Genomic DNA, 267875 nt, shown 5'->3' on the forward strand with positions numbered 1-267875 from the left:
TCACTTAACATCCTAATGCCTATAATCTTGCGTCATGACAATATAAGTGTTCATTTTTTAAATAGAATTTAATCTTATTTTTCTGAAAAATAAAAACTAACGTGTCATAGACCACATCTGCATATAATTTCACCCGATAGCCAGTACAGTCATTAATTTAACCGTTTTGGCGTCACATAAATGGAGTGGTCAATCGGTGAAAAATCATAAATCCCATAATTGCTTCAGTCTCAACCGAAATTTACCGCAAATATCAATTTTAGGAGTGGAATTTTCGCCCATGGATAGGGTTTTCACCCTAGATATCCCTATACATTTATTTAATGCGACATACAGATTATATCTTAATGTGAAAAGTCATTCATAACATCTGACATCAAGCTGAAAGAAATTCCCCGCTGGATATGTTTGTCAACTATTGTTTACTATGTGAGAAATTTGCAGGACAACAAACAATCTCAAGGCCGTTCATAATTTATGCGACACATTATTTTCATAGTAAATTTGCGGTAAAAGGGTGATTTAAACTAAAGCCTCATTGTTTTGAGTAATGTATCGACGCAATCGTAAAAGCTCGGCCATCTCCGGCAAGCTTCGAGGTACTGGCCGAGGTGTTCCGATTGATATAGCCGATGTTTATTTTGTACGAGTTGTTTTCCTTACTTAAAGCAAACAAGGTATCAAGTGTGTTCTCCCTTATAAGGAAAACTAGTTTCTAGGCTACACACAACTATACTTCATCACTATTGTGACTGGGACTGTATACTATAGCATCTAGCTTAGAAAAAAAGTATTCTACTTACAAATAGCACGGTTTAACCAAACTGTTAAATGCAGTTTAATAATGCACATTAAAACTATATATTTACGACGGAAACATGTTGTTTCTTTTTTCTATTTTACGTTTTTAAGTGTTTAAAACATCGTGAAAAGTTCTGAAATTCCTACATCACATTCTTTATAAAAACTGATTTACCCGAACTTACGGGGAAACAAAGTTGTGGTAACATTGAAAATCAGACAATTTGCAAAGTAAAAATAAAAGCTTCAACGATAGTTGTATATCGAGGATGGTATTTTGTAAGAGTAGTTTCCCTTACGTAAAGCAAACATGACAACACGCGTGTTCTCCCTTATAAGGTAAAAATAGAAACTTTAGGTTATACAACACTATAAAGTTTACACTATACACATTTTAGGTTACACTACACTATAAAGTAAAAGCAAACATGACAACACGCGTTTTCTCCCTTATAAGGAATACACTTTTTAGGTTACACTACACTATAGAGAATGAGAAAGAAACGACTATACATTTAAAAAGAACTTCACGAACTCCTTTTAATAGATATAGCTAGCTAACCCATGATGCAGGAATATGCAATGAAGCTTGTGACCTTAATCCACAAATCCCCTCAAAATCACCTACATTTCGACTTCGGTAAATGTCAGGAGTTTTTTGCCCTCGTCATTTTGACGGGCATAGACCGTTTCTCGTGCCTACCTAGTTCTCCTAATTCTCAACAATTTACGTTATGAGCACAACTGATTATGCGTTACGTAAATATAGAAACCGCTGTGTATTACGAAAGGAACACGAACACGCTGTAACACATTCCAGTCTTCTAGAATCTTGTAAAACTATTTAAGACAATTATGTTTCTTGTATTTTTAGAATAACCAATCTATTTTCTAACGAGAAAACATGTCAGAATGGCTTTTTCCATTCAAACAATAAGTAACTTTCATTTTTGAAACTTCATGGAAGCTGAATCATACCCTCCTGTAACACTGCTCTACTTGGAATGTTTTGATTCTATTTTTGCATTCACAGAATATTTAAGCCTCGACTAACATCATGTGATGATTTGGCTTTTTTTTGGCTTAAGATAATATCTGTTTCCTACGGAAAGAGCCGTTTGATTATATTTGTATACTTGTTGGTTTCAGACACGCACTTTGAGTCTACTCTGTCTCTTCCAATAACAAGAATCATGGGGGGTGTATTCTGCAGAGTCGTAACTATTCCAAAGTGCAAATCTTACATGCACCCCAGTTGTGACACTTGAAAGTAATATTTGAGTACATCCTGTCTGCAAAGATCTCATTTCGAGACAGGCGGTTTGGGATATATTTTCATCGCTTATAAAAACAGATACGTTTATATTATGTGACATATATGATGAAAATATTTATCGTCTGCTAATATGCGAATTACAGTTTGACGTCACCAATACTCGTAACTTTGGCGCTACTTTGGCATTCCTGGTCATTCCGAAGCTTGAAAGGTCTAAAAATAGTACAGATTGTTTATTCTGGGCTATTCGTTTAGAGTAGGTAAGTGTTACAGGTAAGTGTGTTTTCTTCTGACCTTTATATCAATTTCTTCTCTCTCTGCCGATCTTGGAATGCCTGACCTTCAACATGGACATATCACTGATCAAGTACAATGATAGCATTATTGTAACATGGACTATCTACTGGCCCTGTCTATATCGAGGCCACGAATACCGTCTGCAAGTATCGAAGTAACTTCGTAGAAAATTGGCGGCATCTGTCTTTTTTGTAAGATGCTTTTTGACAAAAAAGTTGTTGAATTTTGAGTTTTGAATGATAAAAGACGTGCTGTTGAAAAAATACCGTTATAACATATGTGTAACCAATATTTAATACTGAAATACGTTTTCAATTATTTCCAATTAGATGATCGGTTATCGGTGTCCATTTTCTTGGAGTATCGAATATGACCAGGGCGTTTTTATGTCTGTGCCCCATGCCCCGAAACCTACAAGACTGATCCTCTTGCTTGGAAAAACCAGAGTCGGTGTAAAACAAAACGTACAGTATACCCAACACAGAGAATTAATGAAATGTTGGGATCCAAGGTAATTAACGCATTCCTAATTTGATTGATGTTTTCCAATGATTGAAGCCCCCCTGGGAATAAACGTTAGTTTAATCCCTTGACCAATAACCTACACATGTACAAAATTTCTGTCGGAATTCCTGCGCATCATTGTTGATATTTGGTACATAATTGGCATTTCTACAAAATTGCGAAGAAATGTCAGGACAATGGCGATAATGCACGTTTCAACTGATTGTCGGAGTACGAACCAAACAGGACCTCCCCGCTGCTCAACAGCAGATTTTGACGCATAGACCTCCCATTGAAAGCTACAATTCGGAACCTCATATGTATATGGACGGTTAACGGTCAGAAATCTTTACATTTAACTGCGCTACAAGTAGATCGCGTAGCAATTTCAACTAAGCAGTTATTGGTAATGACTTCACTCATGGGAATTTTGATTATATATGCAATTATGCACTTCAGTGACAAACAAATTAAACGTATATATACACAATAGACGTATAAATTACTAGTATTCATTTATACTATTAATCTAACTTTTACGAACTACTTCCACTGATGTACCGACTTACATCCGAGGTAGATTTAGATGGAAAATGGCCGAGGAGTTCCGAGTGAAAACATACCTGTTTGACCTTCCTCCACCTTTTCCCCACAATTCACAAGTGTGATTTATATCAGCAATACCTCAGTATGTTACTGGGTTGAATTGTGCACCTGGATGGTTTCACTAATTCGAAAAATAACCCGACAAATCATTTTAATGTCTCTGAGAATTCTCTATCAACATCAGAAGTTCCATTCTATTCAGCGTACGTTTTAATACCCGCTGTTAGGATAACAGCTGCACCTATTAACGTTGACTGTTTCATTGTTCGATGCCTCCCCATGGCGTTCCGCTGCTACGTGGGTGCTGTCACGTAAATTGTCTGATTCCACATTGCGTAAGGCAGTGGCATTGACTTAAGGACACGTAAATGATATTTATATTTATAAGAAAATAATCCGAAACACGTGCAAGGTGACTTTCGTACAAGCATTGTATAGCGGATCATAGGGTGTTTATAATCTCCGAAGTAATTTAGGAATTGCTACATCCAAGTTGAAGGGGCAATTAACGCTAATGCATTTTTATTTTTATTTTAGTGCATTATTATATTCAATTTATTTGCCTTTAACGACCAAGACAAAACAAGAATATGCTCTGTGTACAGTTAAGATTAAAACACAAACCAAACCATCAGCATAATTAATGGCTACGTGGCCACAAATCATATGCTTCTTTCGCTTTGATCATTTAAGTCAAATGAGTTTAACCATAACAATGCATTAACATTATTTTGTTTTATTTGCATGCATCTATATTGTGTCCCTTCAAATCACAAGCTCAAAATTGTTGGACGTTATAGTTTAGGATCAATGTAATGCTCAATATAAACATACTCTTACAAATAGTTTCGAAGAAGAATATTGCCCTGTCGCTATTCATACTAGTAATAGTTTCAGTTTGCCGGTGTATGTTTTTATTACCAATCGCAGCTCTATATAGATTGTTTGTTAGTACTGAAAAAGTGATGTACATCTTAAACTGTACAGGGTGATATGGGACTAATTTGAACTCAAAAACCTCCTCCGCATATCCCTTTTTTCACCAGATTTACCAGACATTTAGCATGTGCTTTGGTAACGTAAATTGTTCCTCTTTGCCTGTGAAATATGGAAACTTCCAGTAGGATGAAGAACAATCAGTCTTTTGTTCGGAAAGAACGTTATAAATTAAGGGAAAATGCCGAAAATTACTAACTATTAACGTAAAGCTGAAGTGTCCTACTGATCCAAAGAAAACTGACACATTCATTTGAAAAACAATCTGGAATTGGCTGTTCCGTTTTCCGCCCACCGAAACCCCGTCTAGACGCACTAAAGTACACGCGTTGCTAGAGACAACGATGACGTCACTACTCACTTTTCAATTACTTCCTCATAACAGCGGTTTTGTGTTTTTTCGAAGAACAGCGAAACCTGTTAAGATAAAGTGGGCATGCTACGGATCCGTCAGCACGCGAAAATGCTTGGGTACACTGAAAAAAAGCATCGTCTTCTGGCAAATTTTGATAGTCCCACTTTACAACCGGGTGTTGTTAATATAAGATTTTAGATATTTTGTTTCAAAGAGGCTCTTTCAGTGGTAACGTTTTGAAGCAGATTGCAACCAAATGTTGTTAGTTTAACCACATAAACAACGGTTTTAAGTTTTCCTTAATGTCTATGATATAAGAAGCACATAACTCTCGCTCGTGCTTTTGATGATCGCACTGCCTGCAAAACTGCAGCTTAGAGGTAAGGCCACACACAATTGTTTTTATGTTTAGCGTCAACCCTTAGCACGTAAACCTATCTAGCTATCCTGAAAAACAACAAACGACGAACCCTCGAGAAAAACACAAACAATTAAATGAGTGACGTCCTATTTGAACTATAGACACATGGGCTGGTATTCGATAATTATCTTAATTTGATCTACGAACGATGTAGCTAATCGGATTGCTTGTTATTGATAACTGACCAATAGTGTGAATGAAGTCAATGATATATGACGATAAGATTTACTTAATTTGTGGATTGAATATCACCCCCAGAGTCTCGTTTGTCCATTCTTGACCATTCTTAATTGTAAGGAAGATTTCCACTGACTGTAAAATGAATTCAAATAAAGTAATAAAGTAATGTAAAGCAATACATTAAGTAAGTTAATCAAGGTATCATTTGCCAAGAATACTAGTAAGAAGTACGAAGCATGTTGATTACACGCGTGTTTTGTATTCAGAATTACATTAAAAGGAAATAATTTTGCAAGATTGTTGATAATATGAAATGTGTTGTTGTTGTTGTTTTCGATCGGGAAGCCCAAAGCTTATCCGTACGCGGACGCTAAACATATAAACGATTTGGTATGGCCTAGGTTTTAATAAGACCTGAAATGAACCGTGTACTTGGATAAACCCAAAGACACGTGTTCATTAAAAGATGTCCAACATTTTGTTGGAGTTGAGTCTTGTTTTTGAAGTTTACGAGTTCAACCCTAGTACACAATTGAGTGCTTCAAGGTCGTATTTGAAGAAGAAAACAGGTAAACAACAATCAGAGTAAACAACATACTCATTATCTGTAACGAAACTCTTTTGCAACTGATTTATGCCACCGCAACTTTCTTGTATCATTCAGGGAAATGGAAAGCAATATATCAGATAGCGTTCTTCATTAGTTCTGACAAAAATAACGTTTAAATCGCAGTTTGTAATTGGCCGGACATGTTTTGATTATATTTCTTTCGTACCAACTCGTTTGTAATCCTGTGTTTCTAAAACTGCGTTACAATCACTTTCGTCCCCTAAAAACTGTGACGTACCATTGTGGTCAAATATCACATCAAACGAACACAGACTAGTGGAGCACCTTTAAATAAAGGGGTAAACCTCTAAAAAAGAGGTTATAATTTTATATATAGATACTACTTTATAATTATGAACACAGGGGCACAACTAAATATAGAGCTACAGTTGTATTTAAATATAGAGGTGCTCCTCTATTTTTTTCGAAACAACTTGTTAGTGGCCTTTCACCCAATTGGTACCTCATATGGAACTAAGGTGTATCCAACCCTATATATATATTTGAACACTTAAACGTATATACTTGCACATACTTCAATTAAGGAATATAAATATATTCCAGATAAATTCATTTGAGGGTGTGTTTTGAGGAAACGATGTTTACCGAGTTCCAACAGAACACTCTGAATGAGGTTGTCATGGGGATGCGTTTTCTCCACCCTCAGATAAACAAAACATAGTAACATGTATTTTAATCTATTTTTACATCCGGGTTCTTCTTTATTTTGCCCGTGGGCAAGATAAAGATTTCCGGGATGGCCAAATATTTGGATCTACCTATCTTGAGTGGGAGAAAATCATCCTATTTTCCTTTTGGAGAGGGGGGTGGGGGGAGGGGGTTGAGCTTTGGTACGCTCGCCAGCAGTTAAAATCCAATCGGCGAACAGTATTGCGATTTCAAGGTGCCAAACGAAACCATATAACTAATTACAAACAATACTTGCAATGGGTCTGGGGAAATATCGAAACAGGCGAAATCGAACCATATTGTAATACAGTCGAAACCCTTTGGCTCGATATCCCAGGGACGGCCAAAATACTTCGACCCTCGCGAATATCGAGCCAAGCGGGAATGCTAACATAAAGTTAAATACTTGAATCGGTCCTATACATCAAGTTCGAGCCAACAAGGAAATCGAGCAAAACGATATCGAGCCAACGGGTTTTGACTGTAATAAAATCATATGAAAATGTATATAGTAAAACAAACTCGTTTCTTTATACACAGTTCGGACTGAAGAGGAAATTGACCCAAGCGAGTTGAGCCAGGGAAACTCGACTGTTTGAAAAGAAAAAAATATGAACAGATATGTACACTCCAACGGAATTCTTCAACAGGTTGGAAGAACAGGGTGACGTGTTCTCGTTATATGAATACGCATTAAACGCAAATACCGACGATGATCCTAATTATTTTTCGCTTATAATGCGTTCGTCATGTTCATCAATTATATTAGTATTTAATTGGGTCTCTCACATCTGTAAGTATTTTTCACGTCTGCTCATAAATTCCATTAACCTATTGGCCTATCCATGAACTTGATATCACACAATACCGGCATCCATTTTACCTTTCTTCAAAGGAACACACAACATTCCAAACGTAATTTATTAAATATGTGTCAGTTTTATTAAAGTCTCTATTTTAATAAATAGATGTATATTAAAGTCTCTATTTTAATAAATAGATGAAAACTAGCATGACTATTAAATCTGAGGAGAAAATGTTTTCTAAGAGCTTGAAAATCATGTATTTATTCTTGATAATGATTCTGATCATGAAATTGGAACGACAAAAACAATGACTTGGCTTTTAGATTATCTTTGTTAGTTATTTTTAGGTTCTTAAACATATATTTAGATAATAATTTCTATTGAAGAATACATGTATATATAAAACGCAGCCTCAAAGTCTACGGAAGTAAATATATCAAGACGATTATTTACGTGGGCAATGCTTTAAACCGGCACGCGCTAACACGCGCTTGTGGCTCGCGCGATGACTCACGTGCTGAAATGTTTATGCCATGTGGCTATCAGCAAGACTGCTGGGCGAAAATAGATCTTTTGATTGATATCTCCCCTGGAAACGTACCTCTTTGCACAAAAATGTATTAATTTAGCTGAGATAATACAAAAGCGTACCTGCGTGAACCGCAATATATCTTAGGAAATAAAGATGGGGTTTTTTATATTAAAAAGCGAAAACCACATTGCGTTTAATCTGAGCCAAAATAAATGTTTTCTCACGGTCTAAAGAATGTCTAATCTACCGACAAAGTCTTTGAATGTCAGGTTAGGCGTCAATATAGAAGAGTTGGGCCTTTGATAAGAGAAATCAAAACTGAGCTGAGAAATCACGATATTGATATGAAACAGAAATCAGCACCGAGTGTTCGTGTCTTACGTTATTCTAAAGTCATGGCTATTCACTGATTTTCTTGTTTCTTCGGATTTTTCAATGCCAATGTCATGTGCAGTGTTACGAATGCCACATCACTCACAATTGCAAATGCCATCTGCAGTGCTACGAACACACAATTGCCTACAATTGCTAATGTCGTCTGCAGTGATACGAACACCCAATTGCCCACAATTGCCAATGTCGTATGCAGTGCAACGTACGCGAAATTGCCCCAAATTGCCAATGTCGTCTGCAGTGCTACGTCCACCCAGTTGCCGGCAATTGCCAATGCCGTCTGCAGTGTTACATGTATGTACACCCGATTGCTCACAATTGTCAATGCCGTATGCAGTGTTACGTCCGCCCAATTGCCCACAATTGCTAAATGTCGTCTTTGGTGGTACGTAAACCCGGTTGCTCAAAATTGCCAATGTCGTCTGCTGTGTTACGTAACCCGGTTGCTCACAATTGCCAATGTCGTCTGCTGTGTTACGTAACCCGATTGCTCACAATTGCCAATGGCAATGCAGTGATTTCATACTACACATTTTAACCATTTCAATTTTATATTACTAACGTATTCATTTTTTTTTAATTGTATTACTCATTGATCACCTTCCAGGAATCTATACGTCAACTAGCATGGTCCTTATGGCGTCCAACTCTCATGGTTTAGCAGCGTTTCCTACTCAGTTTAGTGAAAATCACTTTCTTTCATTATTTCTCTATGATGATGACGTCCATTCCCCCCTCCATGTTGCAATAATCCACAGAGGTCCAACTTCCATCTGGTGTTTCATTTTCGTGAAGTCAACGTTCTTTCCGGAATGATGATTATAAATATTGCGAGACGCCAACCCCTTTCATGCGGCTGCCAGTTATTATAAAATTGATGTGTTTATAATTCTTTTCCAACAAGTCAATGTATCATAGGTGACTTGATTATTTTATTAACGGCCTAGTTCAGAAATTCTGATACCCGAAATTGTTTTATGATTAATTTGTTTAGGCTAAAACGGGCTTGATTTATGATGCTTGATTTGGTAATACTTTTAATAACAGCAGATAATTACGGATCGTAATAAGAAAACAAGTGAGGTGTTCTCAGAATTAGCCGTATTCAAAACCAAGTATCAATAAGTATTACAAACACCTGTGCTTATTAATAAAGACTTAAGAGAGGGTTAAATTAAGTTACAAGTGAAATGACAACTCCTATGATAATTTAGTATGCATCCACTTGTCTTAAAAACTACTACTATGTAGAATCTATGACAACGGTAAGTTATAAACATTTTAAGAATTTTTCTTCTTAATGTAAACAAAACTGTTCCCGAAATGTTCATCGTCAATGTTGACAAAAACTATTCCGAAAATAGTTAACCCTTATAACCTTCATGTTTAACTGTTCCCCGAAATGTCAACGCTTAACTATTTAAAACCAAACTATTCCCGTAAAGTTTAACCCTTATTCATGTAAAACATAACAGGCCCTACCTTTGTCAACCTCATTGGCTTTCATGTGGCCCATTGGGGAAGTATTTGCTGGTTGTTTCCACGGGACCGCAAGGGCCTACAAGGGGCCATAAAACCGGAAATAGCTCCTTTTATTCTAGCAAGCGTGTTGGTTAAGGCGTCTCCTAAATATTTGAATAATATGTCGATGTTTCTTTAAACGTTCACTATTTCATCCGAAAATATAACTATACACATGTATAGCACAAATACAATAGATGCAGCGCACACAATGTGACTTTTGACTGCATGTACATAATTCCATTAAAAACTAGATTTTTACCACAAACTGTACAAATACTATAATTTATATCCACATAATTTCGGAAAGAAATATATTATAATATTTCTTAAATCCAATGTAACTACTTAACTAAACTCCAACAAACTCCACCGTCAATTTCCTCTAAGAAATCTGGCGCAATAGTTTTGATCACTACATCATAAGCATTCCGGCGAAGTCCATTGTTAAGAGTATAGAGGTACGTATAAATCTAGCCCTCGTTCGGCTCTATCGCTCCTAATTGCCTGAAAGTCCCAGGTTTCAGTGGTGCTCAGAGCACTGGCAAAAACATTGTAACCGGTAGATGTGTGTATTTACCGCAGGCATAACCACATCAGAGTCTTATTTCTCAGAAATACAACTTCACCATTTATAATATACCAAAAAGGTGACTCATTTATTGAAGAATTGAAATAATGTTTACAACAAAAATGTTCACATTTTTATCTGGATTCAACCCTTTTCAATATTGTAACCGGTAGGTGTGTGTATTTACCGCATGCATATATTTACATCAGAGTCTTATTTTTAAGGAATACAACTTAACCATTTATAATGCACCAAAATTATGACTCATTTATTGAAGAATTGAAATAATGTTACATCTAAAATGTTCACATTTTTATCTGGATTCAACTCCTTTCAACATTGTAACCTAGACTCAACACCTTTAACTATCCTAGTCTAACTATATATTGCATAATACAAGAATCAATGCATTTAGAAAAGTATCTTTTTGAACTATAAGGTCATCAATGTTTATCAAGAAATGTCTAACAAACAGAACCAATCCGATGGCTCTAATCCAAAACTCGCTAATCTTTCAAGATAATCCACAGAGTCAGGTAATCCCAGCCAGCCAACACGTGATTGATGCTAGCGGTAATCTGGTAATCTGGCGAAGCGAAATGCGGAATAACGATAGCTTCTGAAGTCATTATTGGCATTATTATGTATATTGTTTTACAAACGCCCTCGAATAATGATTATTTATAAAGCGTGGTAACAGCATCGATACGTTATTGTTTTGCACCAAAGTTTAACTTGCAATTAAATATATAAATATTCTAAAAAAACATCTCTTCCTAAAGCAGCAGAACATTTCTTAAGCGCTTATTTACGTTAGTATTCTACCAAATAGTTTCATGATTTGGTCTTTATATAGGATTGTTTTATATATAAACTATAAACAATTTTGTAGCATTAAACTGCCAAATATTGTCATACGTTAAAATATATAATAACTATGTATATCAGAGACTGACCTAGGAATTGACGTTAAAGGGGGCGTATCCTAGGGGCACAGCTTCTTGACATTCGCTCCTTCCTCAGAACCGGAATTTAAATGTTTTAAAATGTTGGCACACGGTTTTGGCATTGCTGCCTTTCTTTCTTTATTTAATAATATCATTGTTCCAATTCACTGAAATTGCATCAACAATAACAAGTCAATTTTAATTCTCGTGGCTACTCTATTTCTACGGGAGGTAACTCAATTAAGTCTAATGGTAGTATGATGCATAAGGGAGATAACTAAACACGGATCAAACCCATAAATGACAGACAGAAGAACAGGTGGTGAGTTTTCTAATTATTCACTAGCGGAATAAGAGGGTGCGCACTGCTCGAGCGCCCCTTCTAAAATCGCCCATGTTTACGTTTTATTTCAATATGGGAGAAAAAAGTAATAATATATGCTCACACTTTAAAATTTCCGACTACAAATTGTTAATAAAATATTGAAGGAGAAACCCCAACTCACCATTCAAACAGTTTATGCCATATACTTTCGTTTCCGACGGAGGGTCGCGTTTCAAAAGGTTGCCCCCCCCCCCCTCACGTCAATTCGTTGATTACCCCTGTTGATTACACCAGGACTGATGCAGAAGTGCAACAACAACATTGACAGAAAACGGGTGCCACAAACACAGTCGACACCGGCGTTTAGCCCCGAAATATTTCGGGCGGTGTGTCTTACACACGTTGGTGATGATCGTCGAGAAGATAGGTGGAACGTACTCGACCAGCAAATCTTTCGTCTACATTGTCCAAGGATCGTCTGCACCGATGGTTGGCTGAACTATTTTTTACTCGATGCTGAACATACACACGCACTCGCACGCACGCACACACGCACGAACGCATAACACACACTTAGAGCTATAAATGCGCAATACGACCTGTCTTCATAATGCGATCGTGGCTGATCCGTGTAGTTTTAATACACTTGACTTTCAATCCAGGCGTCGCAGGTTCGATTCCCCGACGTTACACTAAACAAACTAATTGTCTTTCGGGAGGGACGTTAAATGGGGGGGGTCCCGTTTGATGGTGCAATGCATTTGTGCACGTTTATATGACTAACGCTCTTATCGGAGCATTTGCTGAATTGGCAAGGCCTGAATACGAGCATTAAAAACTTACAAACCAACACCATAATGTCACACATAATGTCACAGTGTGATACAAAAGCATTTGAAGTGGTTAGCGCACTCGCTTATCACCAAAGTCAGCCCGGTTCGCTTCTTGGCCTGGGCGCATGTGAGTTTGGCTGGTGGTTACCTAGTCAGACAAGTAGGTTTCTCCAGGTTCTCTGTTTTCCCCCCACAACAAAAGACCACACTCTCGCGCAACATCGTGCCAACAATAGTGACTTAGTTTAAGTTATTATAACTTTCTTCACAATTGTTGTAAAAAATTTACATCAGGCATTTAAATCCGACAAACCTTGATAATGATTTTTGTGTTGATCACAATGGGAATGGAACATAAGCAAACATGGTTTGAATAGAACATCTTTTATAGGGTTCTTCTAATTTTTGTAACGCAATCGATGCTTATAGATAAAAATCCCTGCAATAAAATTAAGTTCAAAGAATCACTGGTTTATCTTAGAATATGTTATGATATTATCGGTCTGGACAGTTCAGCACCACCTTCGTACCCGCCCATATCTTATTCCTGTTGTTTGATTATTTTGAAGTTCTATAATTAGCTGTCTATTCCCGCTTAATGCCTCCATTTCACTTCGAGTTTTCGTTAATCCCCCGAGAGATAAGCCAGACGTGCATGTTGGTTTTAAAATTCTAAAGATTAAATTGTTGGTCCGATAAATAGACAGACAGATGTCGTAGACTAAACTGCCTCTAATAACCATCTATGTACATTGTCGCAGTGATAATATATATAAATATATATACAAACGGAATAAAGAAACAGTGAGTGCCTTAACATGTCTATTTTAAATGATTCCAGAAAAATCAACTTAGAAAATTATTTCATTCTGAAAAATATGTATATGTTATGGGGAAATTCCGCTATATATTAGAGATGTTTTGTTATGTTAGACACATGGGTTAAACAGAATACAATCACCAAGCGTCTGAAGATCAGTTTGGGACGAATATCATAAATTATTATGCTCTGTTACCCCTATTTGCTAGTATATATGATATGCTTATATGGTGGTATATAGGTGGATATTTTTAAACATTTATGTTATAATAATACATGTAAGGCGTTGAAATACTTTTGGACGTGGGTTTAACTGACCTGGTATTGTTGTGTAATTGACGCCTTCCGTCCTAAAAAAATCACTGTTTTCTATTATATACCAATCATAATTCCACACGCAATACATATCGCAAAATACGGTAGTCCGTATTCCACTCCAGTACAATACGGCCGTATTCAACTCGTGTGACGTCACGTCATAACAAGTATCGTTGCGCGATGTTAAAATGACGCCATAAAACAAAATCGTGGCATTTATTATGAAAACATGTGGCTTTTAAGTGATCTAACCAGTAATGTACATAACAAAAGGGTTATTAGTACTGCGTTTTGATCCGGATGTCGTAAAATCCGAATCTGCAAAAATTCACTCGAGTCGAATACAACCTCCCAGATCAAAACGCAGTACTAATAACCCTTTAGTTCATAATTATTAAGTGCAATTTTTATATTATTTCAAATTGGAGCCAATGCCTCTGAAAATAAATTTAATGTTAGATAATCCTGTTGGATTTAGCAGGCCTTTATATAAATAGTTGACCGAGCGCAGCAAGCGCACTAATTATACAGCCGTACGGGAAGGAGTCAGATCTTATATCGTAGTTAGCTCAACAAACGTCATTTCAATCAAGGGAAGAAATGTCAGGTGCGTCCAAGTTTGCCTAGTAAGAACGTGCATTGTTTTCACGAGATATTTTAATTCAGATATGATTTTCATCTAAAAAAATGCGTCATTGTAAACAAGCAATTGCTCCTCATTCGGTGCACAATGTCGTTTCTAAAACATAACGTTGAAACATATCGAAAACAATGTTAATGCCTACCGAATCGAGGACGTTTGCACCCGAACAATGAACCAGAAAACCTGGACATGGACACACCTCGAAATAACTCGACTATTGCCGTGCGATATTCAGAAAATGAATGTCAAACGGTTCTTAACATTTATAAAAGGAAAGTCAAGCTGCCTCGACAAACACTCGATGATATTTTAAAAAATGAATCTCGAGCAGAATCCACAAACGACATTCATTAAATTAATGTCATGTCAAACTGGCTCGACAATTGACTTACAAAGAGTAATATCGAGCTAGCTTGATAAACGATATAAGACATTTCTTCAGAAATAATGAATATTCGAATGTCTTGCAGCAATTGCAGAAAATGTACCAAAGTCCCGTCCAGAGAAAATGTACCCAAGACCCGTCCAGAGAAAATGTACTCAAGTCCCGTCCAGAAAAAATGTACCAAAGTCCCGTCCAGAGAAAATGTACCAAAGTCCTGTCCAGAGAAAATGTACCCAAGACCCGTCCAGAGAAAATGTACCCAAGACCCGTCCAGAGAAAATGTACCAAAGACCCGTCCAGAGAAAATGTACCCAAGACCCGTCCAGAGAAAATGTACCCAAGACCCGTCCAGAGAAAATGTACCAAAGTCCCGTCCAGAGAAAATGTACCAAAGACCCGTCCAGAGAAAATGTACCAAAGTCCCGTCCAGAGAAAATGTACCCAAGACCCGTCCAGAGAAAATGTACCAAAGTCCCGTCCAGAGAAAATGTACCAAAGTCCCGTCCAGAGAAAATGTACCCAAGACCCGTCCAGAGAAAATGTACCCAAGACCCGTCCAGAGAAAATGTAACAAAGTCCCGTCCAGAGAAAATGTACCCAAGACCCGTCCAGAGAAAATGTACCCAAGACCCGTCCAGAGAAAATGTACCAAAGACCTGTCCAGAGAAAACGTACTCAAGTCCCGTCCAGAGAAAATGTACCAAAGTCCTGTACAGAGAAAATGTACCAAAGACCCGTCCAGAGAAAATGTACTCAAGTCACGTCCAGAGAAAATGTACCAAAGTCCCGTCCAGAGAAAATGTACCAAAGACCCGTCCAGAGAAAATGTATTCAAGTACCGTCCAGAGAAAATGTAACAAAGTCCCGTCCAGAGAAAATGTACTCAAGACCCGTCCAGAGAAAATGTTCTCAAGTCCCGTCTAGAGAAAATGTAACAAAGTCCCGTAAACAGAATATGTACCCAAGACCCGTCCAGAGAAAATGTACCCAAGACCCGTCCAGAGAAAATGTACCAAAGACCTGTCCAGAGAAAATGTACTCAAGTCCCGTCCAGAGAAAATGTAACAAAGTCCCGTCCAGTGAAAATGTACCAAAGTCCCGTCCAGAGAAAATGTACCCAAGACCCGTTCTGAGAAAATGTCCCCAAGACCGGTCCAGAGAAAATGTACCAAAGACACGTCCAGAGAAAATGTACTCAAGTCCCGTCCAGAGAAAATGTACTAAAGTCCCGTCCAGAGAAAATGTACCCAAGACCCGTCCAGAGAAAATGTACCCAAGACCCGTCCAGAGAAAATGTACCAAAGTCCCGTCCAGAGAAAATGTACCAAAGTCCCGTCCAGAGAAAATGTACCAAAGTCCCGTCCAGAGAAAATGTACCAAAGTCCCGTCCAGAGAAAATGTACCCAAGACCCGTCCAGAGAAAATGTACCCAAGACCCGTCCAGAGAAAATGTACCAAATTCCCGTCCAGAGAAAATGTACCCAAGACCCGTCCAGAGAAAATGTACCCAAGACCCGTCCAGAGAAAATGTACCAAAGACCTGTCCAGAGAAAATGTACTCAAGTCCCGTCCAGAGAAAATGTACCAAAGTCCTGTACAGAGAAAATGTACCAAAGACCCGTCCAGAGAAAATGTACTCAAGTCACGTCCAGAGAAAATGTACCAAAGTCCCGTCCATAGAAAATGTACCAAAGACCCGTCCAGAGAAAATGTATTCAAGTACCGTCCAGAGAAAATGTAACAAAGTCCCGTCCAGAGAAAATGTACTCAAGACCCGTCCAGAGAAAATGTTCTCAAGTCCCGTCCAGAGAAAATGTAACAAAGTCCCGTAAACAGAATATGTACCCAAGACCCGTCCAGAGAAAATGTACCCAAGACCCGTCCAGAGAAAATGTACCAAAGACCCGTCCAGAGAAAATGTACTCAAGTCCCGTCCAGAGAAAATGTAACAAAGTCCCGTCCAGTGAAAATGTACCAAAGTCCTGTCCAGAGAAAATGTACCCAAGACCCGTTCTGAGAAAATGTCCCCAAGACCCGTCCAGAGAAAATGTACCAAAGACACGTCCAGAGAAAATGTACTCAAGTCCCGTCCAGAGAAAATGTACTCAAGTCCCGTCCAGAGAAAATGTGCCAAAGTCCCGTCCAGAGAAAATGTACCCAAGACCCGACCAGAGAAAATGTATCCAAGACCCGTCCAGAGAAAATGTACCAAAGTCCCGTCCAGAGAAAATGTACCAAAGACCCGTTCTGAGAAAATGTACCAAAGACCCGTCCAGAGAAAATGTATCCAAGACCCGTCCAAAGAAAATGTACTCAAGTCCCGTCCAGAGAAAATGTAACAAAGTCCCGTCCAGAGAAAATGTACCAAAGTCCCGTCAAGAGAAAATGTACCCAAGACCCGCCCAGAGAAAATGTAGCCAAGACCCGTCCAGAGAAAATGTACCAAAGACACGTCCAGAGAAAATGTACTCAAGTCCCGTCCAGAGAAAATGTACTCAAGTCCCGTCCAGAGAAAATGTACCAAAGTCCCGCCCAGAGAAAATGTACCCAAGACCCGTCCAGAGAAAATGTACCCAAGACCCGTCCAGAGAAAATGTACCAAAGTCCCGTCCAGAGAAAATGTACCAAAGACCCGTCCTGAGAAAATATACCCAAGACCCGTCCAGAGAAAATTATCCAAGACCCGTCCAGAGAAAATGTACCGAAGACCCGCCCAGAGAAAATGTACCAAAGTCCCGTCCAGAGAAAATGTACTCAAGTCCCGTCCAGAGAAATGTACCAAAGTCCCGTCCAGAGAAAATGTACCCAAGACTCGTCCAGAGAAAATGTACTCAAGTCCCGTCCAGAGAAAATGTACCCAAGACCCGCCCAGAGAAAATGTACTCAAATCCCGTCCAGAGAAAATGTACTAAAGTCCCGTCCAGAGAAAATGTACCAAAGTCCCGCCCAGAGAAAATGTACCCAAGACCAGTCCAGAGAAAATGTACTCAAGTCCCGTCCAGAGAAAATGTACCAAAGTCCCGTCCAGAGAAAATGTACCTAAGACCCGTCCAGAGAAAATGTACCCGTCCAGAGAAAATGTACCCAAGACCCGTCCAGAGAAAATGTACCCAAGACCCGTCCAGAGAAAATGTACCAAAGTCCCGTCCAGAGAAAATGTACCAAAGACCCGTCCAGAGAAAATATACCCAAGACCCGTCCAGAGAAAATGTATCCAAGACCCGTCCAGAGAAAATGTACCGAAGACCCGCCCAGAGAAAATGTACCAAAGTCCCGTCCAGAGAAAATGTACTCAAGTCCCGTCCAGAGAAAATGTACCAAAGTCCCGTCCAGAGAAAATGTACCCAAGACTCGTCCAGAGAAAATGTACTCAAGTCCCGTCCAGAGAAAATGTACCCAAGACCCGCCCAGAGAAAATGTACTCAAGTCCCGTCCAGAGAAAATGTACCCAAGACCCGCCCAGAGAAAATGTACTCAAGTCCCGTCCAGAGAAAATGTACCAAAGTCCCGTCCAGAGAAAATGTACCTAAGACCCGTCCAGAGAAAATGTACCCAAGACCCGTCCAGAGAAAATGTACCCAAGACCCGTCCAGAGAAAATGTACCAAAGACCCATATGGAGAAAATGTACCAAAGACCCGTCTAGAGAAAATGTACCCAAGACCCGTCCAGAGAAAATGTACCCAAGACCCGTTCTGAGAAAATGTACCAAAGACCCGTCCAGAGAAAATGTACCCAAGACCCGTCCAGAGAAAATGTACCAAAGACCCGTCCAAAGAAAATGTATCAAAGACCCGTCCAGAGAAAATGTACCCAAGACCCGTCCAGAGAAAATGTACCAAAGACCCGTCAAGAGTAAAAGAATCCGGACCATTGATTTGACTGCTGGGTGGCCTTTTTATGTCAAGCATATAAACCAAGATATAAATATCAGAGAAAAGTGCGATGAATTTGTGGGTTTTATATCTTAAGCTTAATTTAATTAAGAAAGTACATATTTTATGTTTGAATACTCCATAAAATCAAATTAAAGAATCTGGTGTGCCAGGATGTGAAGGGGTTTGTAACAGTTACCGAATTTAGGAAGACTATATTCCGAACGAATAAGTAACTACGTTGTGCCTTTCAAGGATTGACAGATTTATCACCCTTGAAAAGTACCACCGTCATATCATGCCAAAAGATTTTGAGAAATGTAGCTCTTTTTGAATACCTCTTATATAAATAACGCTTAATTGCCGAATGAGGTTGTCTAGTGCTGACAGCATTATTTCAAAGTGGACGTTTGGTTTGAGCCAAACCTAGTGCACCGTACCGTATTTTATCAAAAAAGACTCCGGTACTAATTTATATTGTTATAGGAAAATATTTTTTTAGATTCTTTATGAAGGCTATCAGTTTCCACCGAAACTAGTCCTAACTTATGTGGTGTAAATTAGTCCCCATATGTTAAGCGTTCCATATTGCTGTTCGATGATCTAACACCAGTAAAGAAGTAAATACAAGACACGAGATGTGACAGTTAACTATGGTTTTGTTGATGAATGAAATTTTATAATACTATTGACGTATATGAAGGTCCAATATTTTTGACGGTAATGATCAGAAAGAAATATATACAAACACTATAAATATACAAGCCCTTGTCCATCTTTTCCCAAGGCCCAGAGTAAAAACCGTGATGAATCATTGTAATTTAGGCATAGAGGATACTGAAATATTACATAAATTTCCGAATGTCATATGTTAAAACGTAGTGTTTTTTGTTTGCTCTTTCGAAAATCGGAAAACATCAATAATGCATTAGGCCAAGATGGAATCCGTAACAGCGGCATTTATTGCATTTTAGCAGGCGTACAAATCGACATATTGCTCACCGAATTTCTTGTAACACTTTCTTTTCTGTTGGGTCATGTTCTAGAAGGCACCACACATCAATGTTGGCATATAGGATGATGTTTCTCACCGAAAATCCAGTTGGTAATTAATTGTGGAACATCATAGCTACGTTCTTAAAACCGTTCCATTGTTGATAGATGTATTAAAATGTTAACGTTACTACATCATTTTGTTGGTGTTTATTTGTTTAAACATATGGTGTTGCCATTCTCATAATTTATGTGAAAAACTACAGAAACAAGCTTATTAGCCAAAAGTTTAAATATAATACCCATTTAATGGCACAGGGTAAAAGCCAAAGACATAGAACACACACAAGAAAGAAAAATCACAAACAAGAAACATGGAACAACAGCACAAAACGTCATAAACGACACAGTGCATATATACTACATACAAAACTGGGTATGTTTATCAAGGTTTGTTAGGTACCGCCTTGGAACGGTCAGTACAATGTTAATTTACTGGGGGTTTAAACCAGTTCACGTGCACAAACCTCACTCTTATCCCAACAATCCTGGATAAAGTAAATACGTAAAAAGTAAATCTTATAAAAATATGCACTAACTTGAGAAAATTAAATAATAAAACAAATAATAATAAACTAATAGGTAAACCCCAAGTACTTCGATGATTAGAGATCCAAAATCTATCTGCAGACGGAGGAATACAATTCAGAGTACCTTAAGCAAAAACTTTTCAAAGATACGATGCAGTTATTGTTTGAAACACACAGAGTCTGCCTTAGAAAATTAAAGGGTTAAGACTGTGTGATCATAGAGTTTCATAATAAAAACAAACATCATTGTACTAACAGGGGACAAATAAAGAAAACATTATCAAAAATAAAATCGACATGTATTAGCTAAACTTTTATTCCAAATGACTACCTGTGTAAAATATTTGAAGAACAAGACGCCACATGTCATATCATTCCAAGCCAGCCATAGACAATCTGCAAGATGTTCATAAAACCAAAGGACTGAAAGTTTAGTTTAGTAAGGACGCTATATCCAACTTTAAATTTTGTTTGAAGTAGTCATCTTCAAAACTGGAAGGCAAGTACTCTTCAAAGTATTGCCTTTATATCCATGATTTAAATAAAATCCAAGTAATTCATTGTGTATATCTGCCCAACTACCTGCTGGAAACATTTTTATATTACGAATTTTCTTTAAAACATCACCATAAAAGTCGGGATACGCAATACTATTAGCAATCAGCGATTTAAGACTACTATTGTACTTTGATGTATATTATAATGACCATTAACAAATTTTGAGAAAGTTTTTTTTAAATTTATTTATGATATTTGAAACCCTGTTTTAGAAGTTTTTCCGTCATAAGTTTACTGCGAGAGCTGAAAGTTTTGACTTTGTACATATTCTAGCGAATCTTATCAACTGTGCAATAAAAACACGATATGATGGTGAACTAGGAACATCTCCATCTAAAGAAGGGTAATTAATTATTTTAAAATTAAAATCATCCCGTTTATCATAAAGCTTGATATTCAATATATATTTTCTAACTTCGAGTTGCAGATCTAAATAGGATGAATTTAAATTGGATGTATTGGATTTATTAAGTTGCAATTGTGAAGGGTATATCGACTTAATATTATCTGTAAATACCGGATTATCCACCCTAAGAATATCATCAATATATCTAAAAGTGCTATTGAATTTATCAACATGGGCGAGATCTCAAGACTTAGTTATTTTCAACATATAGATTAAATATTGAAATTGGTAGATGGACTAATATACCAAGAAACGAAAGAGTATGTAATTCATGTAACAAATTAGAGGACGAATACCACTTCCTATTTGAATGCAAGTTATTTGATGAAATTCGAAAACAATACCTCAAGATATTGTATACAACTAGACCAAGTATGTTTAAATGTATTGGTATGTTAAAGTCAAATAATATTAATTTAATTAGAAATATTACTGTTTATGTATATCAAGCTTTTGAAATAAGACGGTTGACTACTATATTATAATTAGTTTTATCAACAAGCATTACCTTTACTAGACAGAGGACTCTGGTTATAGATTGGTCACACTGAAATAAAACAATACTCCACAAAGTATCTAGGCCATGTATCATGCAATTAAAAGTTCATTGATGATATTTTATGATATAAGTCAACAAATACAACTCATCCATAGATAGTTATATAACTGTTAATTGCAATCTAAATCTGGTTGGTATCGTTAAGAGTTTATGATTATAGGATTGACATATTATTAACTTATCTGAGTATTCATCAGTGTGCACTGTCATATCATGAGTCGTCTCTCTTTAAATTTGACGTATTTCACTGAAATATCCAATACTTGTCAATGCACATATATATACGGTAACTGAATTTTTTTTATATATCCGCTGTGTATTAATATGTATTTTGCTCCCTGTTAACATTGTCTTCCTTGTTTTTGTTTATCCACGTGTTTTGTTTAAATACCAGGAAGTTAGCAATATCATGTGACCAAAAGAAAAAGCAATCAAACGAAGCATTAGGTCAACATCCACTATTATTTATTTTTATGATATTTTCACTAGTAACTTCGTTATTACAAATTTGTTAGGCAATTAAACCATAATGTGCCACTAGTCAAATAACCATTTTGTAAATGCAATGTACATGTATGTGTCTGTTCGTCGTTGTGTTATTTGCATAGTATTTTGTTGAAATGTTTGATCAGGGGTCATATTGACCTATTTCAAACACATCGTCTGTATATACTTTTTCAATGAATAAACGTTCTTCTTCTTCTTCTTCTTCTTCTTCTTCTATGCTCTATATTCACTTTCATAAACCATTATGAAATTTATATGTAAACTTAAACTAAAAGTCAAACAGTAAAATGTTCAAGAAAAAATGGGTAGGGCGCAAGTTTTTGAAACTAAATTTACTTCATTTGTAGCAGCCTTACCAAGCACAAGGACTACGTAACACACATTCATAATACATGTTACTTCAACATACGCAATCTCAATTTAATATATTGCTTTTTTCATATTCAAGGGCAGTTAGCTCAGGTGTGTCCAGGTTTCCTGGTTCATTGTTTGGGAAGAAAACGTCATCGATTCGGTGAGCATAAACATTGTCTTGGATATGTTTCAACACTATTGTTTAGAAACGACCATTTGCACCGAAAAAAGAGCATTTTCTTGTTAACGATGACGCTCGTTTTAGATGAAAACTAGGTAAATAGGTACTAGGAATATAGCACTCATCGATGTTGGCATATAGGGTAATGTTTTCCAACCGCATCTCCCGTGCATAATGAATTGTGGATCATCAACGCCACGTTCTTAAAATTGTTCCATAGTTGATAGATGTATTAACATTTTTACGTTACTACATCCTTTTGTTAGTATTTATTTGTTAAAACAAATGGTGATGCCATTCGTGTAAACCATTATGAAATGTATATGTAAACTTAAACTAAAAGGGTAAAATGGTAAAATGTTCAAGGCAAAATGGTAAGGCCACACGTTATTAAAAATAAATATAGGTTACTTCATTTGAAGCAGTCTTAACAAGTGCAAGGACTACGTAACACACATTGATAATACGTGTTATTTTCACATACGCAAACTTAATTTATGTTACTATTTTATATTGTGTTGCACTTTTTGATATTGTGATATCTGCTGACCTAACCCCATATAACTACTCTGGTAATACCTTAATATCATTTGAAAACTGTTTCCGGTACGGATATATCTCTACAACAACCGCCACTGTGCCTACAACTGCAGCCAACTAACAGCAACAACAACAACAGAAACGACAAGAGCATAATCAACGATTCTTTATGACTAGAATATATACGCATACATGTATATCATCAAAATGTATCTGCAATACTGGAAATAGCAATCTGTGATAAATGTGACTCAGTTGTAAAATTTACTTCTTTTGTTAAAAAAATGATGAAATGTTTGACCTGTGAGGAATGTGTTTTCATGGTACATAAACAACCGGCTTCGATCACTAATTTCCCAGGAGCTGTGACATATATATTCGAAATGAATGACAAATGAGATCTTATTTTTCCCAGCTGTGAAGAAAAGGATCCTATTTTTCCCTGGTGGGAATATGATCTGGGAAAAATAAGGTCTCACATAGCTTTAACCTTTTTTTTCTGGCCATTCTTCTGATTACCACCCTAGAAGAAAATATCGACTGCTTGATCAATTTTGCTAATTACCGGAGCAAACAAGGCTAAATTGAAGTCTATGGAGCTCTTACTTTTGGTAGTGATTGTGGATGAAAATGGACGGGCTGTTATGCTATTGAGAAATTGAATGCTTGCATGAGCACATATAGTTCATTCCACGTCCTTGAATTGCAATTGTCAGCTTCTTTAAAAGTATCTTAGCCGACTTTGCTAATGTCATGGTAAAATCTTCAACACAGGTGAGTCATATTTTGAAAAGTATTACGAAAGTTCACAAGGTAAGCACAGATTCAAGGAGGATACAAATTTACCTCGCATGACGGATGCATGCCAAATGTCTATAACGTATTTCAAGGGTTGAAATAATTCTTTCCGTACAATACGAGAAAATGAAGATAAATGGACACGATTACTTGCTTAGCTACATTGGACTAGATTTGTTAGAAGGAAAGTCAATTTCATCATTTAAGGTCAATTTTTTTCGGTAGCCTTTTTGTCATAAATTATATGTTTCTTAAAGCAACCGAGTGGTATAATTAAGCACTGAATTGTCCACATTTTTATCGTGATTAAATGGTAAGCGATTCTGGAGAACTTTTTATGTAAAACATATATAGAGGAGAATAAAGTTGAGTTATTCAAGCTTTCAATCCAAGATGTGCATTGTTGGTTGAAATTAACATGAATCAGAGTACGATGCAACACTAAATGGATTTTTCAGGTTTATCTTTGATTACATTATTGACAAGTAAACACGAAGTTTTAGTTCTAAGATTAGCTGTGACAGTGCCTAAATATTTGATAAAACAAATAGGTTGACAATACGGCTGTAAATTATTTGATGTGATAACGAATAATTAAAAAAAACTTAGAATATCTTAGAAGCGGCAGCGTCATTCATTAATTATTAAATATTTTTGCCAAAGGGGCATAAGTTGAACAACCATGGTAGTGGACCACTAAATTAAGCCTTGTTGAAAATAGCAAAGATCTGCATAGCTGTTTCAGACAAAAAGGTTTTTAGCATTTCCCAATTTAAGTATACCACATCTGTCAACCCAGGAGCATGGCCAGTAATGACCCCAGGGGCATTATTTGAACAAACATTCAAAGCAATTGTGACTTTAAATGTAAACTAAGCTAAAAATATACTTTGCTCATGTAGACTTAACTAAAAATAGATTTAGCTAAAAAATAGCAATTTTAATCTTTAAAGACCCATAATCTAGGCACGCACGGGGGATTTGGCTATTGTTTTAAAGGAACCAAGCTTTAATTAATATCAAAATACTGTACAAGTTTCATCAAGATACAATAGAAACTGAAGACTGTAGCGTGTTCAAAAGCAATTGTTCACAGACGTACTGATATCTGAATACTTTCTAGGCCCATAAGCTAGGCATGCATCGGCGGATCTGGCTGGTTTTCGCAAAGAACCAACCTCTTATGAATATCTGAATACTGTAAAAGTTTCATCAAGATACAATAAAAACTGAAGACTGTATCATGTTCGGAAGCATTTTTTTTTACACAATAGCATTTTTTTATACCATCAAAGCCCATAATGTAATCATTTCAAGGCCCATAATTTAGGCATGCATGGGCAGATCTGGTTTTCGAAAGGAACTGAGCTCTAATGGATATCCAAATTCTGTACAAGTTTCATCGACAAACAATCAGAACTGAAGACTGTATCGTGTTAACAAGCAATTGTTTACACAATAGCATTTTTTATACAATCAAGGCCCATAATATAGGCATGCATAATAATCTAGGCGGATCTGGCTGTTTTTCGAAAGGAACCAAGCTTTAATGGATATCTAGATACTGTACAAGTTTCATCGAGATACAATCAAAACTGAAGGCTGTATCATGTAAACAAGGAATTGTTTACAGGCGCACTGATTTTGTTATACTATCAAGGCCCATAATCTAGGCATGTATGGTCGAATCTGGCTGGTTTTCAAAAGGAACCGAACTCTAATGGAAATTTAGATATTGTACAAGTTTCATCAAGATACAATCAAAACTGAAGGCTGTATTGTGTTAACAAAAAATTGTTTACAGACGCACTGATTTCTTTTATACTATCAATGCCCATAATCTAGGCATGCATATGCGGATCTGGCTTGTTTTCGAAAGGAACCAAGCTCTAATGGATATGCAGATACTGTACAAGTTTCATCGAGATACAATCAAAACTGAAGGCTGTATTGTGTTAACAAGGAATTGTTTACAGACGCACGGACGTACATACTACGCTGGTCTGTGGCGTTGGTGTTTCTCGAATTACGGTAACCTTACATTTGCTCAAAACAGTGGTAGCGCGCCAACGTTTCTTATGTATGGTAACTATTTGACATAAATCGCACGCAAAAAGTGTCGTAAGCATATATCATGCTGACGCATTATCTTAGTAGATTACTCCAAATCTATAAAGCTAAAATTAAACGGACCCTGGATTTTTTTTAAAAAATAGGCAGAATGACTCAAAACATTATATATAATGTGAAAATCAACGTTACCAAACGTAACATTTTCACATATTTATTCAAGTATAGAGGTAATCAATAATTTACATCATAAATTATTTCCGAGTTTTAACGTCAAATATCTAAATTCATGCGCTAAATTTACTTTAATTCTACTTAAAATAAAGTATCAATTCAAACTAGTTAATATATCCATATCAACTATAAATGAAAATCAGAGAGCTCCTCTAAAAACAAAATGAAATTATTTCACAGTTTTAGTTTGAACTTATATAGATTACAGTGACTTTGAAAGAAGTTGTTAGAACGTTATATTATTCACTCTGGATGGCAATATGTTGCGCAAGAGTGTGGCCTTTTGTTGTGTGGGAAACCGGAATACCTGGATAAAACCAAATTGTCCGGCTTTGATGGTTTTAGATCTGAAACTCATTTTAACTTAAAATACATATGTTTTGTTTAAAACTCAATTTATACATTAAAAACAAATTAAGAAAATGACTTTCTAGAATGATAAGGGGTTTGTAACAGTTACCGAATTTCAGAAGAGTTTTTTTTTCCGGACGAATACGAACTACTTAGTTCCTTTCAAATATTGACAGATTTATCACCTTGGAAAAGCACCACCGACATATCATGGAAATGGTTTTTGAAAAAAGTATTTTTTAATTCCTCTTATATCACGTTTTATTGCCTAATTATGTTGTTTAGCGGTAACCGCATTTCCTCGAAGTGAACGTCAAGTTTAAGACCAACCAAGTTCTATACCATATCGTCTCAAAAAAATCACGATTATACTATTTTGGAAAATAAAATAGTTTTTTTTAATTCTGTATAAAAGCTATCTATTTCCATTGGAATTAAGCATAACATATGTGGTGTAAATAAGTCACCTTACATAAAGCGTTTGATATTGCTGTTTGGCGATGTATTAAAAGTAAAGAAGAGAAGGCTAGACAGAAGTTGTGACAAATAACTAGGATTGTTTTGAATATATTTGTATATATTTTCAAACATTAACATAAGCCTTAAGCCCTCTGCGTTTTTCCAGGCCTAAATCATGCTTTTCACGGACATGACTGGAAAGAATTATATACATTCTTTATAGTTACCCAAGACCTCGCCTATCTTTTTCACAGACTCGACGTAACAACCATGGTGAATCATTGTATTTTAGGCAAAGAGGTCACTGAAGTATTACATAAATCTCCAGCCGTCAAACGTTAAAACGATGTGTGTGTTTTGTTTGCTCGTTCGAAAGTCGTAAAACTTCTGTAATGCATTAGGCCAATTTGGAAACCGTAACAGCGACATTCATTTCAGGAGTACAGGTCGTCATATTATTCACCGATTTTTTTTAAAACACTTTCGTTGCCTTTGGGTCATGTACTAAAAATATAGCATATAATGGCATATAGGATGCTGTTTTTTAACCGAAACTCCGTGGATAATGAATTGTGGATAATCAAAGCCACGTTCTTAAAATCGTTCCATTGTTGATAGATATATTAAAATGTTAACGTTACTATATCCTTTCGTTGGTATATATTTGTTAAAACAAATGGTGTTGCCATTCGCATAAACCATTATGAAATGTATATGTAAACTTAAACTAAAAGTAAAACGGTAAAATAATCAAGAAAAATGTTATTTTGAACATACACAGACTCAATTTTTATTGTTATTCTCATATTGTGTTGCACTGTTTGAAATTGTGTTCTCCGATGTGCTAACTTTACATAACTACTTCAGTAATACTTTTTACAGTACGTTGATTTGGCCATTTGAAACCAGTTTCCGGTACAGATAAAAACTATTTCAAGTACGGTTGTTTATGCAGTTTTTATGGGCATTCAAATTTCACTTCTTTTTTAAATTGATAAATTATATTGGACGCCATTTGATAGATTTGATAAATGCGGATGCATTTATTGCAAAAACGAGGAGGAATAAAAGAAGATATAAGCAAATGTCCCTCTTTTGGCTATACGTATGCACACCAACGATTTTGTTAAACGACTATTCTCGTTTATTTTGGAAATTCGTTCTCGCTGGTGACATTGCATATTTTGTTCATGTGCTTGCCCTAGCTATGAACAAAGCAAGTAAAGGTCTTTTAGCAGAATACGACGTTTTGGCTTTATGAAAATATAACCATATGTCATGTGTGTTTGAAATAAATACCTGAAATAAAAACACATAGTTCACACGTTTGAAGCGCATTTAATACAACAAATAGGATATCGAACTAAATGAAGCTATTTGTACTTGTTCTGGCGCGGAATAATATTACGCACTTGACGTCGCGTAAAACAACTCTACTCAAGAACTCATTCATATATTTTCACATAAATTTAATACTCTTAATAATATATGATTATTTAAGATTCCTAAATATTAAGCATATGGATAGGGAATTAAAGAGGCTGAATTGCGTTATTTAATGCACTTCATGATAAAGAGTACACAAATAAGAGTACAGTGGTATCATATAAATAAACGCAGTCGTTCGAATTGTGCTGTACATACTTTTTATAATTGTTACGAAGAATATACATGTGTATAAGCAATACACAAATGGGTAATGGTTTTAATCTTTTTAACATGTATGTACCCGACATAATTATGCACATCTGTTACTTTCGATTTAGACTATCGTATGCACTTTAATGTGTTGCATCTTTCAATATATTTTTTTTATAAAAACAAATATTCTTTGAAATGATGTACAAATCGCCTTATGTTTTGAAGTTTTGATCCAATTATGTGAAACACTAATAATGACATCACAATACGCAGTAAAATTATACCATGACGCCTTCACAGCCCCTTGCTCATAAAATATTTTATTTTTTTTAAGAAAAATAGTTTTCAAGAATAGCTTTAAGCTTGGTTATTTTTCCATTCTTCTGATTTCTGCTCTTGAAGAAACTGTCGTTTACTTGATGAATTTTGCTAATTACCGGAGCAGACCAGGCTAAATTGAAGCATATTGAGCTCCTACTATTGCTAGTGACTTGCGGATGAAAATTGACGGGTTGTTATGCAGTTGAGAAATTGAATGCTTGTATGAGCGCATATAGTTCGTTCAACGTCCTTGAATTGCAAACGTCAGCTTGTTGAAAAGTATCTTAACCGACTTTGCTAAGGTCATGGAAAAATATTCAACACAGGTGAGTCATATTTGGAAAGTATTTCGAAAGTTCACAAGGTAAGCACAGATTCAAGGAGAATACAAATTTACCTCGCATGACGGATGCATGCCAAGTGTCTATAACGTATTTCAAGGGTTGAAATAATTCTTTCCGTTCACTACGAGAAAATGAAGATAAATGGACACGATTACTTGCTTAGCTATTTTGAAAACTAGTGGACTAGTTTTGTTCGATGAGAAAAAAACAAAACAATTTCATCATTGGGAGTAAAATAAATTTCATCATTGGGAGTGAAGTCAATTTCATCATTGGGAGTGAAGTCAAATTCATCATTGGGAGTGAAGTCAATTTCATCATTGGGGGTGAAGTCAATTTCATCATTGGGAGTAAAATAAATTTCATCATTGGGGGTGAAGTCAATTTCATCATTGGGAGTGAAGTCAATTTCATCATTGGGGGTGAAGTCAATTTCATCATTGGGAGTGAAGTCAATTTCATCATTGGGGGTGAAGTCAATTTCATCATTGGGGGTGAAGTCAATGTCAATTTTGGGAGTGAAGTCAATTTCATCATTGGGAGTGAGGTCAATTTCATCATTGTGAGTGAAGTCAATTTCATCATTGGGGGTGAAGTCAATTTCATCATTGGGAGTGAAGTCAATTTCATCATTGGGAGTAAAATAAATTTCATCATTGGGGGTGAAGTCAATTTCATCATTGGAAGTGAAGTCAATTTCATCATTGGGGGTGAAGTCAATTTCATCATTGGGAGTGAAGTCAATTTCATCATTGGTGGTGAAGTCAATTTCATCATTGGGAGTGAAGTCAATTTCATCATTGGGAGTGAAGTCAATTTCATCATTGGGGGTGAAGTCAATTTCGTCAATTTCATCATTGGGGTTAAAGTCAATTAATTTCATCATTGTGGGTGAAGTCAATTTCATCATTGGGAGTGAAGTCAATTTCATCATTGGGAGTGAAGTCAATGTCATCATTGGGGGTGAAGTCAATTTCGTCAATTTCATCATTGGGGTTAAAGTCAATTAATTTCATCATTGTGGGTGAAGTCAATTTCATCATTGGGGGTGAAGTCAATATCATCATTGGGGGTGAAGTCAATGTCATTATTGGGGGTGAAGTCAATGTCATTATTGGGGTAGAAGTCAATGTCATTATTAGGAGTAAAGTTGGGTCTGTAGCGTTTTGTTTCTTTCAAATATGTTTCTTTAAGCAACCGAGTGGTATTATCAAGCGTAGAAGAGTCCTCATGTTTTAGCGTAATTGAATGCTTTGCGATTCTGGAGGAGTTATACAGGAGAATAAAGCTGAGTTATCCAAGCTGACAATCCAAGATGTGCATTGTTCGTTCAGAAAATGTATGACAGTACGATGCAATACAACACAAAATTTTCTGGTTTATCTTTGATTATATTAAAGTGACACTCTTATTCAAAATTAATACGAACACACGCATAACAAACATAACTTTTGAGTTACAAACCTTTAACTACTTACATAATAATGCATCTATGGAAAATATCATTTACAGAACACCAGATGGTAGCCGTGTATTTAAATAGCTGAAAACGCAAAAATATTAAATGATTGTTGAATGCTAAAAGATTAACGGTGCTCTTCTATCGTTCATAAGGTAGAAATACCGTGTTTTCTGCACTTTTCTTTATCATTCATTTATTCAGCCATGTTGATATTGATATATTGAAACAATTGTTTTAATTGTGGTAAATATGTTTTGGGAGTAAGAGTGCATCTTTATGATCATATCGTTTTTGACTAGTAAACACCATCCTTGTACCCGTCCATCACTTATTATTGTTAATACTTTAATTAGTCGTATTTTTTGCTATATGTTCTATTCCACTAGATTGGAAAGACGTATACAATCACCGGAGTAGGAGAAAATATGTTTTTGATGAAAGTGCCTATACTTTTGTTAAAGCATATAGGTTGATTCTAGAAAAATCAACAATATGGCTTTTAAACGATTTTGTGAGTGCGAATAATTAAATGAAACTTAGAATAACAGAATAATATCGAGGCACAAGCGTCTTCAATAACTTAGTTATTTGTTTGTCCATCACAAATGGAATGTAAGTTCTTACTTGAAGTAAGAAATATGATACATATCCATGACTTGACGTCCAATTTAATACATCAACCATAGGCACACATCCTACAAAGACTACTCATTGACTACAGAAACCTTTAGTCTGCTGGGTAGCCCTTGTCTGTGAGTTAACTAAGATATTAAAACTAAAGAGACCGTATCTCATGAAAAGGTCGAATATTTTGACCGTTTTAGACTAAATATAATTTCTTCTTCACTTAATACATTATTATGTTTGAACATTCCAACGATACTCTAACGTGATGAGATGTTGCCGTTTGTGTTTCTCAAATGACGATAACCTTACGTTTGTCCAAAACAATGGTAGCGCGCAAAACGTTTCGTATGTATGGTAACTATTTGACATGAACCGTACGCCCAATTGCCTTTAATATGCTGACGCAATATCTCCCAAAGTTAAAAGCAAAATATCTCAAAATTTTATGTCTTATGTGACAACCAACGTAAAGAAACGTAACATTTCAATATATGTATTCAAGTATAAAGGTCATAAATGGTTTACATCATCAATTATTTCCGAGTTTTAACGTCAAATATTTACCTTCATGAGCTCAATTTACGTTATTTCTTCTTACAAATATTCAAATATTAATTCAAACTAGTTAATATATCCTTATCAACCAAAAATGAAAATCAGAAAGCTCGTCTAAAAACAAAATGCATTTATGTTGAGGGTTTTAGTTTTAACTTATTTGTTTACAACGATTGTAAAATAAGTTATTACAACATTATATTATTTAATCACTCTCACTGTTAAGCGAGAGTGTGGTCTTGTGTTGTGTGGAAAACCGGAGTACCCGGAGAAAACCCACTAGTCCGGCTTTGACGGTTTTAGATCTAAAACTCATTTCAACTTAAACAATTCATATATCATGTTCGAAAACTCAACTTAAACATTAAAAACGAATTAAAGAAAATGATTTTCTTGAATGTTAAGGGGTTTGTAACAGTAACCTAATTTAAGAAGATAATTTTCAGTACGAATAAGTTACAACTAAGTTCCTTTCAAACATTGACAGATTTATCACCCTTGTAAAGTACCACCGACACAATATTGCAATAGCTTTTGAGAAACGTATTTCATCTTCCATAACTCTTATATCACGTTTAATATCCGAATGAGGTTGTCTTTGGTTGTTCGCATTCATCGAAGTGGACGTTTGGTTTAATTCTAACGAAGGACACCGTACCATGCCCTCAAAGGACAACAGTTCTGTTTTATAATCTTTCGGAAAAAGACAATTGATTTCTATGTGGTGTAAAAGTCACCATATGTAAAGCGTTTCATATTCCTGTTCGGTGATGTATCACCAATCAAAACACAAGATGTGACAGTTGACTATGATGAATTAAATTTTATAATACTTTTGAGGGCTTTTGATAAAAAAATATATTTACCTATCCTATGAATATCCAAGCTCTCGACCGTCTTTATCTCTGGCCGTAATGAATCATTGTATTTTGGGCAAAGAGGCTACTGAAATATTACATTAATCTCCAGACGTCATGCGTTAATACGTTGTGTGTGTATTCTCGTTCGAATGTCGTAAAACGGCTATAAAACATTAGGCCCACGGAAACCGCCAAAATAGCATTTATTGCATGTAGAAGTACACACTTTGTCATATGATTAACCGAATTTTTTGTAAACCTTTTTCGTTTGGGTCATTTTGTAGGAATGCAGTGCACATCAGTGTTGGCGTTTAGAATTAATTTCACTGAAAATCCAGAGGGTAATGAGCTGTTGCTTATAGGAATTATATTTGTTGAAGCACTCCATTTTCGATATTTATATTAAAATATTTAGCTACATTGTTCTGGTGGTTTTTATTTGTGAAAAACAAGAGTTATTTCCATTTCAATGAAACATTATGAAATGCATATATGCACTTCAACAACAGTATGTCAAAGTAAATTGGTATGGCACAAGGTCTAGAAATAATTAAATAAGGTAACTTCATTTGAAGGCGATTTTACAATCGCAAGGACTAATACAAAACAGAAGCAATGCATGCTATTTTAACATACGCAAACTCAATTCACTGTGTATTTAAGTTGTAATATTTGTATTGTAAAACACTGTTGTACATGGTTATATCGGGTGTGTTAACTCTACCGTCCTACTTTTATTACAGTGCGATTTTCGGAGCCTTTTCGGAGAAAATTGTTTCCGGCGCGGATGAAAACTGTTTCAATTACGGTGTTTTAATAGTTTCAATGTGCTTTCAAATGTTAATTCATGTTTTATTTTACAAAACTATTTGACGCAATTTTAAAAGCTGAAAATGGCTAGGAATCGGGAGGGGTAAAAATGAAGACAAGTTAATTTCCTTCTTTTGGCTATAAGAAAACCAACGATTTTGTTAAACGAAAATTCCCAATAATTTTGAAAGAATATGTTAAATTCCTCGCTATAGATGAAACACATTCCGTTCAATCGCTCGCCCTGGCAATGACCAAAGAAAATGTGGGACTTTCTGCGGAATTGCAATGTTGCATTTTCTCAAATGTTACCATATACCATGTGTGTTTAACATTAACATTATAAACTAAACGAACAACCTTTTGTATGTTTCAAGAGTATGTAATAAAAGAAAGGGGATATCGTATTATATGAAACTACTTTCACTTGTTCTAATGCGGAATAATATTGTCCAATTAACGTCGCGTAAAACTACTCCGCTCGAAATCTGGAGGAATTATACATGTATCGAGGGTAAAAAAGCTGTATTATCCGAATTATCCGAACTGTCCACATCACCTATTTATGCAATGTTTGTTTTAAAAAAGTGTTTAGAAGTACGAAGGAAAACAACATTAATAGTAAAATAGTGAATTTAATTACACGGACCTCTACGTTTCTGACTTCGTGTAATTTCGAATAAAACCATGTGTGTTTTTAAATGAAAAGGTATTGAATTTATCTTAGAGGCATTTCATGTGAAAAAATTGAAATCGGCAGTCCACATTCTACTTTCGACAAACAGCCAAGAACGCAACCCAGTTATTCAGACTATTCTTTAACACATTCACCTTCAAACAATGATGATACTGATCATATATAGATGGAAGAACTTGAACTAAAGCTTATTTCACAAAAAAAACCCGGTTTGTCTTTGATAATATTAAATAGATTTGATCGTTTTTGAAAACTTTGCACCACCTTTGTACCCGCCCCTTTTTAATTTATGTTTACTGATCATTTTAAAATTCTAAAACTAGTCGAAATGTTTCTATTCCTCTTTGATATTTCGTTCACCCTCAGTAAAATTAGACAGACTTACAAAATCGAATTTTATACATTTGATATTATCATATCTTATTTCTATAGGACATATAGTAAAAACGCCAGGGCAATACTTTCGACTATCACACTGCACTTTCACTCTCTGCCACACTGTTACCCTCAGGCATCATGAAAATGACAATACGCTACAAATACGACGCCATGCTGGATTTTATTTGAAAATAATGATTACTAAAACTTGAATTGCAACCTTAAAAGACACTCATTATTATATGTACTTCACTTCTATAGAATATATGAAATTGGCAATACGCTACGAATACGGGATTTACTGATATTATTTTACTTGAAGTCTGTATCACCTGAGCGCTTTGTTTGCCAACCGACAAGTGTTTGCCAAAATTTAAACTGTTTCAGTAAATGCCATTGTCACTGTTATATTTATGTCATAAAAATGTTAAACTTTTGTTCAAAATTAAATTATGTTGAATTTCAAGATTTTTTCTCTAGATTAACATTTGAATTTAAATCGAATACGCATATTGTCAACCGTCGAAAAAACACTGTCCACCTCGACTTTGCCTCGGTCGACAGTATTCATCTCATGTTGACAAAATGCAGTGCCACCCTCAAGGCAGTCAATATTTATATAATATAATATACAAATAATACTTTACATATACATAAATTCACTTAATTAAATAATTTAATCAAATCGTTTGAAAACGTTCGACAAACATCCTCCGACAGAAACTTAATGACGTTTAATAATAATTTATTTATTCTTCTTCGGCAGTCGATAAGAAAGAGTGCACGTGAGTAGTGTTTTGAAGAATATATAATTTAAACGTTTATCTTGTTTTGACTTGCATTTTGTAGTCTACATAATAAAGCGACAGGTTATAACATACCTTTAAGTAGGGGTGCTCAAAATTACATCGGACATTGCCTTGTAGATGATTGCTTTAAGAGACAAATACATATTTATGTCGAACAAAAAGCTGCTCATTTTCCCTGAAGATTGAAGTGTAAGATAATCCAGGTGGATTAGCAGGCCTGGGGATAAAGTGTTGACTATGCGGAATCAGACCAAGCAAGTAATTAGAAAACCGTTTGGTTGGAGTCTGGTTTGCTGAGATAAAAGGGCACCATTTCAGTGAAAATTGTGGACCGAAATAGCAGACTACAGCAGTGTTCCAGCAGTGCACAGATTCCCTGTATAGGGTGTATATTAGATTATAATTCAAAATCTATAATGGTTAAATTATAGGACTGTTATTTTCGATGGAACGCCTATTTTCTTCGTTAATCGAAAGAGGTTTGAGACAACGCTAAATATTTCTTTAAAGAAAATACGACTTGATTAGAGATGTTTTCATGAGAATGAATTTAAAAATAAATTCCGTAGTAATATTTAACAATGCAGCTTTGTGTATATATTTTGTACTACACAAGCGGACATTTTACGTTCGAAAGATATTTCCAAGCATTCGTAATCAGAGTTATGCCTAATTCCTTTCTTTATTTGGTTTACAAAACCGGCGGGAACTAATCAGAACATATCAGCGCAAAACGTTTCTTTTAATGGGTAATCAATTGTCATGAAATCGAAGACCAAATGTCGTCAATATACATATGCTTTGTGGTTGGGGGGGGGGTCCACATGCGATCCTTAACTGCTTGTCTTTCGCCCCAACACCATGTGAGGCTTCCGCTGGTCATCACAGCTTCTGGTTGTACTTCGGAAGGTTCCTTGACTGTTTGGGTACTACCTTGGGTTGCCCAATAGGTTTCAATAGCACATCATTGGTCTGGTTCCACTTGCAGAAGATTGAAGCTCTTCTTGGAAGTGTTTTATCTTGTAGGTCCTCCCCTAGTTCACATATTCACACGCTATTTTCGCCTTAATGACGAGGCGTCAATCTGCGTATTACTTCAGATGACCGTATTGTTGGTATCTTCATTCAGAAGCGTCAAACGATTCCATCCAAAGGTGTTTGGCCGTGTCTAACCGTCAGAAAACTACCTTCCTGTGCTTTATTTACCTTCTGTCTGCTAAGAATTCAAATCTATATTCAAATTATCAAGTGTATGTATACTACTACAATTATGTTAAAAAAAGTGGTTTCTTTAACTACCTTCAACCGTAGTTTTAGTATATCTTCCCATTTCCAGCTTCTATGCAGGCTCCACAATTACAAACACCATGAACCAATCAATTTTGGGCAAAGAGGCTACTGATATATTACATAAATATCCAGACGTCATACGCTAATACTGTTCGCGTGTTTTCTCGTTCTAAAGTCGTAAAACACATATTAAACATAAGGCCAATACGGAAACCGTAACAGCGGCCTTTATTGTTTATTGCAGGAATTCTTTGTCGTATAATTAACCCAATTCTTTGTAACACTTTTTTTCTTTGGGTCATTTACTAGGAATGCAGCATGCATCCATGTTGGCAAGCAAAGAGATGTTTTGCACTGAAAATCCAGTAGTTAAATCCAAGGTTCAAGGATTCTGGAAATCGTACCTTTGGTTGATAGATATAGTTACAACATTTGTGTTTGTTGTGTTGCAACATATTTTATTGCCAATAAACCAATATATGTATGTAAACATAAACAAACATAAACAAAAATTGCAACAATATGTAAAAGCTATAGTGAAGGACATACATCATAACAACATTATTCGTTGCCAGCACCAGTTTTTGTTAGGTAAACTGTTGTTATAACCATCACTAAGTTATTTACATTTACATATCGGTTACTCTAACTACATTTACAAGTTTAATTTCTTTGTATATCTGTTGTTGAAAATGTCTGAAAAAAGTATTTTATGTGTTTAGGGGTCTTTACAACTATGATATTAAAGACATTAAAGGCACCCTCTTTTACGCAACATGAACACTGATAACTGTACGGATTTTCCAGAACAGCTTCCAACATTTTTTTCTATACGGACCATTTTGAAATGGTATTCAGGTGGCAATATCTGTGTTACTTGATACAATATTTTGGTGGCATAGGTTGTCTTTTACACTTGTGTTTAAGTTTTTGAATTGTAGGAATGGTAGTGAAGAATGATTAGATGCAGACCAATAGTCATTGTTTAGGCGCTACAGAACTGGTGTATGCATTTTCATATAATTGCGATATTGAGTTAAATTAATTTCTGCATCGTTCAGTTTTATCAATTATCTTCTAGATAACGCTATATACACCAGGATGATGGTAAACATTGTCATCAAGATCTTATTCGTGGAAACAGATTTTTTGTTAATTTAAATAAAAGTACAGCATTAAAAAGCTTTTGATGATGCGGTCCCATTTTGTGAATGAATTATCCATCGCCTTGCTGATAAAATATATGTTCAATCGATTCTTAATCAGCAGAAAATTGTTTGAAATTCATTGAAATGCTTTGTCTGTTCGTCTTTTCGGATTAACGCACAAGAATGAAATGTCGTATACCCGATCAAGTTCGCTTATTACCTCACAATACTGGGCTTATTTGTGGCCTCAGTAAGCACGGAGTGTCCTCATGTATTTGAAAGTAGTTCACATATGAACATTGACGCTAATGACGGTAATGTGACGCTTGTTTTATCAAACATGAACACCCAAGGCTCTTGAATTGCAAGATTTAGCGTCTTTAATAATCTCTAATCCGACAAAGCCAAGGTCATGGAAAAAATCTTCACAGATGAGTAGTCGTCTGCATTGTACCTCGATAGTTTACAAGATAAACAAATACTCAAAGAAGATGATTTCTTGAATAAATACTTATCTCGCTTGACAGATACATGCTTACCTAGTGTCTTTACGGTTTTCATGGGTTAAAATATACGTTCTGTACAATAAGTGAAAACATAGAAATAGGGAGTGCATACCTAGTTGATTGTTGAACATATAAGAACATATTGAAAGTGAAAGACCAATTGTTAAATCCATGTTATAATGAAATTAAATGAGTTTCAGAAAATGATAAATGACGGAAAACGTGACATTTAAGTAATAGTTAGATACCATAAAGTAGCACTTTAATTATCAAAAATGAGTGAGCGTAGCAAACGTGCCCTTTTTAATCATTGAAATATTACTCTAGGTCAACCTAACTGTCTTAGAATACAACCTCATTGGCTGACGCATTTTCAACGCAAAGTCTTGCGCAGGGAGTATGTATCGGATGCGAGGCAGTAGGCGAACTCTTAAACACCAGCTTAAATTGAACTTCTTAATGATTAAGCCTTTAGTACTTAATGATTGCCTTTATGCACTTTCATTGCCTGACAATGTACGTTGTGTTCTAATTTCGATACACATGTTACCCCCATTAAAACCTAGACAGATGACGATTTGTGAAAAATGGAATGAAACAGTTTCTTTATCGGCATTTTAAGATGGTTGCTAGCATCTGTCTTGACTGTTGGCAATCGAGTGCCATAATACTGCATTTTAATTGTCATCATTTTTCATCGTAATTGAATGATGTGTCTGGATTCTGAGGAGTAACACAAACGTGGCAAAATTTTATGAGAGAAAAAAAAGCCTGAATTATCCGAGCTGTCAACACAAGATGCGCAATTATCGTTTTAAAATTCGTATAAGCGTCAGATTCAACACAACGTTAGCATTTCCTGCATTTTTGTAAAGGTTTTGATAGATTATTAAGGCTTGTCCCGCCAAATAAATATGGGTTACTGCTCTGTCGTTTAAATAAATGGAGATCAAAAGACAAACCACATAAAGCAGGATTGTGGACATCTGAAATAAGACCCCAATTACAACATTTATCTTCTACACGACATGATATACGTTATTTTGTTTAATCCGTTGATAATTCATTGAAATTACACAGACCGTTATTTTTTAAAATTATTTTTACTACGTATTTTGGAACAAAAATGTTCAATTTTAATTTAAAAAGAATTGCATTTGTATTTGAGGCATTTCATTTGATAGATCTGACAATAATGTAAAATAATGACGAAGAACATAACGCTAACCTTCGACCATTTTCTTTCGGCAAGCAGCCAAGAAACTCAACCTTTTGTTAGACCTTTAACACTTCCTAGCATTATTCTTATTAATCATCGTTAGCTCTCCTAGTGAAAAAATACATTCATTTTTAAATGCAAAGCCCTGAAATGATCAATCCTTTCATAGAAACCCTGGTTTATCTTAGATCGTATCAAAATTTTATAATGTTTGACAAGTTAGCACCACCTTTGCACCCGCCCATTTCTTATTTCAGTTGATTGATCATTTTGAAAATCTAAAAGCTGTTGCATTTCCTCGCTAAGTGTTTCCAGTTCACGTTGAGGTTTCGTTAAACACCCATAAGATAACAATTTATTTTTGAGAAACAGAAAGAAATATAATCAAAATTATTTGCCAAATGAATACTTTGTTATTGCTTTAGAAAACAAAAACATGATAGAAAGAAGCTAAAGTGACAACAAATAATAAAAATAAAACAACAGCAATAACATGTCCACGAGGTTTATTACATCTTACAATTAAAACAAACACTTTTTCTAATGTGTTCGCAAACGGATCTAACAGACAGAAAATTGTGGGTTTCAACAAAAAGCTGAATTTTATTTAGATGTTACGTCATTTCTGAACAAAAAACGTCTCAGAAATTTTGTCCGAGCCCTGGGCGCGCTGAAGTTTGATTTGGACGTGAGAAACAGCTAAAATTTCAAAACAGTGAAACATATGAAATTGATATAACCACTGTTTAAACCAGTTACATATCAATTTTGTTTCACTGATTAATTTCTATAAAGCAACGTAAAAGATATTCTAGATGGAGGGTTTTTGTTGATTTCTTTCTGTGTAAGAGTGAATTTTATTATATGCCTTCCGGTGTTTTATCCTTCATTGATTACAAGAGTGCCATATGTAAATATAGTGTTACAATCTAACATTGAAATCAACAAGTTTTCTGTATCTTTAAAGCTTATTTTCGGTATTTTAGTGTTATACATACCTCCTTTTATGATTCCCCGTTGCGACCCGGCCACGCCTGGGACGCCCGTTACGTCAACTTTGAACGCCGATGACGTAGACTGTCGTCTTTTCGCAGACTTGTGGAGAAATAGCTTCCCACGGACTTATTATTTACTCGTGTTTTAGTGAAAACATTTTATAAACATTCATGAATAATATTTTATTATGCATTGATGTTCCAGATAATATGAATTAATGCATGACTTTAAAAAAATGAACTGGGCATCTGGGCATGAATACATTGAGCAAATTATACTGGTCGTCATTTAGTCTATAGGCATTTGAAAGGTTGAACGCGTAAACAAAACACGTGGACTATAGTTGGATTAAAATAAGTTTCAAAGTTTTAGAGTTTGTTTCATAATACATGGATATTTAATCAGCCACACTGTCAGATATCAGTCCGATTCGCTTGAAGACGGGTCGTTTTCAAGATGAAAAGGGGAGAGCACGCTTTATTGTTGACATATTTGGAAGAGTTGTGGAATTTCTGAAATTTCCGGGAAGTTCGTATTACAAAGTCATACAGTTTGAAAATATACAAAATAGATGATATAACTTCGAATTTATGTCCGAGCAGTTGTTTTCGTCTGTAATGTTTTGTACGAAAGCAAATGTTCGAGCATTCAGCTTCAGTAAATCGTTTGATAAACATGATAACCGTTTTTCTAATAAACGGTAAGTTATGCTCACTTACAAAAATAATTTTATTTAAACATAGGCAACCCTTTTTATATCATATTATATTCATTGACGAAATTTAATTATTCAAAAGTTAGGTATTTAATTTTAATCAACGGGAAGTAACTCATTTTAGGTAGTTCATAAATTTGATATTTTCACTACTTAGTGCGAAGTATATATACCAATTTTCAGGGTTGTTGTTTTACTGATAAAACTGCATATTTCACAGAAAAGCATGAAAGAACATTATATATCGTCACTTGTAAATTAAATTATAAACTATATTTAAGCAAGCTTGTTCAAGAATGTAGGGGTCATTGCTGTGTCAAATGCATCTCCACCTTCTTTCTTTGTGGAATATAACAGTGTGGTTTGCTGAGATAGGAATATACACATTAAGTGAAAATTATGCCCCAAAATAAAAGGCAACTAGAGTGTTTCTAATGCAGAGCCTCTAAGATGAAGGCGTACATTGAATTGATATTTAATAGTTACTATGGTAAACGGTTTAGGACTGTTTTCGAACCATACAATATCATGAAAAGCTCACCCATCTTATAAAGACAAAGGGGTCTCATAAAGGCTTCATTTCTATACGTGTTTTGGTGCCTTTAAGCGTTTATAGTGTTTACCTCCAAACCAGGCCTTTCGATACGTACTTATACGACTAGTGAGGCCTGGCTTGGGGGCTCTTCTAGTCTCTTTTCAGCCCATTCTGTTTGACCCACATGACGAATAAATCTAAGAAAAAGTCGAAACGCAATAGGGAAGAGGTATCTCCAGGAACAACCAGCGACCAGCCAGAGAAGTGGCAAGTCATGTCGGACCCGTCACCGCCGCCCACTACAACGACGGCGAACCAGCCAACTACGCCGACAACTCCCCCTGGCATCATGTTCCCGCTACCCGCCTCCCCTTATGGACAGTTCATGGCACCGCACTTACAGTTTTTATCGCCGCAATTCACCCCCTAACATCGCAGACGGCCAGTGCAACGCCTACGGCCCAAGACCAAGGCATGTATAACGCCATAATGTCGAAGCTCGGCGAAATTAAATCTCGCCAAAAGTCCATGGTGAACAAATTAAATAAAATCGATAAAATTGAGGCTGATGTGAAAAACGTTACATCGAAAGTGAACATAATATAATCAAAGGTTATTTCTCTTGAAAAGCAAGCAGTTGAAACAAATAAACAAATGGTGGAACTAGAAATAAGCAGAAATTATAACAGTCAAGTGTGTGAAAAACTAAACTAAAAGCTCAAATCCGTGGAAAAACATTTAAGTGAACAAAAGAATTATAACGAGGCCCTAAGTCAAAATCTTGAAAAAATGCAGAAAACTAATGCCGACTTAAACGAAGACATGATAGGCTTACAATCAAGATCAATAGAGACAATTTGTTGTTAATATTGCAGAAGAAAATACGTTTGAATCCCGCAAGTCGGAAAAATGCATTGAATTTTTTTTGGCATTCTGTGACAATAAACTTAAAATAGACAACGCCAGTTCAAACTTTAAAATAGATCGGGTGCACCGCTTAGGAAAGTTTGAACAGGGTAAACGCCGACCAATCGCCACCTAATTCAATTTTTACGGTGATAGAGTGACTGTTAGGGACGCAGCCCGTACACAGCTGAGAGGGTCTGCATACAGTGTCGGGGAACAGTTCCCTAAGGTTATTCAGGAAAGGCGTCGCAAAGTACTCCCGTATCTAGTGCAGGCCAGAAGGCAGGGTAAGGACGCCTACTTGTCATACGACACCTAATTCATAGATTGGGCACGCTATACGCAAGATAAGCCCCCTGCAGGCCCTGTACCGGAACTACCCCCTAGGCGATCATGGAATCAGCGCCAATCAGACTCTGGTCGTACGGACAGGAACCCTGCTGCCTCCGGAAAAAGCGAGCACCGAGAGGATCCCGGAAGCGGCTCACAGAACCCGCCGAATGCCGGAAACCAGAGCAACGCACGGATAGACCCATAGGACACCGCACAGAAGCAGCTCCGCTGTATCTCTTGGAATGTGCAAGGACTTTCTTCAAAGTTAAATGATAGCGATTTCTTGAACTTCACAAAAAAGCAAAGCGCCACAGCGGCGGTGTAATAGTTTATTATAAAAAGAAATATTTTGGTCATATCAAACTTGTTTCTAAAAATGAAAACGGTATACTTTGGTTTAAACTTAACAAAAGTTATTTTGGTACTCAGAATGATTTGTTTATATGTAGTTGCTATGTACCTCCAGAAGGATCGGATGTTTATCAAAATAGAAATTCACAATTATTTGAATATGACTTTTATGGCCAATTGTCGTCTGACATAATTAATTACGGGCAATTAGGTGACATTATGCTTACAGGAGATTTTAACAGTAGAATAGGACAAAGGTCGGATCTGGTTGAAAATATTAACCTTGACCGATTCATCGATATGCCTATTACTGATTTACCGTTTGATAAAATACCTAGGAGATGTTCAATGGATAATCAAATTAACGACTTTGGAAATAAGCTTTTAAATATATGCAAGGAAAAATATTTTTACTGTTAATGGGCGGCTGGAAAGTGGGAAATTTACATGCTATAACCTAATAAGAAACCGTTTAGCCGCTAGTGTTGTCGATTATATTATTGTAAATTATAACATGTTCACTTTGATTGATAGTTTTAATGTGTCGAATTTAACGGAATTCTCGGATCATTGTCCTCTTGAATTTACATTCAAATTTTGTAATATGAGAGGTGTTAATACACAGTATTCATATGATAAAATTACTTGGAACTCCAATAATAAGGATATATTAAACACTAAATTAAATGAAAACAAAACAATATTTGATACAATTTTGTCAAATATGTTGAATGGGGTTTCAAATGTAAATACATGCATTGAAGATTTTTCCAAACTTGTTTTTGATATATCGTATGCAATTAATGGTAGAACTGTTTCAAATTCAAACTATGTTAATAGGCCAAGGAAAGTTAATACTTCTCCTTGGCTTGATGATGAATGTAAATCATGTAAAAATGATTTTATAAGAAAAAACGAGAATATAAGGTAAACCCCATTGATAATAATAGAATGCTTTTTTTCAACTTCTAGAAACATACTATGTAGCTTTAAAGCTAACGCTAAGCGTAAAAACTACGCTAAGGAAAAACATACATTATCTACGTTAAGTAAAAATGATCCAAGAAAGTTTTGGAAATATATACACAAATACAATTCAAAAAAATCAACTAATGCTAATGATATTAATATTGATGATTTTGTAGAGCATTTTAAAAATATGTCGAGTAATCCTCATCCAAGTAGCTTTGACCAAGAGGAAGCCGATGGCATTTATAATAATGTCAATGTTAATGAACTTGATTGTGCATTTACAGTCAATGAGATTGTTAAAACGATTTCTTCGATGAAACGATTTAAAGTTGTGATTTATCGAATAATGTTGCTGATTTCTATATAGATTGTAAAAAGTTCATTCCCCGTATCTCATGAAGATATTCAACTTTATTTTTGATAATGAAATTTATCCTGATGATTGGACAAAAGGGGCCATTGTACCTATTTATAAGAAGGGTGACCACTTGAACCCATCGAATTACAGGGGAATAACTCTTGTCAATAATTTAGCTAAAATATTTTCACTTTGTTTAAGAAATAGAATAAATTAGTGGTGTGAATCAAATGAGGTCCTCAATGAGGCCCAGTTTGGTTTAAGAAATAGTCGTAGTACTGCTGATTGTATTTTTACACTTCATGTGTTAATTCAAAAAATTACTAACTGTAAGAACAAATTATGCTGTGCGTTTATAGATTATGAGAAAGCCTTTGATACTGTTATACATGATGCACTGTGGATAAAACCTATGCATACTGGTATTAGCTCAAACACATTTTGATTAAATTTTGCATTTCTTTTAAACATTCACAAAGTTCAATGCACTATTTTTTCATTATTATTTTCCAGATTTTAATCAAAGCTCTGAAATTTTTTAAACGTTTAATGCCGGTATGCCGTGTATAGGTTTTCCGAATCCATATTTCGCATCTGGGTTGCGCACCTTCGTTTCAAATCCGGTAAACTTATTCCATGCTTCTGCAGAGAAATAAAACAAAATGTATTTCTAGTAATATCTTCTTTATTGTTTCAATGGTCGCACTTGTTTCAACATTTACAGCTAAAATATTTGATATGCAATAATAAAAAATAATAGGCTTTATTACAATGTTTCATATCGAAGTAACGTTCAAATTGAACAAAAACCGGCGAACGGTTCATTCTCCGCATGCTAGCTTAGCTGCACATTGATATATTTTATTACTATTTTCGTAAAATGTATATTTTTTGTCACTGTTTCTACATATTTTCAAACCAAACCCTGTCTGGCTGTTGTCCGTATAGACGAAAATCGTTCACTGTGTGATTTCTTGTGCCATGGAATAAGATCAATAGTTAACCTGTTTCGTTGTCTTATGCATGTCTGTTATATATTGATTACCTGATATCGAGAAACGTCTTTGAAGACAACCAATACCATAACATTCGTTTGTCGTTATACCGAAAAAGCAAATTGATTGACAATGTCAACTTGTAATCGAGGCAATCTTATATAAGGTAAGCATTGCTTATAAACATTGATAGCTCCACATTTATTTCCTTTTGATCAAAAATAATATATGATATGTGGACCAGATTCTTAAGGTTTTCATATTTTAAGTAGGCTTTTGAAATCAATATTTTTTAAAATGAAATAAGAATTTTTAATCTTTGGGCGTACAAAATAAAGACCAACACAATTTTCGGTTCTTCTTCTTCAATTTTGAATCCCAAAATACTTCTCAAAGGTAACACAGACCAACATGGAAACTGTTCTTGAGAGATATAGTATTTAAGCCCATTGTATATGCTTAAGTGATGACGTTTTTTTTTTTTTGTAAAATCGTCAACATCTCAACCAAGTTGTTTCGTGCTCTATGCCTTTCAGCAGCACAACCTATTTTATTCATCTAACCTCTCAAAATGGTCCCTTGAATAGAGTGTTACATATGGAACAGGCTCAGGCGTGATTTAATTTATACGCTACCCATTTTTCTCACCAATGCGTAAGATACAAGCGGTATGACTTGTTAAAAGTCATATTATGTATCTAAAGCATTTTGTATAATAATTCGATTTTGCAGTATCAGAAATGCAATGGCACAACTTTTGACAGTTAACTATGGTTTAGAATACGGCCAAAGTTGTATAACACCTCTGACGAAATATTCAGAAAGATATGTATACCATAAATATAAATGTCCATGCCAGCATCCATTCTTTTTCTCCCAGGCCCATCGTAAAAACAATGATGAATCATAGTATTTTGGGCAAAGAGACTACTGAAATATTACATAAATCTCCATACGTCAAACGTTAAAACGTTGCGTGTGTTTTCTCGTTCTAAAGTCGTAAAACACCTATAAAACATCGGTCCAATAAAAAAACCGTTACAGCGGCCTTTATTGCATTTAGCAGAAGTACGTGTACTTACGTTACAATATGTTTAACCGAATTCCTTTTTCTTCAGTGTCATTTACATGGAATGCAGCGAACATCTATGTTGGCATGTAGAACCTATTCACTCCGAATTCAACTGATAATTAGAAGAACTGTGGACATAATAGCTACTATCTTGAAATCGTACATCTGTATATATTAATATTTATTAAATCGTTGCATTGACATCATTATTTATTTTTATACACTGTCAAAAATGACTTTTCAGCTGTCTGACGGGAATGTACGTTAAGAATAATTAATTACAAAATTTAGAAAGATATGCTTGTAGCTAGTTAATACTGTTTTTCTTTCATTATCATTTACATGAATTTATTATTTTCATCTTCATTATTAATATTCTTTTGAAACTAGATAAAAATGAGCACGGTCCGGTGTGTCTTGTGAAGCATTCGTGCTCCCGGCTCAAAGGTCAAAGTCACTAGAGATCAATTAGCTATCACTCAGGCCGACTCCTTTGACAGCTCTTTTTTCGATAAACATATTTGACTTCATTTGATACAAATGGTAATCTTGACCGGATAGTAGGAATGACAAAGCAATGCAAAATGAGATTGATTACAAACTAGCGAGTACATTTAAAGTGGATTAGAAAATGTAAATAGTCCGATTGTTTTAATGAAATTCCTGATCAGAATGACTGATGTCATGTAATATTTTAGGCATTATAACCATATTTTGTGAGCATTTGAAGTAAATAATATCAACTGTTATTTGAAATCAATAACAGAAGAGCTATCGGAGTGATATGGATATAAATCCACTAGTTCGAGTGCGGAATAATAAAGTGCGAGTGACATCGCGAAATACATTCGTGCAAAATTTCATGTACAATAAATAAAGTTATGGAACAACTGCAACTTCATCCATTATTGGCACATAAGTTTCTGTCTAACTAAGCTGATAAACGGTATTTAATTGGAGATATAAAGAAATGAAAGAGTTCGAAAAAGGAGGCAAATGTTTTTCTACGCAGTCGTTTGAATTGGTTTGTACAAACCAATCATGTCATATCTGCCATGTAAGATGCAGTGCGCAAAAAGGATAACATCTTTAATTTTCGACCTTGTAAGGTTTCACATATTAACGGAAATACGCACATTAGTTTCCTTCCATTTACGATGATTCAATGTTATGATCACTAAAGGTAAAAAAACCCAGCTGTTCTTCAAAATAAAAGTACAACCAATTCAAGGTTTTGATATGTTGACCCCACTTTGTGAACAAACTTATTGTGACGTCATAACACGTAGTTAAAATATCCAAGACAACGCCTTCGCAACCCCTTGCTAATAACATCTATTTTCTTCTTTAAACTGATTACAAGAATAGCTTTTACCTTGGTTTCTGGTCATCTCCTTAATTACCGCCCAAGAAGAAAATGTCGTCTGCTTAATTAAGTTTGTCAATTATCGGCTTAATTGCGGCCTAGTGAGCACTTGTATTGGGAAGTCATTTATGGACAGAAATTGACAGGTTGATTAGCAGTTGAGAAATTGAATGCTTGTATGAGCGAGAACAAAAAAGTTCAACGTCCTTGAAATGAAACGTCAGCTAAGCCGACTTTGCCATGGTCATGGAAAAATCTTCAACACAGGTGAGTTATATTTTGGAAAGGAAAATGAAAGTTTACATAGTATGTATAGATTCAAGGAGGATACAAATTTACCTCGCATGACGGATGCATGCCAAGTGCCTATAACGTATGTCAAGGGTTGAAAAAGTATTTCCTTGCATTATGAGAAAATGAAGATAAATGAACACGAATACTTGCTTAGCTATTTTGGAAACGGACTAGTTCTGGCTAATCGTTAAATTTATATGAAAATTGAACCACATCACTCTCAAACAAAGGTAAACGCCCGAAAAAGACATTCATTTTTAAACAAAAAAACAGTACTCATTAGAAACAAGATGCAAGACAGTTTAAAGATATTCGTGAAATGTACTGAAACCATTTAATCATTTGGCACTCTAGTGAGGTCTGTAGCGTGTTCTTATGATTTGTTTCTGTTGGTATAATTAGGCATTGAATTGTCCTCATTTTTATCGTAATTTAATGATATACCTGGAATCTGGAAAATACGGTAAAAAAGGCTGAATCAACCGATCGGTCAGCACAGGATGTGCAATGTTCTTTTGAAAAAATGTGTGAGAGAACGATGCAACACTACGCAAGTATCATAAACATTTCTATAATGATTTTAATGAGTTTTATAGGGTTACTAGTAAATATAAATAAGGTACATTTGTTTATAAACGAAACTGATATCATAGCTTCAACAGGGGATTCCGTCTGCGACGGGAACCTCCATAACTCACAACTTTATCTCCTTTTTTAGCACGGCAGCGACGTCGACGTGATAATTAATTTTAACTCGCTTGTGAAGACAACTACATAGATGATATTGTGTCAGAACTTCAGCAAAGTAATGTATCTTTGATTATATTGAAAGCGTGTCGTTTTTGACAAGTTAGCTCCACCTTCTTGTCCGCCTATTTCTTTTTTCCGTTGATTGCTCAATTTTAAGTTATGAAATTAGTCGTATTTTCTGCTATATGCTTCATTTTCACTGTAGGCTTTTATTAATCTCCATATGATATGCCAGTCATGAAATTTGAGATAAAATCATAGGTCAACAGATATAAGAACAAAATAATTTTGATGAAATTGCCTACAGTTTTGTTACAGCTTGAAGATTGTAGGATGCTAAATTGATAATAAATAATTTAAATTCAACTAGTAGAAGGCGCCAGACTGGTCTAGTAGTGAGTTTATAATTCAGATTTTATTACATAACGATAAAAATATGAAAGAAAACGGCAGATGATAATTAAAATGATTACGTTGTCATTTATGATATTTTGCATATGAGCACATGCATTGGAATTAGAATTGTGTGTTCTTATGTGTACATTATAATTGATCTTCAAACATTAACAAAATGAGTAATTTATAACGAACCTATGCCTCTACTTAATTTATGATGTTTTCTGAAAATCTAATAATTATGATAATCACAATTTAAATAGTATTTCAAGACTTATTGAATTTCCTACCAAGAACTGATTCATTTTATCTTCTCTATGGCTATTGATTGAGATGTTGTTCTTGCCAGAGAACATTTCATAAGGTTGAAAGTGCCCAAATTTGGAGTTCTGTCCATCCAGATGGAAACACAATAATATTTATTGGGAAACACTTTACCACTAAATCACCTAGTTTTATGGTTATACTCGATCACAGATGCTTGGGGTATTTATATAGGTGTAACATGAACACAAGACACGGCTCAAAACTTTCTGGAAGTCTGTTTTTTTCTTAGATAATCCTGGTGGATTAGCAGGCCTGGGTATAAAATGTTGACTGTGTCGAATCAGATCAAGCAAACAATTAGAAAACCGTTTAGGAGGAGTCTGGTTTGTTGAGATAAAAGGGTACCGTTTGAGTGAAAAATGTGGACAAAAATAGCAGACCACATGGGTGTCCCAGCAATGCAGTCTTTCTCAGACTAAGGTGTTAATTGGATTCATGTCTGTAATGGATAAATATTTTGGATTGTTTATCGACTAAAATTTGCATGGAAATCTCATTTAATTTAGATAATGTGGTATTATGACAACGCCTTTTCTATACGTTTTCCAGACTGTTGTTATAAAAATACGTTAGAAACTTAGACAAAATTACAGTAATATTTAGAAATCAACACTTGAATAAATCTATTACCGTTCAAGCGGAAGTTTTGGATGCATATGATTTTTCCAGCTTTAAAATCTGGTTTATGCCATATCCTTTTCATTCATGGTTAACAGATCAAGTAGCAAACCTGAAACAAAATATATTTTTCTTTAGATTTCCCTTGCCAATAACGCAATGGCACATGGTAGAGGTCAATGTGTCTTGTTAAATGAAAGAATATATCCGATTATAGTTTTCGTCACAAGGAAATGTTATATCAGTTTTTTTTTAAAAACGTCGTGGCTGCATAAACAACATAATGTTGACCTGTCGAGAAAGGAAAACCAACAACAATCAGGAACGTTCTTTGACTGCTGGGCAAGCATGTTAACCAGGTACTGAATACATATTTATATCGCATGAAGTTCGATTATTCTGACGGTTTTAGATTTAATCTCATTTTATCTCCATCAAGGATATTGTACGTTTGAAAACTCTAAAATACATTATAAACAAATTAAAGAAAAGATGTGTTTCATTTTGAAGAGGTTGGTAACGGTGACCGAATTTAGAAGTACTCAAACAGAAAGCGACTCATCTACTTCCAAACTAATAAATTAAAACTATTCATTAACTAAATTGTTCAATGTTGAGTATTTTCGTTTGCATCAGCTAATATGCATCAACGAAATGTGGAACAATATGTTAAAACAAGTGGATAGGGCTTACATTCCAGCAACATGATGCAGCTTTTCTCAGTGTTTCATTCGTAGCCAGTCCTGCCAAATGCCATCAAGTAATACTCTTGGAATCGCCATAACTAAAGGCTGACCAAAACGGAAGGTACCACTTGGAAATATTTACAACTTTGCGTAATATCTTAATATTTATATAGTTCTAAATGTCTGACGTATACGTTCCCGTTAATTGTATAAAACACACGGGTAGAAGTTGTTTCTGTAAAACAAATTATGATGTCACGATGCGCAGTGAAAATGATACCAGTGAACACCCCTTCTCAGACCCTTGCTTATAAAATATATGCTCAGCCAGTTTTATATAAGTCGATATTTTTGTTTTTGTTTAAAATGTTTCCATGTATAGCTGTTATATTTTTCGGATTACCGCCCAAGAAGAAAATGTTGCCTGTTTGATGAGAATTGCAAATTACCGGAGCAGTCGGTATTATATTGCGGCCTCATTCATCGTTTCATGTGCAGAGGTTTGGGGATTAACGTTGAAAAATAGAACGCTTGTCATAATGAACGTCGAACGCTCATCGCTCTTGAATTGCCATATTTAGCTTCATGAAAAGTGTCTTATCCGACTTTGCGAAGGTCATGGAAATAATATCAAAGAATGATGAGTCATAGTTTACAATGGATTACGAAAGTTCAAAAGGTACGCAAATAATGTAAGATCACATTAATCTAGGATACACACACACACGAATATATATATATTAATAAGGTGTTTGAACGGCACTTGGCAGATCAAATCAAAACATTTGTAAAAAATACGAATGTCATACATGAATTTCAAATCTGGGTTTCGAGAAAAACATTCTAGTCATACAGCGTTGATAAGAATAATTGATGATTGGATTGATGGAATTGACAATGGAAACTATGTAGGTGCTCTCTTTCTTGATTTACGAAAGGCGTTCGATCTAATAGATCACCAAATACTTTTACATATATTGAAATTATACAATTTCAGTGATAATTCCGTCCAACTGATAACTTCATATTTGAAAGATAGACACCAAATTGTAAAGTTTGGGGATTCCCAATCTTCACGAAGATGTATAAGGTCTGGTGACATTACCTTTGAAATTAAAAATTCCTTGATTGACTTATATGCTGATGATACTACACTATATGCAAAAAGTTCAAATACGCACGAAATTGAACGTACGTTGCAAATAAATTTAGATATGGTATCGGATTGGTGCAAAGTAAACAACATGGCAATACATCCACAAAAAACTAATTGCATGTTGCTAGGTTCAAATGCAAAGGTAAGAAATGCATGTGCACTCAATTTATTCGTAGACAAAGTACTAATTGAAAATGTAACTTCGAAAAAATTGCTTGGAATTAATATTGATTCATCATTGTCGTGGAATCTGCAAGTTGAATTTGTCTGCAAGAGAGTAACTGCAAAGATAGCCCCTTTAAAAAGAGTCAATTATTTTTTAACGGATCAAATGAGACAATTGTATTATAAATCGTATATACTTCCTATGTTTGACTATTGTTGTAGCGTTATGGGGAAAAGTAAGCAAACGCATATGAGACGAATCACCATGCTTCAAAAAAGAGCTGCAAAAATTATTCTCTTTAAGCCTATTAGAACGCCATCGCATGAATTATTTAAAAAATTAGAATGGCTTCAATTTGAATACCGTTGCAGATATCAAACGGCTGTTATGGTATTTAAATCTATTAATAATCTTACACCGAGTTACATAAGAGACATAATTAAGATATCTAGCAACACAAGATATGGATTACGATCTTCCACGCGACAAGACATTGCTCACTTTCGACATAAAACACATTACAAGAAACACTCGTTTGCATGCTACAATGGGAAAGTTTGGAATTTTTTACCAAAAAAATACGTCTAACACGGAAAAGACATTTAAAACCCACTGCAAAAAGTTCTATTTACATCATCAATCGCAAAATCCGTTGTAAAAATTGTATGCATAATTCCATGCATGCCACAGGTATAGTTTATACGTATTTATATCTTGAGTAAGATGTTAAATAAATGTGTGACTGTCCTACTGACTCAATTAAACAATTTTGATGAGTTTTCTTGTTAACATTAAGGTACAAATTGATGTATTATTAAGCATTGATGTGTTTAATGAATGTATTATATTCATGTTTCGTTATGTTTTCTTATTACATTTTAATACGTACCTTTCTAAGCATTTTACATGTCAAAACGATCATTAATTCTAGTTATAGGCCATGATGAAAAAATGTAATAATGCTTTTTAACAATATGTATTTTTGCGGTATTGTTCAAAATGTGTTTTCTCATTTGTGTTTTGAGTATTATTTGCATCACATCTTATTTAGTGTGTGTGTGTGTGTGTGTGTGTGTGTATGTGTGTGTGTGTGTGTGTGTGTGTGTGTGTGTGTGTGTGTGTGTGTTCTTTCAGAAGGCCGCATTGTAAATAAGACGTGTGTTATGTTTTTCATAATATGATGCCTATGTCTTAATGTGTTACCTTCTTTAAATAAAGTTATTATTATTATTATTATTATTATTATTATTATTATTATTATTATTATTATTATACATATTTATCTTGCATGAGGGATGTATGCACATATAGTGTCTGTACGTTATTTCAAGGCTTAAAATTGTAGATAAGCGAAGGAACTGCTGACATCTATTTTTTTGAAAACGCACACGTTCATTTTTTGTTTATATACAAATGAATTACAAATACGAACCAAGACAGTTGAATATTCGTGAAATGCATTGCATAATTTGTTTTGAATTGGCAATTGAGGGATTTCGGTAGCATTTTTTAAAAATATTTTGTTTCTTTTGGCAGCCGAGTTTGATAATTAAGAATTTGAATTGTCCTCATTTTTCATCGTAATTGAATGATATGTCTGGTTTCTGGGGGAGTAGTACGAAACGTTGGCAGCATTTTGTGCGTGAAGAGCGAATACAAGGCTGAATTATCCGGGCTGTCAACACATGCTGTGAACTTTTCGTTTTAAAAAAACGTAAGAGAGCACTTTAACGTTAACATTTTCTGCATTTCTATAATGATTTTGATATGTTATTTAGGGTTGTTTCGTCCAAATAAATTTGAAGCATGTGTTTATGTATGAATGATATCATGGTTTCAATAGGGGAACCGGACTGTGAGAGAAATCTTAATGAATCAAATATATTTTTAGCTCCCTAACTCCAGCTCTTTTAAGCTCGATGTGATAATCTATTTCAGGTTGATTACAAAAACCTCACATGTTTTTCTGGGAAGAACATTATAGCCATATCGAGAGGCTATGGGAAAAACCCTCGACCTCTTAAATGCGAGACAGGCAACTTACAACTACACAACTTATCTTGTCAAACGTGTTATCCGATGAGCACATTCAATAAATACCTCTGGTGATGCTCTGGTTAGAATAACCCATATTTCGTACTCATTTTTACAGAAGAAACATGCAAATGTTATTACTTTTCATTTAAACTTCATTCATTGACAAATGAACAAGCACCGCAAATGGAACTAAAGCGCTAAAGCGTTGAACGGCTTTAGGTGCCACAAGCGATAATTTACCTTTTTCACATTTCTGTTCACAGGCCATAAGAATCGAATTAAAATATATATTTTGAGTTGCTCCAAGGTGTAGCTAATAAGGGCTTGTCATAACATAACAATAGGTAATGTTTAGGGATGATTTTTGATGCAATTCGCTAGTTTCATAACAGTAACTGATAAACCTATATGTACTAGGATAAATGAACATTGCTTTCATCTCGTAAGATAGTTGTAAGACTAAAGTTAATAAAATAAAACCCGACATTGGCTGAGGACGCGTTGACTATTTGTAGTAAGTAAAGTAAGGCAGGATCCTTATCAGAACACCTCTGCTATTTTCAATGCGACTTTCCCCAATACGTGGTGTTGGGGTAGTGAAGCACTAGAAATCAGTGTTTACTTGTGGGCAAATGGGTAAATTGTCTATAGAAAAAATATAGAAAATATATTTAGTAGTCTCTGTCATAGGCCTTGCTGAATGCAGTATACATGAGTAAATGATATGTTATAATCTACCTTTAAATGAGGAGTCATTGGCATTAAGATGGATATTTTTAGAACTAAATGCGTATTTTACCCTGAAAAGTGCTAAATCATCTTTCATTTTTTTTCACAGATAATCCTGGCGGATTAACAGGCCTGTGCATACAGTGTCGAGTGTGCGGAACCAGACCAAGCAAGTAATTACTAATTAGAAAACTGTATGGGGGGAGTCTGGTTTTCAAAGATAAAACGGTACACTTGAGTTAAAACTGTGGACCAAAATAGAAGGCCACAGGCGTGTCTCAGCAGTACAGCCCTTCTTAGGACATGGTTATATTTGAATATAACTAAATCAATATTATGGTTCAGCATTTGGAACGGTTTTCCAACCATACATTGCCAACTGCTTAATTCATTAGAGTCAGTTGTGTTTAAACGCGGCGTATTTTTTATAATGATGACTGTTTTCACAAGAATGCGAATGAAACTTACACTAAATTCCGATCTTGTATTTAAAAATCAACATTTTGATTTTATGATGTACATTTTGTCAAGTGGATAATTGCTAATGGTGTTTTCAAGCACCCACGTATATGTTTACGCATTGTATTGATATTTCTTGGCTTCGCATGTTTCGTGCCAATGACAAAAAGGCATACAAACAATGATGGTCAGACGATGGTTAAAAGAATGTGTTAAATGGAATCACGCTAATATTCTTGGACGTAATAACGCCGCTATATTTGAAAATGTATCGCACTATCTTGTTAAAATAATAGATCATACCCGAAATAAAGTTTTATCTATTTCCTGGCCTAAAATTAATCTGGGTAAAGGCACCAATATGTATACATTTAATAAATTATAATCAATATACGTTTTCAAAACTAACGGCGTTTTCAACTTATAAATATAGAACATTCCTGCTGAACTGAAAGTATTTGCCTTACGTATTTGACATGCTGCACTCAACAGTGAGTAGAACTTTCGCTTTGTCAAATTACCACCAAACTGCCAAAAACAGAAAGTGAAACTTTTCTAGGGACGAAAAGAAGATTCATTTATTAAAAATTGTCTCTGTGTCATTTTGAAAGTAAGTTGTTTTCTTTTATTGTATAGACGGTTGTGATTATGTATTATGCATACATTATTTCGGATTATGTCAAAATATGTCAAATCATGTTTTTGCTGATCAATACAAAAACGAACGGTCATACAGCGCAAATCAATTATGGCATGTAGAGTAATGTTTAATGCACTGCAAATAGTGTGTGAGTGTTTTAAAATCGCACTAAAACCACTCACTTTATTTTTCATTTGTGATTATTTAAAGAAACATATTCTATTCCTATTTTCGATAACGATAATTATATGCATGCTATCATAAAGAAAAGTACATCCTCAAATGACATTTAGTTGACGTTGGTCAAATATTGTGATGGTACATGGTTTCACGCCATTGGCTTTGAACTGGCTATTTGATGTATGGATTTTGAGAACTGTAAGGAGAGCTAATTTAAGACACATATCATCCACCCTGTTTGCGCTATATGCAAAACCACACAATGTTACTTTGCTATAAAGTGTGCATATATTTTCATAGAATTTCATAAATAGATATTGTAATATTGATATGTCTAGTTGTTAATATTATTTGTGTTAATGTTTTGTTCACAAAATGTTTGTGAGACATAGTACTTCTGATCTTATGCATCAGCAGATGTTTGCTTCATTTTAGATAAACTTACCTATTGCTGATAAGATTTATTATTTTTCAATTTCATTATGAAAATTTTTGTTTTCAAGTATAGCTGTTACCTTTGGTTTCGCCCCCTTTTCGGATTACTGTCCAAGAAGAAACTGTCCGCTAATTACCGGAGCAGACTGAGCTAAATTGCGGCCTCACTTACCATGGAGTGTTCTCTTGTGAATGTCGCTTAGGAGGCTTTGTTTTCAAATAAAAGTATTGATTTTATCCACAATTTTTTGTATTTTTTCTTCAAATATGGCATATATGAGCATGTTGATTAAATCAACACGTTTATTTGTAAACTTTGCCTCCTAAGTCATGAATATGTCCTAAATGATATGTTTCACGCCAATAGTTATCAGCTGGATATTTGATGTATAAACTTTGAGAACTGTAGGGAAAGCTAATTTAAGACACGGCTCACCCACCGTGTATGCGCTATATGCACACCGCACAATATTACTCCGCCATAGAACTTGTACATATTTCATCATGGTATGTCATTCATATATGTGTTTAAATTGGTATGTATATTTGTTAATATTATTTGTTACTGTCATGTTCACAAAACGTTTGTTAGATATACTTATTCAGATCTTATGCATAAGAGATATTTGTTTCATTTAAAATAAAAGTACTTATTGATGATAAATACATTTGAAATCATTTTTTCAACTTCATTATAAAAATATATGTTTCCAAGCATAGCTTTTCCCTTTTTTCTCGTCGCCTCTGTGGATTACCGCATAAGAAGAAACTGTCATGTGCTTAGCGATGTTCGCGAATTACCAGAGCAGAGTGGGCTAAATTGCGGCCTCACTTACCATGGAGTGTTGTATTCGAAAATGTTATTGAGAAATGGAACGTTTTGTCTGAGCGAACATCGAACGTTCAGCGTTTTTGAATTGCCAGATTCACCTTCTTAAAAAGTCTCTAATCCGATTACGACAAGGTCTTGGAAAAAAAACTTTGCAAATGAGTCATCGTTTGCAACGGATCACGAAAGTTCACAAGTTAAGGATATCAACAGACGGAATGAACTCAAGAATAGATATTTACCTCGCATGACAGATGCATGCCTAGTGTATGTATGCTATTTCAAGGGTAAAGTATTCGTTTTGTACAATGTGAAATAATGAAGATTGATGAAAGGGAATGCTTGGTTAGCTATTTTTTAAAAAAAGAAGTTATTTCTCTTCGACAGGAAAGAGAAATTGTTAAATTTATGTCATAATTGGACCAATAGACTCTTAGATAAATGTAAACGAACGAAAGCAAGACACTTTTGATTTTTAATTCAAATGTAGTACTTTTTAGAAACAAGACAGAGCATATTCGTGTAATGTAATCGGCGATAGCGGGATCGGCGGCTTTTGTAGTTGTCTTGGTGAATGCTGTAATTAAACATTTGGAATGTCCTCATTTTTCATTGCAACTGCATGTCATTGCATCTGCATGGTAATGACAATTATGTCTCGATTCTTAAAAAAGAATTTTATGAACATTTAATGCGTGGAAATTAAAATATTCTGCTATCCGAGGTTTCAAGGTAGCCTGTGCTCGTTTCATTTAACATTTACAGAGGGTTGTGCCGCATACAGGCCGTTGGCGAATTATTTCCGAACATTGTAACGCATATAGAACATGGCGACCAATACGTGTTGGAACGTCCCACAAATTGTATGCATTATCATCATCAGCATCATTATCATCATCATCATCATCATCATCATCAGCATCATCATCAGCATCATCATCATCATCATCATCACAACCACCAGCTGTCACGTGATGTGTAAATAATGTGTCACGGACACTAAAACTTCCAGTGATGTCTAAACAAGATGGACAAAATTAAGTTGTTATAATGATATACTTTCCATATGTTTGCGCAACATCTTATATGTAACATTAACGGCAATATTTAACTCAAAATAATGATTTGTATATTAAATCGAACTTACGCTTTTGCTCATTTTTTCTGTACAACTTATATAATAATCACATTCAAAACAGTATTTTGAGCTTTTTAAATTCCCTTCATAGAGAAGTTCATTTCAACTTGTATATGGCGTTTGATGGATATGCTTTTTATCAGCAAATAGTTCATAACGTTGAAAATGTCCAATTTTGGAGCTCTGTCCAAGCAGATGGAAACAATATCAAACTCCATCACAGATACTTGAGCTATTTATATAGCTGTTACATGCAACACAAGACACGACTCGAAAATGCCGAATACCTGAAAGCACAATAGGCTATATTTATTTTATAAACATAAATATTTCACTCGGACAAAAAACTGCTCACTTATTCTAGAAGACTGTTTTCTTAGATAACCCTAGTGGATTAACAGGCCTGGGTATAAAATGTTGACTGTGTGGAATCAAACCAAGCAAATAATTAGATAACCGTTTAGGAGGTGTCTGGTATGCTGAGATAAAAAAGTACCTTCTGAATGAAAATTGTGGACCAAAATAGCAGACGACATGAGTGTCCCGGCACATCCTCTCAGAATAATGTGTATATTGGATTATAATATAATGTCTGTTTGGTTAAATATTTCGCGTTGTTTAATGACTAAAATGTGCATAGAAATCTCATCTGCTTAATTAAGATAAAGTGGTTCTCGACATGGCTTTTTTCTATACGTTTTTATGAGGACTTTTGATACAACGTTTGAAACTAAAACAAAATTCGGCAGAATTATTTTAAAATCGACACTTGCATAAATTCATTACTTTTGAGGTTTCACGTACGTATATTTTTTCCAAGCATTACTCAATTGGTTTATGCCATATCCTTTTCATTCATGGTTTACAAATCAGCCAGCAAAACAATATTTTTTTAGGTTCTCATATCCAATAACGAAATGAAATTTTATGAAGGCCAGCGTGTCTTGTTCAATGAAAAGGTTATATCCGATTATAATTTTCAACACAAGGAAATTTTATCAGATTTTTTTATAACTTTATAGCTTCACATAGAACAGAATTGGACCTGGCAAGAAAAGAGCAGCAGCAACAACAACAGCAATCCGAACCATTCTTTTGACAGCCGTGAAAGCATGTTACCCAGGCAATAAATAATTAGAGGCCTTACAGCGCATGAAGTTCAATTATTTACACGGTTTTAGATTTAATTGCATTTTATTTCTATAAAGAACAATTTTACGTCTGAAAACTCTAAAATACATAATAAACAAATTAACGCATAGATTTGTTACATTTTAAAGAGGTTTGTAATGGTAACCGAATTTGAGAGGGATCCGAACAAAAAGACTCTTCTCCTTCCAAACTAATGAATTAAAACGATTCATGAACTGAATTGTTCCATGCTGAAAGCATTTCATTTCCGTCTGCATAAACCACTTTACATAAACTCAAAGTGCAACAATATGTTAAAACAAAAAGATAAGGCACACATTCCAGCAACATGATGCAGCTTTCCTTGGTGTTTCATTCGAAGCCAGTCCTGCCCAAGGCCATCAAGTAAAACGCTTGGAATCGCCATAACGAAAGGATGTCCAAAACAAAAGGTACTACTTTGAAATATTCGCAACTTTATCCTAATATTTAGAAATTTTCTTATGTAGTTTTATGTGATGCTAATTCATGGAGCAGTCGGTGCTAAATTGCGGCCTCATTCATCATGTCATGCGCTCATGTATTTGAAAGAGGTTTGTAGATGAACATTGATGGTGTGATTTGCCGTTAAGAAATAGACCACTTGTCACACCGAACACCGAACGTTGAACGCCATTGAATGGCCAAATTCAGCCTAATTTAAAGTCTTCCATCCGATTTTGCGAAGGTCATGGAAATAACATCCAAGAATGATGAGTCATAGTTTACACTGGACCACAAAAATTAACAAGGTAAGCAAATAATCCAGGATCGGATTAAATGTAGGATAAATATTTATCTCGAATGACGTATGCATGCACATATAGTGTATATATGTTATTTCAAGGGTTAAATTATTTGTTCTGTACTACATTTTTTGGAGACGCACACGTTCAGTTTGATGGTTATTGCAAGTTGTTCAAGTTACTGTGAAATTCGTTGGCATGAAATTTCGTGGTTTTCCGAAATTTTACATTTTCGTGGGTACTTGAATTCGTGGTTTTTCATTTTTTAAAAAACAAACAAACTGTGATCGTCCTCAATCGTCTGCATAATCTTCACGCGGTGGGCACATGATTTCCCTCTTCTACATCATACGGTTTATGACACTCGCAATAGTGGTGCAACATGCCAATTAGTGCATATACCCATGTCAATTATCGATTTAATTGGACATTAAGGTCATAAAAGTAGATGTACCCTGATCACAGATATAGATACGCGAATCCAATGAATACCAATTAAGAATTTTGCAAACTGTGAAAACACCGAGAGGGTGCATATATTTGAGTAAACAATCAATGTAATCGATTAAATATTTCTTTAAAGAAAAAAATCGAGCACCGACATTTAACATGCACACTTTGTAAACCTGGAGATTTTCATGAATAGCACACGTTACAGCACGCTTTTCTGTCATTTGGTTAAAAAAACCGAATTGATTTAGTTACTTATTTGTTAAAGGCAAGTATAATATATTAACAAAACAATAATAATAAGATATACTGTGAGGTCGGTATTTACGCTGAATACCGCTGTATACTGCGACCTCTCCAAAGAATATACAATGTACATACATAACATAATATGTACATAACAAGGCAATTGATAAGTGACTAAAAGGACTATATTTCGTGGGATCTTGAATTCGTGGATCACCCCACCCACGAAAACCACGAACATTAATGTCCCACGAACATTGATGATTTCACAGTATCACATAATTGAACTAAATGACCCTCAAACAACATTTTTTGCTTGAGTACAAATTAATTACACATATGAACCAAGACACTTAGATATTCGTAAAATGCATTGCATAATTTGTTTTGAATTGGCAATTGAGGGAGGTCGGTAGCGTTTTTTAAAACTATTTTGTTTCTTTTGGCAGCGTTGAAATGCTATACCAGCGACACACGTGATTTTACCTTTCCAACATATTTGTTCACAGGCAATTAAAATAATTCCAAAGAATAGTTTGAGTGGCCCTAAAGTGTATTCGATAAGTGCCTATCATAACATAAGAAAAGGTAATGTATATTGATGATGTTTAATGCAAGTAGCTAGTTTCATAACAGTTACTGGTAAACCTATATGTATAAGGAATATAAACATTAGTTTCATTTCGTGTGATAAATTTTAAAGTGTAAAGTTAATTAAATGAAACCCGACATTGGCTGAGGTGCTGTCCCTTTTTTGTCCCTTTTTGTAGTAAGTAAAGTAAGGCGTGCAATCTCTGGTTAATTGTCTATACAATTAATATGAGATTTTTTTAGTAGCTCTGATCTAAGACTCGCAAAATATTGTATACATGATTAAACAATAAAGTATAATCTACCTTTAAGTTGGCGTGTATAACGGTTACATGGGGTCATTGGCTTTTAAATGGGTATTTTGTTGAACTTAATTCGTTTTTTACTCTCAAAAAGTGCTTATTTGTTGTTCCAATTGTTTTCACAGAAAATCCTGGAGAATAAGCAGGCCTGTGTAATCAGTTTTGAGTGAGCGTGAACCGGACAAAGCAACTACTTACTAATTAGAAAACCGTATGTGGAGGAGTCTGCTTTTCAAAGATAAAACGGTACCCTTAAATTTAGGACCAAAATAAGGCCACAGGCGTGTCTCAGCAGTACAGACCTTCTTAGAATAGAATGTAATTTTGAATATAATTTAATAAATATTAGTATTAAGCACTTTGGACAGTGTTCCAACCAAACATTGCCATCTGCTTAATCAAGTAGGGTTAGTTGTGTTTAAACGCGGCTTTTGTTTTATACTTTTACAATGATGACTGTTTTCACAAGAATGCGAATGAAACTTAAGACTAAATTCCGATCATGTATTTGAGATTCAACGTTTTAATTTTATATTGCACCTTTTTTGAAGTGGATATTTCATGTGCTTATGGTGTTTTCAAGCACCCACACATATGTGTAGGAAAATGTATATATTTTTTATGGCTTTGCATGTTTCGTGCCAATGACAAAAAGGCATGCAAACAATACTGTTTAAATAATGGTTAAAACGATTTGTTAAATGGAATCTCGCTAATATTCTTGAACGTAATAACGCCTCTGTATTTGTAAACGTGCTACATTGTCATGCTACAATAATAGCTTATACCAGATATAAAGCTTTATCTATTTCCTGGACAAAAATTAATCTGGGTGAAGGTGCAAGTATATCTATTCATTTTAATACCAATAAGGCGTTTTCAACTTATAAATACAGAACACTCTTATTGAACAGAAAGTACTTGCCTTACGTGTTTGTCATGCTGCACTCACCAGTTATTAGAACTTTCGCTTTGTCAAATAACCACCAAATTACTCTTCTTGGGACGAAAAGAGGGTTCATTTAACAATTTGTTTGGCCATTATTCAAGATTGTCCCTGTGCCAATTTGTCTTTTGCACAAACAATGCTAGAAAGTAAGTTGTTTTCTTTTATTGTATCGACGGTTGTGTTAATGTTCTATGTATGTATTATTTCGCAAGGACGTAATTTCGTTTCATGCAAATCTTAAGTGAGAAAAATATTTCATGGCAAACAAAATGGCGGATTAAGAATGAAAAGTACCGATTCAGGTACCAACTTTTGCCTGGTAAGTGTATTTTTCTTTTAATTTTAAAAAATGTATGCGTCCAGTATATGGCGAAAAAACATATTCTTCGATCGACATCTTAGTTTGGTATCATAACTTCAAAGATAAAAAGTTATTGATGATATTGTGGCTTAGGAGGCTTTGTTCTCAAATAAACGTGTTGATTTTATCCACAATATTTCTTTTTTTTCTTCAAATATGACATGTACGTGCATATTGATTAAATCAACACGTTCATTTGTAAACATTGCCTCCTAAGTCATGAGTATGTCCTAAATGAAATGTTTCACGCCATTAGTTATCAGCTGAATATTTGATGTATACATTTTGCGAACTGTAGGGAAAGCTAATTTAAGACACGGCTCACCCACCGTGTATGCGCTATATGCACACCGCACAATATAACTCCGCTATAGAACTTGTGCCAATTTCATTATGGTATGTCATTCATATATGTGTTTAAATTGGTATGTATATTTGTTAATATTATTTGTTACTGTCATGTTCACAAAACGTTTGTTAGATATACTTATTCAGATCTTATGCATAAGAGATATTTGTTCCATTTTAAATAAAAGTACTTATTGGTGATAAATATATTTGAAATCATTTTTTCAACTTCATTATTAAATATATATGTTTCCAAGCATAGCTTTTACACCTTCGTTTCTCGTCGCCTCTTCGGATTACCACCAAAGAAGAAACTGTCACATGCTTGGCGATGTTCGCTAATCACCATAGGATTCTAGACTAAATTGCGGCCTCACTTACCATGGAGTGTTCTCTTGTTTTCGGAAGTGTTATTGACGGCTTGATTTTCCGTTGAGAAATGGAACGTTTTGTCTGAGCGAACATCGAACGTTCAGCGTTTTTGAATTGCCAGATTCATCTTCTTTAAAAGTCTCTAATCCAATTACGACAAGGTCATAGAAAAATATCTTTGCAAATGAGTCATCGATTTGTATAATGTGAAATAATGAAGATTGATGAAAGGGAATGCTTACTTAGCTATTTTTGAAAAACATTTATTTATCTTCGACAGGAAAAAGAAATTGTTAAATTTATGTCATAATTGGACCATTAGACTCTTAGACAAAGGTAAACAAACGAAAGCAAGACACTTTTGATTTTTAATTCAAATGTAGTACTTTTTAGAAATAAGACACATACATATTCGTGTAATGTAATCGGCGATAGCGGGATCGGTGGCGTTTGTAGTTGTCTTTTTTCGGTAAGTGTTGTAATAAAACATTTGGGTTGTCCTTATTTTCATTGCATCTGCATGTCATTGCATCTGCATGATAATGATAATTATGTCTCGATTCTTAACGAACATTTAATGCGTGGAAATTAAAATATTGTGCTATCGGAGCTTTTAACGCAGGCTGTTCCCGTTTCATTTAACAGTTACAGAGGGTTGTGCAGCATAAAAGCCGTTGGCGGACAATATGCGCGCATTGTAACGCATATAGAACATATGGACCAATACGCGTTGGAACGTCCCGCAAACTGTGTACATCATCATCATCATCATTAACAGCAGCAGTAGCAGCAGCATCATCACCGCCATCACAACCGTCAGTTGTCATTTGATGTTTAAATAATGTGTCACGAACACTAAAACTTTCGGTGATGTCTAAACAAGATGGCCATATTAAGTTATTATAATTATACACTTTCCATATTTTGTTTTTGTGCAACATCTTATATGTAACATTGACGGCCATATTTTACTCAAAATGAACTTACGCTTTTACTCAATTTTCTAAACACCTCATATAGTAATCATATTCGAAACATTATTTAAAGACTAATTAAATTTCCTACATATAAAAGTTCGTTTTAACTTGTTTATGGCTATTGATGGGTTTTCCTGGGTGTGGCCAGCCTTGCCCAAGGCCATCAAGTAAAACGCTTTGACTCGCCATAACGGATGATGTCCAAAACGAAATATACCACTTTGAACAGTTCACATCATTGAATTATATTCCTATATTAAGATGAACTTTATATGGTTTAAAAAAAATTGTGTATAATATCCTGGTAATTGTATGAAACACGCGGTTGGAAGTTGTCAGTTCATCCTGTGAAACAAATCATGAAGTCACGGTACGCAGTGAAAATTATACCAGTGAAATCCCTTCTCAGACCCTTGCTGAAAAATGTATGTTCAGCCATTTATCAGTCAGCAGATACTTCTTTTTTAAAACAATGTTTCCAAGTAAAGTTATTACCTTTAAGTATCTTTTTCGGATTACCACCAAAGAAGAAATTGTCGTCTGCTTGATCAAAGTTGCTGATAATTGCGGCATTCGGTGAAAGAGGTTTGTGGATGAACAATGAACATTGATGTTTTGATTTGCCTTTAAGATATAGAACGCTTGTCATAACGAACATCGAATGCTCAATGCTCAATTGCCAAATTCAGCTTCATGAAACTTATCTAATCCACCATTGCTTAAGTCATTGAAACAATATCGATATATATTTTTGAATTGGCAATTGAGGGTAGCGTTTTTAAAAAAAATATTTTGTTTCTTTTTAGTGCAATAATTAAGAGTTTGAATTGTCCTCATTTTTCATCGTAATTGAATGATATGTCTGGTTTCTGGGTGAGTAGTACGAAAAGTTGGCAACATTTTGTGCATGAAGAGAGAATAAAAGGCTGAATTATCCTGGCTGTCAACACATGCTGTGAATTTTTCGTTTTAAAAAACTTCAGAGAGCACTCTAACGTTAGCATTTTCTGCATTTCTATAATGATTTTGATATGTTATATAGGGTTGTTTCGTCCAAATAAAATGGAGGCATGTGTCTATGTATGAATGATATCATGATTTCAATAGGAAAATCGGACAGTGAGAGATAACTTAATAAATCAAATATAGTTTTAGCTCCTTAACTTCAGCTCTTTTAAGCTGGATGTGATGATTTATTTAAGCTTCATTGCGAAAACCTCGCAAGTCTTCTGGGAAGAACATAAAAGCCATCTCGAGAGGCTATGTGAACCTCGACCTCTTGAATGCAAGACAGACCCCTTACTACTACACAACTCATCTTGTCAACTGTGTTATACGATGAGCACATACAATAAATACATAAAGTAACCTTCAGTGTGTGAATACCACGTGATAGATTGCGTCATAAATACTACGTCGGAAGGAAATATTTTGCCTCGGATGAAGACTTAAAACAAAGATAATCGCCTTATCAAACTTCTGTAATAACACGAAGGCGGGGCTCTGTAAGCGGCATAGACTGCTCTTTGTTTAATTTTAAATGGTGTGGTAAAACAAAAGTTATTTTTGATTGAAGTCTTTATTTGAGTAAAAAGTTTGCCTTCAGACGTAGCATATATGACGTAATTGATCACGTGGTATACACACACTGACCTTACTTCTACACAACTCATCTTGTCAAATGTGTTATCCGATGAGCACGTATAATGTATCCACCTGGTTATCCTCGGGTTAGAATAACACCTATATTGTACTCATATTTGCAGAAGATATAGAGGATCTGACATGAGTTGTCATTTAATACCAATTTTTATTAAACGAGTTCAGGAAAACTGTTAGTTAGCGAGCCTTTGGCGAGCTTACTAACAGTTTTTCTGGACGAGTTTAATAAAAATTGGTATTAAATGACAACGAGTGTCAGATTCTTTTTATCACATGCTTTTTCCGGTATAAAATGGCAAAAAAACCTACCTGTTTCACCTGCGAGGCTGATGAGCCGAATATCACCAAGTGTTGTCATTTCCCGCGCTACATGCATTGCAGGAATGTAGTACCAGGATTTATTTAAAACAGCATATATACCCGATCGTTTTAATTCCGTTTATTTAAGAATGCATTCTCAGATGATATCCAGTAAAAATCACACTTTAAACACTTTAATTTTAACGAAATCTTTCTTTCTGTTATACCGTAAGTGAACATAAACATCATGACGTCATCTAGTAGATGTGACGTCATATTGTTTATGTTTATTTTCGGTTAAAATAAACTAAATTTTGGACGCTTTTAAATTTGCGTTTTCAAGATATCAAGACGACATACTTTGTTATCCTCTTAATATTTACAAAGAAATTCAACTACTCTAACCAAACAAATATTTATTATAGAAATGAAATAAGAATTGAAGGTTTGGTATACAGGAATATTACCAATTAGCAGTTCCTTTTTGCCAATTAACTTTTTATATAAATGCGGAGCGATATATTTTCTGACCAATAGATGAAGAGCAATGTTATATTACACATGTGTAATATAAAAAAAATACGTGATGGTTATATTAAACCGGAAACAAGGTGTAGCATGTGATAAAAATGCACATGTTATAACCTTTCATTTAAACTTCATCCATTGACAAATGAACAAGCACCGCAAATTTAATTGAAGCGCTGAAAGCGTTGAAAGACTTTAAGAGCGACAAGCGAGAATGTTCCTTTTCTCACATTTCTGTTCACAGGCCATAAGAATAGTATCCAAAAATAGTTTGAGTGGCCCCAAAGTGTAACCGATAAGTGCCTGTCATAACATAACAATAGGTTATGTTTATTGATGATTTTTATGCTATTCGCTAGTTTCATAACAGTAACTGATAAAGCTATATGTATACTAGGATATATGAACATTTATTTAATCTCGTATGATAGTTGTACGTCTAAAGTTATTCAAATAAAACCCGACATTGGCTGAAGACGCGTTGACTATTTGTTGTAAGTAAAATAAGGCAGGGTCCTTATCAGAACACCTCTGCTATTTTCCATGCGACTTTCCCCTAAACGTGGTGTTCGGGATAGTGAAGCAGTAGAAATCAGTGTTTTTGTGTGCAAATGGGTCAATTGTCTATAGAAAATATAATAATTTATAAGTCTCTGTCCTAGGATTTGCTGAATGCAGTATACATGAGTAAATGATATGCTATAATCTACCTTTGAATGAGCGTGTTAACGATTACATGGGGTCATTGGCATTAAGATGGGTATTTTTAGAACTAAATGCGTATTTTACCCTGCAAAAGTTCTCATTTATCTTTCAAATTGTTTTCACAGATAATCTTGGCGGATTAAAGGCCTGTGTATACAGTGTTGAGTGTGCGGAACCAGACCAAGCAAGTAATTACTAATCAGAAAACCGTTTGGGGAGGAGTCTGGTTTTCAAAGATGAAACGGTACCCTAAAGCTAAAATTGTGGACTAAAATAGAAGGCCACAGGCATGTCTCGGCAGTGCAGACCTTCTTAGTGTAGGATTTGAATATAACTAAATAAATATTATGGTTAAACGTCCGTACATTCTTCCAACCATACATTGCCATCTGCTTAGTTCAGTAGGGTTAGTTGTGTTTAAACGCGTCTTTATTTTATTCTTTTATAATAATGACTGTTTTCACAAGAATGCGAATGAAACTTAGACTAAATTCCGATCTTGTATTTAAAATTCAACATTTTGATTTTATGTTGCACCATTTGTAAAGTGGATATTTAATGTGCTAATGGTGTTTTCAAGCACCCTCTAATATGTTTACGCACTTGTATTTATATTTCTTGGCGTTGCTTGTTTCGTGTCAATGACAAAAAGGCATACACACAATAATGGTTAAATGATGTTTAAAACAATTTGTTAAATGGAATCTCGCTAATCTTCTTGGACGTAATAACGCCGCTATATTTGAAAACGTATCGCATTATCATTAGTGAAGGCACAAATATATCAATACATTTTAATACAAATTAGGTGTTTTCAAAAATATCGGCGTTTTCAACTTATAAATACAAAACATTCGTACTGAATTAAAAGTATTTGCCTAACGTGTATGTCATGCTGCACTCAACAGTTATTAGGACTTTCGCTCCGTCAAATTACCACCAAATTACCAAAAACCAGAAAGTGGAACATTTTTGAATGAAAAGAAGGTTCATTTAAGAAATATTTTGACCATTAAATTCAAGATTGAGAAAGTAAAGTGTTTTCTTTTAGTGTATTGACGATTGTGTTTATGTATTATGTATGCAATATTTCGGATTATGTCAAGAAATGTGAAAAACATGCTTTTTGCTGATTAATACAAAATCGAACAGCGATACAGCGCAGACAAATTTTCGCATGTAGAATAATGTTTAATGCACTGCAAATAGTGTGTGTTTTAATAATGAAATCGAATTTTCAGTTATTTTTGTTTTCAGACACATATTGTGTTATTATTATCGATAACGATATTTATATGCATGCTATCATAAACAAAAGTCCATCTCCAAGTGACATCCAGTTGACGATGATCAAATATTGTGATGGTATGGAGTGTTGCATTGTTTTGAGCTCGACAGATGATGTATGAATTTTGAGAACTGTAGTTGAAAATAATTCAAGACACAGATCACCTTCCTTGTTTGCGCTTCATGCAAACCCGCGCAATATCACTCCGCTGTATAAGGAACCTGTCAACTGTAACCACGCCCGCCCCCCTCCCTCAGGTCCGGGGGTATACCGGGAATAGTCGGGGAAAAGGGCCGTGTTTTTACCTTTCAGGTGTCCCCGCAGTGCCGGGTGAATGCGGTGGTTTTGTCTTCGCGCAAAATGTAGCGGAGAATGGGGCTTACCTACCTAGGGTCCCTGGGGTGCGGGGGCATTTGGCGGGGATTTTACCATCAGTTCGTCCCCGCAGGGCGGGGATTTTACCCGGGGTTGGCTGGACTGAAAGTCAAAGTCCCCGCTATTCCCCGGACCTGGGGTGGCCGTGGTTACAATTGACTGGTGCTTAACTTGTGCATATATTTGTGAAGCACTTCATACATGTTTTTGGTTATATCGACATGTATATTTGTTAATATTATGTGTGTAAATGTCATGTCCATACTTTATCTGATCTAATGCATAAGAGATAATTGTTTCATTTAAGATAAAACTACCGATTGATGATGAATATATTTTCAATCTTTTTTTCAATTTGATTACAAATAAATATTTGTTTCATAGTATAGTTTGAACCTTTGTTTCTCGTTTCTTTTTCTGATTACCACCAAAGAAGAAAATGTGACTTGTTTGACGAAGTTCGCTAATTACCATAGGATTCTAGAATAAATCACGGCCTCACTTACCATGGAGTGTTCTCTTGTTTTCGAAAGTGATATTGAAGGTTTGATTTGCCATTGAGAAATGGAACGTTTTGTCTTAGATGACATCGAACCTTCTGCGTTCTTGAATTACCAGATTCATCTTCTTTAAAAGACTCTTATCCGATTATGCCAAGGTCATGGAAAATAATCTTTGCCAACGAGTCAACGTTTGCAACGGATCACGAAGGTTTCAGTACGCATATTATTAAAGAGAGGATGAACTCAAGGATAGATATGTACCTGGCATGACAGATGCATGCCTAGTGTATGTATGTTATTTCAATGGTAACGTTTTCGTTTTGCACAATGTGAGATAATGAAGATTGATTAAAGGGAATGCTTGCTTAGCTAAAAAAACAAAACAAGTTATTTCTTTTCGACGGGAAAAAGAAAATGATGTCATAATTGGACCAATAGACTCTAAGACAAAGGTAAACGCCCGAAAGGAAAGACTCTTTTGAGTTTGAAGATGTAGAAGTACATTTTAGAAACAAGACAAATTCCTGAAATATTATCGGCGATCGCGGGATCAGTAGCGTTTTTAGCAGCCAAGTTATGTAATTAAACATCTGGAGTGTCATCATTTTTCATTGCATCTTTATTTCATTGCAGCTGAATGATAATGAAAATTAGGTCTCGATGCACAAGAAATCATTGTGAGCATTATCAGAGCTTTCAACGCAGTCTGTGCTCGTTTCGTTTTTATAGTTACAGTGGAGACCTAAATGCGGTGAAACGTGCCGCGAAACTGTATGCATCATCATCATTATCATCATCATCATCATCATCATCATCATCATCGTCATCTTCATCTTCATCTTCATCAACATCTTTGTCATCGTCATCGTTATCATCATCATCATCATCATCATCACCACCATCAGCAGCAGCAGCAGCAGCAGCAGCAACATTAGCAGCAGTAGCTGACGACTAGCAGAAATATTTATCGACATTCAATTAATCAATTTAATAATCAATCAATCAATCAATCAATCAATCAATCAATCATCAATCATCATCATCGTCATAATCGCCATCGTCATCGTCATCATCATCATTATCATCATCATCATCATCATCATCATCATCATCATCATCATCATCATCATCATCATGTGTTGTTTAAATGTTGACACAAGTACCATACAATGTTAATTAAACTTTATGAAATAGGTTTTAACCCCAACATTAGTCAATGGAGGTTATTTGTCCTGTTGTCAACATTATGTCGACTTCTAACTTCTTAGCTGGATAAGTTGATAGAAGTATAGTCGACATATCACGTTTATCACGTTATGTTCACTTCGCAATAAAGACGTCGATATAGCATGTTCATATAGTTTTATTCGATAATAATGAGTCCCCCATATCCACTGAATAAGTGGAGAAGTCGACATTTCTTTGGTTACATGTGGTGTTATAACTCCAGGTCGACATAAAACTGTCGACAGGAGCACATGGTCACATCAGCTGCATATACGGTATACGCTTCAATATTTAAGATAATAATGTACCCCTATGTTGAAAGAAAATAAAAAGATTATTTCAAGTCATGGAATACTTTATTCAACATGAAAAAGTACAACATTATGGTAAAATAAATACAACACGGCGTAACTTCTAAACAATCACAGACATCTCTATTTAAATACAATATCACAGCTATTTTCAATGTAAGAGATAAACAATATCTTAAGCGCACTGTATAAACACATACATGTATATGTAGGCAAAAAATTGAAATACTTTCTGATATAAATAACTTGCCATAAGAACATAAATATGTACAAACTATTGCAAGTGATTAGCTAGATAATTTTGTTTTGATGCAACTTGCTATCTGATATACTTTTATGCGAGCTGTATTTTTTCAATCAAACTATACTTGTTATTAATTTGTGTTAATCTTTCTTTACACATAGCGCTGTCCTAGCTGATATGTGCTTGCAATGTACGAACTAATTTTAGAAATTTGTAACCACATTCAGGTCCCTCAGCATGGCGATCAGGTCACTGTTTTTAATTAGCCAGTCCCATTTTAAGAAAAATTACAAAAATGCAAAAACATCTCAAATAAATGCAGCATACAAATTGTCTTTTACATCAAATAACTTTAAGTATTATATAGCTACGTCATTTGTCTTAATTTAAAACAGCTTAGTAATGAGGTTACTGATATTAAAACATGTATCGGTTAAAACAACAACAGGGTAAATAAAACTGTAAAAATTGATATTTTTAATTCACCATACTTTCAAAAGTCTAAACCAAGTTATTCCGGACCTCCCCATGAGGAAATACGACACATTCTCGGTTCTCTACGTTGCTTGCATGTATCGAGACCGCTGATTGGTGGAAGAAAAGATGACGTCATCGTTTGCTTGACATCATCTACCAATAACACGGTATTAAATTATCGAAAATATGTTAATGGCGAAAGAATAATGTAATATTAATTATACCATCAAACATTTGTAATGTTTTGAAAATAACATATATTTATAATTTACTTATTATATTTAAATATATTGTCGTACACATAATGTTACAGGTTATACAATTTGTTGATAATAATTTATAGGTATCAGAAAAGTAGAAAATGTTCATGTTCGCTTTAAATAACAGCAAAATCATTTCAGTTTCTACCTAGCGCAAACTTCAAAACAAAACAAAAAATCATTTATTTTACAATAAAAAAACTTTTCTTTTACAAAATGCAAACATTTTTAAGTATAATACTAAAAGTTCGTTTAGCAAAAATATTGCTATTTCTACATAAATAGGCACTTTGCAAACATCTAAGTAAAAATGTAAATTTACTGATACTAAAATTATAACACTAATGATGTGTTTAAAGCTTACGTAAGCATAAAAGCAATGACTGTTTTCTGAGCATACAAAGTGACAAACAAGTGACTTAAAGCGGCGTAAATTTAGGCATTATTTGATTCGCTGCCCCCTTTAAAACAACCTATTTTAAACAGGACCTACATAAACCTTGTCGAAAAAAATCAAGGTTCAAAATAACGGTCTCTTTGGAAGAAAAAACATAAAACAAAGAAATGAACGAAAACTGATTTGCGGCATTTGGAATGTTTATGACGAAACGTAACACGACATTGCTGAAACAAACCTCTGTCAGGACAAACTATTATCTTTCATTTCGGATATATTCTTCAAATTGTTGTTTCAGTTTATGTAATTGAAATACGTACTTTTCATTTAATCCTTGATATTTAAGAAATATGGTAAAAATAAAAAAAATCCTTATTTTAAACTTTGTATATCTAGACGTCAGCAGTTATCAACAGTGTCCAGTGCCAAGCAGTTGTGGAGGGCTATAAGCATTGAATGAGAGCTGGCTTGCCCGGGGGTCACGGGCACCAGCCTGGGGCACGTAGGGGGTGCTGATCGGGGTGCTTGTGGGGGATATCGGCTTTGAAGACGGACGCCCAGTCGGCGGCCGCCCCATTGGCGGCCTAGCGGCCATGGCCGGAGGAGAACCGGAAGGAGGACGCGCCACCATTGGCGGGTTCGGCGAATGGACTGGCGTCGGAGTGACTTGTTTTCCGGAATAGGCTTCCAGAAGGTTTTTAGCCATGCCTCGTTCTGAAATGATATGCGGGTGCGTTCAAGCGACAACATCCATGCAACGACACAATAATGATTTGAAGTGAACAGAATATTAAATGTGAGATGTGGTTACTGAGATTCGAATGTCTATTAAAGGTTTAATGAATTATACATTTATGCTTTACAGATATTGCAAGATTAACAATAGAACACGCATATGCATATTTAGTGAAAACATCGCTGTTATGCAAAAAGGAAGTTAATCAATTATTGATATGTTATTCAGTGGCCCGGGTTTATCGGGGATTGGGAAGCTTAAAGCCCGTGTCCCCTCCAAGTTTACTGGCAAATGAACCCACAAAACACCTAATTGTAACCTCAAACTGATACCTTAACAACTGAAACGCTGATAAATAGACATAGTGTTTTTTTACTAAGTTCGTTCACATTATCGTACAATACGTCATGGAAGAAGGTTGAAACGTATCAACGAGTTTATATGTGTCATTTTAATACCTCAATGAATATAAAGGTCTTGAGGTGGTTTGTTTGACTGTGCAGCCCCCCTCCCCCAGCTATGAATGTCAGCCCTGCCACTGGCTATTGGTTCATGAAAAATGTCCGAGTTTATGAACAACTCTATAAACAGTTTCATTATATTGATGTAAAATGATATTTGTGTTCAATGTGCACATACACCAAGCACAACATCCATCATCATCGCTGTGTTAATGTGTTTTAAAATCAACTCACCGTTACCGGTAGCCTGTTCGTAGTACTTCCGGAGCGCGTCTGTGCCAAGTTTGTGACCCAGTTCGCGCACCTGCTGTACGACAGCGTCCGAGTTGTCGTTAAAGTGGCGGTCATACGTCGTCCGGTTCCGGATATGCATGTGGCGCGCGGAGGCTGTTGGGACTAGAGATAAAGAAATAAGAGATATTATACTTTGTCAGGGAAGCGATGGGGACGGGGGTGAAGGGGGGGATATCATCATGTAGGGACTTTTCAGTGTGTGTATACCACGTGATAAATTACGTCATATATGCTACGTCGGAAGGCAACATTTGGCTTCGAATGCAGACTTAAAACAAATATAACTTCACTATTTCTTCACTATTTTATATGAAACATAGCGCAGTCTACGCCTCTTAAGGAGCCCCTCTTCGGGTTTTTACCAGAGTTTGATCGAGAGTTTAGTTTCTTCAAACACTTCGAAAAACCGGTTTGTTGAAGTGTTTGAGGAAAGTAATCATCTAATCAAACTTCGGTAATAAAAACGAAGTCGGGGCTCTTTGAGTGGCATAGAATGCCCTTTGTTTTTATTTAATTTGGTGTAGTAAAAGAAAAGTTATCTTTGATTTAAGTCTATATTTTATTCAAAATGTTGCCTTCTGACGTTGCATATATGACGTAATTTAGCACGTGGTATACACAAACTGTATTTAGAAATCATTTTTTTCTTGTTTTTAGTAAAGTTTTCATAGTAAACATAAAATGTGTCCTGGTTGAAAATAGGCGGTAAGCCCTAGTTTCCTTAATTGATTCAATATTAGGGCGTTTTTGTTGATACCAAACCAGTATCAGGTTTGGTTTCAATGGTTTCAGCAGTTTCGAAACTGGTTTTGATAGATTTGCTGGAAGTAACAAATGCAAATGCAACAGTTAAAACACCATGGCGGAGTAACTGCATGTAGCCATTATTGCTAATTACTTATATTACCTTTTTCATTTAGCTCATTTGTAAGGCATTGTTAATATTTTTTATTGAGTTTCAAGAAACGTGGTTGATCACTTTCTGCCATGTTGTTTTCAAAGTAAACTATTTTTCGGATAGATCGACCGATGAATTTGCCTCCGGTAGGGGTTTCGAAAGTTTCAATAACCGGTTACGGTTTTCGATAAAAAAAAGATAAAACTGGTTTTGATTTTATTTGAATCTGTAACAACAAATACACAATTCGTTAAACCGATATAAAACCGAACGCAGTTTAGTACCAACTAAAACCGCCCTTAAAAATCCTATTTTCAATATGCAATGGGGAAAAAAAGAATTTTATTCTGCTTTGTTTATCATATCTAATTATTAACTAGGACCCCCACTCTTTCCCCCTCCCTCTCATTCCATTCTTCGCAGAAATTCTTAATTTAAAATCATTAATCAAACGCTCCCCTTTTTGCCAAAACGGACCAATTTGAGCTGAATATAGTTTTAAAGGGACTGTGTCACAGATTGGTTTTTTTCTGTAACGAATCTCAGGACAATTATCTAATAGAATGTGTTACGCTTTGATATCATAATTGTAAAAAAAGTACCAAAATATAAAAAAAAAATTGTGTCGGAGACCGGTTTCGAACCCGCGTCGCCAAAATTGAAGACTAGCGTCGTACTCACTGAGCTAAAAAGGCTTCTACTAATCGGGTGACATAATTAAGCTATAGACCTACCTCGGTAATATCACGTGATAACACCGACTAGCCAATCACGCATAAGAAATGAATTCTATCTGGTATACATACACAGTAATCTTTTTTAATGGAAAAATACGAAATAACTGCTAAACTTAAATAAAATGTAAACTATGTGGTACTTCAGTTAGTAAGTTTCAATGCACTGTACACATCGATGCCAAGTTTATGTCAGTTTTCGACAATTTTCTTTTTTTTCCCGCTATTTTATCATACGTTAAGAAATCTCTACCTTATGTACTTACTTGTACCGCAGGCGGCAATCTGCTTCTTCCGGTTACTTCCGTAACGCGTGCTGGGTACCTGGAGCTCAGCGGGGTTTTGATGACTCTGGTAACAGTAGCGTTTCACTGTGTCTAGCGTGTACGGAATGTTATCTTTCCAGTCAGGGGGCTGTGAGTAGGCGGATTTCAGCTGGAATCCTGACAGGGAATGACAAAGTATAGATATTAGAAAGTAAATAGCCAGTCGGGGCTGGTGTGACCAAGGTGACAATATCGTTTCACCGTATTTAGAATGTTCTTCATTCAAATGGACGCCGCTGAGAAGTCTGACCAGTTTGGAACCTGCGTTTTGATTACATATTTCAGTCGTAAACCCAACGCTGCTTGAGAGATTAAGTTACACCCCTAATGTTACGGGCAAGTTTTATGCGTTAAATAAAATTAAACGATTTTTTTAAAGCTGCACTCTCACAGATTGACCATTTTAACAACTTTTTTTATTTTTTGTCTTGGAAAGAGAAAATTTTTGCCAAAATATCTGTAAACTAATGATATAAGATTGGTGACAAAAGATCAGATCGTAGATTTTCATATTTCCGTTCGAAAATTAATGTTTTATGGCTTAAACCGTTACTAACGGTTTAAGAAAAATGCATAAAACATCAATTTTTGAACTTAAATATAAAAATCTGCGATCTGATTTTTTGTCAGCAATCTTATATAAATGGTTTCCATGGAGTTTCGCGAAAATTGGCTCGTTCCAAGACAAAATATAAAAAAGTTGTCAAATCGTTCAATCTGTGAGAGTGCAGCTTTAAAGCAGGTTACGGCCAAAACGCAGAATATTAAAAACGCCTATAACTTTAATGTCTATATGCAAACGGGCCCGTAACAGGCAACTTTAAAATTAACTTAAGTTAAAAATCCGGGGTTTATACAACTTCAATAACGTTAGCCTAGTACCAAGGATGAAGGAGATGTTTCTTTCTCCAGTCATTTGCAAAGAAAGGTTTATCTGCATGGAAATGGTGCCCAATTTTAAATTGACTGTACACCAGATTGGCACCAAAAAGTTTTTCCCGTAACGTTTCTCAGGACAATTATTTAATAGAATGTGTTACGCTTTGATATCATAATTGTAAAAAAAAGTACCAACATGTAAAAAAAAAAATGTGTCGGAGACCGGGTTCAAACCCGTGTCGCCAAAATTGCATGTCAGCATCGTATCCACTGAATTTGATAGAAACCATTAATGTATCAACTATTGGATGGGATGTTTTTTCGGACATAACGCTCATGCAAATATTTCATGACAGCTTGTCCTAAAATAAAAACACAGGGACTCACACAAGTACACATAGGGTACACTTCCCACTTACAGGCACTTTGTATCGTTTCTAAACTAAGAATATCGCTCATTTATCATACTCTTCTTGAAAAGTAAGACAAAACAAGGAGGAAGAGTACATTTCCTTATTCCGTGATGGATTACTTAGATATATATATATATATATATATATATATATATATATATATATATATATATATATATATATATATAAACGATAACTACAAGTAGGCTGTTACAAGCAAAGATAAGAGGTGTGGCATCAATCCAGTCGACGCTCTGAGTCTCACTTGGAGTAGACACATTGCAACCTTACCAAGGTGACGCACACAGGGCCTTGTCTGCCCCATTTAACCGGGGCTGACCGGATCCAAACATAGCCTTGTCTACCCCAATTAACCGGGGATGACCGGATCCAAACAGAGCCTTGTCTGCGCCAATTAACCGGGGCTGACCGATCCAAGCAGAGCCTTGTCTGCCCCAATAAACCGGGGCTGACTGGATCTGACCATACCTTGCGGGTGACACATTGTAATTGACGCGTACAGAGCCATGTCTACCCGATTTAAGCTGGCACCCGTTTCTTTACTTCTCTAGGTATTATAACGATTTTGATGTCGTCCGTCGTAGTAACATATAGCCATCTTGGTGCGGAAATAGAATTATGCAATCCAAATTGCAACCAAGCATGTCCTACTTGAACGAGACGTAAATGCAATTCAATATTTTTTGCAATGCAGCTGGGTGCAAACATTTATTTACATTAAGAGATCGAGAGACAGGGAAACTGTCAGATTTGTGTTGCATATTTATCTTAAATAAACAAGACAACAGACAACCAGACAATCGCTGACAAGGCAAATATCCCTTGTTGTAACGAGAAATCAGAAAAAAACCTCATGGGTTAGTTTTATTTCAGCCATCATTCATTTATCCCGATCTCTTAATATTATTCAATGGATACATCGTATTAACAAGTTAATCAATAAGTATATTTTATTAGGGCCTCAAAAGAGTGCCGCAATTATCAGCAGCGACCTTGTGCATATTTAAAATTGTGTATACAATGCTTTTCATCGGCCATAGAAACGACATCAATCTCAGGGATATTTGCCTTTAAACTCAATTTGTATCTATGTTGTTGCACGCTTTAAGACGATGTCAGTTGAGTATATAGGATATGTTTACATCATCCGTAGTCTACATATCTATTCTTATGCACCTGACAATTCAACTTAGGTATATTAAAAATGGGCGTGTTGTTTCCTTATCGGGGTAGGGATAAGGGGGTGGGGATCGACGGTGTTGCATAGTAAAGTATGTACTTATTTATTTTAATTTGATTTTGATGAAAGCTGATACTTAATAGCATCAATCTCGAGTCCGTTTCTTGGGCAGAAACCAGTACTGTGTCTTTTTTAAGAGGCTATGAGAAAGTACCCCTAGTGAGGATCAAACCCACGACTTCTTGGGTTGCATAGAGTTGTGGTTTCCATGCATTGTGGAATCCCAAGCTAGTTTTCAAACTGACGTTTGTGATTTTGAAAAACTGAATACCTTTGAATAAAATATAACATTAATTTTAATTAAAGATATCAGTTCAGTTTCCCTTACCTTGTGGAACTCCAAGGTAGTCCGTCTGATATGTAGACGAACACATGCGTTTGTGGACCTGGTTGATTTTTTCATCTGTCAGTTCTTCCGACCATTTCGATCCCTCCGTTTCTATCGGCCCACACCTCGGAAACTTCCAGACCAGGAAAGACTGAAATAAGCGGATGAACAGAAGTATACTAACTGGTTAAGTTTAATTCAAAAATTGATTGAACACTTTTCAAACTTCAAAATTTTTTCAAGACAATTATCGTCTAATTTTTGGGGAAAAGCTGGGTTAGGATATTATCACGTATTGTTCACGTTTAAACAGTAACTACGTGAAAACGAACAAATCGCTCCTGCATTATAACTCTCCATTCAAGAATACGTTTATACATCTTATGCACTAGTCAATTGTAATCACGGACCCGCTAGGCCCGGGGAATAGCGGGGACTTTGACTTTCGGTCCAGCCAACACCGGGTAAAATCACCGCAGGGGACGAACTGCTGGTAAAATCCCCGCCAAATGCTCCCGCACCCCAGGGACCCTAAGTAAGGCCCATTCCCCGCTATTATTTTTGGCGCGAAGACAAAACCACCGCATTCACCCGGCACTGCGGGGCCACCTGGAAGGTAAAAACACGGCCCATTTCCCCGGCTATCCACGGTATACCCCCGGACCCGAGGGGGGGGGGGGGCGTGGTTACAATTGACTGGTGCATAAGTCTTGAACTGGGCATTTATATAATTACGTATATCAGCGTTTTAAATGTTGGGTACCAGTTTAAGGTAAAAAAATGTGTTTCTATTGCCAACTGAGCACTCGTGAGACTCTTCATATCCCTAGGTCTCTCTCTCGGTCCACCCCTTATGAAGATTTTGTAATTTTAAATCAGGTTGTAGATACCATTTTAAACTTAATATTTATTATTAGTCATTTAACATTCCGTACGTTTTTCAGTGGCCTCGTGGCCTAATGGATAAGGCGTCTGACTTCGAATCAGAAGATTGCAGGTTCGAGTCCTGCCGGGGTCGTACTTTTTGAGACAGATAAATGTTTTTTCGCTTAACATTTTCATTTACATTTAGCGAAGACTTAAGACAGCTAGCAAACAATCCAAATTTTAAACTAACGTTTAATAAACAGAAGCTTTATGTACTAGTCCGGAACTCGACCATGCGTTGGAATTCTTCATTTTATTTCTTTTCCAAATGATATATTGTCAAGAGGTTGATGTTGATCTCGTCCATTTCTAGTTCGTTATTTGCGAATATCCAACTACCTTGCAACTCAGTTGCTAGTTGGGGGATTCAGATTTCGTTTTGTTTTATGGTTAAAAGGTACACATGGGACGAAATCAAACTCAAAATGTGGTTTTATTTCTATGCATGTACACAGATGTATCTTCGTGAGATTTATTTTATTTGAGTATTGTTTTATACATTCACCAGTTAGATATTTGAATATTCCAGCTACCAACAAGTTGGTAGTTGGGATTCAGATTGTAACGTTTGATCCAGTCAAGCGGCGTAAATGTACTTAAATTTAATAGAAACCCGTTTGCTCGATATCCCAGGGACCGGCCAAAATACTTCGAGCCAAGCGAAATATCGAGCCAAGCGGGAATGTAAAAGAAAACGGTCCAGTTCGAGCCAACGAGGAGGTAGGGCCAAGCGAAATCGAGCAAACGGGTTGTGTCTCACAGTAATACGCCTTTTCGTCAGTGTTTCGGTACTCGAATCCCCAACTACCAACTACCAACTACCTCCCAACTCACCGCCACCTTTTCTTCGAGTATTTCAAATGTTTAGAATTTAAGTCAAAAAGTAAAAATGGCAAAACGGAGAGAAATTATTTTGTTTACAGTGTTTAACGTTTCTGAAACAGAACGGTCGATTACCATTGCATAAATGACTCCGCTCTTGTCCAATCAGAACTTACATAAATATGAAAATACCCCTTTTTTACTCAAAGAAAAATACAAAGTGAAAGGCAATGTTAAAATGAAGAATGAAACACAGTCGAACCCCTTTGGCTCGAACTCCCAGGAACCGGCGAAAATACCTGGAGCCTCGGAAATTTCGAGCCAAGCGGGAATTCTTACCTTCGTGATGAAGAAATCAGTCCCTAAAATCCAGTTCGAACCAACAGCAGGAATTTGATCCAAACGAGTTCAAGAAAACGGGGTTCGACTATAGAATTATCTAGGTAATCACATTTTATTTAATTTAATACTAATTGTTAATGAGCATACCTTTGATGGATGGGGGTTGTTTGACCTCTGGCCGGAGGCTGACCCAGGCCTGAGTGGAGTGGTCGGCCGAACCGCCTTGCTCCTGAATTCGTCCATGTAATGCGTATCTTGCCCAGGGCCAAGTTGGGGCGGGAACCCATGTGACGTCATTGGTCTGCAGGGGAGGGGCAAACAATTCATAATATAGTTGATTGAAATTATTTTAAAATTATCACACCACTTGTACTTCCAATAATGATCATTCATCTCTAAATAATTTGTGTTGACACATATTATAATTGTGAAACGGCTTGATATCCATGTTTTTGTCAAAGACAAATTTATCGATCAAAATGAGTATTTAGGTGAGCTGAGTCATAGACTAAAACTTAAAGAAAATATTAAGAAGTAATGATAGTGATAGGATTCAAATTTTTAATATAAAGTTCTTTTCATGATATGAATAGTCATGTAAAATATGCATACCAGAATTATATTAGACTAAATTTCAAAAAACAATAGAGATACAAATATGAAGTGTTAACGATAATTCCTTCAGGCGATTGTTAACTCTTCTAAAATATCAACTAATTTGTCCATATATATTCGAAATCGCAATGAACACAACATTTACATGTACTTATTCTAAATTGACTGTTTTATTTAAATTGATATTATTCACACCTCATTTTCCATTCCTGAAATAAACTGCCTTTCGGCAATTGGGCTGGTCAAAGTACCCGTGGACTACACACTCTTTAACCAACTCAACTGCGTTCATACCCCGATTATGACAGCAATCCCGCAATCCATTCTTTTAATAATAACAATAAGTAAAACTACAACTTGTCCTTATGTGCGCTTTTTAATGAGACCCGTGTGAACCTTGTACTTACGTTGAATTGAATGAACTTCTCATTGACCACAGCTTAAAGTTTTAACTTATGTCAATCAGAATTACAGCACACTGTTTCAAGAGCTATGGTCAAAACTAAAGACTGTTAGTTACCTAACAACGACGTCAATTGTCGGTAGCCTTTATGACGTCAACCAAACGTATATGACGTCGTGCTGTCGTAAACTTCATATTGAAGTACACTATTGTTTATTACATTTAAATCAGCGAATATTTTAAGTCAAACGTCCATATTCCATGGAGACAAGAAATAAGGGAATCCAGTTCTCACATACGCTTGACAAAAAAGTCTTCATATTGAAGGTCCCCATTACTCACCTGATGGCGACTACTTTAATCGAGTTAATTTGTCTAAGAGAGGACAAAATAATACGGGTTTCATGCACTCCCATTGACTAGTAAAATGATAATGGCGTATATTTCTATCGATTTGAAATTTGGTATTCCAGTGTCAAAGGCTTTAAATGACATATGTACATGTCCCCTGTACATACCTTAACACAATACAACGTATACTTAGTAGTCAGTACTCACCTAGTTGCAACTGTGTCCAACGGTTTCTTGATCGGGTAGTCCCTGTTATACGACGTCTGGTAGGGACTGAGGAAGTTGCCTTGGTGTTGGCGGTCCCGACCTAAAGGCGGCAAACACACGGTGTTAGCCATTGTAGGTATTTATTAAGGTTTGTATTACTATGGTACTCCAAAAAAGTCCTTTCAGTTCCTACGGGTATATATGTATGCCCTTTGGGATTTTTCTATCTTTTGAGCGTTTATGCTTTCTCTTACACCCTTATGCTTTTTCGTTGGCGTTTCTACTTTCTCTTAAGCGTTTATGCTTTTAACAACGACAGTCAACACTAAGTGTTAATTAAGTCCTTCAATGATATTGAGTGTGTTACTTTTTTTATTCAAGCGCTCGTTTCGTGCAGTATTTCTACGTTCAGCACTTCGTTGTCGTTAATATGAAGTTATATACAATTATATTTAGCTCGTTCGTTTTTATTAATTCTTTCTCTTCGGTTAAATGTAGTAACAAGTCCACTGCGTTCATTTTTCAATCACTCTGTGTTTTAACGTTTCTGTTTATTCAACAATGAATTCAAACTTAATCATCCATCGAGTACACCAGCTATAATTCGCTATCCGCTCAAAATGCAATTACAATGAAATGGTCTGTGATAATCCCTGTTTAATAATGCATTAAACATATATGATAGAGTTCAATATGTTTAAATGAGAAATTTATACTTCAACTGCGAAATAAGCCTTTAGTTTATGAATTTCATTTGTTCCCCACCCATGATACAAAGACCACGCGCCGCCGTAAAACATTTCATATTAAGAGCATTGCAAATAGCCATGTATTTCTTTTCACATAATTTTATGTTCAAGAATAAATTACTTTTTCATTGCAGTAAATTTACAGACTCAAACTAAATACCGCCAGAATAAATTACAATGGCTGTGTTATATTTGTCAACTAAGATAAATTAGTGGTTTCCTTTCACTTGTTCAAAGGCCAAACGAAATTTGTTCAATGGTTTGCGTCTGAACTTCTAATTTTAAAACCTAACTTCCAAACAAAATAACCGTGTGTGTATTATTGTGTCACCCCTCTCAATTAAGGGTCAGCCCACTGGACTTGTAAAACACCTGGATTGATGAACATCTTTAGATCCGATTCTATATATGCTATGTCGTTTGCCTGGCAGAAAGGAAATCGTTACTCATCATTTAACGAGCTGAGGTGTGAGCATCCTGCCATATCAAAACACGTCCCTAATGAGACTCGAAAATTCGCAACAGCCTGGTTATTTAGTTATATATATTGTACTTTTGTATAACCTTATATCACATTTATGTATGTGCTAAGTGTACCAATAAATTTGTAAACTTTTAAACTTGAAACTTCGTACTGCCGCTCTGTAGGCGGGAACCCTAACCACTATGCCACGGAGGCGACGTATATGCACAGTAATATCTCAGCATCTTTGAAGATCTCTGATATACAGAACAGGGCGTTCAATGGTGTGTATAGGCTTTGAGTATTCCAAAGAACATGAACATAGGACACCATCCAGATAACGATAAAAACAAAATCAATTTAGTATGGCCTGCATTTGGGTTAAAGAAATTGTAATAATACGCTAAATGATCCTCGCGGTTCGTTGTTTCGTTAAACTACTAGTGTAGTCAAGATAAACTTCAAGATAAGCGGAGTTGAGGCCACAGTTTCATGAATAATCTTTGTTCAAATCACCTTCATTTTCGAAATGTCAAATGTTCAATGATTTCGTATTTTGATAAAGCGTTTCTTAAGACGCGAAGACTGTATACAAACACCGTATTTTGGGCCTTCGCTTTTTGATCTTTTTTTATAGCGATTGGCAGAACATTCGCAATGAAAACATATTATAAAGCTCAAAGACTTAAAATATTAATTTGTACGTCCATTTGTATACTACTCATTGAATATTATTACACAATGAACCCGATTTCTTTTTTTACAAAGGTATTGATAAAGAGACACAATGCTGGAAAGTTTGCGTTACAAATCCCTCTTTAAGGCTGCACACACCTGAATATTATTAGTTCAATAGTTTAACTGCAGCTTTTTTCAGACTATGCAAAATGCAATTTTGTCTATATCCATTATTGATTTCAGCCTCTATTCTCAAAAGAATGCTATACAATGGATTTATTCTTGTTAAGTTATGGAGCATAATGCAATGCAAAAGAATGTTGTAGTATGTGTGTGAGTGAAAAGGAGTTTCCTGTAACCTAAGAGGGTGAATATTGTCCTACTTGATCAGGATAATCATTTATATATTACTATACATTGTAATATTTTGCCCGGTTGTTATGATTTCTCTTAGCCAGAATCCGTTGAACAAAACGTTCATTTGATGTAGCGTTAAGAAAGAATACCAGCCTACTATATCAGAGCGAATTTAGACTTGTATTAAATTTTATATATAACACTTTTCTTCTAAAAAACTCACTTCGTAGATGTTTGACTAAAACAAACTGGTCAAACATTTGGTGAACATTTTTATATATCGCGTATTAACATTATCATGATTCAAAATTACTCTATAATATACTCTACTATTACGCTGCCCTTTAATTAAATGAACTCCTCTAAACACATATCCTTTCGCTGATTGCTGCCGCAGTGCCACATACAGTTCGTCACCACAAACAGACATAGTTCGTACCAAGACAAGCTACATACCGAGATAAAAATATGCTCACACCATAGTTCTTGTGCGATAAAATGGTGGGATTGTAATATATGGTTCTTCTTTGATGATGCTTGCACGATGATGGTGGTGATGCTTGGATGATGATGGTGGTGGTGGTGGTGATGATGATGATGATGATGATGATGATGATGGTGGTGATGATGATGATGGTGGTGATGATGATGATGATGATGATGATGATGATGATGGTGGTGGTGGTGGTGGTGGTGGTGGTGGTGGTGATGATGATGATGATGGTGGTGATGATGATGATGATGATGATGATGATGATGATGATGATGATGATGATGATGATGATGGTGGTGGTGGTGGTGGTGGTGGTGGTGGTGGTGGTGGTGGTGGTGGTGGTGGTGATGATGATGATGATGATGATGATGATGATGATGATGTTTTACTACGGAGGGTTACACCCTCGAAATACCTCATAACTTCATCAAGTACAAAAACGACGCCTTTGAGTGTGGACAAATATACATATGATAATGAACTGCAATACTAAAACTTTCAATCCTTAAAATACTTATGGCAACACATGATAACCACTTTAGCTAGCAACTTATTTCATATTTCGGGTAAAACACCTTTAATTCTCTTTAAAACGATAACAAATAAAAATATTTTCAGCTGTAGTTCCATCATAAATTTCGGGAATTGTCTAATCCGAACGCATAAGTAATTATCTGTGATCAATCGCCATATATAATAAAACAGGTTTTACATGGAATATGAATAATCCATGAGCTAGTTTATTAGATAAGTTAGCGCTATATGCATGTTTATAAATTGTTTATTTGTTTCTGCCCATGTCATTGTTCTTATGCTTAATGTTATTATGGTTGCCCGACGGAATTGCAGCTTGATTGATTTATCAGTAAAAATGACAGAAAGAAGATCATTTAATCACAAGATCAATATCGGCAAATATGTTTTCCGGTGTGCAGAAATACGATTGTTAGTGAATCAGATATAAAATACAATGGCATGAGATCAAGACGATCATTTATTAATAAAAGAAATATGTACATGCATAGTTTATGGGTGCATTTGGTTATCTATTAAAACATTAAAGCAATCCCTGGCGTTATTTATTCATGAATGACATTATCTTTGAAAACATTTGCATGTATAATGTCCATATTAACACTATCTATCATTTTTAATATAATACACTTAACCGGTATGGCAGAAAAAGGACAATAAAAGATAAATACAACTTGCGGTCCATTGTTTACTTAAAAAGGAAAGTTAAATCGCCCACATTTAAGCTAATACTTCAGTGTCTACGTTTAAGGTATTTATTCTATCGCCGCTATCGATAAGTATACATAAGGCAAACAATTGACTGGTTTAACTGAATGTTTACATTTGCTTAAGAGGGGTTGTATTTAGTTTGACGATCATGTATATTAAAGTTTAAGTAAAATGTCTTACCAGTAAAAGGCATGGCTGTGTAAGGTCTTGGTATAGTGTTCTTTTGCACATTTTCTCCTGTATTTATAGCATTTAATAACTCCAAACATTTTGCCCTATCACGAAAATCGTCTGTCTTTTCATAGTAGTTTTGTAAATCGTCTGCCAAACCGGGGCCAATTGTGTCATCTCCAAGCTAAACAAAGCAATACCACACGCATTTAAGGTACCGAACAGCCACATATTTCAAATTCAAACGCGTCTCATTTCATAAAAAGAACATTTTTATCAAATCTTACCCTTGTATCTGAATTAAACACGGTATAATTCGTCTGTGGTTGTAATACGGCAGTCGCCATTTTTGTTTTGATCTTTAACCTATTCTGACTTACATTTTATTGGATTATATCGACCATGTGATTAAACCGGAAGTGTACAGTTGTTACGGAAGGTTGTTAAGCAAGCGTTTATCGACCATGAAGTAAAGCGCCGCTCTATATTTTCAATGAAAGGGTTTATTGAAATGAATGTTGCTGTTGATAATTAAATGAAAAAGATAGTAGTTTTCGGTATTCATTGAAACTTTAAACGGATCTGTTAAATGACAAAACCTGCTGTGGCAGGTACAATATTGATCAATAAATTGTGATTTGTTTTGTTTGGAAATAAATTTTGTCCCCTCATTTCTTTTACTGTAAGATTATTTTCTTTTGCTGTTTCAAAACCTTATAATGCACCATTCCATAAAGGAAGGAGAGAAGGCCCCTTGATTTAAAGTAATCCAAATTAATGAATAGATGACTGAATGACTGAATGACTGACTAAATGAATGACTGACTGAATGACTGAATGACTGAATGACTAAATGAATGAATGAATAAATGAATGAATGAATGAATGAATGAATGAATGAATGAATGAATGAATGGATGGATGGATGAATGAATGAATGAATGAATGAATGAATGAATGAATGAATGAATGAATGAATGAATGAATGAATGAATGAATGAATGAATGAATGAATGAATGAATGAATGAGATTAGAGTATTGACAATGATCACAATAATACAGCTGCTTTTGCTGCTTCTCTTATTCTTCTGCTGCTGCTGCTGCTGCTGATAATGCTGCTGATGATGATAAGGATTGCGATGTTTATCTTTATTATATATCAAATCAATACGTTTAAAGAAATACCTTCTCTATAGATAGTTGTCCAAAGGGCGTTAATTCTTAAGATTCATTCCTCTTCCATTGTCTGTGTATACCCCCTTATCCTTATATTCGTCATTATTTGTTTATACACAGCATTTTTTGACGCTTATTATATAATTCCCGGCTAGCTCAGTCGGTAGAGCACGAGACTCTTAATCTCGGGGTCGTGGGTTCGAGCCCCACGTTGGGAGTTTACTTTTTAAATTTCTTTTTCTATGTGTGCCAATATTATACCAAGCACACATTTCTGCATGAGACTTTATCATGTAAATTTTGATTATTTCTTCAATACCTTTAACAAGTCCAAAATAGCAAAATAATTTTTTGTAATATTTGTATTTTGTTTCTTTAAATTTCGTATTCGATATATTACATACACAACAGTGTCATGCTTTACACACAACATAGTTTAATACTTTGTTTTGTCATTTTAATATCTAATATTAACAAGTAGAATATTGTTTTAACTTTTATAATAAACTTTGAGAAAACGTAATTATGCGTTAAAGTGATGTTATTTGTTTTCTGTGATTCATGTGAATTTATTTTTGTTTTGTTTTTCGTTTCGGCTTTTGCATTCTGAACTGCTAGAATTTGACTTGATAAATGTTCTAAAATACAAATTTAACAGTTGAAAGTAGAAAACAGTTTTGAAAATGATTACTCTAAGAACCCTCTTTTCACACTTCCTGATTGGTCAACTGGTCGTTAACTTGTAATCACACACGGATTTAACACAGCCGATAGGGTGAATGGGTGTGTCCGGGGGTATACCGTGTTTTTACCTTCCAGGTGGCCCCGCAGTGCCGGGTGAATGTGGTGGTTTTGTCTTCGCGCCAAAATTAGCGGGTCATGGGCCTTACCTAGGGTTCCTGGGGTGCGGGGGCATTTGGCGGGGATTTTACCAGCAGTTTATCGCCGCAGGGCGGGGATATTTCCCGGGCTTGGCTGGACCGAAAATCAAAGTTCAAAATCCCCGCTATTCCCCGGACCTGGGGGTGGGGGAGCGTGGTTACAATTGACGGGTGCATTACATGCACTATAAATAGTAACGGTAATCTTGCACCTTCTGGTGAGTCCGTCGTCTAGTGATAACATACTTGACTGTCAATCCAGGGTAGCTGGTTCGATTCCCAGCCGCACCACTAAAACAAAACTAGTCGTCTTCCGTGGAGGGACATTAAATGGGGTCCCGTGTGACAGTGCTATACATTGGTGCAGGTTAAAGAACCAAACTCGAATTAGGGTTACATTCTGACAGTGCACCATGTTGGTCTGTTTAACATGAAGCGTACAATACAAACAAAAACCAACTAACTACAGGAATATAACAGCAAAAACTAATACGTGAACACAACAAACATGTCCAGTACCTTTCGAATTAGTAGTATTCAAAACTGTAATAAATCAATAATAACTATTCTCTCTGACATAACTTTAACCCCTTTACAAATGCCTTATCACTGAAGCACCCATTAAAGACACGATAAACCACATGTAACACTTCTTAACGTTTAGTAACCGGGCGACAACAATAATCAATCAACGGATATCAAACCCTGGATATTGAGAATAACGAGCACCAGAAAGATTCTTGTTACTTCGATCGGGCGGCCATTACATTTCTTCTTAATTAATCGAACGATTGCTAACTTAGCCTTTTTAACACCATTAAAGCTTTTCTTTAGTTAATATCCCTGGATATTTAGAATAACGAGCACCAGAAAGAATATTTTTACTTCGATCAAGCGGCCATAAGATTTCTTCTTAATTAATCGAACGATCGCTAACTTTTTTAACACAATAAAGCTTTTCTTTAGTTTCACTCACTCCAGTAAATATTCCAAGTTACATATTGTGGATGTATTCACCCTGTTTGTGTTTCTATAATGTGTGGTAAAACCTCAGAATTATATATCTAGAATAATAGATCCTAGTTACATGCTATTTGTTGCTCTGTTAGAAAAAGATGATGTCAATTGACAATTACAACTCATAAATTCTTCGTGTATTTCTATTATACAACACATTGCTTCTTTTTCCACTTCAACAAAACTCAATTCTAAATAATGGGATATTTCAGTGGCATAATTAAATAATCATGATGGTAAAGAATGGGATTGGTGGATCGCTAGACGTGTATTGTTATCTTTTAATATGCACTGATCAGACTAGAAATATGTACAACATGAATAATAACTTATTCATACGAAGGGACTATAAAATAATTCACTTTAGCGGGGGGAATGACATGCCATAAATTAATTAAACGTTACCTGGTGATTGAACTTGGATTCTCCACCAAATAAAGAGTCGACGTTATGCACCAGTCAATTGTAACCACGGCCCCAGGTCCGGGGAATAGCGGGGACTTTGACTTTCGGTCCAGCCAAGCCCGGGTAAAATCTCCGCCCTGCGGGGACGAACTGATGGTAAAATCACCGCCAAACGCTCCCGCACCACAGAGACCCTAGGTAAGGCCCCTTTCCCGCTATATTTGGCGCCAAGACAAAACCACCGCATTCACCCGGGACTGCGGGGCCATCTGGAAGGTAAAACCACGGCCCATTTCTCCGTCTATCCCCGGTATACTCCTGGACCCCGGAGGGACGGGGGGGGGGGGGGGGGTCGTGGTTACAATGGACTGGTGCATTACAACTTGAACTGGAATTGCGTAGTCTTGATTGATCTTACTGCTAAGTATAATAACTGACTGTCTCATTATTGTTTTCTTTTGCGTTTTGTTGTATGATGCTCTCTACTGTACTACTTAAACTTTGTGTGTTTGTATATGTGTTGTATTATCCGTTCTGGAAGAAAGAGCGTTCGTCCAAAGTTGCGCCCCGAAAATACACCCCGTCTTACGCCATTTCATGGACCCGGCCCATGTTGCTGCACTCTTTACTCAAATGCAAATGGAGTGTTATTTTAATAACTAAGGTTAGGTGTAGTTACTGTTTGGAGTTATATTGTCAAGCTTACCGTGTAAGAAGTACTGTGCGTATATTAAAATATCGACATAAACTTTCTGAACGTTACTTATTCTCTTGTAAGACAGGTTACAGTTCTGACATAAACCAAACAAAAAAACACACACACATGATGTGTTCATCCCAAATTGCTTCTTGACATAATCAGATTACATAACGTAAAAGCAGTGAGTGTTTGTTTCGGTCGAAAATATCTAATTAAATACCTGATTTATCCAGTGAGCCTCTTTCTCGGCACAACTAGCCAACGGTGCCGCGTTGTCAATGACTGTGACATAAGGTACACTGCATTCGGAACTCATCGGCCAGTTTTATCGAAAACAACCTCGGATGTATGCCGGTACATCAGTTGAAGTTGTTCGTAAATTTTTGGAATTATATCATTAATTAAATTTAGTGTTTTAGAGTTGTATTTATTGATCTAAGTTTAAATTGATTGCCAGTGAAGTGTATTATTGCAAACATAATTAAGATTCCCAAGACTTAAGTCATAAAGTTAAACTGCTAAATAAAATTACTACGCGATCTTCTTGCAGCGGCCTTAAACGTACCGCTTGTTGAATATGTAAACCGTCCAAATACATCCGAGGTTGTTTTCGATGAAAATGGCCGAAGAGCTCCGAATGCGTACACTGTGACGTCATAATGGCGTAACGTCGGACACACGCGTAGAGGTATGCGGTATTGCAAGTTTGTTGTGCTTATTTTTGAAAAAGTCATGATGTACGTTATACTAATATATTTTAATCTATTTGGTTTTGCGGCATTCTTTATTGATGTAGCATTACGATGCTGCTGAAGAGTAAACAATAACTATATGTGTTAATGATTATATTTATTAAGAAAGTGCATTCTGACTATTACTAGTAACTGCTATTAGTACCTAACAAAAGCTTAAAAGTAAACAATGAGTCGATTATAATATTCTGATAAAGATACATATATATAATTGATTTCATACATTTATAATTATCATTGATTTGACACACATATATCATTGATTTAGCACATATATTATTGATTTCACATATATATATATATATATATATAATTGATTTCACCCATACATATCATTGATTTCACACATATTTATATATCATTGATTTCACACAAAAAAGATATAGACCCAGACTAAAAAAGTGTAAGAAACTTTATATAACGCCATAAACATGTAACATGAAAACAAAATGCATATACATAGAACGACGCGAACAGGAGTACCGTTCTACCTTGTCATTAGTCTTGTTGAATGTTAATAAGTAGAGATGCACATAAAATCCACTGGATTGTGTTCTATTAACCATCGACGGAATATAATCCAACTCCTGATCAATTGACAACACGCGTCGGGTAAATTAGGATGTTTTACTCGTAACAAACTACCCTTTTTAACTAAAAGAGAAAATAATAATAAGGCATCAATATCATACATTGAACGATACTGCTTGAAGCTTCATAATTCGTGATACAGGTTTTGAAAAGGCATGGAGCAGTTTTAATAAATCACTCAACATTATCGACATTCTGTTTCTCCATACAAAAAAAGCAACAACAAGAAAAAACAAGGTGCATAACACTCCAAAAATCAAAAGAATATGGTTAAATAAAGACAAAAAGAAAAAAATACTTAAAGCAAAGAAATTAAAAAATATGGCACGAAAATACTTTTTTTCAACATTGCCAGCCCATAGTGACATTTGATATACACATGTCATTTGATGCTAAGTCTCTTTTTGTAGAAACTATTTCAATGACCTTATCAAGCTAAAAGGTTCAACAAGTATTTTACCGACTCGAAAAACAATGTTAATATATGCATATTTATAATAAAAGAATAACAATAAGAAATTCACAGTTCAGACAAACGCTTATCTCAATATGATCTTAGCGACTATTCCTTTGCCTTTTTCGGTTGCGCAACACCTTTGCAAACTATAGGACCGTTCTCATGCAGAAGAAGCGCAGGCCAGACCATAAACTCCAATACTTCTCCAGATTTTGTGTACTGCTTGTATAATGCGCTCTCAAACCGCGTGCCCTCTGCGGTGTTCTTGTCGAAAACCATCGGAGGACTTTGAACGACCATCATCCAGCACAGGAACAAACATTTCTTGATGTAAGGCTTCAGTGGTTCTATGCATGTTTCATCCCATTTTCCCCGTAAGTAAGCCTACAGCATACATATGATTATAAAAGTCATATAATCCCTTATACTTTGTTAATCAGTCTGTGATATAACTTTATGAGATATTTGGTTTGTTACTATGACATATATATATATATATATATGCACGAATAAATCTATCTATCAATCTATCTATCTATCTATAATAATTATCATTATGAATAGTTAATCAAATCACAGAAACTTTATTTTATCTTTTTATCTTGATAATCTAACCGTTTCAGTATTACGTTTTCGTCAGTGGTTAATTAATAGTGGTACAAAATACAAGTTTAAATTGTGGGGTTGGTTTTAATAATTGTCATGATAATAAGCCTGGCTTTTACTATCACGGTTAAGGCTACGATTCATTCCTAGTGACTGTAATGAATTATGAAACGTGTGTTTGAATTGCTCCGAGCATAATCGTGGAACTAATGTAGGCACTCGGATGCATTCGTAGTAGTATTGTCAAAAACCATACTGGATTCGCCATCAATTGTAAAGTCGTGAACGATCGTACGTAATCCCGATTCATTCGTAGATAACGTCAAAAACCGTACCGTATAGGTCGAACTATAACGTCGGCAATTCTTGGCCAGTCGTACTGGATGGTCATAGAAAAAAACGACGAATAGCCGTGATTTCTCACGAATAATCACGAACGCCTGCATATAGGATGGCTGTTCGAATGTGCCCAATTGATGAATGCACTTAGATTGCAATATGGTTTAAAAGTACACTGCCGTGGGGATTCGAGATTCAAAAGCATCGACAAAGGCACACTAGGATTCATGAAGATGAGCTACGAATGCATTCACGATTTTCAAAGAATCACCACTCGTAGTCATAACCGTGATTGTGAGAGCCAGACTTTAAATGTTTAAATCAAGGTTAGCATAGATAAAGAGGTACAATATGCTTTAAGCGACGACTTTTTCCCGTTGAAGTTATGTCCCTTCTTTCTTGTGACTGTGATGCAGCGCTGCGTTTTTTTAAATGGAGTTAATTTCTGGCTTGTTATTGACAATTTTGACTTTTGCTACATCTCCATGTGTGGTTGTGTTACTTTATCATTTACCATCAGGTTCCATATTCATAAACCCTTTTTAGCGAAAATTGTCAACTTAGTGGAACTTTCGTTATTTAACAAAGACTTTTTTTTTAAATACTATCTATTTTTCATCAAATGTATTATTATAACTTTATTATTTGGACTTTTTTCTTCCTTATTTGCATATGTTTGATGAAAAACATATTTACGTTTCTTTAGAATATAAAAAAAAACGTTTATTTATTAAGTTGATTTTTTTCCGGCCCCAGATCTTAACGTAATTCTTAAATGCGTTTATTTCTAAAATACCAACCTGTTGCACAACTGGGACCATGGACAAGGAGACTTCCTTCCGTAACTTCACCAGTTCACTCTCCATCTTTGCCGGCTTTACTACCGCCTGTAACTCATAATAAAGCATGTTTCGAACATTTGACGAAAATGTTATAATTACAGAGTATCAGAGAATACGAATATGCAAGCGTTCATGCAATACAACTCCATGGAGTATGCAAATCCTCTTATAGTGTGAATCTAATTTCAGTAAGTTTGCTTCCTGATGGAGACAAACTAACATTTGCCATTGAGAATATTACGCAATAAGATTCGCAAAGAAGAAGAAGAAGAAGAAGAAGAAGAAGAAGAAGAAGAAGAAGACATGTATTCAATTATAAGCTTACAGGCCTTGTTTTGTACACATTTCAACCATTCATAAGTTAAATGGAAAAATATTAATCTCAAATGACTTTAACTAGTCATACTTAAAAAACAAAACTAAATTCAATTATGCAATTAAACTTGCATGCAATTCTACCGTTTCTCTATTGGATGTTTGTGGTACCCCGGTATTAACACTTGCAGAAGATTGTTTAGGCTTCCAATATCTCTCTATGAATTGTTCCTCAAGCATACTGCGGTAAAACTGTTTACTTTCATCGTTTGTCTGAAAAAGGAAACACAAACGCTTTTTAAAATTGAAATGTAAGGACAATTAGGCTATCTTACCAACGATCATAGTACCAAATATAATATAATAAAGAACTGCAGTTAAAGATTTAGCGAGGTTATTATTCAAATATAAAACTGAAAATTTACTTGCAAAATTAACTAAACTTTGCTTAAACTTATCATTAAAGCTCATATTTCGAAACAGATCGTATAACTACTCGGAAATAATAATTCGAAAAGGCGATTGTACGATACTTGTGTTGATAAGAGGCTCATAAACATTTTAAATTTCTTTTAAATAAGGAAGCAAAATTAACAAAATTTTGAGCAATACAACATACTCTAATGAATCTCGAATGATGGACCACCCCAGATGAAGTGTTCCAATTATAACACTGATCAAGTGGCGGATCCATTGTCTAGTTGTAAAACACTGGACTGTCAATCGCAGGTAAAATCCTCTGACTCAAACAAATAGAACCCGTCTTCCCGGAGTAACATTAAATAAAGGGTTCTGTTTTACAGTGTTATACACTGGTGTACATTACCCAAACCCCAGAGTAGTTCAAACCAGTGCACAACGGCACACAACTTAACAATACTAATACATTCACCGGATCCGACGCCAATGGACAATTTCCCTTTAACGTCGTGAAATAAAAGTGCAACACCACATTAGTCAAGGAAGATAGTTTGCCATTATCGCGTAATGGGTGAGAGACTGATTGCATGTATTACTCTTAAAGGCGCAGATATCCTTAGGATTTGTTTTGGGCATTTACACATATTTTGGGTTATTAATATCCAGACACAAAACAGAAACAGGAGCTATAATTTGGCTTTAAGACGACCTATTATTCGGCCAAACCGTTGACCTCAAACCTGAACACTTGTGTTTTACTCTTAAGAAACATCATCCTTTTTTACTAAAAATCAACATTGATCGTGCTGAAGGATCTTGCAGATGAAATTTGCAAGGGTTGGAACCTATCAGCTAAAATACGTTTATTACTTCAGCTATCAGTCTTGATTAAATTAACACTTGTTCCAAAGTTTACTCGGCATAGGAATCTTCATAATGAGATAGTTGTTAAAGCTTTGCGCGGACACTGAACTCCCGGTAGTTTTGAATTGCATGCTTGAGAATTAGTTGAATCCAGATTGATGATAAGTGTTCAATACTTACGGTCACTGGAATCGCCATTGACTGCCGTACGCTTATCTGTAAAACAGGAGGCAACTTGATAAAGTGTTTGCTTTAAATTTCTAGGGAGTCATAATATTAAGATGATGCTACATGTAGGACAACTAAAAAACGTATTTGAAATATAGAAAATGAGACTACTAAGGAGCTTTACACAAAATATGTATTTACCTGAGACTTATTGCATTCCTCAAAGAGTTTCACAGCAACATGTTCAGTCGTCTTTATCATATCAGCTGCATTCTTCGCACAAAATTTGTACACATTCTAAAATGAGACACATCACAAACTAGTAATAAATATGTGTGATAGGGTATATTGGTAAGCCAAACATTACACTGATCCGGTGCAGTGTTACAGGGTTAATTTGAGGCCCAAGGGAAATATATCGTTACCAGTGGGAATCGTCTGAACTCAAATAGAACAATTGAAAGCCGACAATTGGTTGTGTAAAATTGATGAATGACATCCTTTGCGTTTAACAATTTTAAAGAGGGAAGGAAAAGGGAGCAGCCTTGGTAAAAAGGGTGCTGATTAAGCTGAGTGTGCATTACATCGCTTCAGCTTGTGTTGTTGCACTGAATGTGTTGCTCGATGTATGCTTTTATACTGTCCTGTTTCAAGCGGTACTTTCGCATGCAATGAATACCACAATAACATCAGAGTATTCCAAAACCAGACAAGATGCTGATGAGGATTCCTACCTTTAATGTAATGTTCAAGGCTCTGATAGCCTCCACCTCCAGGTATCCGGCTTGAGTAAGGCCCTCAAAAGCATCTGTCCATTCATTATCATACAACTCGCTGAATATCTCTCCAAGTTTCGTGGGACGGTTCAGATCGCTAAGGTCCGTTATGTTTGGATTGTCCTTTGTCAGTTTTTCTCCAGCGAGTTTACTCAATCTAAGAAACAATCGTCATAAGCAACAAATGATATGAAGAAACAACGTAGCAAATACAACTTCTACTACAGAACTAAAGTTACAATTTATAAGTTATAAGTATCAATAGATAAGTTCTATAAATGTATATTGTACTTATGTAAAGAAATCGTAAAATAAAATGTAAGAGCAAATGAGTCGTTGGTAAGTATTGTTCGTTCGAATTTACTGTATAACCGATCTTTTTGTCCAGATATCAGTCCATTAAGAACCTTTTATGTGGCGACTCGATATGACTTGGATAACGCTCGTTATCTTTCGACTGTTTTCCGTAAACTGTGACATGTCCGTTAAACGGAGATAAATTACTGTCGGGTATATGCTTTGTGTACATAACGCGTATTATTTTTCAAAACCAAATAAAAATTTAGTACCTTTCACGGAAAACTAACTTACATATTCAATTACTTTTATGAATATAAAATTTATTCCCGTATCAGATTCTCACTTTAAATACAAGTGATGACAATTTCTTATCCACTTCGACAATAAATTAAACTCGATGTCAAAATTTAAAATGAAATAATATTGTACTTTCGCTTTTTTATGTCATAAATCAGTTACCTCAACAAAAGTTTTCCGTTTTCATCTTTGAGACTCAGAATTTCCCTTTGCTTTGTTTGTATGTCCGTATTACGATTAGCGATTTCGTTTGCCGAGTGACTGTTAATTTCCTGAATCCGCTCCAAATGTATTGTGGTTTCCTTTTTCAAAGCCTCAACTTCACCCTTTAGCAATTGTATCTCCCCCTGTAAACGTTCAATTTCCTTTGTAGGTTCTATTGTCGTCGGGGATATTGTTTGCGTTGTATCACATTCACCAGCATCTACATGCGTCCAGTCTTCAGTGTTTGTTGTCAATGATGAAGTGGGTATGTCACCAGTCTGGCACTGCCCTTTATTTTCATCTTCATCTGTTTCCGTTCCATGGATACTTTCAGCTGCTACGTTAGGTTCACCAGTGATATGTTTTACTGAATTATTGCCAGTGCTATTTGTGTCTTGGTGATAAAGGGATGGACCCTGCATTGTGCCTTTGAAACTTTTTTTAATAAATGTTTGATTGACTTGGGTATCATCACTGAAGGAGTGATTTGCAGACTCGTCTCTATCTGATCCGCTGTCGGCCCCCTTTTTGCTGTTTACCAAATCAGCTATTTCTACGTTATTGCCAAATTTATCTTTGAATTGACGCTTAGTACTCGCCTCTGATACAGCACGAATATCTGGTTCTGCTCTGACAGTTACGGTTTCCTTTTCGACTTGATCTTTCTTCTCCTCAGACATTGTTTCTTGGTAACTTTTGCTGTTGTGTTTTGACAATGCTGTCATAGGATCCCTGCTATCAGGTTGGTTTTCGCCTGCAACAACCTGACCTCTTAAGCTTTTAGTTATGCTTTTTTTGCCTTCAACGACTGTTTGCGCTTCTTGTTGTTTTCTTATTCCGTCCTTAAAAACAGCAATGCTGTTCATCAAGTCCTTTTGTCCTTCTTTTCTCATTGTACATACTGCGTCTAAGAGATCAGTACCTTTGGCATCCGTAGTCGACAACGACGGCTAAAATAAAACATATCTCGCTATTCAGATAAAGAAAGTACGCCAACATCGTAATTTTCAACCGATGAGATTGTCAATGTGTATAGCCCCTGAAATAGTCAGTTTCAACATTTCAAATATTTTTTTGTCTGTGCGTCGTTCTTGTGTGCGTAGTTTAAATATACGATTTGATTGGTTGATGTTAACACATTGAAAAATGAACATGAAAGGATACTATTGAGGATATGAGGCCATCTTTTCAGTAATAAGTTATACGGGATACGTTCTAATAGATAAAAGCCAAATATGGTGTGTGTCAGTTTTAGGGAACATACACATTAATATTGAGAAAAATGCGCATATTAGCAAATGCATGTTAGTGACACGTTTTCTTAAATTTAAACACACACCTGTGGTAGACTAAACCCAAAAAAAGACAACAGGGCGAAAATGGCCCTGCATCGCGCACCTTGTATACCATTACATACCAAATTTCAACATTCATATTATCAGTGTTTCCCCTGAACAAATCTTAAGGGATGTCGACAAGAACGTGATAGATCACGAATGCTTGCCCCCAACCATTTTGATCGATTACTTTCGTTTACTTATTCTTTGACGATATAAGTTGACGTATGTTTAAACATTCCTAGAAAGCTGTTAGTTTGTGACTCATTAAATATAGTTTGGTTTACCTATAGTTTGAACTTCCTTCCCATGTCTATGTAACGATTGTATCGATTTTGACAACTTATCAAAGACCGGTATTCATTTCTTAACAATCGCTTAACTATAGAGATGAAAAATTCCCGCCAACTTGTTAACCGCTGTAAATTCAATATTGGAATAATCAACTACGAACTTAAATCTGCGCTCTCACAGATATACTGTTTTTACAACTTTTTTTGTCTTGGAAACAACAAATTTTGGCGTAAATATCTGCAAACCAATGATAAAGACTGCTGACAAAAGATCAGATTGCAGATTTTCATATTTCTGTTCAAAAAATAATGTTTTATGGCTTAAACCGTTACTAACGGTTAAAGAAAAATGTATAAAACATCAATTTTTGAACTTAAATGTAAAAATCTGCGATCTAATTTTTTGGCAGCAGTCTTTCATAACTTGTTTCCATGCATTTTCGCAAAAAATGGCTCGTTCCAAGACAAGAAATAAAAAAGTTGTCAAAACTGTATATCTGTGATAGTGCAGCTTTAAGAGGAATTGATAATAACTTTTATCTATCAGTCTGTACATAGAACAATAATTGTCTCATAAAGTGATTAATATAAAGAATTGTATTTATAAAGTATGTATTATCTTGTTTCAAAAATAGACGATACTTTAAAAATATGTATAACACTTTTTTTATTTGACAGCAAAACAGTTTACATTATTTTTCCACCCAGTCGAGATGTCTTGAAGTTTATTTTATGTCTTTGCTCTAGCTTGTATCAAGCTAGATAAAAAGGATAATTCAGATATATTTGTAGTAGCTGTAAATCAAAACGCCTTGTTATATATTTTCAGACGAACACCAAAAAAAGCATCATGTGAAGTTTCAATAAATTTGACTGTTTAATGTCAGAGTAGATACTTTTTAAAGCCAAACAGGAAGTCGGCCATTTTGATGTTGTTGTTGTATGTCAATTAAAACATTTTATTGCATTTTTGTAGAAAGTCACCATAGAAAGCTTCCTGTGAAGTTTCATTGATTTTGGCCTCATGGTTTAAGATAAAATGTCATTTTAGCAATTATTAACGGACGTAAGGACAGACGGACGCCGATCGAAGACCGACCCTTATAGTTCACACTGATGAGATGAGCTTAAACAAGAAAGCTATTTTAAGCCTGTTCTATGTGTAATAAGTTCGAAATGCAAACAATAGAACGAGACCTAACAAAGATTGTTAAGCAGTACTTATTTATAATAAATAACAAATGAACACAAACATTTCATTATTCAACAACTTAAGCTCAAAATAAGCTCAATACGATTCAAGCTATATATTAAGGCTTATACAAACAAATTATTTTCTGAAGGTATATTAAACTTACATATTCATCATGTGATTTGAAGTAGCATTTCAGTTTTTCAAATGCATTTCTCAACAATTCCTCAAGTAGTTCTTTAGCGGCTTCATTACTGGTTTCTGTGCCTTGTTGCTGATTCTGTTGCATACCTTGAGTAATAACTAGAAACGTACTCGAAACTTCATCAACTTCTTTTATTATGGTATCCAATGGCACTAATTCCCTTTGATCTTTACCGGTTCGGCCTTCTGGTAATGAACTTGTATTTCCCATTTTAATCTTAGACAGTAGTTTTGGCGATTATAAAATGTCAAAAAAGAATGTTACCCTTTACATTTTCATTAAGATATCACTTAGACATCATTCAGACCGTTCAACTTTCTCTTTGCCCTTCAGCTAGTACTTCGACTTAAGTTTATTGAAACTGTACATGTCGCTGCGGTTTTCCTTGAGTTATTTACTTCCTTGTTGTATTTGCGTAGTTAAATACTTCTTTTATCTGATAATGAGTAGATTGTGTATGCAATAATTCATAAGTATACATGCGATAATCATGTGTTATCTACGAAATAATGTCATCCCTGATTTATTAACAGAAACCGTCATCGGCATTTCAAGGGTTGTAAGGTCAACGTAAATGCAGAAAGAGACGACCTAAGAGGGTATGGGGGATGTTTTGTAAGACGTAGTAAGAAATAACACATGACAGGTTCGAGCCTTTTACACAACTATCATATGTACAATACAACGGATATGACCTTGACGTTAAGTCCTGACGTCGCGACGTCACGTTACCAATGTTTGCGCGTAATACAATACAAATACAATTCATGACACTCCGGTGCGGCGAATAATATTAAACTCTTGCACTGTCACACAGCACATCTAGAGGATGCAGCTTTACGATAGGGCGGGTAGTGAAATGTCTGTTTTGTGTCCGAATTCGCGCTGCACGAACCAACCAATCGTTTCCGGTAATGGTCCCCTCCACCACTGCTAGTTTCGATGAGGACTTATGGACCGATACTTTGTCAACAACCTTGATCGTCTGTTGGTCTTTGCCAGAAACACGGTGGCGCTCCATTCAAGCGGTTAAATATTCAGTCTTCCATCGTAGGCGGAAAATGTCAATTAACCTTTTCTGGATCTTTCCTCGCCTCGTGAAGTTACTCGCACGGGGTTCTTGAAGTTAAATATCTTAATAATAAGGCAACTTTGTAAGTCGTCTTCAGTACATCAAGTGCGATGGTTTCGACCTTTTCGAAAGTGACGTGAATTAGTGGACGGTCATTTAAGCTAGGCTTTAGCAGCCGATTGACGGCAGCTGCAATCGTACACAATACGTACTGGGGTGGTGATTGAGTCTTTTTTACTCCATGGTGGGGAATATTGTGAATGGGATGATCGTTTCTAAAGTTATTGTCCACCTCTTCAATTAATCCCGGACCTCGTTGTTCACGGATAATTTCACTGTATTTCTGCAACATGAATGGTTCTTTTCGCAACCGCCTGATCAAGTGTTCTGAACGTCTCACGCTAACGTCATAATTGGTCGGCAACGGCAGATGGTCATCTTTCCATGGAAGCTTGGCGATGAAGCGACCCTCGTCGTATGATACGTTAGCAACCACGTAAGCCTTCAGGTTAACGGAACCGAAAGTATCGTCTACTTGGTTTAATTACGATGAACTCCAGCTTCCAAAAGAGCTCAAAGTCCAGGGTCGTCGGCGGATGTGATGACAATCAACATGTAGTGAGCGGATGGTTGTTATGTTTTGGCTGGTAAAGGATCGCAAAGCAGATATCCAATTTACGACTTCACGGCGGTAGGTCCGTTGCCCCTGACGACATGATTCAGCACTATTTTCCAGTATGAATCCGCACCAATCAGTAATAAGATGTCAATACTTTCAGTCACTGGTTGTGCCAACTTAAGTTCCCATGGATAATTCAATGACGTCACTTCCTTTTGGATGTTTGATAACGGCACTGCAATAGTTCTGAATATCAAAACATTGATTTTCTCATGTCTATCTAGTAGATTCACTGTCGCTGTTGCCATTTGACGAACGTTCTGTGTGATATTGCCGAATGAAACCAAGTGGATTGTCTCAATTCCCGTCTATATAATAAACAGCGCTCCCTAGTGTGCATATTGTCTTCTGCTGTTCGCATACAGAGATGTCTTCGCTGACAATTGCGACACCTCAAATTTGACTTGCAGACGGATACTTAATGGTTGTCTGATAAGCAACTGAAACACAATTATCTATGTTTCACGCATTCAATTCTCGCTCCAATTTTGGCTAGACTTCCACAATCAGACGATTTGTGACCTGCTTTGCAGAAAGCATATGCCACTCGACTAAGATAATTTGTAACTTGTTTCGTTCTGCCATTTCCGGCGAGGAATAATGCTGTTGCGATGTGATGTTCTTGGAGCACTGGGATTTATCCTTCCTGTTACACATTGATCTCCGTTCCAATGGCTTCAATCTAACTTCCGGTATCGTCTACGGCAGGTCACGGGCTATACTACATCTCAGACTAACAAGTCGCCTTATGATTCTTGTGACTGGTCTAAGGACTCGATGCCTCTGATGTTTGTTTCCATTTTATCACGGAAGGTCTGTATGCTGTGCGTAGTATTCTCCGGGCGTGACAGTTCAAGCCAGGACTGCATATACGTGATTATGATCTAATGCGTCTGACTAATCGTTCGTTCAGTAGATCGACGGCCTTTGCGTAATTTTTAAGTGTTTATGGGAAACCATCAATACTTGAGGCATCGCTTCCATGTGACAATGATCGCAGATAGCTGAACTTTTGAACATCAGACAGGGTGTGGTTCGAATGCAGTGCTGACTCGTAGCAGTCCCAGAAATTTTGTTCGGCAGCGAAAGGTGATGCAGTTTGTGATAATTATGTTGATGGTGTCCGCCTTCTCCGCTAGAATTTCCAGCAGTTTGATGTGCTCGAAATGAGGTAATTCCTCCTCAAACTCAAAGGTTTATCGACGACATTTCCCCTCGCATTTAAGTAGCTTAGTTAGTTGCATGTTTGCTTTGTCGTGGCATCAAAATGTCTCTGTAAGACGGAGTAAGAAATAACACGTCGTGTCAGGTTCGATCCTTTTTTCATATATACAATACAACGGAAGGGACGTCGACGTCAAGTCCTAACGTCGCGACGTCACGTTACGTAAGTTCAGGCATAATACAATAAAAATACAATTCATGACATACTGGAATTCGTGATGAGGATGCGCTTTGCATCGTTTTAGGGTATAGTTTGGCTACATCTTAGAGTACTTTTATGCATAATCTCTTGGGACATTTGTTAACAAAACATGTTTTATGTGTATACTTTATTCGTTATGGTATTAAATGTAAGTATAATAAGAGTTACAAAATGTAACAACAATATAAACATGTAAATATTATTACAGGAGTAGAGATCTGGGATAAACATAAACAGTTTTTGATTACAAAAATAAACATATTTGCATATGTAAATGTACATAGAGTAGAACTTCCCAACATCATTCAACGATTGGCTTGAGATTGAACTGTTGAGACAAAAAGGAAAATAATTAACCTTATTGCATAGTTTCTGATTATAACAGCCAATTATATCTAGGAAAAGGACCCTCAGGCTAGTCGTGTTTTGTCTAACAATAATCTAACTTAAACCCCGAGATGCCCCATCTTATCCGGACTGGCTACTTCACCCAAAACCCGATTTATAAAAATTATACACAGCGAAGGCGAATTATGTGTTATTTTAATAATTACGGTTTGGTGTAGTAACTGTTTCGTGCAATATTGTCCAGCTTACCGTGCAATAAGTACTGATCGTATGTTAAAATATCATTACAACCTATCCGAACGTAACTTACTTATTGCCTTGTAAGACATGTACCTTTCTGACATAAAACAAACATAGAAACCCCACTCAACTATGATAGGAATAGTGTATTCATAAACATGATCAGATAACACATTGTAAATGCAGTGATAGTTTGATAAAATGTTTTTATCGAAATAATCTTATCAAATACCTGATTTATCCAGTGAACCTCCATCTTGATTTAACTAGCTAATGTACACCGTGACGTCATAAAAATACAACGTCGGGCACACGCATTTCGAGTATGCGGTATTGCAAGTAGTTTATGTTTTAAAAACACCGTATGTACATTATACTAATTCATATTAATGTTATTGGACTGTGACACTTTCCTCATTTTTGTTTCATTTAGATGCTCCTTACAAGCAAAACAATAAATATTTGTTTTCTTTATTATATTTATTTAGAAAGTGCATGCTGATTATTACTAGTACCTACTATAACTTTATATTGTATTTACAATATCCATATGAACAGACGTATATATGATTGATTCCACACATATAAGGACGAGACCCACCCAAGAAAGTGTACACTTGTAGTATTAATTTATACACGACGTCATGAAAATGTAACATAAAAAAACAAATAGCAAATAATTAACATGACTCAAATGGAAGCATGAATGTTCATTGTAATAAGTTTTGTCGGAAGCTGATTGTAAGAGATGTTCAATTAATCCATTGGATTATGTTCTATTAAATTATGTTCTAGTATATATCGACGGAATATAATCCATTGTATTATCAACTGACTACACACAGTGGGTTAATTGTGATGTTCTCTACTCAGACATAACATACATGATTTAATCAAAAGAGAAATAAAGGCACCTATATCATACAGTAAATGTAAATGTTCGAAGCTGCATAATTTGTTTTTTATTGTGCATGGAGCAGTTCTAAATACATCACTCCCTTTTTGTAGTACTTAGTTTAAAGATTTAAAAGCGCTAAATGTTCAACTGGTATTGTACCGACTGGAAAACTCATGTTGATACGCATATTCAAATTGAAAGAAGAACAAAAAATGTAAAGTTCAGACAAAATATGATCTTTGTGACTATTCCTTTGCCTTTTTCGGTTGCGCAACACCTTTGCAAAGTACAGGACCGTCTTCATGCAGAAGAAGCGCAGGCCAGACCACATACTCAAATACGTCTCCACTTTTTGTGTACTGCTTGTATAATGCGCTCTCAAACCGTGTGCCTTCTTCGGTGTTCTTGTCAAAAACCATCGGAGGACTTTGAACGACCATCATCCAACACAGGAACAAACATTTCTGGATGAAAGGCTCCAGCGGTTCGATGCATGTTTCGTTCCATTTTCCCCAGAAGTAAGCCTACAATATCATTATTATAACTGTTATGTAATGAGTATCATTATAAATTTTAAATATTATTAAATAACTATTAATTATAAGCCTTTAAACACAGCATTTGCCTCGTCCAATGATACAAACGCCTCCTCTATAACAGTGCCAATATCTATATCAGTTAGCGGCCCCGGGGCGAAAAATGATATAGATATAAAGCCCGCATTTTAAAGAGTTTGATCGGCTAATTAAATAGGGCTAAAATGATATAGATTCGCATAAAAATGCGTGCCAATACGACTGCCATCGGACAAATAACAGGGCCGATATCTAATCACATATTTATTAACATATAATATCACAGACACGCGTCATGTTAATTTGTTTAACTTTAAGACATGGACGATTTGGCATTGCGCCTTTTTCGGCAGATAATTAATATCGTAGTGGAACAATTTTTAGAGTTGCTTTTAATAATAGTCAAGATAGTCGCTTATGCGCGACTTTCACTCTCACGGTTAAGTCTACGATTTATCCCGATTAACAGTAGCCATGTTAATAATTATGAGTCTTAGTGATTCATGGAATGTACTCGTTGAATGGCTCTGAGTATAGTCGTGGAATTGTCTTAGGCAATTGTGGTGCATTCCTAGAACTGTCGTCAAAATACTGTTCCGTACAGTCTTTGCCATCAATCATATAGTCCTGATCGATCGTACATAATCCCGATGAATCTTAGAATGTGCCGAAAACTGTACCGTTTTCGTAACAAGTCGCACGATAACGTCGGTAATTCATGGTCAGTCGTACTGAGTCATAGAAAAGAGCGACGATCAGCCACGAATACCACGACCGCCTGACTATAAGATAGCTGTTCGAATGTTCACGTTTGAGATTGGCAACAAGATTGCTCTACGTTGTAGAAAAAACATTGTTGCACCACATCGATTTTGAACAGTTCAAAACTTTTGTTGGGATTCACGATATAATAGCATCACACACGACTCACCAATATTCATGAAGATGGGCACGATTTGCAAAGAATCCCCTCTCATAGCCAAAACCGTGATAACGAGACGGACCGACTTTAAATGATAAAATCTGGGTTTATAATATATAAAGAGATAGACAATCGGGACTATTTCCCGTTAAAGTTATGTCCCTTCTTTCTTGTGACTGTGTAACAGCGCAGTGTTTTTATAAATTGGCTATATTCCTGACTTGTTACTTTTGCAACATCTCCTTTTTTAAATTTTATTATTTATCATCAGGGGCCTTATTTATTAAGCTTCTTAGTAAAAAATCAACTTTTCTATTTTTTAACAAAAATATTTTCAATAACCTCCGACTTGTCACCAAATATATGCATATGCCTTAATTATTTGGACCTTTATCTCGCTTATTTGCATTTGTTTGCAGTCAAAACAGCGTTATTTAACGTTTCTTTATAAATCAACCTTTTATATTAAATTGATGTTTTTACTAACTTGAAGATGCTTTCTGAATCTTTGCCTACATTTAAGAATGCGTTATTTTTTGAAATGCCAACCTGCTGCACAACTGGGACCATGGACAAGGAGACCTCCTTCCGCAATTTCACCAGTTCACTCTCCATCTTCGCAGGCTTTACTACCACCTGTAATTAAGACATTATAGAAGCATGTAGCTAATGTTTGGCGTACATGTTCTAATAACAGAACATCAGAAAATACGAACACGCAAGCATTCAATGAAGTGTTTAAAATAAACCTTCTGAAACCAGTTGCAATATGTTTGCTTTCTGATCAAGGAAAACTATAATTGGGAATATTATACATCAAGTTTCGCAAATAAGTAGAGTAACTCAAGAAGGAGGAAGGTATTCATCTAAAATCTGAGAGTCCATGTACTTTACATTTCCCAACAATTAGAGTAATTGTCTATAACTAGTCATTCTTTTAAAAGTAAAAAATAATTTAAATAATGCCAGTAATCATTCTTTTAAAAGTAAAAAATAATTTAAATTATGCGAGTAAACTATTCACGACGTTTTACCTTATCTCTATTTGGTGCTCGTCCCTCACCGGTACGATCACCTACAGGGAGTTGTTTAGGCTTCCAATGTCTCTCTATGAATTGTTCATCACGCATACTGTGGGAATACTGTCCACTTTCATTGTCTGTCTGTTAAAGGAAACACACACACACACCTTAACATATTATAATCGAAAGGTAAGGACTATTGTGCCATTTTATTAATGAGCTTACGACAACACATATCCATAATACAATTACAATTGAGGAACAAGCCAAGAAGTCGAGAATTGCAGTTCAATTTTAGCGAGTGTTTTATTCCTAAAAAAAATAAACATATTTTAAAATCAAATAAACTTTGCCTTGAATGATTACTAAAGCTCTCATATTCGTAATAGATCGAATGAATTCTCGAAAATGGTAATTCAAAAACAAGAAAGTACGATACAGGCGTTGATAAGATGGCGCCGATACACAACAGTGCTATACTATTGTTGACTTGAAGAACGAAAGTATTTCTAACCAGTGATATAAAATGCATCCTGTCTGTGCACTAAGGCCCCAAGGAAATATCAAGACTAATAGTCTGTCTTGATTTAATCATAAATTGTTCAAATGTTTCTTTGGCCAATGTTAACCACATTATCAGATCATGACTTAGGCTTGGCCCAGACATTCAACACTCAGAAGGTTTAAATTGCATGAAAAGGAAGTATAATTGAAGCCAGATGAATATATTAGTAGTCAATACTAACGGACTTAGGTAACTCCATTGACTGCCAAACAAGTACCTGTAAAGCAAGGGACAACGTAATATAATGTTTGTTTTAATTTTCTAGAGAGTCATCATTTTAAGATTGAGCACACATGAAGGACAACACGCAAACACATTAGATTTATAAATGCAATTGGAACATTGAATAATTCTACAGACAATTTCCTATACCTGAGACTTCGTGCATGCCTCAAAGATTTGCATAGCGACATCTTCAGTCTTCGTCAGCATCTCACTCGCTTTCTCCGCACAAAACTTGTATGCATGCTATAAAAAAGAAACAGAACAAAATTGGACTTAATAAAGATAAGCTAGTTTGTAAAAGTCAGCAACACGCTACACTGTTTGCATCTTAGCATTTGTATTCCCACTGTTTTTCCCGTGCAGTGTTAAAGTCGAGTAGAACAATTTAAACCTAAACGATTGATTGTGTTAATATTTTGAATGCCATCTTAAACGTAAAACAACTTTAAAGATAAAAGGAAAAGGGATCAGTCTTGGTTAAAAGAGGCCGATCTTGTGAAGGGTGCATTACCTCGGATAAGTTTGTATTGTTGCAACGATTCTTCACAAAGCTTGGCTCGATGTGTGTATTTTATTAAGCGTGTGGTAGTTACGCCACCATTACTTCTCAATGTATGATCGAAACTATAGTATCAAATAAAACATCCTATAACAGCAGAGCAACTCAAAACCGGCCAAATGTTGAGGTAATTTCCTACCTTCAATGTGATGTTCAAGGCTTCGATGGCCTCCGTCTCCTGGTAACCGGCTTGAGTAAGGCCCTCAAAAGCATCTGTCCATTGATTGTCGTACAACTCGCTGTATATCTCTCCCAGTTTAGTTGGACGGTTCGGGTCACTAAGGTCCGTTATGTTTGGATTATCCTTTGTCAGCTTTTCTCCAGCAAGTTTGCTCAATCTAAGAAACAATTGTCATACGCAAGAAATGATATAAATTACTCATGAAGGTAACTTACTCATGAATGCAATATAACTTCTGCTACAAAGTTAAAGATAAAATGTTATTCCGATTTAAAATTAACCTTAAAGAGCTTTGAATAAAACAATTATTCTAAACCTGTTTATACAATTTAATATTTCCCAAATGCGGACAATTCGGCATTATATCATTGATTGAATGGACGATCGTTTAAACGTTTATACGTGTTGAACTTTCAGTTTGACCTTTAAACCGACTGATATCTCCGAACCGATCTGTGCAACTGTAAGTCCAGTCAGTTCCTATATTGTGTGACGACGCAATCAACCAATAACGCTCGTTATATTTCGACTGTTCCCCGTAAAGCGTTTAAGTATTTTGTGAAATGAAACAGATTAATGGTACATTCTGAGCTATGTTTTGTGCACTTGACGCGTTTTAGTACAAACCAAGTAGGATTAGTTAATAAAGAGTGAGTACTTAACATTGATAAATAACTTACATATTGAACTTCAATCAAAATAAGATTCTCATTTAAAATATTAATAAACTTAAACAATTAATCAATAAATAATTTAATAATTTAAAATGAAAATCAAATTGTATTGTCTTGTTTATTTATGTCATAAACAAGTTTTACCTCAACACAAGACTTGCATTTTCTTCCTTAAGACTCTGAATCTCATTTTGCTTTGTTTTGATGTGCGTGTTTAGTTGGACGACGTCGTGAGTGTTATTTTCGCTGATTCGCTTTAAATCCATCTTAAGCTCATTATTATCTTTTTTCAAAACGTCGATATCAATTTTCAGCTTTTGTATGTCAAGCTGTAAACGTCCAATTTCCCTTGTCTTGTCTTTTTTCTTCGGGGTTGTTTTTATGTCACCAACATCTGCATGCGTTAAATCGTAACAGTTTCCGACCGTAATGTTTTTTGTTTCATCTGTTTCTAAATAATTGCCAGATTTGTCTCTTACCGGACGCTTTCTAGTATTGTCTGTCTCTGTAGTGTCTTGGTCTTTTCCGACTTCATGGTTCTTCTTTTCATCGTGATCTTTTCCTCTCTCAGAGCGAAGGTTTTGTTGTTCATCAGAATTAGTCTTGCTGTTTTCTCTCGACAATGGCGTTTGACTGGAATTGCCTTTTGAATGGCCCGTGGAATATTTCTCCACCTGTTTTCGTAAATGTTTAATATCTACAGCAGGTAAGTTTTTAACCTGCTTCAGTGTTTCAAGCAAACTTTTGGTAATGGTATCTGAAAGACCGATTTTCGCCAGAATATGACTTTCTTCCTCAGTGGTGTTTGAACTGCCCAAGAGAGGGGACTTTTTGTCACTCAACTCTTGACATGTCGTCTGAAAAAATGAATATAAAAAAACACTACTAATTTTGTTTATTTGACAAAGTGATAGTAAGGCCAAAGTCTATACTTTTGTAACCTCTTCATTTTAATTGTACATGTATATGCACATTTCATATAAAATTATAAAGCGCTTAGGAAATTGAAGTTTATATAAAATATATATATGATTTTAAGATAAAATCAATTTGTCAAGTTTTAAACCTTGAACAACTTGATTTCTACATAAGGTACCCGATGTACAAATGAGATTTTCGCTTTAATATGCTGTTGTCCGTAAAGCAAAATATTGACGACTGGCGAACTAAACTAATTGAGGTATCATTTCAAAGCGAATTGCTTATTGGCTACCAACATATTAAATAAATGACCTATAATGCAGATAAAAATGTTTTTGCTCTTCATTTAAACTTAACTCAGGGGCCATTTGCTCGATTTTTCAATCTTTCAATGTAAAACAGCATGCTTGAATAATTATTTCTTTTCACATTCAACCACTTTAAATAAAGCAAAAAAAAATTAATAGTAAGGCATCGGAGTCCTGTAAACTTTTATATTAGTCAGTTGATTATTATTTAAAAATAAGAGTTGTAATACTTACGTAGACATCAATTGTGTAGTAACAAGTGAGTTTGTCAAACGCATTCCTTAACAATTCCTCTAGCACGTTTTTAGCGGCAACACTGTCGGTTGTTTTTCCTCCCTGCTTGGGCCGTTTAATGCTATGGGCAACAACTAGTAACAGTCCCGAAATACCCTCAACTTCATCTATAATATCATCCAATGATAGTTCGTTTAGACATTTATCATTTCCACCTACGTCTATTGAACTTACAATTCCCATTTTAGACTTTTAGACACAGTTTTGATATCATATCACACGATACCAAAAGTAGACAGTAATCATATTATTTGCGCTTAGACATTATTCCAAATCGTTCAACATTCCTTTTCCATTCAATGTAGCACGGCGACTAAAGTATTGCGACACTGTACATAAATTTGCGAGTCATCGTGAGATATTTACTTCCTGGTTGTATTTTCGTGGTTGAATAATTGTTTATCGGCTTACCACTCGGGTATGTTTAAAAAGGCAACTAAGACCTATCACTGTCTTCTTTTCACAGTATTGCAAACGTGTTGACAATTTCGAGGTGTTCATCTTATGAAAATGAAATCATGTCTTTTGTTGCTGGATTTGCAATCAATATAATTTTCTGTTGGAAGAAGACTGTCAGGTCAAAGATGAACAAGAATTTCCATTTTCTCTGCCTATGTTATTTGAATAGCAATCTGGGTCAACATTTAAGTTTCAACTCACATAGAAAGTGTCCACAAAGGTAAAATATGTCAATATAAATTTTAAACAATCTATGATTCTCTTGCAAAAGAATCTTATATGGATGCAAAATAATCTTATATAAATTCCTTTTATAAACAAATGATTCTATATTATTTATTTTATGATGTTGCGAACAAGAATTGTGTTTGTAGATTTTGAAAAAAATCCCCAATGAACTTTTATCAGTGTATTAATAAATAGTATGTGCAACTGTTTAAAATTGATTCCTTTAAATAAATGTACTTACAAATAGATCCTAAGCTTGATCGTTCCTAGCTGTGCTCATCTATTGAAATAAACATTAATATCGGCCGATGTAAAACATGGACATATTTGAAGAATGAAAATATTGCAGGCTTATTCTGACAAAAAAGTTTGCTATTTTGATTTTCAGTCACTCGTTATTATTAACAGCTATGCCATTCAAAACGATTTTGTTATTTCTCATTTTTAAAACTTTCAGACTACATGCTAATCATATGACATATTCTTCATTATTCCGCAAAATAATGTTTAAATCCATTTGAAATCATTGACAAATGACAAAACATATGTATTATACAGGATAATACATGGTTGACCATGGATTTTGGTTGATAATTGCCACCAGTGAAAATAAATTTATTCCTTCCACTGGGGCAATAATCAACCATGAGTTGTTCTATAAATAATATCGGTTCTGCTTTATCAAACGTTTTTAAACGATTTTCTTATCATTTCGTTCAACGCGCTGCATAACAAAAATGTTTTTCGAAGGAAGTGCGTTCTCCGAGGAAAATAGTAACGTAATTTAAATGCAATTGTACATAACAATTGCTGGCTTCATTATTTCGCAAGTGATGCCTTAAAAACACGATTCTAAATAATTGAGAGTTTTGTAGGATCAATACATAATCATGACAATATAGAAAAGGATGCGTGAATCGCTAGACGCATATTGCTATATTTCAATATGAACAGAACAGGGCAGAACAGATCAGAACGGAACATGTATATATAACATGTTCAAAAAATATGTATACGAAGCGACTATGCAATAAATCATTATCACGATGGGAATAACATGTTGTAAATTAATTGACCGCTTCCCAGTGATTGAAGTAAGATTCTCTACTAAACATAGTTAACGTAACATCTTAAACTAGAATTGCGCACTCACGAATGGCCACATTCCTATGTATACTACTTATTTATTCATTTTTACACCTCAACTTCCATTCATCTATTGCTTTTCGACAATTGCGGTTATCATCCGATGAATGCAACATCTTCGGCTTACGCCTCAGGTGACATTCTGCTCTCGGTTTGATAATATCAATGTCACACATGCTGCCATATGATATTTATATAATATGTTAAATGTATTGTTGCAATAAGTGTTTCCAATTTACGTTTAAAGGTGATTTAACGTAGTTGATTTTTCCCCGCGTGATTGTGACGTCATTTGATAAAAATGTTCCCGGTTACAATCGGGTCGTTCTATTAACAGAATGGATAACAAGGGATTACTGAAAGATTTTGTCTTAAATGAAATTAAGTATTTTTTAACAATTCTTGATTTAAATAATGAACTTTTGGTGTAAATATAGGTATTGAAATGCGGGAATTTCGAACTTCAAACCAGCACTTTGACCAGCCCAATTGCGTTCATACTCCGATAATGAAAACAATACAGCATAAGAAGAAAGGAACTGATTATGTCAAAGAAACCACTAGCAGATTAGGTCGCGGTGTGATGGGTTAAATTCAGCGAGCAACCAAAGTCTCTAAGCAAAATATATCAAAATATTTATTTTTTTTGTATATCGAAATCAAAGAAGAAAAAGAAATTGATTAAACCGACTTTAACAACTTAAACAGCCATGCATCTCGGGGGACAGGACCGCTTATGCAACCTAGCATATATAGTTCGGTTCTGAAGAAAGAGGTGTTCATCCAAAGTTGCCCCCTAAACTGCATTTTCCCTACATCTTCCCGTTGTGTGCTCTATTGTCAAGCTAACCGTGTAATATGTTTGGTTCGTATACTAAAATATCTTATACTTATTCTCTGAAGAATATCGTTCGTACATTGACCAAACAAATAAAAAACCCTCAAATATGATATACACGATGTGTTCATCCCCACTTGCTCCATAAAACATGATCAGATAACACATCGTAAATGCAGAGCTTGTTTGACCTTGGCGCAACTTGCTACATTTGTCACCTTGTTAAGGGCTGTGTCGTAACGTACACGTTGACGCAATAATCCCACAACGTTGGGCACATGCAAACCAGTAAAGCGCTTGTGTAAGGCTGTCAATGCTTTATTTTGTAATAAAACTGTACATTCTCATAATACATATTAATCTAATAGGACAGTGTGGCATTCTTTATTGTTGTATTTCTAAAATGCTGCTCAAGAGAAAATTAATGAAACTGTTTTAGTGATTGTCTTATTTGATGAAATTCAACATGTTAACAGTATTCTGATGAACAAACATATTCAAATATATAATTGATTATACACATATTAAGACTAGACCCAAACGAAGGACGTATAAGAAACTTTAAATAACGTCATAAACATATAACATAAAAAAATAGGTAGCATGAATACAAAAGAAGCATCGTTATACCTTAAAAATCTGGTCGAATGTTTATTTAGTGAATATAATCCATTTACTTATCAACAGACAACACGAGTCGGGTTAAGTGTGATATATTGTACTATGGAAAAGTATATACAGTAAAAGCATTTATAATTAGAAGAGAAAATAGACAGCTGTATCATACATTGAACACAAATGATCGAAGCTACATTAAGTGTGAACTATGTTTTTAATAGGCATAGAACAGTTTGTATTTCAATAAATCACTCAAGTTTGTCGACATTCTGTACTCAATACAAAAATTAAAAAAACAACAACACGCATTCCATGACATGCAATTCAAATGAAAATACCTCCCAAATATAGTATGTTCCAATATGAATAACAAAACAACTGTTGAAAGAAAGTTATTGAAAAAAGGTACATTGAAAACATGGCAAGACATTACAGCACATAATGACGTGATAAGTGTCATTGAATGCTATGTCTTTTTTGTTGAAACTATTTTAATGACCTCATTACACTAAACGATTCAACTGGTCTTTTACCGACTTAAAAATAATGTTTATACATGCATATTTTGAAAGACAGAATAACAAGAAATTAACAGTTCAGACAAATGGTTATCTCAATACGTTCTTGGTGACTATTCCTTTGCCTTTTTCGGTTGCGCAACGCCTTTAAAAACTAAAGGACCGTCCTCATGCAGAAGAAGAGCAGGCCAGACCACATACTCCAAAACGTCACCAGTTTGTGTGTACTGCTTGTATAATGCGCTCTCAAACCTTGTGCCTTCTTCAGTGTTCTTGTAAAAAACCATTGGAGGACTTTGAACGACCATCATCCAACACAGGAACAAACATTTCTGGATGAAAGGCTTCAGCGGTTCGATGCATGTTTCGTCCCACTTCCCACGCAAGTAAGCCTTCAAAATCATTATTATAACTGTCACATGATAATTATTATTATTATAAATAATAAGTAAAATCTCATACACGAGTAAAGCTCATTTTTCTTTTTGCTTTTATAACTCAACGAATCGGCATTACGATCTTCTTCGGTAGCTAATCAATATTTAGTTGTACAACCCGAACGTACGACTTGAAGGGTTGCTTAAAAAATCAATTCAGCATAGTCGCTTAAGCCTAGCTTTCATTATTACGGCTTAGGCTACGATTCATCGCGATTAATCATAGACATGAAAATCGTAGAGAGTTGTAGTGAAAGGGGGACCATGAGACGTGCTCGATGAATTGGTCTGAGCATATTCGTGGAACAAGCGTAGGTAATTGTGATGCATTCGTAATACTATCTTTAAAGAACCACTTGCGTCGCCATCTCTCATAGTCGTGAAAAATCGTAGGATATCCACATGACTCGTTAAGAAGTCGTAAGAAGTGAGTCAAAAACCGTACCGTATACATAACAGGTGGCACTATAAGGTCGGCAACCCTAAGTCAGTCGTAATAAATCGCCAAAGAAAAGAGCTACAATCAACCACGAGTCCCAACGAATTATCAGGATCGCCTGCTTACAAGATTGCTATTCGAAAGTACGCGATTGAAATATGAATGAATTAAAATTTCCTAATAGTTTGAATATATCACAGTTGTACAACGATAGTTTCAAACAGTTTAAAACTGTTATTGGGACTCACGATTATCTTAGATAATCCTCCACTCATCTACAAATATCACGAATATGTGCTACGAATGTATTCATGATGCCAAGAATCACCACGATTTTCTAAACCGTGGGCAGTCGTAGCCGAAACCCGTGATAGTCAGTCTTTAAATGATTAAATTAGGATTCGCATAAATATGGTACATACAATCTGTATGCTTAATACGGTAACTACGTCCCGTTTCAGTAATGTCCCTTCTGGGCTGTGTTTACATCAGCGTTATTGGGTTATTGTACCTTTTTATAAATGAAGTTTCCTTCGCTTGTTGTGGACGGTTTTGACTGTTGCTGCATCTCCGTGTGGTTATTTTACATTTTCATTTAGGGACTTTATTCATAAAACTATTCACTTATTTGAAATTCAATTTTTTAGCAAAGAATATTTTATATACCTTTTTTTCATGAACTGTATTGCCTTTAATATTTGGACTTTTTTTGCTAATTTTCTTTTGGTGAATACATCGTCACATTCCTTTAGAATCAACTGAATTTTTTTTTTTTTCATTTACTAAGATGCTTTTAGAAGACGGCGTACAATAGTGAATGGGTCTATTGATAAAATGCCTACCTGTTGCACAACTGGTATCATGGACAAGGATACCTCCTTCCGTAATTTCACCAGTTCACCCTCCATCTTGGCAGGCTTTATTATCTCCTGAAACTCAGATATATAGAAACATATTGCGAACATTTGACGAAAGTGTTCTAATAAGAGTACATCCCCAATTACAAAAAAAACATTCATGCAATGCCAATCATTTGAATTTTATATACAAACCTTCTTGTATTGTGAACTGATGAAATGCATACAGTTTGCTTCATAATCAAGAAAAATAACATTTGCAATTGCGAATATTACAGAACATGATTTTCAAAAAAGGTGGAGTCAAGACTCAAGAAGTAGAAATATGCAATTAAACTAAGCACAAAATTCTACCTTTTCTCTATTTGGTGCTCGTCGTCCTCCGGTATGATCACGTACAGGAACGATTTTTGGCTTCCAATGTCTCTCTATGAACTGTTCCTCAAGCATACTGAGGGAGAATTGTCGCGTTCCATCGTTTGGCTTCTAAAGGAAACATAAATATTAACAATTTTTATTTATAAGTAAAGAATATGGGGCTAACTTATCAACATGCGTACGACAACACATCCTAGGGTCAAGAATTGCAGTTATATATTTAACGAGTGTCTTATAACACACTACAACTGAAAAGTATAGTTCAAAATCGAATAAAGCTTGCTCAAACGTATCACCACTAAAGTGCTTTGATTCGAAACAGATCATATTAATTTTCAGGTAATACTATATAGATTCGAAAAAGGATCTACAAAGCATGCGTTTATAAAATGGCCACAATATACATACAACCTTGAGAACTGTTGTTAATCACCTTGCACGACCTTGGTGTAGTTAAGGAGCCGAAAAATCCTTTCACATTTTTCTTTTAAATAAAGCATCACAGTAAAAAATATTGTATACAATACATAACACTCTAAAGGTAATCGAATTATAGCCCTCCGCAGATCAAGAATACCATTTAATGCATTAATGAGTGGCTGCTCTATGGTCTATTTGTAAGGCACTGTAAATCTTTTGGTCACAATTACAATCCCCAACAATACCAAAAGTAATCTTTATCCAGGGAAGACATGTGTTAAAGTGATATTCACTGGTGAACATATTTAAGAACCAAAGTAGCTTTAACCAGGATGTGCATTATGGCGCACAACCTATCAATTTAAAAACTTTCACTGGATCCGACCTCGATGAATTAAATTCCCGTTGGCGTCTTAAATAAAACGTAAAAAGCACCCCCAACCCCCGACATTCACACACACGCACGCACGCACGCACGCGCGCACGCACGCACACGCACATAAACACACACGTTCACGTCGAACAAGGAAAATAGTAGGCCATTGTTGACTGATGGGTGAGAGACTAGAAGCATTAACTGCTGCCATAGACGCACATACTCTAGTTCATTTTTGTGACTTTTGCATGCATCAAGCTTTGAATAATGTTTATTCTAACTACACAACCTATCAGTCGGCCATAGTTTTTACCTTAACCCTGAACCTGAACCATAATGTACACCGTCCTTTTTACGGACAAAACAGCATTTTACGTCATTTTTTTTTCAAATGACACGTGCAGAGGGGGGGGGGTATCTTCTTATCAGTAAAATACGGTTATATCTGTCTTGATTTAATTAAAAGTTGTCCAAACGTTGCATTAGTCTATCATTACCTCATTATAAGAGCATGATTAATGATTGGCTGGATGCTGAACACGCAGGTTTAAAATTGCTTGCCAGATAAGTATAATTGAAGCCACATTGGTGATAAGTATTTAATACTTACGGACATAGGTATCGCCACTGACTGACACACACTTATCTGTAAAACAAGAGACAACGTGATATAATACTTGTTTTTTACATTCTAGGGAGTCATTATTTAATACGGAACTGCAAATAGGACAACCGAGTATCATTTGAAATTATGAAAATGGGACCACTGAAATGCTTTACACACAATATATTTTTACCTGAGACTTATTGCATTCCTCAAAGAGTTTCACAGCGACATGTTCAGTCTTCTTTAACATATCAGCTGCATTTTTTTGCACAAAACCTGTACGCATTCTGAAATTGGAAAGAATCCACACCTATACTCGGATTGCTAAAGTTATCATTAATGGAGAAAATTAAGTTTGTATTTTTTTGTGTTTCTGGACTACAATCAGAATAAGTACAATTGTAAATCCTACGAACCCTACTAACATCATCGGACAAATAGTGTAAGGTGTGTTTGTACCTTCAATGTGATGTTCAATATTTAGATGGCCTCCGTCTCTTCGTACCCCTCAATTGTAAGGCCCTCATAGGCATCTGTCCATTCATTGTCGTACAACTCGCTGTATATCTCACCAAGTTTAGTTGGACGGTTCGGGTCGCTGAGGTCCGTTATGTTTGGATTATCCTTTGTCAGCTTTTCTCCAGCGAGTTTGCTTAATCTTGAAAATGATAATTTAGGTTCAAACAGTAATGGCAACAACTGAAACATCAGCATATTTTTATTTACAGGCACTCGATAATGACGGAAACATGACAAAGCATTAACGATTATTGACTATATAGCTACAAGCGAGTCGCCGCGTTTATTATGTATAACTGCCGTTTTAATAAGTATGTTAACCTTTGCAGGTACACTGTTATGAGGTCATTGGCTGGCTATGAATATATTACAATCGCGATGAAATTAGTTTCCGATAAATGCTGTCCTATCTTATACAAATCAAATTTTACCTCAATACAAGCTTTTCGTTATCTTGTTTGAGAGACATGATTTCTTTCTGCTTCGATTTGATATCTTGCTCTTTTGTAGTGACATTCTTCGCAAGGCGTTCGTTCTCACCTGTTACAAGTTTCAATTTATTTTGATGGTCTGTACACGTCAATTCCAAACATAGTATTTCATCTTTCAGCAGTCTTTCAGTCTTCATTAAACGTTCAATTTCCGTTGAGTCATCGTTTGTCGTCTGGTCATTTGTTTGAAGTGATTCGTTTTCATTTCCCTTTACAACTTCCCGTTGGCCGTCGCTAGTTTTATCTGTTTCTGCCCCATCGCCGAATTCATATTTGCCACAGCTGAATGTATTATTTCTGGCTTTACCTGTAAGTTTAGGATTGCTAGTTTTACCGGCGAATGTACGATTGGTGGTGAAACTTGTGGCATAAGCATTAACAGTTTGACCTTTTACTGAACGTTTTTCTGTAATATCTCTGATTGTAGGGTTGGCCTTATTTCTGACTTCACTTATCCCTGGAACGCTTGCGACAATACGATTGCCTGTTCTTTCTTTGACTGAACAATTCCCGGCCTCAAAATTGACTGTACCATCGCCTGTTCCAGCTGTATTTCCTGCTCCAATTGTGTTTGCATGCCTTTCCGTTCTATCGTGATTTTTCCCTTCTTTAGAAAATTGCTTTGGTTGAAAACTTTTTTTACTGTTTCCTCTTGATAGAGGTTGAGATGGATTACTTTCACTTGGACGTTTCCCATACTCCTCGAAATGTGCCAAAATGTTATTAACACTAATATGTCTTTCCTTTAATTTCGTCATTGTCCCTATCAGTTCCATGATTTCGTCTTCAGAAAGATCCGCTTGAGTAAGCAGGTCATATTTTTTTTTAATCATATCAACTGAATCTGTAGGATCAGGAACTTTTTCATGCGACTCAGTACAGGTCTCCTGTAAAGGATCCGAATATATTCGGTAATAAGTTTATTTTATAATTAAATAGTTCGACCCATCGACTGTATTTTGACAGTCCGTTTTACTTCTGATAATCATGAATTCTGATGAGTACCATACTAGGGGATAAAACAATATAATTATGTACAAATATAATCAGTTGATAACTTTATCAATCGATATTTAATGTATTTATCATTTCGATTTAAGATTTCTTTTAATCATCCGACACTTAAAACAAAATTACAGCACAGAAAGATTGAAATATTTTGTTTATTTAAGAAAGATAATCGACTATCGGTTAACTATCGCTCTCACCCCCTGAGAATAAATTCATTTAATCTGTAATGCTGAACTTTAAATTATACTTAAAATTGTGTTTGATATTTCTATTGTTCGCCTATGACTTTACCGCTGCATTAAAAGAGAAAATAGATTAATAGTGTAACATGCTAATTAAAAGGCCTCAAATGAGAAAATGGCCTTTCATAAAAATAAGAGCATGCGTTGTATTGGTTTTAACCCGTCTTTGTTAAGTAATTGTTAATTATAAGATGATACTGAAATTAAACCGGCGTAAGTTTCAAGCTAAACACAATGCAACCAACTGCTCAACTACATGTATAACATGGTTGTCCAGTCAACCACTCAACTACATGTATAACTTGGTTGTCCAGTCAACCACTAAACTACATGTATAACATGGTTGTCCAGTCAACCACTCAACTACATGTATAACATGGTTGTCCAGTCAACCACTCAACTACATGTATAACATGGTTGTCCAGTCAACCACTCAACTACATGTATAACATGGTTGTCCAGTCAACCAATCAACTACATGTATAACATGGTTGTCCAGTCAACCACTCAACTACATGTATAACATGGTTGTCCAGTCAACCACTCAACTACATGTATAACATGGTTGTCCAGTCAGCTTTTAAAATGATTTGGTTTGATTCAAAATTGGACAAAGGGGGGAAAGTAAGAGGATATAAAACAACTAAAACATACTTACACTGGCATTGGTCGTAAAATAATCCCTCAGTTTACCAAAAACATCCCTCAACATGTGATCCAGCATCTCTTTAGCGGCATTAGTGGTGTCTTCTGTCTGTTGTTTCTGTTGATGCCTTATGCCTTCTACAGTGTTTCGCAATGCACTCGAATACTCGCTAACTTCTTTAACCACACTATCCAACAGTAGTGTATCTCTTTTGCCATCTTTCTCTGTTACATATGAAGTCGTATTTCCCATTTTAGTTCCAAAACGGTTGTTGATATACGATAAGACAACAAATGTTATAAATTTTTTTATCGATTATCTATAGCCGTTCAGCTCGCTTTGTTTCAATTCAAGCCAGCTTTTAAACTTCCTGCGAAACTGTATATGTCGACTCGTTTTCCCCATGAGTAATTTACTTCCTTGTTGTATCTGCGTTCGTATACACTAAACTTGCGCGTTAAAGACTTGTCGGTGTTTGACAAGGCTATTGTAATTTATTAGGGAGATACTTTGATATTCCTTATGAAAATATAATTTTTAAATATGACAACTAGAAATTGAAACTGAGTACCATTTTATAACGAAGTGTTCTACTTTAAATGGTTGGAGATTTAAATAACTCCCCATTAAGTATCATATCAACCCGAACATGCATACTTTTTATACCTTACTGAACACAACACCAGATAACACTGTTAATAAATAGCAATGTTTTTTAACTATGCTTAAAAAAATGCGGGAATAGTTTGATAATAATAATCTATAATACCAGTGTAAAAATCATCATACTTGCGAATTATTATTCATGCATGTATATTATGTTTTCCTTCTTTGTTTCTGATGCTAAATATTTAAACATGGTTTTAGATGCACATTTATCACTTCAATTATTATATTTCAAATATCTATGACATACATGTATAACTTGAGTGACCATTCTCCTGTAGATGTCTAATTTGTGTATGTTTATCCACAATGATTGTTTTGGGCCGGTGACCTTTATCAAGTTAATGATTTGAATTGAGTATGGATTATTATTGAATACTTTTCAAGTTATTGCTAACCTAATTTTGAATTTAACTCGTATACATTTTGTGGTTGAGTATGTTATTCTTGCTAATATTTCGATAAAAATGTTTGTCGTCTTATATGCATATTGCATGCCATTGTAGTTTATTTAAAAAAATCCCACATATGGCACCAATTTCTCAAAACTCCTTAAGTCTCTTATAACAGGATTAAGCTAAGCTCACTATTTTTTTCTATTGTTTGTGTGATATTTATTGTTTAGATATCTTTTAGACTTTAAATAGTGATTAGCTCTATGATAATCACAATAAACATGTTCTTAATTATCAAAATCAAATTTTAGTATGTATTTTGGCTTATTAAAAAGGCTACACAAGCCTGTTTACCTTAGGAAGTTTCGAGAAATTGGGGCCATGTGTTATCAGTGTATTATTTTATTGGTATTTGCGATTACATTTAATCATTTGCTTATTGTAAAGTTTAAGTATTATTTAATGCGCGGTTTGGTTAGAGCTATAGATCATGACGCATTATCCATAATCCAATAGCGATAAGAGCTTAGTATATCGGCGATAAAAAGACATAACTCCTGATTTAATATTTCTCTTTTTTTTAAAATCCGTTTTGGGTACGATATTCAATCATATGCTGTCGAAGATGATTTGCGTTAAACAAACATATATTTAGAAGAAGAAGGAGTTTACTTTTGTTGCAAAATGCATCACACTGATTTCATCGTTACCTCGATGTGATTTTACTGTTGTCCTGACTATGTAATGTCTGAATGAGGCCAGATTTTAAAGGGACTACCCGTCACAAGATGATACCATTGCAAGACAAAAGAAAACTGTCAAAAACATACATAAAATTAATATCGTTGTATATTGCATCTTATTAACTGATGTATCACACATGTAACGCAGTTTTGGCAGATTTTTCATATTCGAAAATTACTGGGTTTGTTTACAAGTTTTCAGTAGAAAATGACATAAGCTAAGTTCCATTAAAGGCACACAATAAAGGCTTAATCAAAATAAATGAACATTAATTTAAAGCAATTCATAACGCATTTTAATGATAAGAATAAACAAAAAACACATATGAATCAGTTACAGATAAAAAATATAAGCCTTTGTAGATCATTTTTTATTAATAGCTACGTGGCCACAAAATCATCAGTAGAAAAAGCACCAAAATATCGCTGAAACGTTTTCGGTGAAATCCAAGCGTTGGTGTGACTTTTAATGTATGATTATTCTTGTATATGCATCTATTTGACACGTTCAATTCTGCAAGTTTCCTTCATACTTGGCGTCTTCATGACATCATAGTTAGCGTCGGCGGCGTCAACGTGTGAAAAATAGTATACTATTGCCATATCCCCCAAACCGTTGAAGATACATGTATCTGAATAAAACTTGAGGAAGAGCTGATGACAACATACATGTACTTGAATTTCTATAACCAAGCTCCATTTTCGACTAAAACAGACAAGCGTTTAGAAGTTATTCTCACGGGACATTCGCAACCGCATGAAAAAACAGCCGTACTTGAACAAAGTTAAGATTGTCCTGAGGGACAGGAGCACTGAGCAGACTTAAGCTTATTTTACATATTTTAACTGAATATACAATACGTGCGCGTCCGTCCAACGATCTTGGGGTCCCATTCAATTATCTTAGTCGTATAGTGAAATTGTCTTAGTCCTTCCTTTTTAGTTATTTTGCCACATATTTGTTTAAACTTTGAGAGTCTACCATAATTTAAGTTGAAAACAAAATCAAATGAGTAAAAGAAATGAATATGCTGCCATTTTTGACGTACCTATAGATAATAAGATTGTGTAAGTAACGGCTTAGTTCCTGTCATATTCTAGGGGTCTTGTCAATAAAGAAATTAGTAACTTCAATAATCTGTATAAACATCACAAACGGCATCATTTTGCTATTTATTTCTTCAACTGTTTATGCATTCTTAATACCGACTAAAGTTCAATACGCAATATAATGTAACACAATAATGAAACTATGACAATAAGACAATCTCAATTTACGACTAAAATCAACTAATTTTTTTTTGAAACAGGCCGAAGTCATAAAGTTCGAACGTAAATATTCAATTGTGGAATCAACACTGTGTCAAAATAATTGGCTGGCAAGCGGCTGTGGCATTGTATGGTGTTTTGCATGATGCAATATTGATCACGTAGACAATCAAAGTTAACCAAGTGACAACTTATCTCCTAAATCACGCGGAGAAAATGTTTTCAAAATAGTGGAGTCATTGTAATAAACTAACTATGAAACACTTCTTATTGTTCGCAATCATCTTCAAGTTATTTAAAAGTTTATTATCAGTATCATTCACTTTTTAATATCCAAACAATTTTACACACACATAATATAATCAGTGTTATTTTACTAGCACTTTTTACAAGAAAACATAAAGAACAAACGGGACTGATAACAGTCTGTAGGAGGTTTACTATAACATATGTTTTTGACAGACAAATGGTATGAATATCTTGGAAGTCATAGGAAATAAATTGCAAATCAACGTTATGATGCAGTTTTTATCCACTCGTCATGTTCAAACACGAGACGATCAAGTGAGACAGAATTAATTGTTTACGATTTGAATCCATTGTTACGAACAGTCTGAAGTCTGAGTTCAGACACAATTGGAAATCAACTGAAAATCTTTATTTTATTGTCATGTTCCGTTTAGTTGTATTGATGATAAAATATGCCGAGTTTTATTATCATAGATTGAAATTATTCATTTTTTACATCAATCTTTGTAAAATGATTGGAAGAATAATAATTCGTGTGTTTAAATAAAAGTGTTGTTTTGAGTCTTGAACCGGACTTGAGACTGTCTGTAATAATGGCCCAAGCAGGCCCATGTCTTATTTTAATATCTACTTTTTGAACTTTGCTCGATACAATTACTGGCAATTCAAAAGCTTTACTAATATATACATTTTGTAAATGGAATACGATAAAATTGTCCAATGACATAAACAAAACATTTTTCTGAGTTTGATTAAAGATTCAAATTTAAGACGTTTCGTAGACGTGGACCAAAGGGCTTTTCACTGATATTTTATATAGTCGTAAATTGAGATTATTTTAGTATCATGGTTTCACTATTTTGCTACATATTAAAGTGAAATATTTACACGTCAACTTCTATGCTTTAAATGAACTGCATATCGGCAATTGCGAATACCATCCGATGAACGCAACATCTTCGAAAGTATTTTAGAAAGTGTTAATTTATGATATGTTAAATGTATTGTTGTCATTATTGTTGTTGTTGTTGTTGTTGAGTTTATATAGGTCTGCCCGCGCCCTATAATGGCTGCATTATGGCTTGACCCCGTCACATCCCCAAGTGTGACTTAAACATAATTTTGAAGCCAAAAGGGGAGTTTTACCCCCATCGGTTGATGGGATATTCGTCAAAGGAGTAATTTTTTTTACCCAAAATGCCGCGAAACCTGCGATGAATGACATCTAGGGAGGTCCCACAGCTCTGAATATTGGATATGGTTATCATTTCTCTAGTCTTAAATTTGATATTGCATTGTATCTTAAAAAACATTTACGTGTAAGAAATGTATTTATTTGAAGGATAGGCAAAACTCACGGTCAGTTCATTGACAAGAAAGTGTTGTGAGAACAGGACTTTTTGCCCACTATATGTATTAATATTTCTAATATATATATGAACTGACCACTTTGTTGTCGATGCCCGACTATTGCCTCACTATTTACTTATTGGAAATTCTTCAAGACCAGAGAGTGCGTTGACATTACTTGTTTTGCCTATATGTTTATTAAATGTACATGTACATATATAGAGAGGGTTATTATGGTTGTTTTAAAAATAATAATGATTAATAATATAGGTTTGTTTTTTTTTTTATTTTTTTTTTTTTTATTAAAAACGGCCTGCGCCCGATTTTTTCCATTTTAATATGTATGTGCGGGATAAAAAAATACATAGTATACTTTCTATACACAGGTTGTTGTCATTATTGTTTCAATTTTACGTTTAAATGTGATTTGAAGTGGTTGATCTTTTCCCGCGTTATTGTGACGTAATTTGATAAACTGTTTCCGGTTACGGTCGGGTCATTCGATTTACAGAATCGGTGAGAAAGAACTACTGTAAGGTTTTCATGAATGAAATGAAGTATATTTTAACAGTTCTGGAAACTGTGAACTGCTGTTGCAAATATAAGTAATGAATTGCGGTAATGATGTCATAATCGGGGATATAAACTCAGTTGGGCTGGTTAAAGTGCGCGGGGAGTTCTTAGGATTCCACACACTTTTACAAGCCCAACTGCGTTCATATCCCGATAATGACATCAATCCCGCAATTCATTTCTTAAGTCCTTAACGTAAGCAGCTAGCTACAAAAATGAACACAACATTTAGGAAATAAACAACATCGATGTTTTGTCTATTGCGACGTTTAAACACACCTTTAGTTACGACTGAAATCCTTAATTGAAATGAGCGTTAGGCTTTCAAATGTATTGAACAACGATGTCCTAAACAATGCTTAATTTTTGAATAAAGTATACTAAGATAAACAACGAAATACAATTACTTCAGAAAAGAAAAACAAGTATTAAAAGCCAGTAAATACACATATCTATAACAACAAATAATATCGTAAGCAGACAGTCATCACTTCAATTTATGAATAAATAGCAGTTATCACAGCATCTGAGAATCAGGTTCGTTAAAAAAACACGACAAAACACACATTTTGCATATATAACATGATAAAAATGTCCAAGTTTAAATGTAAGATATAACGCATTTTATATTTAACGCACAAAGCGAAATATCGTACTTAATAATATATAAATTGAAGAAGAAAACACATGGAGCATTTATCTCAGCACACCGGATCGGCATTTCATTTGAGTTCAGCCGTGGTGGAAAATTTCATCTGGCACCCCCATGCCAGATGAATCACCGGCTGTGACGTAATACTTTTTTTATTTCTTTTATCATACACTTTATGTAACCATAATTGTTAGAGATCAATGGATTAGATCCATAAACACTAACCTTACAAAAATATATCTTCAAAACAAAACAAAATAACCCTTAAAAGCCGTGATATTGAAGGAGCGTCTTGACGTATGCAGTGAATAATAATTAAAGCGCGTCATGACGTCAGTAAACTTCATCGCACGCACTTTTTGGTGAAATGTACAAAATGCGCATTTCTATGTATTTTCTATGTATTTTTTACACAAAGCAATGTAATTCAAGGTATGCTAGAAAAAATATATATCATGTGTGTTAGGACGTTTGTTGAAATTAATGTAAATACTTTTATTAAATATTTAAAAGTATCTTAAGTCCAAATGGAATATCAGATATTATTCAAAGTTTTGTGTTTATCATTGCGAACATTCATTATATTAAAGAAAATCAAAAGTTAATACATGATTTACTTCCTTTTTCCGCAGGCTTCTTTGTGGTTGCTGGTACTACTTGTTTTACGAGCGGTCACAGAAAAAATATTTTCACGAGTGGCGTAACCATGAGTGAAAGTATTATTTTTCTGTGACCACGAGTTTTTTTTAATAAAAAAAAATGATTTTGACAATTCTATACGATTCGGCCAATGTGTCTATTACTGCACTACAGACGACAACAAACATGTATTCAACTTGTTACATACATGTACCTTTTCAAGTCAAGGGAAGCAAATCTTATAAAAGAGGAAAAAAAATAGTCCCGAGTGGTCTGTACAGAGTTGAATGATCAAATATTTTCATTTCTCTCCAGCCAGAGTGAAAAAAATCAAATTATCATTCACCAATATTTTTTATTCTGCCTTTTGGCAGTTGTATTGCTGTTCTTTATTTCTACTGAAATCAGAAATGATATATGTTTTTAATCGTGAAATCATGTCAAAACAGCGTGTTATCATTAAAATATTGACATATTCTTCCTCTACTCTTAGACATTTCATATGATATCAACATAATATGGGTTCACCAGGTATCAACATTAAACATCATAGTACATATGATACATTTCTAGCATAGCGTAGCATAGCCTAACATATTTTTCATTGTAATTCAATAATGAGTAATCAAAAAGTAAACAAAGCCAAATCAAGACATAACACAAACAATAGTTAAATAAGACATTTGAAAGTCATACCAGTGCTGGTGGTACTAATTGTTACCGTAGTTGTTATCCCATTGGAACGGGCCTGCAACTGACAGCCTTTGAACTAATTTGTTGCTTCCGGAGTAAAGATAAGATATGACGTATTACCAATTGCGGAGAAAGTTGTGGGAGGTTTGCAGGATCAGCACCGCGGAACTCTCCTATCAGCGGATCCAAGATGCTGCTGTCTGAATAAAGAAAGGAGAAAATATTTGAAGAAATAAATATAAAAGCGAGAAAAGATGTGAGGTTTGCCGGATCAGCACCACAAAACTCTGTGGTTTTGATCTGATGTTGCAAGAATACAGAGATAATGGAAAACTTTCTGGAGGTTTATATGAAAGCGGAGAAGGGTGACAGGCCTGCCAGATCAGCCCAGTGAAACTCTGCTATCTTGGGAAAAGAGGTTGCGTTAAGCGAGCTTAGAGAGAAAAACAAACGCGTTTGCAAAGTGAACTATGGAACAAAGGTAGTGTTTCTGACTAACAGTATGACAGGGAATTCTTTAAAGATTGAGTTGCTATATAAAGTAAGACCAATTATCATTTAACTATGTACTGGTATTATTTATGTTTTATAGTATTCCGAAGTGTTATAACATTTGTTGATATGGCTTTTATGTATCTATTTCACTCGAGTAATATATTTTTAACACATTTGCTTAAACATTTTTCGTATCGAACAAAGACAGACTACCGTCGTACATCCTCATGTAGTCGTACACGCAGTTGCCGTTCTTATCTGATTCTATCTCACACTCAAACACTTCTATAAGAACTTTAAGGTCCGGAATGCTCGTCTCCACCAAGTTATCGTAGGTCGTGTTCTTTTAATGTAAAGTAACTTAATTATCACACATATTGTTAATTAATCTAGAGAGATAAAATCATGACCATATGGCCAAAGACCAGAATACAAAGTTGATATGAATACGAGGCTAGACACCGAGCGCGAATCCGATAGTGTTGACTCACATATACTTTACGCTTCAAATTTAAAATAAAGGTGAAACATTATAATAAAGGTGTTCGTCTAAACAAAATTATGAGCTTTCTTATGGTAAGCACGCTACCGAAAACATAACTCTTCTCCTGTCCCATGCCATCCATTCTTAATAGGAAGGAACACAAACGATTAAAAATTTCTGCATTGCATGAGACTGCAAAACCTCGATCACATGCTATGCATTCGATTTAAATCAAATTTTACAAATGTATTTCAAGTTTTCCTTTGACAGTCTTAAGCCCGCTTATATCAAGCATGTAAAGCATATAATCAAACGAATTGTCAGCGTGTTATAAAATTTGATGGAGATAAACGCTTAAAAATGGAAAAAAAACACACATAAAAACAAACACAAATGCGTACTTGTAGTTTTGTTAAAATAAACGACGCTCAGCTGTCAATAATATAACTCGCAGATATTACATTATTAAATCTCCCAATCATTATATTGACCTCCTAAATTATGATATATTGATACCAATTTCTGAAATTTATAGCACCTTAATCAAATTCTGTACACATGTGTGTTCCAGCCTAGTGGTCAAATTGTTACGATGTACACGTGAAGGCCAAGGACGCTCAGAAATTGTGGACCCGGGTACCCGATCATCATTTAGTTTAAATGTATTGATTTTAAACGAATGTGAAACGATTTAATACACCATTATGTTAGTCACTTTTGTTTTCACGATGTTACGCGAAAGTATTTTCTTGTTGTTGCTGAGAAAATCGAAGTTCCCAGAGAAACATACTTGTCCGGCTTGGTGACTAACCAATTTCACATGCGCTCAGGCAGTGTATCGAACCCGGTACGCATTGGTTTTATGCGAGTGCGAAAATCACTGTCAATCGACATTTACCCGCGGGATACCGGGCACCCGAATAATACATTTAAACAGCGAATAAACACGACATTTTATATATAGTCACAAAGGTTCATCAATGAAAAATTACATGGATAAGAAACACCTCAATAATTCAGTCAGTTAACACCAATCATTAGATGGTACTGCAGTATTGCACGGGTACCAAGTACTAAAACTATACACGAGAAATCGCTTAAACGTACTCGGCCATCGTGCACCCGGGTACCGTTCAATTCCCTATACACGTATTGCACTTGATGCACTGTTAGCGTCAAGTTTGGAGCCATCAACTTTTTCTATCCTCGTTCTTTGTTTAAGCTAGGAATTATATTATGATACATACTACTTTGTAGTTTTTAGAACATTGTCATGAGTCATGATATCTGCCGGCATTTAATCCGCAGTATATACCATAATTGGATTTGAATCTAATTAAAATTGCAACTGAAATGTGTTTCTTTTGTTTAAGCAACAAAGCTGTGGTCGACCGTTGAAAATGAGGTCAATCTTACTTACGTACTGTTGCAGAAATCGTTAATTGGAACAGAATGACTATGTTCAAATACGTGTATTAAATGCAGGAGGTCTTCAGAGTGTACGTTTTCATCGATATCAATCCTTCCGTATTGAAAAGTTTAAGTATAGATGCATGCCTACGACCTGGAAACGATAATGGTCCTGTCGACCGTCCTACGCAAACATGTAGAAACTGAAATGTTGTTGATTAATCGTGAACATTTGAATTGCATTGCAATCAGCGATATTGAAGCAATGTTATATTAAAACTTTGAATTCATATAACGTTTTGTCTGAACTTCCGTAGAAAAAAAACTTTAATGTACAGTACATACATATAACTTTCTCAAGATTTTACGTAACGAACAATATAATTGTTAATAACAAGAAACGTTGCTTACGTTTTTGTATGCTTAATTATCTAAAGTTGGTCTTTGCTACGTGCTGAAATATGTTTAATATGCACACAAAAGTTTTCCGGCGATGTATGTCATCCCGAATTCAGCCCGTCTGCAAAATCCTTAAACCGCAGAAAATCAATATCATCCTATTACATCTACAAAGTTACTCTTTCTTTACTCGATATTCTTTAAATACAAACAACAATGAAATTAGATTTTCTTGAAACGGCAACCCATTTAATACATCAAACAGAACCTTAAAGTATAATATGTACATACGGTGCATAAACGTATCTGTATATATATATATATATATCCCGGTGAGTTGATATTTGTCCCTCTATACTGACGTAATTGTTTTAATATAAACACTTACTATAAAACTTGGTAGTATAGTACACTTGTTGTCACCGTCTCTGAAAACATAAAGATGTCCATTGCTGTGCCTACTCAACGTTCAATTCAGAATGTCTTGTCGGTCAATCTAAATTTCATGAATTTCAAATGTCTTTTGTCGAGCCAGCTCAAGACGTCGATCCAACTCGATATTGACATTATGACTAATTACAGAGTTGCCATTTCCTTAATTTCAAATTGCATTTGTCGACTAAGCTCAACATTTAACGATCTTTGGTAAGCAAGCTTGAAATACATTTTATAAACACATATATTCGTCACAATTTCTGAAGATGTTTATTGAGCCAGCATGATCTTCCTTTTTTGAATATCAAATATTGTTTGTCGAGCTGGCTCCACATCAAATGACGCCTGTTAAATCAATTGACAAATACCATGCGTCAAAACTTATTTAACTTTTGTATTTAGTGTACTGTTTGTCGAAATCTTGACATGTCAGGAGTCAGCTACCGTACGAGATATAGTGGATTATTAACTTAAACACATGTTGTATTATCTTCTTGTTTGTTTCTCGTCATGGCGGTCTAAATCTATTTATTATTATTATTATTTATTTATAATTTTATTTACTTTTCTTTGTTCAATATATTCTTACGGATATGGCTGTCAGTGTCAGTTAGGGCCGTTCAGAGGCAAGGGTCCGACGGGGTCTTGTAGAGATGAAGGTTATATGTTGCCGTGCAGAGTCGATATACTTGTGGAATCTTGTAGAGTTGAATACCGGTCGTCTTGTGTTCCGGTTGCAGTTGGCAGTTCGTGAAGTGCATTTCGGATGTTATCCTTCTGTTTGACAAATATCTGTTGATTTCCTCTTCTCGTAAGATACTAGCGTTTTCTCCTGAGTTTGGCGTCTGCGGTATTGATGACGGATCCGCTGGTGACAGGAGGATTGTGTCGGGTGTAGACTTTGGAGTATCTTGTACCAGAAAATTGTGAATCATTGCCTTTTCCTCAGGTGTAGCAATGGAGATGGTCTTCGGGTCTAGCTGTGTGGTTTTCCCAAACATTCGCATAACTTTCTTGGAGCCTAATTACATATTCGGTGTTAGCGGTTCTCTTCTTATTCATCGAGGATCATCTTTTTTGTAAATTTGTAAAATTTCTTCTTTTGTTTGTTTGTTTGTTTGTTAAAACAGGCATAGGTAACGACACCTATGAACTTTTTAAGTTGAGCTGTGTTATTACGTGTAACGTTCTGAATGAGGCTTACTTATAATATTCAAGTTAGTATACCAAAATTTAACTTTAAACAATCGTAACTTTAAAATCCGGAAAGAACATTTTATTTTGTATCTTAAAGATGCACTCTTACTCCTAAACACAATTTACCACAATTAATAAAATATTGTTTTAATATTCCACAAGGATGAACAAAAGCCAAAACATTGGTTCTCATGACGGATACCGGGTTTAATTTGAAAGAAATGATCAAAAAACACGGTATTTCTACCTTATGATACGTTAGCACACCACAGTTAATATTTTAGCATTCACCAATCATTTAATATTTTTGCACTTTCTGCTATTACAAACAGGGTTACAATCGTGCTAATAGTAATCAATATTTTCCTTAAATGTATTATTTAGTAAGTAGTTAAAGGTTTATCAGTCAAAATTGAAGTTTGTGATACATGTGTATGTAATGATTTTGAATAAGAGTGCCACTTTGATAAAACATCCTAACTTTAACTTAATGAAGGACAAAGTTCTGATTCTGACACCATTGTTGCGAGGGACGCAATTATACTTTAGATGTTACACTGCGTTATTAAGTATTGCCTAATGTGAAAGGTACCGTATGGCCAATCACCTAAGTTAACTTAAACCATGCTGACTAAATTTACAAATGATCAGCCATAGTCATATAAAAAACAACTAGAAATAACAGCAAAAATAATCAATTTATTTTGGCAAACTTTCCGAAATATTATAGAGGTTTACAGATAAATATATGGAAAAATGCGGGTGCGCAATGCAGATAAACAAAACTAACTCCAAAAGGCGGTGTGTTATTACGGTGAAGAAACAAATAAAGGGCAAGTCATTTCTGAGGAATGTATGACTGAATATTAATTAAAGCAAATGAAATCAGAAAAGCAGTCAAAATAATAAAGTTCAAAATGAGATTGAGCAGGGCCAGTCCAAATTTCCACATGCTAAAGCTGTTTTAGATCCTACATGAATTGTAAATGCGAATAGCGGCATTGAAATTGAACTGAGACCATCATCAACCGAGTGGGTCAACAGGACTTCCTGGTGAATCCCTCATAGACCCCCAAAATGCTGATAAATTAGCTAGACTCTTTGTAAGATATAAATCTTTCGTGGCAGAAGTCAATATGTTTGTTATCTTCATAGCTCTTTAAGTTGTTATAAAAAATAATAAATATTGAATTGCTGCACTCTTACGGTGAAAAATGTTTGATAATCTTCTAAGCTTCTTTAAAGATGTTACCATGTTGAAAATCTTCAGCAGAGTGCTGCTTACAGAGTTGCAGAGCATTATATACTTAGAATTGATTAGGGGTGAAAGAGTTGCTTACACTTGAATGGCTAAAATGCTTGCCCTTAATAAAGATATACAAGCCACTATATTTTATACATGATTTATCTCAGAAAGTGATCAAAAGGTCAAGAAGTTAATAAATTGTTTTACCTGATTGGTACAAAAAAAATGCCTTGGATTTTTAAAAAAATGTTTCCAGACAAAACACCTGTCCAAATCAACTCAATTATAAAGCCTTTAAGACATTGCAAAATTCATAACTTAAATCATGATTTTCCAGTGACTGTAATAAAACATTCACTGTATAATAATTAAAATATCTGTCTGACCTTGACACTAGAATGAGAATAAACGCCTCAATGGAATTATCCAATGGGGACTATGGCCCATTTCAATTTATAAAGCACAAATTAAATTTAACAGCACTAAAGACTCATCATGTCTTACAAACATGATCAAAATATCATCCAAGAATTCAAACACAAGCATTAATTATGTACTAAAGAGCAATTACAAGAAATGTTTTCAAACAAAGGCCTTTAATTATTGGATTTAACCATTCAAATCATAGCTTTAAGTGGACTGAACCACTGCTGAATTACCTAAATTTAGACCGATTCCTTTTCAAAGCAAGGTAGGAAAATGATTTTTCAAATACACTTATTAATGTTATTATTTCTAAGGCACCCAAATATGGCAGAATCACATAAAAAGAATTCAAATTAACATTCAAACAAGAAAACTATATACAGACAAGACAAATGACAGGAGATGGGTTACCTGGCCCTTATAATTATAAACACGAGTACATGTGCTGTATACACCTTTGCTTAGTAGATTATCACACTTAACCAGACTAGTGTTGTCAGTTTATCAGTAAACAGGTGATATTCTACTAAGAAAATGCACATACAGCAGATGTACTCGTATTTATAATTATAAGGGAAATAAGGCATCTATACCATGCATTGAACAACACTGCTCGAAGCAGCATATTGTGTGCTATAGGTTTTGATATAGGCATCGAACAGTTTTGCAATAAATCACTCAATTTTACCGACATTCTATTCTCAATACAAAACATAAAATAAAAAAAACACGCATTCCATGCCAATACAATGGTAATGAAAATATCTCCCTAAACTACAGATTATGGTCAAATATGTAAAACAAAGCAAATGCTGAGTGCAAAGTAATTGGCTCATGTGAAAATGACACTACATTACAAACATGTTGTGTATTGCCAGCACCTCGTGATATATGATATACAAATGTCATTTAATGGAAAATGTCCTTTGTAAAAACTATTTCAATGATTTAAAAATGCTAAAAGGTTCAAATTGTCTTTTACCACCTTGATTATATGCTGATATGCATAATTAGAATGAATGAATAACAAATGCACAGTTCAGACAAACGCTAAACATGTTCTTGACTATTCCTTTGCCTTTTTTGGTCGCGCAACGCCTTTACAAACTATAGGACCGTCCTCATGCAGAAAAAGCGCAGGCCAGACCACATACTCCAATACGTCACCAGTTTGTGTGTACTGCTTGTATAATGCGCTCTCAAGCTTGGTTCCTTCTTCGGTGTTCTTGTCGAAAACCATCGGAGGACTTTGGACGACCATCATCCAACACAGGAACAAACATTTCTTGATAAAAGGCTCTAGCGGTTCGATGCATGTTTCGTCCCACTTACCCCTTAAGTAAGACTGCAAAATCATTATAATAACTGTTATGTTATGAGCATCATTATAAATTCTAAATAATATCACAGACACGCGTCATGTTTATTTGATTAACTTTCGAACGGGATTCGGCATTGCGCCTTCTTCGGTAGTTTTTAATTGATATCGTAGTGGAACAAATTTTAGGGTTTCTTTTAATAATAGTCTAGATATTAACGTATGCCTGACTTTCACCCTCACGGTTAAGTCAACGATTCATCCTGATTGACAGTAGCTATGTTTATATATATGAGTGATTCATGGAATGTGCTCGTTAAATCGCTCTGAGCACATTCGTGAAACTGTAGTAGGCAATTGTGTTGCATTCCTAGTACTGTCGTCAAAGTACGGTTTCGTTATGTCTGTGCCGTCAATTATATAGTCCTGATCGATCGTACATAATCCCGATGAATCTTAGAATGTGCCGAAAACTGTACCGTTTACGTAACAAGTCGCACTATAACGCCGCTAATTCATGGCCAGTCGTACTGAGTAGTCATAGAAAAGAGCGACGATCAGCCCCGAATACTACGACCGCCTGCCTATAAGATAGCTGTTCGAATGTTCACGTTTGAGATATGCAACAATATTGCGCTACGGTTTAGAAATACCATAGTTGCACCACAACAATTTTGAACAGTCCAAAACATTTATTGGGATATACCAAAATCGTGATAGCGAGAGACCGACTTTTAATGGTTAAATCTGGGTTTAAAATAGATAAAGAGGTACAGACAATCGATGTGCTATATACGGGGACTATGTCCCGTTAAAGTTATGTCCCTTTTTTCTTGTGGCTGTGCAGCAGCGCATTGTTTTTATAAGTTATTATAAGTTTATAAGTATAAGAGTATATATCTGGCTTGTTATGGACGATTTTTACTATTTATCACCAGTGGCCTTACTCATAAAGCTTCCTAGTAAAAATCAACTTTTCTTATTTTCAACAAAAGTATTTTCAAAACCTCAATTTTTCACCAGAGCTATTCATATGCATCAATTATTTTGACCTTTATCTTGCTTATTTGCATTTGATTGGAGTACAAACAGCGTAATTTAAGGATTCTTTATAAATCAACCTTTTTGATTTAGTTATTTTGTTTTTAAAAAGATGCTTTTGAATGTGGCTCCAGATCTTGCCTACATTTTTGAATGCGTTCATTTTTGAAGTGCTTACCTGTTGCACAACTGGGACTATGGACAAGGAAACCTCCTTCAGTAATTTTACCAGTTCACTCTCTATCTTCGCAGGCTTTACTACCACCTGTAATTAAGACATAATAGAAGCATGTAGCTAATGTTTGGCGTACATGTTCTAATAACAGAACATCACAAAATGCGAACACTCAAGCATTCAATGAACATATATCTGTAACATAGATATCTTTTATGTTGTGAAACCAACTGCATTATGTTTGACTCCTGATCAAGGAAAACCATAATTGGGAATATTATACATCAAGTTTCGCAAAGAAGTAGAGTAACTCAAGAAGGAGAAAGGTATTCATCAAAATCTGAGAGTCCATTGGCTCTACATTTTCCAACAATTAGTATAATTGTCTATAAATAGTCATTCTTAAAAAAAATGCCAGTAAACTATTCAAGAAGTTTTACCTTATCTCTATTTGGTGCTCGTCGTTCACCGGTACGATCACCTACATGACGTTGTTTAGGCTTCCAATGTCTCTCTATGAATTGTTCATCACGCACACTGTGGGAATACTGTCCACTTTAATTGCTGTCTGTTAAACGAAACACACACACACACACGCACGCACACACACACACGCACACACACACACACACACAGTGTCATTCCTAATAAAATTAAACATATTGCAAAATCAAATAAACTTTGCCTAAACTGATCACTTAAGGTTTCATATTAGTCACAGATAGAATGAATTCTCGAAAATGGTAATTCAAAAACAAGAAAACAGTGCTATACTATCGTGGACGTTAAAGAAAGAGTGAAGCTCTAACCAGTGATATAAAATGCATCCTGGTTGAGCATTAAGGCCCCAAAAATACCAAGACTCATAGTCTGTCTTGATTGAATCATACATTGTTCACATGTTTCTTTGGCCAATGTTAACCGCATTATCAGATCATGACTAAGGCTTGGCCCAGCCATTCAACACGTAGAGGGTTTAAATTGCATGACAAGAAAGTATAATTGAAGCCAGATAAATTATATTAGTAGCTAAAACTTACGGACCTAGGTAACTCCATTGACTGCCAAACACTTATCTGTAAAGCAAGGGGCACCGTAATATAATGATTGTTTTAATATTTTTACAGAGTCATAATCTTAAGATTGAACACACATGAAGGACAACACACAAACATATTAGATTTATAAATGAAATTGGAACATTGAATAATTCTACAGACAATTTCCTTTACCCGAGACTCCGTGTATGCCTCAAAGATTTGCATTGCGACATCTTCAGTCTTCGTCAACATCTCACTTGCTTTCTTCGCACAAAACTTGTATGCATGCTGTAAATAAAGAAAAGAACAAAATGGTACTAAATATAGATACGCTAGTTTATAAAGGCCAGCAACACACTACACACTTTGCATCTTTGCATTTGTAAGCGCCAATTGACTGAATTATGACCATTTCCCACTGTTTTTGCCGTGCAGTGTTTAAGTAGAGTTGAATAGCTTAAATCCCGACGAGCGAATGTGTAAATATTTTAAATGCCATTTTATGCGTAAAAATATTTCAAGGATCAGCCTAAGTTAAAATAGGCCGGTCTTGTTAAGGGTGCATCACCTCGGTTCAGTTTGTATTATTGCCACGATTCTTCCCAAAGTGTGGTTCATTGTGTGAATTGTATGTATCAAGCGTTTGGTACGTTCGCCACAATTACTTCTCAATGTATGATGGAAACTAAAATATAGAATTAAACATCCTATAACAGCAAAGTCACCCAAAACCGGCCAAATGTGATTTCCTACCTTCAATGTGATGTTCAAGGCTCTAATGGCCTCCGCCTCCTGGTATCCGGATTGAGTAAGGCCTTCAAATGCATCTGTCCATTGATTATCGTACAACTCGCTGTATATCTCTCCCAGTTTAGTTGGACGGTTCGGGTCACTTAGTTCCATTATGTTTGGATTATCCTGTGTCAGCTTTTCTCCAGCAAGTTTTCTCAATCTAAGAAACAATCGGAATGAGTAACAAATTTTGTATATTATATGAATTACTAATGAAGGTATTATAACTTCTGCTACAGAGTTAAAGATATAATGTTATTCCGATTTAAAAGTAACCTTAAAATGCTTCAAACAATATGTTTCCTTTGAACCTGTTTATACAATTAGAAATTTACCAATGTAGAGAATTCAGCATTATATCGATTGAATGCACGATCGTTTTAACGTTTAAAAGTGGTGAACTTTCAGTTTGACTTTTAAACCGACTGATTTCTCCGAACTGATGTGTGCATCTGTTAGCCCAGTCAGTACCTATATGGTGTGACCACGCAATCAACCAATAACGCTCGTTATATTTAGACTGTTCCCCGTTAACCGTTTAAGTATTTTGTGAAATAAAAGGTAGAACAGATTTATGGTACATTCTGAGCTATGTTTTGTGCACTTGACGCGTTTTTGTACAAACCAAGTAGGATTAGTTAATAAATAGTGAGTACTTAACATTGATAAATAACTTACATATTGAACTTCAATCAAAATAAGATTCTCATTTAAAATATTAATAAACTTAAACAATTAATCAATAAATAATTTAATAATTTAAAATGAAAATCAAATTGTATTGTCTTGTTTATTTATGTCATAAACAAGTTTTACCTCAACACAAGACTTGCATTTTCTTCCTTAAGACTCTGAATCTCATTTTGCTTTGTTTTGATTTGCGTGTTTAGTTGGACGACGTCGTGAGTGTTATTTTCGCTAATTCGCTTTAAATCCATCTTAAGCCCATTATTTTCTTTTTTTCAAAACGTCGATATCAATTTTCAGCTTTTGTATGTCAAGCTGTAAACGTCCAATTTCCCTTGTCTTTTCTTTTTTCTTCGGGGTTGTTTTTATGTCACCAACATCTGCATGCGTTAAATCGTAACAGTTTCCGACCGTAATGTTTTTTGTTTCATCTGTTTCTAAATAATTGCCATATTTGTCTCTTACCGGACGCTTTCTAGTATTGTCTGTCTCTGTAGAAGTGTCTTGGTCTTTTCCGACTTCATGGTTCTTCTTTTCATCATGATCTTTTCCTCTCTCAGAGCGAAGGTTTTGTTGTTCATCAGAATTAGTCTTGCTGTTTTCTCTCGACAATGGCGTTTGACTGGAATTGCCTTTTGAATGGCCCGTGGAATATTTCTCCACCTGTTTTCGTAAATGTTTAATATCTACAGCAGGTATGTTTTTAACCTGCTTCAGTGTTTCAAGCAAACTTTTGGTAATGGTATCTGACCGATTTTCGCCGGAATATGACTTTCTTCCTCAGTGGTGTTTGAACTGTCCAAGAGAGGGGACTTTTTGTCACTCAACTCTTGACATGTCGTCTGAAAAAAATGAATATAAAAAAAACACTACTAATTTTGTTTATTTGACAAAGTGATAGTAAGGCCAAAGTCTATACTTTTGTAACCTCTTCATTTTAATTGTACATCTATATGCACATTTCATATAAATTACTAAAGCCCTTAGGAAATTGAAGATTATATAAAATATATATATGATTTTAAGATAAAATCAATTTGTCAAGTTTTAAACCTTGAACAACTTGATTTCTACATAAGGTACCCGATGTACAAATGAGATTTTCGCTTTAATATGCTGTTGTCCGTAAAGTAAAATATTGACGACTGGCGAACTAAACTAATTGAGGTATCATTTCAAAGCGAATTGCTTATTGGCTACCAACATATTAAATAAATGACCTATAATGCAGATAAAAATGTTTTTGCTCTTCATTTAAACTGAACTCGGGGGCCATTTACTCGATTTTTCAATCTTTCAATGTAAAACAGCATGCTTGAATAATTATTTCTTTTCACATTCAACCACTTTAAATAAAGCAAAAAAAATAATAGTAACGCATCGGAGTCCTGTAAACTTTTATATTAGTCAGTTGATTATTATTTAAAAATAAGAGTTGTAATACTTACGTAGACATCAATTGTGTAGTAACAAGTGAGTTTGTCAAACGCATTCCTTAACAATTCCTCTAGCACGTTTTTAGCGGCAACACTGTCGGTTGTATTTCCTAGCTGCTTGTGCTGTTTAATGCTATGGGCAACAACTAGTAACAGTCCCGATATACCCTCAACTTCGTCTATAATGTCATCCAATAGTAGTTCGTTTAGACATTTATCATTCCCACCTACTGCTATGGAACTTACAATTCCCATTTTAGACTTTAAGAAACAGTTGTTTTATATCACATGATATCAAAAGTAGACAGTAATCATATTATTTGCGTTTAGACATTATTCCAAATCGTTTAACTTTCTTTTTCCATTCAATGTAGCACGGCGTCTAAACTATTTCGACACTGTACATGTCTTTGTGGTTTAATCGTGAGATATTGACTTCCTGGTTGTTTTTTCGTGGTTGAATACTTGTTTATCGGCGTAACACTTGGATATGTTTAACAAGGCAACTAAGATCTATCATCGTCTACTTTTCAAGTTATTGCAAACTTGATGTTAATTTCAATGTGTATATAAATGCATATAATGAAAATAAAATGACGCCTTTTGTTGCTGGTTATGCAATCAATATAATGTTCTGTTGGAAGTAGAATGTCAGGTCAAGGATTAGACAGAAGTTCCATTTTCGCTGCCTAAATTGTAATTTCAATAGCAATTTTGGTCCACATTTAAGATTCAACTTACATAGAAAGTTACCACTAACGTAGATTATGTCATTATACTTTTTAAACTATATATGGTACTCATGCAAACGAATCTTATATAGATACATTTTTAAGCTAATAATTCTATATTATTTATTTCATGATAATGCGAATAAGAATTGCTTTTGTAGATTTTGAAAACATTTCCCAATTAACTTGTATCAGTGTATAAATAAAAGTATTTGCAACAGTTAAAAATTAATTCCTTTAAATAAATGTGCTTATAATTTCATGCGCTGTATTGTCAAATAGACCTTATTATCATTTATTAATTAGTATATTAGCAAAACTCGTGTGTTGTCTACAAAATAATACACATGCTACTATAAATAGTAACATTGTACTATAGAATATCGTCCCCGCATCTCAGCCCGTGAGATTTTCACGGCAGGTATGGTGAATTATGGCATAATTGCCCGACGAAGACGAGAACGTGCACACTGACGTCATTTTTACGCAAATAAAAATGGCCGCCGATTCGACCCTAGCTGTGCTCATCTATTGAAATGAACATCAAAATCGGCCGATGTAAAACAGGAAATATTTGAAGAATGGAAATGTTGCAGCGTTATTCTGAAACACGTACGACGAAAAGGTTGCTATTTCGATTTCCAGTTACTCGTTATTATTCACATATAATGCCTTTCAAAACCATTTTGTTATTTCTCATTTTTAAAACTTTCCGACTACATGCTAATCATATGACATATCCTTGATTATTCCACAAAATAATGTTTAAATCCATTTTAAATCATTGACAAATGAAAAACATATGTATTATACAGGATAATACATGGTTGACCATGTCTTTTGGTTGATAATTGCCCCAGTGAAAATAAATTTATTCTTTCCCCTGGGGCAATTATCAACCAAAAGCCATGGTCAACCATGAATTATTCTATAAATAACGTCAGTTCTGCTTTATCAAACGTTTTTAAACGACTTTCTTATCACTGCTTTCAATGTACTGCATTACAAAAATGTTTTTCGAAGGAAGTGCGTTCTTCGAGGAAAATAGTAACGTAATTTAAATGCAATTGTACATAACTCTTGCTGACTTCATTATTTTGCAAGTGATACCTTGCAAACTCGATTCTAAATAATTGAGAGTATAGTAGCATCATTTAATAATCATGACAATATAAAATAAAGGATACGTAAATCGCTGGACGCATATTGATGTCTTCCAATATGAACAGAACAGTGCAGAACAGATCAGAACAGAACATGTATATATAACATGTTTAAAATATATATATACGGAGCGACTATGCAATAAATCATTATCACGATGGGAATTAAATGTTGTAAATGCATTGACCGCTACCTGGTGATTAAAGTAAGATTCTTTTCCAAACATAGTTAACGTAACATCTTGAACTAGAATTGAGCACTCGTGAATAGTCTTAGTTATATAATACTTTTATATTCATTTTACACCTCAACTTCCATTCCTTAAATGTACTGCTTTTTGGCAACTGCGGTTATAACCCGATGAACGCAAAATCTTCGGCTTACTCCTCAGGTGACATTCTGCTCTCGAGTTGACAATATCAATGTCAGACATGCTGCCATATGATATCTATATAATATGTTAAATGTATTGTTGCAATAAGTGTTTCAATTTTAAGTTTAAAGGCGATTTCAAGTGGTTGATCTTTTCCCGCGTTATTGTGACGTCATTTGCTAAAATGTTTCCGGTTACAGTCGGGTCGTTCTATTTACAGAATGGGTAAGAAGGGATTACTGAAAGGTTTTCTTAAATAAAATGAAGTATTTTTTAACAATTCTTGATTGAAATAATGCGATTTTGGTGTAACCTTCGGACTCCACACACTTTGACCAGCCCAATTGAGTTCATACACCGATAATGACATTAATCCATTCTAAAATGAAAACAATATAGCACCACAAGAAAGGAATGCATTATGTCAAGTTACCACTAGCAGATTAAGTGACGGTGTGGGGGTTAAAGTCAGCGAGGACCCAAAGTCTCTAAGCTAAATGTATCAAAGTATATTTTTTTGATTATTGATATCAAAGAAGAAAAAGGAAGAGATCAAACCGACCTTAACAACTAAAATCACAAAGTTTGTCGGGGGCCAGGACCCCTTATGCAAGCTATATATAGTTCGGTTCTGAAGTAAGAGGCGTTCATCCAAAGTTGCCTCCTAAATTGCATTTCCCATACATCTTCCCGTGTTGTGCTCTATTGTCAAGCTTACCGTGTAATATGTTTGGTTCGTATACTAAAATATCTTAGTAATTTATTCGAATGTGACATGTTCTTTGAAAAAAATCGTTCTAATAAAGACCAAGCAAAGAACAAAACACTCAAATATAATATAAACGATGTTTACATCCCCAAATGCCCAAACAACAACATGATCAGATAACGCATCGTAAATGCTTGATCTTGTTGTTGTTTGATCTTGGCACAACTTGCTAGATTTGTCGTCATGGCAAGGGCTGTGTATTACGTACACTGTGACGTCATACTTACGCAACATTGGGCAAATGCAAACTGGAAATGCGAAAGAATATAATTGTCAGCGCTTGATTTTTGAAGAAAAATCAGTATGTACATTCTCATAATTCATAATAATCTAACAGTGTGGCCTTCTTTATTGCTGTAGCACTGAAATGCTGCTCAAGAGAAAAACAACAGAAATGTTTTAATGATTATATTATTTGAGAAATGGCATTCTGACTATTACAAGTAACTTCTACTAGAACATAGAATTTATGAAATTCAATGTGTTAACAATATTCTGATGAACAAACATACACACACATATATATATAATTGATTTCACACATATAAGGACTAAACCCCAACCAAGAACGTATAAAAAACTTTATGTAACGTCATAAACATGTACCATGAAAACTAGCTAGCATGAAAACAATAGAAGCATCGTTATACCTTGTCAACAATGTTGTCGAATGATTTTTTAGAGAATATAATCCATTTACTTATCGACAGACAACACGAGTCGGGTTAAGTGTGATATTCTACTACGAAAAAGTACATATAGTAAAAGCATTTAGAATTAGAAGAGAAAACAGGCATCTGTATCATTCATTGAACACAAATGATCTAAGCTACATTAAGTGTGATTAGAATTTGAATAGGCAAAGAACAGTTTGTTTTTCAATAGATCACTATTAGTAGACTAGTTAATCGACATTCTGTACTCAATACAAAAATTCAAAAATCAATAACACGCATTATTGCATGCAATTCAAATGAAAATACCTTCCAAAAATAGTATGATCCAATATGAATAACAAACCAAATACTGAAAGCAAAGTTATTGAAAAAAAGGCACATTGAAAAAATGGCAAGACATTACAGCACTTCGTGACATGTGATATACAAATGTCATTGAATGCTATGTCTTATTTGTAGGAACAATTTCAATTACCTCATAACACTAAAAGATTCAACTGGTCTTTTATCGACTTGAAAAATAATGTAAATACTTGCATATTTAGAATGAAAGAATAACAAGAAATTAACAGTTCAGACAAATGCCTCTCACAATACGTTATTGATGACTATTTCTTTGCCTTTTTCGGTTGCGCAACACCTTTGCAAACTATAGGACCGTCCTCAAGCAGAAGAAGCGCAGGCCAGACCACATACTCCAATACGTCTCCAGTTTTAGTGTACTGCTTGTATAATGCACTCTCAAACCGTGTGCCCTCTGCGGTGTTCTTGTCAAAAACCATCGGAGGACTTTGAACGACCATCATCCAACACAGGAACAAACATTTCTTGATGAAAGGCTTCAGCGGTTCAATGCATGTTTCGTCCCATTTCCCCCGTAAGTAAGCCTACAAATGTATTATTATAACTGTCACATAATAACTATCATTATAAAAACTTAATAAAAAAACACGAGAAATGCTCCTTTTTGTATTTTGTTCACTTCTAGCACTAAACGTCCGCATTACGCCTTCTTCAGTGGTAAACTAATATCAAAGTGGTACAAAGTACAAGTACAAATTGGAGGGTTGGTTTTAAAAATAGTCATGATAATCACTTAAGCCTGGTTTTCACTATCACGAATTAGGCTACGATTTATCGCGATTGATCATATACGTGTTAATCGTGATGGGTCATGGTAAATCGGGGAGAATGGAATGAATCGCTCCAAGCATAGTCTTCATCCCAATGTAGGCAAACGTGATGTATTCGTAAAACTGATGTCAAAAACCTAACAGCCTTCACACTCATTCTTATAGCCGTGAGCAATCGTAGGTAATCCTGATGAATTGTACATGGTCGTAGAGTGGTGCGTAGAACACTGTACCGTATACTTAACAGTGCGTTCAATTACATCGACCATTCTTGGCCAGTCGTTATTGATCGTCAACAAAAAAGCGACGATAAGCCATGATATCCCACAAAGTACCTCGACCCCCTGCCTATACGTTGGATATTCAAATGTGCTACATTGTGTTACAAATGCACTAGAATTCACAACAGTTTGTAAATACAAAAGTTGCAACACGACAATTTTAAACAGTTCAAAATTGTCATAGTGATTGACTTTTCACGAGTATCACCCACGCTCCACCAATAATTATGAAGATACGCTACGAATGTACACACGATTCGCCAATTATTACCACAATTGTCTTAACTGATTACAATCGTATACCAAACCGTTATAGTGAGAGCCAGACTTTAAATGGTTGAATCAGGGCTCGAATAAATAGCATAAATCCATATGTTTTATACGGCAACTACTTTCTCTTCGAGTTATGTCCCTTCTTTCTTGTTACTAAAGCAGCACAGTGCTATTACTTTACGTTTTTATTTCTAGTTTTACTAGAGTGTACTTCCTGCATGTAATGGACGATTTTGACTATTGCTATATTTCCGTTTAGTTATTTTACTTTATTATTTATCGTCAAGGGCCATATTCCTAAGCTTCTCACTGATTTGTTCAACTGATGGAAATTTCGATATTTCAAAATATATATTAAAAATATGATTTCATTTTCATCGAATTAACTTCATATGCATTTATTAATTTAAATTTTTTCTTGCTTTATTTTATTATCAGTGTAAAACATCGTTACCTTTCTTAAAGATCAACTAAGATAAAGAGATAAAACGCCTTTGCTCATTTTTCTTTCACTTACTTGGTTTTTAAAGACCGTCCGAATTCTTTTCGTACATTTGCGGTATGAATGCGTTATTTTTTAAATGCTTACCTGTTGCACAACTGGGACCATAGACAAGGAGACCTCCTTCCGTAATTTTACCAGTTCACCCTCCATCTTTGTTACTACCTCCTGTAACTCAGTCATAACAAAATTGTTATAATAATAGAGTATCACAGAATACGAACACGCAAACATTCATGCAATACACATTAATGAAGTGTTATTTTTTTTAAATGTGCTGTCAAACGAACTGCATTAAATTAGCATTCTTGAAAACTATTATTTGTCATTCAGAGTATTACACAACCAGATTCGCAAACAAGGAAGAGTAACGCAAGAAGAATAAATGTATTCAATTATAAGTTAACTGCCTATGTGGATTATACATTTGAAGATCGTACATCAACATCAAAATAAATAAGTTGGTCGACCTAGATCGTAGATCGACAATTCATTGTCGATTTACGATCTGCGATCTAGGTCTACAATTGTCGATCTACGATCCAGGTCGACAGTATTTTTGCTTTTATTTTACTTTGTCGATCTACGATCTACGATCTAGGTCAGCCAGTTGTTACGTATAACAGGTTGTCGATCTACGATCTACCATCCAGGTTGACAATATTTCATGTATTTTAGTTTGTAGAGCTACGATCTATGACCCAGGTCAACCGATCCAGTTTTCCATTTTATTGTCGATCTACGATTTATGATCTTGGTCGACAATGTATTGTCGATCTACGATCTACGATCCAGGTCGACCAATTTATTTATTTTTTGTTGATGTACGATCTACGAGCTACACGCCAACTTTGCACACCTAAATTCTTACCATTTGTGTATTTGATGCTCGTCTTCCACCGGTAACACCTGCAGTACGTTGTTTAGGCTTCCAATGTCTCTCTATGAAGTGTTCCTCAAGCGCACTGTGGAAAGCTTGTCCGCTTTCATCTTTTGTCTCATAAACGGAACATAAACATTAACATTTTAATTGAAATTTAAGAAAAAAAGGCCATCATATCAACGATCGTCCGGCAAAACATCGCTAGCTTAAAAAGTGCAGTTAGATTTTAAGCGAGTGTCTCATTCAAAAATAAAATTGAAAAATTTACAGTCGAACCCCATTCGTTCGATCTCCAAGGGACCGGCGAAAAAAACTCGAGCCTCGGAAAATTCGAGCCAAGCGGTAATGCTTACATTCAGTTTAAATAAATCGGTCCTTTACATCAAGTTCGAAACATCGAGGAATTCGAGCCAAGCGAGTTCGAGCCAACAGGGTTAGACTGTACTTTCAAACTAAAAAAAACTTTGCCGAAATTTATTCTTTAAAATTATAGATAAACCGCATAAATGCTAGGAAATATAAATTTGTAAAAGCGAGCATACGTAACATGTGTGTATAAGAAGGTCCCTATATACAGACAGTCTTGAGTGCCCTTGTAATCAACCTTGCACGACCAATGTGCTGTTATAATGCTCAAATATTGCTTTTAAATAAGGGAGCAAAAAAATCAATATGTTATTCAAATTGAGCTCTTATAATATACCGCTCTAGATAATGTGCTTCAATTATTACATTGATCAAGTGACAGATCAAGTGGCGGATTCATTGTCTATAGTGATAAGACACTTTACTGTAAATCCAGGTTTCGCAGTTTCCATCCCCCACCCTTAGCATTAACACAGACAGCCGTCCCGCGAAAAGGACATAAAACGGAGATTCCTTGTAAGGCTATATAATTATATATACTATAACGAGAGTAGCTCTAACCAGGTGTACATCCTGGCTGTGCACTTTGGCCCAGACCCTACCAAAACTAATACTCTGGCTTGATTAAATTTTAAATTGTTTTAACGTTTCTTTGTTTAAGGTTAACCTCATTATCAGATTATGATTAAAGCTTGGCCCGGCCTCTCAACACGCCAATGGTTTGAATTACATGGCAAGGAAGTATGATTGTAGCAAAATCGATATGATTAGTATTCAATACTTACGGTCTTCGGTATCGCCACCGACTGACAAACACTTATCTGTAAAGCAGAAAGCAACGTAATTTGCTATTTTCCAGAGGATTGTATACACATGTAGGTCAACAAACAAAAGTATACTATATAAAGGAAATCGGAGCTATGAATGGTTCTACGGACATTTTCTATGTACCTGAGACTTCTTGCATTCCGCAAAGAGTTGCATAGCGACATTTTCCGTCTTCATCAACATATCAGTCGCATTTTTAGCACAAAACTGGTAAGCATTCTGTAATGAGAAACAAAAACAAACTAGTCATACATACATGCACTAGTTTACAAAGGTCAGCCACACCTTACACTGTTTCCTGTATGTAAACGTGCAAACGAACCCATTGGAGTGAGTATGTACGAATAACGATGGATGCCATTTTATGCATTAAAGACTTTAAAGAAAGCAGGAATAGGGATCTGGCCAATCTGGCTAAGTGCACATCACCAAAGTCCAGCTGGTATTGTTGCAACGATACTTCAACAAGCGTGACTCGATGTGTGCTGTTTAAAAGCACATGTAGCAGGCGTTTGGTACCTACGCCGCCTTTACTTCCCAGTGTATAATGAAATCAATAGCAAAAGGAGATAATCAAAATAACAACAGACCCACATAAAACCGGCACAAATTTCAAGCTGCATTAATACCGTCAATGTGATGCTCAAGGCTCTGATGGCCTCCGTCTCCTGATATCCTGTGTTTGTAAGGCCTTCGTAAGCATCTGTCCATTCGTTGTCATACAATTCGCTGTATATCTCTCCCAGTTTAGTGGGACGGTTCGGGTCGCTCAGGTCAGTAATGTTTGGATTGTCTTTCGTCAGCTTTTCTCCAGCGAGTTTACTCAATCTAAGAAACAATTGTCATGAACTATAACTTACATAAAAAAAAACGTAAAGGAATATAAGATCTGCTACAGAGTTTAAGATACAGATTTTTTTCCAGAATTAAAAGCAACCATAGATAAGGTATATAAGTAACTATTATTCTTAAGCGTAAAATTCGTCATAATATCGATTTCATGAACAATAATGGAAAGTTAGTCGTTAAAAAGTGCTGTACCTTCGGGTTCACTTTTAAACCGAGGCTTCCGACGGTATCAGTAACTAAAACCGTTATATATCTTATGATACTTCTTTTTAAAAAGAGTTAGGGCACATTTTGAGCTATGTTTTGTGTACATAACGCTTTTAACTTTCAAACGTTAAGTTTAAGTCAAGTGAATACTGAAATATGAAACATGGCGTTTACAAAAAACATAATCCCGAATATGATTCTCACTTTAACTAGTGATGACAATGGATATTTAACTACGACAACCAATAACATTTGAGTTCATAATTTAAAAACAAAATAAAAATGTACTTTTTCGTTACGTCATGAATAAATTTTACCTCAACAAAAGTTTTTTATTTTCTTCTTTGAGACTCAGAAGTTCCTTTTGTTGTGTTTTGATATCCGTATATATTTTAGCGACTTCATTTGCGGAGTTACTGTTGATTTCTTGAATCTGCTTCATTTCAGATATTTCTTTTTCGATTTTCTCATTTGTATCTTTTAGCAATTGTACTTGAATCTTTAAACGTTTAATTTCTTTTGTTTGATCGTTTGTCGTCGTGGTTTGAGTTGATTTCTCTTTACTAACGTCAACTTGCGTCCAGCCTTCATCTTTTGTTTCAAGTGTTAAAATGGGCTTGTCTCCAGTTTGGCACAATCCTTTATTTCTTTCTCCATTAGTTTCATTTAAACCTTTAACTGCTACTTTAGGCACGCCAGGAATATTTTCGGATACTCTGTTGCCAGATCTATTTGTGTTTTGACGATCGCCGGGTATACGTTCCATTGTAGTTTCTGCTATTTGACTATTGACTGAATGTTTCAGGAGCTCGGTATTACCACTGACTGATTGCCATTTGGTAATGTCTCTTATTTTATCATTGTCGGCTTCGTTCTTGACTGGTCGGTTCATAGTGTTTAGGTAATTGCCAAGTTTGTCTCTTTCCTGGCGCTTTGTAGTACTGTGTGTCTCTGTGCGGGTGTATTGTACTCTTTTGAAACTATGATTTTTCTTTTCTTCATGATCGTTTCCTCTCTCAGAGCGCGGTTGTTGTTGACCACAATAATCGATATTGCTGCTCTCTCTTGAAAATTGTTTTTGACTGGAAATGGTTTTAGATTGACTTGTGGACAATTTTTCTACCTGTTCTCCTAAATGTTCAATATCTACATTATTTGTGTTATTAAGGTCCTTTAGCGACTCAAACATCCGTTTGATATTTGCCTGTGAAAGACCCGCTTTCGTCAGTAGTTGACTTCCTTTCTCAGTGGTCTTCAATGTGTCCAAGAGAGTGGCACCGTTGTCATTCCTCTCTTGACAGGTCGTCTGAAAACGAACTCACTATAAAAACAACAACAAATAAAATAATCCTTATTTAGTCCATTTGTTTATACTAGTAAAGCAAAAGGGTACACTATTATATCTTCCTCCTTTAAGTTATGAATGTGCATGCAAATCTTAATATAAAATGTCATTAGTGTTTGATGTGTTGAATATATCTTTTTAATTTCTCTGTCAGGTTTGTAAATAGGGCAAGACAAAAAACATATTCGGTTGTTTTCTTTAACTTTTTAACAACTTAAATTTTACTTTGATATATTATATCAGTTGATAACTATTCTATAAATATCCTGTCACTCGCATACAAATCAATCCGATAACGAGGTGTCGTGAAAAGTTTGCTTTATGGGTTAGTTGACCTACAACTAAGACTGCTTTTTATTTTATGTCATACATAAAGTATATTAAAAATAAACTTGACCTACTATATATTGAAGTTTTGTTTCCACAATTTTTAAGGTAAAAGCAATATAATACACCTTAAGTCATATCGGTTTACATCAAGACATGTATCGCCACTCATTGTAAACAAATCATTACGAACATCATTCCTTAACGAAACGATAATAAAAGGGCTAAGGTAAATAAAAGGTTTAAAAGGTTATCATGAAGTTTCATAACCAAAGGCATCATCAATAAACGAAGAAAACATTATTTTAACTAAATTTAAAATATATATTTGCTAAAAAATAGAAAAAAATGGAATAATGTGATGTAATGCGCTTACACATTCCGAATGAAACGGCTGAAAATAACGGTTTTAAAGATAACACAGTTTTTGCAATTGTTTACTATTGAAATTAAAGGTCTGAAAATTGAGCTATGTATTCACATTGTATGTAATCACGTGATAAATTGCGTCATAAATGCTTCGTTGGAGGGCATCATTTTGCTTTAAATAAAGACTTTAAACACAGATAACTTCACTATTTTTCACCATTTTAATTAAAACATAGCGCAGTCTACGCCGCTTACGGAGCACCGCCTTCGGTCTTTTGCCAGGGTTTTATTGAGAGTTTAACTTCACAAAACACTTCAACAGACCTATTCACTAAACGGCCGCCAGACGGAGCCCTGTAAAAACATTATTTTGGAAGCAGGTTTGTCAAATTGTTTGTTGAAAGTAATAAAAAGAAGGCGGGGCTCTTGAAGCGGCTTAGACTGACCTTTGTTTCATTTGAAATGGTATAATACAAGAAAAAGAAAGTTATCTTTGTTTTAGGTCTTCTTTTTTAAGCAAAATGTTGCCTTCCGACGTAGCATATATGACGTAATTTATCACGTGGCACACACACACACACACACACACACACACACACACACACACACACACACACACACGCTGATATACGATAGATTAAACTATCTATTGTTTTTAAATCATCAAAACCCAGAAGCCAAGTACCTTTTAAAGTGTTGCCGTTATATCCACGGCTTAAATAAGCCATAAAAGTTCATGGGGTCGTTTTAGCTCGACTGTTCGAAGAATAAGGAGAGCTATCCTAGTCACCAGGCCCCAATTTCTCGTAACTTCTTAAGCTTAATAGGCTTAAGTCGCTTATTTTAGTTAGCCTAAATACATACTCAAAATGGATTTTGAAAAATGATAAATCTCTTATTGTCATGATCATTAAGAATATTCCTACATAATTTCTTAAAACTCGTTAAGACGTCACTTATACGCATTTTCTAGTACAACATAAATAGTGAGATTAGCTTAATCCTGTTATAAGAGACTTAAGAAGTTTCGAGAAATTGGGGCCCGAGCGTCGGCGACGGCGTCTGCATAACCACTTATATTTAAGTTTGCGTACCACCTCAAATATTTTCAAAGTCCATTGGCATATGTCTTTGAAACTTTGCCCAATGGTTTACCATCCTGCCCCTTACCTGTACACAGGAGGAGGTAACTCTATCAAGCATTTTGTCAAAATTATGCCTCTTTTTCTACTTAGAATTTACGTTAAAGTTTGCGTACCACCTCAAATATTTTCAAAGTCCATTGACATATGGCTTTGAAACTTTGTACAATTGTTTAACATTATGCCCCCAACCTATACACAGGAGGAGGTAACTCTATCAAGCATTTTGACAAAATTATGCCCCTTTTTCTACTTGGAATTTACGTTAAAGTTTGCGTACCACCTCAAATTTTTTCAAAGTCCATTGACATCTGGCTTTGAAACGTCGCACGCTTGTTCACCATCATGCCCCCAGCCTGTACACAGGAGGAAGTCACTGTATCAAGCTTTTTGATAAAATTATGCCCTTTTTTCGACTTAGAATTTACTTTAAAGTTTGCGTACCACCTTAAATATTTTCCAATTCAATTTATGTAAATATCTCAGCATATCATGTATTGCATTGAAATCTAATCTAACAGTGATCCATGCATGTTTCGCCAAAACTTTTCAATCCATACACCGAAAAGCGGCGGAATAGTCGAGCGCGCTGTCTCTGTGACAACTCTTGTTGTTCAGCCTGCTACTTAAATCAGTTTTCATTTTAGGAGTCTTTTTTAAGCAATCCCCATAAATATTTTAAAAAGCTATGCTATCAGCGATGTTAAACTACTATTGTACTTAAATATAATATTGAAATGACCGTTAAAATAATAGGGAAAGTTTTCCTTGAAGGAAAAAAATGTTCCTAGGTTTGAATTCGATCCCACGGCCACTCAGTGGCAAAATCTATTTGGAGTAGGTCTCGCCAAGACTCTCAAACTCCTGACTGTCTGGAATCAACAATATTTAATAACCACATATTAATGACTACCAGTCCAATTACCCTTGGTAAAACGGATAAAGACAGAATGCATAATACTTGTACCGTTCAGTTTTAACGTTTATGTTTCTGCTGGTAGAAACTCGGAAGTCTGTTATTTGCTATTAGCCAATTTTGAGACTTTGAAATTCTTTCAGGATGAGAACAACGGAACATTACAAAGTCAACAATAGGTTATCTGGAATTACAGCCTATATAACACTACTGTTGGATCCTTTAGAGCGGATCAGACAACCATGTATGTCCAAATGCTAGCCGCTTATATCTGAAATGATGTGAGTAATTTATTTAAAACATGTTTGATTTGATTTTTTTTAAAGGTATTCATTTATCAAATGATGGTGATGATGGTGGTGCAGCTTCTGATACTGTTGCTGCTGCTGTTGATGATGATGGTAATTATAATTAATTTTGAAAAGGAGTTTCCGCCCTCTTCGTGTTCATTTTTCTTTACATGTTTCAGTTTAAATTTAAATTACACTCATTTTGTTTCAATACTGTATACTGTATTCTGAATTAATATCTGAAGAACAATTCATTATTTGAGAGAGAACATTGTATGAATAAATCCAACTAAGCTCTACTCATGTTAAAAAGAAAAAAAAATGCTTTATATGCATTTTTTATATTTATAAAAAATGATGGCTAAATGACATTATGTATATTTCCTTCAAATCTGGATGGTAAATATCATAAATTGTCTTTTAAATAATCTAAAAAACATCATACGACATATTTAAAATGGTTTCACCAGCTTTCCTTCTATTATTTTTTTATGAATTTAATAAGACTGCTATATATTTTCAAACATCGGAAACAGCTATGTTACGAAAAGATCAATCACAATTATTGTGTTCCATATTTTTTCATTTACACTTTATTATTCTGTTAACTGGTGTTTATTTAACAGGCATTTTTCTTAACCTCTTTTACATGTGATTATAATAGAATATAGATTACATATTTCCTTGTCCCTCGTTGCAGCCGTCGAAGTTTGGGGGTTGGCGTAATGAAACTCAAACAACCTTTTAAATCTATGTTAAAAGATCATTAAATTTCGATAAATGTCTGATAGTGAACCATGATTATAACTGCACTGATGGTTTAAGCTTTAATAAAAGTGCGTTTGAAAGGCTTTTACCTTGATAACTTATTTCAGTATTGAAACCGATTTAAGATCGGTTTGTTTTTAATCTACTCAGTATTCATGAATGTTTGTAAACAAGCTGTTGCATCTTCACGATCATTTGTTGTCCACAGGTAATTTATTTTTTACTACTAGCCTTTTACGTTACAATACTTATTCTAAGGAATACTTCTTTATTACCTAAAACTCCGCGAGTCGGATGTGTCGCCTGACGAATTATTTACTGTCGACATTATAGCTGTTAGATTGGCATTTTATTCATTTATAGACAATAATGTTGCCAGTTAACTTTCAAGCGTAGGTGACATTTGAACTGAAGGTAACAATGTTAAGCCAGGAGCAAGCAATTGGTTATATAAGCAACAATGAGCACAATAATTACTGAAATCAATCAAAGGGAAATAATAAAAAACGTGCAAGGTAAAGTGAAACATGAAAAGTAACAAAGGCCAATAAATCTTATATGGAAGCAAGAGATACCTATAAAGTTTCAAGTTGAAAATTCTCATAGTTTTCGAGATATGCTCCGGAAAAGAAAATAAGCAACAAAATTTAACAAAGGTCAATAACTCAAAAATATAGAAGCAAGAGTAACGGTTCTTATGCACTGTATTTGCCCTGAATGAGATCTATCTATCTATAAAGTTTCAGGTTGATACCTCTTATAGTTTACGATATATGCCCCTGACAAGATTTAAGCTTGAAAAATTAACAAAGAGCAATAACTATAAACATATAGATGCAAGAGTAACGGTTCTTGTGCACTGCATTTGAACTCAATGAAATACATCTACATATCAAATTCAGGTTAATACCACTAATAGTTTACGAGATATGCCCCGGACAAAACGGGAGGCGGACGCCAATAAAGGGCAATAACTCTAAAAATATGGAGGCAAGAGTTATGGTTCTTATGCAATGCACTTGACCTCAAAGAGATCTATCTAGCTATGAAGTTTCAAGTATATACCTCTTATATTTTTCAAGACATGCACCTGACAAAACTGTAAGCATGTAAATTAACAAAGAGCATTTACTCTAAAACTAAGAAAGCAAGAGTAACAGTTATTGTGCACTGCACTTGTACTCCATGAGATCTATCTACATATGAAATTACAATATGATTACTCATATTCTACAAGATATGCCCCGTACAAAACTTTAAGCATAAAAATTAACAAAGGGCAATAACTCTAAAAATATTAAAGCAATAGTAACAGTTCTTGTGCACTGCACTTGCCCTCAATGAGATCTATTTACATATGAAATTTCAAGTTGATACCACCAATAGTTTACGAGATATGCTCCGGACAAGTGAAAACGGGACGCGGACGCCAGCGCCGCCACCACCGACGCTGCCAACAAAAGTAACCCCTATATGTCGCCTAGTCAGGCGAAACAAAAAGTAACCAGATAAATAGAATACTACGTTTATACCGTGAGTGGATCAGCTCCTCTGCCTTGCCAGATAAACTTTCTCAATACACGGCACTAACATAGTAGTCACTATGTATTATACCTTACATAACTATGTTCCTTCTCTATATATAATAAGAATCGGCGTTTAGTCATTAGAATTTTCAACATGATTTTTAGCGACCCTTATAAAAGACGCACTGACCGGATTAAATAAAAAATACATTATACGATTCGAAACATAACTGTCGTCTGAATTTATATATGATAGTTAAATTATTACAATGTCTTCCCTTGTGGAAAGAAGTTTCTATTTAATATCAAGGCTTTGAAAAAAGTTCGGTATAATATAAGAACAAATACAGTATACTGAGGTCCTCCTTTTCATTACCATCTCAGTGACCCCCTAGGTAGCCTAACACATTTTCAGTCTTTCTGGTAAATAGTAAATACTCACGTATACATCGACGGTGAAGTAATATTGGAGTCTTCCAAACGCATCCTTCAACAAACCCTCTAGAATGTTCTTAGCTTCATCATTATCGGTGTGTTTGCCTAATTGCTTGTGTTGTTTGATGGTTTGTACAATAACTAGTATCCACCCCGAAACATCCTGAACTTCGTCTAAAATGTCATCCAATTTAAGTTCGTTTCGTTCTTTACTATTTCCTCCTTTTGTTAATGAACTTGTATTTCCCATTTTAGACTTCAATAGTAATGTTTGATGATACACGATATCAAACGTAGAAAGTAAATTATATTCTGCGATAATACAAATCCAAATCGTTAAATGTTCCTATTCCAGGGAGCACAGCGACTATAGTTTCATCGAAACTGTACACGTCGTTGCGGTGTTTTCCTGGTCAATAAATAATATACTTCCTTGTTGTATTTGAATGGTTCAATATTTGTTTGATCTGATAACGACTAGATTGTGTTTCAAAATGGCCACTTTTGGACTTGTAGTGCCTATTTTTCCTGTTATTGCAAACTTATTGTCAATTTTGAACAATACATCTAATGAATGAGATATTGTTCCTTTGCAATAAATAGAAATGTTTGTTAACCAATACGAAAGTAATCATGTATAAATGCTTTAAACCTGTGTATTCAAGTAGATATTGGCCGATCGTAAACGCTTCGCCATTGTATCTATTTCAAAAAAAGTAAGCCACAGTCGTTTTAAATTTCACGTTTTAACCGATTGATTTTTCCGAACCGCTGTCTGCAAATTGTTTTATTTTATACTTATTTATTTTGAAACGATTGTGAAACATGTTTTTACAACATTATATTAATCACTTCCGTTGGCAAGATGCATTGCGAGAGTGTGTTCTTGTGTTGTGGGGAAAACCGGAGTAACTACTTGTCCGATTTGGTGACCACAAACTGTCAGTTCAGTCAGTACATAAGGTCTGAAGATGCTGTATGATCGTGAATTTTCATTGCGGTAAAGGAAAAAATGGTGCCAATATCATCTAATGCAGCTGGATGGCAAAACAGTGGTATATTTTGAAGACTCGGCGTTTTAAAGCTGTTTTGACTATTGGAAATGTAATAACAGTCCTTAATTGGGCATTTGCTTTTTTATCCCTATTTTGATTTTCAAACATCAACTCGAAAAAACGCTCAGAGTCGCATTCTACCTTAAATGTTATGAACCTTCCTTTTCAAAAGCGTAGTGGTACAATTGAAGCTATGTTTTGTGTACACAACGTTTTTTTTCTTTTATTTATAAACCAAGTAAGGGTTGGTTGATATCAGATGAGTATTTAACACTGATAAATACCTTGTATGAAATATCAATCTTAATTCAAAATCTGATTTTCACTTAAGAAATTTAAGCAAAGTAGGGTCTTGTTTATTAGTAATTTACGGTACTGTTAAAGTTCCTATGATTTTCATCGCTCGAGACAAGGCAGTAAATCTTCTCTTTCGTTCACGTTAGTTGGATTTTTTGTTTATTTCTCAGCAATTGTTTGACGTTTTCCGCAGTGATTCGCCCTTATCTAATTGGCTATTCCCAAGCTTTATGTATAAATGATAAATTGACATTACATTTCTTATATGCTGTTTTTGTATGTTTGGCCATTTATAATTCGTTTTACAAATAAAATAAATAAATGGAGTTGAATGGAGTTGAATTTGGCAGGCTTGTATTGAAAGGCGATATTGGTGGCCACATTTCAACCATGAATTTCAGGGTTCGATCCTAGTAAGGGGTTCTGTCTTCTGACCGCTGCAAAGGGTTACCAGTGCCAAGAATGGGCGCTGTCTTTTGACCGCTGCAAAATGATACCAGTGCCAATAAGGGACTCTTTTTTCTATCAACTACAATCGTTACCAGTAAGATTTTATACCGAGTAAACGGACTAAAGAGCGCATTAAGTCCGCCTAATCTGATTTAATTTTCAAGCTTGAATAAAGAAGTATTATCTAACTTAAGGCTAGTCTAAACCCAATAGTTTTTAATACAAGGTATACATTAAACGAACGTCCTTGTACGATAAAGATCAGGTTCGCGTAAGAGCATGGCTGTACATTCTGTATGTGTACCATCAGAAATCAACTCGATATTGTTATATTTAATTTGTCTTAATGTATTGTTCATTTCAAAATAAAAATCACTCAGATTTTCCTTCGATTAGTGCCGTTTACTGTACACAAGTGGTTCGGATTGACAAAGACGTTCTGATACCAATACTGACTCCATGGCACTGATATCAGATAGTATACAAACCGTCCTTAGGGCAATTTAAGCAAATGGGTGTCTTGTATCAATGTTTCCATATGCACTTCTTTGTTATGAAAAATGATCACTTAAGCGTTTCACGCTCAACTTGGTTATGACAATATACTTGCCGTCGGCGGTGTCATTATGTGCGTAAATTTAACCTACGCCAGATCATCAAAGCCTTTCATGATACTGAAACGAAACCTGGTACGCCTGTTTCAAGCGATTATGGTAACATGCTTGCATGGCACATAACAGTACCATTTATAATTATAATCATTTATGCTCCCTTATCGACTGAAATGGATGAGTGTTTATTGGTCATTCTCACTAGCATATTTATCAACTGCAGCGAGAAACTGTCGGACGTTGACAAAGTTAGGATCGTCTTGATGAACAGGAGCACAGAGCAGGTTGAATGTAATTCATACAAATCTTGTCTTAAGCTTGATTTTAAAATACTTGTGTGGCGATTCTTCGACCCTAACCTATCACATATGGACACCGGTGTTTTGACGTAAGTACGAGCGTATATTATCATTTCCAAAATCATCGCTGTGGCATAGCAGGTGACTGAAGGACAGGGGCAATATTTAGTGGTGTTTTGTATTATGATGAAAAGGTTACGCAGTCAATCCCAGTACAGCAACTGAGTAGAAATTCGCCAAAAACTACGCCTACAAAAAGTTGCGAGTTGTAATCATTGTGATTAAAATACCTATTCAATAATAACTGTTTTATTGAAAAGTTTATTAGCAATATCAATCAATTATTATAATTTTCGAAGCATGGTTTTTCACACGCATAAATTATAAGCGTCGTTTTACAAGCATTTTTTAACAATAAAGCCTGGAACATAAAACATGAATAAACAAAACTGATAAAAACTGTAAAAGAACAGACAATGAAAACAAATGGTATGATTATCGTGGAAGTCAATAGGAAATAAAATGTATATCAACGTTATATTGCAGTGTCTTCCAAACGTTTTGGTTAAATACGAGACAATCAATTTTGTTCATGATGGTGAACTTTAATACTACATTTCCATTCGAAAGGTTCACTATTATTCACATATTTTTTTATAAAAGAAATGTAATAAAAAATTAATCTGTCATATACAAAACATATTTTCTGATTTTGAGTCCAGACTCAGAACTGAGAACTTTCGTAAATATTGATCCAGGAGACCGTTTCAATAATAATGCTCTTAGTTGTTATGCACTGGTCAATTGTAAACCACGACCCCCCCCCCCGCCCCCAAGGTCCGGGGAATAGCGGGGACTTTGACTTTAGGTCCAGCCAAGCCCGGGTAAAACCCCTCCCTGCAGGGACGAACTGCTGGTAAAATCCCCGTCAAATGACCCCGCACCCCAGGGACCCTAGATAAGGCCCAAACCACCACATTCACCCGGCACTGCAGGGCCATCTTGAAGGTAAATACACGGATCATTTCCCCGGCTATCCCCGGTTTACTCCCTGACCTGGGGGCGGGGGCGTGGTTACGATTGACTGGCGCATTATTAGTCGTAAATTGAAATTATCTTCGTATCATGGCTTCGTTTCTTTGCTACATAATTATGTGAATGAATTTAACTTAGCCATTATTAATAGTGAACACAGTGTTCTGGTCCGGAGCAAAACGTGGCAATGAGTTAACACTTGTGACCTTTGTAAACATTAAAAAATAACTATTGTTAAAGAGATGAATAGAGTCCTTCATCGAAACGAGCACCAGGGTTTCAAATAATATTACTTATAATAAACAACGATGTTCTGATCAATAGTTGCATTCTGAAAGAAGAATACTGTTATACCCAATGGAAAACAATTACTTCAGAAAAAGAAAAAAAATACACATCTATAACAACATAAAAATATCGTAAGCAGACGGTCATCAGTTCAGTTTATAAATAAATAGCAGTTATCACAGCATCGGAGAATCAGGTTCGTTAACAGAACACGACAAAACACACATTTTGCATATATAACATGCTAAAAAATGTCCAAGTTTGAATGTTTAATATAACGCATTTAACAACTCTCACAATGCGACGAAGCGCACTTAACACTATATAAATTGAAGAAGGAAAAACATGGAACATTTAGTCTGGCTTCTTCAGATCCGAATGTTGAGCCTCAGAATAGAATGCCGGTTTAGATATGTCTGGATGGTTGATGTCCCAAACAACGTTAGGTATCGGTGTTTCAACTTTCATGCCAGGTTCCTTCAGGTCTGAAACCATCCTAGTCATTGCTGGTCCGTTCCTTATATTCCCGTCTGTTGTTCCTATCGGCTGATGCAAAGGAGGCAGAAGGTTCCCCTTGTGACTGGCATTCGGCAAATCGAGATCAAAAATATTCGTCTGCACCGGAGCTGGCATGACAAGTATTTCACCATTTTGATGCAAGTCGAGGACTGTCGAAGATCGACTGAAGAACATGCTCTTCATGAAGCTCTTAGATGAGCTTAAACCACTCCTGGGTCGATCTTTCTTCTTGCATATGCAACAGTAAATGAGGAGCACAACCATGAGTATCAGAAGCAATCCTCCAAAAGCTCCGCCCACTATCCCTCCGATTGGCAGTTCGTCTGCAATAATAATTTGAATAAAAAATATGAATCTGTATAAGTTATGAAAATCTGAAAATAAATCAAAAAGAGTTATGGTGAAGACGTTATAATGTAACACTTAATACATTATGGAAATCAAAGAAAGAAAACACTTGAAACGGAAAGGCAAAAGTGAAGAAAAGACTATAAACGGAATGAAGGAAATTATAAAACCTTGGAAAAGAGCAATACGGAGATTGATAGACTGGTTTTCTAAAAGGTTTTCGTCCGTCTAAGACTTCTTTCTTCTGTATCTGCGCCTTGTTCTTCTTCTAGTTTTATTGGTGTGACTGTATTACGTTTTAAACGTTCTAGATGGCTATAATAAATTATAATAGCTCCAACTAAAAGAACGAACAACGATCCCCCTCCAAGTAGAGAACGGACAATGGCACCAGTGGGTGACTTAGCGTCTGAAATAGTAAGCAGCTGTTCGATCAGGAAATTTATACAGTCGAAACCCGTTGGCTCGAACTCGCTAGGCTCGAATTCTTCGTCGGCACGAACTAGATGTAAAGGGCCGATTTATTTAATATGAAGGTAAATATTCCCGCTTTGTTCGAATTTTCCGAGGCTCGATGTATTTTCGCCGATCCCTGTTCGAGCCAACGGGGTTCGACTGTATAAGATACGATACTTCACGACAGTGTGCTCATCATGCGTGGGGTGTTAACGTAAACGTCGCACTGAGCTGATCCAACGACTGATACACATGTGTGTGCTGTGTGAACCTGGTAATAATCGCATGCAAAGAACAAAGCCAGAAACGTTGAATAATAGTTAAGCAGAAAAGTTTTGGCAGGAGAAAAGGATACTTGCAATTGCTAGATAGCTTTTGTTATTTCTAGATAGTTCTTGATTTTTCTAGATAGTTCTTGTTATTTCTAGATAGTTCCAAATTGGATGTTGTAGTACTTATAAACAAACTTTGAAAGAGGTGAACTAAAGTATAAAATAAACAAGGAGCAAGCATATATGTACAACATGTTAATTAAGGAAACAATGTGACAGAAGAGTTAGAGTACAACACTCATTTTATAGGCATTTTTTAAAAAGAGGAACATTTAAAAAAAACAGACATATAATGTTTTATTAGAAATAATATACGACTGCAATAATTAATCAAAATTTATCGAAAATAAGGTGTGTGTTTTTTAAATTTAATGTAAATGATGTGTTCTTTTTTAAACATAAGTGTCGTAAGTCAACATTGAAATATATAAATATTATTTAATGTTTGTGTCCCATTATTTGCTAACTTTTTTTAATAAAGGAACAATAAATAAATCATAAATCGTTGATTTAGTACCATCAGGTTTCTTTGTAGTTGTTGGTGCTGCTGTCGTTGCTGCTTTAGTTGTGGGTGGGGCTGTTGTTGGTGCGTCCGATGTGGTTCTGGTCGTTAATGATGTTGTTGACGTAGTGCTGCTCGTGGACGCTGATGGAAGACAAGAGAAATCTCATTTACAGAGCTTGAAGTTTCACAAATCAAATAGGTAACATAATTTGGAACACTTTTGAATGTTATTTAGCATAATGGGAGCGTTATACAGAATTCAGAATAGATATTTAAAATTATTAGTTGGCTTAAAAAATGTACATGTTGGCGAGTTTGTGGGATTGAAATGTCCAAATAAACTGTATTCGGGTACTTTGGAATATGTAGCAAGGCATTTGGGGTTTGAGATGTTAAATCGAAATCGATGACATTCAAGTTCACGCCCGACACATATACTCGAAGAAAAAAAAATGAAGAAAATATTCTGTTTGAAAGGGACTTAAACTAGTTAGATTAATGTCTTTAACACACTCTCAAGAATGTGATCATCGTCATCACTATTATGTTAAATATAGCGCTAACCGATTAACTTATGATTGTTGTGTCTAACATAGTCATAACTTCTTGGATGGGAATATCTTTGTTGTAAGCCTTTTGCTTTTTATCCATAGCCATTAAACGGTTGATAAACACACAAAGAGGAAACTATTTTGTTTTCCCTAGAATAATTCGAGGCTATGACTAAGACTTCAGGGATACGATTCAATCGAAACTCTTTGGCCATTTTCAATCGAAAATAACCTCGGATGTATATAAACGGTTTACTATGTCAGAAATGTTTTACATCAAACTACCTTACTAGTAACTCGCGTAGTAATTTCAATTTAGCAAATAAACTGAATGACTTTTCTCTTGAGAATCCTAATTATTGATGCAATAAAACTCGTCACAGGCAACATATTGAAACTTAGTTATACAAAATATAGATTTATACACTACAATTAACTAATATTATTTTAAATTTTACGAACTACTTCAACTGATGTGCCGAGGTTGTTTTCGGCGAGGCTCTGAATGAAAAAGGTTTAAATGAGAGTAAGAAAATGGTTCAAACGACAGAGAGTACAAGGCGGAAATCAAACTCGTGACCCTTGTGTTATTCGCAGGAATAAGTGCTTATCATTTTGCGTTTTTAAAAATCAAAGTCTTAACAGAATAATGCTTATAACGTTGCCAGATATTTTTAATGGTAGCATTACTCCATTACGGTATCTGATGATTTTTGTTTATTATGTCATTGACCTTGGTGTCGAATGTTGATGTCTGGTGACCTCATATAATGTTGGTATAATTCGAAAGTGAAAAACTTTAAGTTTAAGCAGTTGTATATTGTCTATTTAACTAAAATCAGAAGTGATCTTCTTTCATGGTCAAAACATCTAGTTTATGAGTAAATATTTACATACTCTTCGTCTATCATTAAAGGGACAAGACACCAGATGGCCGCAAAATGTGCAAATACCGTATTTCCTCAAAAAAGCATAGAATTGTCATTTCGAACTACTATGAGGCCGACAATACATCACTTCACATGTGAAGACCAATTGAAATTCTGATAGTTTAAGGGAGACAATTCATGCAGATTGATTTTACTTTCATACAAGTTATTGGTTTTTGTTTCCCTTAGACAGTATGTTATATGGTTGAGTGATTTCTTTGAAATTGGTCAGATGACTGTAATAATCATTGTTGCAAAGATTTTCCGTCCATTGTTGGAAACGTTTGAGAAGTTGTGGAAGCTTTTAATTTGATCTTGTCGAAGTAAACGAAAACCATTATGGTCAGTATTGGTTGCATTTGATCCATTAACTATTCTATTTGTGTTTGCAATATGTTGGATATGTAATCATGATTTCGTGGTATTAGACTTTTGAGGATTCGCTTTAATATAGCATAATCTGCTAATTGTTCTTTACATTTAATATTGCATTCATGGTTTTGGGCTTTCAGTTATAACCAGCATGGACTGCATTCACCTGAGAGATGAATGGTTGAGAGTGTGGAGTTCAGTCCATCAGACTTGGTAGGTGATTGATGTAAACTGTTTGTACATGTTTGTTTATTGTATATGTACATTGTTATGTCATTGTATGTGATATGTCATTTTAACGCCACAAGACAATTACTTGACACATGTGTAATATCATATTTAAGTAACGCGTGTATTTTTTGTTTACTACATTCAAATTATATTACAAGAACAGTCATATATGTATTGTAATAAGTATTGTTACTCTTTTCTATTTTCAGAACGTGCTCTCTTATATTATATCGATTACATTTACTGGAACTACATGTTTATGATAACTTAAACGGTGCAATAAAGATTAAAACGAACCCGTGCCTTTCTAACATTCCCATAAGAACTATTTGATTAGCATGGAAAGTTTAGATTGGTAATACATAATTAAAATAATATTTCGTCGTGGCTCAGCTTGGTTTACCCGTTTAATAATTGCGCAAAATGGTTTCCCAGCTTGTAGTGTGTATATTTAGCTTGTGAAAGTCACGTGACATGAGCCGATGTTAATTTTATAATTACTGGGATTTACTTGGTAGACAAACCCAGCAAACTTCGAATTCGAAAAAAATATGCAAAAACAGTGAAAGATACATGTGGCGTAAGCGTTGTGATACACCAGAAAGCAGGATTCAATGCGTTGTACACAACGATATCAATTTTAAGTAAGTTTTTGACATTATTTTTTTTGCAATTGTATCATCTGGTGTCTAGTCCCTTTAAACCCTGTATACAAAAATAATATGAGGTCATTAGACATCTTAAATTGAGGCCACTGTACATCGGATATCTAGTTAGCATAACATATCATAACGTAACGTGACGAAATGTAGCTCTTTACGTAACGTTATGTTATGTAATTTAGCGCAAAGCAACGTAACATAACATATAACCTTACACATATTTTTCTTTGTAATGTTATAAATATAAATCGGACATAAATAAAACGGTGAGTGGTCATACAGGTGCTGGTGGTACTAGTTGTTGTCGTAGTTGTTGTAGTTGTTGCTCCGTTTGAACGAGTCCGGATCTGGAAGCCTTTGAACTCATTCGTATCGTCCGAAGTAAAGAGGAGATATGACGTATTACCAGTTGCAGAGAAGGATGGGTGATTAGAAGGATCGGCACAGCAAAACTCAGCTATCAGCGGATCAGAGCTGCTGTTCCCTGAATGATGAGATGACAAAGTATTGTTTGTAAAGATTATATATAAAAGCAACAAAAGCCCTGGATCTGACGGAATAACTGCAGAGTTTAACAAAAAAAGATGGAATAGCATATAACAATATTTAATAAATTCACCAATTGAGTTATTGAACGTAGATTGTAAAATTGCCACAAAAGCTGTAAACAATCGAATAAAAAAAGTGTTAGCCTTAATAATATGCTATGTTCAATTTGGGGTTGTCAAAGGTCGCTATATATAGGATACACTGTTAGATATTTTATATCATTTAATATTTGGAAAAAAATAATAAACCATGGTTATTGTTCTTTGCAGACATTGCGAAGGCTTTTGACAGCTAAGGCCACAAAAACATCTTATAATGGCTACAATTTAATTTTGGACCTGATAATTTGGACTGGACAAAGCTTTTTTTACATTTTTTTGAAATTCAAAGTTTGATTATTAATAATTGAAACCTCTCACAATATGCTGGACTAAAAAAGCGTTCAACAGAGTTGTCCATTGTCTGCGACCTCTATCTCACTATACTGCAAACAATCCTCAAATTGAAGGAATTAAAAGACTCATCTCTGTTTTAAAAATGATAATAGACAAGCATTTGAAACTCGTGTAAAGACAATATAAATATTTTCTGATTGGTCAGGCCTCAACCTCAACATAATTGAATCCATAATACTTAGAGTGGGACAAATAAAAAACACACTTCCTTAACACTATAATATTTATATGGACTTCTGACAGCGCAACTACATTAGGAATGTATTTTACAAATAACAGACAATTAGATATACAAAAGAACAAAGAAAACAAAATAAAATAATTCATAATCGTCTTAAAACAGTGGCAGAACAGAAAGCTCATACTTATGGGAAACGTTACGGTCGTTGAAACCTTTGTACTTCCGGAACTTATATACCCTTTGACAATACTTCCTATTCCATGTAAGCAAACTATTGACGACATTAAAAAAACAGTGTTGAGCTGAATGATTGGGTTAATATGGGCATGCAAATGTATTCATCCGCGAACGTATGTGCGTTTATGTGCAGGCGTGTTTGTGCGGCTGTGTGTGAGTGTGCATCAAGTTATACACAAAAAACAACACACAATTGTTTTTTGCCATAAACGCCCTCATGTAAATGAATTGATTTGTACTCTGTGACATACTATGACTTTGACTACACCAATTAGATTATTAAGGTGCATAACAAGTAAGGTTAAGGCAATGCAAAGCAAATTTAATATTTTAATGTTTGAAAAAACTCATAATAACAAACACAAGTATATTAATTTACCTAATACTGAATATCATACAAGCATTTACAGTACAAATAAATGATTCCTACTTTAAACATAAGAAGGTAAACGAAACAGATTGAGTTTACTTAAAACTAATTATTGCAGTTATCTGACAATTAACCTGTACTAAACTATTTTAATATGTAAAACAGCATTGTGTATATTTTCGATTTTTAAGGTTCTGCGAATAACCTGGAAAAATGGTTTGACCACCTCAGCAGTTTGAAATGAATATAAATTCCCTGTAGTTGATGTTGTTAGCACCATTCCATCATTGAATATAACGATGTATGCAGAAAGTATGAAAATATTTAATTATTTAAAGTATGAGTCTTTAAACTGAATTATACATCTATAACAGTTAAAAAACACAAGAGGGCCCTGAGGGCCCTGTATCGCTCATCTAATCCAATACAGATCATCAAGAATAACATACTGATCAAGTTCCATGAACATATGGTCATAAATGTGGCCTCTAGAGTGTTAACATGCTTTTCCTATTACTTGACCTGGTGACCTAGTTTTTGACTGCACATGACCAAGATCGAACTTGGCCTAGAGCTAATCAATATAAACATTCTGACCAACTTTCAGGAAGATACTGTCGTAAATGAGACCTGAATTTCTCGAAACTTCTTAAGTCCCTTATAACCGGATTAAGCTAAACTCACTATTTTTGGTTTTCAATAATTTGGATAATATTTACTTCTTTAAGAGTTTTTATTCTTTAGATAGGAATTATCTATATGTTAGTTAAATTAAACCATTTTTCATTTATCAAAATTCCATTCAAGTATGTATTTTGAGTAATTGAAATATTAAAAGCTACATAAGCCTGTTAAGCTTAAGAAGTTTCGAGAAATTGGGGCCTAGAGTATTAACAAGCTTTTCCTTCAATTTGACCAGGTGACCGAGTTTTTGACCACACTTGACCCAGATTCTAACTTGACCTAGAGATTATCAATATTAACATCCTGACCAAGATTCCTGAAGATACAGTCATAAATGTGACTTCTATAGTGTTAACAAGCTTTTCCTTTAATTTGACCGGGTGACCTAGTTTTTAACCCCAGCTGACCCAATATCGAACTCGTCCAAGATTTTATTGAGAGTAACATTCTGACCAAGTTTCATTAAGATATTGCCCAAACTGTGACCTCTAGAGTGTTAACAGTCAAATTGTTGACGACGGACGACAATGGACGACTACGACGGATGACGGACACAGGGCAATCACAATAGCTCACCTTGAGCACTTTGTGCTCAGGTGAGCTAAAAACAAGCACATAGATTATTCAACAAAACATTAGTTCTTGTTATTGATACATATATATTTATGTTGTAAACTTGTAATATATGCACAATAAAGCAATTTAACTGTTCACAACATTATCAGAACAAAAATGTACTATAATTATGCTTACATTAGCTCATTCATAAGCTCATTCAGTTTAAAACTACAAAAAGTATATACTTTGCCAATACACTTAATTGTTCAGAACATATTGGGCTTTGTTTTAATTTTAACAATGTCACTGTATTTTAGACATAGTAAATTGCTCCCACTCCCCCCCAGCAAGAGTTTAGCAGCCTACTGACAAGATGACTGTAATAAACTAGTATGATGTATTGATCTATTGATAGGGGAATACTCTCCAAGAAAATTGACACATTTGATACTTATGCAATTCTTGTCTCTTATTTCAATTGTTCATGATGATTACAGTACTGAAGTTATTGATCCAAGATACATAATGCACTCTGGTATAGGGTACTGAAGTGATCGTCCCATATGCCAACTCTGGTATCCTGGATGAAATGTTACTGGTGAATACAGTACTGAAGTGTTCAAATCCTGATGCCACTCTGGTATCCTGGATAAAACGTTACTGGTGAATCCAACTTACTGAAGAGATCAATCCCAGATGCCACTCTGGTATCCTGGATAAAACCTTACTGGTGAATACGGTACTATAGTGATGAATTCCGATCTGAAACAGATAAACACCTATTTTAAACTCAGAATATAATCAACTTAAGAAGGGTCAATTTGTTTACATTGACGCAGATGAAGAGACTATCACACTAACAAATGAAGTCACCGTTGTTAAAAATATGTAAATATGGCCTAAGACCACAGTTATTCTAACTATATGTTTCATATAGACACTAACCAAGCTTACAATGTATCTCTTCAAAACAGTATTTTCATATAATATTTTTGCAAAAACAGACTTCAAAACTCCTATAGTTCACTTTCAGGCTGTATGCAACACATACTGAAAGTTTGGCAATGATATATTAAACACTTTTAGAATGAGTATAAGCACCAGTGGTGTTTTCATAAAAAGCAGAAATAGCCATTTCCATCAATCGGTAAGCCGCAAACTTTTAAAGAGCCATTATTTCCTCATGCATTGGATTAATCTGACCAAGTTTATATATATTTATATATAAGACAGCACCATAAAAATGGCCTGCCTACTCTATTAAGATTTTTTCAAAGCAAAATAAGATTTTTCCACTTTATCAGCTTAGCGTTTATATAAAAAATGACATAGAGCCAAACTGAAATGCTTCCAGGGACAAATGGCGCAGCAAAGGAAATGGTAAAAAAACACCAAAACTGAAAGATTCATGACAACTGCTAGTGTTTTCATGTATGAGATGGCTACATGATGTAGAAAATGCAGTGATAGCATAATTATGCTAAGTTTAAAAAAAATGCTTAAAGTATTTGTTTTGAAGGCTAGATTTGCCTTGAAATTAAGATTACAGCGCTTAACCAGTGTCTATAAGTTGCTTATTTACACCTGATTAGTATAAATCCCACCCTTTGAAATCATTTACACACAAACAAGTACTACAAAGTTAACTTACATCTTCATTCTGAAATATTAGATTCAGAGCTGCAACTCCTGGATCTAGATTGCAGGACCACTGTCATGGGCGAAAAGCCGCAGCAAACTGGAGCTTATTGGCACATCATATTCTGCAAGCAAGACACAAAATCAGTGTTTGACACAGAATAAGACTATCTTCTTCTACAGAACTGTAAAAGTATGAAAAATGCCTGTAAACACTCATTTGAGACATACATAACCTTTTATGTAGGAATTATGCTCCAGTCAATTGTAAACACCAGTCCACTCAAGCCCGGGGAATAGCGGGGACTTTGACTTTCAGTCCAGCCAACCCAAGGTAAAATCCCCGCCCTGCAGGGAAGAAATTATGTTAAAATACCCACCAAATGCCCCCCGCACTGCTATATTTTCCACCAAGACAAAACCACCGCATTCACCCGGCACTGCAGTGACACCTGAATGGTAAAAACACAGCCCTTTTCCCCGGCTATCCCCGGTTTAGGGTCAAGGTTACAGCTGACTGGTGCATTAATGAGAAAAAATGTGCAGAAAAGTTCATTAATTCCAAAACATTTATAACAAAAAATATTAAATATATAGTCTTTTGGACGATTTGCAATAACTTTTTTTAACAACTCAACGGTTAATCTTTACTAATCGAGTACCCAGATGCATTTTAAAAGCCTTTAAACCAGACTTTCTTAGAAATCTTTCTTACTTCCAGACAATATTCCTTTCTAAAAAATCCTTGCCAAGGAATTCCATCACTAGACCATGTTTTGATCAGCATTGGTTCTTGTCCTTGAAAATACCTCTGTTGCTTCAGCAACCAGGATGGCTATATTAAATAAACAATAAATTAGTGTTTTAATTTATTAAAGCTGCACTCTCACAGATTGAACATTTTGATCAAATTTTATGAAACAATTGTACCGAGATTCGCTACAGAAAATAATATTTTTGGTGCCAATCTGGTGTACCCTTTAAGGCATTTTGAGTGTATTTAGGTTTTTTCATTAATGCATAAAGGGAAAAGGTACTTATCTCAATCCCCCTACTCACTTTTTATTGCTTTTGCCATCAGAGTTGAGATGCACATTTTTTCAATGTATTAACTTCAAGTAAATGAATATATTCATGAATGATTGACAGTATGAATGAATGAAAAGTAGCAATATTTCTTTAGATAGGGATCTCATTGTGTTGCTGTGATTGTTTAAGTAGATGTTTTTCATGTTCATAAGCTAAAAATCATATGCACACTAAATGAAACATAATTCTGCATCATGTGTAGTAAGTTGTGATACTTGTTTTGCAATTAATGCAATATTTGCTTAAAAGAGCAAACAAAATGTGCGAATAGATGCACAATACAGTCCAAAGACCAATGAAGGTCAGCAGTTTTTTTAGAAAATGATATTATCTCAAAGCCGCAACAAAAACGGCATGAAAGAAATTCAATTCGGAAAGAAACAGTTCATCAATGAGATATTGAAATAAACACTGATCATGATGTCATAACAAGCGAATGTTAATATCAAAGAGCAAGAAACATACTGGCAATTTATTTCAGGGAAACCTTGACAAAAGTCTGGTTTATTTCCAAACTTATTGCCTCCAGTAATACATAACATGGCAATACCTGCATTGCTGAAAATCTGTCCACAGCAGTAATGTCGAAAACCAGGTGGCATGGATGCATTTTGAAATACAAAAAAAAATCTGTAATTTGTGCTAATCTTACATATCCCATTTACAAGTGATTTACACTGAAATCTAAACTATAGTAACACAACTTCTTTATGACCAAACATATTGCTTTTGAGCATTAGTACACTGTATGTACATGACTTTTTTATTTTCTATGTCATGTTTCTTTGCCCCAATTTATGGAAATATTTTATAACAGGTTCAAGCTTTTTAAGTCCGTTACGCTTAAGATTTATCGAGAAGCTGTGGTCTTATGCACCAGTCAATTGTAACCACGGCCCCCCAGGTCCGGGGGTATACAGGGGATAGACGGGGAAATGGGCCGTGTGTTTACCTTTCAGGTGGCCCTCAGTGCCGGGTGAATGCGGTGGTTTTGTCTTCGCTTTAAATATAACGGGTAATGGGCCTTACCTAGGTTCCCTGGGGTGCAGGGGCATTTGGCAGGGATCTTACCATCTGTTCGCCCCCACAAGGCGGGGATTTGGGGGTGGTGTACAATTGACAGGTGCATTATCGCATGCAGATTTGAGTGAATCGCAGAGAGTGTTTACAGTATTTACTGTCAACAACACAAACTTCTTTAGGCATCTCATTTAGACTTTTTTACTTATTAACAAGCAGAAATTTGGACACAATGGCAATTTTATAACAAACTTGACCATGAAATTGAGTGTGAGCAAGCCGGTACAGTTTGACTTACCATTTGGGTGAAAAATTACTAAACGGCGATGCAAATTGAAAAAATGGAGTTGCACCTAATTTTTTAAGGTGCAGGTCTAAGAAAATGCATGACGGTCTAAACATATAGGTGCAGTTGTATATTAAAGATGTGCACCTCCATCTTAAATATAGAGGTGCAGTTGTATTTATGTAAGAGGTGCACCTCCATTTTAAAGTTTTAAAATATATATAGAACAGAACGTATGAATAAAGAATTGCACAGCTTGATAACATACAGGTGCACCTGTAAAGTAAGTGTATTTTAGTAACATTGGTGATTCTCTCACAAAGCCATGTTGTTTCATTGTAAGGGTATGGCAACTCTCACTCAGTCATAGAGGTTGTTTGCTAGTAAGGGACTCTGTTTGCTGACCGTTGCATAGGGGTACCAGTGCTAGTAAGGGACTCTGTTTGCTGACCGTTGCAAAGGGATACCAGTGCTAGTAAGGGGCTCTGTTTGCTGACCGTTGCATAGGTGTACCAGTGCTAGTAAGGGGCTATGTCTGCTAACCGTTGCAAAAGGGTTCCAGTGCTAGTAAGGGACTCTGTTTGCTGACCGTTGCAAAGGGATACCAGTGCTAGTAAGGGGCTCTGTTTGCTGACCGTTCCATAGGGGTACCAGTGCTAGTAAGGGGCTATGTCTGCTTACCGTTGCAAATAGATACCAGTGCTAGTAAGGGGATCTGTTTGCTGACCGTTTCAAAACGGTACCAGTGCTAGCAAGGGACTCTGTTTGCTGACAGTTGCAAAGTGGTACAAGTGCTAGTAAGGGGCTCTGTTTGCTGACCGTTCAAAATGGATACTAGTGTTAGTAAGGGGCTCTGTCTTCTGACCGTTGCAAAGTGGTACCCGTGTTAGTAAGGGGCTCTTTTTTCTGACCGTTGCAAATGGTTACCAGTGCTAGTAAGGGGTTCTGTTTGCTGACCGTTGCAAAGGGTACCAGTGCTAGAAAGGGGCTCTGTTTGCTGACCGTTGCAAAGTGGTACCAGTGCTAGTAAGTGGCTCTGTTTGCTGACCGTTGAAAATGGATACCAGTGTTAGTAAGGGGCTCTGTTTTCTGACCGTTGAAAATGGATACCAGTGTTAGTAAGGGGCTCTGTTTGCTGACCGTTGAAAATGGATACCAGTGTTAGTAAGGGGCTCTGTTTGCTGAACGTTGAAAATGGATACCAGTGTAAGTAAGGGGCTCTGTTTTCTGACCGTTGCAAATGGGTACCAGTGCTAGTAAGGGCCTATGTTTGCTGACCGCTGCAAATGGATACCAGTGCTAGTAAGGGGCTCTGTTTTCTGACCGTTGCATAGGGGTACCAGTGCTAGTAAGGGGCTATGTTTGCTGACCGTTGCATAGGGGTACCAGTGCTAGTAAGGGGCTCTGTTTGCTGACCGTTGAAATTAGATACCAGTGCTAGTAATGGGCTCTGTTTGCTGACCGTTGCATAGGGGTACTAGTGCTAGTAAGGGGCTATGTTTGCTGACCGTTGCATAGTGGTACCAGTGTTAGCAAGGGGCTCTGTCTTCTGACCGTTGCAAAGTGGTACCAGTGCTAGTAAGGGGCTATGTTTGCTGACCGTTGAAAATGGATACCAGTGTTAGTAAGGGGCTCTGTTTTCTGACCGTTGCAAATGGGTACCAGTGCTAGTAAGGGGCTCTGTTTGCTGACCGTTGCATAGGGGTACCAGTGCTAGTAAGGGGCTCTGTTTGCTGACCGTTGAAATTAGATACCAGTGCTAGTAAGGGGCTCTGTTTGCTGACCGTTGCATAGGGGTACCAGTGCTAGTAAGGGGCTATGTTTTCTGACCGTTGCATAGTGGTACCAGTGTTAGTAAGGGGCTATGTTTGCTGACCGTTGCATAGTGGTACCAGTGTTAGTAAGGGGCTCTGTTTGCTGACCGTTGCATAGTGGTACCAGTGCTAGTAAGGGGCTCTGTTTGCTGACCGTTGCATAGGGGTACCAGCGCTAGTAAGGGGCTCTGTTTGCTGACCGTTGCATAGGGGTACCAGTGCTAGTAAGGGGCTCTGTTTGCTGACCGTTGAAAAAGGGTACCAGTGCTAGTAAGGGGCTCTGTTTGCTGACCGTTGCATAGGGGTAACAGTGCTAGTAAGGGGCTATGTTTCCTGACCGTTGCATAGTGGTACCAGTGTTAATAAGGGGCTATGTTTGCTGACCGTTGAAAATGGATACCAGTGATAGTAAGGGGCTTTTTTTTTTGACCGTTGAAAATGGAAACCAGTGTTAGTAAGGGGCTCTGTTTTCTGACCGATGCAAATGGGTACCAGTGCTAGTAAGGGGCTCTGTTTGCTGACCGTTGAAAATGGATACCAGTGTTAGTAAGGGGCTCTGTTTTCTGACCGTTGCAAATGGGTACCAGAGCTAGTGTGGGGCTCTGTTTGCTGACCGTTGCAAAGGGATTCCAGTGCTAGTAAGGGCCTATGTTTGCTGACCGCTGCAAATGGATACCAGTGCTAGTAAGGTACTCTGTTTGGTGACCGCTGCAAATGGATTCCAGTGTTAGTAAGGGCCTATGTTTGCTGACCGCTGCAAATGGATACCAGTGTTAGTAAGGGGCTCTGTTTTCTGACCGTTGCAAATGGGTACCAGTGCTAGTAAGGGGCTATGTTTGCTGACCGTTGAAAATGGATACCAGTGCTAGTAAGGGGCTCTGTTTTCTGACCGTTGCATAGGGGTACCAGTGCTAGTAAGGGGGTATGTTTGCTGACCGTTGCATAGGGGTACCAGTGCTAGTAAGGGGCTCTGTTTGCTGACCGTTGAAATTAGATACCAGTGCTAGTAAGGGGCTCTGTTTGCTGACCGTTGCATAGGGGTACTAGTGCTAGTAAGGGGCTATGTTTGCTGACCGTTGCATAGTGGTACCAGTGTTAGCAAGGGGCTCTGTCTTCTGACCGTTGCAAAGTGGTACCAGTGCTAGTAAGGGGCTCTGTTTGCTGACCGTTGAAAATGGATACCAGTGTTAGTAAGGGGCTCTGTTTTCTGACCGTTGCAAATGGGTACCAGTGCTAGTAAGGGGCTCTGTTTGCTGACCGTTGCATAGGGGTACCAGTGCTAGTAAGGGGCTCTGTTTGCTGACCGTTGAAATTAGATACCAGTGCTAGTAAGGGGCTCTGTTTGCTAACCGTTGCATAGGGGTACCAGTGCTAGTAAGGGGCTATGTTTGCTGACCGTTGCATAGTGATACCAGTGTTAGTAAGGGGCTATGTTTGCTGACCGTTGCATAGTGGTACCAGTGTTAGTAAGGGGCTCTGTTTGCTGACCGTTGCATAGGGGTACCAGTGCTAGTAAGGGGCTCTGTTTGCTGACCGTTGCATAGGGGTACCAGTGCTAGTAAGGGGCTCTGTTTGCTGACCGTTGCATAGTGGTACCAGTGTTAGCAAGGGGCTATGTTTGCTGACCGTTGCATAGTGGTACCAGTGTTAGTAAGGGGCTCTGTTTGCTGACCGTTGCATAGGGGTACCAGTGCTAGTAAGGAGCTCTGTTTTTCTGACCGTTGCAAAAGGGTACCAGTGATAGTAAGGGGCTCTGTTTTTTGACCGTTGAAAATGGATACCAGTGTTAGTAAGGGGCTCTGTTTTCTGACCGTTGCAAATGGTTACCAGTGCTAGTAAGGGGTTCTGTTTGCTGACCGTTGCAAAGGGGTAACAGTGCTAGTAAGGGGCTCTGTTTGCTGACCGTTGCAAAGTGGTACCAGTGCTAGTAAGGGGCTCTGTTTGCTGACCGTTGAAAATGGATACCAGTGTTAGTAAGGGGCTCTGTTTTCTGACCGTTGAAAATGGATACCAGTGTTAGTATGGGCTCTGTTTGCTGACCGTTGAAAATGGATACCAGTGTTAGTAAGGGGCTCTGTTTGCTACCGTTGAAAATGGATACCAGTGTTAGTAAGGGCCTCTGTTTTCTGACCGTTGCAAATGGGTACCAGTGCTAGTAAGGGGCTCTGTTTGCTGACCGTTGAAAATGGATACCAGTGCTAGTAAGGGGCTCTGTTTGCTGACCGTTGCATAGGGGTACCAGTGCTAGTAAGGGGCTATGTTTGCTGACCGTTGCATAGGGGTACCAGTGCTAGTAAGGGGCTCTGTTTGCTGACCGTTGCATAGGGGTACTAGTGCTATTAAGGGGCTATTTTTGCTGACCGTTGCATAGTGGTACCAGTGTTAGCAAGGGGCTCTGTCTTCTGACCGTTGCAAAGTGGTACCAGTGCTAGTAAGGGGCTATGTTTGCTGACCGTTGAAAATGGATACCAGTGTTAGTAAGGGGCTCTGTTTTCTGACCGTTGCAAATGGGTACCAGTGCTAGTAAGGGGCTCTGTTTGCTGACCGTTGCATAGGGGTACCAGTGCTAGTAAGGGGCTCTGTTTGCTGACCGTTGAAATTAGATACCAGTGCAAGTAAGGGGCTCTGTTTGCTGACCGTTGCATAGGGGTACCAGTGCTAGTAAGGGGCTATGTTTGCTGACCGTTGCATAGTGGTACCAGTGTTAGTAAGGGTTATGTTTGCTGACCGTTGCATAGTGGTACCAGTGTTAGTAAGGGGCTCTGTTTGCTGACCGTTGCATAGGTGTACCAGTGCTAGTAAGGGGCTCTGTCTGCTGACCGTTGCATACGGGTACCAATGCTAGTAAGGGGCTCTGTTTGCTGACCGTTGCATAGGGGTACCAGTGCTAGTAAGGGGCTCTGTTTGCGGACCGTTGAAAAAGGGTACCAGTGCTAGTAAGGGGCTCTGTTTGCTGACCGTTGCATAGGGGTACCAGTGCTAGTAAGGGGCTATGTTTCCTGACCGTTGCATAGTGGTACCAGTGTTAATAAGGGGCTATGTTTGCTGACCGTTGAAAATGGATACCAGTGTTAGTAAGGGGCTCTGTTTTTTGACCGTTGAAAATGGAAACCAGTGTTAGTAAGGGGCTCTGTTTTCTGACCGTTGCAAATGGGTACCAGTGCTAGTAAGGGGCTATGTCTGCTGACCGTTGCAAATGGATACCAGTGTTAGTAAGGGGCTCTGTTTTCTGACCGTTGCAAATGGGTACCAGTGCTAGTGTGGGGCTCTGTTTGCTGACCGTTGCAAAGGGATTCCAGTGCTAGTAAGGGCCTATGTTTGCTGACCGCTGCAAATGGATACCAGTGCTAGTAAGGTACTCTGTTTGGTGACCGCTGCAAATGGATTCCAATGTTAGTAAGGGCCTATGTTTGCTGACCGCTGCAAATGGATACCAGTGTTAGTAAGGGGCTCTGTTTTCTGACCGTTGCAAATGGGTACCAGTGCTAGTAAGGGGCTCTGTTTGCTGACCGTTGAAAATGGATACCAGTGCTAGTAAGGGGCTCTGTTTTCTGACCGTTGCATAGGGGTACCATTGCTAGTAAGGGGCTATGTTTGCTGACCGTTGCATAGGGGTACCAGTGCTAGTAAGGGGCTCTGTTTGCTGACCGTTGAAATTAGATACCAGTGCTAGTAAGGGGCTCTGTTTGCTGACCGTTACATAGGGGTACTAGTGCTAGTAAGGGGCTATGTTTGCTGACCGTTGCATAGTGGTACCAGTGTTAGCAAGGGGCTCTGTCTTCTGACCGTTGCAAAATGGTACCAGTGCTAGTAAGGGGCTATATTTGCTGACCGTTGAAAATGGATACCAGTGTTAGTAAGGGGCTCTGTTTTCTGACCGTTGCAAATGGGTACCAGTGCTAGTAAGGGGCTCTGTTTGCTGACCGTTGCATAGGGGTACCAGTGCTAGTAAGGGGCTCTGTTTGCTGACCGTTGAAATTAGATACCAGTGCTAGTAAGGGGCTCTGTTTGCTGACCGTTGCATAGGGGTACCAGTGCTAGTAAGGGGCTATGTTTGCTGACCGTTGCATAGTGGTACCAGTGTTAGTAAGGGGCTATGTTTGCTGACCGTTGCATAGTGGTACCAGTGTTAGTAAGGGGCTCTGTTTGCTGACCGTTGCATAGGGGTACCAGTGCTAGTAAGGGGCTCTGTTTGCTGACCGTTGCATAGGGGTACCAGTGCTAGTAAGGGGCTCTGTTTGCTGACCGTTGCATAGGGGTACCAGTGCTAGTAAAGGGCTCTGTTTGCTGACCGTTGCAAAAGGGTACCAGTGCTAGTAAGGGGCTCTGTTTGCTGACCGTTGCATAGGGGTACCAGTGCTAGTAAGGGGCTATGTTTCCTGACCGTTGCATAGTGTTACCAGTGTTAATAAGGGGCTATGTTTCCTGACCGTTGAAAATGGATACCAGTGATAGTAAGGGGCTCTGTTTTTTGATCGTTGAAAATGGATACCAGTGTTAGTAAGGGGCTCTGTTTTCTGACCGTTGCAAATGGGTACCAGTGCTAGTAAGGGGCTCTGTTTGCTGACCGTTGAAAATGGATTCCAGTGTTAGTAAGGGCCTATGTTTGCTGACCGCTGCAAATGGATACCAGTGCTAGTAAGGTACTCTGTTTGGTGACCGCTGCAAATGGATTCCAGTGTTAGTAAGGGCCTATGTTTGCTGTCCGCTGCAAATGGATACCAGTGTTAGTAAGGGGCTCTGTTTGCTGACCGTTGAAAATGGATACCAGTGTTAGTAAGGGGCTCTGTTTCCTGACCGTTGCAAATGGGTACCAGTGTTAGTAAGGGGCTCTGTTTTTTAGACCGTTGCAAATGGGTACCAGTGTTAGTAAGGGGCTCTGTTTGCTGACCGTTGCAAATGGGTACCAGTGTTAGTAAGGGGCTCTGTTTGCTGACCGTTGCAAATGGATACCAGTGTTAGTAAGAGGCTCTGTTTGCTGACCGTTGAAAATGGATACCAGTGTTAGTAAGGGGCTCTGTTTTCTGACCGTTGCAAATGGATACCAGTGTTAGTAAGGGGCTATGTTTTCTGACCGTTGCAAATGGATTCCAGTGCTAGTAAGGGACTCTGTTTGCTGACCGTTGAAAATGGATACCAGTGCTAGTAAGGGGCTCTGTTTGCTGACCGTTGAAAATTGGTACCAGTGCTAGTAAGGGCCTATGTTTGCTGACCGCTGCAAATGGATACCAGTGTTAGTAAGGGGCTCTGTTTGCTGACCGTTGAAAATGGGTACCAGTGTTAGTAAGGGGCTCTGTTTGCTGACCGTTGCAAATGGATACCAGTGTTAGTAAGGGGCTCTGTTTGCTGACCGTTGCAAATGGATACCAGTGTTAGTAAGGGGCTCTGTTTGCTGACCGTTGAAAATGAATACCAGTGTTAGTAAGGGGCTCTGTTTTCTGACCGTTGCAAATGGGTACCAGTGCTAGTAAGGGGCTATGTGTTCTGACCGCTGCAAATGGATACCAGTGCTAGTAAGGGGCTATGTTTTCTGACCGCTGCAAATGGATACCAGTGTTAGTAAGGGCCTATGTTTGCTGACCGTTGCAAATGGATTCCAGTGCTAGTAAGGGCCTATGTTTGCTGACCACTGCAAATGGATACCAGTGCTAGTAAGGGGCTCTGTTTGCTGACCGTTGCAAATGGTTACCAGTGCTAGTAAGGGCTCTGTTTGCTGACAGTTGCAAAGGGGAACCAGTGCTTGTAAGGGGCTCTGTTTACTGATTGTTGCAAATGGGTACCAGTGCTAGTAAGGGGCTATGTTTTCTGACCGCTGCAAATGGATACCAGTGCTAGTAAGGGGCTATGTTTTCTGACCGCTGCAAATGGATACCAGTGTTAGTAAGGGCCTATGTTTGCTGACCGTTGCAAATGGATTCCAGTGCTAGTAAGGGCCTATGTTTGCTGACCACTGCAAATGGATACCAGTGCTAGTAAGGGGCTCTGTTTGCTGACCGTTGCAAATGGTTACCAGTGCTAGTAAGGGCTCTGTTTGCTGACAGTTGCAAAGGGGAACCAGTGCTTGTAAGGGGCTCTGTTTACTGATTGTTGCAAATGGATACCAGTGCTAGTAAGGGGCTCTGTTTGCTGACCGTTGCAAATGGATACCAGTGCTAGTAAGGGCTCTGTTTGCTGACAGTTGCAAATGGATACCAGTGCTAGTAAGGGGCTCTGTTTGCTGACCGTTGAAAATGGATACCAGTGTTAGTAAGGGGCTCTGTTTTCTGACCGTTGAAAATGGTTACCAGTGTTAGTAAGGGGTTCTGATTGCTGACCGTTGAAAATGGATACCAGTGTTAGTAAGGGGCTTTGTTTTCTGACCTTTGCAAGTGGATACCAGTGCTAGTAAGGGCCTATGTTTGCTGACCGCTGCAAATGGATACCAGTGCTAGTAAGGGGTTCTGTTTGCTGACCGTTGCAAATGGATACCAGTGCTAGTAAGGTTTCTGTTTGCTGACCGTTGCAAATGGATACCAGTGTTAGTAAGGGGCTCTGTTTGCTGACCGTTGAAAATGGATACCAGTGTTAGTAAGGGGCTCTGTTTTCTGACCGTTGCAAGTGGATACCACTGCTTGTAAGGGCCTATGTTTGCTGACCGCTGCAAATGGATACCAGTGCTAGTAAGGGGCTCTGTTTGCTGACCGTTGCAAATGGATACCAGTGCTAGTAAGGGCTCTGTTTGCTGACCGTTGCAAAGGGGAACCAGTGCTTGTAAGGGGCTCTGTTTACTGATTGTTGCAAATGGATACCAGTGCTAGTAAGGGGCTCTGTTTGCTGACTGTTGTAAAGGGGTACCAGTGCTAGTAAGGGGCTATGTCTGCTGACCGTTGCAAAGGGATACCAGTGCTAGTAAGGGGCTCTGTTTGTTGACCGTTGCAAAGGGGTATCAGTGCTAGTAAGGGGCTCTGTTTGCTGACCGTTGCAAAGGGGTACCAGTGCTAGTAAGGAGCTCTATGTACTGTCCGCTGCATAGGGGTTTCAGTGCTACTAAGGGGCTCTGTATTCTGACCGTTGCAAAGGGGTACCAATGCTAGTAAGGGGCTCTGTTTGCTGACCGCTGCAAATGGATACCAGTGCTAGTAAGAGGCTCTGTTTGCTGACCGTTGCAAATGGATACCAGTGCTACTAAGGGGCTATGTCTGCTGACTGCTGCAAATGGATACCAGTGCTAGTAAGGGACTCTGTTTGCTGACCGTTCCAAAGGGGTACCAGTGCTAGTAAGGGGCTATGTCTGCTTACCGTTGCAAGGGGATACCAGTGCTAGTAAGGGGCTCTGTTTGCTGACCGCTTCAAAGGGGTATCAGTGCTAGTAAGGGACTCTGTTTTCTGACCGATTCAACGGGGTACCGTGCTAGTAAGGGGCTCTGTCTGCTGACCGCTGGAAAAGGTGTACTGTGCTAGTAAGGGGCTCTGTCTGCTGACCGCTGGAAAAGGGGTACCAGTGCTGGTAAGGGGCTATGTCTGCTTACCGCTGCAAAGGGGTATCAGTGCTAGTAAGGGGCTCTGTTTGCTGACCGTTGCAAAGGGGTACCAGTGCTAGTGTGGGGCTCTGTCTTCTGACCGCTGCAAAGTGTTATTAGTGCTGGTAAGGGGGCTCTGTTTTTTGACCGCTTCAACGGGGTACCGTGCTATTAAGGGGCTCTGTCTGCTGACCGCTGGAAAAGGTGTACAGTGCTAGTAAGGGGCTCTGTCTGCTGACCGCTGAAAAAGGGGTACCAGTGCAAGTAAGGGGCTATGTCTGCTTACCGCTGCAAAGGGGTTCCAGTGCTAGTAAGGGACTCTGTTTTCTGGCCGCTGCAAAGAGGTTTCAGTGCTAGTAAGAGTCTCTGTCTTTTGACCGCTGCAAAAGGGTACCAGTGCCAATAATGGGCTCTGTCTTCCATTAACCACAAAGGTTACCAGTAAGAGTTTATGTAGAGTAAACGGACTTAAGAGTGCATCATTCAGACTTTATGTTGTTGTTTTTTTCGAGCATTAATAACGTTGTATTATCTTAGGCCAACAGTTTCCAATACAAGGTCCGCATTTATTAAACCTCCTAGCACGATAAAGATCTGGTTCGCGTAAGAGCATCGCTGTATGTGCACCATCAGAAATCAACTCGATATTGTTATATTTAATTTGTCTGACTACATTTTTCATTTCTAAATAAGCCTAGATTGTTCTTAAGTGCCGTTTACTGTACAAAAGTGGTTCGGTGTGGCAAAGGCGTTCTGATACCAACACTGACTCAAAGGGGACTGATACTTGAAACAATACAAACCGTTCTAAGGGCAATTTAAGCAAATGGGTGTCTTGCAATTGATCAATATTTCCATATGCACCAACTTAGTTATGACATTATACTTGCCGTCGGCGGCGTCATTATGTGCGTAAATTTAACCTACGCCACATCATCAAAGCCTTTCATGATACTGAAACGAAACCTGGTACGCCTGTTTCAAGCGATTTTGGTAACATGCTTGCATGGCACATAACCGTGCCATTTATAATTATAATAATTTATGCTCCCTTTTCGACTAAAATAGATGAGGGTTTATTGGTCATTCTCACTAGCATATTTATCAACTGCAGCATGAAACTGTCGGACGTTGACAAAGCTAGGATCGTCTTGATGAACAGGAGCACAGAGAAGGTTGTATGTAATTCATAGAAATCTTGTCTTAAGCTTGATTTTAAAAAAACTTGTGTGACGATTCTTCGACCCTAACCTATCACATATGGACACCGGTGTTTTGACGTAAGTACGAGCGTATATTATCATTTCCAAAATCATCGCTGTGCCATTGCAGGTGACTGAAAGACAGGGGCGATATTTCCTTGTGTCTTGTATTAAGATGAAAAGGTTACGCAGACAATCGCAGTACAGCAACTGAGTAGAAAATCGCCAAAATTACGCTTAGAAGAAGTTGCGAGTTGTAATCATTGTGATTAAAATACATATTCAATAATAACTGTTTTATTGAAAAGTTTATTAGCAATATCAATCAATTATTATAATTTTCGAAGCATGGTTTTTCACACGCATAAATTATAAGCGTCGTTTTACAAGCATTTTTTAACAATAAAGCCTGGAACATAAAACATAAATAAACAAAACTGATAAAAACTGTAAAAGAACAGACAATGAAAACAAATGGTATGATTATCGTGGAAGTCAATAGGAAATAAAATGTATATCAACGTTATATTGCAGTGTCTTCCAAACGTTTTGGTTAAATACGAGACAATCAATTTTGTTCATGATGGTGAACTTTAATACTACATTTCCATTCGAAAGGTTCACTATTATTCATATATTTTTTTATAAAAGAAATGTAATAAAAAATAAATCTGTCATATACAAAACATATTTTCTGATTTTGAGTCCAGACTCAGAACTAAGAATTTTCGTAAATATTGATCCAGGAGACCGTTTCAATAATAATGCTCTTACTTGTTATGCACTGGTCAATTGTAAACCCTGCCCCACCCCCTCAAGGTCCGGGGAGTAGCGGGGACTTTGACTTTAGGTCCAGCCAAGCCCGGGTAAAACCCCTTCCTGCGGACGAACTGCTGGTAAAATCCCCGTCAAATGACCCCGCACCCCAGCGACCCTAGATAAGGCCCAAACCACCGCATTCACCCGGCACTGCAGGGCCATCTTGAAGGTAAAAACACGGCTCATTTCCCCGGCTATCCCCGGTTTACTCCCTGACCTGGGGGCGGGGGCGTGGTTACAATTGACTGGCGCATTTTTATTCGTAAATTGAAATTATCTTCGTATCATGGCTTCGTTTCTTTGCTACATAATTATGTGAATGAATTTAACTTAGCCATTATTAATAGTGAACACACTGTTCTGGTCCGGAGCAAAACGTGGCAATGAGTTAACATTTGTGACCTTTATAAACATTAAAAATAACTATTGTTTAAGGGATGAATAGAGTCCTTCATCGAAACGAGCACCAGGGTTTCAAATAATATTACTTATAATAAACAACGATGTTCTGATCAATAGTTGCATTCTGAAAGAAGAATACTGTTATACCCAATGGAATACAATTACTTCAGAAAAAGAATAAAAATTACACATCTATAACAACATAAAAATATCGTAAGCAGACGGTCATCAGTTCAGTTTATAAATAAATAGCAGTTATCACAGCATAGGAGAATAGGGTTCGTTAACAGAACACGACAAAACACACATTTTACATATATAACATGCTAAAAAATGTCCAAGTTTGAATGTTTAATATAACGCATTTAACAACTCTCACAATGCGACGTATCGCACTTAACACTATATAAATTTAAGAAGAAAAAACATGGAACATTTAGTCTGGCTTCTTAAGATCCGAGTGTTGAGGCTCAGAATAGAATGCCGGTTTAGATATGTCTGGATGGTTGATGTCCCAAACAACGTTAGGTATCGGTGTTTCAACTTTCATGCTAGGTTCCTTCAGGTCTGAAACCATCCTAGTCATTGCTGGTCCGTTCCTTATATTCCCGTCTGTTGTTCCTATCGGTTGATGCAAAGGAGGCAGCAGGTTCCCCTTGTGACTGGCATTCGGCAAATCAAGATCAAAAATATTCGTCTGCACCGGAGCTGGCATGACAAGTATTTCACCATTTTGATGCAAGTCGAGGACTGTCGAAGATCGACTGAAGAACATGCTCTTCATGAAGCTCTTAGATGAGCTTAAACCACTCCTGGGTCGCTCTTTCTTCTTGCATATGCAACAGTAGATGAGGAGCACAACCAGGAGTATCAGAAGAAGCAATGCTGCAAAACCTCCGCCCACTATCGCTCCGATTGGTAGATCGGCTGCAATAATGATTTGAATAAAAAAAATATGAATCTTTATAAGTTATGAAAATCTGAAAAAAAAATCAAAAAGAGTTATGGTGAAGATGTTATAATGTAACATTTAATACATTATGGAAATCAAAGAAAGCTAATAAAGCATATCTAAAGACTAACCATCTACTGCAGTGCAGAAATAACACTTGAAACGGAAAGGCAAAAGTGAAGAAAAGACTATAAACGGAATGAAGGAAATTCTAAAACCTTGGAAAAGAGCAATACGGAGATTGATAGGCTGGTTTTCTAAAATGTTTTCGTCCGTCTAAGACTTCTTTCTTCTGTATCTGCGCCTTGTTCTTCTTCTAGTTTTATTGGTGTGACTGTATTACGTTTTAAACGTTCTAGATGGCTATAATAAATTATAATAGCTCCAACTAAAAGAACGAACAACGATCCCCCTCCAAGTAGAGAACCGACAATGGCACCAGTGGGTGACTTAGCGTCTGAAATAGTAAGCAGCTGTTCGATCAGGAAATTTATACAGTCGAAACCCGTTGGCTCGAACTCGCTAGGCTCGAATTCTTCGTCGGCACGAACTAGATGTAAAGGGTCGATTTATTTATTATGAATGTAAATATTCCCGCTTTGTTCGAATTTTCCGAGGCTCGATGTATTTTCTCCGATCCCTGTTCGAGCCAACGGGGTTCGACTGTATAAGATAACGATACTTCACGACAGTGTGCTAACCATGCGTGGGGTGTTAACGTAGACGTCGCATTGAGCTGATCCAATGACTGATACACATGTGTGTGTTGTGTGAACCTGGTAATTATCGCATGCAAAGAACAAAGCCAGAAACGTTGAATAATAGTTAAGCAGAAAATTATTGAAGTTTTGGCAGGAGAAAAGGATACTTGCAATTGCTAGATAGTTTTTGTTATTTCTAGATAGTTCTTGATGTTTCTAGATAGTTCTTGTTATTTCTAGATAGTTCCATATTGGATGTTGTAGTACTTATAAAACAAACTTTGAAAGAGGTGAACTAAAGTATAAAATAAACAAGGATCATGGATATATGTACAACATGTTAATTAAGGAAACAATGTGACAGAAGAGTTAGAGTACAACACTAATTTTATAGGCATTTTTTTTAAAAGAGAAACATTTCAAAAAACAAACATATAATGTTTTATAAGAGATAATATACGACTGTAATAATTAATCAAGATTTATCGAAAATAAGGTGTGTTGTTTTTTAATTTAATGTAAATAATGTGTTCTTTTTTAAACATAAGTGTCGTAAGTCAACATTGAAAAATATATAAATATGATTTAATGTTTGTGTCTATTATTTGCTAACTTTCTTTTAACAAAGGAACAATAAATAAAACATAAATCGTTGATTTAGTACCATCAGGTTTCTTTGTGGTTGTTGGTGCTGCTGTCGTTGCTGCTTTAGTTGTGGGTGGGACTGTTGTTGGTGCGCCCGATGTGGTTCTGGTCGTTAATGATGTTGTTGACGTAGTGCTGCTCGTGGACGCTGATGGAAGACAAGAGAAGTCTCATTTACAGAGCTTGAAGTTTCACAAATCAAATAGGTAATATAATTTGTAACTCTTTTGATATTCTTTAGCATAATGGGAGCGTTATACTTCAGAATAGATATGTACAATTATTAGTTGGCTTAAAAAATGTAGATGTTGGCGAGTTTGTGGGATTGAAATGTCCAAATAAACTGTATTCGGGTACTTTGGAATATGTAGAAAGGCATTTGGGGTTTGAGATGTTAAATCGAAATCAATGACATTCAAGTACACGCCCTACACATATATTCGAAGAAAAAAAATAAAGAAAATATTCTGTTTGAAAGGGACTTAAACTAGTTAGAATAATGTCTTAAACATACTCTCAAGAATGTGATCATCGTCATCACTGTTATGTTAAATATAGCGCTAACCGATTAACTTATGATTGTTGTGACTAACAATCTCATAACTTCTTGGATGGAAATATCTTTGTTGTAAGCCATTTGCTTTTTATCCATAGCCATTAAACGGTTGATAAACACAAAGTGGAAACTATTTTGTTTTCCCTAGAATAATTCGAGGCTGTGACTAAGACTTCAGGGATACGATTCAATCGAAACACTTATATATATGTATATAAACGGTTTACTATGTCAGAAATGTTTTACATCAAAATTCCTTACTAATAACTCGCGTAGTAATTTAAATTTAGCAAATGAACTGAATGACTTTCCTCTTGAGAAGCCTAATTATTGATGCAATTAAACACTTCACAGTCAATCAATTGCAACATAAAAAATACACATTATGACACTACAATTAATTAAAATTATTACTTTAAATTTTACGAACTACTTTTTCGATGCGGTTCCGAATGAAAACGGTTTAAATGAGAGTTAGAAAATGTTTCAAACGACAGGGAGTATAAGGCGGAAATCAAACTCTTGACACTTTTGTTATTCGCAGGAACGAGTGCTTATCATTTTGCGTTTTAAAGAAACAAAGTCTCAACCGAACACTGCTAATAACGTTGGCAAATATTTTAAATGGTAGCATTACTTCATTACGGTATCTGATGTTCAAATATGTTTTTTTTTTTATTTTGCCATTGACCTTGGTGTCGAATTGATGTCTGGTGACCTCATGTAATGTTGGTAAAATTTGAAAGTGTAAAACTTACTAATAACTAATATGCAAAATAAATGAACAAAATACATTAACGATCAAGTTTTAGCAGTTCCATATTTGTTATTTATCTAAACTCAAATCAGAAGTGAAATTCTTTCATGGTCAAAACATCTAGTGAGTAAATATTTGCATACTCTTCGTCTATCATTAAAGGGACAAGACACCAGATGGCCGCAAAATGTGCAAACGCAGTATTTCCTCACAAAAGCATAGAATTGTTATTTCGAATTAGTATGAGGCCGACAATACATCACTTTACACGTGAAGCCCAGTTGAAATTCTGATAGTTTAAGGGAGACAATTCATGCAGATTGATTTTACTTTTATACCAGTTATTGGTTTTTGTTTCCCTTAGACAGTATGTTATATGGTTGAGTGATTTCTTTGAAATTTGTCAGGTGACTGTAATTATCATTGTTGCAAAGATTTTCCCTCCATTGCTGAAAAAGTTTGAGAGGTTGTGGAAGCTTTTAATTTGATCTGGTCGAAGTAAAGGAACACCATTATGGTCAGTATTGGTTGCATTTGATCTATTAACTATTTTATTTGTGTTTGCAACGTGTTGGATATGTAATCATGCATTTGGTAGATTTGTCAGGCTGAATTATGTATTTTCGTGGTATTAGACTTTTGAGGATTGGCTTCAATATAGCATAATCTGCTAATTGTTCTTTACATTTAATATTGCATTCATGGTTTTGGGTTTTCAGTTATAACCAGCAAGGACTGCATTCAACTGAGAGATGAATGGTTGAGAGTGTGGAGTTCAGTCCCTCAGACTTGGTAGGTGATTGATGTGAACTGTTAGTACATGTTTGTTTATTGTATATGTACATTGTTATGTCATTGTATGTGGTATGTAATTTTAACGCCACAAGACTATTACTTGACACATGTGTAATATAATATTTAAGTAACGCGTGTATTTTTGTTTACTACATACAACTTATATTACAAGAATAGTTATATATGTATTGTAATAAGTATTGTTACTCTTTTCTATTTTCAGAACGTGCTCTCTCATATTATATCGATTACATTTACTGGAACTACATGTTTATGATAACCAAAAAGGTGCAATAAAGATTTAAACTAACCCGTGTCTTTCTAACATTCCCATAAGAACTATTTGATTAGCATGGAAAGTTTAGACTGGTAATACATAATTAAAATAATATTTCGTCGTAGCTCAGCTTGGTTTAGCCGTTTGAAAAATAGCGCAAAATGTTTTCCAAGTTTATATTGTGTATATTTAGCTAGTGAATGTCACGTGATTAGTACAGATACATAAGCCGACGTGAATTTTGAAATTACTGGGTTTTACTTGGCAGACAAACGTAGCAAACTTCGATTTCGAAAAAAAATTGCAAAAACTACGAAAGATACATGTGGCGTAAGCGATGTGATACATCAGTAAGCAGGATTCAATGTGTTGTACACAACGATCAAATATCAATTTGAGTAAGCTTTTGACAATTTTCTATTTTCTTGCAATTGTTTCGTCTGGTGTCTAGTCCCTTTAACCCCTTCATACAAAAATAATATGAGGTCACCAGACAACTTAAATTGAGGCCACTGTACATCGGATACCTAATTAACATAACATGTCATAACGTAACGTAATGTACCTCGTTACGTAACGTAACGTTACGCAATGTAACGCAAAGCAACGTAACATAACATAACCTTACACATTTTTTTTGTAATGTTAAAATGATAAATCCGACATAATAGACACAACGTAAACATAACGTAAATAAAACGGTGAGTGGTCATACAAGTGCTGGTGGTACTAGTTGTTGTCGTAGTTGTTGTAGTTGTTACCCCGTTCGAACGGGCACGGATTTTGAAGCCTTTGAACTCATTCGTCCCATCCGAAGTAAAGATGAGATATGACGTGTTACCAGTTGCGTAGAAGGTCGGGAGTTTTGCCGAATCAGCACAGCAGAACTCTGCTATCAGGTGATCCGAGCTGCTGTTCCCTGTACAAAGAGAAGGTACAACGGTCGTAGAGATACATATGAAGGCGCAGAAGGATGACAAGTTTGCTTGATCGGCACAGCAGAACTCTGTGTTAAGGGGATCTGAGCATTTGCTTCCTGAACAAAGAGATGAGGTGGACATGCTTGCAAATAAAACAAAAGAGGTGTTTCCGTGTGTGAGTATGACACGGGATTGTTTATACATCAAGTTGCAGTATAAAGACAAAGCATGTATCATTATAATATACATTTATATTATATTACCATATACTCGAATATTACTTGTAGTAATTATCTACTGAAGTGTTATTATATTCGTTGATGTGGTTCTTATTATTTTATGTGTACGCGTAACTCAATATCTGCCATTATTTTCGTATAGAATAAAGAAAGACGACTACCGTCGTATATCCTCAGCTTGTCGTACAAGCAGGCGCCGTTCTTGTCATGTTCCATCTCACAGCCAATCACTTCCATAGTAACGTTGTGGTCCGGAAAGATCGTCTTCACCAGGTAGTCGTAGGTCGTGTTCCTGTGACACAAAATAATAATTTTTTTTTTCATATAGAAGAAAACATGACGATATGGTCAAAGTCGGCACATGGATACAGGGCAATAAAAAGTAGATAGTGACAAGGGACTTTCAATTACAATTTTAAAAAAGGTAAATTATTAAAAATAGTCTATGAATAACATGCTACCAAAAGCAATCTGACGTTCTTCCGCCACCCGTTTTTTTTTATATCGAAAGGGCATGAAGGGACAAACATGTCACGCCTACGATTTCTACACTAAAATCGATTTAAATTTCTGCATTGCATGAGACTGCAAAAAGTCGATCACTTGAGTTGTATTCGATTTTAATGAAGAAAGAATGACAAATGCGTTTCAACTGTTCCACAGATAACCTGAAATCCGTCATATAGAAGGTTAAAATATTAAAACTGCATTGGTTTAAATACATATATAATTCAAACGTATTGACTATCTATTTTGCGAAAATTTAATAAACAGAAATGATTGCTCAACTGAAATAAATATGCTTTGATAATCTTTAGCACGCTTATATCAAGCAAGGATAAAACATATAATCAAACGGATTGTCTGCGTAATATATTATTTGAAGGAGATAAAGGAGCTTAAAACAGAAGAAAAATATCACACAAAAAACAACGCGTACATGATCGTTTTGGTGAATGTTCTTGTATGAGAAAAGACAATCAGCACATTTGGTAAAGTAAAAGCTGATAATATACGACAACAATGAAACTGTCACAGTATTTGTTCTGATTTCGAAAACACGACTTCCGAAGTTATGTTCAAAGTCCCAAAAATAATATACTAGGACCTATTGTCATTCGTTATGTCAAAATATTGACCTCATAGTTACGATGTAGATTCATAGTTGTGAAATTTCTTGTCAACTTGATCAAAATGCCCCAGCCTGGTGGTGAAACAAGTTTTTACGTTGGCATGATGTTGAGAAACAGTGTGGTCGTGTGTTGGGACGGAAACCGGAGTACCCGAAGGATACCAATTTCTCCGGCTTAGTGATTACACACCAGCTATCAAACTCTCAAGCCGGGAATCGAATCAGGGACGCTTTGAGTAGAAGCAAATGTGCAAACCACTGCGCTAATCGTACAACCATCTATCGTCAAATAACCGAGGATATTCGAATGTATACACGACATAAAATAGTAACCATGTGGTATGAATCAAAAACAAGCCCAGTTTGAAAGAATTTCATATCTTATGTCTTACTTACGGAATGTCGTCTTTGTTCATGTGAGCTTCGTCACAAAGATGGGAGAAGATCATCTATGAGTAGGTACATGGATAAGAAACATTGTCATTCAGTTCCATGAGGAGAAGGCGAAACATCTGACAATCGTTAGATAGTATTGGCGTATTGCACGGGTACTGGGTATTAAAATTGTACCGGCCAGCGGGTACCCGGATACCGATCCTTTATACTTAAATATATCACGTTAAAATGAACTCGAACGCATTTCAGTAGCCGTTGTGAAATATTGTTGCAAAGATCGTTGATCAGATCAGATTGACCATTGATTATTGATCGAAAACGAGTCAGCGTTATTGAAGCAATGTTATATTTATAACTTTTAATCCATACAACATTTTGTATGAACTTCCATATATAAATGGATTTGTTTTTATCATAGATGTTAAGTATCGAACCGTTTAATTGATAATGACAAAACGTCGGTTTTTGGACGGTGCCAGCTCAGGGCAGCGTTCATAGTAGGGGCAAACGGCTGAAAAGTTACAAACCGATTTACCGCCTGTCTCGGTCGAAGAAAGAGTGCGGTTTTTCAATTCTTAAAACACCAGTAATATTCAATAGCTTACAAGAACATTAATAATTATGCAATAAACCTATAATTCTAAAGCACAAAGGATATGTTTAAAATACATTACTTAAGAATGCATGATTTATTTTATCTTGATTTTTTCCTGCATGAGCTGACCGTTACATTTAATGACATTGGACTTTTTCCTTTTTTTTGGCACCAACCAAATTACTTGCTAGAATAAATCCGGACTCCAAGCTTTACTAGAATAAGGGCCAGTTTTATTAAACTTCGTACGAAGTCTGTTTTGCTTACGAATTTTGTACGATGTATCTCAGGCTGTTTAGCCGTTTTATTAAGAATTTCGTACGAACAAGCACCTGTTTCTTCGTAGATATACGAAAGCTCTTAGGGTGGCGTACGAACTTTGTAGACTAAAAAATGGCCGCCACAACAACAGAAATATTCTATATTGGCGATCTTTCATTTATTGTGGCGTATTTTAACAAAACCAACTGCCAATTTCAAGACAGAAGACGACTCTGTGGAATCTGCAACCCGGTGAGTAAATTAAAAAATATTAAAGACGCCGTTTTGACTATATTTTCAGGGGACGCAACCTCGCGCCAACTGTCAAAATGCTTTGAAAAACAAAATGCTCTTATTTCGATGCATTTCAAGATTTTTGTTGTTATAAGAACACTGGAATATAGACTGAAATACTATCCAACCATTAGACGCATGGTATTTGAATTTTACGGTGTTTTAAGTAAAACAAATAAGCTAAAAATAGACTGATTTTATGACAGTGTTTACACTAATCTGTCATTTCATCTGTCAAAGTTTTTATCATTTTTCAATAGCTTGCTTTGACTTATATTTACAAGATTATCATGTCTCTAATAGTGTCCAGAAATTCTAAATCAACATTGAAGCTTATAAATTTAAAAGTTGCCTGGGGATGTGGGAGGGGGATGGGTCAAAAAGTATTTTTTTTTTAAATATCCAGAGCAGCCAGAAGGTAAGCATGAGCTCTATTGGTCACAGTTGGGAGACTTGTTTGTCCCAAATTATTTTTTTTTTCAATTTTCTTGCGGTTCTGAAAACATTGCAGCTAGTAATGGGACTTGGACTCCCTGTTTGCAAGTTTGTGCTCTATCAACTTGGCTCACAGGTTCTTAGAACTTAAAATAACTTAAAGTTTGCAGTTGAATTGTTCAACCAGCTCGACAAACTGTTCCTGATGACTTAATTTGCAAACAATCTGACCTTTGTGGGTTAGTACTGGGACACACTCATGAACGGTATAATATTAGTACGGTAAACTGGGTGCAAAGGTGGGACAGGTTCAGATCTTGAACCCCACGACTGATGACTACTTGAGCTCAAGCAATGGCTTTATTAAAACAGAAACCACCTTGCATTTAAAGAAAAATGTCAACCATAGTTTAAGCTTCAGAAAGAAAACAGCCTGTTTATAAATAAATAGATTATTCATTTCAGATCTTGACATGGATCCAAGATGCTGATAACTAGGCAGGACGGATTGTTACACAGAACTTCAGGTTTCTGGATGGGTAACTAAATTTCCATATTTCCGGTTTACTTGTGTTATTTATAAGCAAGATAAAAGTAAATACACCGCAAGAGCGAATCAAGTTGAAATCGTGCATTATGTATGTATTTACAGTCAGTTTGTAGCATTTATTTTTACCAAATCTCAATTTAATACAAACTTTTAAGCTTATCATGCATATAGTTTGATGCACATTCTATAATTATAATATTAAAGATGTGCAGCATATATATGGAATGATCCACATCACTGGATACTGTATATATGTAACATTGCATGTTAAAATGCATAGCAACAAGTGATATAAGACTGCTCAAAAAATCACATTGCAAGTTTTCATATTTATTTTTAAAAATTGATGTTTTATGCATTTTTCAAAAACATTAATTTGCGACAGAAATATGAAAAACTGCGATAAAATCTTTTGTCAGCATTCTTGTATCGCTGGTTTTCAGATGTTTACACAAAATTTGCTCATTCCTGGACAAAAGATAAAATATTATTAAAACTTTTAATCTGTAAGAGTGCAGCCAGAAAACAAATGAAATAAAAAGGGTTTTTAATGATTCCTAGCAGATAAGTCTGTTGTCAAGGTATCATTATAGCCGTCTGTCATGTCAGAGACAATACACTAATGTTATTGTATTATATTTGTATATGATGTATAGGTCCTAATTATTAGGTCTATAAATCCGGCTTTAAGTGATTTTGAGTTGTGCCCTTTATTTAACTGAGAAAACAACTGATGTTTTATTATACATATTTTACAAGTGGATCTGTGAAATATTCTGTGACTGTTAAAAGGTGTAAATTTAAAATATTTTGTATATGTACTCAATTTTTTTTTTATCATTGTTTTTTTTTGCTCTTAAATAATTTTAGTTTTTCGTTTCAGAGACTCAGTGCCATGTCACAAATACTTCAGAATCTAGAATGAAAGATACCGAAAGAGCAATAGACTTTCCAATCTCTACAAAATTCATCTTAACTGTTTTTCAAGGTGATACTTGAGACTACCAAAGACTTTTCAAGGACAGAATTCACAAAACAGTTTATGCCACCATCTCATATCAAAGGATTGTGCTTGAGTTGAACAGCCTTCAAACAGAAACTGTTTCAACACCTTCAATGGATTCATTCTGATTCAGTTTACCCTTGCTGTGATCTGAGCAACTATTTACATCAATTCAACATTGTAAATTGTTTAAACTTGAAAATTCTGTCTTCGTGCAACTCACATGAATCTATTTACTGTGGACTTCGATGTTGACTATACAGGAAGAAGAGACCATCTTTATACATGCTGGCATATCTTTTAAAAAGGAAAAAATATTATAACCAACATAATACACTGTTATGTCATCCAAGGACTCAGCTACTGACTCAATTTATAAATACTTCAACGGAAATATGTCTCTGTCAATGTAATTACTGCTGTGCATAATAAGACATTTTTTATTATGCGCCCCTTCGGTCGGTACCGTCTATCGTCTGTACACCAAAGCTTGTCCGAGTGATAACTCAACAATTCCTGGATGTATGGTCATCAAACTTGACATGAAGGTTGGGCGTGACCTGTAGATGATTTTAGGGCTCATCAGGTCAAAGGACAAGGTCACAGTGACCTTGAATGGTAAATTAATTTTAAAGCTTGTCCAAGGGATAACTCAACAATGCCTAGACCTTTCGTCATCAAACTTGATATGGAAGTTGGGCCTCACCAGTAGATGAACCCTATTGGTTTTGGGGATCATTGAGCCAAAGATCAAGGTCACAATGACCTTGAATGGTAAAAGGTTGTCCAAGTGATAAATCAACAATGCCTGCTCACCTGGCCCTCAAACTTGACTCGGAGGTTGGGCCTTACCAGTAGATGACACCTATTGATTTTAGGGGTCAAAGGTCAAGGTCAAAATGATCTTGAAAGCAAACTCGACAATTCCTGGACCAATCATGCCATTCAGTCTGAATGGTTATCAAACTTGATATAAAGGTTGGGCCTGACCAGTAGATGACCCCTCTTGACTTTGAGGGTCATCAAGCCAAGGTCAAGGTCACAATAGCCTTTAATGCAAAAAAGATAACAAATCCTCTCTCAGGGATATCTCAACAATGCCTGAACCTATGATCATCAAACTTGACATGGAAGTTGGTCCTGACAAGGGGATGACGCTTATTGATATTAGGAGTCATTGTGTCAAAGGTCAAGTTCACAGTGACCTTGAATGCGAAAATGTTTCGAGTGATAACTTGACAATACCTGTACCCATAGCCCTCAAACCTGACTTGGAGTTGTGTCTGGCCTGTAGATGAGTCCCTTTCATTTTAGGGGTCATCGGGTCAAATGTCAAGGTCACAGTGACATTGATTGAAAAAAGCTTGTCTGTGTGATAACATGTCAATGCCTGAACCAATGTCCCTCAAACTTGACATTTAGATTTTTGTAGACCAGCTGATGACTCAAATGGATTTTGAGGTCATAGAGTCAAAGGTCATGGTCATAACACACTCTATCCTCACACTTTGAATGGTCATAATCTTAAAACTGCATCAACGGCATCCAATTGTCAGTGACTAATCAGCTGTCATTTCGGTCCATGCTTATTTCATTCAATTGTTCATATAATCCTGACAACATGGCGCTCAGGTGGGGGCATAATGTTTGACAAACATCTCTTGTTGATACTTGGCTCATTTTTCATCCTGCTCATCTAAGCCTAAGTTAGTGTTCATGTTATCTTTTATGACTGCCTGTTTATTGTACTTTTTATAAGTTATTTTCAATGACTTTTTCTCAAGAACCATTTGGCTAAGTATGTCTCCTCCTGAAATAGACTAATTCTTTTAGCTCTAGTTGTCTGTCTGTCCGTCTGTAACAAATTGTGTCTGCTCCATGTCTTTTTAACCTTTTGAAGGATTTGATATAACTTCCCACAAATGTACACCATATTGAGAGGAAGGGTTCATTATTAAAACTGTTGAGCAGTTTCTGAACTTGACTGTATTATATCTTGCATTTACCTCAAGCTGTTAAGTGAACAATATAACATTGACCAATACAAGGAACTAAACCTTCTAGGTCACCATTTTGGAATAAAGTAATACTTAAAGCTCATATTTCCATAAGAATCTGCTCATATACAGTTTAAATAGCTTATACAAGTATATCATTTCAACATAACATCAGATCCTCCACTGTTTTATGTTTGCAACATTTTTTTTTTAACTTTGATTTATATATCATGACTTTTATGAACAAATACCAAACAGCAACTCACAGATCTATACTCATTTGGGCAGAATTTTGTAAATCCAAGCATTGTCATTTGATATTCAATGCTTTTTGGCAAATTGGGGCATTTTCTGTCACATTAAAATCAATATTAACAATAAATCTCCAACTTCAATATTCTCGTATTTTTGTGCCCATTATTTGCCAATTATTTGTTTGTCTATTGGTATACATGTATGTTTATTCATACTGTTTTTCAAAATAACGAATTAATAAAATGTTTGAAATATTTTATTTGTTCATAACTTAATTAATATAACAAAAAGATGACGGCATTTTGTTTTATTTCACATCATGATCACTCATAGAGCAAGACTTGAAGAAGTATAGTGATATAGCCACAGGTGTTTGTCTGACTTTCTCCTACCCAGGAGGGCATGTGTTTGAATCCCAAGTTGGAAAACACAGTTCAAAGGTCAGTTGATGTATCCTGATTGCAGGCAAAGAGAAACACTCTTTGATGGGCACCTGTAAAATAGAAGATACATAATCTTTACTATTATCCATAAAACGTGAAAGTTGTTAGTAAAATAAAAAAAAGAAATGGTCTAACATTTTTTTCAAATACAATTCTTGATAATATTTCTTGTAAAAGTACACATTTATCTTAAAAGATAAAAAAAAAAAAAACACTACAGTACAAATTTGTTTTGTAAAAGCCATTTCTCAAATTCAAATGAAATGCCTGCTTTGACAGTGATATTTTGTATTAAGATTACATATATTTGTAAAAAATCGGTAGTTTGCAAGAAGCAGTAGCAAGTATTTTCTTATTTCATACTATGTTATAATGGCAATTGCATCTGTTTTTGAAAGACTGGGTCTAATAACACTAAAAAATATAATAATAATCCTACTCCCCGATTACTGTTTGCATAGTTTTTGCAATAGTTGGTTTAATCATACGCTGAAATATACAGTCATACCCAATGCTTTTCAGTGCTGCAACACTGCATCTCAGATGACTGAGCTTTTCTTTCAAAAGATTGCCTGCAATGAAAAACTTAATAAATCATATCAATAACAAACAAAGAGTATACTTTAATTGACAATAGGTCTACCTATTTGTAATGATAAATGTAATTTGTATACTGGTTAGTATATAGAATTGTATATTAAAACATATTTGAGTGTGTCAACTTACATACCTTAAGGAAACAGTTCAAGTAATATTCGCTAACTAAACTCTTTCTTAAATCTGTACTTCCGGGGTTTTCAATCGAATAGAACGAAAAATTAACGAACGTAATAGTACATTTACCTTTTGGGATATGATTATTTAACATGTTAACGCCATAACAATTATTATACACAATACAAGCGATAACAAATGAATATAGTTGGTATCGAAATGAGTCATAACCTGAAAACATTGCAACTTGACACAGGAAACAGCTGTTTAAACGGGTCAAACCATGCCGTAGCAATTGTAGTCGACAAAACGTTACCACCCACTATATTTATTAAAATAAATAGTAAATGTCTATTTTGATTATTCGAAAAGCGAAGCAGATCAAATCACTATTTGCGATTTTTTTAGTATACTCACATCAACGGTTTGTTTACATTTTCGTCCGATCCTTCCCCATTTTGAAGAGTAATTACGTACGAAAGCGTTAATAAAACGGTCGCAGAAATCTTCGTATGCAACTTCGTACGAAGTGATCGCTTGCTTAACATGCATTCATAAAAAAAATAGTCATACATGACGAAAGTTGGCTCTTGAAATAACCAAACTGTCAATAGTTGATAACAACGACACGATTTTGAAACCAGGCAGCTCTCCCTGTATATTTTTCTGCACATACACCAGAGGCACCGTCCTTCAGCACTTTCAGTGCTTTGATTGTTTTAGGTAACGTTTGTTGATCTTTGTTTCGTGCTGAATTTGTTTTATATTTATTGAGAAAATACATTGCACAATAAAGTGTTACTGAAACGGAGAGTAGGGAAAATCCTTATTCTGAACTGCACAAGAACTGCCTGATAACTTTACATGCGCTGCGAAAGTGGGATGTCCGTTAGCGCAGTGGTTAGAGCACTCGTTTTTCACCTAAGCAATCCGGGTTCGATTCCTGGCGTGTTCGCATGTGAGTTTGGTTTGTGGTCACAATTCCATAAGTGGGTTTCCCCCTGGTACGCAGGTTTCAATGTAAGACCCCACTCTCACGTAAAATCGTGCCAACGGGAATGATTAATATAATGTTGTAACAACTTGTTTCACAATCATTTTAAAATATATAAGTTTAAATCTAAGTGTTTTAGGCGGTTGTAAACACAAGAAATAGCCATATTAAACTATCGTAAAGAAACGAACCAATTTAAGACGTCAGAAAATTAACCTATAATATGCACATACGGGCCGTATGGAAGGTTGTAACGGTATCCTGGTGAGTAGACGTCTATCCCGCCCCATGTTGCGTTAAGCGTCTCGTTATAACCTGCAGAGGAAAATCAAGTTGCTTTAAATGGCAAAATGATATTAATAAATGAATCGTTTCCATACCATAAAATATATCTGGCATAGATAGTATTATTGCCGTCAAAAGTCTTGTATTTACAATTACGTATGGACTGTAATTTGCACTCCATTTTATGCAGTAAGAGAAACGCGCATACATTCGTAATAGCTCTTGTTTAAGCAACTAGTATATCGTTATTGATTCTGCAATTTGTATAAGCAGTTTTCTAGCACATGGTAAAATTCCATGTCATTGTTCAACTGGCTAGAAACTGCACTAATCGAACTGATAAGACAAACCTCTCTGATCAAAGGTTCGTAAAGGGCATTTTCCAGTCTCAATATCAGAATTATGATATCATTGCAAAACTCAATTCTCTATTGGTGGTCCATTTTTCAAGAACTAAAGTCAAGAGCATGATTTAAACCATGCGGTTTATGTAAGATCATTTGATAATTTTGCGCTTTCTGCTATTAAATACACGGTTACAACATTGTTATCAGAAATTAATATTTTCCATCAGTGAATTATTTAGTAAGTAGTTAAATTTTATCAGTCAAAACTGATGTTTGTTATACATGTGCATGTATTAATTTTGAATAATAGTGTCACTTTAAGGTATGTTTAGTAATCGCGCTTACGTCTCCGCCACCGGTGGGATTCACATTTAATCATTTAGAGAGCCACTGACGAAAAGAAACGCCTATTTTCTATTTAGTTATTTATTAGTTTAATTAACTGGGTTAAATAGCGACTCGCGCATGCGCGCTAGCTAGGATCAAGTTATTTTGGGATCAAAACTAAAAAAGTTAAACATTACGACTAGAATGTTTAGAAGACCAAATCAACATCCATTGTCGCGTGTCGAGCCATAATTTAATTAAATGACAAATTCCATGCGTCAAAAATCGTTGTCTATATTTGGTGACATTTTGTCGGAATTGCCTAAATATTATCACTAGAGACGTCAGGGGTCAGATACTATACACGATGTATGGGGAATAATGTTTGTTTCACTGTTCGATCGCCATGTATTTCACAGATTGAGAACCTAAGGCTATAGTTTACGAGTGACGTAGTCATGACTTGAATACATTTACTTCTGGTGTTCACAAGGAGAACTATTTTGCGTTCTTACACTGAAACTTCCTATTTTTTCTGTTAAGGTTTTGCTTAAAACGGTTTAACATGACAGGAAGGTGTATTTTTTTCTGAAAAAACGCGCCGATTTGTATCCGAACATAACGCCATTTCAGAAATGACGCCGTTAAAATTGAGTGGCTGACGTTATATTTAAATCTGAGAGCGGGCTAAAATTTCAAAACAGTAAAAAACAGCATTTTAATAGTGACATTTCATTTCAATTTCTCTGATAAATCACTTGATAACACATAATAAAGTGTGTTATTTGTTTTGTTTTTTTATCTAAAATCTATGCCCCATATTCTTACGATAACAAACTATATTATGGGTGAACCAATGTACATTCAATATCGTATTAAGAATGATAAAGTGGGGTAATTAAAATAAATGTGGTATTATTTTCCTGTTTGTCTCTTACTATTGCGGTCTAGATTATTTTCTTTTTTTCAATATATTCTTACAGATATTCGGTAACGTCCCTTGACATTATCTGTACCCATGCCCCATTTATAGGAGTATTATCAAGTACAGGTTCGATAAGTCGCAGCGACATATGGGACTTTTTTCAAAGGGGGTTGACCATGTTATGGCATCAAACATTGTTATCGGTTTTTTCACAGTTTAGTTCTAGCAAATGGTCGCCAAGAGCAGATATGTAGCAACGATATAAATGGTCCTGTTGGTGTGTTTTAAAGGGGCTGTACTCCGTATGATGAAATAGTGCGAAAAAAAAGAGAAAATTGTCGAAAACTGACATAAACTTGATATCGATTTTTACAGTACATTGAAACTTACTAACTGAAGTACCACATAGTTTACAATTAATTTGTTTTTCGCAGTTTTTTCGTATTTTTCCATTAAAAAAGATTACTAGGTATGTCTACCTATATTATAATTCATTCCTTATGCGTGATTGGCTTGTCGATGTTATCACGTGATATTACCAAGTTAAGTATATGTTTTTAATATATCAATCGTTTTGAGTAAGTTTTCGTAGCACAGTGGTTATGATACAGGACTGCAATTTTGGCGACACCGGTTCAAACCCGGTCTCCGTCTCGATTTTTTTTTACATTATGGTATTTTTTTACAATTATGATATCAAAAAGTAAAACATTTTATTAAATTATTGTCCTGAGATTCGTTACAGAATTATTTTTTTTGGTTGCCAATCTGGTGTACAGTCCCTTTAAAGCTTCATACATGTTTCCTACTGTGTGTATGTAAAACGCAATTTGCGAAGACCTGGCTGTAATGCAAAAAAATCACCTTTTTAAACATGCTGATTTTCGGAAGCGTTGGCATTGGATTTATTTTAACTTTCTATTTGTTAATTGGTAGAAAAACTAAAAAGACTGACTCATCGAGTTATGTTATTTTTATCTTTTGCCTGGCTTTCGATGACTGCGACCCACAAGTTATCATGCTAGAGCTAACCGTTGACGTTTCATTAATTCCAGAACAATTGATGAAAAAGCCCATTATTTTTTAACAAATGCTTGAATACTGCCAACATTTTCAGATAATGAAATTGCAGATAGGCAATCATTAAGCTCTAGGCTAAATTATTTAGAATTTCAACTTTCGCGAGTGTTTATAGTCCCGCCTACTACCACTCATCCAATACACACTCCCTGTGTCAGATTTTGCGTTGATAATGAGGCAGCCAATGAGGTTGTATTATACGTCAGTTAGATGACCTGAAGTAAATCTGAATGATTAAGAAGAGCTCGTTCGCAATGCTCATTCTGCCTATTCTCAATCATTAAGATGTTACTACACGCCATCTCACTATTACTTAGCATCAAAATGTCGCCAATATGAAATATGTCAAATAGTTAAAGGGACTGACGCATGTTTAATAATTGTTTTCAAAAGTTGTTGTTGTTTTTTTCATGTGAACAAGTATAAAATAACAAATCAATAGAAAAATATAAAGTGTCGTCGTTGAGTGTCTCGGCGCAAAAATGTGACAATCATCACACTTACTGGGAGCAGAGTGTTAATCCCCGCTATGGATTTAAGCCCTGATCAAAATACTTTCGCTTTAGACGATAATCTCAAAATCGAAATAAACGCGGTAAGCGATACATGTAGCAAATACACATAAATCTTGCTTATGCATATGTACCGAAAAATTTCAATTTTATCTCCAAAAAATATTAATACGATTTTCTTTTTTTTCTTTTTTACTTTTAGTCCCCTAAGGTGTGAAATGGATATTAAAAGTAAATAATTTATTGATGTATGCATATGTCGCAAAAAACGTCCAGACCTACCCTGAGATCGAACCAGACATAAGGAAAATGTTAAATACATGCGTCGTACATACGGGCACTTTGTGATATTCATTTGACAGGCTGCATTTACTCCTCAATCGATCATAGACAATACTACTTCAAGTTACGAGTTTTGAACATTTAAATGATTGTTTTCACGGTGGCGCACTGTTTATTTAATAATCATTGTTCAAAATGTAAACTTCAAGATAAAAGAAACGAATAAAATGCACGTGGATCGGCACTCAACGCCAAACAATAAAAATGAACTTGTTAACTAAACAGACGTCCAACAGAGGAATGCTTATCAAGCTTTGTAAAACCAAGTATGATTTAATGCAAATCTTATGTTCGTACATTACAGTACATTAGAGTACAAATGTCTCCCTCCTGGATTTTCTTATTCTAATAATACATAGCGGATAATTGATTGTTTCAGTGTAAGATCGTAAATTATTTCACCGAGTGAGCACCACAACCACAAGATATATATCACGAGTGGCGTAGTCATGAGTGAAATATTCACTTTTGGTGTTTATGAGGTGAAATATATCGTTATCTTACACTGAAACAAGCATTGTTTTCTTTTTATAATATGCCTAGATTAGAGTTAAAAGTCATTACACTATGTTTAGAAAAAAGTGCAAAGTTGTACGCGCACGTAACGTCATGTCGGATTTGACGTCGTTGAAATTTTGTCCAAGCCCTGTGCGCGCTGACGTTAATTTTGAACTGAGATGGGCTTAATCTGATATTTTCATTGTTTGAAACAATCGGATAAAATTCTATGTCACTGATAAATTTCTAGAAGTCACCTAAAAGCATATAATAAAAAGTGTATAAACAGTGTGTGTATACCATGTGATAAATTACGTCATATATGCAACGTCGAAATAAGGCCTCATTTTGCCTAAAATAAAGACTTAAATCAAAGATAACTTTTCCTTTACTACACCTTTTTAAATAGAACAAAGTGCAGTCTATGCCGCTTAAAGAGCCCCTACTTTGCTTTATTATCGAAGTTTGATAAGGTGATTAGTTTCATCAAACACTTCGACAAACTTGTTTCCAAACTAATGTTTGACAGTGCTCCGTCAGATTGCCGTATTGTGAAAAGGTTTGTCGAAGTGTTTTAAGAACCTAAACTCTCAATCAAACTCTGGTAAAAGACCGAAGGTGGGGCTCCGTAAGCGGCGTAGACTGCACTATGTTTAGTTTAAAATGGTGAAGAAATAGTGAAGTTAACTTTGTTTTTATAAAGTCTTCATTAGAAGCGAAATATTGCCTTCCGACGTAGCATTTATGACGCAATTTATCACGTGTTATACACACACTGTATTAAGTCTTCGAGACGTATCTGCGCACATTTGAATGAGTGTAAACAGTAGAAACGTCTCCCTCCCAGATTTTCTAATTCTAATAATTCAATTTTATTAAGTATTCAATATGAAATATGTGGAGTATGTTGACAAAGCTCACCATGCGTTGTATTGGCCAAACATCCGAACAATACTGCCAAGGAAATCTGAATACACAAGCCGCGTCGGTTCATCCTGGGTACTTTCATGTTACTGGCATGGCTCGTTTCGAACTGAAAATCAATTAATACATTTATGATGAATAGGCTGATTGTATGTATTTTTCTTTTTTTGGGACGAAGCAGTAACAATGGAAGTAAGGAAACATGAAATAAATGTAAACCCCGGTGGACATTATCTTTCGAACAATTCACTTAAGTGTTTTGATAATAGTGATCATGCAATTCATTAAATATGCACTCTCACACCTAAGTAAGGTATACCACAATTATTACAATTGGTTTAAATTGCCGAAAATGATGTGTACATATCCAAAACAATGAATTGTATGAAGGATACCGTGTTTAATTTAAAAAAAAGATACAGAAAATACGGCATTTCTACCTCGTGAGACGAAAATTGATCACTGTGAATCTTAAAGGACCCACCAGTCACTTAATATTTGTGCGTTTTCAGCTGTTTAATAAACGATTACAGTCTTGTTATCAGTAATTATTTTTTTCCATAAATGCATTATTTAGCAATAATGAAAGGTTTAGCACTCAAAATGTTTGTTTGTTATACGTGTGTATGTATTGAATTTTACATACGAGTGTCACTTAAAAGAAAGGAAAATCGTGTCCCTTAGATAAAGCTCTTTACTTTATTTTTTTGCCAAATGTTGCTTAGTGCGAACAAATCAAACTCCTATGCTTAAATGCAAATTAAATGCAAATAAGTTTTTTCAACGCAGACAGCTTCGTTATACATTTCAAATAAAAAAATACATTTTCATTATTTTTTTTCGTGATCAATATGTCTCTACATCCAGTGTTAAAATATGTTTTTTCATGAAAATGCAATTTAATTCCATTACCTTAAGCCTAATGTATTTATGTCTACAAACATCTGGATAAAAAAGACATGAATTTATCCAGATCTGACAACAAACAGTTTTAAAACTCCAAAGTCTTGACAAAGAGTTTATATTGTATCGTTTTTTATGAACAACACAGCGGTTTCAATAGTTTTCTTTTTAACGAAATTGTAAACAAAAGCATTTAGATATTATGTTTTGTGCAACAATTATGATATGACAGATAAAATATTTCGGATCATGAATTCACTTTTGACAGCATGTTTGCTATACTAAGTGTGCCTTGAAAATGAGCTTGTTCAGTCAATATCAACATAACACCAATCATATTTATAATTATTTTCAATTGTTTTTTATTTTGCTTTACATTTAAAGTATCTTCTTTCACTGTTGATGTTTTCATGAACGTAAGTGAGAACGTAAGAAACCTAGCGTCCTTGCGCCGTAGAGTTGTCGGCCTAGCTTCCTAGCGGCGTGAAGTTAGCGGCCGTAGAGTTGGCGACCTAGCGTTATAGCGTCGTGAAGTAAGCGCCGTATATATGCAGCCTAACGACATAAAATTATCGGCTTGGCGGCGTAAAGTTGGTACCATGGCGGCTTTAAATTGTCTTTTATTTCAAGAGTTATGTCAAATGTTAGATATCAATTTTGCAATCAACAGAAAGTTCGCAGGCCGAGAATGCTCGCATCATTTTCTGTATATCGCAAAAATGAACTCCAACGTCTGTTTGTTCATTTGAGTTTATCAAGGTCTGCCCGCGCCCATTGGCTGCATTATGGATTGACCCCGCCGTGACGCCACGACTTAAATTGTGTTTAAATGCCGAAAGCGACATGAGATAGAAGTGACAGCAATTCGCAGTCAAAACCAGACATTGGAAGACTTGAAGAAACAGAGTGAGAAACAAAAGATCCGGGTGCTATACCGTAGCTCTTTGCGAAGAGACCTCTTGGTTCTTTAACATGCTTGGTGTAAAGCACCGATACACGGGATACAACTTTCATGGGTTGAACCCGTACTGAGTACACCACTTTTCAAAGCACAACCCTTTAAATGCCGAGCGTCAGACAAGGGAGCTACTTGTACCAACTTTTAATGTCTTTCGGTAAAACACGACCCGGGATCGAACTCACGACCTCTCGCTCCTTAGGCGGACGCCTTAACCACTGGGCCACGGAGACGGTTTGAACTCCAACGTATTTGGTGTTCGCACTTATATGACCCGCTAGCTCCGCCTTTGTGTAGTCACGTGGTATTGGCTTTGTGAATTTGTTATAAAGGCAAATAAAAAAAGAGTGATCTTAGTTAAAAAAAATGGAAAAGCACCGTAACTTGAACGTTTATGTTACTTTTCGTTTAAAATCAACAAATTGTTGATATCTAGAATACTAGAATTAGTTAAATATGTTTGCATAGTTCACAATTTACTTGGGATGACCTCGCTAAGGTTTTTTTATTCAGAATGACCAACAAAAGACATTTTGGTACTGAATTTGCTCGATTTGGTGTATAAAATAAAGAGCATTATAAAGAAAGAAAAGGAAATGCTTTATTTGTATTTGAATAGTGTCACATTTTATTTGTGTCCTGAACAGTTGTAAGTACGATTTCATAGCTATTTACACATCTATTTTAAATTCTGGTTCATGACGTTAGCTTGAACAGCCTCCAGGCAACCGCAGCCAGTAAATGTCAATTATAGTAAATTTGCGCATGCGCAATGGGCAGTGCCATCTTTGAAAAACAGACGACCTTACGAAGTTTGAAGACCTACCAAATATGCTCTAAGAAAATAATTGTTTGTTTTCATCAAATCTGCTGTACATGATATGGAGCCACAGTAAACGGGGTAAATCCTCGATTGTCATTGGCCAACAAATAAATGCGAACACTAAAGTCTGTTATGATTCGAAACCAACAATAAACTAACGTTGTTAATATACTCAAAATAACACCCAGTAGCGATTATCAAAATGTTTCTTAAATGTCATCCCCATGTTGAAAATATGCGTCTGGTTTTCAATCGAAAACTGAGAGAAAACTTTCATTTAACAGAACCTAATGATATATTTTTTTTTCATTTCAAGTAAAAAGAAATGTAACAGCCGAAAAACACGAAGTTCGCGGCTCGGGGTTGTTTTCTATTTCAAAGCATTTGTTTACCACATACCACTAAAACCAATCTAGCCTTAATTGGCATCGTCATTATTAATAGACCAAGTTCACTTTGCAATAAGTGTAAAACCATCTTTCAAATCCTTAAAGGAAAATAATTATTAAAATAAATGACAGTTTAAAAGCTATCATTTGATTTATTTAACTAAATGCGGAACTTTTTCATAATCCTATGTGTGCTATTACAGACGTAAAAGATCTCAAAACACAGCTTATAATTTATCGAAACCTCATTAAGTTTCAGATAGGGAAATTAAAAAAATGATAAAATTGTTCATAAATAAATGAGAACCACCCTGCTTTTAAAACAAATATACATGAATTTTCTAATATTTTTAAGTGCAATGTTAAAGAAAATCATCAGGTTGTTTGTTTGTTTTCGTTTTAATTTGAAAATGTAACCCAGTTGAGTAGCATCTCATCACAAGATAAAAAACAAAGTATCACGAGTTTTGTTTAAAGATTGAGTTCTTGCGTGTATGTTGTATGAACGCAGTAGGGCACGCGAGCAAATTCCATACTAAATATGTATTCATTACGATTACAAATTAGTTGTATCTTCTGTAATTTAGTATTTGTTCTTAAAGAAATGTCACCGACATTATACGTTTGTATAAAAGAAAAGCTGATATTTGTAATGTCGTGTATCATTGGTTTAATGACGTCGCGCTAATCCAATAGGAGCGTATTATTGTAATAAACAATGACGTCATAACTCCCTGCGTGTTATTCAATTCAAACCTCCAAAATTATCTATACAAATGACTAGGAAAATGTAAATATATTAAAATGGAAATGAATATCTCCAGTACGCTTTAACAATCCTCTGACACCCGTTCCTTAACAATAACGTCGGTTTTAGACAGTACCCGTTTATCATTTTCCGTCCGTCCAAACATTGAGAAACGAAAACGTACTAAAGTACACGTTTCAAAAGTCGTAATGAAGGACTAAACCTACTAGAATCGACAACAAAAGCAACCGGAAGTGTTACATCTCGCATCGTTCATGTGCATATAAGTGTGCTTGATATGGCGGATATACGGGACATCTACCATGTTTAAGAGTGTTGTCTTTGTTTTCGTGTTCCCATATCGGAACGGTAACACGTAGAATGGGCGTAACCGTTCTATAACTTCCGTGTGTATAACTGTTGACGTATGACGCATGCTATTTATTGAACAATGTTCTTGACAACATAGTACAAGACGGTTACGTCACATAAAACTGCGCATGGTCTAAACAATACAATCGAGCTAATGCACTCGTGTATACTTTCAATAACCCCGATGCCGTAACTATTACCTAGATGGTGAGGCGGAAAAAGTATTGTGTATAACGCACCGGCGATAATTTTTCATACATGTCTAAATTGCCTCAGGACTTGTACCTAGACATCCAGACGTACTGCCGCCGGATGTAATGCAACTCAAACCTCTCAAATAACATACACAAACACTTGATTATATTCAGATATGGCGGAAGAACGTAATATGCTGCATGAGGACTTGTACCCGTTAAGCCAGGAGTACAGACGCATGATGTACGGTATGGACTTTAAGATGATTGACATGCACTAGGGCGTGACCAATGGTCTTGTTTGACAAAATGATGATTTTGATGATGATGCGAGATCTACTTTCGTATAATAGAAAAAACTTAACAAAGGATAACTTGATTAACGAATATAATTAAACCCGATAATGTCAAACATTTATTTTTGTGAATTGATGAAGGGAATGGAACTTAGAGTATTGAATAAAATAGTAGACGTTGTAAATGAAATATAAACCCTGCAACGATTTTGCCTTATCATTCGGACTCCGCTGACAAGGACGTGGGCATACCGTTGTTTCGTTTTCAAATAACCTTAAATGACAAATGTTTAGGGTTTTAACTGGTTTATTGATATTATTGGTAACTTGTACGAACATCCAAGCAACAAATTTTACTGATGCTGATTCTGTTGATGCTGCTGAAGATGATGGTGATTTATTTATTAAATCGTTTATTTATTGTTTCCAAAAAAACAAAAAAATGCTTCTGATTTTTTTTAATTCTAGACCCGGAGTCCGACATGCTGCTTAGCTTCATCACTCAGTCCGCCTGAGACAGCTGGGCTCCTTGATCACGTTTTTGGAAAAAATAGATATACTCGCTACAAGATGACGCTGGGTTTCTAGATCTTTCAAAACCGCTTGAATTGAAAAGATATCATTTTCATTGTCCAAAAAAAATGAAAAATGATATTCTGCAACATGGAAGATGACGTTTTAGAAAAATGCTAAAAATCCCTACAGTTTATCAATCATTGTTCCGAGAAAACGATTAAAATGCTTTGAAATATATCTTGTTTTCAGTGGCTTTAACACAGGGCTGCATACTTCACGCCGCTAAACCGCTAGGCCGCTGGGCTTCTAAATCGACTTTTTGTTTTCAAACCCGCTTGGATCGAAAAGATATTCCATAAGGGGCTAATAGTTTCGACTTATTTTTAAATTCAGAGCGCATCAGACAATGCTTTTAGGGTGCTAGGCCGCTATTCTTACGCCGCTAGGCCGCCAGGTGTAAGGTTAGCGGCCTGGCTCCATATATTTGTTTTTTATTTCCGATTTTGTTCGGGGTTCTATATATACCTTTTGGAAAAATGCTGAACATCACTACAGGATGTATTTTTTTGCATGAACAACGTTAATTGAATATAGCCTTCGAATAAATCGCGTCAAAACTGCTTTGAAACAGTGAACAATTTTAGGCCACAAGGCCGGCAGACAAGCAACCGCTTGGCCGCCAGGCCGCTAGGCCCATACTTCTCGCTACTAGGCCGCTAGACCGCTAGGTCACGCCGCTATGCTGACAGGTCGCTAGGCCGCTAAATTCACTTACATGACTTCATTTCATACACTTAGTAAAGCTAACTGTTAAGTTTCTCTGAAAAGAGAAATTGAAATAGAGTAGACATTAGTAAATGTATGGATAAAAAATGTTCCCTCCCCACTTCTTGAAAATATTCCCCCTAAATTTGCCCCGTCTGCGATTGATTTTCGTTTCTATTAGACAAATAGAACAAAGGTATGTAACAGCTTTTGTCTCTAAATAAATTATACACAATATAAATTGAATTGTCACCATAGGGTAGTATTGGCAATCTAATAATTTGACAGTATGACACACAGGCCATGGGAACATTTATTTTACCTGTATGAAATATACAAGCAATTATTCTAGAACTGTATTTATCGATACGGTCTTTTATGAATGTATTATTATGACATTGAAATCCATTGCACACGATACCAATTGAATTGTCAACAAAAGACACGACAACCATATGAATACCAAACCTCTTTCAGGATTAACGTTTTCCGACATACCGTCTCGAAATATCGAGCTGTTTTGTTCGGAATCTATTTGTCGCATGTATTGACATAAGGCTACACCATTTTGTTTTTAATCGTCGGAATTTTGCCGAGAAAAATTGGAGCGAGGAGGCGGATTCAAATTACACAATGTTTTCATTTTAATTCAAAACAGGCATTTTTTCGTATACACTTAATTATAAGAATAGTAATCTTGGACATTTATGACTTTACTCTCTCATAAACGTTTTCATTTGACTTGACTTTTCTGGTCCTGTAGAAGTGCCAGAGACATAATTATACCATGTGTCTGCCAATGGCGGGTCCAGAATTCTACATAAAGGGGTGTGGGGTGGGGGAACCTAAGGGGGCGTTACCTTTTGATTTGCGCCCCTCCCTCAGAACCTAAATTTATTTAGCTTAGCCGCTAGTGTTTGCATTGTTTGGTGCGATAGGTCTTCACAAGAAAATATTCTTTGTCATATTTCCTGTTTTTGTTTTTTATCAAAAGCTGAAGCAGTTGATGAAGTTTGTTAAAAATATAATATTGCATTTAATTTAAACAATGGGTGCGGTAAGTCCGACAAACGAAGTATCAATTTAGTGTGGCCTAAAGCGTATGCGTTTATTGATATAAAACCAGAGTGAAAAATCCTTACATGAACGCATTATTAACACTAGATTGAATACATCGTTATTACCGTAATTCTATTGTGTGATTTTTCACGAGGCCATTAAACAAAAGATGCTTTTATTTACAGAAATTTAACAAAATAAACAAATAGACAAAACCTACGTATTCAGAACAGAACTGAAATAACGCTTTCTCTTAATTGCGAACATTGATTTTGAAATAGTGATCGGACAAAAAATTTTTTAATACCAACAAGCAAAGCTATATTATATTCTCAGATATACAGTAGAATCCCGTTGGCTCGAACTCACAGGGACCGGCGAAAATACCTCGAGCCTCGGAAAATTCGAGCCAAGCGGGATTGTTTACCTTTTTGGTATAAAGAAATTTGTTCTTTACATCTAGTTCGAGGATTTCGAGCCAAGCGAGTTCAAGCCAACGGGGTTCGACTGTATAAAAATAGTTTGTTCTTCATATATACGCCGATTTTTTTTTTCTTTTAACTTTTCACAACAAAAAAGCTACAATCAATTGAACAATAATGCTAAATCATATATCATAATAGCCAACGCAGACGCTTTAAGATAAGTAGTTCTAGTTTATTTAAGAATGCGCTTTCTTATTATGTCGTTAATCAAATTTGAAATCCGACACCGATATTTCCACGTGTGGTATTTTAAAACAGTTCGATAAGTGTGCAAGCTACAAATTCAAACGCAAGTATTTAATTAAGACAATACGGATCGTAATTCATTTCATGCAGCTAATCTTTATGAAGTTCAACATCAAAATCAATTGAAACAGGTGCGAATGCGAGTTTGAAGTTTGCGCTATGTCAATTTAATTATGTTTCACCCAGCCATGGGGTGGGGTCGAGGGCGCAGGGGGGACCACTGGTGGTGGATCAGAGCCTTGTTTAGCAAAAAATGAAAAAAATGAATAAGCAATATTGATTCGGCTATCTAATAATTGGTTATATATTATGACTTAAACTTTAATCGGATCAAATGATTTTAGGCCAAAAATTATTTTCTCATTTAAAACTCTTTTGAGAAATCCTAAGATAACAACATGTAAGGTGTTTAAAAAACAACCGAAAATTAGAACGTTTTATTCAAATTTCTTTGGCTGGAGGTGTTTAGTCTATTCCACAAGTTTGACCAAGCCTCTATCCCGGTCCATATTGGTTTATTTTCAAAATCCCGCTCAGTGGGACTCGAACTCCTAAGTATCCTATATGCCCGTAGCACAAATATCAAAACAGCATTGCTACGTGAATGGCGGCTTAAAGATTCTCAAAGAGAATGAAATCGGACATAGATCTAACTTTTTCGAGTTCACTCCTCGATAACCAAACCGGACAATCGCTTTACCTCCGGGTACTCAATTAACCCCCCAACATTACGAGAAATCGAATGATTGTATAAAAAGTATACAATCGATGTGAAGTGAAAGGGTTTAAACTAAACTAATCATTCTTAAAAACACAATATATATAATGTAATATCCGACAAAAACACAACATACAATGTTTATTAATAACAAGATTTAGACATTGACAAATCTGTCCTCGACAGCTACATAATTATTACTTTTCTATTTATTTATGATTTAATTTTCCGATATTTAGCGTGGTCATTTTTAAGCTGTCATGGTAATCACATACACATGATATTTTTTCTAGTAGAAAAAGATCATATTAATAATAAATAAAATCGTACCAGTTTATAGTTTATCCCAGCAGTCACATGTAAATGAAGTCCATGCAGTAGCGTGTACCAATATTTACAAATAATAATCAATTCAAGATCATAAACAGTGAAATGGCTACTTACAGCAGGGAATGCTGAGCGAGTTTGCGCTGCTTATCAACGGGCCTTCTACTGAACACTTGAAAGATTCACCGCCAAATGGCAACCAACAAAAACGCGTTTCTATATCTAGTTTATGACCAGTGTTTTGGGTGATTATTCCTATTTCACACCTTGTTCAAATACTATTTAAGTTCTTCTGGTTTTATTTCAGTATATTTCTGTTTTTGAGTTTTATAGGTTTTCTCCGTTCAGAAATATTTGACCTTGTAACTCCGGCCGATATTTTAATTCGCTAAATAGACGTCAAATGGCAATAAATGTATTTCATAAAATAAGTGGAGATATAGGATTTCGTAATATAATTATGAGCTTTTTAAAACTATTTTAGAATTAATAAAATAGTATCATCTTCATTCTAATCATTAATATTTCTATTATTTTTTATGGTTATTATATACATCTTATATGTATTTATTATTATTATTATTATTATTATTATTATTATTATTATTTATTATTATTATTATTATTATTATTATTATTATTATTATAATCCTATGACTATTTTAAGTCTAAACATACTTTTAACACTCCAAAGATATAAAACTTACGCTCAAAATATCCTTATATCCGTTTCAGTTATTTCAGTTAATAATGACGTTACAAATTTTTCAATTTCTGTATTATATAATGTCTGCTGCTTTAAATCAAAATAACGTGTACATAACTCACGTGACAAGAATAGATTCTTTGATTGGCTGTGCAAATATCACTCTGCTGTTTTGCTGCGCAATTTTCTCAGCAGGATGTGTTCAATATCTACGCTTCCCAAACCATCAAGCGAAAATTAAAAATAAAAGCTAGGACAATGGTTTATAAATTGAAAAGTGAAATCCTGAATACCGCATTGATTTTAATTTGTAATAATAGAATTGTGTTTATCTTCGACTTCCGGTTATAATTGCCTCGTTAGCTAGATAAAAGATTTACACGTTTGTTAAATTAACAAAAGTGTTGAAACTCCATTGTTTAAACATTATTTCAAAATAATTCATTGCAAAAGGTTTAAAGCTGCAATCTCACAGATTGAACGTTTTTTATATATATATTTTTGTCTTGGAACGAGCCAATTTATGCGAAAATGCAAGCAAACCAATGGTACAAGACTGCTGACTAACAATCAGATCGCAGATTTTCATATTTAACTATTGAAAATGATGTTTTATGCATTTTTCTTAAACCGTTAGTAACGCTTTTAGTCATAAAAATAATTTTCGAACGAAAATATGAAAATCTGAGATCTGATCTTTTGTCAGCAGTCTTATATCACTGGTTTGCAGATATTTACGCAAAAATTGGCTCATTTCAAAACAAAAAAAATACAAAAGTTGTCAAAACGGTAAAACTGTGATTGTGCAGCTTTAAGATCAATAATAACAAATCATTTTATAGATGTATAAGTACTTTAAAGTACCATTACCTGAATCAACAATAAACAATTAGGAATATGGGAAATACAAAATTGAATTAAGGAACTCCTGTAAATATGGACAAGTATAAAAAAGTGCGTGTCCAATACATGTCAAATATTATTACGAGGATCACTCATGACTAAAGAAGAGAATAAATGTTGCGAAATATGCCATTTTTTATAACATTAACATGATAAAAAATATTATGCAGACCATTCAAATAATTTCTGTAAGATGCCTCTATGTAAAGAGAACATGTTGAATATATATACTGTATTGAAAACCCCAAAACGATCGTTTTAAAGCTGCACTCTCACAGATTGACCGTTTTAACAACTTTATTTGTCTTGTAATGAGTCACATTTGCGTAAATGTCTAGAAACTAGTGACATAAGACTGCTGACAAAAGATCAGTTCGCAGATTTTTTTTCATATTTACGTTCGAATATTGCTATTTATGGCTAAACGCGTTTACTAACGCTTAAAGGACAATAAGTGTTGCGGCAGTTTTCCAAACAATTGCTATCAGTTCTATTGTGAGTTATCTTATATGACTACATTGACGGCATTGATACCAAAAGCAGCTGATTCTGAGACAGAAATTAAAAAAATGTTAACACTATCAATCTGTGAGAGTGCAGCTTTAATCAGAATCATTTCACGTCGCCGAGATAGAATCCCTACTTTCTGATACCGGAAGTGACATCTCAGAAACGTCGGAATTCGATCTGTTCCTCCCAAAACCTGTTTCTACATGTTCACCAGTAATGTTCATTTCATCACTTCCGTTATTAACATGAGAGGAACTAGCACTATTAACCTGGGAACTAACTCCTGTATCACTGATATTCGTAGCATTGGCATTAGTTACTTCCCTTGAAGAAGTTGTGTTTATTTGTACCGATTGATTCGTATCGATTACAGTGTTATTATGTCCGTTCGTAGAATGATTATTCAAGATTCGTCCGCTCGATCCTCGACTCTCTTCTATATTTCTTCGCTGGTTTATAGCAGTTCCTCTTGCAGGCGTGCTTGGTGTCGCGCGGGCGTTCAATGGCGTTCGCGGTAACATGCGAGTAAGCCGGGCGGACACGGTTGCTACTGTATCGACCCTTTGTGGTCTTCGCGGTGTGTTTGGAGTCCGAGCTAGCGTGTTCCTTACATTTGGATTTGTTGCATCTGATGAATTGACCACCGCGACAGTTATCATAACATTATTTTGTCGTGGTGCATCCGCCATAAACTCGGGTCGCACAGGCAGTCGTGGTCCGGGAGATGAATTCGGATCCGACTCGGAATATGCGGGTGGAGGCGACAAGGGTGATGCATATATTTCACCGTAGGCCGGTGGTGCAGGACATTCCCACGCGTTGTTGTTCGGTTGTACGCGAATGCTTCGAACCTGCCGCTGTCGTTTGGCTTGGTTTACTTGAACGATTGTGCAGCTGATGGCTAGAATGATGGCTACAAACGTGAAACCGCCTACAGCGGCTGCCAGATACGGTACAATGACCAAAGATTCACCCGACTCTTCAGGTTCGAGAAGCGAATCTGGAGGAAGAAATGTGTCCTAACATTAAAAACATATTATATATTTACTGATAGTATTCATAATAATTATAATGATAGCAAGAAGAAGAAGAAGAAGAAGAAGAAGAAGAAGAAGAAGAAGAAGAGAAGAAGAAGAAGAAGAAGAAGAAGAAGAAGAAGAAGAAGAAGAAGAAGAAGAAGAAGAAGAAGAAGAAGAAGAAGAAGAAGAAGAAGAAGAAGAAGAAGAAGAAGAAGAAGAAGAAGAAGAAGAAGAAGAAGAAGAAGAAGAAGAAAGAAGAAGAAGAAAAATAACAATCGTAATAATAATTATAGGATTAATAATACGCACACCAAAACACATGCATCATAATGGCATCAAGAATTGTTGAGATTAACGCATGGGAGCGGTCGATGAAACACTCATTCACTGGAACACATATCATAGCAAGTTTCATGGTGTAAGTCTATAACGTAGACGTATATGAAACCAAGTTGACACTTTTAAAAGTATTCTGATGGACACACTTTAAATCACTTAAACATAATAACAGTCTAGACTCAATAATATATTATAACGACAACTTAACAAGAATCATAACTACAATGTTTTGTTCAATACATGTATTACAATGGGCCGATTGTTCATACATTAAAAACTGAAGTTAACAACGTTGATAACTTCATTGTGTTAACTCTCCTGGAAGGTTCACGGATAGACGTGTTATCTTAGGTATGTCTAGCATGATTAGCGGGAATCAGCTGTACGGGTTTCAATTTGATATACGAGCACATCATAAATCACTTCACCTTTAACAGTTTAACAATCGGCCCATAGTCAACATCACGGACATTCACAATAGCAGAAAATCTACGAAGGCCCTGTCAAGCCTTTTCATATGTAGTTTCACCCCTTGAATGCTATATGTTATACACACCTCTGGGCCCTGATCTATAGCTGGCCTTGAAGCCGTCGCTTGACATGCTGTAATCAGACTTAAACACAACCACAGAGATGTTCCCTGTGCTCACAAAATGTTGGTCGGTAGTACCACAGAACCGTCCAAGGCTATTATCGACGGTTGTGTTTTCACCTGCAAATATACATTGCCATTTATTGACCCACCCCAATATGACATCCGCAAGGTTTTTACCACTGCCAAAAACGGTTGCAGGTTCATTTCCCCGCGGCACCATTTAAAAAATACTAACCGTCTTCCGTGAGGGACGTTAAATGTAGGTCCCGTGTGACAGTGCTATACACTGGTGCACGTTAAAGACCCAGGGTATCTCTAACCAGGGTTATATTCTGTCTCTGCACTATGCTCTAAGAAACTAAAATGGCTAACAATTTTATCGGAGCACACGCCGAATGGGCAAGGCCCGAGTGCGAGTAAAAATAAGCTTTTACACAACCACCCCATCGCCCAAGGCGTACCACGACAGGGTGTATATTTATCCTTCTTGATTGACCCAAACACGAAAACAATCCGATTCTTCCAAAATGCTTGTGGTTACTTGTATCACTAGGTTATCATTGCTGAGATGTTGGTACATTGTAGCCATAAGAGCCAACGATTTGCTTCCTGCTTGTGGCTTAGGTCATATACGCGCAGGGGATTTAAACAAACTGCATCTGTTGGCTTAATCCCGTCATTAGGCGTTTAGCACACTCACTAAGGCGACCTGGTTCGATTCCCAGTATGAGCGAATGTGAGTTTGGTTAGTGGGCACCAAGCCAGACAAATGGGATTTCCGGGTATTCTGGTTTCCCAACAACACAACGCCACACGCTAGCCCAGCATCGTGCCAACCAGAGCGAAATAGTATTACTTATCATGACTTTCTTCTCAATCCTTCTAAAATATAGAAAGTTTAAAAAAAAGTCCCATCATTTAAGCAGGGACATTTGTAAATATCCCTGAGGTTGTCAGGTACCAGGTATCCATTGACACATTTGATCACCGTGCCCTGTCGGATATAATCTCCAGTCTAAAGACCCCTGCCTGAAAACGCGGCAAAGCATTGATAGGTACAATAATGCTGTTCGATTCAACTACACAATCCTCCCGAACATGCGTCTTGGTTCAACTTAAGGCTTCTTGTTGTGTCCCTCTCATTACAAGTATGTTATGATGTTGCTACCTGAGTAGAGGAATGATTTATAGGGGAAATTGCTCGGTGAGTTTTCTAAACCCAGACCGTCGGTGTTACTGTCATCGTCGTCACAGAAGAATTACTAAAATATATATTAACAGGACTATCCATAGCTATTATATACAGTCATGTGACAACATACATCGAAAGAATCGAAACAGTTATATACTTATGCAAGGAAAATACAGAGAATCTCTTTTCGAGTAGTCCGCCATATGTCCGTGAATTCGGCAGTCTGGCAGCGTAGCAGCGTAACTCAGCAGTCTGGCAGTCTAGCAGAATAAATTAGCAGTATGGCAGTCTTTCAGCGACTGCTTAGTCCAATCTGCCGGGTTGCCATGCTGTCGAAGTGCTAACTTTACGCTGCCAGATTGCCAAGCTGTCAGGCTACTAACTTTACGCTGCCAGGCTGCTAGACTGCTTACTTTTTCGCTTTTTTTGCCATATTTGGCACGGACATCACAATACATATTTAAAGCATCGTCGGATACCTCCGATTTACACTACGCTATGCTTATGTATGAAGTGTAACGAAAGGAAGTACCGACGATATCGTCACGCTGCCAGATTGCCAAGCTGTCAGGCTACTAACATTACGCTGCCAGGCTGCTAACTGCTAACTAAACAGACACGTAAATCACATTGTTTTAAATTTCGGCCTGTCACTCTAAGATTCAAACAGTGTTGCCCTTTTCTTTGTAGTACTAGTACAATAAAGTCTTTATCTTTTAAGTAAGTAAGCGACGATCATTCATTTTATAAGTGTTATCATTGTTATTCGCGCACTGAAGTAAAATGAAGTATTTGTAATATAAAACTCAATCATATATCATTGCCACTCATCATGACATCAAATTTAGTTTCAGCCTCAGCACGCCATGCTTGTCACATTTCATTTTGGTTTATCTTTTACCCATTGACATGACATACACACTTTTATTTTGACCATAGAAGCATAGACATGCGCAAATCTCGTTATTCACAACACATTCACCTACTTTAATATACAATGGTATAGTATTATCTAAATGTGATGTTTGAAGCAATTTGCACACTGTGAAATGATTTGTTAAAGTTTTATAGTCTCTGGTAATTCTAGTATCGAATGGCCGCATATATCCTGTTTTGTACATACTATGTTTTAACTGAATTGAAATATGTGGATGAGACTTAAATAAATAAATATATATACATTATTTCGTTCCTCTTACACATTCACTCTATGCTTTACACCTAAAACATCCTTGTATACTCTATGCAAATGTGTCAAATTTTATCTTGACAAAGCGATGATTGACTCTGAAAACTATACCTTAAAAAATGCATAGGTTATAAACCGTCAAATGATCCTCATTTGAACAAAATGTTTTATTTAATTCAGCCTTAACCGTACGCATCATTTGGTACAAGGCTACATAGTTTATATTAGCTGTGTGAAGTTAGCTAAACATACGACATTGGCCATTCAAAATCGAATGTTGTGCTGGCACGACATTGGACATTGGCCATTCAAAATCGAATGTTGTGCTGGCACGACATTGGACATTGGCCATTCAAAATCGAATGTTGTGCTGGTACGACATTGGACATTGGCCATTCAAAATCGAATGTTGTGCTGGTACGACATTGGACATTGGCCATTCAAAATCGAATGTTGTGCTGGTACGACATTAGACATTGGCCATTCAAAATCAAATGTTGTGCTGGTATGACATTGGACATTGGCCATTTAAAATCGAATGTTGTGCTGGCACGACATTGAACATTGGCCATTCAAAATCGAATGTTGTGCTAGTTCGACTTCAGACATTGGACATTCAAAATCGAATGTTGTGCTGGCACGACATTGGACATTCAAAAATGAATGTTGTGCTGGCACGACATTGGACACTGGACATTCAAAAATGAATGTCGTGCTAGCACGACATTAGACATTGGACATTGAAAATCTAATGTTGTGCTGGCACGACATTGGACATTCAGAATCGAATGTTGTGCTGGCACGACATTGGACATTGAAAATCGAATGTTGTGCCAGCACGACATTGGACATTGTGATTTGAAAAATGAATGTCGTGCCAGCACGACATTGGACATTCAAAATCGAATGTTGTGCTGGTACGACATTGGACATTGGACAGTCAAAATCGAATGTTGTGCTGGCACGACATTGGACATTGGACATTCAAAATCAAAACGGTTTGAAATCATCCGCTGGACACTTATTCATTCTCTGAGGTTTTCCTAGATCTGTTCACAAAATGGCCTATTCCTTTTTAATACCAAGTTTTTTGACTGGTCACCAAAAGTATGCATACCTCTTTTAAGTTATTTTTCAAACAAAAGTCATTGATGATTATAAAAGTAATAAAATGTGAAATGAAAGAGCTAGTTAAAACTTTATTGTTTCTGCGGATTATAATAAGCAATAAAAATATAACACCTTTACTGAACATATTCCGGCTCTCAGCAGGGTGTCCACCTTTGATGGATTAAAACTATCCAAATTGAACTAAGACGTATGCTGTATATCAACAATAAAAGCAATCAACACAATTTATGAGTAAAAGAAAAAAAAAAAAACCTATTGCAAAATTGCGTCCCAGCAGACAATAATTCATATTTAGGTTATACAATAACAATTGTAAAGGATCATTATGTAGTGATATATTTACTGCCTTTATGTATACAATGACTATATGATCAATTTGGATTTCAATTTAAGTGCTAACATCTGCAACATTTCATAAATATCGCGCTCAATAAATGTTCAAATATAAAAACAAACAGTTCAATTCGACTACAGTACTGGTCCCGTAATATTCAGCGCATGGACGCGTGAACTGCTCAAATCTATCTTAAAGGATCATTCGAAGTCTCTGTCTATCATGTGTCCAAAATTGATATTTATTACCTAGACCACTAGCCAGCACGACATATTTTGAATGCCCAATGTCGTGCCATTTCAATTTTGAATGTCCAATGTCGTGCCAGCACAACCTTCGATTTTCAATGTCCAATGTCCAATGTCGTGCTAGCACGACATTCATTTTTGAAATTCCAATGTCCAATGTCCAATGTCGTGCTGGTACGACATTCATTTTTGAATGTCCAATGTCCAATGTCGTGCCAGCACAACATTCGATTTTGAATGTCCAATGTCAAATGTCGTGCTAGCACGACATTCATTTTTAAAATCCCAATGTCCAATGTCCAATGTCGTGCTGGCACTACATTCATTTTTGAATGTCCAATATCCAATGTCGTGCTAGCACGACATTCATTTTTGAAACCCCAATGTCCAATGTCGTGCTGGTACGACATTCATTTTTGAATGTCCAATGTCCAATGTCGTGCCAGCACGACTTTCACTTTTGAATGTCCAATGTCCAATGTCGTGCCAGCACAACATTCGATTTTGAATGTCCAATGTCCAATGTTGTATGTTTAGCTAACTTCACACAGCTGTTTATATTCTATATAATTCACGAGACAAAATATTTTAAAAATCTGTCCGCCTTCTTAGTAATAACACTTACAACTGCTACCCGAACAGGTCATTTGACTAACTATCATAACTGTTAAGCATAACATAGACAATTAATGGTCTTTATAATCTCATTAACTGTATGTTACCCTGAGAAGCGACTATCTACCCATTTATATCCTACCGTCAAACACTTCCCCGGAGTCATATACGCAGTCACTGTGGTACTCAACGTCCATGTTTGTGATATCAACCCGTATAGCGTCAGTCTCGTTAGACGCCGTTATCTCCCATTCGCAGTACACGTTGCTGTAAGAAGGCATCAACATGATTTCAAAGTTTTACGATGCATTTCACGCATCTCTATGGAATGTTTTTTTCAATGCTGATCAACATGATATACAAAAAGAGGTCTAAAGAAAATGTATCGTCGAATTTGTATTTGGTTGTCCGGGAACTGCTGAGGTTAGCGCACTCGCTTCTCACCTAGCCGACCTGGGTTCGATTCCCTGCCTGGGCGCATGTTAGTTTTGTTTGTGGTCACCAACTGGACAAGGCGAGTACTTCGTTTTCGTTTTGTTTTTGGAAATATAATACTTTGGAAATAAAAAATACACAACAGATGAACACTTCAAATAACCCTACAAGCTGATAACGAAAACTGTCGGAGATAATGACAAGTGTTCTAAATGGACTGTGAATCTTCCTGTAACATAATTAAACAAACAACATTAAAACGTTTACATCTTCCTCTGCAAAAGTTATGTTTATTTTCTACGTTAGAAACAAATGGTTAACATATCGCCCCGGTGGTGCATTTATTGTTTCTGATTACAGATCCAGAGGTACCGAATTTCGAATCCTGGTGCCGCCAGAAAGATTTCTTCTTTTTTCTTGACTTTTATCATTTTAGAAATATGTTACACTTTGATTACACCACAAGTGAAGCTAATAAGGGCTAAAATAACACACTTAAAGGCAGGAGTTTTGATATGATCATATGCACAAGGGTCACGTACTTGCCATAACTGTTTGGGTAGTTGGGGGAATAGAAGTGTTGTGTGTCCTCCGTGGCCGTCAGCTGAGCGGCGCTCCCAGAGCATTGAGCTCGCGCTGAAACATACGGCAAATGTAGTTGATGATATCAGTGTCTATTCAAAAAAGAAACGTAGACGTTTTCCATAGCATTTGTACTGCCGAAATTCGATATGGTTTAGTTCAATAGCACAGAGATGAAGAGCTTATATACTAACAATGAACAAACGTTGAAAGAAGTTGTGTTCGCAGTACTAAAGCTGCTCTCTCATAGATTGACATTTAATACAAACTGTTTCAGAATCAGCTGATTTTGGCATCAGTGCCTTTAAATAATCATGAAAGTTATTCTTAACAGAACAGATCTCGATTGTTTAATAAACTGCCGAAAAAATAATTAGCCATAAAACATGAACTTTCGAACGTAAATATGAAAACTGCGATCAGTCTTTTTGCCATCAGTCTAAAATCACTGGTTTCCAAAATTGCGCAAAAAATGGCTCATTCCAACAATAAAAATAAAAAGTTGTCAAAACAATCAATCGGTAAGAATGCAGCTTTAAAAGAATAGTCAGAAGACGGACATGTCCCTATTGTAGACAAGACGAATACGACCGAACATTCATCTTATCAACGAGGGTACTTAAACATGCCGTCCTATCAATAACTTCAGTTAAGTGTTATCAGTCAGTTTTACAAATTAAATTAAACGTTTCAGTTGCAAACTCATACAAGATATGTTTTGAAGTGACATTCTTATTTTAAATCAATACATACACATCTATAACAAATATAAATTTTGAAAGATAAACCTTTAACTTCTTACTAAATAATGCATTTATGAAAAATATTAATTACTGATAACATGATTGAAACCGTAAAAACGCACAAATTAATATTAAATGACTGGTGAGTGTTTAAAGATTTACAGTGATCAACAGAACAGAAGATCAGATCATTTATTTACCAGAAGATCATAGACCCATGTGGCCGAATATCATACAAAAAATGGCGTCAAGTACAAAACATGTGTAAATATTCATACATATATATGACCTTTCGTGCTCTACAGACAACATATAACATACCAAAACATACAATAACCACAATTTTAACAATACAATTAATGGTATATAGGTTATCATATTTTATATGCATACACATATATCAACTATTGTCTGAGAAGATAGAACCATTGATTTCGATATTTATTTATCCTTGTCGGTGACTTAAAACAATTAATTTCGAAACTGTATTATAATTCAAAGATATACATGTATCGATTAAAATAAGAGATCGTTAGATAAGATCATTGATTAGATGGACCCATTCACTTTGCAGGTCCTCAATGTCACTTATCAGGTAATTTATACAAACATGTTTAATGGTAGCCAAACAAGAAAGTTCGATGTCGAACTGTTGTATTTGATAACTATAACTCACGTTATAGAACTATCGTTAACTCTTAAACTTAAAATTAAGAAATGCGAATAAAACATTTTATTGAAAATTAAAAGCAATGTGTAAAATCTTCGAAACATGCCTGCTACTAAAACAAGCTAATTATCATTTTTTAAGACTTTTTTTAAATATAGATGGTATAACATGATACGGAATTTATTAAACGACTGTTATAAAACAACAACCCAGAATGCTACTAGTACCACTACTGTGGCTACTGCTGCTGCTACTGCTGCTGCTGCTGCTGCTACTACTACTACTACTACTACTACTACTACTACTACTACTACTACTACTACTACTACTACTTCTACTACTACTACTACTACTACTACTACTACTACTACTACTACTTCTACTTCTACTACTACTACTACTACTACTACTACTACTACTACTACTACTACTACTACCACTACCACTACCACTACAACTACTACTACTACTACTACTACTACTACTACTACTACTACTACTACTACTACTACTACTACTACTACTTCTACCACTACCACTACCACTACCACTACCACTACCACTACTACTTCTACTACTACTACTACATCAGCTAATGATTATCAAAAAAAATAACAAAAACTTTGTTCTTGAGAATATTGTTCAAGAAATAAAATTAAATATATTTACCCGAAATGGAGTAATTTAAAGTCCATATAGCAATCAATAGCAGCCAGTGCATCCGTTTCATACCCATCCTTCCTAACCCATCGTCCTGCTCTGAAACAAAAAGCGATACACATCTCGGTAGACATAGTAAAAAAACAACAACATCTTGAATTTGATATAATATCAAAATATAACTAATACTTTTATTTACATGGACCCAAGGACTAAGTAATGTGATAGTTCATATTTTTTGTGTTGTACTAAGAGTCCCCCTTCGGCGAATGGAAGTATGCGGTAATGTTTAAACGATGTTGTTTTCTTTACAACGCATGGGTTCGTTCTGCACTTCGATGTACTTCTGTCGCTGATAAATAAACAACAGTATGTTTCCAAAATACTTACAGTTTATGTCAATATGGGGTGGCAAGTACTCTGGTTTAAAAATATATATTTAATATTCAACGTGTTTGTATTCTTTCAAATTATTATTTGAAATATCATCGAACACATTTATTTTTATGAACGTTTATAACACATTTTCAAAATCTTAGTATTACTGACATTTAACCAATCTCTTGCTGTTATAAGAAACTCTTCAGCGGTAAATGGAAAAGTTATTTGTGTGTTTTTCATTTAAAACAATATAATGTTGTTTTTTTTAAATTTGCGTATGTAATCGAAATGACTTACTGAGCACCAAAAAATTCAAATTTTACGAATCAATCCAACTTTTAACATATCAAACCATGAATAAATACAACAATGTTTAAACATTTTGTTTTCGTGAATATATCTAATGACCATAATCTTTAACATTAATACTTTTTTAAGTCCAAAAGAGGATTAAATCTGCGATAAATCATGGCTGATTGAACGGGTGAAAGGTGGGTCAAAGCTTTCAAATATTGGAACTCTTTAAAAAGAAAATGGAATTTATTTATCTTAAAAAATAACAGAATGACAGAATGATATAATACAATAATTGAGCACTGTGTTTATAGATAGGAATGTTAAAACGTCGTGCGTACGTATGTTGAAATGCGTTTACACACTTCATTTAACAATTTATCATTCGGACCAATGTTTATGTATGCGACTGTACTTGAAGTAATGATTAAGTTTGTAAGTACGTACTTACATAAATAAATGGTTTGAGGCGACCAAGTCTAAATATTATTTTATTATTAAATGTATTAAATAAGTATCCATTAAGTATCCATTAACTGGGACAGCTATTATTTCACCTACCTGACTGAAATCATTAAAGGCTGGCTGCTAATTTACTGAATTAAATGTATTGATTTATTCTGCCTTCTCATCGGACAAAATATTATGTTGACCGCTAATAACCTTGTGTACGAACAATAGTACATGTTTTTGGCGGATCCGTGGTTTAGTGTTATCACACTTTAATGTCAATCAAGGAGTCGCACGTTCGATTTCCCGCCTCACCACTAAACAAATACTAATCGTTTTTTTGAAGGGACGTTTAATTGGGTCCCTGTGTGACTGTGTTATACACATCGTTAAGTGGAAGTATCTTTTCATATATGGTGTTGGAGGTTGTGAAACACTAGAAATCATTGCTATTCAGCATGCAAATTAGTAACCTGACTGTAGAATATATTGAACATTTACTTAGTGGTCTATAACATTTTCATTTCGTGCAACGTATACGATGATATACATTTTGACATGTTGGCCATTTAAAGGGAAATTATCGTACTATGTCGAATATGGACAGTTTCAGAGTCACGTTGCTTGCATGCTTTACAAAACCCCAGAGTTTTCAGACTTAAATATCCTGTATTTTGATGAACCCTAAGTGATAAATCGTCTATTGAGCTACGAAGATGACCTTTATAGGACGAGTGGCCTCTTCTACGGATGAATTGTTTGCTACGATGGTCTTGATAACCGGGAATATTTTCTTGGTACTGACTAACCTTCCGGTTTGATGACCAGCTGGGTGGGCTTTGGTAGGCATGTCCTTAAATCGAATCGTTCTTACGTTAAAGATGGTTGCTCTTGTGATCTCCCTATAGAAGGCAATGTTTACAGGCGTCCGTTTGGACAGCCGAATCTTTTAGGATGCTTTTATGACAGTCATCCCCAATCAATGTCTGTAATGGACTTAGTGAATGGCTTTAATGTGCCGTTGTTTGTATATTTGAATTTATCAAAGTCTGCTCGTGCCCATTTGCTGCATTATGGCTTGACCCCACCGTGACGCCATCATGACTTAAATTGTGTTTAAATGTCATAAGTGACATGAGATAGGAGTGACAGCAATTCGCAGTCAAATTCAGACATTGGAAGACATGAACAAACAGAGTGAGATACAAAAGTTCCGGGGGCGATACCCTAGCTCTTTGCGAAGAGACCGCTTGGTTCTTTAAGTAAAGCACCGATGCACGGGATACACCTTTCATGGGTTAAACCAGTACACCACTTTTCAAGCATTTCCCTTTAAATGTACCAACTTTAAACGTATTTCGGTATGACGCGGCCAGTGATGGAACCCATGACCTCCCTTAACCACTCGACCACGGAGACGGTAAACGGTTTAATGTACCATGGCTAATATTGTTCATATATTGTGCCCGCAGATCCATAGTGTTGTATGGCGCTGCTCCCTCCCTTTATGTATTAAAACATGTTTCCTTGTCTGGATACGAACTTGCCTGCCATCACCACACTCCGAACGCCAACACAGTCCATAAAGGTTGAGGCCAACATGGGCTTAGGTGTTACTCAACTATATTCTTCCCACAGTCTTACAATTTCACCTGAAGCAATGTGTCCTCACTGACCGGGTATTATTCACTAACTTAAAGATCAACAATAACAGATGCATCGGTAAATTGTTCCAACAAAAATGAAGAATTCGATTATAAAGTTTACAACAGCAATGGACTAACATGCAAATTATCTGCATTTCATTTAGCTGTCAAAATTTGCAACTGCTGCAGACCAGACCTGGCTTAATGTAATTTACAAATGGTTATGCACTTCTGCACAAGAAATATTACAAATCTATGACAAAACATATTTATTCAAACACTTAAAATTCAGCAATTTTCCGCAAATTCCATTTGATGGACCCTCATTTTTGTGATTTTAATGAAATGCCAATTCTTATATGAAAAGCTACAGAAACAAACTCAGCAGCCAAAAATTTAGAATAAACCCCAAGCCAGGATCTGCGTACACGTTGCCCTTTTCGCTATTGAATTAATCCTACTTAGGTTGTATCATTCAGGTTGAATATAATTGAAATGCTATCGTCATGCGTTCCGTAAGGGGTGCAGCATGCACGCACAAGCCTCGAAGCAGACCTCAGTTTTTGTAGTGTAGTCCGGCGGTCACATGTTTCCACAAATCAAAATAAACAGGCTTATTTTCACTGACGCAGCGTTTTCTTTTACATGATCATAAGTGGCACGGGAAGGATTTTAAGACATATTTCGGTTACATACCACTCTTCAATCCACTCTTTCACACCATCTTTTGCATTGATTATCAGTGTTTACATGCTTTGAAATAGTTAAATTTGTGATCGACTTTTTAAAAAAAATGTTGAATATCGCTTCAGATTGATAGTTTGTGCATTAAAACATAGAATGCCATTTTAGGCCGCTAAGCCATAAACTTCAGACCGTTAGGCCGCTGAAACGCTTGATCGTTTTTTTGTTTTTTTTAAAAAGAAGTTGAAAATAGGTTCTGATTGATAATTTCTGCATTTAACAGAAAATATATCATTGTTAAAGGAGAGCATGCATGTCAGCATTCCTTGAAATAGCTGACTGCTTCATCGACGTTTTTAAAAAAATGTTGATAATCGCTTCAGAGTGATAATTTGTGTATAAAACAGTTAATATATCATTGTTAAAGAAGAAAAGGCATGTTCACATGGTTTGAAATATGACGCCAAATTTACGCCGCTAGGCCGCCCGGCAATTAACGCCGCAAGACCGCCAGGCCGCTATCTTGACGCCGCTAACTTGACGCCGCTAGGCCGCTAAGCCGCTAGGCCTCTAACTTGACGCCGTAAGGCCGCTTACTGCACGCTGCTGGGCCGCTAACCTCACGCCGCTAGGCCGGTAGGCCGCTAACTTGACGGTGCTAGGCCGCTAAATTGACGCCACTAGGCCGCTAAATTGACGGTGCTAGGCCGCTAAATTGACGCCGCTAGGCCGTTAACTTGACGCCGCTAGGCCGCCAGGCCACTAGGCCGCTAACTTGACGTCGCTAGGCCGCTAACTTGACGCCGCTGGGCCGCTTACTTGACGCCGCTAGACCGCTAGGCCGCTTACTTGACGCCGCTAGGTCGCTAGCTTCACACCGCTAGGCCGCTAACTTAACGCCGCTAGGCCACTAACTTGACGCTGCTAGGCCGCTAACTTGACGCCGCTAGGCCGCAATGCCGCATGGCCAATTTCTTGACGCCGCTAGGCCGCTAACTACACACCGCTAGGCTGTTAACTTGACGCCGCTAGGCCGCTTACTTGACACCGCTTGGCGGCTTACTTGAGGCCGCTACGGCGCTACCTTGACGCCGCTATGCCGCTTACTTGACGCCGCTAGGCCGCTAGGCCGCTAACTGCACGCCGCTAGGCCGCTAAGCAGCTATATAGGCCGCTAACTTCTCGTACATTTCTTATCAATACTCTCTTCCAATAACGGAAGTAGATTCGAATCCAATACAGGGAAAATCAGCGCGCCATAACCAGGAAGATTAATACAACGTCCTCAGACGGAGTCAATGGTTATATATCAACCGATCACCTATCCGTCTGATGTAGATAGAGACAAACGTTAAACTTGGTGTACCGAATCAAGTTGTTATCTTTATTGATAAACCACTCACTCGCTTGTACGAACATACAGGACTCCTGAAGTGAATGGAGTAATATTCAGGTAGACTTTTGGACACTTTATTCAATTTTATTTAAAAAATGATATTGTTTATACAAACAAATCTAAGTTTTGAAATATGCAGAAACCATAGATTGTGAATGATGACGGGTGCATGCTTATATAAACTTTGTACTTATAACCTTCATATTTATCTTTATTCACTAAAATTAAATCGAAAGTAGCAACTGTTTGGCGAAATAAAGACCATGTAAATTACTTCCTGGTTTATTTTTCTTCCTTTCCAGATCAATGAAATCACAATGGCCGAAGAGGACGTACAATTTAACAATGTTTTTGAGTAAGTCTAGTTTTAATTTAATCTCAACATTTCAAGTTAAATTCAACTTCTTTAAACGTGTGCTTCATACGAGGAAACCGCGTTTTAATTGCTTGGTTTGTTAAACCGGATGTTATTCATTTGTATAAAAAACGTTAAATGCGTAATAGTATGTGGCTGTATTTATTATTTGTCATTGGTTGGCTAATGTAAACTCTCGTACATATCATACATGTATGTTATCACTGAACATTATTATCAATGTCCTCCTGGTATTTATCCTTAATGAAACAAAGAGTCGGGCTCTACTTAAATGCATTTCAAGTGAAACGGAATTGGATTCCGTCACAGCTCGTATGATGAGAACGAAAGTTTGGTGGCCTACAGTATATCTTCCTAAGAGCATTTTAAAAGTAACAATAATGGAAGTTCAGTAATTGAAAAGGAAGGAAATTAGGTTAGACTGAAGCGTTGCAATTTTTATTTTTACGTTTTTTTGTTTATAGCAAGCATCATTCGTAAAAAGTGTTTGAGTCTGCTAGTTTAACCTCCGAGGTTGAATGTGCAAAACATAACAACTTGTTGATTCTAAATATCATATATTTTTAAAAATGACGTTAATTAAATGACTGTGTAAATAAGAAGTAAATCCAAACTACAAATTTTGGCATAATGTGTAACCAAAAATCTCCAATATTTAACAAGTAATTAAATGAATTTGACCCAGTGAAATAAAACCTAAGTATTGACTTATATTAAACATACTATCGAGTATTAAACATAAATACAGACAAAATCGTAATAATATGTTTTCAAATCATGAAGATGAAACAGATTTTTGGGATGGTGTTGCTGTTACACTGTTCACTATCTGTAAATGGTGGTGAACGACCAAGTGATGACAAGCAATGGTTATCGTCTATTAATTTCATCAACGTTCTCTCGCTGCCTAAAACGTATTTAGCTTTCTTAAATACTATCTTAGTCTGCTATCATGTCAATCCTTGAAAACATCATTTGGAAGCATATAATACCATAGCTGTTGTCAGTTAAGTTACTCCATTAATCATATCTTTGCTATTGTCGGAATACTGTTCAATTTTGACAATAAAGCAAATACAATTTCTTGAAATCATTTTCGCAATATTTACAGTGCCCCTGATGACACAGACAATCAAATTCCTGCCGCCGAATCAATAGGGAAAGAACCAGGGAAAACGACAACTGGGTAAGTTGTACTGCTAATTTAAATTACAGTCAAACCCCGTTTGCTCGAACTCGTTTAACTCGAATTCCTTGTTGCCACGAACTGGATGTTAAGGACTGGTTTCTATTTACTGAAGATAGGCATTACCGCTTTCTGGATTTTGTCGAGGCTCGAGATATTTTCGCCGGTCCCTCGGAGTTCGAGCCAACGATGATCAATGTCCGACCGGCACTTATCGTTGATGAAACAAAGTGTCGGGCTCTACGTAATTGCATTTCAAGTGAAACGGAATTGAATTCCGCCACAGCTCGTATGATGAGAACGAAAGTTTGGTGGCCTACAGTATATCCTCTTTATAGCATTATAAGTAATTAAATGAATTTGACCCACGGAAATAAACCTATGTATTGACTTATATTAAGTATACTATCATATATTAAACACAATTACAGACGAAATCGTAGTAATATGTTTTCAAAACATGCAGATGAAACAGGTTTTTGGGAGGGTGTTGCTGTTACACTGTACACTATCTGTAAATGGTGGTGAACGACCAAGTGATGAACACCAATGGTTATCGTCTATTAATAACATTACCGTTCGCTCGCTGCCCAAAACGCATTTAGCTTCTCTAAATATTAGTTTAGTCTGCTATCATTTCAATCCCTTAAAATGTCTTTATTTTAAATTATGTAATACCATTGCTGCTGTCAGTGGAGTAACTACATTAATCGTATCGTTGCTATTGTCGGTAAACTGTTCTATTTTGCCAATAAAGCAAATACTATTTCTTGAAATTATTTTCGCAATATTTACAGTGCCACTGACCATGATACTTCTCCCGCCAATTCAATTGGTAAAGAACCAGGGAAAACGACAACTGGGTAAGTTGTACTGCTAAATTAAATTACAGTCAAACCCCGTTTGCTCGAACTCGTTTAACTCGAATTCCTTGTTGCCACGAACTGGATGTTAAGGACTGGTTTCTATTTACTGAAGATAGGCATTACCGCTTGCTCAAATTTGTCGAGGCTCGAGATATTTCGCCGGTCCCTCGGAGTTCGAGCCAACGGAGTTCGGCAGTTATTAACATTTCTCCTTTTTTTATCATCAACTTTGTTCAAATATGTAGATTTAAGTTAATTTAGATCACTGCTATTATTCTATTTTTTTTTTAATCGTCGTACTATAAACAACATAGTATTATCGAGGAATTGCATTTTCGGCAGGAATGATGTAACACAGTTAATTGCAACGACCGGAAACGTTATTCCCAATCCATGTGAAGATGCGGCAATATTCAACAAGTCACAACAGGACTCGCCCGTTGACTCGTCAGCTGGATCACCACAAATATCGAAATCTGGTGGGCCACAACATGTGGAAACATCGGACTCGTCCGTTTCCAACGAGTTTAATGAGTCATCACAGGAAGAAAAATCGGAATCGAACATTAGTAGCAAGTCAGATGAGTCATGGCAACATGCGGAATCAGAATCAGGTATTTGCGGGAAGGCCTTGCCTTACGGACCAGAACATAATACAAAATCAGAAATGACACCTTTGGCCGATTTTGAGCGGGCAAAAGAAGATAAAACACTCGAGTCAACTGTTTCCATAGAGCATATTAAAACACCTGACGGCAAGGCATCAGAAACACTTAAGGAAAGAGAGAATGTTGAAACACCTGACGGCCAGGCATCAGAAAGACTTAAGGAAAGAGAGAATGTTGAAACACCTGACGGCCAGGCATCAGAAAGACTTAAAGAAAAAGAGAATGTTGAAACACCTGACGGTCAGGCATCGGAAACACTTAAAGAAAGAGAGAATCTTGAAACATCTGACGGTCAGGCATCAGATACACTTAAAGGAAGAGAGAATGTTGAAACACCTGACGGTCAGGCATCGGAAACACTTAAAGAAAAAGAGAATGTTGAAACACCTGACGGTCAGGCATCGAAAACACTTGAAGAAAGAAAGAATGTTGAAACACGTGAAGGTCAGGCAACGGAAACACTTAAAGAAAATGAGAATGATGAAACCCCAGAGGATAAATCTGCAGAGTCCATTAGCCGTGACGAGCAAAATAGACCACTTCACGACGCGCGGACATTTAAGTTCCCTACACAATCGAAAAACGAAAGGTTAGAAATGCATTTAGACCAATCTTGTTTAGCGGATACCCTTCATTTTAACCAATATTTGAGCCTAGAAATCCTTAATTGCTTATGATGTGTTTGTCAGAATTCTAGTTGTGGTAGATATGTTCGCACATTTGATGTTCATTGAAATAGTTTTCAATTTTTTATTTTAGAAATGATAAGGTTTGCCCGATTATTTCTTAAAATTTTCAAATTTTGGTGAAAAACCCCCTGATAAAACGAAACATCTGATTTACTGGGCCTTTTTTATTTTATATATACTTATTTCCGACATACACTTACATTGGTTTACATACACAAGAACAAGAATGTTTATAAATACGAGTTATGCAAAACTTTCGAAATTACAAACGCTTAAGAATACGTTTAAACATATTTATTTTACTTATTCACAATTGTGTTATACTATTGCCTAACATGTACAGTTATTTTATCGTCTGTTGATAACATTAATAATTGTACGCACCTTATTAGGAATCCGGAAAGCGCTGCTTCTATGCCTCATTTCTCTGGTGTCCGGGAAGATGGGGTTATGGTCAAGAAAGATGCAGACGATATCACGGACAGGTACAGTGTTGCCTAAAAAATATGTAAACAATTTATATACACGTTCACAATTTACACTGAACTATCAAATAACACGTTGCTCGTATTGTTTTCAAAGGTGATGAGTTCTACTTTTAGAATCAGCTTAATCCTGTTAATTACTAGCTGATGGTGTTATAACATTAACTGGCAAAACTTTTAATTCTAAGCGAATGCACACTATTTTGAATATAAAATCTTATTACAGACCTTATTAGTAGTAACTTTAACAACAGAAAATCGTGAATAGTTTTATCGGGACGGACTTTGCACTGTCTTACCACATTATCTAACAGGAGTAAAATGTATTGCAGGTTGTACCATGAGAAGGTTATAAGGGAAATACAATCGCTGAAGGATGAAAATTCGGAGTTTGAAATGTGTTGCAAGAAATGGGAACAAATAGTCGATGCTTCATTCTCAAAATTAAAAGAAACAGGAATAAGGTATTTTCTTTAATTGCATTGCGTATGCATGTGTTTAACAATAATTGCGAGGAAGAGTAACGAAACAGTTTCAGCACTGATGTATTTACATATGTTAACAAGGAGAATGCTTGCCTAAATACCCAGACGGATAACTGAAGTGTTGATAGCAACATTGTGCTTTTAAGCATACAACCTATATTTGCAGCTAATGATTAAGCAAGTTTTTGAATTATGAAGTACTAGGCCTAATCGTTAAAAGTTTCAACATTCGCGGGCGTCTTAAGGACCGTCGTCTGCCACTCATCCGATAAACACTCGTTGACAAAATGTGTTAACCAACGCTCACCCCGCCTGTTCTTAATCATCAAAATGTTTTATGTCGCCGCCGGTTTTATAAAACGCAATATGGGAACAATACGGATAATTGACTGAAACCTTGTATCAAATATAATGAACGTTTGATTTAACTTTTTCTTTTGTCAAGTATTAACAAAGGTATTGCAGTTATGTGATATTAGGTGTGTGTGTATGTGTGTGTGTGTGTGTGTGTGTGTGTGCGCGCGCGCGCTTGCGTGCGCGTGCACGTGCCTGCGCGTACGTGCGCTTGCGTGTGTGTGCGTGCGTGTGCGTGCGTGTTTTGGATTGGATATGTGAGTAAAATTCCATTCAAGTGCCTATGAACTAACCAGATTTTATTTCAAAAGAAACTCAATCAATAAAAGATTTTCCTTTTATTACTAAGTCCAGTCTGTATTCCGAAATACTTTCGATGATCAGCACATTGATCAGCTGACATAGTGTATACTGACACTCCATTCCCCAACCACTTTTTCAATACACGTAAGTAATATTAAAGGTTGTGAAGGAATAATATTGTTCACCCAATACGAACTTATACATCTGTTTTGAACTTAAGCATTGGAAGATAACCTTTAAGAAAGGTCTATGTCTTTTGATTACAAGTACATGTATATCCAAGATAGAATGAAAACATATGTTGACCTAAGAAGTATGTTTTCGTCATTTTGTTTTTAGGTTTAGTCATTGCAACAGTATAGAAACATCCAGTTTTTATTTTTTCCACTATATTTCCGGCATTGAATTTTTAAATTGATGAACGCCTCTAATAAATCCGGCTTTGCTCAAAATAGTTTGCCGAAAATAGTTTGCCGAAGATAAAATTGTAATATTTTCTGTTAGATTATGTTTTTGTTACATTACTCTTGCACATGACATTATACGTACGTCTTTGTTAAATTGACACGTTCAGCCTTTAATATCCTAATTTGAATCAGACTGTCGGTTATCAGACTAATCAGATTCGTGACAGGAATCGATTTCTGTGAATAATCATATATTGTAGTCAGAAGACCGAGGAAGAATTGTATAATTCCCTACAAGACGAGATAAGAAAGTATGGAATGCACTGCGACGTTGAAAGTGGGAAGGTTTTTGTGCTAGCAAAAAACGTTAAAGTAATTATTGAAGAAACCACAGTCGGGTATGTTTGTTTTAAAATATGAATTCAATCAAACGATGTGTTAAAAGTATAGTAGAGCTTAAGCCTGGCCCGTCAATATACAAGAGTTTTGTATATGTTGATTGCACGGAATACTGTTATAAGGTAATGTTGCTCAAGATTATAAATTCAGTTGTTATTGCAATACAGGCTTGAAGTAACCCCAGCGTCAATCAACACACTGGAGCAGGAGTTAACAATGCTGACAAAACTGACTGAAAACAAAAAGGAACAGCACAACAACTATTTAAAGCTGCTGAAAGACCACGACAGCAACATGCGTCTCAGGTAGGAAACGACAACAACGCATACACATTATTATATTGCAATGGTCGAACAACAACATACAAATCAAATTTAAAATTAAGGGTTTGCGAGTTCGTCCGTTTCTTTTATTGAGAAAGCCTTGGTGTCGTCGTTGTTTTTCATACCCCACAGAATGATATGGAAAGAACCATATCTATATTAAGGTATCAGTTTAACTGCTACATATTTTGGAACATTAAAGTTAATTTATATTCAATTTGATTTATATCTTTAGAACAGTTAAAAAGGCCCGAACTCGCTATTCAACGGTCAGAAAAACAAACATTAACCCGACAAAATAATGATTTGATGACTTTTGAACTAAAAAATAACGAATAAATATTAATGTATATTTTCTTTAAATGCTCACATGTTGAAAAAATACCTTTTTCAACATTGTCATGCATGTAAAGTACAAAAACATCATTGTTCCATCTTTGAACAAACTCTATATTCAATGTTTAGATAAGCATTCCATATCATTTCAACGTAGTTTTAAATAGCCCCGTTGGCATGGTTTCGGAATATTCCAAACATTGAAAAATACTTATTGTCTGATGCATACCCTTTATAACGTTTGCAACAACATGTTTTTTTCACCTTTCCTTCATTATTTGATTTACATTCAATGTGCTTGCAAGGGTATTTTTTGTTATATAATTGCTTTCAACGGAATGTTAAGATCAAAGTAAATAAACGGGTCTCGAACTTAAAATCAAGTTGAAATATAATCTACGAGTATGAGGACAAATACAACACTTTGCAACTTTTCAGTCTGTTCCCAGTGTGTTTCGTGTCATATTTAAAGAACCTGAATTGTTTGTTAGAGCTTTATCGTCTTATAAAATTTAAGAAAGTGGATATGTACATTTAAGTAATAAATTCACTATTCTTTTGTGTTCTTTCACATAATCTGCTGTTCAATAACTTCCAAACTGTTCTAGAAGTGCCAATGCAATCAGGGTATCCACATCATGTGATGCAATTGTTTACAATAAAACTGACATTACACTTCGCGTACGAGGGTTCTTTAAAAACTTATGTCATAAATGATGTAACATGTTCAACTTCGCCATTGTACTACTATTGGGCATTTTTTACACAGCTTGAAAGTTTCACAGACATTGGCAGAGTGATGAAAAATTTATTTAAATCTAATGTAGTGTTCCGCATATGTACTTGCAAATTTTAGAATTTGTTATGAAGTTCAAACTTAAGTCATATGTAGCCTTTTTGATATGGTCACATGCTAAGGAACATAGTTTCCTTCACATTGTTATACAAGTAAAGTACAATAACATCATTGTACAATTTTTGATCAAATTATAAATTGAGAATTTTTATTAGTACTCCATATTATTTCAATGGAGTATTAAAAAAAACGATGGCATAGTTATGTAATGTTCAAAACACTGATAAGACTTTTTTTCATTCATGTTCCCTGTAATGTTTGCGACAACATGTCCTTCACTTTTAAATTCACTTTACTTGAAAGGGCATTTTCTTACTATGAAAACAGACACACCACTTTGCAACACCATTTTATATTTAAGTTTTGCAGAAAAAGAAACCCAATTGCGAAAGGAACTTGAAAGTCTCAAGGCGGAAATGATCGGTAAAGACAATAAGTATGTATTATTATATAGAGTATGAGCTTTTACCGTTCATATTACGATATGTAACTTTTCGTTCAGGTACATTTGTGGCTTGTATTTCAGTCTGTTTTCACCGTGTTTTTGTATTACACTCAATAAGCTTGTATGGCTTTTTTCCAATTTAAGGGAATTTAAGATAAAAGGTGAGGACTATCTTGCTTCGACCGTAAAATCAAATTTAATTTTAACCTATGAGAATGAGACATACATTACAATTTGTAGTACTATTTTATATTTCAGTTTTGCCGAAAAAAAAGGCAAATTAGAGAAGGAACTTGCAATTCTCAAGGCGAAAATGGTTGATACGAAAAATAGGTATGTATTATAATGAAGATTATATTTTGTGCAAACGTTGTGAACTCTATCCTTTAATATTCGAAATGCAACATTTAATTCAGGCACTTTAATTTTTCGCTTGATTTCCAGTCTGTTTTAAGTGTGTTTTGTGTTATATTTATAGCACTGGAATCGCTTGTTCGAGCTTTTTTATCTTATCAAACTTAAAAGTAATTATACCAATTAAAGAAAAAAAACACCATTCCATTGTATTCTTTCATAAAACCTGAAGTTCTAGAACTTCCATACTGTTCTACAATTACTAATGCAATAATGATTTCCGCGTCACGTGAGACAAATGATTAAAAAGCTGCACTTATACCTTTGAACAAGCCCACTTAAAAAAAATCATGTTATAGATGGTGTCACATGTTGAACTTCGCCTGTTCATACAAAATTTCAATAAAAAATATCGGTCAAGTATTTGTCGTCAAAATGTCAAAAGTTCGTAGAGACTGAAAAAGTATTACAACATCTAATTAATTTTGAAGTAGTGTACCTCATTTACTGCAGCCAATATTTGGATGTTACGAAGTAAGAACTATAATAATTTCAGACGTCAAATTTCATTGTTATTTGAAAAAGTAAACGTTTAATATTTGTACGGTATTAATCGGGCCTTATCCATGACGATGATGAAACAAATAAATGCATTAAGTAATTAAAGGTGGGAAATTACATATAAAAGATGCCAAGCTTAATAGATGGTGAACATATATTTGACTGTAGTATATATTGGTGTAAGAGAGATAAAAGAAGGAGTTTGGCGGTAAATCAGAAAAGCTTGCAATTTGTATTCTGTTTAATAAATGGAACTTAACAAAATATATCTTCCTGTTATAGGGCAATAACAAAATCCATAAAAATAGCGTGATGCTATCTTTGGATAAAATCAAAAGAAATTGTGCTAAAACTTAAAATATTTTACTATATTAAGATTGTAGATATTTTTTGTCAGTGGTTTGACAGACTACTCCAATATTTTGAATGGCGAAATAAAACCAATGCATGACATTAACTCAATATATTGTTTGGTTAATTTGTTGTTAAAACACTCTGGGATTCAAGCAAAGATTTTGATTTTAATTTGTTGACTCTTCTTCTTTAATTCTACAATATTGTTTTAAACGTTTACGTTATTTACTGCAATTTGGTAACATGAGTTTGGTTGTTTATCATAAGTAAACATTTAAGTAAGTTTGTTAAATGTAGGCCAGATTTGCTAAATAGTCAAAAATTCCGAAATGGCCTGCATATACTAATCAACCGAAATAAAGTTCTTTAAATAACTAGAAATAACGTTTTAGGTTACATTCAACTAGTATGCCTTTTTTATTAGCGGTGATAACACAAAATGTTCTTCATACAGTTTTCAAATGAATCTAAACAACTACAAATAACCAATCAGATTACATACTACTGAATTTATTATTTAAGGAGATAATTTAGATAATGCTATGTTGACCTGTAAATATTGAGGTAGTAAGTAATAGGCATAGAAGCTGTATTTCATATACTGGCAGTCCGAAGTGGATTTAAGTGTCGGAGCCATTGGCAATGGCATTTTCTTTCGAAAAAGAATGTTTCATAAAGCAGTTATGAGCGAAGCACAAACATCAAATGATACACGTTTTAACGTATTAGAAGCTACAGGACATTGTTCATTAGATTCATGATACTAATTTGACCCGAAGGGCTATTTCTGTATGTGTTCAAAAGGTACGATTGCAGCATTCTTTTGCTCATTAATGCACATTATTTCTAAAAAGCAATATGAACACATAAAACTTGTGTTCTAGTTGCAATCGAATGATCCAATAATACATAAGACATGTTGGCCGTCTATTACTCTGGTTTGTATTGGAAAAAACAACCTTTTATTATATATTATCAGAATGACTGCCGGAACTAATGAACTACAAAAAGATAAGGAAAGGCTGGTGGCGGACAAAGACACACTAGACAAACAGTATGATCTGTTGTTTGTAACTCGCACCTTATAGTTTGTACCTCGGTTTTCCGTCATGCTTGTGAACAATTGCTTTATATGACTCCTCCTTCTCTACGCACCCCTTCGTTCCATTCACGTTTAGTAACATAACATAACATGATATTTATTAGTACCGCCCAAGATATAATTATCAGAGAATAACACAATAGTGGTGACAAAGTTATGCATATAATTAGAAATATAAATGTAAACATGCATTCAGCAATATATCGGAAATATATTAATATGATAGAAATATATCAATCAAGAATGAATTCCACTCCAATATAAACAACTTTTACAATATAGTTTGCAACAGATATTATACTTTGCTGAATTTAGAGCCATTCAAAGTGGTATTTATCGTCTAAAACATAGACATTTCGTAACAATAATGTCAAAACCTATAGTTATAAATGCAATCGAGCCGGCCATTATCAATTTGTAATATATGACTACAGCAACATTAGAGATTAGAAAACGATCTATGGAAAAATATATTTCTTGGATAAAAAGATTTCTTAAACTTGTGGAATGCGGCGCTGTAAGAAATGAACAATCCCTGCATCTTCTGCATTGCACAATTTTTACGTCTGCTCTAAATAGCACTATTAAGATCGTGGTACTTCAGACTTTGCCATCAATCCATGTATAGCCAAAACCATGTTCGAATAAGTGATAAGGATAAGACTATAGTGAACAACAAGGCCGAAGAGCTTTTTGTTTAAAAGAAATTACACTAGAGCTGCATCATCAGATGTTGCCTACGAAGTAAGTCAACATCATGACCCGTGCTTCAAGCTTAGTACTTGCTCGGGGTATATTTACCATATACACATGCTGATAAAAAACATTTGAACACCGTTAATTCGAAGTCGTAGGCACCCAAACAAGTATTTCGAAAAAGCGATATATTGGATTACTAATTTCCAGATAATGACAGCGTTCGAGAATTCTAGATGACGTGAAATATTAGGTCATGAAGATGGCTGTTACACGTTTCCAATATGATACATTCGGGTTGAGTGATCTTTCGTATACATGGTTGTTGTATTATTGTTTTATAAATGACAAAATAAATTGTTATTATACTTCTTTATTAAAACAAAATATGACATTTAAAACAAACTGACAGCACATATATGCAAATCGTATTCTCTCGGGCTTGTTACCTGGCCCTCCTTTGGATTGTTAGGTAGCGGGTCGAATGAGCAATGCGGCGATCGAATCTGATGAGACATTTTCGAATGATATTCAGGTTGTGTTAACCACAGCAATTATATACACATTACATCACCCAAATGAATCGCTCATTTTCTGACATCGATAATGGTAACAGACGCGTTCTCAAGTTCATTCTTTAACAAACGCTAATTGCGCTCCAACGTCACCTTAAGCCGATGCCCGAATATGGTGTAAAAAACTATAAGATGGTCGATTCAAGAAAATCGGTACCAAAAATAATTTAGAAACAGCGATAATTTAAAATAAACGTTGTTCGGAATAGCGGTGTTAAACTGTATTACAAATATATATATATATATGGCTAAATGCAATGTTTTAAGTATGTTGGAACTATTTCACCGTTCCATTGTGTTAATTTGATTATTAATTAAGAATTCCTTTGCAAAATTATATTGTCTTTAACCATTTGAACAATATAAGAGAAGGAAGAAGTTATATACCAGTTATATTCCGACCCTTATGAAGAAGGTCGGGTCACTCCATTGGTCCGAGGTGACAGTAAGCACTGATACGACCGTAACTATTTAATACTCTAAATCCTGATGACAAAAGTCGTAGGTTTTTCTTATTTCATTATCGGTTGTGTGTTTTGTCCTTTTACTGATTGTCAATTATTCTGCAATGGAGTGACAGCACCTTTTATGTACAGTATTTTATCCAAAGAATCCATACCTCATTTGTTCTTATTAGTTTGACAGATATGAGAAGCAAATTGTCCGAGCAAGAAAAGAACCTGCAATATTTTGAAACAAAGTTCAATGAGAGTAAGGTAAAGCGTAAAGAGCAGAAACAAGCTATGAAAAACATGTCGCAAGCATTGGACGAAATGGGCGCAAAGGACATTCGGAATCAAGGGTGAGATGTGCATTGTATTTTATGCAATAAACAGGGGTTTTGTTTAAAGTCAAGCATGACTTATCATAACGATCAGTGATGAACAGTACTTGGTTATTAGATAAAATGTGGATTGAAACAATTAAATAATTACAAACATAGAGTGTACCCTAAAATATGTAACCTGGTATATGATAGATTTTTCAGTAATGTCTGATTTATTTCGCGAGACGGAAAATGGTTTTATACAAAATGCAAATATATGTTAATGTCATAATCTTTGGTATGTCGAGAATAACTGAATATTGTTATTCTACGTTACATTAAACCTTTCTTGAAATTAATTTTCAGCAAAATACATGATCTTGAGGAACAACTGAAGCAGTGAGTATTGTTACTGAGTTATTCTTCATAACAGTTTGCAATTATTTATAAAGACAATAACGTGTTGGAAATATATTGGCTAAAGTTACGTATTAAACATATACTTTTATTTGTCGGGTTATCTGGTAAATTAATGACTTTATTTTCCATTTAAGGCAACAGGATGACATTAACAAATTGCAGAAAATGGAGGCAGACGCAAACCACTATTACAATCAATGGCAGAGGTACAGTCGGGAGTTTGAACATTCTGCACAACAACTTCGAGATTCTCGAGAAGCTCGGCATCAGCTTGAACAAGAGAAGAAGGATCTTGTTTTAAGGTTCGAGCACATAGATACATAGATTTATAGATTAATGTTTTTTCAAACAGACCTTTTATGTGAAGAAAAATGCAGGCTTATTGTGATAGCCTTGGTGCCTTTGGTGCAGTGGGCATTGTCGTCGTTGTATATAAATCTTTAAAAACCGTTCGAGATATTCGATTGAATTTGTAACACGTGTTGCCAGAGACAAACTCGCATATAAAGCAAGGCCCATAACACTCGTTAATATTAATAGCGATCAGCCAATTGTAAGAGAGAAAAAAAAGATAAGCGTTGGTATTCTCTCGACGATACTCTTATTTATTTTATTATTTCAGCAATAAAAGTACGGGTTGTTCATTTCAACACAAAATGTCCTTTTAAATTATTTTCATAGACTAAATAATGAATACAACTGCTTCAAATATATGCATATTACCCCCCTCATCCCACCTAGTATACATACAACATAATATAACTCTATGATAGGAAAACATCTTAATAATGATTGAAACAAAGAAAACTTAATGCAAGATGAGTATAGCTATAGAAATAACCTTTTACTTTATCCTTTTTGCACCAACAGATTGAGCAAAATTGCTGGCGCAAATCTTACCTACAACAACCCAAACATTGCTGACTTGGGAGATCCGAATCGTCCAACAAAACTTGCAGAAGTGTTCAGTGAGATATATGATAACGAGTGGACCGACGCATATGAGACTGTGATGGATGACGAAGAAAAGAATAAAATTCAATTCATGCTTAAGATATTGAAGGTTAATATTTGATATCTACTACCTAGTAATTTGTCGAAAATAAAGAAACGTACAAGATTCTAAAACAGTTATAATTATTAATAATCGTATATTTAAAAAGATATTCTATCAATATAATCTTTCTTTCAACTTTGTGTAATAGGACTAAATCAGATGAATGTACTAAGTTTTTGTTTTTACTAGATGGTGTAGCTCCGTAGTTATTCATTATCGACCGAATGTATCGATTATTACATTGCAAATCTGATCCTACCTTGCAGGATGTTGATACAATTTGTGAAAACGTAACAAAACGACATGCCGATGCAATTACAGATGGTTTAACACAAATGGTTGTCAGGTTTAAAGTGAGAAAAGGCCCAACTGACCCAAAACGTGAATCTGATGAACGTGCATTGAAACGTGTTGATACACACATAGAAAGCCCTGCAAGCACAAAAGATGTTCTAGCAACTGTCAAGTTTGGGAACCCTTCAGCTGTCAATAAACCGATAAAACATTGTGTAAATGAGCCATCCACATCGAACAAAAGCGATGGTGAACAAGGCGATGCACTAGCTACGCACGAAAATCTTGCTAAAGAAAATAAAGGTACCAGCCCAAGTCAAAGCGAGAATGGGAATAAAGTCAATCAGTCAGAGGCTGGAGAAAAGGTGACGTCTGATTCAAATAAAACCGATCGTAATCAGATCGATAAAACAGCTACTGAAAAAAACACTTCCAGAAACAATGCAAATATCAACACCACTCAAATCGAGAATGAGAATAAGGAAAACCATTTAGAGCCTGGCGAAAAGAAGACATCTGATTCAAATAAAACCGATGAAGCAGCTACCAATGATAAACCTCCCACAGCCAATGCAAATATCGACACGACCCAAAGCGAAAATGGGGCTCAGGACAAACGGTTAGAGCCTGCCGATAAGGATTCATCTACATCTAAGTCAACTGATGGAAAACATGCCGACGAAAAAGTTACTCATCAAAAACAACATTCTATCATTGAAAGTAAAAACTCAATTCAAAGCGAGAATGGGGCAAAGAAATACCAGCTAGAGTCTGGCGAAAGGGAATCATCTACATCAAACAAAACCAAAGGTGAACATACCGATGAAACACCTTCTGACGAAAAATCTACTTCAGAAAATAAAAGTACCAACTCAGTTCAAAGCAAGAATGTGGTTAAGGACAATCAGCTGGAACCTGGTGAAAACGAGTCATTTGCACCAAACAACACTGATGGTGAAAAGAACGCTGACTCAATTCCTGATGAAAAAAACCCGACTGACAATGCAAATTTTAATTGTATGGAAAACAAGAAGGAGGATAACATGTCAGTGCTTTGTGATAAAAATAAATCTACGTCAAACAAAAGCGATGATGAACTGGGCGATAAAGCAGATACAAAACATCTTTTAGAAAATGAAATTATCAACCTTCTTCAAACTAAGAGCGAAGATGGTGAAAACAAAATTTACACGTCAACGATTAAGCACGACTTGTGTTTTCTTGGAGTATGTGTGGTAAGTACATTGGCATGTATTAATTTTCAAATTTATTGAGGGAATATGATTCCGAAGCTTTGTTAGCGGTTTTTTCGCAAGCGTTCGTATATTTTTTCTATCATATTAGGGCCGTAACAAATCATTGCTACGTTTTGGAAAATCATAAGGCATAGCATTCCTATCGCTTAATTCCCTTCGCATAACATAACTATTTGAATTTTCTTCTCAGCTTGACCCTTATCCTATTATGTCACCATGGTCTACGTCCGTTTCAGTAACGATTTCCACCTAACACATCTAAACAATATTGATATTTATGTGTACAGCCTGTGTTTTTAAATATCCTTCAGGAAAAGAGAGACGGAGATGTTGCTAATTACCTGTTTGTTTGCACAATGTTTATTGAGTAAGGTTGTGGTGCTAAGTGTACGGACATGATGAAACGTTTTGTTATGAAAACATTTATAGGTAGAGGTGGACTCTAAACATCGTGAAGGCAAAGACGAGGAAGTTGTTACAGATACCACAACTGCTAACACGGAACAAGAAGACACAGCCTATATGGAGATGGTAAAGTCTGGAGCATTATGCCTTCCTAACGCTTCTTATTAACATTGCGCCTAAATGCGACACGAATCGACAAAGAAAATGTTCACAGCATGTACATTCACTTGTAGAACTTTAATATCAAATTCTTCCACCGTACTAAACTTTATAAAAAAATAGTTTTGCAATTCGACATCTTTAGAATTTATTTCATTTCTAGCTATCATGATTGTAAATGAATGAAGCAAAGTCATTCCGAGGCTTTGAAAGCGGCTTTTTAAAATCGTTTGTGTAGTTTCTTTATATTCGTGCCTTAACAAATAATTGCTTCGTTTTGGCACATCATTAATCATAGCATTCCCCTCGATAAACTATGTACGCATAACATAACTATGAGAACTTTCTTTCCAGCTTGACCCATATCCTATTTTTTCATTATGGTCTACGTATGTTTTAGTAAAGTTTTCCACATATTAACACATATAACAAATATTGATGTTTGTGTGTTCACCTGATGTTTCAAAATATCCTTCAGGAAATAGGAGACGGAGCGTTGGGCAAAAGTACAGTCATTCAAGACAATGGACACAATGAACAGAAACACACCAAAAAAGAGGTAATTTGTAGTTTCATGAGTTTCATCTTAGTAACCCCCACCCTGACTAAACGAATATTTTGAACCTTAATTTTACTTATGTTAGCTAGTGTTATATTTCGGGTAGGAACCAGTTGCTCCGTCTTAATTCGTTGTCTGTAGAACGTCGTTAAACACTTTCGGACAGTTATTCTGTTTATATGATATATTATACAACGTTCTTAATGTCAGTAAATTTGTATTTGCTCTATGTATTTAGGGTAGGAACCAGTTGCTCCGTCTTAATTCGTTGTCTGTAGGACGTCGTTAAACACTTTCGGACAGTTATTCCGTTTATATGATATATTATACAACGTTCTTCATGTCAGTAAATTTGTAATTGCTCTTAGTTGTATTATGTTTGCTTTAGTTTCAAATAACCTGTAAAAAGTAATAAAAGTAAGGACAACTTGAAAAAACGGCGTACCTAGCATTTGCTTGTTAATTGCATGTATGGTCTCTCCTTGTTGTGTTTTTGTTGAATATGCATCTCGATCAGTGCATTTTAGGCATTAACCGTGTGCCTATGAACAAGGCCTTAGTTTAATCTTTGGATATTGGCGCTTCTTCCTATAGTTTCCAATTGAGTATTCGTTTAATCGTTAATTTCATTTGAAGATTAAACACACATAAGTTCTTAACATATGCTTCAACCTACTTTTAAGAAACACATGCAAGCAATGTCGGAATGATACACTCTGATATATATATATATATATATATATATATATATATATATATATATATATATATATATATATATATATATATATATATATATATATAATTTTTTAAACAGGATTATATATATTTCGGATTATGTATTTCATTGCTTAAATTGGTTTTACTATATGCGTTATGAACACATTCTGTTAAAGGTATTAATACTAGGCCTAGGAATTTTGACAATAAGTACTTTACAAAAAATACTTATGTTGCTAATTAGCTGTTATTTTTGCACACTGTTTATAAAGAAGGTTGTAGTGTTAAGTGTATAGACAGAAAGAAACGCTTTGTTTTATAAAACATCGATATAGCTTTTTGCATATATATTAAGAATGTATTTCTAGCTTTCATGCTTGTTAATGAATAGAGCAAAGTGATCGCGATGCTTTGTTAGCGGCTTTGTCAAACCGTTTCTATAGTTTCTTCATATTGGGGCTTTAACAAATCATTGCTACGTTTTGGCACATCATTCGACACTATTTATTGAGTAAGGTTGTAGTGTTAAGTGTATGGACAGGATGAAACGTTTTGTTATAAAACATTTATAGGCAGAGGTGGACTCTGAACTTGGTGAACGCAAAGACGAGGAAGTTGATCCAGATACCACAACTTTCAACACGGAAAAAGAAGACGCATACTTTATAGAGAAGAAGGTAAAGCCTGGAAAAAAACCCCACTATTCTTCCAAAATGTTTCCTATTAAACAGTGTGCCTGAAGCGTAAAATTTCGACAAATAAAATGTTTAAAATCATGAAGAATTGAAATATGAAATCCTGCCGCCGTACTTAACTTTATTAATTTTCTCTCAGTGTTGACAATTTTATAATTTATTTTATTTCTAGCGTTTATGCTTGTAAATGAATGTCGTACAATAGTTTTATAGGGTTCCTTCAATAAAACAACTTCTGAGACCCAAACTGAGTTAGAATCAATGAACTATTGATATGTACCAGCACAAAATCTTAATAATTGTTCATGTTTTTAATATTATAGAAATGCTTGTTGGGATATTGTTTTGTTGCTAAAAAAGGTTTGTTTGTAGGTAGAGTATGAAGAGAGAAGTGAAATCATACAATTTAAATTTGATGAGCTACCTACAGCACAAAAGCAGTTTATCGAGGACATCAGACGCAGGGTTCAAAACGACATGGCGGATCAAGTGATAAAGGTAAGTATTTGAATCTAATGTGACTATGATCTATTGCCAAGTAATAGTGTTACGATTCGTATTACCAAGAGCATATTTAAGAGATAACAACTTATTCACTATTCTTATTTATATGTTAAGCACTTCAGTATGAATTCCTTGTACTTATATATTTAAAACAGGGATGCTTCAAGTTTATACCTGTTACTGGTAATTGGACAGAGGAAACTGCTATGATTTGATACAAATGACATTCGAATATGATCTTCTCCCTCAAAACAATTATGCTAGTTAAAGGGCGGTGTACGATTTTAAAGGGCACGAACAATGGATTCCAAGTTGAAATCAAACGTAGGCTTTTTGGATGAGAGAAATATTACTTTTTTCCTATTTTCGATTTACATTTCGATTTACTAACGGAGGCTAACTTGATTTTGCTTCCTAAATAAGTTTTGGACTGATTTAGACAGTTACTAAAGAGTCTTTTATCCATTCGAAATTTTGATTCCAGTGACAGTCAAGGCAAGCTTGATATTAAAAACAATCACCGTATTAAAAAAGAGCTATGATAATATAACGTTTAAACTCTAGGTTTCCATTTGTTTGTGCAGACAATTATATCATTTTTGTTCGTAGAATAATAGTAAAACTTGTTGACAGTTTATGTAATCACTTCCTGGAAAAAATGATCGTCAGATAAATCTCGCCAGTCTTACTGGAGTTATGCCCCTTTGACATTGCAACATAGTCGGTTGGATTTATTTCACGTGCATTAAACAAATTAAAAACAGTGTATTATCCGATCATGGATGAAGTTTCTAGTCACGAGTGTTTATTCAATATCATTAAGACAACGAGATGAATCATAATACTAGCGCGAGAAATTTGCTCTTTTCACATTCGTGTTACATTTTGCTCGACATTGATGGTCGCTTCCAATAAATTTGCATACTTTAATTAATTGTGTTTATAAACTTTGACTTAAATAACAACAGGCTTAATTAAGAAATACACATTTATAGGGACACAAATAACAAAAAAATGTTTATTATTTTAATTCAACAGGCAATATGTAACGCTGTGCTCAAGGAGATGGGTCCAAACCAAACCGACGAAATACGTACTTACATCTCGAAATGTTCACTGTTTTGCTGGACTGCCCGTTCGCACAACCCACCAGTCTACGTTGATTTCATGGAGGTTACGGAAAACATGCGTTTTGACATGAACGTATACAAGCCGTACACAAAGACAGGACCTCTCGTAGATTACATCGTCTGGCCTCCAATTTATCTACATAAAGGTGGACCTATGCTTTCCAAAGGTGTTGCACAAGGAAAGAAGAAGAATTGAATGGATGTTCAGACTTTTGTTTTCATTCTATATTAGTCAGAAACCTTTTAACACTTGTAGTACAAGATTGCAAAGGTAATTTGAAGTCTGCCCATACGTTCGATTTAATTTTGCTCATTCACCCGTATTATTCACATAAATGCATATTGTATATATGCAAAAATTATAATCTATTTTGATTCCTCTTGACAATTTCGCGTACATGGACAACATTTATATCTTCACATATTGATTCATGAAAAAACTTTGAATTACACTAATAATATAACTCTTAAAAACTCAAAGTTATAGTATATCCGTGTATTCATTTTTCTGCGAAATTAAACATGATCCTGCGAAACTACTGCAGTGCCTCATTTCAGGTTCCCGAATGATTCTATCGACCGGTAACATCAGTTTTACTATTCTACAAAATATCGTATGTTAGTGACAGCGATGTCTGCCTTTCTCAGATTTTATTTTAATAAATAAGCTAGTTATCTGATAGCTACACTAACAATGATTTTAATTTGGGATACCTTAGGGGTGTTGACTCCATAATTTTTATACCTGTTGATAGGTACTTGCTTACTGCTTTTTTTATCTTAAACATGTAATCAAAAAGCCGGTACAAGCTGCGCTGACAGTCAGTGTTTCATTTTATAATTACTGGTAAGACACAGTTTCAAGCAACCGAAACTGCTTGACATATGAAATTGAATATAGTTAAACTCTGTGCATCCGAGATTTCTTCCTTTCATATTGTAACCACCAGAACCATTGTACTATTCCTTCTGTGTTATAATCATCAACCTTGTCTTTATTTTATGCTTTCTGGTGTTTATAGAGATTTAACAGTGAAATAAAATTGTTACTGTTTCATTGATTTCAGTATGGTTGTTTGCACTGTTTAAAACTTTCAGCCTACTCTAAGCCCAAATAAAAAAATCAGCGAGCTAAGTGCTGGGAAACAAAATCAACGACGTTTGTTTGGAAATGATGTTCAAATACAATTATGTGTTTGCAAAGCTACAATTAACTGATATTTTATACCCTTTTAAGGCATGTCAAAATCTTGTTGTTTTTAGGGAAAAGTAGCAATACATTTCACCATTTCAACATAGGTTCCAGATTGTACTTTGTAAGACATATTGCGAACTTACCAAGAAGTGATTATCCACTATGTCTTTTCCAATAGGTTGACAAAAATGGCCAATGTTATCCACTCCTTAATGTACCGTAAGACAACATATATTGTAATAAACAAATAAATGGGGGGATTAAGCTAACTTTAAACAATTTTTTAAATAAAATAGAATGTAATCCTCGTCAGCACAGTACGAACGATCTGATTGCTGAGCGCAAAATCAAATTTTGCACGAGGTATTTTAGCCGAGAACCACTGAAACGAGAGGGTAAAATATTTTTTTTTTAATATTTCGCTTAAGAACTTTGAATACTTTAAAAGTGTTTTTTGTTCTTTTTGATGCAACGTGGATGCATATTTGGAGATTTTGCGAGCAGTCGCTTAAGAAAAGTTGTGATTTTAAAAACAAAAATATGAGAGGTTAATCTGACGAACGAAAGATCAGATATTTATAAGCGTTATTACATTAGTAAATAAGCCTCATCGCTTGACTGAACACTTTAATTGTATGAACATTTGTGTCGTTAGAATAAAAAAAATGATAAAAAACAATAACCGGAAAAATCGCACTACATAGCTAAGAATAAGCTGTACTTGCCTTAAAATGTTCTCATTATTTTAAAAGGGATTAGTATTCTACCCTTTTTACTTTTTCAGACAACTTTAAGTGTTAATCTGATCACCTACAACTGATTTAACTGATTTAAAAGCTAATTTTGCAGGTTGTTTATCATCAAATCAAGGAGGTGTTTAGAAGACAGTAAATAAATAGCTTTTATTTGCTCCTCGACTTGAATGGCTTTTAGATGCTTCACGACTTGAATGATTTAGTTAATAAATGTAAATGAGAAATAATACATATGCCTTTCTGTTTACGTGGGAACCGTTGTTTTTGATTTAAGAATTTACACAAAATGTTCTGACTTAGACTAGAACGTGTTTTAGGAGGTTGGGAACCTAATCGCGACGTCCTATCTGAAAAGTTGTCAAACTGAAATTCAGAATTGTTAAGCTGGAAACTAGTAGGAGGGCTTCATGCGATCTCATTGGCTGTAAATGTAGGTTAGGATCTCATGAATTCTCTTATTCTCAAATTGACAAGTACATATGTTTGTTTGTCAAACTTGCACAAACAGTTTTATTTTAATACAGTGCATTGATTAGTTAAATATTTCCAGGGATCAAATAGCAGGTCATACGAAGTGTATGTGGCAAATTCATTGACCAGAATGACACAAAATAAGTTGTAAAAAAATAATTCTTAAGTCATTAAGAATTTGATTATATACCCTTTTACTTAAAAATGAATATCAAATTGTATGATTTTCTAAAAATAAATGTCAAAGATAACACACAACGTAATTTTGAGTAAATTACTTTAAAAGCAAGAGATGTTTGTCAAACATTATGCCCTCCTGAGTGCCATGTTTTCAGGGATAATTGGACAATTGAATGAAATATGCATGGACTAAAATGGCAGCTGATTTTTCGTTGACAGTGGATGCCTTTGAGGCAGTCTTAAGATTATGACCATTCAAAGTGTGAGGATAGTAGATACAGATTTTAATCATGTTCAAATGATGATTGATATTTGCAAATACCATGTATCCTCTTAGCATAAACGTAAATTTTGATGACCTATATGAGTTGTGCCCTTGACCTTTGACTCTATGAATTCCATAGGGGTGTCGAGGTATCTAAAATACCGAGGTATCTAAAATACCAGCTTTTTGATACCATCAATTAAACCATTACCTTGACCTTTGACCCGATGACCCCTTAAATCAATAGAGGTCATCTACTGGTCAGTCCAACGCTACATTTCAAGTTTGAGGGCCATGGGTGAAAGCAATGACGAGTTATTACTAGGGCAACATTTTCGCGTTCAAGGTCACTGTGACTTTGACCCGATGGCTCCTTAAATCAATAGTGGTCATTTATATGTCAAACCCTTCCTTCATGTCAAGTTTGATTACCATAGGTACAAGAAATAAAGAGTAAACTAAAAATAAATAAACTATGACCTTGACCTTTGACCTGATGATCCCTTAAATATGTAGGGGTCATCTAATGGTCTGGCCCAATCTCCAATTTAAGTCTGAGGGCCATGGCTGCAGGCATTGTCAAATTATCACTCGGACAACCTTTTAGCATTTATGGACACTATGACCTTGACATTTGATCCGGTGACCCCTTAAACAATAGGGGTCATCTATTGATCACTCGGACAACCTTTAACAACCTATTCCCATTAAAGGTCACTGTGACCTTGACCGTTGGCCCGATGACCCGTAAAATAAATAAGGGTTATATACTGGTCAGGCTCACACTTCATGTAAAGTTTGATGACCAAAGGTTCAGGAATTGTTGGATTATTACTCGGGCAGTATTTGGTCTATTGACGGACCGACCGACCGACTAAACGAACGAAATGTGCAAAGCAATATACCCCGTCTTCTTCGAAACTTACAATACTGTCTTTCAATAACGGAAGTAGATTCGAATGCAATACGAATTAATCATTCTTTATTCAGGAAGACGTATTAAATGGTGAATTATTATATGTTTACGTATAGATCTGCGAGAACAAGCTTGAGACAAATTATTTGCGTTTCTAAGTTGTTTCTATTTTTAGTTGTTATGTTTGGAAATGGTTTGGGTTTGGCGGAAATATTGTTTCTCGTGCATTTGTGCTCGTGCACGGTACTTTGGCTCGGTACACAGGAATGCGGCAACAAAACATGGGATCGGAATGAGATTTAAGAATCAAGTTGTCGATGAGTTTATAAAAGCTATTTTGACAATTCATTTCTAGATTTGAAACGAGATTTCAAGGATTACTCTATCTTTAGTTGAAAGTGTTCGTTAAAACATGAGAAATGACAGTTCCAGTGCCTTTAAGTCAGAAGCGACCAGAAAACATTTGCTATTCAATTCTGAAATTGCTAATTTGGTTGACAATGCTATCAAAGCGATTCCGCTAAGAAACGCCGCTAAGACATCACGTTCAAGCGAAGTTAAAATTTCGGGATAAGATAATAAGGATAGGCGGGTTGGTACACCATACGAAAACATGAAAAGAACAAAGTGTTAAGCGACGCTGAGGAGGACAAGCGCATTCGCCGCGCAGAGGACCGCACCAAGGAGAGTCACGCCTTGAAAAGTCAAAAAGGTCAGAGACGCCTCCCAACACTATTAGACAGACAGCTAGCAATTTTTATGCTGTGGTATGTTACGTCAATTTAAAAAAAATAGTTTGAGATATCCCTTTGTTCATGATGTCTTGAGTCATTGTCATGAGTGATGATAACATGTGTACACAAAGTTTATCGAAGTCGAATGCGTTTTCTTATTTTATGATTTTAAGTTAATATCTGAACATTTTCAAATTTATTTTCAGTTTAATATTAGTGTTAGCAACAGTCATAACATTTTGCAATAGTTTTTATTCAAGTGTTCAAAATTTGTTTAAATAGCCTTTTCGCAATCGCGTACGCAAGCGAGATCCTGTTGTGGCCAGACAGCAACCCAGACAGGACGTTGTCTGCTATGAATGCGGGGGCACTGGGCACTTTGCAAACGGCTGTGCAGCTTTAATGCAGCAGGGAATCAAACCCATGGGCCCAGGAGCAACCGAGACGGGAAAATCATCAGAGGCGACATTTATATGGACCAGCCCGACATCGAAACCAAGTAGTGAAGATTCGTATTCAATTTGGATACTTTTAGACACTTGTGATTTTTCTTGTTCATAATTTCAGGATCAGTTGTTTCTAACATTTATTAAACAATGCGATTGTTTCTGACTCTTGTGTCAAAGGCAGGCTAAAAGTGTCAACCGAAATTTGGAAGAACACTATCATATGTGCAGTCTGCATATTGCAGACTGCTGTCATTCTTGTCATAAATATCCTGATATATACTTTCAAAGACATGTCAAATATTTGTGTACAAATTTTAATTTATCTGACAAAAGTATTTTGAAATAACTCTTAATTGGTTATACTGATACTTATACTGTATATCGTCACCTTCGTGCAATTACTGAATAACTGCATATAGAAATAGAAGCAGATATTGAGTTCTTGCACTAAAGTGACGATATGTACATTTATATTGTGTCTGATAACTTAATCCTACTAACCAGTTACAATGATCCCTTCGGGAAGTTGGAGTAATCCTGAGTAGTTACATGTTAATGAGATATGATAATACACAGCTACAGTTCGCGCTTTACGACTTTAACTGATAACAATAATGAAATACTGGCATCAGGCATCCAAAATGCACATGATTGTGTTTCAGGTAGCTTGTGCTTATTGCCATTGTTGTACATTTCAAAACTGTTGGTAATAAACAGGTTCAAGCAAACCAAAACTGCGTATTTTCGTTCGTCGGTATAGTTTGCGCGTCCGATGTATCTTCCTTTAAGCGTATCCATGTAACCACTTTTACCCTTTTATATGTATGTTCATCATCAATTTCCTTTCTTAAAAGTTTTTCAAAGAATGAATAGGCATCGAGTAAAATAACACAGAAGAAGGCTCAATAATGGTTAAATCGAACTTCGTAGCCAAGAATAAGTTTTTTTTCTTGGCATAAAATCACCACGCCTTTAAGAATATGTCGATCTTTCTACCTTGATTGCATCGGCATTCTTCACTTTTTGTTTACTTTGTCAGGCAAATGTTTTGACAATTCAATATCCTAAAGCTGGGTCATAAGATAAGATGCAGCTTGTTTGTCATCATACTCAATAATTGGACAGAATATAGTGCATAAATTAATCAAAGACTTACGTAGTTTTATAAAAGTGGATACGATGCTTCGATGACACATTATGTGAAGAGGTGAAGGACATTGCAGATGGCAGAACGTAAGAGAAAATAAATGCTTTCCCGTTTAAGATCGAGACTTTCTTAAGTTTAAGATTGTTCACACATTTTTCTTTCTAACTTAAATTGAAACATGACATGTTTAAGGGGAGTGTCTCAGACTCATGACGTCATGTATATAAAGTTATAATACTTCAAGTCTTAAATTGTAAGAGGTACACATATTAACATGCGATAGCCGATCTTATTGGCTGTGAATGTAGGTTATAATCGAATTAAATTTCTGATTTAAAATGAACATGTTGAAACACTTTACTGTCATAAATGAGAATAACCAATACACAACGGGCGAGTTGAGACACTACACGGTCGGACATGGGAATCATATATACGAACTGAGAATGCTGAAAAACTAATCGATCAGACATGGGAAATAAATAAATGAGAATAACCAATACACAACGAGCGTGTTGGGTTGGACATTGGACTCATCAATTATATGAGTGTATTTAAACACGATATTGTCATATTTTGGAATCATCTATACGAAATGGGCGTGTTGAACAACTAAACGGTCGGACACGGGAATAACCAATCCACAGCGAGCGTGTTAAAATATTACACGGTCGGACATGGGAATCACATATACCAAAAAAGTCTGTTGAAACACTACATGGTCAGATATGGGAATCGCCTTTACAAAACGAGCCTGTTGTTATATTAAACGATCAGACTTCGGAATCACCTTAACTAATAGATCCTTTTGAAAGACTAAACAGTCAGGCATCGGAATCACATATACGAAATGAGCCTGAAAAATTCTACATGGTCTGGCATCGGAATGTCTTATAAAAACGAGCCTGTTGAAACACTTAAATGTCAGACATTGGAATCACCTATACAAAACGATCCTGTTGGAACACCTAACAGTTAGACATGGGAATCACCTACATCAAACGAGTCAGTTGTAAATCATTTTTATCAGACATGGGAATCACCTATACCAAACGATCCTACTGGAACACTAAACGGTCCAACAAAGGATTCACCTATATGTAACGAGCCTGTTAAACCACCAAAATGTCAGATAAGGGAATCACATAATTTACAAAACGAGCCTGTTGAAACATTATGAGGTCAGATATATGAATGACCTTTATGAAACGAGCATATTAAAACACAAGACGTTCAGACAATGGAATCAATACACCAAATTAGCCTGTAAAAACTATAAACGGTCAGACATGGGAATGACCTATACAGGAAAAACGTTTTGAAACATAAGCCTGTCAGACATGTGAATCATCTATACAAGGTCAGCCTGTTGAAACACTACACGGTATGACATGGGATTAACCTAGATGAAACGACCCTGCTGTTACACTACACGGTCAAACATGGGAATCAACTATAATAAACGAGCCTGTTGAAACACTACACGGTATGACATGGGAATCACCTAAATGAAACGACCCTGTTGTTACACTACACGGTCAAACATGGGAATCTCCTATAATAAACGAGCCTGTTAAAATACTTCTCGATCAGCCATTGGAATCACGCACACACAAGAAGCCCATTGGAACACTATACGTCTAGACATGAAGATCATGTAATTAAACGAGCCTGTCAGACACGGGAATTTTCTAAACAAAACGAGCCTGTAGAAACACTACAGGGGCAAACAAAGGAATAATCTTAACTAAACGACCATGTCGGAACACTAAACGGTCAGCTATCACATTAATAAATCAAGCCTGCTTAAGCACTACACGGTCCAACAAGGGAATCATTTATATGTAAAGACACTGTTGAAACAGCAAACAGTAATACATAGGAAAACATTTAAAAAAAAATTTTGAAACACTATGCGAAACGACCTATGTGAAACAATACACGGTGATGCATTTGAATTACCTATACGAAAGGCGCCTGTTGTTACTCTACTCAATATATAATGTATTTCAAATATAATATATTTAATCCGACAATAAACAATTAATGACATGATGGACTCGATCATACATGGAAATAACCTATACGAAACGACTATGTTGTTACAGTACACAAACAAGCATGAAAATAACCTATACGAAACGAGTCTGTTGTAACGCTACACGGTCAGGCATGGACATATCCTATACGAAACGTGTCTGTTGTTACACTACACAGTGAGGCATGAATATCACCTATACGAAACGAGTCTGTTGTAACACTTCACGTTCAAGCATGAATATAACCTATACGAAACAAGTCTGTTGTAACACTACACGGCCAGGCATGGACATCACCTAAACGAAACGAGTCTGTTGTAACACTTCACGGTCAAGCATGAATATAACCTATACGAAACGAGTCTGTTGTAACACTACACAGTCAGGCATGGACATCACCTAAACGAAACGAGTCTGTTGTAAGACTTCACGGTCAAGCATGGACATTACCTATACGAAACGAGTCTGTTGTAACACTACACAGTCAGGCATGGACATCACCTATACGAAACGAGTCTGTTGTAACACTACACAGTCAGGCATGGACATAACCTAAACGAAACGAGTCTGTTGTAACACTACACAGTCAAGCATGGATATAACCTATAAGAAACGAGTCTGTTGTAACACTACACGGCCAGGCATGGACATCACCTAAACGAAACGAGTCTGTTGTAACACTTCACAGTCAAGCATGGATATAACCTATACGAAACGAGTCTGTTGTAACACTACACAGTCAGGCATGGACATAACCTAAACGAAACGAGTCTGTTGTAACATTTCACGGTCAAGCATGGATATAATCTTTACGAAACGAGTCTGTTGTAACACTACACGGTCAGGCATGGATATAACCTATACGAAACGAGTATGTTGTAACACTACACAGTCAGGCATGGATATAACCTATACGAAACGAGTCTGTTGTAACACTACACAGTCAGGCATGGACATAACCTATACGAAACGAGTCTGTTGTTACACTACACGGTCAGGCATGGACATCACCTATACGAAACGAGTCTGTTGTTACACTACACAGTCAGGCATGAATATCACCTATACGAAACGAGTCTGTTGTTACACTACACAATCAGGCATGGAAATAACCTATACGAAACGAGTCTGTTGTTACACTTCACAGTCAAGCATGGAAATAACCTATACGAAACGAGTCTGTTGTTATACTACACAGTCAAGCATGGATATAACCTATACGAAACGAGTCTGTTGTAACATTCACGGTCAAGCATGGAAATAACCTATACGAAACGAGTCTGTTGTAACACTACACGGCCAGGCATGGACATAACCAATACGAAACGAGTCTGTTGTAACATTTCACGGTCAAGCATGGATATAACCTATACGAAACGAGTCTGTTGTAGCACTACACGGTCAGGCATGAATATCACCTATAAAAACGAGTCTGTTGTTACACTACACGGTCAGGCATGAATATCACCTATACGAAACGAGTCTGTTGTTACACTACACAGTCAAGCATGGAAATAGACTATACGAAACGAGTCTGTTGTTACACTACACAGTCAGGCATGGATATAACCTATACGAAACGAGTCTGTTGTAACACTACACGGTCAGGCATGGACATAACCTATACGAAACGAGTCTGTTGTTAAACTACACAGTCAAGCATGGATATAACCTATACGAAACGAGTCTGTTGTAACACTACACAATCAGGCATGGTAATAACCTATACGAAACGAGTCTGTTGTTATACTACACAGTCAGGCATTGATATAACCTATACGAAACGAGTCTGTTGTAACACTTCACGGTCAAACATTGAAATAACCTATACGAAACGAGTCTGTTGTAACACTACACGGCCAGGCATGGACATCACCTATACGAAACGAGTCTGTTGTGACATTTCACGGTCAAGCATGGATATAACCTATACGAAACGAGTCTGTTGTAACACTACACGGTCAGGCATGGATATAACCAATACGAAACGAGTATGTTGTAACACTACACAGTCAGGCATGGATATAACCTATACGAAACGAGTCTGTTGTAACATTACACAGTCAGGCGTGGACATTACCTATACGAAACGAGTCTGTTGTTACACTACACGGTCAGGCATGGACATCACCTATACGAAACGAGTCTGTTGTTACACTACACAGTCAGGCATGAATATCACCTATACGAAACGAGTCTGTTGTTACACTACACAATCCGGCATGGAAATAACCTATACGAAACGAGTATGTTGTTACACTACACAGTCAGGCATGAATATCACCTATAAAAACGAGTCTGTTGTTACTCTACACGGTCAGGCATGAATATCACCTATACGAAATGAGTCTGTTGTTACACTACACAGTCAAGCGTGGAAATAGACTATACGAAATGAGTCTGTTGTTACACTGCACAGTCAAGCATGGATATAACCTATACAAAACGAGTCTGTTGTAACACTACACGGTCAGGCATGGACATAACCTATACGAAACGAGTCTGTTGTTACAATACACAGTCTGGCATGGAAATAACCTGTACGAAACAAATCTGTTGTTACAACACACAGTCAAGCATGGAAATAACCTATAAAAATCGAGTCTGTTGTTACACTACACAGTCAGGCATTGTGGAAATAACCTGTACGAAACGAGTCTTTTGTAACACTACACGGTCAGTCATGGTAATAAACTTTACGAAACGAGTCTGTTGTTACACTACACAATCAGGCATGGTAATAACCTATACGAAACGAGTCTGTTGTTATACTACACAGTCAGGCATTGATATAACCTATACGAAACGAGTCTGTTGTAACACTACACAGTCAGGCATGGACATAACCTATACGAAACGAGTCTGTTGTTACACTACACGGTCAAGCATGGAAATAACCTATACGAAACGAGTCTGTTGTTACACTACACAGTCAATCATGGAAATAACCTATACGAAACGAGTCTGTTGTTACACTACACAGTCAAGCATGGAAATAACCTATACGAAACGAGTCTGTTGTTACACTACACAGTCAGGCATGGAAATAACCTATACGAAACGAGTCTGTTGTAACACTTCACGGTCAAGCATGGAAATGACCTATACGAAACGAGTCTGTTGTAACACTTCACGGTCAAGCATGGATATAACCTATATCCATACGAGTCTGTTGTAACACTACACAGTCAGGCATGGACATAACCTATACGAAACGAGTCTGTTGTAACACTTCACGGTCAAGCATGGATATCACCTACACGAAACGAGTCTGTTGTTACACTTCACGGTCAAGCATGGATATTACCTATACGAAACGAGTCTGTTGTAACACTACACAGTCAGGCATGGAAATAACCTATACGAAACGAGTCTGTTGTAACACTACACAGTCAAGCATGGAAATAACCTATACGAAACGAGTCTGTTGTAACACTTCACGGTCAAGCATGGATATCACCTATACGAAACGAGTCTGTTGTTACACTTCACGGTCAAGCATGGATATAACCTATACGAAACGAGTCTGTTGTAACACTACACAGTCAGGCATGGAAATAACCTATACGAAACGAGTCTGTTGTAACACTTCAAGGTCAGGCATGGACATCACCTATACGAAACGAGTTTGTTGTAAAGCTTCACGGCCAGGCATGGACATCACCTATACGAAACGAGTCTGTTGTTACACTACACAGTCAAGCATGAATATCACCTATACGAAACGAGTCTGTTGTAACACTTCACGGTCAGGCATGGAAATAACCTATACGAAACGAGTATGTTGTTACACTACACAGTCAGGCATGAATATCACCTATAAAAACGAGTCTGTTGTTAAACTACACGGTCAGGCATGAATATCACCTATAGGAAACGAGTCTGTTGTTACACTACACAGTCAAACATGGAAATAGACTATACGAAACGAGTCTGTTGTTACACTACACAGTCAAGCATGGATATAACCTATACGAAACGAATCTGTTGTATCACTACACGGTCAGGCAAAGATATAGCCTATACGAAACGAGTCTGTTGTTAAACTACACAGTCAAGCATGGATATAACCTATACGAAACGAGTCTGTTGTAACACTACACAGTCAAGCATGGATATAACCTATACGAAACGAGTCTGTTGTACCACTACACGGTCAGGCATGGATATAACCTATACGAAACGAGTCTGTTGTTAAACTACACAGTCAAGCATGGATATAACCTATACGAAACGAGTCTGTTGTAACACTACACAGTCAAGCATGGATATAACCTATACGAAACGAGTCTGTTGTAACACTTCACGGTCAATTATGGATATAACCTATACGAAACGAGTCTGTTGTAACACTACACAGTCAAGCATGGATATCACCTATACGAAACGAGTCTGTTGTAACACAACACGGTCAGGTATGGATATTACCTATACGAAACGAGTATGTTGTAACACTACACAGTCAATAATGGATAGAACCTATACGAAACGAGTCTGTTGTAACATTACACAGTCAGGCATGGACATAACCTATACGAAACGAGTCTGTTGTAACACTACATAGTCAGGCATGAAAATAACCTATACGAAACGAGTCTGTTGTAACACTTCACGGTCAAGCATGGAAATAACCTATACGAAACGAGTCTGTTGTAACACTTCACGGTCAAGCATGGATATAACCTATACGAAACGAGTCTGTTGTAACACTACACAGTCAGGCATGGACATAACCTATACGAAACGAGTCTGTTGTAACACTTCACGGTCAAGCATGGATATCACCTACACGAAACGAGTCTGTTGTTACACTTACACGGTCAAGCATGGATATTACCTATACGAAACGAGTCTGTTGTAACACTACACTAGTCAGGCATGGAAATAACCTATACGAAACGAGTTTGTTGTAACACTTCACAGTCAAGCATGGAAATAACCTATACGAAACGAGTCTGTTGTAACACTTCACGGTCAAGCATGGATATCACCTATACGAAACGAGTCTGTTGTTACACTTCACGGTCAAGCATGGATATAACCTATACGAAACGAGTCTGTTGTAACACTACACAGTCAGGCATTGAAATAACCTATACGAAACGAGTCTGTTGTAACACTTCACGGTCAGGCATGGACATCACCTATACGAAACGAGTTTGTTGTAAAGCTTCACGGCCAGGCATGGACATCACCTATACGAAACGAGTCTGTTGTTACACTACACAGTCAAGCATGAATATCACCTATACGAAACGAGTCTGTTGTAACACTTCACGGTCAGGCATGGAAATAACCTATACGAAACGAGTATGTTGTTACACTAAACAGTCAGGCATGAATATCACCTATAAAAACGAGTCTGTTGTTAAACTACACGGTCAGGCATGAATATCACCTATAGGAAACGAGTCTGTTGTTACACTACACAGTCAAACATGGAAATAGACTATACGAAACGAGTCTGTTGTTACACTACACGGTCAGGCAAAGATATAGCCTATACGAAACGAGTCTGTTGTTAAACTACACAGTCAAGCATGGATATAACCTATACGAAACGAGTCTGTTGTAACACTACACAGTCAAGCATGGATATAACCTATACGAAACGAGTCTGTTGTAACACTTCACGGTTAATTATGGATATAACCAATACGAAATGAGTCTGTTGTAACACTACACAGTCAAGCATGGATATCACCTATACGAAACGAGTCTGTTGTAACACTACACGGTCAGGTATGGATATTACCTACACGAAACGAGTATGTTGTAACACTACACAGTCAAGCATGGATAGAACCTATACGAAACGAGTCTGTTGTAACATTACACAGTCAGGCATGGACATCACCTATACGAAACGAGTCTGTTGTAACACTACACAGTCAGGCATGAATATCACCTATACGAAACGAGTCTGTTGTTACACTACACGGTTAGGCATGGACATCACCTATACGAAACGAGTCTGTTGTAACACTACACAGTCAAGCATGGAAATAACCTATACGAAACGAGTCTGTTGTAACACTACACAGTCAGGCATGGACATAACCTTTACAAAACATGTCTGTTGTTAAACTACACAGTCATGCATGGAAATAACATATACGAAACAAGAATGTTGTTACACTACACGGTCAGACATGAAAATAACTTATACGAAACGAGTCTGTTGTTACACTACACAGTCGGGCATGGAAATTACCTGTACGAAACAAATCTGTTGTTACAACACACAGTCAAGCATGGAAATAACCTATAAAAAAACGAGTCTGTTGTAACTCTTCACGGTCAGGAATGGAAATATTCTACACGAAACGAGTCTGTTGTTACACTACACAGTCAGGCATGGTGGAAATAACCTGTACGAAACGAGTCTGTTGTCACACTACACAGTCAGTCATGGTAATAACCTATACGAAACGACTCTGTTGTTACACTACACAATCAGGCATGGTAATAACCTATACGAAACGAGTCTGTTGTTATACTACACAGTAAGGCATGGATATAACCTATACGAAACGAGTCTGTTGTAACACTACACAGTCAGGCATGGACATAACCTATACGAAACGAGTATGTTGTTACACTACACAGTCAGGCATGGAAATAACCTAAACGAAACGAGTCTGTTGTAACACTTCACGGTCAAGCATGGAAATAACCTATACGAAACGAGTCTGTTGTAACACTTCACGGTCAAGCATGGATATAACCTATACGAAACGAGTCTGTAATAACACTACACAGTCAGGCATGGACATAACCTATACGAAACGAGTCTGTTGTAACACTTCACGGTCAAGCATGGATATCACCTACACGAAACGAGTCTGTTGTTACACTTCACGGTCAAGTATGGATATAACCTATAAGAAACGAGTCTGTTGTAACACTACACAGTCAGGCATGGAAATAT

General features: G+C 35.8%; 11 protein-coding genes and 2 non-coding genes across 22 annotated transcripts in view; 5 read left to right on the forward strand and 8 right to left on the reverse strand.

The window, feature by feature from the left end:
• Nucleotides 1–14979: 14979 nt before the first annotated feature.
• On the forward strand, nt 14980–15687 carry LOC128225795 (translation initiation factor IF-2-like). The gene has a single exon (XM_052935693.1). It carries the CDS (start codon nt 14980–14982, stop codon nt 15685–15687), a length of 708 nt encoding a protein of 235 aa, XP_052791653.1.
• A 904-nt stretch (nt 15688–16591) lies between these two features.
• On the forward strand, nt 16592–18475 carry LOC128225796 (serine/arginine repetitive matrix protein 1-like). Its single transcript, XM_052935694.1, has one exon. It carries the CDS (start codon nt 16592–16594, stop codon nt 18473–18475), a length of 1884 nt encoding a protein of 627 aa, XP_052791654.1.
• Nucleotides 18476–72850: 54375 nt separating this feature from the next.
• LOC128226568 (uncharacterized) lies at nt 72851–88758 on the reverse strand. Of its 2 annotated transcripts, none has more exons than XM_052936511.1 (8): nt 88640–88758; nt 88362–88536; nt 84197–84296; nt 82768–82921; nt 80530–80680; nt 77589–77765; nt 75631–75792; nt 72851–73695 (listed from the first exon to the last, which is right to left on the reverse strand). In XM_052936511.1, the coding sequence occupies exons 1-8, from the start codon at nt 88697–88699 to the stop codon at nt 73577–73579; spliced, it is 1098 nt and encodes a 365-aa protein (XP_052792471.1). In that variant the 5' UTR covers nt 88700–88758; the 3' UTR covers nt 72851–73576. The 2 variants fall into 2 exon arrangements, with proteins under 2 accessions (XP_052792471.1, XP_052792470.1); XM_052936510.1 differs by having other exon boundaries at nt 72851–74913.
• On the forward strand, nt 81475–81547 carry Trnar-ucg (transfer RNA arginine (anticodon UCG)). The gene has a single exon. It is a non-coding gene; the product is annotated as a tRNA-Arg (tRNA).
• Nucleotides 88759–89674: 916 nt separating the features above from the next.
• On the forward strand, nt 89675–89747 carry Trnak-cuu (transfer RNA lysine (anticodon CUU)). Its single transcript has one exon. It is a non-coding gene; the product is annotated as a tRNA-Lys (tRNA).
• Nucleotides 89748–93372: 3625 nt separating this feature from the next.
• On the reverse strand, nt 93373–102850 carry LOC128228262 (uncharacterized). The gene is made up of 8 exons (XM_052939457.1): nt 102452–102850; nt 99422–100413; nt 98621–98819; nt 98088–98183; nt 97899–97934; nt 96579–96707; nt 96078–96164; nt 93373–94716 (listed from the first exon to the last, which is right to left on the reverse strand). Exons 1-8 carry the CDS (start codon nt 102698–102700, stop codon nt 94438–94440), a joined length of 2067 nt encoding a protein of 688 aa, XP_052795417.1. The 5' UTR covers nt 102701–102850; the 3' UTR covers nt 93373–94437.
• A 2948-nt stretch (nt 102851–105798) lies between these two features.
• Nucleotides 105799–113740, reverse strand: LOC128226589 (putative leucine-rich repeat-containing protein DDB_G0290503). 2 transcript variants are annotated; one of them, XM_052936541.1, is made up of 8 exons: nt 113340–113739; nt 112021–112733; nt 111161–111359; nt 110610–110705; nt 110419–110454; nt 109685–109813; nt 109200–109286; nt 105799–107677 (listed from the first exon to the last, which is right to left on the reverse strand). In XM_052936541.1, the coding sequence occupies exons 1-8, from the start codon at nt 113580–113582 to the stop codon at nt 107399–107401; spliced, it is 1782 nt and encodes a 593-aa protein (XP_052792501.1). In that variant the 5' UTR covers nt 113583–113739; the 3' UTR covers nt 105799–107398. The 2 variants fall into 2 exon arrangements, with proteins under 2 accessions (XP_052792501.1, XP_052792502.1); XM_052936542.1 differs by lacking the exon at nt 110419–110454 and having other exon boundaries at nt 113340–113740.
• Nucleotides 113741–116373: 2633 nt separating this feature from the next.
• Nucleotides 116374–124225, reverse strand: LOC128227668 (uncharacterized). 3 transcript variants are annotated; one of them, XM_052938410.1, is made up of 8 exons: nt 123642–124225; nt 121671–122617; nt 121180–121378; nt 120911–121007; nt 120724–120759; nt 119294–119422; nt 118925–119011; nt 116374–117598 (listed from the first exon to the last, which is right to left on the reverse strand). In XM_052938410.1, exons 1-3 carry the CDS (start codon nt 123879–123881, stop codon nt 121201–121203), a joined length of 1365 nt encoding a protein of 454 aa, XP_052794370.1. In that variant the 5' UTR covers nt 123882–124225; the 3' UTR covers nt 116374–117598; nt 118925–119011; nt 119294–119422; nt 120724–120759; nt 120911–121007; nt 121180–121200. The 3 variants fall into 3 exon arrangements, with proteins under 3 accessions (XP_052794370.1, XP_052794368.1, XP_052794369.1); XM_052938408.1 differs by having other exon boundaries at nt 119294–119425; XM_052938409.1 differs by lacking the exon at nt 116374–117598 and adding an exon at nt 117605–118840 and having other exon boundaries at nt 119294–119425.
• Nucleotides 124226–135992: 11767 nt separating this feature from the next.
• Nucleotides 135993–143819, reverse strand: LOC128227669 (uncharacterized). Of its 2 annotated transcripts, none has more exons than XM_052938412.1 (8): nt 143452–143819; nt 142469–142845; nt 141278–141476; nt 140717–140812; nt 140529–140560; nt 139925–140021; nt 139488–139574; nt 135993–138295 (listed from the first exon to the last, which is right to left on the reverse strand). In XM_052938412.1, the coding sequence occupies exons 2-8, from the start codon at nt 142582–142584 to the stop codon at nt 138017–138019; spliced, it is 906 nt and encodes a 301-aa protein (XP_052794372.1). In that variant the 5' UTR covers nt 142585–142845; nt 143452–143819; the 3' UTR covers nt 135993–138016. The 2 variants fall into 2 exon arrangements, with proteins under 2 accessions (XP_052794372.1, XP_052794371.1); XM_052938411.1 differs by having other exon boundaries at nt 142133–142845.
• Nucleotides 143820–146870: 3051 nt separating this feature from the next.
• LOC128227671 (uncharacterized) lies at nt 146871–160020 on the reverse strand. Its single transcript, XM_052938413.1, has 8 exons — nt 159601–160020; nt 152793–153781; nt 152049–152247; nt 151543–151638; nt 151377–151412; nt 150214–150339; nt 149430–149510; nt 146871–148040 (listed from the first exon to the last, which is right to left on the reverse strand). The coding sequence occupies exons 1-8, from the start codon at nt 159841–159843 to the stop codon at nt 147762–147764; spliced, it is 2049 nt and encodes a 682-aa protein (XP_052794373.1). The 5' UTR covers nt 159844–160020; the 3' UTR covers nt 146871–147761.
• A 2680-nt stretch (nt 160021–162700) lies between these two features.
• LOC128227033 (uncharacterized) lies at nt 162701–192862 on the reverse strand. Its single transcript, XM_052937207.1, has 3 exons — nt 192735–192862; nt 189654–189782; nt 162701–164470 (listed from the first exon to the last, which is right to left on the reverse strand). Exon 3 carries the CDS (start codon nt 164409–164411, stop codon nt 163983–163985), a length of 429 nt encoding a protein of 142 aa, XP_052793167.1. The 5' UTR covers nt 164412–164470; nt 189654–189782; nt 192735–192862; the 3' UTR covers nt 162701–163982.
• A 52-nt stretch (nt 192863–192914) lies between these two features.
• Nucleotides 192915–216415, reverse strand: LOC128225797 (uncharacterized). The gene is made up of 5 exons (XM_052935695.1): nt 216290–216415; nt 207485–207596; nt 202481–202562; nt 193287–193470; nt 192915–193055 (listed from the first exon to the last, which is right to left on the reverse strand). Exons 2-5 carry the CDS (start codon nt 207570–207572, stop codon nt 192915–192917), a joined length of 495 nt encoding a protein of 164 aa, XP_052791655.1. The 5' UTR covers nt 207573–207596; nt 216290–216415.
• Nucleotides 216416–232884: 16469 nt separating this feature from the next.
• Nucleotides 232885–267875, forward strand: part of LOC128227443 (myosin-2 heavy chain-like) — a 58762-nt gene continuing 23771 nt past the window's right edge. The window contains exons 1-21 of one of the 5 annotated variants that reach the window (XM_052937989.1): nt 232885–233065; nt 233311–233363; nt 234496–234570; nt 235368–235433; nt 235779–236693; nt 237186–237278; nt 237611–237742; nt 239088–239225; nt 239394–239531; nt 241103–241177; nt 241445–241519; nt 243435–243509; nt 245466–245630; nt 245961–245993; nt 246149–246316; nt 246885–247077; nt 247338–248600; nt 249051–249152; nt 249664–249744; nt 251037–251141; nt 251532–252452. In XM_052937989.1, coding sequence (XP_052793949.1) covers nt 233326–233363; nt 234496–234570; nt 235368–235433; nt 235779–236693; nt 237186–237278; nt 237611–237742; nt 239088–239225; nt 239394–239531; nt 241103–241177; nt 241445–241519; nt 243435–243509; nt 245466–245630; nt 245961–245993; nt 246149–246316; nt 246885–247077; nt 247338–248600; nt 249051–249152; nt 249664–249744; nt 251037–251141; nt 251532–251669 — 4068 coding nt within the window. In that variant the 5' untranslated portion in view covers nt 232885–233065; nt 233311–233325 and the 3' untranslated portion in view covers nt 251670–252452. Of the gene's footprint in view, nt 233066–233310; nt 233364–234495; nt 234571–235367; nt 235434–235778; nt 236694–237185; nt 237279–237610; nt 237743–239087; nt 239226–239393; nt 239532–241102; nt 241178–241444; nt 241520–243434; nt 243510–245465; nt 245631–245960; nt 245994–246148; nt 246317–246884; nt 247078–247337; nt 248601–248932; nt 249153–249663; nt 249745–251036; nt 251142–251531; nt 252453–267875 lie in introns of those variants that run through there. The other 4 variants (XM_052937987.1, XM_052937990.1, XM_052937988.1 and 1 more) reach the window with 4 other exon arrangements.

The sequence above is a fragment of the Mya arenaria genome, chromosome 3 (assembly GCF_026914265.1).
Source record: "Mya arenaria isolate MELC-2E11 chromosome 3, ASM2691426v1".
Taxonomy (NCBI): Eukaryota; Metazoa; Mollusca; class Bivalvia; order Myida; family Myidae; genus Mya; species Mya arenaria.

Bases quoted from the DNA above. Each gene is read 5' to 3' on its own strand.
- LOC128227669 (XM_052938411.1), bottom strand. From the start codon at position 142,254: ATGGATTTAAAGCGAATTAGCGAAAATAACACTCACGACGTCGTCCAA. The intron at 140,813-141,277 runs GTAGGAAATCAC...CTTTATTTACAG, and splicing joins CCTTGAACATCACATTGAAG to CATGCATACAAGTTTTGTGC. The intron at 139,575-139,924 runs GTAAAACTTCTT...TCTTAATTACAG, and splicing joins GAGCACCAAATAGAGATAAG to GTGGTAGTAAAGCCTGCGAA.
- LOC128227671 (XM_052938413.1), bottom strand. From the start codon at position 159,843: ATGGGAAATACAAGTTCATTAACAAAAGGAGGAAATAGTAAAGAACGA. The intron at 153,782-159,600 runs GTGAGTATTTAC...GTTCGTTTTCAG, and splicing joins ACTTCACCGTCGATGTATAC to ACGACCTGTCAAGAGAGGAA. The intron at 151,639-152,048 runs GTATTAATGCAG...TTCTCATTACAG, and splicing joins CCTTGAGCATCACATTGACG to AATGCTTACCAGTTTTGTGC.
- LOC128227668 (XM_052938410.1), bottom strand. From the start codon at position 123,881: ATGGGAAATACGACTTCATATGTAACAGAGAAAGATGGCAAAAGAGAT. The intron at 122,618-123,641 runs GTAAGTATGTTT...GATCCTTTACAG, and splicing joins ATTTTACGACCAATGCCAGT to GAGACCTGTACTGAGTCGCA. The intron at 121,379-121,670 runs GTAAAATTTGAT...ATCATTTTCAAG, and splicing joins AACGAAAAGCTTGTATTGAG to ATTAAGCAAACTCGCTGGAG.
- LOC128225796 (XM_052935694.1), top strand. From the start codon at position 16,592: ATGTACTCAAGACCCGTCCAGAGAAAATGTTCTCAAGTCCCGTCCAGA.
- LOC128225795 (XM_052935693.1), top strand. From the start codon at position 14,980: ATGTACTCAAGTCCCGTCCAGAAAAAATGTACCAAAGTCCCGTCCAGA.
- LOC128226589 (XM_052936541.1), bottom strand. From the start codon at position 113,582: ATGGGAATTGTAAGTTCAATAGACGTAGGTGGAAATGATAAATGTCTA. The intron at 111,360-112,020 runs GTAAAACTTGTT...ATTGTTTCTTAG, and splicing joins AATGCAAGTCTTGTGTTGAG to ATTGAGCAAACTTGCTGGAG. The intron at 107,678-109,199 runs GTTGGCATTTCA...ATGATATTGTAG, and splicing joins TGGTCCCAGTTGTGCAGCAG to GCTTACTTCTGGGGAAAATG.
- LOC128225797 (XM_052935695.1), bottom strand. From the start codon at position 207,572: ATGAAAGTACCCAGGATGAACCGACGCGGCTTGTGTATTCAGATTTCC. The intron at 202,563-207,484 runs GTGAGCTTTGTC...TTTCCTCTGCAG, and splicing joins TTTGGCCAATACAACGCATG to GTTATAACGAGACGCTTAAC. The intron at 193,056-193,286 runs GTACACATAAAA...CTCTTTGTTCAG, and splicing joins TGGCAGATATTGAGTTACGC to GAAGCAAATGCTCAGATCCC.
- LOC128227033 (XM_052937207.1), bottom strand. From the start codon at position 164,411: ATGGTTGTGCTCCTCATTTACTGTTGCATATGCAAGAAGAAAGATCGA.
- LOC128226568 (XM_052936510.1), bottom strand. From the start codon at position 88,699: ATGGCGACTGCCGTATTACAACCACAGACGAATTATACCGTGTTTAAT. The intron at 80,681-82,767 runs GTATGCTCATTA...CGCTTATTTCAG, and splicing joins ACAACCCCCATCCATCAAAG to TCTTTCCTGGTCTGGAAGTT. The intron at 74,914-75,630 runs GTGAGTTGATTT...ATATCATTTCAG, and splicing joins CGAACAGGCTACCGGTAACG to AACGAGGCATGGCTAAAAAC.
- LOC128228262 (XM_052939457.1), bottom strand. From the start codon at position 102,700: ATGGGAAATACAAGTTCATTACCAGAAGGCCGAACCGGTAAAGATCAA. The intron at 100,414-102,451 runs GTAAGTTTAATA...GTTTTATTTTAG, and splicing joins TCAAATCACATGATGAATAT to CCGTCGTTGTCGACTACGGA. The intron at 96,165-96,578 runs GTAGAATTGCAT...TATGAGTTACAG, and splicing joins AAACATCCAATAGAGAAACG to GCGGTAGTAAAGCCGGCAAA.